Consider the following 288,358-nt stretch of genomic DNA (forward strand, 5'->3'; position numbering starts at 1 on the left):
AGCAACTAAAACACCCACACTGAATGTTAGTAAGGGGGCAACAGTCCCCTTACCATTAAAATTAGCGTTACCCAAGTTAGAGGACATCCAACAACCAAGGAATCAACTACCCAAGCCCAGTCCCAATCTGCAAGCAGAAGGGAGGAGATGAAAGTTTCGAGAGATCTCCGCTGTTAATGCTAGAGAAATGGCTGTACCTTAAAAAGCTCTTTCCCCAAACATAGCCCCAATTCTTTTGTTATGAATGATTGCCACACACAAATGGATAGCAGGACATGGTGGAGGAGTGAAACCTATGCCACAGTGATGTGAAGTCAATTCTTTATCATGAATAAAACAACACCCCTAGAGTTTTTTATCAGACCCTCCACCGTTGAAAATTATTCAGAGAAGGGGGGGAGCGGGAAATCCTCTTGAAAGGCAATGTCAGTTGTTCATTTGCTCTGTAAACAAACAGTATGTCCTGAAGGTACTGTATGAATATATAAAATATTAACATAGATACCTGATAGCTATAAAGAAGACATTTACATTTATATTCAGCTGTTACCTGAAGGAATAGCAGGCCCTTGTGGTCTGATGAGTCTTGCATTAAAAAAAATAGGACAAGAAAAATTAGCCATGAAGACCATCTATAAGGCATTGTATTAAGGGCTACTTTCATTATTTTTAGATGTTTCTTGTAGGATTTTATAGGAGATCTCATGCAAATTCTCAATAATTGCCTAGTTTGCAGTCACACACATGTACAGCAGCAGCTTCCGTTAAACTAAAGGCAATCTCAATAGTGTACTGGTCCTATCTCATGCCACAAAAAGTTGTATGAAACAGTACATCTATTAGATCTTTTCTGATGGGTTGTTTGATACTTTATAGCTTATAGTACATAATGGGGTTGCCTCCAAGAGGAATATAATCAGTCCTTCGGGGATATGGTCAAAATCTATCCTAAGAGGTTTTTTGGCAATATGCCATTGATTGAGTCATTTGCTTCTAGCACTCTTTAACTCAAAAACAGTGCAACCTTGAACACAGCCTCAGAACATCTCCACCACTCTGGGTCTCATCCCAGCATGTTCCTTTCTTATAGTAGTCTGGTCAGGAGTGATGGGTTTTCTACCAAGATGCCAACATGTAGTTCATTTGCCTACAGGGTCTTTTAGCTGCTTTAGCTTCAGTCTCCTTTCCCGTAAGCAGGCCAGGTCTGCTGGTAAATGGTGCTTCACAGGAGGAAATCAGATGTGCTCGCTGCCGCACAGAGTTTGCAGTGTCATGTTAGATATATGACAAGTGAACGCAACAAGCAATAGGGTGGGGATGGGTTATAGACACATCATCATTGAGTTACTCAGGTTAGCCATGTGCAGATAGATAGATAGATAGACAGATGTTTTATTCACTTCTTGTAAGCATTGTGGAAGAAGTGACCTTCGGGGAGGGATCAGATGAGACAATCAAAATAGGGAAAGGTTCATGTTTCACTCTCAACGGCATCAGTGATAGGAACTGCTGTATAAGAACAGGTCAAGGATCCATCTAGTCCTGTATCCTGTTTCTGATAGTGGCCATGCCAATGCTTCTGAGGATGGAATAAACCCATCCTGTTCTCCTTCCCAACCTACCACGCATAATGCACTTACGTATGCAGCACTGCCCCTCAGGGGAAACTTTTTTTTCCTGACCCCCTCTTACACTTTGCTGCTTGTGTGGCTGCAGCATAACTTATAACATAGCATAATAGTAATAATAATAATAATAATAAGGTTAACTGGCTGCTAAACTTCCAGCACAGCCCCTCTTCAATGTTTTTCAATGCCTGGGAGTATTGCGAGTGTCTGTTGTCTCATGTGAGGGGTCACTGTGAATATTCTCACTCAATTTCAGCTCTTACCTGAGGCAGAAAAGAAAGAAAGAAAGAAAGAAAGAAAGAAAGAAAGAAAGAAAGAAAGAAAGAAAGAAAGAGAAAGTTTTTATTTGCAGCAGCCTCCTTTTTGAGTGGCAATGCAGCCATCCGGAAACTTTCACTTATGAGGAAAAGCTCTTGCTTCCTCCTCGCCATGCAGACCTGTAGCAATGTTTAGCCCGTTAACTTTAGAGCCATATGGATTGCCAGCAACTCACATGCCTGGTGCAGGTGCCCACCTGTCTCTGGGAAGTGTTCTTTGGGCAGTATTCTCTTACTCTAAGCTAGATAAGGGTTAGTCCCCTGCTTGGAAGGGAAGCCTAGTGCAGCAGGAAGTCTTGAACATTCAGCTGAACCTCCTGTTGAGTCCGACCAGATTCCAGTGCACGGATATCAGAAGGGAAGAAACATGACGGCTACCAAAGAGGAAGCTTCTCTGACACGTACAAACCCTGGGCAATTATTAGCAGCAACAGACAATTGATGTGTCAAATTTGTAGGTTTTTAAGGTGTGCCAAGGGGCTCTTGAAACTCGTGCAGAGATTTTGGTGTGAAGGAAAATCCTTTTGACAAGGAGGCTGGGTGAGGAGCCCTGATGGGGAAGGAGAAGCCTTAGTGAATCCAGAGTGGTGTGAAGTCCCAGATGCCAGGCTGTACAATGTCGCTGACGTGTTTTTCCTCTGTAAATGTCATCACTTGTTATTCTGTAAATATCAGCCAAGGTAACACCTGAAGACAGGCTTTAAGACGAAGATGGGAGCCCTTTCTAATACAGGGAGCTTACTGTCATCTAAAGGACAATGTCCCATTCTTGTTTTATAATATAGTACAAAGGAAATTATAGGTGGATAGCAATAGCAGATTTGACACACCTCATGGGGGTTGATTACAAATAAAGTTTTGATTGGAAAATTGATTGGAATCCACACATAGGTTTACCCCATAGACCTTAGTCCCTCGCCGCACCCCCAGGTCGCCTATACACATAACAGTATATACAGACTCCCTCAGATCCTTATCTCCCCCCCACACATATATACCCCGGCTATACACACATATACCCCGGCTACACACACATATACAGCAGCTTCCACACCACAGCAGCACCCACTTCATTTCGGCACACACTACACAGAAACAAAGCACACATGCACCTGCAGACTGCATACTCTCAAACACAGAGGCCACTCAGAAACTCAATAGAGACACACAACAAAACAAACACAGAGACTCTGACACATGCACAAATTTAACACACACACACACAGTTCGGAGATGCTCAACACACATAGACTTTGGCTATTTTACAGTGAAAGTAGTTACAAGATTGCCCTCCTATTTGATTACAAAAATATATGGGGCGGAGGACAATAGAGAGATAAAACAAACTCATTAAGGCTCATTCTCTTCTCCCTTACAACTGCTTTCCCCTAGTGCAACCCCACAAATTCTTCTGATTTACCCCAGTATGAGAGCAGAACATGGTCCATTATGTTTTTTTAAGAAATGTGGCTAACATATTTTATGGTGTAATAATTGTGGGTCAGATTGTCACGCAGTCTAAATGGGTGTAACTCCACTGAAATCAGTTTATACATCTGGAGGGACACAATTACTTTTCACCAGCTACTATGGTGGTGTAAGTTGTAATGGACAAAGCACTATACTGGAACTCAGCAGGCCTGTGTTCCATTCTGAGCTCTGCCACTGCGGTTTGGCAGCTGGGTGATTTAGGGCAAGTCACTTAGTCAGTCTCTCTCTCTCTCTCTGCTTCCCCATCTGTAAAATGGGGCTAATGACACTCACTAGAGTGGTGTGGAGGAAGGAAATTCCATATTGTGAAAGATTTTGAAATTTGTCTTCATTATGAATCGGTGCCAACAAAGAAAGCAAAAATTCCATTTTTTTTCAATATGAAAAATCAAATGTTTTGGCCTGAAAAAGTAAATAAAGGGACATTTCAATACTGTCAAAACATATATTTTTCCCCCCTAAATAAAATTCCCTCAAAATTGGCTGGAGTTCATACAACATTTTAATTTTGAGGGAACTCCCTAGTACGATGGAATAAGGTGTGCTAAAGAAGGGTGAGAGCTCAGAGAGCCTTTCCCCCTCTCCATCACTTCTTCACATACCTGTCCAGGTAGTAACCAGAATCCTGCTTCTTCCTCTCTTTGAGAAGAGACTGCAGAGCAGCCATAGTTCTCCACCTTAGATCCCACAGTCATGGGTACAGTGGAAAAGCCTAGAGAGGATTCCACATAAACTAAAGAAGTGTGGATGAGTGGTGTGGAGTCTTGCCAGGGATCTATTGTCCTCCTCATTGACTTGGTATCTGATGACAGGAAAGTTGATTAGGATAGAAAGGAAGGCAGAGATGGCGGGGGGCGGGGGGCGGGGGAAGAAGGCAAGAATCCTCACACCATAGAGAGATGAAGATGTGAGATCACATGAGAATGTGCTGGACATTAAATAAAATGACCATGTAACATGGTGAAAGTCCTTGGGCAATTCCCCATCTGTAAAATGTGGATGATACTTTTCTGCCTCATGTGAGGATAAAATCCATTAATAACTGTGAAGGGCTCAGAGAACATGGTGATTAGGGCACATACAAGTGTATGTTTTGCTGTAGAGTTAGCCCAGGTGATCGGCACCTGGGTTAACCTAAGTGAGGTATGAGCAGTCACACTGCAAAGCCCTACTGTGGTCACCACTGGTGCTGTACTCACTCGTGTGTTACTAGGACTTATGGGAGCACATCCAGTAGTTCTTAGTGCTGCAGTTGCCTAAGCTATTCTACTGTTCTTTCCCAGTGAACTGTGGGAGAGCTTGTCTGTCTTGGACACATGGGGGGAATTGTGGAAGGTATCCACACTATTAAGTGGCTGGGTTACCAGTCTGAATGTAAGCAGCATTTGGACTTTTGCCTATAGCCTCAGATGGGTCAGCTAGCCTGGACTGAAAGCACCAATTAAACTCAGGTGAGAGGTCTTTGTGGGTGAATGAGAGGGGGATAAGGGGCAACACCGTAGGAATAGCCTGAGTTGTTTCAGGGTTAACTATGTAGGTAGTTAGGTGACTCCACCAGGATATGATGTGAATTTCCAGGGAGTCTGAGAGTATCATCTCAAAAGGGTGAAACATGAGAAACTCAATAGCTCTGCATGAGTGACACGAGCAAGGATAAAATGACAAGGGACCTGAACCTTCATGTTTCAGGCCCTGAGTCATTAACAGTTGGTATCAAGAAGACAGACATCCTCACGGCCCCTTCCCAGAATATAATATTGAATAATTAGGGGGGCTGGCAGAATTTATACCTTGCTCTGAAGCATCAAACCTTGCCCATTCCTGGGGAGGGGACACTGGATGTGAAGGACCCTTGGGTGTTAAGTCTGATGTTTCCACACAGGAGCAATGTGAGACAGACCGATGGATGCTTTGATGCTACAAAGGGCAGAGCGGCATCTTTGGAGAGGTTGACTTTATGGCTCACAGCCCGCTGTTCCTCGAGGTTAAATAAAGTTTTGTCATCCTCAGCCTCTGAAGTGATTACATTTGTCCCAGTATCATTACCAAATGGAATTAGCAGCAATTCATGGAGCCACGGTAGCCTGGGGGTGGTTTCAGCGGCTGCAGTGACACAGCTTTAATAACAAAGACTGAGAGTGACATATCATTATTACTGTTGGTGCGGCTGTTGATTTACGTCAAGGCATCAGTTCCATGGTAGCCATAGTTCAGTTTTATGCTGATTCCCTGGTGTGTCTCTGGGCATGCAAATGTTACTGAGAATTTAGTATCTGCTGCAGGGTCGTGGAGAGAGGCCTACCCTGCTCGTCCTTTCCAGTGAAGGAGGTTTAAATATAGATTTCTCATTTCCATTCTGCTGGAGAAGGCCATAGGCCCCCTCCCACAGTTCTCATCTCCTCTTACTTTACTGAAGAGACAGGGAAAAGATTGTCCTGATTCTTCAAAGTATTGATTATTCTCAGGAATGGCCCAAACTGCAAATATGAGTCAGGTTTATCAAAACTTCAACTAATTTCCTAAATCTTTTGGCAATCCTCAGCAACATTTGGAGTAAATCTGGAGTGAGTCAAGGATAATCTCTGGGTTTGGGTGGAAACTATGGGAAAAAAAAGTGGGTTTGCATTTCAGTGTACTTACTAATGTATCTTTGGCTGTCACCCCCTAATGTTTGGCTCACAGAAGTTAAGAGCCCTTCTTACCACTACCAACCGATAACAGAATTTTTTTTTTCATTTGCTCATGCAGTAGAGGATGTTTGGAGTCAAAAGCCCTGGGTGCTTGCCTTCTCTCCCTAATAGATATGTCTGCTTGCTGCAGTAAATATCAGATTGGTTTTGCATTTGATTTGATCCCAGAACTGATGATGTCAAACAAAATGTCAGGGGTGGAGATGATCTGGTATTGCTGTGTTTCTCAATTTTCATCATGAAAATCTCAGGATGATCTCATTTATCATAGGGAGGAGGGATGGCTCCCATTCCTCATCTCCACTTTTCTATTTACAGATTTATATATTTCAAGCCCAGAATGGACCATTGTGATCATTTCACCTGATGTATTTTCTCTAAATCCATTCCAGTTTATCAATATCCTTCTTGAATTGTGGACACAAGAACTGGATATAGTATTCTAGCAGCAGTTGCACCAGTTCCAAATGCAAACATAAAATAATCTCTCTTCTCCTTCTTGAGATCTCCCAGTTTATACAGAATCAAAGTGTATTTTCTCAGTCACTTGCATTTGATACCCGTTTGTTATTCCTAAAATCCACAGTATCATTGAAGCTCACTGGAGATGGGAAAGGTCTATTAAACCATCCAATCCAGCTACACCCATGCTTTGCAAAAGGGGAGAGCCCAGCATGTGTTTTGAAACCCCATGAGAAATGGTAGTGTCAAGGTCATTTTCCTTTAGACAGGGAAGGCAGAAAGACCATCATCCACCAGTCTCTCCGAACCCATCAAAACCACTTCCAGCTTGTCATGATATTAGCTCCCCCCTTCCTTCAGTGAACACAGAACCTCATGTGCTCGGGATCAAGAGACCAGGCTTGGGAATGAAAACTGGCTTTCCCATGTGGGAGCTGAAACCACAGAGCTGGCAATTATTTTCTTTATTAAAGCTGGTCAGACTTCTTTGTTTACTATCCATGGATTTTACCAGCAAATATGAACATTTTCTATTTTGTCAATATTTCTGGGCTTTTGTCAAAAAAAAAAGGAAAAAAAAATCAGTTTTACTTTTTTGGGGTCAAAAGTCACAGAAATGCCAATAAAACTGTATTTCCCCTCAAAAAATGTTTGGTTCCTCAAAAAGCCATTGCCAGTCAAAAAAATGTTTTGAAGGAAAATTTGCAACTAGCTCTGGGATTTGTAGGTGGAATATCACACTGCAAAGAGTGGACCATTGGGTGAAAACTCTGTTTTCCCAGTGCTGAAAGCACATCTTGTGCCCAGTCTATGCACCCAATGTGTGAGGTTCACAAACTACAAGTGCATGCTATTCCATACTTGTTGGTATGGTGCATGCTATTATGCATATGCATGTAGTATCCAATGTGTGTAATATCAACAACACTATCCCACAGGGAAATCAGCAGACAAAACACTCTAACAAAGACAGCAACACCGAGAAGTACCGTCCAATTTAGCTTTCTCAGTATCTGCACAGGTCCTCTATCCACACACAGTCTAATCCACCTTCTGTGCTTCCTATTTATGTTCATCTGCTACCCAATTAACACCTTGTTAAGATACGCACCTGCAGAGGCTTTATCCTGAGTCCATTGCTCTGGAGATTTTAACCAATACCCTTACACTACAGCCTGATTATAAACTTGGTTGGGGAAAGCTCTTGGGAAAAACAGCAGCTTTAAGATTCTTCCTAAAACACTGTATAACCTCTAAACTCCAATGTTACAATTGTATGAGCACTTATAGATTATTTTTTTTCTGCCACTTTCCTTGGCTGACATAAAGGTTGACATGTCTGGTGACACGATGGCTATTATTTCGAGTAGTTTCTAAACAATATCATTTCTGTGCCCTTCTGCTTTCAATAAAATTATAGGTTTCTTTATTTTTTATGAAACAATGGCTCTCAGCTCCCATGTTACATTTCCCAGGCGAATTTTCGATGAGACTGCCGTGTTTTGCTATTAATGCAATTATCGCTGTTGACGTCAATGGAGGTATCAGCGGGGCTGATGTCTCAATTCATACTGGCATTTGCGAGGAAGGAGCTATAAATGTTGGTCTAGTTATTTAGCCTGCCTCTGTGTGTTTGTGTATGTGTGTGTGTGTGTGTGTGTATGTGTGTGTGTGTGTGTGTGTGTATATATAAACCCAAAAACAATACAATGAAATAAAATAAGCTGCTAATTCAAAATGCATCCAGATAAATAAGAGAAATATTTATAGAAATGCACAGGCGAGAGATCAGTTGTGAATGCGAATGAGGTGCTGATAAATTCTCATTACCTGCTTGGGGCTGACAACTGAACTGACCCACTAAGCATCTGCTGGAAGTTTGATCAGGTACCTGAAAACAGCAGACATCCCATACAAAAAAAAAAGGAAAAAAATAAAAATAAAAGAAACACATGTATGATTTTATTTAATATATAGGTTCTCCATAGCTTTCTGATCAGGGAGGTGTGGTATTCTGAGAAGGCCGGTCAAGATTTCATGCTCATCCAAAGCATAGGGAAACTTTGAAGGTCCCCCCCGTCCTACCCCTCATACTATTATAGCGGACTAGTTAGTTTCTGTCTGTATATGTATCATTGAATGCTAATGAGGGAATCGGAATTGCACAACTGTATATCATAGATCCTATGCTACCAGTTCTTCATGAGATCACGTGACAGAGGCCTCTATGTGGGTTCTATCCCAGCTACCACCACAAAGTTCTGAGTGCCTATGGCATGTTACAGTGTGTTAACCATGACAATGTAACTGTACACAATCACTGACCCTCTCTACCAGGTCAGTCAGAGCCTTCACCTTGATCCTCAACAAATCCCTTGAAAACCCCAACTAGTTCTCTTCTCAAAACCCAACAAACTCCTTTTCACCCTACTATCTTCCAGACCCCCAAAATGATCTCTGCCTTGGGTGATATCAAAATGGATGGGGCTTTAGAGGTGGGCTTTGTCTAGAGCAATAATGCAGCCTAACGGACTGTACCAGGTGTCAAGAGAACTGGAGTTCTGCTCCAGCTTGGCCACTATACTAGTGGGTGACCTTGTGCAGGTCACTTCACCTTTGTGTGCAACTGCTTTCCCTCCCATCCTTTGTCTGTCTCCTCTATTTAGATTATAAACTTGTGGTCTTTTACTATGTGTTTGCATACTGGGGTCTCTGTGTCTAGTGGAGCTTCTAGGCAGGATGGTAATGCATATCATATGTATGGCTATGGTCTTGTGTTTTCTTCAATCAAAAATATTGTAGAAAAACACTCCTCCTGTTCTCTGACAATTGGGAAACTGTAGAACACAAGAGCAGCGAAGACAGCATCAAATCCAGAAGACCTGTTTCATGAATGAAAATTGAGAGTTCAAAAGTTCAAAATCTTCCTGGACATTCTATAACAGATTTAAAAGTAGCTATACTTGAACAAAAAAAACTTCAGAAACAGACTTCAAAGAGAAACTGCAGAACTAAAATTCATTTGCAAATTTAACACCATTAATTTGGGCTTGAATAGGGACTGGGAGTGGCTGGCTCACTACAAAAGCAGCTTTGCCTCTCCTGGAATTGATACCTTCTCATCAGTTATTGGCAGTGGGTTACATCCACTCTGATCGAATTGGCCCTGTCAGCACTGGTTCTCCACTTGTAAGGTAACTCCCTTCCCTTCATGTGTCAGTATATAATACCTGCATCTGTAATTTTCACTCCATGCATCTGAAGAAGTGTTTTTTTTACCCACGAAAGCTTATGCCCAAATAAATCTGTTAGTCTTTAAGGTGCCACAAGATACAGATGTGGGACTCACACCCATATAGTTTTTTTTTCTGCTATGATCTCAATATGCAATATTAAGCAAGTCACTTAGTTATTTGTGTCTCAGTTTCCTCATGTATAGAAGGAACTAATAGACCTTATATTAATTTGGGAAGTGTTTTGAGATCTGTGAATAAAAAGCACTCCCTAACTCTAAGTGTTATTTTTCCTGGATACACATGAAATATTTGGCTGCATGCCAGGCATGCTACACCACTTAATAGCACAGCGGTTATTAAGAACTGTATTGCGGGACAGGTATTCATACAAAAAATTCTTCTAATTTTCAACTGTGAATCAGGTGGTATTTGAAAGGGGAAAAAAATCACAGGCAAACAAAGAACAATGCCACAGTCAATGTATGGCCCACACCAACTCCATGTAGAACAAATGATTAACACAGTTTTCAAACAGAAGGCTAAGTGAAGACATGTTGTGGGAATTTCCCAGCTGTGGGAAGAGGTTCTTCCCCCTCTCTAGGTAATGCTCAATCAGGTCTTTAAGGCATGACTTTTAGTCCTGGCTCCTGTTGCTATTTAAGAGCAAATCTTTTGCTTTTGGAATTCACTAGAGGCATCAAATGGCATGTTGTATGGTTTCAGGATTCCCCTCTTTTCCTAGACCTCACCCCCACCCCCATCCCCTTACATAACCAGATACATATCCCATGGAAAGGCTTTGGGCAAGATTTTCAAAAGTGCCTACTGATTTTAAGTTCTTCTACTTTTAGATGGACAACTTGAGATATCTTAAAGTGGCCTGGTTGTCAGAAAGAGCCCCTGCCTTCTGAAAACCAGTCTCCTTTAAGGTGTCTCACATTGGGAATCCAAAAATTGAGGTGCTCATCACTAGTTACTTTGGAATATCTTTTGCCGTTGGTTCCTCATTACAAATTATTCACTTCAAACTAGAGTTGGGTCCTCAGCCAAACACTTCAGATCTGAAAATCCTGAAACTCTAGGGCAACTTTCAATCTCTTCTCTTCTCTTCTCTTCTCTTCTCTTCTCTTCTCTTCTCTTCTCTTCAGGTTCTTATATCACCTAAATCATTGTAGTATCTGAGTGCCTTCCATCAGTGCATTAAGCAATGTGACTAGCATCTGTCACATGTGGTTTGTTCTCTCTCTCTCTCTCTCATCCTGTCCTTGGGAAGAATTGTGTGTGGCATGGAGAATTTTGTTTTGGTAGGGTTTTATTTTGGGAAACTTTTTAAAAATGTAATAGCTGTCTCTGTGTTTATCTCAAAGGTGACAGGTTGAAATGTGGCTTGTACTTGGAAGAGAAGGTGGTGCGGTTTGTGGTGGTCCTTAATTCCTGTGGGAATTCGTTTCACAGTCTGGGACTGATCCTCCAGAAAGGTGGTTCTCCTGCACAGATGAGCTGGGCCCGAATGGTAACAAGGTTTGGACTCTTCTCTAATTTAAACATTGTTCATTGAGGTCACATGAGTTATACTAGGAACACACGCAACCTGATCACATCCACATCAGCTGATTGGGCAAAGAGATGGAACCTGAAAGAACACCTGTGGCTCCAAAAGGAAGAACACATCTCCCGATTAAAACCTTAATGGAAGAATGGTAAAGAAGCTGGGAAGCAGCTTCTAAGAATCCCACAGGAGACACTTTAACCTCTTCTGGTCCCAACAGAAAATGAAAACTAATGGCCAAAGAAAGGAAAGTTGAAACAGCTGAAGGTTGTATTTTTCTCAATTCATTTCCATGATGCTGGACTTGCCCTTTCTGACAAGGTCCGGGGAAGTTGTACTTTATGAGGATGTGATAAAGAAGCTGCAAGTTGAGGACATGAAGGATCTGGTGCCCTTGAGCAGCGGATGGGCTTAAGTACCTTGCAAGAATGGATGTTATTAAATTGAATTATTATTATTAGCACTTATGGGAAAAGGATGGGAGGGGAGAACAAAGCTAAATTAGAAGGCAGCCGAGAAAATGTTCCAAGAGAACTCCGAGAGCAGCTGTGGACTTGTAAATATGGAACAAGAGCTTCAGGAAAATACCCCAGGAGACGAGTGATTTCCAATCACTGGTGAGGCTAACAGTCCTGCTGGACAGTATAGAACACTACCTTAATGTTCTGTGTCTGTGCTCGGCCCCAGTATTTAGTGGCTACTTGCCTTTCATTTCCCATTCAATTCAGCACACTTTAGCCCACCAAGAATCTTGTGTGGATCCCGCACCAGATTCCTTGTTGCCAGGCTGCAGTTCGATCTTGCACATGGTCCATGCCCTCCTAAATAATGCATAACTGAACAGAAGGCATTAGGCACTGGCTGGCAGAGGACAAGCCAGCTACACTGATACCAATGCATAGCTTGTTTGGGAAGAAATCACGGTGCTTGGAATTAGGAGGAGAGAAACGATTTCTGGAAAATGACAAACCTATTGCTTCTGAATGCACAATTGGCAGGAATATACAGTGCAGTGGCAGCCTACAGTGTAACCGCCAAGCTGGAGCCACGCTCCTGGAACTGGCTCCAGACCCATTGATCAAATGCCTTACACATGGCTTTATGCCCCTTGTGTTGTAGAAAAGGAGGCAGAGACGGTGATTTGCAACCAGAGTCCTAGAAAAGAAAATACACATCTATTGTTCCTGCCTTATTCATTCACCGTAGTTCTGGCTGACCCCTAGAGCTTAAATATACATGTAAGGGATAAAAGAGTGATCCAAGCTGCACATCAATTAGAGAGCACAATATACCCACTACAATACATAAGCACAGCACCAAAACCAGCCCAGGATAGCCAGCACTGGGAGGAGAGCTCTAGTGTTACCGCTCGGTATATTTTTAAGGCACCCAAGCCTATAGCATCTGGGAGACATTCCCCATTTGGGACAGGGAATATTTTTCCCATCCCATCCTCCTGTCTGGATGGAAGAGCATATGGAATGAATATTTCAAGCAACCCCTCCTCTGCTTTCCAATGGCCATGCCTGCGTTTTCCTTTGCCACACTCCTCTTTGTGCTCCAGTGCCTGACGTGTGCCTGACACTAGCTCTCTGCAGCCTACTTTGCTCTGTGCATCACAGCCATCCCGTGAATTGTAAACACTGTCTCCACACGCAATGCCATTTACATCGTCACTGGCACTTGTGTACCACATAGCCAGGGACCTGATCAGCGTGGTGGGCCTTTCCTAGCACAGTTGCTAGCCGGAGACGTCTGCAAAGTTCAGGCAGCATGAGCTCATCAACTAATGGTGGGGAACCTTAGAGGTACAAGCAGCATCAGATTGTTTCATAGCATTAATGGAACTGACAACTTTGCATGTGTCAGGTACTCCATACATTAATAGGACCTGGCAGTTCTAAAACGGTGCATACTTCGGTGGGCTAAATGTGTCAAAAACCTGAATGGAAATTGCCTCAAGGAAATGTTTGTAGGAAAGCATGCACATGCGCGCGCACACACACACACACACACACACACACACACAGATACTTAATGATAGTATATTGCTTGAACTGGCAATGCTCCTCATTTGCCAGAAGTCAAAGAGAGAAACAGAGAATGGCAAAGGAAGAGATAGATAATCTGGGAGAAAGCGACAGTGGGAGAAGCGAGAGAAAGTATTGAGGAAAGAGCAAGAACTTGCCACTCATTTAAAACCAAAAGACCCAACCTTCCCTGAAAATATTGGGCCAAATCCTCTATTGGTGTAAATTGACTCAGCTCTATTGTGTGGTGAAGAATGTGCACTTTACATTCTATAGAGAATGTCACTCTGCCTGCAATAGTATTTCCTTTGTTCTGATTTCATTTCAGAATTCACCTTTCTGTCATGTCATTGAGTAACCCCTGGCTCTTGCTCTTGTGCTATTGGTTTAGCATCACCGCTTCTCTATATCTTTATATGCTCTCCATACGTACCCACCATCTCTCTTTGAGGTGAGAGTCACTACTGACTGACACATGTTCTCAGCTTCTAGGTACTTCACCTGAGGTCAATGACCTCTTCTTATTGTCCCTACAAAGTCTGTGTAGTTTGCAAAGAAGGTTGAAGATAAAAGAGGGGCAGAGGGGAAATCACAGCAGCTTGGAAGAAATGAAACGAAGTGAAGCTGTGAAACTGGAAATAACTTCATTAAGGCTGTTAGGTAAGGAACATGGTAGGCAGTTTTTACTCCTATAGTACAGTTATTCTGGATATACCTCTACAGGTATATCTATGTTCCCTCCTTCTCATGATATTAATTGAGCAATTCAAAAATATTCATGCTAATTCTCACACCACATTTCAGTTGTGGGAAATTAATGTTAAATCCATTTGATAGATGGGGAAACTGAGACACCAAATGAGTAAATGACTTGCCCAAGGTCACACAAGGAGTCTGTGGCAAAGGTGGAGACAGACCGCAGATCTCTTCAGTTTCAATCCACTTCATTTACCACAACACTTCGGAGCTTATTGATGAAGCATCAGATAATTGAGCGCTGCTAGCAATTATAATAAATGGCAGACATTGCTGTGCCAGAAGAATTCTCGCTATGGGATGAATCTGATCAAGAAACAGAGGTATCCAAATATTAGGGATGTCTGGAAAGGACAATTCCATTCTACAAATCATTTCAAGGTTTTAAAATTTTTGTTCCAAAGCAGAATAAAAATGAGACCTTTCAAAAATTTTCATGAAAAAATCTAAAATAGACCAACTCCAGAATAACCAACAGCCCAGTAGCTTGAGCACTTACTTGATAAATCAGGGACAGGAACTCGGGTCTCTCACTTGAGTACCCTAACCACCAGGTTTTGTAGAAATCAATATGTTTCCTGAAAACATTTAGGTTTTGATGAGAAAAATCAAAAATTGTTCATCCAGCTGTACCAAATACATTCTTCCTGTCTATATTAGAGATTAGCCCAAAATGAAACCCTGGATCTTATGTTCCGGAGCCTGATGCAGGATTTGCATCAGATTCAGACCTATCTCTATAATATACTGGAAAGTGTACTGCATAGAATATCAGGGTTGGAAGGGACCTCAGGAGGTCATCAAGTCCAACCCCCTGCTCAAGCAGGACCAATCCGAAACTAAATCATCTCAGCCAGGACTTTGTCAAGCCTGACCTTAAAAACCTCTAAGGATGGAGATTCCACCACCTCCCTAGGTGACCCATTCCAGTGCTTCTCCACGCTCCTATGAAATAGTGTTTCCTAATATCCAACCTAGACCTCCCCCACTGAAACTTGAGACCATTACTCCTTGTTCTGTCACCTGGTACCACTGAGAACAGTCTAGATTCACTGCAATCTCCTTGATCTCTGAGAACCAGATCCAGATTTCAAAAGCACAAGTTCAACTCCAGGATTTCAGTTCTGTCTACTAGAGAGTTACTGGTGAGATCTTTGGCCGACTTTTTTTTCCCAGAGAGAAAAAACTCTCATTGATTTCAATGGGGCCAGGATTTCACTCACACAGTCTGGATACTAATCCAGGGTTTGTTTGACTTTTTGTGTCCCGCATCAATCCCTAACTCAAAAGTTCCCAGAGAAGGAGGTTAAAGCCGTAGAAAGGAAAGTTCAAACTAGAAGTCGAAGGTTTGATCCATTGATCAATCCGTTCTCTCTGTGTCTCCACAAACTAACACATGCATACCTATGAAAATCAATGTTTCGAACATGTATAAACACTGCGGATCTGAATCAATCTCAGAGCCGAAGAGGGTTAAATATTTAAACAAGCCATGTATTGCAATGCATTTTTAATGGCATGGAGTCATTCTGGTGAAAGCTTACTCAAGAGCCTTCATTACTGAGTTTGGAGAGTAATGTGGTAGTATCTGAACAGATGGCACAGCTGTTTGCAGCCTCAGCCTAGCTCCCTTCCCCCCTCAGGGTAAATCCAAGTGCCACTCCTGTGCAAAGTCATCCGCTGTCAGCCAATGGGCTGAATGGATGGCTGCCTCTCTCCTACTTGTTCTCACATGACAGCCAGGCTGGCTGAGGTCTCAGAGAATGGCTTCTCCTTAAGGAGCAAAACGCCTTTTGTAATCTAGTGGTTCCAGTGCTTTGTTGGGGGAAGAGGGAATTTTGCAAGCATTCAGAATGAACTAGCTGTGCTGCTCTGTGACTTAATTGCTAGGGTTATGTGGTATCATTATGTCATCGGCAATTGTCTCTTGTTAATTTCAAGATGGCACTCCCCCTGCCCCCGCTTCTCTTCCTCTTCTGTACGTGCTGGGGAGGAGGGGGGTTGTGGAGGTGGAAGGGAGAGTCTCAAGAAGAGGAGGGGAAACTGTAAGGATACATTGATTATTATTAGTTAAAGCAGACTGAGAAAACGGGAGAGCGCACAGGCCTGGTTTATGCTCTCACTGTCCAAGAGAAGACTAGTGGCATGGCTATTAACACTGTCACAGCTTCAGAGTGGAAGAGCCATGTGCTTCAAGAAGCTCCTGTCAGGCAAGTTTCCCCTTTTACTTTTGCTGGGATCTCAGCTAGATGAAGGTGTAGGGAATATAGGTCTATTCTGGAAGCCCAAGCCCAGATACATGGTGAGATCAGAATCTCAGCTTATATAAGATCATTACTCACTTCATCATTATACACAGAGCAAGTAAAAAGGGTTAGGATAAAGGGATGGGAGGGGAAGTGACGTATCTATCTTCAGGGTCTACATTAATCATAGATCTTTAAAGAGTCAGCCCAACTTGCTTTCAATTTGGCGGGTATTCACTGCAGAATACCTATCGTTCGTCAGCTGCGAGACCAACTGAGCCAGGCATCAATGTTTGGTGTGGCTCAACTTTCCCCTTTTTGCAGGATTAATTTTTTAGCAACCCAAACTGCACATTGGAACCACATCTCCTAGTTCCCAGATAACCTCCATTGATCAGGCGTATAGCCAAGAATGAAACTTAAGGGAAAATGCTCCAACTTAGCATCAGTATCCAATTGGTGCTTTGATTTACCTCATACCAGAAATTTTTCATGCAGGAAACGTAGGAACTAATGTTGTGCCATGGGAGTTGCACTTCAGAATCTGAGCTTTCATTAAAAAAAACATTTTCTAGCTCCCATGGCTGCAAAGAAAAGCTTGGAATCTTGACAAAAGGGTAAATGAGACCTGCCTATGTGAGCGGAGAGCCTATGCTGCAAGGCGGGGGTGAAAAACCCATTAATCTTAAATCTGGAAACTTCTGCCACTCCATGTGGGGGTGGGGACAGCAGCAGCAGGGTCATAACTTGGGCATTTGGGTTGCACATATAGTCTCAAAATGCCTTAATTCACACCAGGTTTCACACTGATATAACTCCATTTGTTTCAATGGAGTAACTCCTGTCCTAACTTACAATGTAGCAAACTGTAGGAGTGGTAATATTTATAATTTATGTTCCCATACTTCCTAGGAGCTCTAAAAACAAAAATATAAAAACCTAAGATATTCATCTCCAGGAGATGGGGCTTGATGAAAAACATGTAACATTGTAAGACTCCTAAGACTTTGCAATACTATTTGTGTAGCAATATCCTTGTGAGCTAGGACGTAACATTGCCCCCATTGTATGGGTGGGGAAACAGAGGCACTGAAGGGTAAGTGACTTGCCCAAGGTCCTATATCAAGTCACTAGCAGAGCAAGGCATAGGACTCCAATCCCTAAATCCCAATCCAGAGTTTTATCTATGAGACAATCTTTCCCCTTGAGAGTGTTAAATGATTCCTGTTTGGCTATCTGTCTTTCTATGCCTTTCTATTATGTCATCACTATAGTACCTAACAACATGGTGGCACTGGCTCAGTACTGACGCTGAGGGAAGCGAATCGCCACTATTTCCTGTTACTTGGAGGTCTCCCATCCAAATACTAACACCAGACTAACCTTCCTTAATTTTCAAGATGTGAAGGGAATCACACCAAAAGGCAATATGGTTACATTCAATATGAGCAAAATACTCATACGTGAAAGGGAAAAAAATGGCCTAATAATAATAAAGTCTATCTTAAGATAGCACCGATCAGGATCCTATTACATTATGCACTGTATAAACAAGTAACCAAAGCCTCTCCCTGCCCTAGAAAACTCACATTTTAGGATTTTGATAAGCCACAGGTGACATAAACAAACAGGGGTGGGGGACAAAAGGACAAGGTAACAGTAAAGGACACGTGTATTTGCATGGGTTAAAATTCACAGTGGTATCAGTAGTCACAGATAGCCACCAACCTGGCCAATGCCAGATGGCAATGATTTGCAGGCTTCATGGTAAAGTTATCTTTTACTGGGGGCAGGGAGGCAGAATGTATAAGAGAATAAGGTGACAGCCTTGTGGATTTTGGTGAGAAACTCTTCCCATATATAAAGCTACAACCACAAGATCTAGTCTCTGGAAGTAAAGTATTTCCAAAGGAATCAAAATCAGTTCTTGGATTCTCAGAATATTTTGCAAGTTTTTAGGAGCATAGGAATTGCCAGACTGGGTCAGACAAGTGGTCCATCTACTGCAGTATCTTGTCTCAGATGGTGACTGGCACTAGATAATTCTTACATGACTCTTCCCCATTCAGATCAGTTTGTGCTATCTTTCCTGAAGCTGTCAAGTAGAGGTGGAGGGTTGGGGCATATTTCTCGTATTCTGTGTAAGTTTGTAGAACACTATTGACAGGTTTGGAGACGTAAAATGGCTACCTTGACCAACCATTATGCAGCGATGCTTTTTCTTTGATGTTTTTTAAATACATGGGACTGTCTAGAAAGCAAAAGGCTATGAGAGAGATAAGATGAACAGAAAGCCCAAACAAACATATGGTACTTGGAGTTGATGCTCATAGGACATTTAATGGATTTAGCAACTGCTGCAATTTCTGTTGAAATGAATTGTCAGGAAGATGTGGAAACAAGTTTAGAAGATGATACTTTGCTGACGGAAGACTACATCAACCAACCAAAGATATCAGTGAGTATGGAAGTGATCTAAGCTGCAGTTGAACATAAAACAATCCCATGAAAAAGCCAATACCCACTTGAACAAATGCCCTTTAACTTATGCCTTTTAACTTCACACCTTTATTAACATGGTTTAACTTGCCAGAGTGCCTCTGTTAGATGTGCCCTAAGCTTAGTGAAATCTTTTCACCTTCCCTTGTTGGGCTAAGGTCGTTTTGTCACAGTTCGTAATCTACATAGATACAATCCCCCCAACAAAAATAATGGCATTGACATATATGTATATATAATTACTACTACTACTACTATTTGTGGATACATTTTTATTTCACTTAGACCGTATAGAACATTTGACTTATTTAGTAATTAATATTGTAATAAAGTGGTTGGCGTGTATGTATACCTGGGCCCCTTTTATACACTGGCACACATGCACTCTTGCCCTCTACTGTATGGAATCAGAATGGCTCATCAGCGAGATGTATGGCCTATACAACCAAGAACTAATGGGTATTTGCCTTAAGGTCCAGAAGTAGGGGCCTAGACTTTTAAAGTATCTGACTTCTATCCCTGCTCTCACTATGAAGTTCCAAGCAGTGACAGGAATGACTATGAAGTACAAGGATGCTACAGATTCGGTACAATATTGTCCAGGAAGTGACGTTTGAGTGGTTTAAATATGTTCTTGTTATGTTCTGCTCCCATAACCACAAAGTCTGTAAACAGTGCCCATCAGAGACAGCACATGGATGTTATTAAGGAAGACAGAGCTATTATACCAGCAGTGTCCTAATAGACTGCATGTACTACTATGCCTCAAAGCAGCTAACGTGTCTGCAAAAAGGTAGGTGACGGGTTCTTTCTGATTTAAAGGAACACAGCTGGTTAAAAAACATATATTTACACATACACACTCAAAAAACAAATTCCCTTTCCTAACACCTCAAGGCTGAGAGTTGTAAAGGATCCTAAGTGAATTAGGCATCCAAATCTCATTGGAAGTCAATGGGGACTGACTGTCTAACTCCCTTAGGTCTTTTTATAAAAATCCCAGCATGAGTTGTTTTAAAAACGAAGAATATTAAAAATCCAACACACTTTTCATCATGTGCTCATTTTTCCATTGCGTGGATGATGAAAATACACTATTCAGCATCATTTTTGTTTCTAATTGGTCTCCAGACACTTGCACTTCTAGGTTCTCAGATGCTAGCACAATGCTGCAATGATTTGGAACATGGAGCAACCAGCTGCCTCTGCAGGTGAGGCCAATCCTGTTTCTTGAGTAACCCTAAGGATACATTCCTCCAGGAGAAAGCTGAAAAATGGCTCTTGTGCTAGAAAAAGAACATCTGCAGCAGCGGTATTCTACCTAGGAGAACTGGAGTGCCACTTAGTTGCTGCATGGAATCACAAGATCATCACTCTGACATTGCACTATAATGCTGCATCATTTTGACTCAGTTTCATGGTATATTGGCACATCACCATAAAACATAGCCAGCCCTCAGCATAACAAATCAACAGGTGAGACAAGAACAGGGTAGTTCTGATACAAGCTATTCATGAAGCACCATTTTATTCTGCCTATTGAACAATAGTAGAGTAGTGAAAGACTTCTTAATCATTTTCTTTAGGGACCTAATCCAAAGTACAATGGAAAGGCTCCCATTTAATGGGTTTTGGATTAGATGCGGGAGCTAGGAGAATAGCACCAAATACTGTCAACATTATTTGGCATCCCTAACTGCTATTTTATTGACTGTGTTTGTTCCATCTTGGTATTCACTTTCACAAACCTTTGTGTAAGTGGATTTTGTTGTTGGCACAAATATTTCAATTCACAGGTAAGCAAGGTATTAATCACAAGAAACAATTGCATCACTTCTGCTTTTCACCATAGGTCCCTTTTATAGAGGTTGTGGAATCTCCATCATTGTAGATTTTTAAGAGCAGGTTAGACAAACACCTGTCAGGGACGGTCCAGATAATACTTAGTCCTGCCATGGACTAGACACATTTCAAGGTCTCTTCCAGTCCTATGATTCTATAATGTAGGATAGGATTTTCAAAAGTGTTCATATTGACCTAACTCTGCACCTACTGAAGTGAATGGGAGGTTTAACATCAAGGCAAAGTCCAGAAATTAACAAACTTTTGCCATGTACAGATCCAGAATTTCAATTCAGACCCATCACCAATTTCAGACAGCCCTGGTAAGCTCTGGATAAACATCTGAACTCTAGGGTGACAGGTAAAAATTTGCCTTGTCCTAACATGACCCCTCCAAGGATCTCAAACGCTTTGTGTCCATGAATGAATTAGCCTCCCAGCAGGTCTCTGTTACTGTCAGGTCCTGAGCACAGGGTTCCTAACAAACAATGCCCTGCTCTTACCACTCCCTCAGATCATAGCAGCATCCCTACAACAGCACTGAGCAAATTAGTGACCAGAAGAAATGCAGATTCATTTGAGCTGAAATAGCAGTCCCCAGAAGCCATGCCTGTTTGGAAGAAGTACATGCTGCAATAATATGCCAGGGTAGCAGCTGGGCTGGTTAAAGGTCTATACTGTGTTCCCAGGGAGATGCAGCTCCAATGAGGAGGGGAAGGGAAATAAAAAAAAAGAAACCCTTTCACACGTACTGAAAACATTCAAAGCTTTGTGTATGTTCAGTATCATCCAAATGTAATTTGAGTGGCTCACTTCTAATCTAGTTTGCGCTATGATGATAACAGCTTCAATTTATACAATCAGAGCTCATTGCTGAGTGACTTTGCTTTCCCCTACATCAAAGGTAATTATTATTTTTATAGTTCAATTAGCAAACATTACATTTCTGTTTTCCTTGCTAAAATGGCACCACCCAATTTAACAATAACTCACTACCTTTCCCCACCCTCCCCCCATGCCCTCCCAGGAGCATGATGTTGTTACAATATTCTTCTGGGTCTACTGATCCTCTGCAAAAACTATTCCTCCAGTTTGCACCTTTCAATCTCCTTCCTTTAAGTTTACACAAATACAACAATTGGCCAATTGCGTTTCATAGCTTGCATTTTTTACATTAAATTCTATAAAGCGTTTTGCCCCAGAATGGTTCTTATAATACCTCCTTTATCTTGCTGAGCAGAATGAGCAAAAAATTGTCTGTTACTTGGTAACATCCTATTTTTCCTTCCTTGGGATTTGGCCGTAATTCATAATACCCTTAAAGAGTTCTTATATTTATTCATCAGCCTTAGGAGAAGGTGGAATTTGTGTGGAGTTATGGCAATCTGCCATTTAAGTTCTTTCATGTCTTTGCTGTAGCCAGCCAAATCTCCCCCCCCCCACTTTGTTATGACACCAGTGAGATATTGTACTGTTACCTGACAGACCCCTATCGCATCAGCTCTGCCTTCACCTTTGGGTTTTACATAAGTGTTTTTAAGTGAGACTCTGCTACATTCTTTCCAAGCATGTTTGCATTGATTATGCAAAATTATAACCTGAAATTGTGTACCTTCACTCTCCACATCGGTCCTCCACCCAAGTGATTTATTACTAGCTAAATTGTTCCTAGCAGAAAACTCTTTATCACTGTCACCTGTGTATGTGGCAGATATGAGTATCTATATCTGCTCTCTGTGTGTGCACGAGCAAGTGAGTGACCCAGGGGTAGACAGGTCCACTTATAGATGGTTCATGCTTCTAATTTAGTCTGTCAAGTCCATCCTCAAACCGCTTCCCCCGCCCCCAATCACCACCTTTCATTTTTATGCCGTTTCAAGTACAAACCAATGATTACAGGAGTCTCCATGGGTCCCTGTGGTAGCACCATTGATCCTGTTCCTCCATCCATAGAGTTTCATTGTAGAGGTTCTCAACAAAGGAAAACAATCCAGCAGAACCATACTTAATTAATGGCCCAAAAGGACACCAGAAACACTCAGAAATGAGAAGACCCCTGAAAATAGGGACATTCTGACTTTCAGGAACACATGACTGTGCTAGAATTGCTATTTACCCACCCCTTATCCCAATGTAGAAACCACTCTCCAGTTCCTCTGCTGTCTCTCTCCGCTTGCCACGTGCACTCATAGAATCATAGAATCATAGAATATCAGGGTTGGAAGGGACCCCAGAAGGTCATCTAGTCCAACCCCCTGCTCAAAGCAGGACCAAGTCCCAGTTAAATCATCCTAGCCAGGGCTTTGTCAAGCCTGACCTTAAAAACCTCTAAGGAAGGAGATTCTACCACCTCCCTAGGTAACGCATTCCAGTGTTTCACCACCCTCTTAGTGAAAAAGTTTTTCCTAATATCCAATCTAAACCTCCCCCATTGCAACTTGAGACCATTACTCCTCGTTCTGTCATCTGCTACTCCTCTCACTATCCCTTCACATTGAAGCAAGGCGTCTCTTAGGCAGTATTGCACATAAGATGGAGTCCAGTTTGGGGAAAGGAGAATAAAACCACCCTTGCATCTTCCTAATTCTCAGTCTTTAGGCGGTCAGCACAGCCCTCAGGGCATGCGAGAACAGACCCACAGTCTGCTCTACTTATGGCAGAGTTCTGCGTGCTCCAGACACTCCCAAAAGCTGCCCCAATGTGGAATATCTACTGTAAAGTGATTAAAGGACTGAGCTGGAGATTGCACCACTTCATATTCCACAGATTAGGAAGATCTGAAAGATTTTTCTTTCCTAGGGCCCACATCCTGCCTATGCACAGGGAGCACAAAGGAAAAGGAGGCGTTTCAAATGCCCATTTGTCATTTTCCCCCTTCTCTCTCTAAGGCCTGGTCTACACTGGGGGGGTGGAATCGATCTAAGTTATGCAATTTCAGCTACGTGAATAACGTAGCTGAAGTTGACGAACTTAGATCTACTTATTGCGGTGTCTTCACTGCGGTAGGTCGACTGCTGACGCTCTCCTCTCGACTCCGCTCGCGCTTCTCACTCTAGTGGAGTACTGGAGTCAACGGGAGAGTGCTCAGCAGTCGATTTATTGTGTCTTCACTAGATGTGATAAATCGACCCCTGCTGGATCAATCGCTCCAGAGGTAAGTTTTAGACATGGCCCTAAGTATCAGAGTAGGATTCAGAAGGGAAGGGAGTGAAAATTGTGAATTTGATTTATAATACTAATACTAATACTAATAAGAATTAATAAAAGATAAAACCAACACATTAAGGGAATTGTACTGCAGTTGGTAAAATACCTCATGTCACAAAAAGCAACGTACATGACACCTCACCAATATACCCACATAAAAAATAATAATAGAGGAAACAGACAGAGGAAAGAAACAAAGCAGTGGACTTTAACAGAATTAGACAACTCAGGGAATTATTTAACTCCCCTGGGTCATGATTCTCCACTGCCTGTGCTTTTGGTCATCATTTAGCAATATCAGTCGGTGGCAAGTGAATGAAAGTGGGTTTAAAATGTTACCATGCTGGTTTGCAGCATTTCACATCCACTTTGCAAATGATGACATGAGATTCAAAGAATTAGACCCCTGACATTTGATTGGCCAGATATTCAATTGTACAAATCAGAGTAACTGCAGAGTCAGCAGAGTGGTGTCAAATCACAACAACTAAGGATCTGACCCTATTAATTTGCATCCTTTGCATTCCCTTGCCCCCAGATCTTTCTCACTTGCAAGTCAAAGATTTGTATCTGCTTGTGGCAAAAAGTTTGCTTTCTGATTTGATGACCTTTCAGCAATTGCCCTGAACCCACTTGGTGGTCTCGGTCCATTGAGCACCACACCGAGGATCACATCACAGAACTGGCACTAATTGGCACCTTTGCTGGCAGTCTCAGCAGAGAAGCTGAGGACCAAATGAGCTTGGAGACTGACCTGCCCTCTTACTTTGAGAGATGATCCCTGCAGAACAGGTGTGCTGCATATTGATGACATGCCTGTGTGAGTGGGAGACGTTAACACAGCTATTGCCTGCATTGTACCTGTTCAATGAATAAGAAATAGAGATGGTCCACAGCTGTGAAATTCTGATGTAGAACCAGGTCTAGATCCAGGGGTAAGTTGGATCCACTGTTACAGGACAGGCCTGTCTCTAAATGAGAAAGTATTTCCCCAAAAACCTGTGTCTTTTACTTTTTTACAGTACTAAAAATGTCTAAAAGCATTTTAATTTGCTTCTAGCATGAAACAAGGAGAAGGATGAACCAAAGGGTGGCATGGCTATATTATCTGCAGACAACATGAAATTCAGGAGAACACCCACCCCAAAGATGGTTTGAACACAGCATGTACATTTTGCATACGAGTTCCAGGAGGTAGTTCAGTTTCAACTGGTTTTAACAGGCAGCATGGCAAGCTGTGCTGCCAAGGCCTGGCTATACATAGGCTGAGGTATCCTGGCCATGGCAGTGCTGAATTTTACAGGGCATGACAACTTCAACTTGTGCACAGAAGAGAAACTGTCGGAGAAGGCTCAGTGTTTCATGGCTACCATGGGACTGTCCCAGGAAGCTATGGACTCCACTCACACTGTTATCCACACTTTTGATCCAGTGTTTGGGCTGATATTAGAGGTTGGTCAATTGGAAACATTGCCCAAGGTGAGGACTGATCTCCAGCTCTTGTGCTTTGATGGTAGATTAAACCTTTCCTATAGGTAAGAAGGGCCTGAGGCGTATGATACCTGTGTGTTTGCAGAGGGCTCTGGAGAAGAGAATCTTTAGAAAGGTCAAACTATCAGTGTTCTGGTAGGACTCTATAATGACCTTTCATCCTCAGTAATCAAGAGGGTCCCCAAAGGTGGTCCTTACCCTTGGCTTTGTATTTGGGGGTCATGCTTGTTTATAGGAGATATGTGATAGCTGAAGCAGGAAAGAAGACAGCTAGAGCACCAGTGAAAGACACCTTGTCCAATCAACCAATAAAGCCAAATTAGAGCTTAGCCAATTTAGAAGGGAACTGCTAGCAGGATGTTCTCCATATGGGACCTTCTAATTTGGAATTCACTTTCTTCTTGGTCCAAAAGAGCTGAAATCAGTTTGCCGTCAGTGTAAGTTGCAAAGCCCCAGTAGGCAGTGATGCCTAATGGGCAAAGCACTGAACTGGCACTGAGGACACATGATCTCTATTCCCACATCTGGCCTGTTCGGTGGCCTCAGTGTGCCTCAGTTTCCCCATCTACAAAATAGGGCTAATGATACATTTGCTTGGTATAATTATATTTCATCCATTTGCCCAGGCATTTATTTAAGATGGAGCAGGATGAGAGCAGTTTGGGGACAGAATGTATTTCTTTGCATTGGCTAATTTCTGCCATAGGGGTTAAATGATGCTGTACAATCTGTTATTTGTTGGTTGGGATTCAAACAACAACAACAAAACATTGCCAAAGGCACTTTACAGCTTATGATGGGTACTTTTTCATGTTGTGGAGATGGATAAATCAAAAGAAAACGGAAAAAAATCCTCTTTCTCACAGCTTCTTTCAACTTTCTCTCTTCTGCATTATTTTCCCTTATTTGAACCTAGGAGACATGGTTAGTTAAATGAAATGTTGTTTTATGTCTATTGCTGACTGACACCTGTGCAAGGTTTCCATGTGCACAGGTCATTATGGGCATCTATATTTCATCAGATGTTTCAGGGCTGTCTCACAGCCCTATACATCACTCTTACATCACCCTTATGGACGGAGGTGATGCATGAAGGCCTGAGAGAAGAACAGCTCTTGTTTCTAGAGAATTTGCTCACTACAGTATTGACGTTGCAGCACCAAATGAGACTAGACTGGCTCCATCCATGAGCTAGGAGGCAACTACACTTTCTTCTGGAAAGGAAAAGCAGAGGATGAAGACAGGATCCATGGAGTTGGATTTGCAATAAGAATGTCTCTCCTGAAACAACTTCCTGACCTCCCTGTTGGCCTGAACAAACAGCTCATGAAACTTCGATTCCCCCTGAACCCTTCACGGCATGTCACGGTCATCAGTGCCTATCCTGACCAGCACAGAGGAAAGCAAGGAGCAGTTCTACTCTGACCTGGACTCCATCCTCAGATCAGCCCCTGCATATGACAAGCTCATCCTGCTGGGAGACTTCAATGCCAGAGTAGGTAGAGACAGCAGTGCCTGGAGAGGTGTGATAGGATGCAATGGAGTGGGAAAGATGAACAGCAACAGACTCCTCCTCTTGGGTAAATGTGCAGAATGTAGTCTGCTCATCACTAGCACTATCTTCAGGAAAAATGGTACATATAAAATGACATGGATATACCTACGGTCCAAACAACGGCACCTGATCGACTGTGGTATCACCCACCAATGAGACATCCACCATGACAGAATTACTAGAGCTGTGCGTGGTACAGAAAGCTGGACAGACCACCGATTGATAAGAGCAGTGCTCAGCCTGCATATAGTCCCTTCAAAGTGCAAGTGGCCCAAGCTCAGCAGAAAAGCCTTCAACATAGCAAAGCTCAAGCACACCAACTCTCACGTGTAGTTGCAGCAGTCTCTTTATGACAATCTTTTTTTCATACCTGCCAATCACTGGCAACCCAACAGAAAAATGGAACCAGTTCAAACGAGTGATTATTAACAGGGTTAAGTCAGTGCTGGAGCCAAAGAAAAGGGTATACCAGGATTGGTCTGATATCTCAGGAAGATAGAGGTCTTGTTCCAACTAGCACCTCATGCCATCGTCCCAGTGCCAGCCGTCTTCATCTAAGGCACACAGCTGAAAAGTGTGGTTCAACTATTTGGGTAGCACCATCTTGAGTGCTTGGTTCCCTTAGTAAGGAAATTTCCTCCAAAATTAGCAAAGTCAGCCAGGGCCTTGGCTGACTCTGAACAAAAGTCCTTAACCAACACATTCGTCTTTCCACCACATTGAAGATCTACAGTGCAGTGGTTCTAACATCTCTCCTGTATGGATCTGAGAGACGGGCTCTTTATAGACATCATATTAAACAGCTTGAGCAATCTCATATGTGCTCTTTCTGCTCAATAATGAGCATTCACTGATGGGACAGAGTGACCAATATTAAGAACCCTGAGAGAGCAAACAAAACCAGCATTGAGGAAACGCTACTGAGAGCACAACTTAGGTGGACTGGACATGTCATCAAAATGGAAGACCACCATTGCCCAAAACAGATCTTGTATGGGGAGTTGAGTCAGGGCAAAAGAAAGAAGGGTTGTCCATATAAGTGCTTAAAATATAATCTGAAGAGCAGTCTCCAGTGGGCTGGCATCAATCTCAAAGAACTTGAGCAAATGTCTCAGTACAGGACTCACTATCAATCTCTTACAAGATCAGCATGTAACAGGTTTGAGCAGAGTTGAAGAAATAATTCAAGCTGCACGTGAAAGGCGCCACAGAGCTGCATCATCAAACATCATAAATACGGACTTCCCATGCCCTCAGTGCAGCTGACTCTGTGAATCAGAGTTTGGATTTTGGAGTCATAGGCGTAGCCATCGACGAGAACTGCGACAATATCGTCGTCATCAGCCATGGATGACCAATGTTCCTGAGAGCTTTACAGAGTGTGATAGAGACTAGCCAAAATTTAATGAGCTCCAGAAACAAAGACATAAAGTTCAAAGTTGGAAGTTCTCTTAATAATTAATGCAGTGCTATGGCCCTGGTTGAGCCTTGAAGAGATGTGAGACTTGTGAAGACTGTACTCAGAACAGGCATTTTGGAGCACTGGCACTGGCAGTTTTTCACACACTCCCTTAACAGTACGACTGACACCTGCCCGAGGTTCCAACTCAATGGCTCATTCCAGTCCCTGGTTTTGCTGATAAGACAATCAACAAGCGGGCAGTGCTTTTTGTCACCATTTAGGAGCTGGGCTGAGAGTCACCAACTCATTTCACATGGGCTTCCTAAGAGCCATTAGACAGCATCAACTTGGGTTGCATGCCAACCAGTGACCTAGAGGAGAAAGCCTCCATACTTAAGTTGTAAGAACCATGGGGTAGGGACTATCTTTTTGGTATGGCTTTGTATGCCTAGAGCAGTGGGTATGCCTAGAGCACTGGGTCCCTGGTCTGTGATTGGGACCTGTAGGCTTAAAATATTAATAAATAATCATAAGAAGATAATATCCCATTACCCATCTCTTGATCTACCATTATTTCCTGGTGTGTAGAGGATTTGAAGTCATGAGCCACCAATTTAGACTAAAACAAGAACTCTTCCCCCTGTTCTCTGCTACTTCTGAATTTGGTAGATTCTTTCATTTTGTCTTTGTATCCTCTTAGAGTCAGGTAATAAATGTGAGCTTACTCCTAAATCAGAGAAATGACATTTGGACAGCCGTGTAAGGGCTTCAGTAGTTAACTAATTGAATCAGAGTTCTCCTATTTAAAATGTGATTAGCTGGACCCAGTACAAAGAGTGAATGAATAAGGCTTTGTTGGTACAATGTGGATGTGGATTTTTAGAGTGTCAGAGTATAGAAGAAGTGATAAAGGTTGGCCATTACTAATTCTGAGAGAGACAATCTTTTGCCAATGATAACTGTTATTGAGAAAACAGACACTGCCTGCCTTGAGTCCATGATAAAGAACTTGTGGGACTCCAGCACTCAGACAGACTGCATTATAAATTGTCAGTAAATCAAATTTGTAAGATTGGATCATTAACCAGCGATATTTAGGCATTGGCAGCTATCTGAGGATGGCATGATCTCTACAAACAGTAAGAAGCATTTAAGAGCTAGGCAAGCTATGGAAAGTCTATTAAAACACAGAATCAACTCAGTGATTAGGGAGAGGGACATGAAAGTGCTGTTGGTGAAAATAGCATTTGCAGGTGAGAATTTTACTGAAAAGGTGGAATTTCCAGTTATGATTTATTTGATCTGGATTCTAACAGTGCATCCCAGCAATAATTTCAAGAATCTGTACATAAATGGGAGCTTGGATACTTTTCTAGGTTTGTGCAGGGTGATATTATTATTACCATTATTATTCATACAGGAACTTAGTGGTATTATTTGATAAGAGCTGCCTATCGGCCTGATCCAAAGCCCATTGAAGTCAAAGGGAAGAGCCAGCCCTATTTGCTCAGTGCTATACAAAAATACAGTTTATCTAAGTACTTATGTGGACCTTATGAAAGTATTATCTGAACATCCCACATACATGAATGGATTTACCATACAAAATCCCTGTCAGGTAGGGAAGTATTATCCCATTTTACAGATGGGGACTGAAACACAAAGAGATTAAATAGCTTGACCCAGGTTATGCAAGATGTTATTGGGAGAGTCAAGACTTGAACCCAGACCTCCTAGTTCCTTGTCCAGTGTCTTGATTATAAAACCATTCTTCCACAGCTTTGATGACTGTGCAATGTGATTGATGCAGACAGGGTAGATAGGACTAGGAAGCCCAGATAAATGAAAGATTTTAGGATTGGAAGGGACTCCGTGCCTCATTGAGACCAGTCCCAGACTATTGTAAGCAGCCCCTTCATATACAGGTAATCCCATTCATAAATGTATTGAGTGCCATCTTAAACTAGTCAGGTTGTTTGCCCCCACTGCACCTATTTGGAGGTTGTTCCAGAACCTCTCTCCTCAAATAGTTAGATACCTTCTTCTAATTTCCAGTGTAGGAAATTAGGATTTTAGGACTAGGATACGTATATTAGTTCATTACTAATGTTATCGTTAACTCCCTTCCTAGGGGCATGCTGAAGAAATGAGTCTTAGGCTGGGTATAAATGAACAAATATTCCATTTAAGGATCTCAAAATGTTTGCAAACTTTATAGTTGGAGAAACTGAGGCACGGAAAGGTTAAGAGACTTGCCTAGTGTCATACCAAGCATCTCTGGCAAAGTGAGGAACAGAATCCAGAATTCCTGATACCAAGTTCCATCCTTTTATGATAAACCCTGCTTCTCTAGTTATTGCAGCGATGGATGGAGGGTTTCCATTTGAAAATAGATGGAAAATACTAGGGTTAGTGGGTTTGGAAAGGAGAAAGGAAACAGGGTGTACAACAGAGGCAATAAATAAAGTAGAGGGAGAATCTTCCACAATAAAAGGACAAGAGGAAACATAAAGGAATTGGAAAGACAACAGCTGTAAACTGAATAAAAATGAAACAATAGGCTCATGTAAATGGGTGAAACACCATTTAAGTCAATGGAGCTGTGTTCATTTACACAAGCAGAAAATTGAGCCCATTATTTATGAAACATAGAATTATATTTATCCTAGTGATTCAACTCATCTATTTGCCCCTGTGCAACAAGGGGCACTTCAGCTAAGTGAAGACATTCTAATTTTTAAGTGAAATAAGCATACATGAAAAGTACTGAGATATAGATGTAGCTCCCTGGGACAGGGCATGGAAAGAGCTGAACTGACAGCCTTGGAGACTGAAGTCCGATATATAGTCGGAGAACAAGGACTAATACATTAACCTTCCCTGCAATTTCCTTGCAAATTTGTCTCAAGCATGACTATATGTCCTTCGTGGCTGTTGAGTTCTTGGCCTTTCTGTACCACAGATATTTGTGTTGAATTCAATGGCTTTTATGTTTATGGTTCCTGTAGTCACCCTTATAGGAGTACAGACATCCAACTCATTTCACACTGTCCACAAGTAATATATATATATATTTTCGAAATGGCTTTTAATCCTGCCGGGAGCTGTAATTCCTGCACACAAAGCAGCTCTGCATTATCATGTCCACTCTATCTCTCTAAACTGCAATACATTTTTGTTTTACCAAGGCCAGATACTGAGGTAAGCCACTATTCCCCAGCCTGTGAGTACTATTACTTATCTTTCCATTTGAAAGGCACAATGACTTTATCTCAAGTGCACCAGCTGAGAAAGGTAGGGTATTGTAAAGCCCAGTAGCCTCCAATCTACAGATACGATGGGACAGGTTTTTCATTCAATTCCACGGGGAACAAGAATAAGGTTTTACTTTATTTATTTCCTTCAGTTGTAATCAGTTTGCTTGTTTTCTGTGGTTTGACCTTTGTTTTTTGTTCCCTTGGCATGTTAAGTTCCATCAGCTGTAGAAAATCTTCCAAACCCATCTTTCTTTCTTCTGTGCTTCTGTTTTTTCACTCCCGTGCTGCAGTGAACGTGTTATTTGAAAATACACACCATAATGGGCACCAAACATTATAGCTCCAATAATTCCATTAGTTAAACCCAGAGGGCCTGGTTGCTCCCCATCATTTCTATATGTTGGCATTCCGTGTGCCTTGGCGTGGAGTGCACAGTCATTTTAAGAACATAAAAATGACCATACTGGGTCAGACTAATGGTCCATCTAACCCAGTATCCTGTCTTCCGAAAATGGTTAGTGCCCGATGCTTCAGATGGATTGAACAGAACAGGGCAAGTATTGAGTGATCTATCCCCTGTCGTCCAGTCCCAGCTTCTGGAGGTCAGAGGCTTAGGGACATCCAGTGCATGGGGTTGTATTCCTGACCATCTTGGCTAATAGCCATTGATGGACCTGTCTTCCGTGAACTTATCTAAATGTTTTTTAAAACCCCAGTTCCGAAAGTCTGTGTTCTCTCAAGAATAACAGCTTAATAAAAGGCAGAAGTTTGCAGCTGGTGTTTTTTACTTATTGGAAAGTCTTTCAGTGTTCCAAACTTACTATGTACCAACAGGACATGTGCACTCAAAGAAATGACCCAATACAGAGAGCATAACTCAGTTTAGTTTTTTGCAGATGAATTGTACTCAAACTAGCCCATGTTCAAGCAGATATGGAACATTCCACCAGAACACACAATAATCCTATGGGACAAAGGGCTGTTTACCCAAATGCCACAAAAGCAATATTACAAGCAAGGAACTCCTAGGTCCCACATGCACTGGTCAGCCACAAACCTCTCCTTTTATTAAGCCATTATTCTTCAGAGAACACAGGCATGGTTTCACTAGGGAACAAAGATTTCTCCTTCCCAATGCTTCTATGGGTGATTGACAGGCTGGGAGAGGGATGTGACTCCTGCATTCCCTTAATGGACATGAATCCCACATAGACACTGTGGGGATTAATGCTGTCTAGATATGATGGACAGACAGACCAGTAATTAAGTAACAGCAGTTGGCATGCTGCCTTTTGCATACTGTGAAGTTCCTGGCCCACTATACTTCCCTAAGGCCTAATAGTTTCCTAGATCTCCTGTTCCTAATGGGCACAATTGGACCTTATGTTTTGGAAGTTCAAGTTCAACATTTTGGAAGTTCATGCTGGAAAAGCACACAGATCTCTGGAGCATATCCAAATTGTACAAGCCTCTGGAATCTGTGCCATCAGGGTGGAAATCTCACTAGAACATGTCTCCTGGTGAGATTTACAGTATGTTCTTCTTGGGAATCGGTCAGGAAAGCAAGCTCAATGTTGCTAGCACAGTTTGGTCCTTGCCATGCTGGACAGCAGAGATGGGATTATAACAGTGAGGCTGATTAGCTCTTTAAACAAACTACAAAGGGAAGTGGTGGATTCGCTATCTCTTGTTTTCTTCAAATCAGGACTGGATACCTTTCTGGACGAGTCAATACAGGGTTAACTGCATGAAACTCTAGCTTGTGTTATACTGGGTGTCAGAGTAGATGGTCTTATGGTATATTCAGGCTATAACATCTATGAATTCGTGAGTGAACATTTTACAGAGAAGTTCAAATTAAAAAAAAATGAGATTTAGATTTTGAACCAGCAAACTTTGGTGGAGTTTGTATTCAAGGGATTAGGCTGGGTCCCATCCTTAGCAAGAACCAATATGTATTTGAGGGGAAATAACGGAAATTTTGGTTTGAACTTTGGGTGAAAGTGTATATTAGTTCTTATTGGCTCACCCACACACTCTCCCATTGTCTTTAATGGAAGATACAAGGTTTTGCTATAGGAAAAATAGTCCCTGAGGCCTCTGACTGTCCTTAGCAACATTTAGCATTGCAAGACTGATCAGTTCATCCATTTCCCCTTCGTTAGTTTAAGAGGGTTTCATTGGATTTCTTGCACATCATGTTGCTTGAGTGTACAAAATATTGGCAATGCTTTATAATAAGTATCAAATCATTATTATGTGCTTTGGTGTTCATTGTAGTACAATTAATCATCATAAATTTGCTTTGGTATATTCATGTGGATGTAATAGCTAATTCCAAAGACAGTTTTATTCACAAAACCATTTCAATTTATTATTACACTGCTCACTTTTAAGGGCACAGAAAATATAGTGTGCGAGAGTTATATTGAGTCAGCATTACTATATATACAGGCCAAGGTGGAACTAACTAACAAGTCTGGGGCTCTGTGCCTCACACTAGAAGTGTAGCAGGTAACTAGGTAACCTAACTCACCTAGTAACTAGCTCAGCTGCCTGAAAAGTGCAGGGCAGAGGTGTCCAGCAGTAGAAAGCAGATTGATGGTTTGGTGGTGAAGATATGAGGCTGGAAATCAGGTGACCTGAGTTCAGTTTCCTCCTTTCCCCTAGGCCTTCTTGGGTGAGTCACTGAGTTTCATTGTGCCTCAGTTCCCCATCTGCATAATGGGGATAATAACACTTCCCTGCCTTACAGACAGATAAAGACAATAATGTTTGCCAGATGCTGTGGTAATGGGGACTGAATGAGTGCCACACATGGCATTACCAGTGGGAAAATAGTTGGGGGGGGGGGAAGCAAGAGCTACATGTCTGATCCCACACTGGCTGGTGAAAATATTCCTGATAAACACGAGTGAGAGAGAGGCCAAAATCACATGACTTGTTCTTTCACAAAAAGAAAAATCAGGAGATGGAGGAAGGGAAACACCACAATGATTCCCTAAGATTAGGCTTTCTTGTTTTACCCCTATCTGTGGAATAATCATCTGATGGAGCCATCAGAACCTGTGGAACCCTCTGTCATCCATGGGGCACATACACATTATTATTTCCAAAGTTTATTAGAGAAAACTGAGACAGAGTGATGTTTCTGGCTCCCAGTCCTCTGCTAAGATATAGAAGTATTGGAATTACCATCATGGGTGAGACTGTGGTCTATCCCTGTCAAATATCCAGAAGTAACCAGTTGCTTCACAGGATGGAGGAAAAAAAACCCCTCGGTAGGCAGATTTGAGACCAGAACCTCCATAAATACCTAGTAAGGTAGTAACACGCCTATGTGTCACATAGGCAGGAGTCACACTGTTTAGAGGTACCTGATTTCACGTGAGTAAATGAGAAGGGATTGGGGACACAATAACAGCCTAGAAATATTTGAAGGGTGTAAATAAGAAGCAGGGATGGCAAAATTCTACCTGTTCTTTCACTTGTATTGGATTCAAGGTGAGTAATTACTGACAGGGGAGGGAGATATTGGTAACATGGTCAGAAAAGTAGACGAGTAGATTTTGTGCCTGCATTGGCACATTTTCATGACTGTGTTGTAAAACAGATTTACTACAAGAAAAGGGCATATAACTAGGAATGATTGTTTGAAATTATGAAAGGGAAAGTATAGGCTGAATATCAGGAACAACATTATGATAATAAAATATACTAGTCTGTGTAATTGTCTCCCAGATGAAGGGTAGAGAGGGTAGGGAGTAACCCTCCATCACTTGGTATATTTAAAACTAGGCTGAATGTTACATTAACAAATGTACAATAGGAAACAATTCTATGCTGGCAAGCAATGAGCTGGTTAATCCAACAGTAGATCTGGTTGAAAACTGGAATTTACATCCTGTGGGAAATTCTGATGTTTCCCTATTTGTTTTCATTTTGAACTGGGGCAAAAAGTTTGAAAAAACTGAATCAAAAATTTCAGCAAAATTTCATTTTAGCAATGGTCAGACATTTCATCTGGACATTTTCAGACTAGATGAAACATTTTGACAGTCCTGAATCAAAATTTTTTGTTTCTATTTGTTGATCTAAATTTAAGATGATCTTTTTGGCTTGCTTTGACCCTAATCGATGACCTGCTATTTTGCCTCATGCTCCCTTTCTCTTCTATAGGCAAAGGTCCCCAGGCAGACTACAACTCCTATGACTCACCTTATCCCTATGATTCCCATGATGGACTGAGGCACTTAAACCAGCGTGGATGCTGCTCACAGTTAGGAGAACCCTGAATCCTTTTGAAAAAAAAATCCTCAAATCATGCTGGTAATCTATAACAGATCTGGGAATTGAACCTAGGTATTCTGAGTCATAGCCTGGGCCTTTATCCATCAGATCCTTAAATTTAGAATTTCCAGGCTGTAACTGAGTTCAGAATTTTAGAACAGTGTAATAAAAGATCAGCTAAGCTTTGGGTTAGCATCCTTACTTCTGAACATTCAAACTTGGTGTCAGGCTTAGTTATCACCAGCATGAAGTTGTCATCCACCAGAGTATGTTAATCTGTTATCTTAACTGAGCACTCACAAGAATGCACTCTAACAATTTTTATTTTCTCAGGGAGGAGGGATTTGTTAAGATTCATGCAGCTTCCACTGAGTTATTGATTACCATAAGAAAAGTCATTAGCATTATCGAATCCCCTTTGTTATGACAGTAATCAGCAGCTCCTTCCTGGATCACTTGGAGTGTTTTTGAAAGGTTTATGGTTTACTCCTGATGTAGATAAATGGTTTTAGAATCCATGGTTTTTCCTTTCATGAATAAAAAGGTGATTGAACAAAGACTGCATTCATCATTCTGTTTATCGCCCCAAAACAACAAGTGCAAATTGTAATCCAATAATACTTTTTTCTGTTGTTGTTGAATTATACACTTGTTCTTAAAGAATGGATCAAATTAATTCCAGGCCAAAACATAACAACAACAACACATTAATCCATCCACCCCCCTCAGGAAGCTGAAAAAATCTAACCATCATGGTGACTTTGATAAGTTGTTGTCAGTAATGGATATCTTCATTCTAATATGGTAATTCTCCTAATATTAGCCAGGAGTAAACAATCAATTTTGGTTTCTAACCAGTCTATCCTAACTGCTCCAACCGCAGCTTTGTGTTACAGTATGTATCCTGCCTGACACCTCACACACTTGCTCTGGAAGGGAATCTGCATGGGCTTGTCAAGAGCTGAAGAAATGTCTATGGACGTGTCCATATGCCCTCTCTTCCCCCTGTTCATGGCCAGAATGGAAAAACATAATAACATAAGAGCAGCCATACTGGGTCAGGGCAAAGGTTCATCTAGCCCAGGATCCTGTCTTCTGACAGTGGCCAATGCCAGGTGCTTCAGAATGAACAAAACAAGTAATCCATCCCCTTTTGCACATTCCTAGCTTCTAGCAAACAGAGGCAAGGGACAATTCAGAGCAGGGTTTTGTATCCCTACCCATCATGTCTAACAGCTATTGACGAACCTATCCACCATGAACTTATCTTTTTCTTTTTTGAACCTTGTTATAGTCTTGTTCTTCACAACATCCTCTGGTAAGCAGTTCCACAGGTTGATTGTGCATTGTGTGAAGAAATACTTCCTTTTGTTTGTTTTAAACTGTCTTCCTATTAATTTCATTTGGTGACCCCTAGTTCTTGTTTTATGAGAGTGAAGAGTGAAAAGTAATAGAGAAAGATGAAATGAAGAGAAAAAAAGAAGAACAATGTGGTTCCCCCGCCCCTTTTATACCTACTAATCGAGCATTGAATTCGGTACCTGAGGGAGGAAAGAGAAAATGAGGAAGGCCAAGGATAGTGACAGAGGATGTAGAATGTGCTGGCATCACCTGGGAAGAAGAACCACAACTAGCAGGAGGAAATATGTTCTATGGTAAGGTCTTCTGGTTGAATAGCACTTGAGGGAAGGCCGAAAGGAGAAGCTGTTGGCCGTGCTTGTGGGACCTAACAGAGACAGCTGGGCACTTCAGTTGAGTAAAGTGAGGTGCCTGAGGCAGGAGAAGCTTTGTGCTTGGCTTCAGCACCTAGAATCCTATTTTCCAATCCCAAAGTTACCCAGGTAATTAGGGCCCCATAGAATCCCAAGGGATCACACTCCAGGAGACCGGAGGTCTCCAGAATTTCTTCCCACAATCAAGAACTTCAAAGCCACTTTCCTGTTTGCACAGAAGGTGATGTTCCTGCTTTGCTAATATCTGCTGCTTCTAGGCAGCTATCATAAGGGGTTAAAGAGCCAAATTCTCTCCCACATTTAGAGGTGCAGATTCAGAGTTGCTTCACTGGCAGTAGTGCAGTTACTCCCAATTTACTCTATGGGGAAAAAAATAGTTACTCAATATCTACACCATTGTAACCGAGAGCAGAATCAAGCTTCAGATAGCTCTGGTAGTTTGGGTAGCTTACAAAACAATGGGAGTGGTTCATTTTGTATACAGATTTGAGGCCAAATGAAGATCAGTACTGGTAGGAGTCAGCTGGGTATAATAGTAATAATAATAATTAATAATTATTTTGCTTTTTTTCTGTCCAGTGCCTTCTATTTAAGGATCTCCAAGCAGCTCTAGATAATTAAGCCTCACCATGCTTTTTTTTTAGACAGATAAGTATAATTATCTCCATTTTACAGATGGGAAAAATGAGGCAGGTGGAAGTTGTGTTTAGTAGTCACAAAGGCAAAACCAGGGGTAGAACGCTTAGGCCTACCTTACTTCTCAGCGTCTTCTCAAAGCATTAGGTCATGCACTCCATAGCATTATATCATTGACACTTTGGAATGATCAGCTACCTTAAATCTTCAGTAGCCTACTAGAGTGTGTTAGCTGATGCTCCAGGTAATTGGGTCAGGGACCGCCAGAGCAAAAAGCATGAGCTGCTATAACTTGAGCTAAAGAGCCTAGCTGGGCCTAGAGCAGATTCACAGCCTCTGTGGATCAGGCACAAAGGGGAACCTTGAACACACATTCACCAGTGGGTTACACTAAACCTTTAAAAATAGATTCAATAAAATAACATGAGCCAAAGTCATTACACTAATGTCCAAGACTTGCAGCCTCTAATGATCACCAGAAAAGCTAACAAATGTAAATTGTCTTTTTTATTGGGTTCAGGTGAGATTACATCATTAAAGTGCTACCACTAACTGAGTTTGGACCAAAAATAATAGCTTTCCTAATCCAAAGATTTTTACAACACTTTGCAAAAAATAGAAATGCTTTCATTCTCCTGCAGCGCTATGAATCCAAACAAAACAGCAGAGATCTAGTGGATGAGAACAAGAAAGTGAAACTGATCAGTCTACTTTGATTGACTGAGCTAAGTGAGGTGCAAAAAAAGTTTCAAGTACACAAGATATTTTAAATGAGATTTCATCTTGACAATCTCCTTTTAAGAAAGTAAAGTAGAAAAGTAAGAGTAAGTGGAACCCTGTTTCAAAATGTATTTTTATAGAGGAGAGACTTAAACATTAACAGATTGATGTTCCGCTTGTGTGCACTGACATAACTCCCATTGAAATCAATGGAACAACACCGATGAACACCAGCTGAGGATGAGTCCAGTGAAAGATTTATAGTGGTGTAAAACCAGAGCAAGTGAGAGAAGAACCAGGCTCTTATAATACAATGAGAAGACCAGTCGGGCAGATGAAACTGTCCTATACAGCCAAATAAATGATGAAACCCAAGTACCATTTTCAGTAGAATACCCTGTTTCATTTGTAAGTAGATACACAACTACAATCTGAGTTACAGGAAATAGGAGGAGATATTCTAGGGATAGATCCCCAGCTGGTGTAAATCAACATAGTTACACTGAAGTCAATGGAGTGACACTGATTTATACTAGCTTAGGATCAGGAACCAGGGATCAGGTGGTGAGTTGGTTTCTTTTAAGCCGCTGTTGGTGCTGAATTGTGTATGTTACAGTAGCATTGAACTTTGGGGAAGCCAGAATGTGGATTCAGAACCAAATTCCATGTGTATCCCGTCCCGCTCTCAAACACACTGAAAAAACCCTCAGATCTGAACATTCCACACTTTGGGGGTTGGGCTCATGTCTTATGTCCCATTCAGAAGTCCTGGACTGAATCCCTGTGTTCTCTCTGGCCAGCTCTCTCCGCCCTTTGCTCCTTTCAGTCATATAAATATAATAATTGTTAATAGATATTGCACTGCAAATAACCTACAGTAGAACCTCAAAGATACGAATACCAGAGTTACAGACTAACTGGTCAACCAGACACCACGTGAAACCAGAAGTAACCAATCAGGCAGCTGCAAAAAAAAAAAAAAAAAAAAAAAAAAGGGGCAAATAGTGTACTGTGCCAGTATTGCATCTTAAAAGTAGGCACATCTGGGCTGCCTACCCCCACCTCCAGCCCCATCCATGGGGCAGCCACTTATAGCTAAGAGGTGAAAATGCTGGGGCTGCCAGTCCAAGGCAGCCGGAGCCTGCAGAGCAGGAGCAGCACTGGGGTCTGCACCACTTTTACCCCCCACCCCCACTCCCAGTCCGACCCAGGGAAAGAAGCTGCCTGCAAGGAAGCTGCCAGAGCTGAGGCGGGAGCTCAGCTGCTACTGAAGCCTGGCCTGGATGAACTGTGCTTTGTTCAGAGTTACGAAAATTTCAGAGTTACGGACAACCTCCATTCCCGATTTCTGTACCTCTGAGGTTCTATTGTATTAGAACATGTTACACATAGAGGTAAAATTTATATTTAAAGCTCAATAGATGCTAGAGTTGGATCAACCTCCTATACAACATTTATAAATTGAATGCACAAGCGTTATACACATACCATCTTCCAAGTACATGTTCATACATCTTTTATTTAGTTGCTAGAAATAGTATATGTGAAAGCAGGAAATGCACTCTGGACAAAATTCAAATTACTTTTCTTCTGCATCTTTTCCTAAAATTAATGAAAAAGATTTTTCCCCCCTTACATCTTCGAATGCCTGTAATATGAAATAAACCATTTCTTGGAATGATTGAATTAAAATCAGACACAATTCAGCAGAGCACTTAAGCACATGCTTATCTTCAGCATGCTTAAACCCAAATCCTATTCACCAAATAATTTTAACGTATGCTTACTTTAAGCACATACTTACAGTCCATTGAAGTCAATGCAATTAAAGCCCTTTTTTATAGTTAAGCACATGCTTAAGTAGTTTGTTCAATTAAAGCAAGAAATAAGTCTTAGACTTTCTGTTAAATCTTGGAAGTCAAAGATAGAAAAAATGTATTGGTCAACATGTGCAGTGCAACAATTCTTAGTGAAGAATGATTACCTAGAGTTTATTCTGATAAGTCTTCTCTGGTTCCGTTTTAAATGACTCTTGCAGTGTGATTGACATCATTTTAATTGTGAGACTTTTCCACAGTCTAACGGAGCTCATAGTTACTAGAACATTTGTTTTGATATTCAGCTTAAAATTCCTTTTGCCTGTGTTCACCTTGTTCTGAGCCTCATCCAAATGTGGTAGGAGTATTTCAATTGATATCACTGGGTTTTGAAACAGGCTTTCTCCCACCTAGCACCGTCTTCAACAGTCCCTCTCTACCGCAAAAATTTGAATTTCAAATACTCATAGATGGTTACATTACCTATTATGATCTCTGTTAAACTCAGTTGTGAAGGAAGGGTATTTCAGCAGGTTTACTACACCCCCTTGGTTCACATAACATACACACACACAATTCATTTCTTGGTTTGATCAGATTGAAATTAGAAAAGGTTCTAATCTTTTCATCTTTGCCAGATCATTTAATTTCTGTTAGGTAAATTACTCTAAGTGCACAGAACTCTGAATTCTCATGCTATGTTGACCTTATTTCCCTTTTTTTGGGGGGGGGGATTGTCACTATATTTTCCATTTCCTGGTCCTCTGGAATCTCTCCTGTCTTCCATGACTTTTTGAAGATAATTGTTAATAGCTCAGATATCTCCCCAGTCAGTGTTTTTGAGTATTCTAGTATGCATTTCATCACACCTTGGTGACTTGAAGACATCTAACTTGTCTTAATAATTTTTAACTTGTTCTTTCCCTATTTTAGCTTCTGATCCTACCTCACTTTCATTGGCATTCATGATGTTAGACGTCCAATCGCTACTAACCTTTTGGTGAAAACTGAAACAAAAAATACGTCATTTAGCACTTCTGCCATTTCCACATTTTCTGTTAGCGTTTTTACTCGCTCACTGAGTAATGGCCCTACTTTGTCCTTGATCTTCCTCTTGCTTCTAATGTATTTGTAGAATGTTTTCATGTTATCCTTTCTGTCTCTAGCTAATTTAATCTCATCTTGTGCCGTGGCTTTTCTATTTTTGTCTCCTCAAACTTGTGTTGTTTGTTTGTATTCATCCTTTGTGATTTGACTTAGTTTCCCTGTTTAGCAGGACTCTTTTTTTGAGTTTCAGATCATCAAATAGTGCAAAAAATAAAATAAAAAATTAAGAAAGCCTTTTCCGATTAGAGTGATTAATATTTCATGACATTGCAGAACTACTTTCTTTTCTCTTTTCAGGACACCAGAGATGCTATTACATATTTATTTCTACCTCTCCCAGTTTCCTGTCCCTGCTGCACCACGCAACCCAAGTAACAGCAACTTTGAGCTGCTTCAGAACTGGTAGGTTAGGCTCACTATCTTTCCACTTTATTAAGCTAAGTATTACCTTTTGGAGCGAGTGCAATTATAAATGACACATCATCTTATGCCAGGTAGCAGAGGGCTGCTTTCTGAAGCTACGATTGACTGAGGTGAACAAGCAAAGGGAAAAAAAATTGTTTGGAGGGTTGCAGTGTGCCAAGCGATATGCCATGGCCTTTGGCAATGAGAGTAGCATTGTATTTATAATCGGTACAGCGTGCTGAGAGGGCAGATTAAACCACAGGAAACCCAGCTGCGGCAGTGACATAAGGGGACATATTTTATTCCATATCCTTTCACAAATGTTAGCAGGTGTTGTAGCCACTACTCCTAGCACATATTTTGGGACTTCTAAAAACGGGGGAGGCTAATGAATGAGGAATCGATATTTCTCAGCTCGCGTGGTGTGGATTATTATATTTCATCAAGCCATTTAGTTAGTGTAAATCCAAATGACTGTCTAAGGTTATGAAAACAGTTTCAGAAGAGGTTGACAGACCCCATTGTAAATTAAAGTTGGATTGGAGTAATAAAGTGAGGGCCAGTGCAAGGTTAAACTCAATAAAGCAAATGTCAAAATTATGTCAGCGCGAAAATATGGAAGTGACGCATTTTTAGGACTTAAGGAATAAATATCTTGCATGATGCACTGTAGGATTAGTGCCTAGATCATGCTGCATTGGAAAGAATGAATGTAGATTTGCAGCATAGGCCTAAATGCTGCAGCCTTTACTCACATCAAATGGGGACAGTGATGGAGGCCCACAGTCCTTAGAGTGGAGAGTCATGCTAAAAATAAGCCCCAATATAAAACTTTACATGCTCAAAGCACTCTGCAAACACTGACCATTTAAACCTCACAACAGCCTGTGAGCCAGGTGATATTATTTATGGCTGTTTAAAAACTGGGGAAAGCGAGGGGCAGAGTTGCAACAGAACCTAAGGGCGTTAACTGTCCAATTCCCATTGTATATCAACAATCAAGAAATTGAGATTCAAGAATCCCTGGAAGCCAGCCCCAAGCTCCATCCACTAAGCTTCACTGCTTAGAGCAGATCGAGGGACGTGATCGTTCCCCTCTATTCGACACTGGTGAGGCCTCATCTGGAGTACTGTGTCCAGTTTTGGGCCCCACACTACAGGAAGGATGTGGATAAATTGGAAAGAGTACAGCGAAGGGCAACAAAAATGATTAGGGGTCTAGAGCACATGACTTATGAGGAGAGGCTGAGGGAGCTGGGATTGTTTAGTCTGCAGAAGAGAAGAATGAGGGGGGATTTGATAGCTGCTTTCAACTACCTGAAAGGGGGTTTCAAAGAGGATGGCTCTAGACTGTTCTCAATGGTAGCAGATGACAGAACGAGGAGTAATGGTCTCAAGTTGCAATGGGGGAGGTTTAGATTGGATATTAGGAAAAACTTTTTCACTAAGAGGGTGGTGAAACACTGGAATGCGTTACCTAGGGAGGTGGTAGAATCTCCTTCCTTAGAGGTTTTTAAGGTCAGGCTTGACAAAGCCCTGGCTGGGATGATTTAACTGGGACTTGGTCCTGCTTTGAGCAGGGGGTTGGACTAGATGACCTTCTGGGGTCCCTTCCAACCCTGATATTCTATAATTCTATGATTCTATGATTCTCTAATGAGCTCTAGCAATGTCCACATGGAAAGTGAACGGTTTGAGGAAGAAATATACAAAACTAAGGAGTTTGGAGTCGAGCTTGTTGAAATATTTTGCATTTAAAATGTTCCCTGTTGGAAAATACCATTTTGCAGTCATTGAAATGTTTGTGGGAAAATGTGAATTCTGATTAAATGTTTTGTTATTTTGAGCAGAAGAATCAAAATGAAAAAAAAATGTCATTTTGACTTTTTTAGTTTCAAAATGTTTTACACAAAAAGAATACTGTGGTGACTTGTCAAATGGTTTCATTTAAGTGGAAAATGGTGAATTTCTCTGGTTCCAATTTGAAAATTTAAAGGCTGTCATTTGCTGAAAGTTTTCAGTATTTCAGCGTTTTGTTCTCATTCAGAACGGAGAGTAATTCTGAAATGTTACACTTTTGTAGTAAAGAAAAATTCCTTTATTTGAATTGTTTTCTAGGACCAGATGAGTGTGTAAACCAGACAATAGCCCGAAATACCTAAAGAAAAGTTGAGACCTTCAGACACATATCAGGACATAAACTCATTAGATATTCTGTTGTCCTAAGTGCTTATCTATACTATTGCAGTTAACACTGCATCAACTTCCGTGGTGTTAGCAGCATTGCAAGCCTTATAGTACATGGGTGGCCAGAGATATAAGTACTTAGACGTGCTACGTGGAAGATTAGACGACATGGTGCTTGAACATATACAGTAGGAATTCCCTCTTTGCTAACCCTGATGGAGCTGTCTCGTGCTATTCAGCACTCTGTGGATCAAAACCAACACCTTATATTCCACTCAGAAACCACCAGGCTGTCTGTACAGATCCTGATGTACTGGTTGTCTAGGGATTTGCCATATGGAGTTGACCATTCAGTCTGCTGGTCCAGAAATATAAAGACATTTATTCAGTGTACTGGAGAAGACCAAGGAAGATGCCTTCACTGACCAAGACTTTGCTAACTGTGTGGCTGGCAGATTTCACAAGGATGAGTGCTGAATTTTCCAGAGAACATAGATTTCATTATTCAAATCCTTAAGTGTTGCAGATTTTTTAAAATCATACAATTATATACAATTAAATATATTTCATGTTGATGAAATATGCTAAAATTAACACCACTAGAGGCAGAGGTCTTGTATTTACATAGATAAGAGGTGAAGCTACAGGAGTTCAAGATGTTCCAAGCCTGACAAGCCTGACACAGTGCCATATAGACTCAAAGACTCATAGACTTTAAGGCCCAAAGGGGTCATCATAGTCATATAGTCTGACCTCCTGCACATTGCAGGAGACAATAACATCGCCCACCCACTCCTGTAATAGACCCATAACCTCTGGCTGAGTTACTGAAGTCCTCAAATCATGATATAAAGACTTCAAGTTACAGAGATTCCACTGTTTACTCTAATTGAAACCTTCAAGTGACCCATGCCCCTTGCTACAGAGGAAGACAAACAAACCAAAAAAACAGGGTCTCTGCCATCTGACCTGGGGAAAAATTCTTTCTCAACCCCAAATATGGTGATCATTTAGACCCTGATCATTTCTGCAAGACCCAACAACCTAGGAAAGAAATCTCCGTAGTAACTCAGAGCCCTCTCCATTTAGTGGCCCAACACCAGCTGTAGGGGATATTTGCTACGAGCAGTTGCAGATTGACTATATGCCATTATAGGGTGTCTCATAATGTCATTCCTTCGCTAATCTTATCAAGCTCAGTCTTGACGCCAGTTCGTTTTTTAGTCCCCACTACTCCCCTTCAAAGGCTGTTCCAGAACTTCACTTCTCTGATAGTTAGAAACCTTTGTCTAATATCAAACTTAAACTTGTTGATGGATAGTTTATATCTATTTGTTTTTTGTGTCAGCACTGGCGCTGAAATTAAATAATTGCTCCCTCTCCTTAGTATTTATCTTTTGATAAATGTATAGAGAGCAATCATATCTCCACGTAGCTTTCGTTTGGTTACGCTAAACAAGCCAAACTCTTTGAATCTCCTCTCATAAGGTAGGTTCTCTGTTCCTCTGATCAGGTGCTTCTGTGTACTGAACTCCGAGTATGCACAATCATATATTGGCCTGTTTGCCGAGACTCCCAATGAAGGTCTCAGTTAACGCCAGTTGTGTAATTGCTTTTATCACGTGGACACCCATAGCCAGATCCTCTGCTGGTGTAGATCAGCATAGCTCCATTAACTTTAGTTACCAACCCTTAATTACTAGAAACAGGACTGAGACCTCTAAATTCATTTCACACAGGGCACTAAAAGGCCATCAGAGTAAGACAACAATAATTTTTGATCAGTTCTGGTGTAGGATAGTTCAAGCCAGTTCCCTACAGCATGAATGGAAGTCTCTGTAACCATTACCAACTGCTTTGAGCCACTAGAAGAAATACAGGAGGAAAAAACTTTAATGCAGAATATGGACTAGTTTCCATAGAAGTTATTTTTAAAAGATGTTCATAGACAAAAACAACAACATTTCTTTATATGTCATCCTAGCTGAAACTGACCACATTTGGATAAAGGCAATTGGGTAACCAATTAGCTGGAATTCTTTACAGTCAGTTTTTGCAATATTTCCTGATATGCCTTTCTTAATCCTCCCTTTAGAATGCATTTTCTCATTTCAGCAAGAAATAAATAGCACAAATAGCAGACTGTTTTTATTCTTCAGGGTTTTTTTTCTTCCATGAAAAATAATGCTGAAGGAATTGTTTTGCAGTTGAAAATTAATGTAACCCATTATGTCCAGGAAATTTCTTCAATATATTACTTGCCAAGCCCTTGGTCCTTCTGAAGAAAATAATTTTAATTTATCTCATTTTTCACAGCTGAGTCAATGATTGTTTAACCTAAAATGCCATTGTGAGTAAGTAGTGAAATACCATGGTTTGTGGCCATTTTGCTGGAGTTCAGCTATTAAGTATAGTAATACTGTGCTGAGAACCACAGAAATTGTCATCTTGAAAGGAACGTTCCCTTACACAAAACTCCCATAGAATGTAATGGACAATGAAAACATTTCAATAGGCTTCTTGAACTAGCCATAGAATTTAATAGAAAATTATAGCTTGGCTACAGAATTGTATAGGGTGGTTCTAAAAAACTAAAACAAGTTAGAAGGATTATTATTTCCAATTAAATTATATACGCTTCCAGAGTTAATTTCTAAAGAGCCAAATTACTAGTCTTTACATGCACAAAACTTTTTTTCTCCTTTTGAGCACAAAAAAAAATATTGGGTCTTCCACCTGTAATACACAGACACATCACTGGGAAGAGTGTTGACAGTGTAGCTTACAATAATAATGGATCTTTAGAACCCAAAGAAGACAATGATGCAGATATTGGGCAAGGTCCTATAATGGAGTAAATCAATGTAGCTTGATTGATTTTAATGGAGCTATGCTCATTTATACCAGCTAAGGAGCTGTCCCATTATTATGATGAGGCCAAATTCTGCTCCCATTCATCTGCCAAAATCCACATGGTCATCAATGGAAGTTTTGCCAGAGTAAGAAGTGGGCATTGTGATACCCTGGCACCCCAACATTCATGACTGTCATGCAATTAGGATATGTTTCGTACAAAGTATGCCTTGTGAGATATAATTCTAAAAGTGTTGATCTGCTAGACATTAATATCTCGTTGGATTGTCTGTGTTAACGTTGTATGTGAAGTTATGAAGTTTGGCTAGGTATGTGTCACTGAAACATGTTGAGAGACTGAAAACACCCACAAGCAGCCTTTCAGGTACAGCAGTAAAAAGGCCAAAGAATGTTAGTGGCTTATTGAGGAAATGCACACAAGGCCAAGGATTACCCCAGGAACTGTGTACAGTAGAAACCTCTCAGAGATAGCACTACACAATGGGGACTGTTTGACCCAGGTTGCAACAAAAGAGCCTTCCAGCAAGTGGGAAGAAGATATAAAAGGGGGAAATGACATCATGATGGTACCTCACTCTCCCTACAACAACACACCTGGAAACACCTGAGGAATAAAGACTGAACAGGGGGGAAGTGATGGTCCCAGGCAAAGGGATTGCTAGCTTGTGCATGAAAACTTGGGAAACCCAAGATTCAAAGTCAAGGCAGCTTGTGCCTTAAGAATTTGCCAGCCTGTTTGTCACTCGGTGAGAATTATTCAAGGTCACATCTGGAATATTGCATCCACTTTTGGGGCCCCCACTACAGAAAGGATGTGGACAATTTGGAGAGAGTCCAGCAGAGGGCAAGAAAAATGATTTAGGGGGTTGGGGAACATGACTTATGAGGAGAGGCTGAGGAAACTGGGCTTATTATTCTGCAGAAGAGAAGAGTGCAGGGGGATTTGATAGCAACCTTCAGCTCCCAGAAGGTGGGCTCCAAAGAGGATGGGGCTCGGCTGTTCTCATTGGTGGCAGATGGCAGAACAAGGAGCAATGGTCTCAAGTTGCAGTGTGGGAGGTTTAGGTTGGATATTAGGAAAAACTTTCTCACTAGGAGGGTAGTGAAGCACTGGAATGGGTTACCTAGGGAGGTGGTGGAACCTCCTTCCTTAGAGATTTTTAAGGCCTCTCTTGACAAAGCCCTGGCTGGGATGATTTAGTTGGTGTTGGTAGTGCTTTGAGCAGGGGGTTGGACTAGATGACCTCCTGAGGTCTCTTCCAACCTTAATCTTCTACGATTTGCTAATTCATGTCCTACCTATCTAGTATGTTAAACTCAGTTTGCAGTTTTCTTTATTTACTAGGTAATCTGCTTTGATCTGTTTGCTATCACGTATACTCACTTAAAATCTATCCTTTTGTAGTTAATAAACTTATTTTATGTTTAATCCAAACCAGTGTGTTTTTGACTAATGTGTCTGCAGAAAATCTCAGCTTGGTTACCACAAGCATTCATGGTCCTCTTCACATTGAGGGAGAGGTGGACTGGATGTCAAACCAATATACTGGCCAGATTTGACCAGGGCAGGACGTACTTGACTGGGGTCCTAGGCTGGGAGGTTGGTGGTTAGAGAGCCTGCATGTGACTGCAGGTGGGTGTGGCCCTACCTGTGTGAATGCAGGTAGAAGTGCAAGCTTGGAGGTCTTTGCAACTTGTCCCAGCAGCACAATGTAAGAGGGAGCCATGGCTGGTGGGTCAGAGGACTCAGTGGTACCCCAGTTTCAGAGGAAACCCGTCACAGGCACAATTACAATCTCCCTTTTTTGTAGGCTTTTCTGTGACACTCATCTCCATAATGCCTAATCACTTAACATACACTCATGGACTTACCCTCATGTCAACCCTGTGCAACAGGGCACTACTATTACCTCCATTTTGCAGATGACAAACTGAGATACTCAGAAATTAAGAGTTAAATCAGGAGTTGGCCACAAGCTTTGTGTATGGGCCAGTGTTTTCTTAAGCAGTCCAGTATCCTCCTTTGCACCAGAGAGGGCACACCTTACCAGAGCTATATCTGGCACAGGGTACACCCCCAAACTACATTTGCCAGTAGAACTGATGGGGAATTTTCTGATGAAGCAATTTTTTTCAGAAAATGCCGATTTGTGAAGAATGGAACTGTTTACAGGAAATGGTTGGGGTTCGACAATTTTTCTACCCTCAACCAATTTTTTTTTGGGTGGGGGGATAGAAATAGTTCAAAAGTGTTATTTTGACAATTTCCAAATGAACAATTCCTGTTTTCCAGTTCAAATGACTTTTCCCTGAAAAATGTAAGCAAATTCGGGGGGGGGGGGGAGGGGGATGATTGAATCATGAAACAAAACGTTCTAATTGACCAGAACCAAATTTTTCTCTGGATTCTTGGTTTGTGAAAATCTTTCAGATTTTGACTTTTTTGTCTCTATTTGGGAAAGGAAACATTCATAGAATCTCAGGGTTGTAAGGCCCCTCAGGAGGTCATTGAGTCCAACCCCCTGCTCAAAGCAGGGCCAATCCCCAATTTTTGCCCCAGATCCCTAAATGGCCCCCTCAAGGATTGAACTCACAACCGTGGGTTTAGCAGGCCAATGCTCAAACCACTGAGCTATCCCTCCCCCTGATAGCCGAAAAGCTTTTCATGGAATGGAAATCCATTTCCCATCAGGCTCTTATCACCAGTGTCTTGTTGAGTGGACACCAAGCCCCACTCATTCTTCACCCTGAGTTGCCCATTCTCATCCACCTCCATGGGAGAGAATGTAATGGCTACCTCTCTACACAGTCTGATCCTTAGTGACCAGTACAATTTCACATGGGTGGTCACCAGCACTAAATTTCCCTTAACATGACAGAGGTGAGAGTTTAAAGTAGGGATGTAATCACCATCCTGGATTTCCAAAGGGAGGGTTGATTGTAGAGATCCAATCAGTGAAACCTGCCTTCTGCTTGGAAAACTTAGGGGTGAAACCCTGGTTGAAACTCTTGCCTTTTTTATTTTATTTTTGTGCCTTTTAAGGTGAATTTGATGCTTGTGAAAGATACTCAGCTGACTGCTCTAGAGACAGGATCCTCTGTTTATACATCAAGCAACTACAACATGAATGGTGACAGCCTACTCTTCCCTTCCACACAGCCCTGCCAACATGCCTCACATCTCACCTGGATGAACTCTCTTGAGGGGAGAGAGGGAAGGTCATGCCCTTATTTTTTAAAGTTAACCGGCATGAACTGTTTTGCTTTTATTGAAGAGTTTGATCAAAATAACCCATCTGAAGAGACAAGAAGGACATTTTTCTTTGTACCATTCCGAATAAATACTAAGGACAAATTTGAGTGAATTCAACTTGAGCAGAGGGAGAAGAGAGAGAGAGAGAGAGAGAGAGTGTGTAAGAGCTAGGAGATGCATGTGCTTAATAATCGGATGCAGTTTCAACAATGATGGGAATTTTAACATCCCATTTCTAAACCTCTTGGAAGAGGTGGGCTTTACATTCAGACTAGAAACTATGGCAGAACTTGATCTTTTACTATAATAACTCTTAACGGATGCCATGCCACAGTTAGAAGAGCAAGAAAATGCAAACGAATCTAAGTCTAAGGGAAATCTTTGATTATACAATGTATTAGTCAGATCCACACTTAGATTACAGTGATCAGTTCTGGTCATCACATTACAACATAAAATATTGAAGCACTTGACAAGGTAAAGAGAGAGGAGATGAATTTGATCTTAGGCTGAGATTATATTGTATTAATGACTTCCTATCATATTACTGGCTTCTCTATCTTGTTAGAGAAAAAAACAATTTGCTAATACAGTGAGAAAGCAGCTGATAGAAACAGAATTTATTTTATTTAATTTTTAAGATTTTTTTAAATTAGAAGCAGCATTGATCATTATTTTTTAAAAATAAATACAATTAGGATATATAATTCAACTGGGATGGTGTAATTTTCTGATAAATAATCTAAAAAGCAGAAAATTAGGTATGCAAGACACTCGACCAAAGTATCTCACTCAAGATCCAAGTACAAAAGAGCAGTGTACAAGTGAAATAGATGGTAGAGTCTTTGAAAATGAGGGCGATGTGCCAAGCATATAATTTCATTTAATGACAGAGTGATTCGGTTACTGAAGTCTATGTAAGTTGCTCTGTGGCATGCAGCGACTAAGCTGTTATAGTCATCTATAGCTCTGCCATTTATCAGTCAAATGGGGAGAAAAGAAAGGATCACTTAAGCAGAGTATGATGCCCTCTAAGTATTGGAGAAGCTTTTGTGACATATGTGAGTGGGCTTTTTGCTGCTGGAACCAACAAGGCCATATAAGAATGCATACTGTAGGGAACAAATTGTATTAGCATAAGGGCTGTCTGAAATGACCTTCTCAGAACCATCTCTGCTTCTATCACAGCTGATGCTGTGATCCTCCACATAAAGCAAGCTTTGGAGAGAGGCAGCAGTGCAAGTAGGGTGGTATGGTATGGTACGCCGTACCAATAAGCTATTTATAGACATACCAGAAAGACACAGGAGGAGCAGAATGTGGGGCCGGTGGGTGGCCCCAGGCTGGCACCTCCTCCAGCACAGCTGTACTGCCCCAGACCTTCCACACAGCTGCGTGCCTGCGTCTCCTGTCTGGGATATGTACAACAGCCCCACCAGAGGACAGGGCCGGGTGCTGTACAACCGCGCCGGAGGACCTGCCGGCGTGGGGTTCAGTTGCCAGCATGTCTGAAAAAAATATTCTCTGCTGCCAGAGGGAGCCGGTTTGAAGCTTTTCTGCTGGCAATTCCCAAAGCAGGTGTGACTGTGAACCGGCTATTGTTCTAGAGAGCAAGCCCTCCTCTTCTCTTAGCAGCCCACACATCAGCTGTGCCAAGCCCACCCACTGGGATCGCTCCCTCTGCCTCAGATAATGTGGGATGGATCATGGGGAGGGGAGGGGGAAAGCACTGAGCCCTGGGCTGGGGGTGATGAGGGGTCATGTGAGGAGTCACATTGGGGGTCACGCCCGCCCCCCCCTTTAGCTGGTGCAGCGTACCTGTAAGAAATGAATTCTACTTGCACTCCTGGAGAGAGGAAGATTTTTCTTGGGGTTAAAGCACTTGACTAGCACTCTGGAGATGCGTGTTCCAGTCCCAGTTCCTCTAGAGCCTTTGTGTTTGACTATGGATAAGTCTTTAAACCATGATTTGAGGACTTCAATAGCTGAGACATAAGTTAGGGGTTTGTTACAGGAGTGGGTGGGTGAGATTTGTGGCCTGCGTTGTGCAGGAGGTCAGACTTGATGATCATAATGGTCCCTTCTGACCTTAAATTCTGTGATTCTATGATATCCTCACTTCCCTTTGTTGCATCACAAAAGTGTTGTGTGGGTAAAATTATGAGCAATTGTGATGTCCGCAGATACTATAGTACTGGTCACAGAAGTAGATATCCTGTGTAAGTAACTGGGTGGAAGTCTTTCAAGAAACACATGGTCTTAATTATTCCTAGATTATGCTCCTCCTTGTTGGTCAGAAACTGAATTGCTGCCACCAGAAGAAGCTAATCCTTGATGTACGAATCTGTTGTCAAAGAAGATCCTGTGGCAATTTTTGCCATTGAATGGGCAGAACTGGGTTAGTCGTGGGAAAAAAAAAGAATGTTAAAATGCTAATTTCTTGTACTCATTGCCTTCCCTCTCTTACACTATTTTTATACTGATGTATCTCCCTGACTTCAGTAGAAGTAATTACTCCTGAATGACACTATATGATTAGAATCAGGCCTTTTAAGGACACTCAAGTGTTTAGGGAATCTTCTTCTACTGTCTTCCTCCAAGAGAATGTTCTCCATCTAATTCTGTTCCCTTTGACCTTCATGCTAACTTGCTGTGTTTTATTTAAAGTGGCCAATGCAACATTAATCTGGTCTCATTGTTCGATAGAGAATGGGACTCTCCTAACATCACCCACATGTAAGCTATGGGTATTAAGAGTTATGGATATATGCTAAAATTATGACTGAAGTGTCATATTAGGGGCAGTTGTTAAACGGGTCTATCCTAAACAAAGGGATGGGTGTTTATCTCAATTTACCTCTAGGCAGTAAACAGGAGGAGATGGCAGGAAACAGCACAATTTTCATTTCAGCAAAAACAATGGAGGAAGAAAAAGCACAGAGCTTTCTTCCCCACTAGACTCCATGTCACCTTTCTCACAGTTTGAATAAACTTTACTTTGAGGGGTAATCCTCAGAAGAGCCCATTGCAAAGGTTTAGTGGTCTATGAAGACGGGGGTCTGAACCTCAAGTGATAAGCAATTCAATCAACTGATTGTACACAATATTATTGTATAATATGATTGTATAAAGTGAGGTTTTTTTTCTAAAAGCTAATGACACAGTGGTGATTAATATCATTGTGAAATGTATGTATTCACGCTATGTGGGGAAATATGGATGCTTAATGATATTATGTTTTTAAAGGCTGTGGCCGAACAGGGAGAAAGAGGTTCCTCACCATTCAGGAGAGCAGATAGCTATTTACCTGTCTCCTATGCAAATTAAGTATGGTGGAATCAAAACAATGGAAGCTCTATTTACATACAAGGGGATGAGAAACCCACAGGAAGGGATGAACAGCACGAGTTCTGCCTCTTGGAACAAAGTAATTGAACTTTGGAAGATATGAGCAAAGAGTGAAGCCATCTTTGACACTTCCATCATGAGACACACATAAGGGAACAAAGCTCTTGAAAGCTAAGAAAGATGGGTCCTTCCACCACAGCGGTTAAAATCTCTGGAAACTGAAGACACATGAGAAATCACCTTGAACAAAGCATGTATCTTGCTAGATTAAATTTTAGACTTTTAGATGCAAGTTTTCATTTTTATTTGTTTGTAGCTCTCCCTAACTTGATCTCTTATACTTGAATGTACTTAAGATTCTATCTTCTTTTCTTAATAAACTTGTTTTATTATTAATATAAACTGATTCAGTGCTATGTCTAAATGGAAGTATTTACTCCAGTTAAATTAATAAGCTATGATGTGCTTTTGTGTCTTTAAAACAAACTGTATTATTTCTCTGAACTGTCCAGGAGAGGGTTAGACATTGCAGAAAACACAATTTGGGGAAAATTCATGACTGGAAGTGTGTTGGAGTCACCCTTCAAGTAGTAATCAAGTCTGGTGGAAGCCAGAGTGGGGCTGTTACCGGGCTGCTGGTGTCTGAGCAGCTTAACTAGAGCTGCCTAGCATGCAGTGGCTCAGGGAGTGACCTGCTTCCATGTAGGTTGGTTGTGAACATCCCAGGTTGGGAGCCACAGTAACAAAGAATTGTGAGGCATTCAGAGTTTCAGGGCAAATGGTGAGACAACCCCTTATTGGTGTGGACTGCACCCAAAACCTTCATTAAATCAGTGCACCACTAACCCTGTAGCTAAAACAACGAGGAGTACTTGTGGCACCTTAGAGACTAACACATTTATTTGGGCATAAGCTTTCATGGGCTAAGACCCACTTCATCAGAGGAGGTGTAAGTCATTAAACTGATGAAGTGGGTCTTAGTCCACGAAAGGTTATGCCCAAATACATTTGTTAGTTTCTAAGGTGCCGCAAGTACTCCTCCTTGTTTTTGCTGATACAGGCTAACACGGCTACAACTCTGAAACCTGTAGCAAAAGGAGATCACTCTTATCTAATGGTTCTACCACTGAGTCTCTTATCCTCCAGCCACTAGAGAGTAACATCATATACACCATACATAAAATGAGGAAATGAGACACTGTCCTTTAACCTAACAGAGCTTCAAATTTGCCGAGTTCTCTTAGCTGCCTCATTGTCTGCCTTTTGCCCTTTGTACTTCATGCATGTTGTTGTCAATTTCTTGCCAAGCCATGGTGGAGTTTTGCAGCACCAGCAGAAAAGGATCCCATTTTGAGGATGTCGTATTTCACCCACTATTTCTGAGGATGCTACATTTGGGGGATTTCATTTCTGGGTAAGTCATATTTCAGTGTCGGAGCAGAGAAAAAAACACAACAGGTAAAGAAATGGCCTGGGCAGCAAGAAGTACAGTCGATTTTTAAAATCCTTTCAAGTGTCATAATTCTTTCAGCTTTAATGTTTATATTCACTTCTGGGTTTTGAGTTATATAGAGCTAGATTGGCAGAGCCCTTACTCAGCTGTGCAGGGGAGATAGATGGGGAATAGCCTCCCATCTTCCCCTGCTCAGCCCTACACACATGGCTACAGGCCAAACCCAGGAGTTACTCTTCCCTATGAATGAATGGGCGGGGAAGGGACACAGAGTAGGAGGAGCCCTGACTTAGCCTTTCTCTTTCCAGGTTCACAGCAGGGAGCAAACTGCCCAGGGCTGCTGTACCTTTCTTCCTCCCCAGAGAGATGGGAAGGTGAGAGACTGTAACACTGTGACTACCAGTTACTTCTCTGGTTTGCTCGTAGGATTCAGCTGTGCCATGCCACCACGTGTCCAAGACAGAACGTTGAGTTACTGTGTGGCCCAAAGACTGCATGCTCTGTACACAATGGGCTAATTTCTGCTGCCTGGCTCCTGCGGTGGTCCCATTGCAGGCAGCTACTTATGTGAGTAAGGCGACAGAATTTGGCTCACGTGCATCGATGCTGAAACACCCAGTTGACTATAATAAACAACGAAACAAAACGAGCAATACAGTCACGGAGGAATAAATATTCCATGGGTCTAGCCTTCTCGTCACATGTTTAACAGTTTCCCACTTTATTGTCAATCATGTGAATCTTTTAGCGTGAGGGCAGACATTTTTATAGCATTTTCTGGTTAGCATTGGACATCTGAAGTGGCATAGCAGAAGGAAAGGCGAGTTTTTAGCTATACATTGTGTTTTGCAAAGCGAAAGCTGCATAATAATGAGTGATATGTTTGTTTTATATTTTCATTTTTCTTCTTTACCCATGAAAGGACCAAATCATTCTGAAACCACATTAGAAGTCGATGACAAAGTAATAGAAAATGCTGACATTTGGAAATATCTTTCAGAGAAAGTTGTCTAAGTGCTAGTTTTCAGAATCCACCCATACAGAAACACCTAGAGGCAAGAAGAGGTACAGGTGCAAGTCCTTCATTCTGAGTGAAAAATCAAATCTTGTTAATATGAGAAGGGCAGTGGCTAAGTATTTTTTCATTTCTGAAAGAGATTTTACTTTTTGTTATTCGTTATTATTGATGATAATGATCAGAATGATGTATTTACATTTATATAAGGCCCTGATTCCATAGGCCCCCAAACAATAGCCAAAGAAATTACTTCAGTCACTGTGGAGTTGCAGCCATCTCTGTGGTGTAGCATTGGTGTTTAACAGTTCTCAACAACATTACACAACAGTTTAGGGCCTCGGTCCTGCAAACATTTAAGTACTTGTATAACTTAACTCCTGAGCAATCCTGTTAGCTTCAAATTGTGGCATGAAATCTCCGTATCAGTACATGCTTAACTTTAAGCACGTGATTAGCCCCATGAACTTTAATGGGATCGTTCCCATGCTAAAAGATAGACATGTATTTAAGTACCTTGCTGCACTGTTTTTTTATACATTTGGTCTTTTCCAGAAGTCCACTGAAAATGAAAAATAATGACAAAGAAAAAAAAGAAGAAGAGAGAGAAATGAACTTTACTCAACTTCAGAAAAAGTTTGCCGCAAAAGTTTAAAATATAAAAAGCATTCTGCCTCCTTCACCTATTTGTAGGAGTTTACAGTTTGCTGAGCTGAAATACAACTGGAGCTTGGCAAAACATTGAGCGAACCTAGTTGTGGTTTTAGACAAATGTACAGTCTTCCTGCCCATTTGTTTGTCATAATATCAGTCAAATCCACTTATGCTTGCAAGGAAGGGTGTTCCAGAGGTTAAGGTGCTTCTGTGAGACTTAAAAGAGTCAGATTAAATTCTCTTATTTGCCCCTTTCCATTGGACAATCATTTATTCTCTCTGAGCCTGAGTACCCCATTTATAAAATGTAGGTAATAGTATTTCCTTACATTACAGTATTGGTCAATAAATATACAAAATATGTATACTCAGACACTATACATGATAATGGGGGCTATAGAAAGGCAGAACTTAGTGGATCCAGCTAACCTTTCACTTTTCGTATTGATCCTGAAAACCACAGTTGCCAACTTTCACATGGTAAATAAGCATCACGACTGTCACTATAAGCCAAAACTCAAGCTAATCCCATTTCAAAACAAAGCCAAAACAAGCCAATCCCTAAGAACCCCAACACTCTATGTGACTAGATCCCCCCCAGCATGCAGTCTGGGACTGTGGTGGGCCCACTGTAAACCCTGACTCTCTCCCCCTCCCTTGCCCCCATTTGTCCCTGCTTGCCCCCCCTTGCTCCTGCTTCCTGGGAGCCAATCAAATAAAAGAAGCAACAAGCTACAATAAGCAACAAGCTACAAGCCAAAAACTAGCCAACAAGCAACTTACAAGCCAATTAAGCCAAAAACAAGCCCAATTCCTGTGGGGTTTTTTTGTGGGTTTGTCATGTCTGTTGAAAACCCGCTTAGAAATGAACCCTCTAATTACATCATTACTGCAGCGTTAATGAGAGTCATCCATGCCTGCATTACCCCTCATGAGTTTGCCAAGCTTCGGTGAGAGCAGCCACACAATGCAATAACATTTGAGTTGCTGCGTCCACACTGGCCCTGCACACATACATGTGCGGCACCGAGCCACCTGGGTGCAAGTCCCAGGCTTCTTTGCACTGCAGAAAGCTAAGCCCTTCCATGAATTCTTTGCAGGTGAATTGTGCGAGAACTAGTTTGTCTTGTTGGAGCCACACTGTGGAGATGACATGTTAGCAGCAGACATGATGTGCTCCCTGGAGCTTTAGCCTTCAGCCACTGACCGGCCAGCCAACTCGATTTCAAAGCACCATCATACTTGAATTAAGGGGTCTAGTATGCGGATAAGACTTCAGCTAGGGGCAACTGTTGTGGCTGGTTCTTGGGCACCCCAGACTGTGAGTCGCCTTGTTATCCCCTGCCTCCAGCCAGAGGGAGACTTTCTTGTGGTAGCTGGGTGTCAACTCCCTACCAAAAGCCTTTCAGTCACTCACACACTCTCCTCTGGGCTGCATGAACCCTGACTTCGACTTGCAGGTTAACAATAGGTGCACTCCAATCCCAAAGTCCCTTTGAATCAGTCCCCTGCCATATCCAGCCCTGACACTGGCTACTCACAGAAATTCCAGATGCTGTCCACCCAAAGGTGCAGTGTACCTCAGTTTACCAGTTTTATCTTAACCCACTGCTCCTGTGACCCACACAGTACTTGCAAACTCTTATAATAAAGCAAAAGTGGATTTTCATTTTAGGGAGAATCAAGATTTAACTAGAAGTGAGAGAAAGTAATGGAACCAAATGGCTACAAAACAAAACATGAACCTGGGTCTACACATGTCCAGAGTTATCTTTTCTTTCTAATAAAGTCAGCTCCTCCCACCTCCAAGAGTTCAGGCTGTTGCAGAGCTGGTGAATGTAACAAGAGCCAAGATCCAAATGTTCCTGAAAGCCCCCCATTCTTCAATGGCCTTTCCTCAGTGAATAGATCCAGGGATGCTTCTCCCTCCTCCCTCCCTCCTGAAAACAGTCTTTGGGTTCTATTCAGAGACAGAGCAAGCCCCTTTCTGGTTTTAATGTTCCTTTCCCACCTCCACATGGTTTTGATTATTTGTTGTTGTCTTTGATGGATTCCCACTGACTGTTGTGGGATGTGGCAAGGGTAGACAATAGAAACTTGCATTTACCCATTGGCTGACTAGGGAGGGTGACAATTCCCTTTTGCTTGAATGGGTCATCACTGAGACACTTTGTCCCCTGATGACTAATTTTCACCCCAAGGCCATAAAGCATACTTTCAGTATAAATACATTATTCCTTATATATTAACCATACATACCTCACAATGATTATGAATCTAGACAAGCTACAGGGTTTCTGTAGGAACCTTATATTTTACTCTTCATGAATAAATATCCTCTAGGAAATGTGTTTGGTGCAGTGAATTTGTCAGGTCTAAGGTGAGAGTTCTTTGCAAAGAACAGGGAACTCTTTGCCAAAAGATCTCCTTGCTACAACACTCAAGTTACAACTTGAGTTATCTTTGCAGTGGAGACAGGCCTCCTGATGAGCTGTGTCTACACTACCATGTAGGCGTATGATTCCCCGACTCATGTAGGCATACTCGTGGCAGCTTGATGAGAGCCAGCATGAATATAAATAGCAGCTGTAGATGCAGTAGCACTGCTGAGCTGTGCCAACTTACAAACCTGCCTGAACTGGGTGAGTACATACTCAGCAAGGCTCCGCCAGGCTGTCACTACTTGTGCGATCACAACTATACTACCATTTAAAGTCACGCTGGCTCTCATTGAGCTATCTGGAGTTACACGTACACAAACTGTGGAACCATATCCCTAACTCATCATCTAGATGAGTCTTTCTCAGACTTATTTGATCAAGCCACCCCTTCCTTGTGTCTGTAGTCATTTAGCCCTCTTCCCCCAAGTACATGCACCACTGCCCAGCTCTGAAGGCAGAGTGGAGAGCAGCAGCTGCTAGCCGGGCACCCAGCTCTGAAGGCAGCATCGCACTAGCAGCAGCGAGACGTAAGGGAGGCTATATGAAAAGTGATATTTGTCAATATCGCTTTTCACAGCAGACTTAGCACCCCGTTGCCGCACTTACTTCTGCACTGCTGCTGCCACTCCGGGACTGACAGCTGGAGCCCCGTCACCTCCAGGGATTGGGGGTGAGTAGGGCCCAAGCACAGCTGGCCAGGCTCTGGCTGTTAGTCCTGAGGCAGCAGGGTTCTGGCTGTCCCCTTTATCTCCACCTCCTGGGTATGCATGCAGCCATCCGGGACCGACAGCCAGAGCTCTTAAAAAAATCACACTGAAGGGAGGTGCACCCCATAGTTTGAGAACCACTGGTCTAGACATAGTGATGGTCACATGGAACCAGACAAAAGTACAACTAGTTGAATCACATTTAAAAATATTTTGTTTGACTAATTTTATTTATTTATCATTTCTTTCGTTATGCTAGCAGCTCTTGAGATGGTCAAAACATACATTAAATTAATGATTGGCATCTTTTTAATCAATCAATTAAATACTTATTTGTAATTTTATATTTCCATTCACCAACCACATCTAGCTGGCAGCAGTGTGGTTGCTCATGTGAGTAAAGTTAAGCATATGCATAAAGGTTTGCAGTATCTGGATTTTATAATGTAGAAATGTCTATACCAGAGCTGTTGCTTCGGAAAACATATGTGCATTTAAAAAAATAACTCAATAATAATCTGGAGTCTAAAGGCTTGTCTTCAGTGTGGTGTTAGCCCAAGATACAGTTCAAGCATTGCCCCAACCTAACTCTTGTCCACACATAAAAATCTCTACCTCAAGTAGTGCTCTAAATTCAGGTTAGCTGGTCCATTCAGGTATGGGCTGAATCTCAACCTAGTAACACATTGAGGATTCAATTATGAGTGCTGCTAATCTAATCACTCTGTGCTGTTTGAGCGTTGTTTTGCAGTGTGACTGCTCTCACTCCAGCTAGGCTAACTCAAGATGAGTTAACCAGAGAGTAGATAACTCAACCTAACACTGCAGTGAAAACAAGCTGAGTAGAAACTCCAGTAATGTTTTGACACCCTGTAATATCATGTTGTGGTTCTAGGGTGTTTCTTGTAAACAACAGCTCGCACACCTAAGAAATATGTCAGGCAAACAGTCGCAGGTCAACAGACTTTTACTGTTGATTGGCTCACCTTCTAAACTAACTGCACCACAGCTGACAATAGCTTTTCTTCAAGATCTAGCTGCCTGTACATTCAGTTAATCAAAACTTGTATGAGACTCTGTGTAAGAGCCATCTAGAGACTTGAAATACTATTACAGTGCCATCCAAAATGACAGAGCAGGTTTGGAATTGTATTTTTCTGAGTGAAGTTTTGTTGAGGAAAATATTAAATAAATAAATTGGTTTTGTCAAAAATTCTATTCAAAAGTTTCCATCAAAATAATAATATTTTTTCCAGTTGTTGGCAATGACTCCCCTCACCAAAACAAAAACATCACCCCCCCAACCAGAATATTCATGTAGAAATGTCCTTTTATGAGGAAAAAATCTCATTAAAATATGTTTCAAGCAAAAAAAATGACCAGCTCTATTCATATCGTTCCAGTGTTGCATAAGGCCCATAAAGAGGTTCCACAAGTGGCTGGGGAGAATTCTCCCAGGACAGGAGTAGTATAGGTTGGCATAAGATGCCCCCTCATAGACCCTGGTTCAGGGGGGTGCTGGGTCTGAGGCCAGAGACTAGAAAAGGCACATTGGAGGTGTCTGTACCACTGGGATTTGACTCACGAGACTGCCATTATTTTGAGCAAGAGCTGTTCTAGTTTACACTAGGATCCATACCAGTCCCCAACTGTCCCAGAACTGCAGCAGTGCATACACTGCCTATTGGCTGAGTCCCCTTAGGCTGTGCCTTCTGGCTTTGGATGATTCACTATGAACCGTTAAGGCCTGAACCTGTGTGAGTTCTGAACACACACAATTCCCATTAGCTGGAATGGGAGTTGGGAGTCAGTAGGAGTCATGAGTACTCCAACACCCTTCAGGATTAATCCTCTTCAGTGGTGTTTGAACTGAGAATGGACAAAGACAAAATGATTCCCTTAGAAGTGAGAACTAGACAGAATCTCTGGGCAAATCTTTGAATGACCCAAACTCAGCAGGGAGAACTGCAGACCAGAGACGCTGGTAGGAGAAATACCATCAGGAGCTGTTTAGGTTATAAAGGAAGAGAGAAAGAACCCCAGATTCCAGATCCTGGTCATGTCTTTAATGCATTTCTGGAAGCTGTTCAGATGCCACAGTGGATCTGTAAGGGAGATGTCAGCAAACCAGTAAAGTGCCTGAAACCACTATGACTTATTGCAAAAAGCAACCACGTCAGCAGACTTAGCTTAACCAAGGAAGGAGGGGAGGGGGTTTTGTGTGCCACAGAACGGGCAGCTTGACCCCCGCATCCTTCCTGATAAGAATTGTGTTGAAGTTGCTGATACATGCATCTTAGAAGAGCAGGATGTGCCCTCAGGAATGTGTCTAACAGGGCCTCAAGACTGAAAACTCTGGAAAAACCCACACCTGGTTAATCAATAATCAGAAGGAAGCCTCTCGCTTGACTATTGGAACTGCTTGCTTAACAAGTTTTCTTTAAGAGACATGTCATTCTATTACTAATATATAAATAAGGGGGAAAATTTGAGGTAGTGGGACTCTTCAGGACTGGACTCTCCCTCTGGATGCATCTCATGTTCCCCACTGGCAGATGGGCTACCGCTGTGCCACTCGAGAGCCACACTCAGTTTCGGTAATTATCGAGGGTTGGGGGTATTTTACTAACCTGCTGCGGACGTGTGTAAGTGCTTGACACTAAGTAAAGTTTAGCTTTAAGTGAAAGCACTCTTGTGTTGTCCTGTTTGTGCCAGCCATCTATCAGTCGGATGGCCTTGTCTCCCCTGATTTATTTCGTGATACCACCTCGCACAGAGTAAAAGTTACCAAAAGTTTTGGGTTGAAAGAACCCCAGGTAACAGATCTGATATGAGAACTTGAATAGAATAGAGTTAAAGAAGAGTTTTGGGGTTCAGGGGGCCTATTAGTCTGATGGGAAGGAGAAGGTAACAAGGTGGATTTAGTAACTATCAGGAGGCATGAGGAGAGGGGATGGCCTTGAGGAAGGTGAGAGGCAGAAAAGGAGAGAGAAGTCCTGATTAGCTTCTGAATTGTGGGGGACGGAGAAGCCACCACGCCAATTTTTTGATCCTTGGGAGAGTTCCCCCTCACTAATCAGAAGCTAATTTTGAGTTAGTTTGTGAATTAGACCCCAGCAGCCATTTCCCAGACCAGCAGCTAATCCAACCGACAAAACACAACAAACTGAAAAAAAAAAAAGGAAAGAAAAAGAAAGAATTGTGTAGTGCGGTTCACTGGCAGCACTGAGAGTGGGACATATTGTTCTGCTGATTGTTCCTTTAAGCATGGATAATCATGTACAATGATGTATTCACTTTAAGAGGATTCTCCAAGTGGAAAATGTTCTTGAAAGGTTTAAACACCGTGAACGATCCAAAACTCATCACTGTGCCATGGGAGCAGAGGCATCTTAGAAAGCAGCCATAAAAAAATGAGGGAGAGAGCACAAGAGAGGAAAGAGCTTTGCAGTTTGATGCAGGTAAGATATAGGATATTCTGAGTAGGGATGAGCATCCTGGATTGATGCAATGAAGGTTAGGCTGTTTCTTGGACAATGGAAAGCATCTTTCAGAATGTTCTGTACAAGTGATTAAAAGTCTGACTAAGCCCAGGGTAGCTAAAGAGGTGAGAATTCAACTCCCAGAGGGATAAGTAGCAAAATAGTTTGAGATATTTAGGTGAGGATGCAAATTATTTCCACTTTGTATCTCATAAAGCTCCCTGAATGTTACAGCTCGTGACAGCACAGTTCAATTAAATCCCTTCTCTGTCCCTTCTCTGATATTCTTTTCCTCCTTCCTTTCTCTTTTATTTTCCTCCCACTGGTTGGAGTCAGACAGCAGCAGCAGTCAAACAATTTAGAATCAAGGGACAGCTGAGAGAGTGCAATGAATTGAATATGCGATCCACTTCGTCTGAGGACTTTGAATTGGCAGTTGGGAGACAGTGTTTTTCATCACCATCCAGGCATGAGGAGGTCACCCCTTCTGAGGAAGTTACATTTTGTACTCTCTGCATGGCTTATTTCTTCCCCACCACTTGGGGTATGATGGGAAGGATCCCAGGTGTCTTGTTCAGAGTCTGAAGCACCTGGCACTCCCACTTCGGCTCTGGTGCTTGCTCCTAAATCATCATCTTCCATACAATAGGGACAAGTCTAGCCACTCCAGTAGGGTCAAGTGCTTGAATTGCACTCCTTTTGCTTGGTACAAGGACTCCAAAACCAAGTGGTTCCACCTCACTTATGCTGTGCAAAGGGGGCAGGTTGAAGGAACAACCACCAAGGGGAAGTCCATGGCAATGAGCCAAGTAAGTCAGTGGTCACTGGTCTGTGGATAGTGGCTCCACCAACCTAAGCCATTGGGTAGATAGTGGGGCATCGCAAGCACAAATATTCTGGCAACCATATCTAGTGCTCCATAAGAACATAAGAATGGCCATACTGGGTCAGACCAAAAACCCATCCAGCCCAGTATCCTGTCAGCCGACAGTCACCAATGCCAGGTGCCCCAGAGGTAGTGAATCTAACAGGTAATGATCAAGTGATCTCTCTCCTGCCATCCAGCTCCACCCTCTGACAAACAGAGGTTAGGGACATCATTCCTTACCCATCCTGGCTAAAAGCCATTAATGGACTTAACCTCCATGAATTTATCTAGTTCTCTTTTAAACCCTGTTATAGTCCTAACCTTCACAACCTCCTCAGGCAGGGAGTTCCACAGGTTAATTGTGCACTGTGTGAAGAACTTCCTTTTATTTGTTTTAAACCTGATGTCCATTAATTTCATTTGGTGCCCCCTAGTTCTTATATTATGGGGAAAAGTAAATAACTTTTCCTTTCAGAGTGGTAGCAGTGTTAGTCTGTATCAGCAAAAAAAAAAACCGAGGAGTACCTGTGACATCTTAGAGACAAATACATAAAATTTATTTATAAATGTGTTAGTCTCTAAGGTGCGACAAGTAGTCCTCGTTTTTTTTAACTTTTCCTTATTCACTTTCTCCACACCACTCATGATTTTATATACCTCTATCATATTCCCCCTTAGTCTCCTCTTTTCCAAGTTGAAAAGTCCTAGACTCTTTAATCTCTCCTCATATGGGCCCCATTCCAAACCCCTAATCATTTTAGTTGCCCTTCTCTGAACCTTTACTAATACCAGTATATCTTTTTTGAGATGAGGAAACCACATCTGTACGCAATATTCAAGATGTGGGCTTACTATGGATTTATATAAGCGCAATAAGATATTCTCCATCTTATTCTCTATCCCTTTTTAAATGATTCCTAACATCTCATTTGCTTTTTTAACTGCCGCTGCACACTGCATGGGTATCTTCAGAGAACTATCCATGATGAGTCCATGTCCTGCCACCATGTTGACTGACTCTGTATGAGTGCTAATGGTTTGTATCTCACAAAGTATTGGGCATTTTGTTGGTGCTTATCAAATAATAAATATTAAGGCAATACATGTCAGAGGAAAATGCAGAATTTCCCTGTGTCACCGACCTCCCTGGCCATTCTAAGAATTGGCGAGCAGTAAAAGCAATCACTCTAAAATAGGTAGCACGGTTGAGTGCTTAGCACGTTGGATTGGTATTCAGGACAGCAGGTTCTACTCACAGCTCTGCCAGTGACCTACTGTGTGACTTGAGGCAAGTCAATTCACCACTCTTTGCCTTCCCACCTTTGTCCATTTTGCCTGTTTGGTCTATAAATTCTTCAGAAGAGGAACTGTCTATATGTTTGTATATTGTCTAGCAAAATGGGCCTTGATCTTAGTGGGGGGCCACTTGGTGACAGCACAATGTGTGCATATCCAGGTCCTGCCAGAAGGCAGGATAATTGGATATTCAACAACAAGGAGTAATCCACCTTGAGCAAAGGACTGGGGGCATGGTTTCTGAGTGTGCATTGAGTGCACTGGCTGTTGGCTCTCACTCCAAAGATACAGCTTCAATCCTAACCATGGGGAGCTAATGACTACAGAGTATAAAGGATTTGTTAGTATGTTTTCATGCAGTGTGCAGTACATACTGTACACCAGTGTAGCCAGGTCTGGAGTTTTGGTGCTTACTAAGAACAAAGGCCAAGAGTTTGCAAGAGAGTGAGGCAGCTTCCCTTGTCTGAAAGGGGTGTAAATTATTATTAAGGGCCATGTACTTCTACTGAGTATTTTTTAACAGCTCAGGCCAAATTCTTCTGTTGATTACACATGCACCTGACAACCACTGACGTAATCTGGGACCCACCCCCTATTACTCACTGGACAGACAAGCTGAGCTGGTTCAGGGCATGTCATACTGTTGTATCTCTGCAGCGTGTTAGAGGATGTGTGGGCCTGGCAGGTCAGCATCCTTTTCGTGGAGAATTCAGTGACATGGAGAGACTAAATACAGTCAAGTGCAATTTGTTTATTTACACCAGTGGTTCTCAGTCAGGGGTTCGTGTATCCCTGTGGGTATGCTGAGATCTTCAAGGGTGCTATTTGCCTAGTTTTACAACAGGCTACATAAAAAGCACTAGCGAAGTCAGTACAAACTAAAATTTCATACAGATAATGACTTGTTTATACTTCTCTATATATTATACACTGAAATGTAAGTACAATATTTATATTCCAATTGATTTATTTTGTAATTTTATGGTAAAAATGAGAAGCAATTTTTCAGTAATAGTGTGCTGTGACACTTGTATTTTTATGTCTATTTTGTAAGCAAGTAGTTTTTAAGTGAGGTGAAACTTGGGGGTACACAAAACAAATCAGACTTCTGAAAGGGTTACAGTAATCTGGAAAGGCTGAGAGCCACTGATTTACACATATAGACCAGTCCTTGAACAGAAGTGCTTACAAACAGCATTTAGCCAATGATGTCTTTCAGAGCTCTCAGGCTAAACAACAAAGCACACTTCCCAGGGAGAACTTACTCCAATTAGAGAGACTAAGGCAGAAAGCAAAATCTGTTTATGCTTGTCACAGCTGCTCCAAACAAAATTCATCACAGATCAAAGACCAATATAAGCACTTATCCAAGAACTGAGCATTTAGTTGCACGCTAAGAAAAAGAACTTGTTAAACTTATGTATAACAGGTGACTCGTGCTGTAACAGGACTCATCTGCTGGTATAAGCCCAAGACAGCAAGGAGGCAGCAGGGAAGGACTTGTATTTGAGAGGGGTCTCCTAGGGCTATTCCTGGGGTGGAGTGGGATAGCACCACCAGACAAACAGGCCCAGGCCTAAAGACACAATCTAGCTCATAATTTGCAAACCCTTTAGGTAGTGATTATCTATATCATGGTCTCACACATTTTGGGTACTAATATAATAAAATTATTAATAATTATTAATTAAATATGAATATGAACAACAGGATGCAGTGAATCCATGACCAGATACAATGATATAAGACAGGTTTCAGAGTAGCAGCCATGTTAGTCTGTATTCGCAAAAAGAAAAGGAGTACTTGTGGCACCTTAGAGACTAACAAATTTATTAGAGCATAAGCTTTCGTGAGCTACAGCTCACTTCATTGGATGCATTTGGTGGAAAAAAAAGAGGGGAGATTTATATACACACAGAGAACATGAAACAATGGGTTTATCATACACACTGTAAGGAGAGTGACAGGTTTCAGAGTAGCAGCCGTGTTAGTCTGTATTCGCAAAAAGAAAAGGAGAACTTGTGGCACCTTAGAGACTAACAAATTTAATAGAGCATAAGCTTTCGTGAGCTACAGCTCACTTCATCAGATGCATGTAAGGAGAGTGATCACTTGAGATAAGCCATCACCAGCGGCGGGGGGGGGGGGAAGGAGGAAAACCTTTCATGGTGACAAGCAAGGTAGGCTAATTCCAGCAGTTAACAAGAATATCTGAGGAACAGTGGGGGATGGGGTGGGGAGGAGAAATAACATGGGGAAGTAGTTTTGTTTCATGTTCTCCGTGTGTGTATATAAATCTCTCCTCTGTTTTTTCCACCAAATGCATCCGATGAAGTGAGCTGTAGCTCACGAAAGCTTATGCTCTAATAAATTTTTTAGTCTCTAAGGTGCCACAATGATATAAGAGCATCACTGTTGTCACCAGACTGCACTCTGTGGTCATTTAGAATCTCAGTAGGGTAGCACCTAGGTCAACCACCTGCGCTAAAGCAAAACCTCTGTTAGTTATTATAATTATGGGATCTAGGACATATAGATGAGCAATTCTGATTCTTACCAGTAGAGGGCAGTGATTATAAGTAGATCTGAGAGCTTATATTTTATAGTTTATAGTTAAGGTTGCAACACTTTCCATTACAAGACACTGTTTTGAGTTGTCAAACTTTAATGATTTTGGCTGAAATTTGCCATGTTGGGGGTCTGCCTTAGGCTGAATGTTTTGGGAAAGTTTTAGAAATAGCTCACCATTTTTTCTGAGAATGGAATTAGAGTCTACAGCCAAGCTCTACGATACAACCACATTTGCTCCAACCCCTCAGACAGAGACAAACACCTACAAGATCTCTATCATGCATTCCTACAACTACAATACCCACCTGCTGAAGTGAAGAAACAGATTGACAGAGCCAGAAGAGTACCCAGAAGTTACCTACTACAGGACAGGCCCAACAAAGAAAATAACAGAATGCCACTAGCCATAACCTTCAGCCCCCAACTAAAACCTCTCCAATGCATCATCAAGGATCTACAACTTATCCTGAAGGACGACTCATCACTCTCACAGATATTGGGGGACAGGCCAGTCCTTGCTTAAAGACAGCCCTCCAACCTGAAGCAAGTATTCACCAGCAACCACACACCACACAACAGAACCATTAACCCAGGAACCTATCCTTGCAACAACGCCCGTTGCCAACTGTGTCCACATATCTATTCAGGGGACACCATCATAGGGCCTAATCACATCAGCCACACTATCAGAGGCTCGTTCACCTGCGCATCTACCAATGTGATATATGCCATCAAGTGCCAGCAATGCCCCTCTGCCATGTACATTGGCCATACTGGATAGTCTCTACATAAAAGAATAAATGGCCACAAATCAGACTTCAAGAATTATAACATTAAAAAACCAGTCGGAGAACACTTCAATCTCTTTGGTCACTCGATTACAGACCTAAAAGTTGCAATTCTTCAACAAAAAACCTTCAAAAACAGACACCAATGAGAGACTGCTGCATTGGAATTAATTTGCAAACTGGATACAATTAACTTAGGCTTGAATAAAGACTGGGAGTGGATGGGTCATTACACAAAGTAAAACTATTTCCCCATGTTTATTCCCCCCCACGCTGTTCCTCAGATGTTCTTGTTAACTGCTGGAAATGGCCCACCTTGATTATCAGTACAAAAGGTTCTCTCCCCCCGCCCCCCGCTCTCCTGCTGGTAATAGCTCACCTTACCTGATCACTCTGGTTACAGTGTATATGGTAACACCCATTGTTTCATGTTCTCTGTGTATATAAATCTCCCCACTGTATTTTCCACTGAATGCATCCAATGAAGTGAGCTGTAGGTCACGAAAGCTTATGCTCAAATAAATTTGTTAGTCTCTAAGGTGCCACAAGGCCTCCTTTTCTTTTTGCGGATACAGACTAACATGGCTGCTACTCTGAAACCAGAAAATACACTGTGTTTTTCACTTTAAAACATTCTTACCAGTGTTTTGTTTAGAAGCTCTAGAGCCTCCATGTTTTGGAGGTGGGACTTGAAACTGGACATGGGGGAGTTGCTCTGGAGCCAGGGATGTGCCATATACTATTCACATGAAAAAATATTCAAATATGGCCAATATATAGGCCTCCAAAAATCTCAGTTTGAAACTTGTTGAGAACTCAATAGAGACTGGCACATCTGTCCTACCATCCAAGATCCCCCGCTGACTCCAAGTCAGTTTCTGATGCCCGATTAATTCCAATTTTCAAAAGGTTCAATCCTCAGCTACATCAAAGACTTTATTTTGTTTTGTGAACCACTGTAACAATTGTGTACTTCTGGACAATGCAGATCTCAAAGCCCAGGATGAAGCATTCTCTGTCAGGGATCTGGCTGTGGAACAGTCTTCCAAGGCAAATCCAGATACAGCTATCTTCAGGAAACATTGCAAGATCTTTCTCTTTCAGAAAGCCTTTCTACCATTAGTGATGCTCACAATTTGAAGAAGATTTTCTACTCCAAAACCTCTACCAACCTCTTCCTCCCTTCCACCCCCAAGAAAAGCCCTTATCCCAAGCAGAGAAGTCCATGAAGTCTGCTAGGGCCTTAGCTATTGCTCTTGTTTTATATGGAAGGTGCTCAGATACCATGGTGATGGGCAGCGGCATAAACCCATAAGCTAGATAGGATACCATCTGGTAAACTACAGTCTCCAGATATTCCACCTGCACTGAGCCTCATCCATCCAAGGTCTGTAATTCCTGCTCCTAAATCCACTGTGGAATCAGGCAGCAGAAGTGAGAGCTGGGTCACTGTCTTTCCAGCCCTGTCAGTGCTCCCCTGATGGCTCCCAAGCAACATAGAGGAATCAGGAGGAAACAGCCTGATAGAAATGCAGAGGTGCCAAGGATTAGTCCATGAAGATGGATGGATGGAGTAGGCTGGGGAAATCGGATTGTGGACTGGCAGCTTGGTGGGGGGTACTGAGATTACCTGGGCAAAGAGACTGGAACTGGGCTTCAGGATGGAGAAACCACAGGTGGCAGAGGAGGGCACAGAAAAGACTGAAAGTAATGAGGAGTGAGGGAAAGGGGGATTGGGAAAGGAGACTGGAACTGACAGCTGCTGGTGAAACCGTAATTGGGGGGGATTGGGAGCGGGAGCCAGAAAGGGAGGAAGATTGAAACTGGACAAAGATCTGGAGGAGAAGACTGGGAATGGCTGGGCAAAGATACTGGGAGAAGGAGCCTGGGGGTGGGGGAGAAATAGAAGTGAGGAGTCAAGGGAAGCAGGCTGGGAGCTAGACTGGAGCTAAAATAAAGAGCCTAGATGTGATGCTCTGGGACTTGCTAGGCAAGGATACTGGATCTGGGGTGAGAAGTCAGGAGGAGGGGGGAGTTTTGCATGAAGAAAGACATGGGAGAAAGAACTGGCACATGGACATGCTGGAGAGGACACGGGTAGAAGGGTCAGGCTTGGGAGAAACAGAGGCATAAGTGTCTGGGACCACGAGAGCAGGCTCCCCTCTAGAGCCTTGAATGGAACCCAAAATTCCTGAGTCTCACCATTCCTCTGCTGGCAGCAAATACCTGAAACCCAATAGCAAATTTCAGAGTAGCAGCTGTGTTAGTCTGTATTCGCAAAAAGAAAAGGAGTACTTGTGGCACCTTAGAGACTAACAAATTTATTAGAGCATAAGCTTTCATGAGCTACAGCTCACTTCATCGGATGCATTTGGTTTTTTTCCACCAAATGCATCCGATGAAGTGAGCTATAGCTCACAAAAGCTTATGCTCTAATAAATTTGTTAGTCTCTAAGGTGCCACAAGTACTCCTTTTCTTTTTGCCAATAGCAAATGTGTCTGTCGTCCCCCCTCTGGTGGCTGGCCTACATAGAGGATTACAACCTACTATTGTTATCAAGTACTCTGTTAGCTCAAGTAGCAGGGGTCTATGGTGTGGATCTAAAGGTACTCACCTTGCTGATGACTCTTATAAAGGTCAGTATGGCCCCTGCTGATACAATTTCTGTTTTTTCGGTTTGATTTTTCTATAAACCTAGAAAATTACACACCAAAAACTACGCCAGAAGAACATTACTAAGGTTTCAAAGTCAAGCACCCAAAAATTAGGAAATGCCAAGATTAAGGAACAATTCTGCTAACTGGTGGTGATAGCCGGCTGCTTTCCTCTGGTATATCAGCCACGAGAGGAGAACATGACACATTTTGACAATGTGCTATATTTCCACTGCTTTATAAATAGCTGCTCCTAACTAGCTTGCTCAGGCAAGCACAGTAAGAAGCTCTGTGTTGTCTTTACACTAACATGTTGCTTTGCTAGTGTCTGGGAAGGGGGGAGGGAGGGGGAATCAATGGGAGTGCCACACATGCATCAAAGGATGAAAATTCAACCCAAAGTTTGTCTTACTGTAACTACATGTAGAACCTGCCTTTATTCTCCCAACATTACCCGTTACCATAGTTACAGACGGGTTCTGGAAATGAACTTCATAATTGCTGCATATTGCATATAAACAGCTGGAGTCCCTCCTTCAATTTCACTCTGAAACAATGAAGCCACGAGAAAATGGCTTTGGATTTGAATCACTGACACCAAGCCACCAGCAGCGAAACATCAGACAATAAGGAGGCTGAAAGCAAGGTGGGGGCACATTCACCCGTTCAGGAGTGGGGTCAGGAAGTAAATCTCTGAACTTTACCTGGCAGAAGTGCTATAAAAGCTCTGCAGTATTAATAAAAGGATGGATTCTTCAGTCCTTATGCCAGTGAGTGGTCCTCACTAAGGTGAGTGGTCCCACTGGTTTCAATGGGAGAGAAGATGGCCAAGTAATGAGGACATTAATTTAGGACCTGGGTTTAAGTCCCTACTTCTCCACATGCTTCCTATATGACCTTGAGCAAATCACATAGATTTCTGTGCCTCAGTTTTCCCATATGTACAATGGGGCTAATAGCACTGCCCTACTTCATAGGGGGTGTTGTGAGGATAAATACATTAAAGATTGAGAGGCACTCAGATACTATGGCAATGTGGCACTATATTAAGTACCTAAGATAGATAGAACAGATGGCTTGCAGGAGTAAGCTTTTATAGGATTCAGACCCAAAACAATGATTTTCCACCCATCAGCCGCTGATTCTGAAAGGACTCGGACTGCAGCATTCTTTGTGGGCTGTACATTAGAAAGCATGAAACCATGCTATTCTTCAGTGCTGTGCGCTAAGCCTTTTCTGCCCCCATTACTATTTGATCCTTTACAAGGTTATCCTGCTATGAATTATAGTATGTAGTTAAGGAAGAAGGTTTTAATCCTTTCCTTTGTAAATGTACAATCTATTTATACAGGAGCCAGCTACACGATACTGTGAATTTCACACAATCTATAGCTGGGGATGACTGAACCAATTTTCCTGGATCATATAAATCCTCCTTTATAACTCCTCAAACTTTTGTGCCAATCCCAAACTGAACTTGATCCAAATCTTTCTGCAAATTCAACAAAGTTCCATTCATATGGAGGGGGAAGGGGTATAAATAGACCACCCATTGTGACAAAAACCAACACCCCACTCAAAGACGGCAAGCTGGGAACTTACTGCTTACTCAACCACATCACAACAACTAGGAAGGGAAATTCCTACTTACAAACCAGGAAGTAAAAGAGGAGTGGAGCCTGGCTTAATCCCATAATACTCTGGGCAACCCTGACAACCCTATGATGACACTGGGATTAATTTCCACATGGAAATGCTGTGTACTATGTTTGGCCTGAAGAAAGTATCAGATGTAGCCTTTTATTTTACTTAAAGTGAATTTTGTAATGTGGTATTATACTACCATGGTTTTGGCTCCACAGTGGCTACAGTTTCAAGTTTAACAGAGTGAAAGTCACCTCTGCTATTTGCTTCAGATTTAGAGTCTCTAGGAACACATAAAGACAAAGGTTAGTGACCACACATACATTTACAAGTACATAGTGTAGTCTGTTTTACAAGTTTTATTAAAGTTACAATTAAAGTCATGATTACCCAAGCATATAGAAATTCTATACAGACCTATACACAAGTTACAAATATTGTTATACTCACCTCCTCCTAAATAGTGTTTGGGTCTGATGGGTCTCTTGTGGATTGATCATCAGTAGAGGGTTAGTTCCTGCTGGAGTTTCCCATGTTTAAGAAGGATGAATTCAAACTGGAACAGGTACAGAGAAGGGCTACTAGGATGATCCAAGGAATGGAAAACCTGTCTTATGAAAGGACACTCAAGGAGCTTGGCTTGTTTAGCTTAACCAAAAGAAGGTGGAGGGAAGATATGATTGCTCCATTTACATATATCAGAGGGATCAATACCATGGAGGTAGAGGAATTATTTAAACTCAGTACCAATGTGCACACAAGAACAAATGGATATAAGCTGGCTATCAGGAAGTTTAGACTTGAAATTAGAAAAAGGTTTCTAACCATCAGAGGAGTGAAGTTCGGGAACAGACTTCCAAGGGAAGCAGTGGGGGCAAAAGACCTATTTGGCTTCAAGATTAAGCTCAATAAATTCATGGAGGAGATGGTATGATGGGATAACATGATTTTGGCAATGAACTGATCTTGGACTATTCATGGTAAATAGCCCCAGTGGCCTGTGATGGGATGTTAGATGGGGTGGGATCTGAGTTATGACAGAGAATTCTTTCCTGGGTATCTGGCTGGTGAGTCTTGGTGAGTTCAGCTGATCGCCATATTTGGGGTCGGGAAGGAATTTTCCTCCAGGGCAGATTGTCAGAGGCCCTGGGGGGGTGTTCGCCTTCCCTTGCAGTGTGGGGCACGGGTCACTTGCTGGAAGATTCTCTGCACCTTCAAGTCTTTAAACCATGATTTGAGGACTTCAGTAGCTCAGACATAGGTGAGAGGTTTATTGCAGGAGTAGGTGGGTGAGATTCTGTGGCCTGTGTTGCGCAGGAGGTCAGACTAGATGATCATAATGGTTCCTTCTGACCTTAAAGTCTATAAGTCTATAGGGAGCTCAATTTTCCTAATCTGGGGACCCTCTTTTTAGAATGTGATTCTGACTATACCTCATTAATATGTACACACATATTGCACATTGCAGTTAGGGCATGTGTTAGAAAAATGTGACTACCAGGTATCTTGTAAGGAAAACATTATTCTTATTGTTCATTTTTTTCAATATCACCTCTTGGTACACTTGTTCCCATCATCTTGTGGCATAGGGTCATTCTTTAGTCATTTACTTATGTCAAGCATTTCTTAAGCCTATGGCCAATTATGGCTAAGCTAAAATCTTACAGGCCTCAGCCTGTAGGCCTTGCATTACTTAGATATCTAATGCATACTTATCCCTTCTAACTATTAATCAAGCTTATATTTCTATAATCCCACAATTTAACTCTCTTCAGCATACAATGATTATATATGACATAACAGGTTATTTAATCATAACATCATGCAATAAATGAACAATACATTAAAATCATTGGCTACCCAGACATATCATGAGAAAACCTGTTCTCCTGAGGCATCCAGAATCATTTCTCAAAGCAAGAGTTTGTGGAGTTGAAATCAGAATTCTGGAGCAGCAGCCAGCCTTAAGCATTCAAGTTTCACAACTACAAATATTTGGAGTTTGGGTTGTATACCAGCAATAGGAAACTCCAGACCTCAGGTGCCATAGTCATATGAGGCTGAGATATTGTCAAGTTTATAAGCAAAGCAGAGTTGAGCTTTTATAGTTTGAAGATGGGAAACCTCCTGGAAGAATTGGTAGTGAACAGATAGGTTCGACTGTAATGGAAATACCTAAGCCCCATCCAAAAGCAAGGCCCCATCGTGCTAACCACTGGACAGTTCCTTTCCCCAAAAGTTTACAGTGTAAATAGAAAAGACAATATTTAAAATGGTGTAAGGCTAAGATTTTGTCTTGAATATTTTTAGTAAAAGTCATGGACAGGTCACGGGCAATAAACAAAAATTCACGAAAGCTTGTGACCTGTTGAATTTTACTAAAAATATCCCTGACAAAATGGGGAGGGAAGAGGGTCCAACACCTAAAGCTGCTAGGGCTCCAGGGTCCCCCCAATGCCCATGATGCCTGGCAGCTGCAGGGTCCCCTCGCTGCCTGCATGACTGAAAGGTCCCCCCACGGCAGCTCAACAACTGCAGGGTACCTGCTGCCCATGGCAGCTGGGCAGCTGAGGGGTCCTCCTGCTACACTCAGTGCCTGGGAACTCCGGGGGACTCCTACCCCTGCAGGAGTAGGAGCTATGGGGTCCCCCTGCTGTCCAGCAGCTGGGAGCTGTGGGGGTCCACCCAGCTCACAGCTACAGCACCGCTTCCCGAGACTGAAGTGGAAAAATCATGAAGGTCTCTGATGTTACGGATTCCATGACTTCCCTGACATAATTGTAGCCTTAATGATTGGAAACAGAATAGTGTGAAGTGATTTGAGTAAGGTTAGTCGTAGAGCTGGGATGAGACAGTAGATCCCAGATCCATAAAACGATTTAGGTTCCTAATTTCAATTTATTTCAATTGTTTGCAGCTGTTATTGCAGCCATGTTGATCTTAGGGTATGAGAGAGACAAGGTGGGTTCAATGAAAGTAAAGAGCCTAAATATCTTTGTGGAACTGGAAATTAACTCTCAGTCTAGTGACCCATCCACTTCCAAGGGAGCATCACTTACTACCCAGCTACTGCCCTAGTATAATATTAGGCTTCATAAAATGCTCTTTAATGTAAGAATAATAATTAGCACTTTTCAACGGTAGATCTCCCAGCACTTCACAATCTTTAATGCATTTATCTTCACATAACCCCCAAGAGGTAGGGAAGTGCTATTATCAACATCCTTACAAAAGGGAATTGAGGCACAGGGAGTTTAAGTAACTTGCCCAAGCTCATGGGGGCAGAGAAGGAAATTGAACCCAGGACTCCTAAGTCCTAGCTGGTGTCCTAATCAATAGACATATGGAACCGAGGTACTGACTGACACAGAATTAGAGCTGATCTATAATATAGCCGTCATAGGATGGTGAGCTGGGTTGACTGTTGTTTTAAATACTTTATCTCTCCATGCTTTTTTGCCTGTGGTTTAATAAACAATATGTTAGTTTAAGAAGGCTTTCTGGTCATTGTGTCCAGCACTGGTCACAGATTCCTGAAGGGAAGAACAAGAGGGGCCAAACCCAAGTGGGACTGCTGGCTCAGAACACTATTGCCCAGGGCCCAGTCAAAGAGTGGGAGAATGGTGGAATTTCATCCCAGAGAGGTAAAGGCACAAGGCCTGACACCTGTGGGGGGTGCACTCAGAGAGACCAGAAAGAGCTCAGAGGTGCAGGCGTCCTGTAACCATGACACTGAACATCCAGGATCCCATGGTACCCCTTCCAAAAGCAGGTATGCTAGCCCGAGTGTCCTGCCCCTTTGCCAATTCATATGATTACTAGAAATGGTCAGAAAATGTAGACAAGGGTAGAACTGAAAGTTCACAAAAAAAGTCACAATAATTCTGATAATTTCTAATGAATACATCATGCCTAGATCATTCCCACTTCCGCCCACAGTTTCAGTTGTGTATGGTGTGCTTCTTTGCTGCCTTCCCTGAAATGTTGTAAAAAGAAAAGGAGTACTTGTGGCACCTTAGAGACTAAAAAATGTATTTGAGCATAAGCTTTCGTGAGCTACAGCTCACTTCATCGGATGCATTTGGTGGAAAATACAGTGGGGAGATTTATATACACACACAGAGAACATGAAGCAATGGGTTTTATCATACACACTGTAAGGAGAGTGATCACTTAAGATGAGCCATCGCCAGCAGCGGGGGGGGGGGGTAGTAGGAAAACCTTTCATGGTGACAAGCAAGGTAGGCTATTTCCAGCAGTTAACAAGAACATCTGAGGAACAGTGGGGGACGGGGTGGGGGGGGAGAAATAACATGGGGAAATAGTTTTACTTTGTGTAATGACTCATCCATTCCCAGTCTCTATTCAAGCCTAAATGAATTGTATCCAGTTTGCAAATTAATTCCAATTCAGCAGTCTCTCGTTGGAGTCTGTTTTTGAAGATTTTTTGTTGAAGAATAGCCACCCTCAGGTCTGTAATCAAGTGACTGGAGAGATTGAAGTGTTCTGCAACTGGTTTTTGAAAGTTATAATTCTTGACATCTGATTTGTGTCCATCTATTCTGTTACGTATAGACTGTCCAGTTTGACCAATGTACATGGCAGAGGGGCATTGCTGGCACATGATGGCATATATCACATTGGTAGATGCGCAGGTGAACAAGCCTCTGATAGTGTGGCTGATGTGATTAGGCCCTATGATGCTGTCCCCTGAATAGATATGTGGACAGAGTTGGCAACGGGCTTTGTTGCAAGGATAGGTTCCTGGATTAGTGGTTCTGTTGTGTGGTGTGTGGTTGCTGGTGAGTATTTGCTTCAGTTGTGGGGTTGTCTGTAAGCAAGGACTGGCCTGTCTCCCAAGATCTGTGAGAGTGATGGGTCGTCCTTCAGGATATGTTGTAGATCCTTGATGATGCGTTGGAGCGGTTTTAGTTGGGGGCTGAAGGTGACAGCTAGTGGCGTTCTGTTCTTTTCTTTGTTGGGCCTGTCCTGTAGTAGGTGACTTCTGGGTACTCTTCTGGCTCTGTCAATCTGTTTCTTCACTTCAGCAGGTGGGTATTGTAGTTGTAAGAATGCATGATAGAGATCTTGTAGGTGTTTGTCTCTGATGAGGGGTTGGAGCAAATGCGGTTATATCATAGAGCTTGGCTGTAGACAATAGATCGTGTGGTATTTTCATCTGGATGAAAGCTAGAGGCATGTAGGTAGGAATAGATGTCAGTAGGTTTCCGATATAGGGTGGTGTTTATGTGACCATAGCGTATTAGCACCGTAGTGTCCAGGAAGTGGATCTCTTGTGTGGACTGGTCCAGGCTGAGGTTGATGGTGGGATGGAAATTGTTGAAATCATGGTGGAATTCCTCAAGGGCTTCTTTTCCATGGGTCCAGATGATGAAGATGTCATCAATGTAGCGCAAGTAGAGTAGGGGCATTAGGGGACGAGAGCTGAGGAAGCGTTATTCTAAGTCAGCCATAAAAATGTTGGCATACTGTGGGGCCATGCGGGTACCCATCGCAGTGCCACTGATTTGAAGGTATACATTGTCCCCAAATGTGCAATAGTTATGGGTGAGGACAAAGTCACAAAGTTCAGCCACCAGGTTAGCCGTGACATTATCGGGGATACTGTTGTGTAATTGCAGCTTCCCGGTTAGCATGTGTTACATGGTCATGGAGGCAAAGCTCTCTAGCTGGGGCTGTAACAATCTCATATCCACTGAGGGTCAGGCCCCAGTGGTGGCCCAGAACAGGCACTCAGCAGTGCATTATGTCCTTCTTCTGGTCTTCTCCTGAGATGTGATTGAACCAGCAAACTTCAGATCAGGCAGCGAGAGGACTAATTAACCAGCGGGTTATATACAAATGCAGAGTGCTGTTCATCAGCGGCTGTCTTCTCAATTAAGGAAATGGTGACATGATAGCTTTACCTCCATAAGGTCAAATACTAAGGTCATTCAGATCTGGATAAATTCGATGCAACACTGTTGATTGCAATAGAATTACTCTGGATGCATAGTCCTGTAACTGAGACCAAGATTTGGCCTTATATATAACCTGCTTTGGGATCCTTCAGGATGAAAGTCACTATTTAAATGGAAGATGGTATCATTATTTCCTTTTTAAGATGAGTGAAGCCGTTACCTTTCATCTTCAAGCAGAAGAGGATGGTGGAAGGAGAGAATTTTTTTTTTTGCTTTAATAAAAAAAATTAAACAAGATGTGAGGATGCCATTCAAAATAAATGTCAGTATGGGAGCGGGGGAGGGGGGTGGGAAGAGTAGAAACCAAGCAAAACTGAAGTAGATTTGACCTCAAAGGAGCTGAAATTGAGTTAAAGTCTACTACTGAAGTCGGTTTTCCCTTGGGGCTAGGCTGCCATTTAAGCGATTTCTTCTCTTTTACTTGTACAGAATAATTCCCGTAATACAGTGCTATAGGTCAATGTGCTACTGCTGAAAGAATTTCACTTCATCTTGGCTCCTATTTCCATTTCCTATCAAGAAAAACCTTCCCTTGTTTAAAACATCTTTGTGCTATTTGGCAGGATACTTACTTCCTAAGCATTGCCTTATAGAAGAGACAGATGCTTTGTAGCAGGGTATTCTTTGCCCTTTTTTCAAGAGGTAGTAGTTAAAGCAGGAGACTGCAATTCAGGACCGGAGCTGGGTACCCTTTTTTCCCATCCCATAAAATTTTTGAGATTTGAAAATTTCCTCATCCTGAACTGGGAGGAACAGTTGAAAACAAGAAAATTTGTGGTAACTGAAAATCCAGAAATAAATTTTAGTTCAGGTCAAGCGAGGCATTTGGTTTTGAGAAGTTTGAAAAACTTCGTTTTGATTTTGACTGATTTTCTATTCTTTTAAAACTTTTTTAAAGCTATAATTAGCTGAAATTTCTAAATGACAAATTGTTTTGAACTGGAAACCCAGAACTTTTAGTTTAGAAAATGTCAAAACAAAACATTCTGAAAGACATTTTGAAACAACAAAACAACGATATGTTACATTCAGAAAATGTCAAAGTGGGGCATTTTGACATTATCAGAACACTTTGTTTGGGGGGAGAGGGAAGCAGCAGTTACTAAACAAAATGTAATCAAAATTAACCCTTTTTTTAAAAAAGTGTGTATTTTGAAAAAAATATCTTTTTTTTCATTTTAAAAAATTGATTAAAATGTTTCTACCAGCTCTAATCAAGAGCTCAACAAAAGACTCCTGTCCAGTTTAGATTTCCACTTCTTCCTCCTCTCTTTAAAATGAAATCTTACACATCACCCTAGCCATGGCCCTGCTATTTAAAGGGATAGTCCACTGAATGGGCTAATTTTCCCTAATCTCCTGCTCCCCACAGCTCTGAGTGGCAGCTGGATGTCTTTGCAGTATGGGTCTGCCCAACGCCCAGCTCAGAGCTTCCGTTACTCATCCACTTGTTGCTCATTGGAGCTGAAGGAGGAAGTGGATCCAGAAGGGGGAGAGTTGTTTCGGGTAGAGGGGCTAATTTTTGATATGGGGGTTGCACAGACCTTCCTGCCTTGCCTGTACTGGGTCCTCAAAAAGCCCAAGGTCCAGTTTACATTGAATTTACATAAGCATAGGTTTCAGAGTAGCAGCCGTGTTAGTCTGTATTCGCAAAAAGAAAAGGAGTACTTGTGGCACCTTAGAGACTAACAAATTTATTAGAGCATAAGCTTTCGTGAGCTACAGCTCACTTCATCGGATGCATTTACATGCATTTAAATGAAGTGAGCTGTAGCTCACGAAAGCTTATGCTCTAATAAATTTGTTAGTCTCTAAGGTGCCACAAGTACTCCTTTTCTTTTTACATAAGCATAGTTACTAATTTACATATACTGGAGAGTTGCACACTTCATAGCCTCTGTAGGCCAAGTTCACTGCACATATCAGAGGCTCCTTGCATTCCTCCATCCCAATCCACTCCACTCCAAACACACACTCCCTGTGTGCTGCCCTCTCCAAATGAAATATTGGTCAATGTCCACACTCTGTTTCCTCCGGATGCAGCTTCACAGACAGCCCTCTGTTTTCCTAGGGAGGGCAATTGAATGTCTGCTTCTTAAATTCCACAGTGTTTGTACCCTCCTCCAAGTTGTCTGATCCCCCATTTCATCTTAGTGGGTCCCTGTAGCCTTCTCACCAGCATTCCCAAAAATATTCATATATTTATTTTCCCTGATTTTAAGTGACTAGAGAGCAAGGGGTCTCAACATCTTTAGATCACTCTTCTTTCCTAAATTGGATTAATCTCTCTATTACTCTTCTGTCCAGATCTCCTTCCCAGTTACCATACTGAAAGTCCAGACATTTTGGATGCAGGCCTGAGAAATCCCAGAAAAGCCTCAGACTCAAGCCGGAGGGAGGGTGAGGCAAGGCCAAAATCAGGACTAACTATAGTCAGCTTCTTCTTTTAGAGGTCACAGACCACAGCATTCCCACACAGACCTGGGGAAACCTTGGTAATAAGCCAGTCATCAGGCGACATTGGCCTGGGAAATGGCCAGCTTCCTAAGCATTGACGGCTGTATATATTAATGTGTCCCTCTGTAAAATGGGGATAATAACAAACTCATGGGTTAGCTAGTTGTCACTATATTCTATGCCATGGCTACTCAGAACATCATGATGGAAGTGGGGGATGAACACTAATCTTCCTCCTTCAAAAATATAAGGTCATCCATCTTAAGAAAGAGGAGAATCACCCTCAACTGTTAGAGGTACAGGACCTATGGCACACAGTCGGGCCATTCTGATTTGAACCAACTAATGGCAGTCCTACATATACATACCAGCCTGTTTTTTACAGCGTATTTACCTACCACATGGGTGGTGGGAGGCTTAATTCATTAACCTGTGTCAATCACTTATTAATTCTTTGGCTGAAAGACACTGTAGAAGTGTAAGCAAAACATATGTAAAACACAGGAGGTAAATGACCCACTCTACTCAGCATTTGTGAAGCCCCAACTGGGGTATGGTGTCCAATTGAGGGCACCACACTATAGGAAGTATGTGGACAAACTGAAAAGATTCCGGAGGAGAGCAACAAAAATGATAAAAACATGACCTCTGAGGAAAGGTGAAAAACACTGGGCATGTTTAGTCTTGAGAGCAGACTAAGGGGCAACCGGGCAACAGCCCTCAAATATGTTAAGGGTTGTTATAAAGAGGATGGGGAGCATCTGTTCTCCATGTCCACTGAAGGTCAGCCAAGAGGTAATAGGCTCAATCTGGGGCAATGAAGATTTATTTTGGATATTAGGGAAAATTTTCTAACTATCAAGGTAGTTAAGCTCTGAAACAGGCTTCCAAGGGAGGTTGTGATGTCTCTGTCATTGGAAGCATTTAAAAACAAGTTAGACAGATACCTGTCAGGGGTGGTCTAGGTTTATGTGGTCCTGCCACAGCACAGGGGGCTGGACTTGATGACTTCTAGAGGTCCCTTCCAGCCCAACATATTGATGATTCTATGAAAAAAGTATAACCATGGTCATTACTGAGATCTCCAAAGCTATAGTGTGAGTTGGAGATATGAAGGGAGATGTAACACTAATCAAACACAGGATTACACACTTTCCCTCAACAGAAGGAGCTCTTCCCAAGTATCTTAGTTATCAATGGGGACCTGAACCAAGGACTTTGAGAAATAAACACCCAAACTTCTACAGCCCATATTAAAAGGCAAACCTTTCAAGGTATAGCAGACTCTTATTGTTCAGGCACAGCATAACAGATACAGAACAGTGAGTGACACAAAATATTACTATTTTTTCAACCAGTGATGTGAAATTTTGAGAATTAGTTTGGTTCAGAGAGGCACTCAGAAGCCAAACTAGTATGACTTGGAAATTTGGGCAGGATATCACATAAGAAGACCAGGCTATCCTCTGAAACGTCTGACATTTCTTCTTCCCAATCTGGAACTCCTTCAGTATTTCAGTAATTTCCCATCTGATCCTGGCTGAAATTTTTGTGTATAGGACTGTGGCAATTTGTTTTCAAGTAAGAGCTTTTACAGATCACAGAAAGACAATGGTTTTGAGCTGGATGCAAAAGTCTAGTTTTCATATTACAGCCATCCCAAGTAATGGATAGAAACATGCAAAAAATTCTCGTACCCCCAAATTATGGTAAATTTACTTGTCTTTGGTAAAAGCCTTTCAGGTGTCCTGTTCCATGCAGAGCTACATACTTCTTCATAGAAACCAGGTGAAATGTTAGCATTTTGATTAATTTCACTTTGAGATTTGTGTTTCTTGAACAGGAAACTCAGCATGAAACCCTCAAGTTGGGTGTGGGGGAAGGGGAAGCACAAGTGATGCCACAAATATTCAGCCTTGGTTCTTTGGTTCCTCTGAACCAAATCCACCCACCCTTAGCTCTGGTGTTGCTGCCATGTTTGAAAAGGAAAGCAGCAATCAGCCACTTCCTGGCTGCCATTTGCATGAGTACAGAATATTCTGTGTTACTCTTTAAAGAAGACCTTGTTTTACACGGGATTTTAATACAAACGTCCAACAAGGTCAAAAATAGTGACCCTTTGAAATGAAAAGATTAACATTTTTATAGATAGGAGAGGAAAATAGACGGCTTGCACTGGAGCATGAGAATTCTATCTTGTATTCTTTTAACAACAAATAAGGTTTATGGATTGCAAAGAGGAGGCTGTCCCATTAAAATAAGCCTTTTACAGTATTTTCCAATTTAAAGCTGCATGCAGGCAGCTCTGAGGATCATCCGAGAAAAGTCTGACTCACTAGTTTTTCAATTTAGTTTGTTAATAGCCTGCCTTTCATAAAAGCATCAAGCACAATAACAAAAATACCTAAATCAATAGGATGATGCAGCAATGCCTCACAGAAATGATATTTTTGAAATAAATATATAGCATTCAGCCAGGCCCATTTGACATCAAATTTATATACTCAGTAAGAAAGCATAATTAATGGTCCCGAACTGTATTTTCCTTTACCTATTTCACCTTTCAAGAAGCCCAGGGTTTTGTCAAAAAAAATGCTCCATTCATAAATGGAATGAACCTATTAAAAATGATGCTGCCCCTGCTCCCTCTCTGCTCCCTTCCCTGAGTCTTCTGGGCATATTTGTGTGGATTTTATTAAGAAACAAAAGTGTGGAACATGCTTGCATTGCACAAGGTCTCTGGCCAGGTGATTCATCTTCTTTCCTTCCTCTAATCCCCCTTCCCCTTGCACACACCAATTTTTAGGAAGGCACGGGACATTTGTCTCCTACCTTACTGTTGAAGGGCCTGTTCCTGTCTACAACTACCATTAACTTGAGTTCTATTTCTCTCTCATTAACTTGGTATCAAATGTCCAGAGATTGCACAGCTGGTGCATCCCAGGGAAGCGAGGGGGAAAAAAAAGTTTTTAAAGCCATTTTTGTGCCTGAAGATTCTGAGTTACTTTGGGGTCCGAAATGGTTCTGGCATAAACTAGCCCAGTCTCAGGGGGCTGTAATTAATGGAAGCTTCCTGCAGACTGTCTATGGGTTGCTCCACAGCCTGCGACAACCCAGGCTCTTGAGAGCAGTATGTGCTGAGGAGACACGACGTCCTGTCCTTGACATCTCAACCCAGCCCTGGTCCCACCACACACCCTGCACTGGACTTTGATGAAGAAGGGGAGTATGGTTTCAGAGTAGCAGCCTTTCAGAGTAGCAGCCGTGTTAGTCTGTATTCGCAAAAAAGAAAAGGAGTACTTGTGGCACATTAGAGACTAACAAATTTATTTGAGCATAAGCTTTCATGAGCTACAGCTCACTTACAGCAGTCTTCCACAGATCCCGTGTTGGGGGAATTCTCTCCTTTCTATGTAGAGTAAGATATCTATCTATGTCTGTATGTATATCAGCACTATATACTTGCCAGGAAATAACAATCATACTGGCTATGTTACTTATCCTTTTTATTCATATTAAGGATAATACATTTTGGGCTGGATTTACAAAAGTATTTAGCTACTACAAATGAATTTGGTGTCAAGTGGGTTTTCAAAAGCATTTAAATGGGCTCAGTGGCTGCCTCCTATTGAAATCAGTACAAGTTAGGCATCTTCCCTGCTTAAGGACTGTTGAGAGATGTCCCTAACCACCTATCTCCATCTTGTCAATCTGCCCCCTTTAGCCTATATATCTACCTATTCCTATCCCTGCTATCTCCTTCTTCCCTTTCCCATTTCCTCTCATGTTAATTACACCTATTTGTTACACCTTGCCAAAGGTCACACTGCTACAGTGAAAACTCTACCATGGGGTAAACAATTGTACCTTCATCTTGCTTTTATTCTCATGTAGAAGAATGTCTCTTCCCGATAAAGGAGCCATGTGGGGAATAGTTGCTCCAATGCCTTGGACGCAATATTGCACATTATTCTGTGGACCTTGCCAGCAGCAGCAGCCACAGAGCTTCATGGGATAGCATGTCAGCTACTATGCAATACTGGGGGATGCTTTCAAACTTCCTTTAAGAAATAAATGTGAGAAGAGCTAAGGGAAATTACAGTGTGCTGCTAAAATATTGACCAGTGCTCCTCCTTGACCAATATATCAGTCACATCAATTTTTGAGCCGTGCATTAGTAAATGCCCACAACAGAACTTGTATAGAAGCAGAATCACTCATTTTATCTAGAGAGACCCGGGGTCCCGGGGGTGAGGTAATACCTTTTAGTGGACCAACTTTTATTGGACCTGAAGAAGAGCTCTGTGTAGCTTAAAATTTTGTGTCTCTCACCAACAGATATTTGTCCAATAAAAGACCCCCTGCCCTTGTTGCTCTAATATCCTGAGACTGACATGGGTATAACTACACTCATTTTATCCATATTAATGCATCTGACGAAGTGGGTATTCACTCACAAAAGCTTATGCTCCAATATGTCTGTTAGTCTATAAGGTGCCACAGGACTCTTTGCCTCATTTTATCCAGCAACTTCCGCACAGAAGGATCACAAACATTTACAAGCTGATCTGCAAACAATCATCCAAATTGTCCCTTCTGAGCTGCAATTTGGATCTCTGTAGCATGTTCCATCAGAGGCACCTCTGAGTGGGCTTGGCAAGTTTTGCCTCCTACTTTTTGAGACAAAGGCAGTGTGGTCTTGCATAATGACAGGTTTCAGAGTAGCAGCCGTGTTAGTCTATATTCGCAAAAAGAAAAGGAGTACTTGTGGCACCTTAGAGACTAAAAAATTTATTTGAGCATAAGCTTTCATGAGCTACAGCTACATACATTTTTTAGTCTCTAAGGTGCCACAAGTACTCCTTTTCTTAGTGTGGTCTTTATGTGCTTGCTGTATATTGTTTTGGCACCTGCATCTTTACCGATCAGCTTTGCATGCCCATGGTCAGCCTACACTGTGTTGCATATGTGGAAGTTTCAAATATGTCAGTGGGAGTTTCCCACACAGAAAGAGTGCAAAACATACACCAGAGCTATACACGGGGGAAAGGAAATCTGTGCAGATGATTAGATTGGAGACTTTTACACAATATACAGGTGTCTCTTCATCTGTCACTGAAATGCAGCCACCTCTGGAGTAAAACAAAGTAGCTGTTTGTCAGATAATATTTTCTACTTAGTCATCTTTTTCCCCACCAGGATCAAAATGTGCTTTACAAATAGCAACTAATGAAGTCTTATAGCAGACTTGTGTTGTGCATATATTCTGATATCTGGTTTACACAAGGGGAAACTGAGGCAAAAAGCGGTTAAGTGGCTTGCCAACGGTAATAAAGACTGTGACAGAGCCAGGTATAAAATCCAGGAGGACTAACTTCCTGTCCCTTGCACTAACTATTTGACATCAAAGTGATGATGTCATCTCTAGGTCGTAAATTGAAGAATGAGCCAATTCTTGAAGCCCTTACTCCATTTTCACTCAGCCTTTACACAACAAAAGAGCATTCCCAGGGAGCTTTCCCAGAGAAAAGACTGAAGACTCCAAGGTTTGGCCCTATGTTTTTACACGGAGCAGCTGTAGATTTTTTTTTTCTCCTGCAGCATTGTCCTGCTATGTGGTGGATACCAGACATAGGAGCTCATTCATTATTTGAGCATCACTCATCACCAGACCCACTCATAAATAGGCCTGCATTATCTCATAAATCTCTGAGGCTGGATGCCTGAAATTGCATGTTGCATCTGCCAGTAGCACTGGACATAATAAATAATGAAATATGAGAGTCATTGCTGTATTTTGTAATGAACTGTAGCCAGGGAAAGAAGACAATGGGAACTATCTTGAAACTCGGAAGATTACATAGACCTGTTTACAGAAGGTTTTATTTATGGTTTAGGGAAATATTCTTTGCAGAATTTGCCTTTTCATGTAATGATTTAAGAACATGGGAACTGCCATAAAAGAACAGAGAAATGGGCAAAAGTAGTGCTGCATCACGTCTGTTGCAAACACCAATGCTACATAATAGAACTGTTTTTTCCACAGAAAAAAAACTGTTTTGTCAATATCAAAATTTTCTGCAAGAACATATTGGTTTCACTTACATTTTTGTGGGAAAATAGGGGAAAAAAACCCAACCAACCAACAAACCAACCAACCAACCAACCAACCAACCAAATAAACAAAACTTTTCACCCTATCAGAACGGAAGGTTTAGATTTTTCATTGTAAAATGGCTTTTTGTTTTGAATACCATTTTTATACAATATTCTCATATACATGATAAGGTAAATATAACATTTTTAAAAAGTCAAAATCAGAATGAAACATTTTGTGACTTTATCCAAAGAGAATGTTTCAATCGACCTACGACAAATTTTGTTGAATATTTTATTTCATAAGATATTTTAAAAATATATATCATTCTGATTCAGAACAAAAACAAATTTAGAAATAACAGAATTTCCTGCGGAATGGAAATTCTGAATTTAGACTAACTCTAGTAGCTGTTTTTACTGATGAAGACTTAAATCCCAATATAGGGGTCATCATTAAAATATCACTAGTTAACAACAGTCACTAACATGTAGTATCTGAGGTACTTTTCTATTTCCCAGTACTTCAAATAAGATACTAACTGTAGTACCATATTACTTATTGTGTTGTGGCAAATGTTGGCATTTTATGGGCAACCACTCTTTGTCAACTAATTGGACAGTAGTGTAGTAAGCGAGGTTTGCTTCCTGAATCCAACTGATAGTCAGCTTATGCCAAGAAGCACAAAGATCAGTAGCCAAGTCCTTGCAATGGAACTGGGGAAATTGCACCTTCTTACAGATTATGCTATATTTTCGGGAAACAAAGCTTCCATCTGAAAACAAATGGAGATACTATCTTTATTAGTTGTGAAAATAACCTTCTCCACATGGATCAATGTATGGCTGTAAATGTATTTAAAATACACCATTGATTATGAATGTCTCTTGTCTGTTTGACTAAGGTATTTTCTTTTACCTGCAAGGGGAAATCTGGTCTTGTGCTTGAAGTCACTGAAGTGTGACTCGAGAGATTTGGGTTCCATGTGGGCTCTGCCACAGGTTCTCTGTGTGACCTGGGGTAAATCATTTAATCTCATAGTTCCCCATCTATAAAAATGGGGATAACAACATTTTCTCTCCCCTGTTTGTCTGTCTGTCTTGTCTATTTAGATTGTAAAATCTGGGGGGCAGGGACTATTTTACAATGTGTTTGTACCCCGCCTAACACAATGCAGCTGCACTCTCAGTGGGGTCTCTAGCTGCTGCAGTGATATAAATAACGAATAATAATTATCACAGACAGAGGCCCTGCACATGCAGAAATGTAGATAGGGTGCTTTGTGCAATGTGATCTGATTAGCCAAACAGAAATTCAGAAGAATTCTCCTTCAGCCAAGTGGTAGTGTAGTTATCTGATTTCTAAACCCAGGACTGCCACAACGCTTTGAATCTATTCCTGGTGACAGTCATGAGACTGTGGCTGGCCAAGGAATTGTCCTGTTTTGTTCTGTGGAATTTATCAGAGAGCCATCTTAATTTAGAATGCAGAGTCAACACCTGATACAAAAATACGAACTTGGCAGAAAGCTCTGCTCCTTCTATTAAAAACTACACTTTTACGGAACATGAGGACTTGGGATGCAAAGAGTGGGGCTTATTTGCAAGTTATTACCCAGAATTCCTTACCAAGATCCCAACTCTGTTGGTGATACTTGAGTTCCAGAAACAAACTCTAAGAGTTTGCAGCTCTTTAATGCTGTTTATCGGGGGCATACAACTCTTATAGATTACTTGAATCTTAGCTAAATAACTTCCCCATTGTCAATACCTCAGGGATGCTATAATTAATAGGAGTATTTTCTTTCTCTGACCACAGACTTTAGTGCTCACAAATGAAAAGGGGGAAATCCTGAGTAGTATATGTAGATGAAAATAAATAAATAAAATCTGTAAATGTATGCAGTGATTTTTAATTCTAAAGTATAGTCCAAAAAGAAGAATTAAAGTTTTCCCTCACTTAATTGTCTGATAGTGTCACAGTGACAAATGCAGAGCATCCTGGAAAACAAGCAATTTGCATGGTGTAGCAGGATATGAATGATAAGGGATTGTTTGCAGTGCTTTTCAATGCAGCCGATAGCTAAAGAATTAATAGCTAAATAATATATATAGGCTCCTAACAAGGCTTTATAGCATTGGTGGTGAGAACACAGGGTTTCAGCATAAACCCAAAGTTTAACAAGTTGAAAGGTTCTATTGTGCCTGGCATGGTATAGAATCCTTTCTAAGCTGCAGCTATTTTAATGTGAATCCCTAAGACCCGCTCTAATCACATAACAAGACTAATTCAAAATAACAATCAACCTAAGCTGGTGTTTAGTACAATCAACTTAGAGATTAAAGACCCAATTTATAAATCACTTGCACATATACCACCTACCTTATGAATCCTTGGAAATTACCTACACACTGCTGCCAATGCACAGAAATATCCTTAAATCCACGGGTCTCAAAATCAGTGATGGCCCCCCATGCTATGGAGAACTCTCAGCTCAGTGCTTCACTATGGTAGCCAGACAAGGGAGATGTTGAATAGAGGAAAGGGAAGGAATTACTTTAGAGAATATAAGGTTTGGGAGGATCCAAAGGAGGCGTGGGATTGACACCCTAAGCAGAGACATTTGAAGGCCTATTCTCTAAGATTCTCAGTGGATTTAGGGCTACTTATTTAGGGTCCCTATAACTCTATACTCTTCCATAATGGGGACCTGAATTTTATTTGAACCTCTGGCTGGTTTCAGAGTACAAATACATATTTAAAAATTATAATAATAACAATAATATATGGCTCTCAGAGATGACTATACTCCTCCCTGAGAGGACAAAGCTCCCAGGAGGGTGGAAGACCATCAACTGTGAAAAGACTGACCAGAAAAGATAAAAATGAGCCAGCCCACATCTAAACATTTTCTGAAAACCCCTCAGAGCTCTCCTTTGCTCCAAAGCCTTCTCAGACTCAGTGTAGATGAATGAGGTATGCTACTACTACTACTACTACTACTACTACTACTACTACTAATTAATATAAACTACTGTCAGTATAAGATAGAAAGCCTAAAAGACAAACAGATAGATGACATGGAAAGAAAAATATCCACCCCGCTGACTCCTTTCTCTTAATCTTTTACCCCTTTTTAGAACCAAATTCAAAGCAAGCTTTTTTTATTTTATTTTATTTTATTTTATTTTATTTTAATATTCTGAAATATTTTGAACTATGATGCAAATTTTGGATCCAGATCCAAATTGTCCTCCAGTTCAAAGAGTTCGGAACCAGGGCTTGGATTTAGGCCCACTATAACCACGGTGCCAGGTGCAAAGTTTAGATCTCAATTCTAATGCGATCATCCTGTAAGTCCTAGAGTGTCTGTATATGGGGGGGGAGGGGATTAACTTTGATCATTTTATTTTCTGTTCTGTTTTAGCTCTGAAGAGCAGAGCTTGACATGCCAAAATCCCAGGAGAAAACCTGAAGTGCCCAGAAGCAAAAGTGTCAGAAATCTCAGGAAATGGGTACCACTCTTATTTTTACTTATACAACATTAGCAGCTGGAGGTCCCAACCAAGATAATGGGCCCCATTGTGTTAAGCATTGTACAAACACACAGTGAGAGACAGAAAAGCATGCAGCCTAATTACACAAGGCAGACAAAGAAGATGTCACTCTAACAATCCTTCCCAAATAACCCCCATGTCCAAGTTACTCATCCCTTTTCTATATTTTATATAGCTTCTGTTCTAGAGATGGTAGATCCACCTCCATGCATATTTAAACTTCCACATCTCTGATGAAGCTTTTAATTATGATGATGTTGGAGAGGTATTTTTTACAAACCAGTGATTTTTTTCCCCGTCTTGCAGACTATTTGCAGGTAAGGCTGATTCTTTTCATACCACTTCCCCTCCACAAACACACACACTTGAGTGGCTTCCAGAAGTAAATATTAGTTTACACCTAAAACTAAATGTCCTAGCTATATACATTTTGCATAAAGATATGTTAATAAATAAGCTAGAAAATGTATGCATTACACATAAGTTTCTTTTTCTTTTTCAAAAAGAGAATTGGGATTTTATAGACTGTAAAATATGGGTATTGCTCTATTTATCTTACTGTAGGTCTATAGGAAAGTGAAGGTAAGGATTGGAATGCTATGCTTCATCGCCGCCTTGCAGCTTTCACCCTTTAACACCCCTCTTCTTCACCTAGGTAACGTAACACAATTTAAAAAATGCTTATCCAAATATTATATAGAACATGCATGTGGCTGCTAGTGATGACTGTTGTGGATTGGCTAGCAAACGTGCACACTGCTAATCTGGGCTAGAATATCCTGTAATTTTTTGTTCCCTCATCCTGCCGGTGATGTACAAAATGGAAGGTTTGGGGCCTGTCATTTATTATGTTTCTATTAGGACTGTCAAGCGATTAAAAAAATAATCGCGATCAATTGTGTGATTAAAAATATAATTGCGATTAATCATGCTGTTAATAATAGAATACCATTCATTTAAATATTTTTGGATGTTTTCTTCATTCTCAGATATATTGATTTCAATTATAACACAGAATACAAAGTGTTCTGTACTCATGTTATATTTATTTTTTATTACAAATATTTGCACGAGGGCTGTCAAGCAATTAAAAAAAATAATTGTGATTAATCACGGAAATAAAAAAAATTAATCACAATTAATTGCACGATTAATCTCACTGTTAAACAATAATAGAATACCATTTATATAAATATTTTGGATGTTTTCCACATTTTCAAGTATATTAATTTCAATTACAACACAGAATACAAAGTGTACAGTGCTCACTGTATAATTATTTTTATTATAAATATTTGCACTGTAAAAACAAAAGAAATAGTATTTTTCAATTCACTTAAAACTGTAGTACAATCTCTTTATCATGAAAGTTGAACTTAAAAATGTAGAATTATGTAAAAAAAACCCTGCATTCAAAAATAAAATAATATAAAGCTTTAGAGCCTACAAGTCCACTCAGTCCTAATTCTTGTTCAGCCAGTCGCTAAGACAAACAAGTTTGTTTATATTTGCAGGAGATAATGTTGCCCACTTCTTGTGTACAATGTCACCTGAAAGTGAGAACAGGTGGTTGCATGGCACTGTTATAGCCGGTTGCAACATATTTATATGCCAGATGTGCTAAAGATTTATATGTCCCTTCATGCTTCAACCACCATTTCAGAGGACATGCTTCCATGATGATGATGGGTTCTATTCAATAACAATCTAAAACAGTGCAGACCAATGCATGTTCACTTTCATCGTCTGAGTCAGATGCCACCAGAAGAAGATTGATTTTCTTTTTTGGTGGTTTGGCTTCTGTAGTTTGGAGTGTTGCTCTTTTAAGACCTCTGAAAGCATGCTCCACACCCCGTCCCCGTCAGATTTTGGAAGGCACTTTAGATTCTTAAATCTTGAAGTACTGTAGCTATCTTTAGGCATCTCACATTGGTACTTTCTTTGCATTTTGTCAAATCTGCAGTGAAAGTGTTCTTAAAACAAACAACATGTTGAATCATCATCTGAGACTGCTATAACATGAACTATATGGCAGAATACAGTCACACATTTAATTAATGCTTTTTTTTTAACGAGCATCAGCAGCATGGAAGCATGTCCTCTGGAATGGTAGCCTAAGCTTGAAGGGGCATAAGAATATTTAGCAGATCTGTTATGTAAATACCTTGCAATCCCAGCTACGAAAGTGCCATGCGAACGTTATTTCTCACTTTCAGGTTATATTGTAAATAAGAAGCGAGCAGCATTATCTGCTGGAAATGTAAACAAACTTCTTTCTCTTAGCAATTGGCTGAACAAGAGTAGGACTCGGTGGACTTGTAGGCTCCAACAGTTTTACATTGTTTTGGTTTTGAGTTCAGTTATGTAACAAAAAAATTCTACATCTATAAGTTGTGCTTTCATGATAAAGAGATTACACTATGGTACTTGTATGAGGTGAACTAAAAATACTTTTTAAAAATCATTTTTACAGTGCAAATATCTGTAATAAAAATAATATTAAGTGAGTACTGTACATTTTGTATTCTGTGTTGTGACTGAAATCAATACATTTGAAAATGTAGAAAAACATCCAAAATATTTAATAAATTTCAACTGATATTCTACTGTTTAACATTGCAATTAAAACTGCGATTAATCGTGATTATTTTTTAAATTGCAAATATTTTTTTCAGTTAATCGCGTGAGTTAACTGTGATTAATCGAGAGCCCTTGTTTCTATCTAATGTACTTCTATAGCCCCCATTCCTACAGTAGGTGGGCACTTCACAATCTCTATGATATTCATTTTCATAACATCGCCGTGAGGCCATGAAGCAGTAATATCCCCATTTTCTAGGTGGGGAACTGAGGCAAAGAGAGATGAAGTGGTTTGCACTGATCTCATAGGAAGTGTGTAGCTGAGCAGGCTATCAAACTCATTTCTTCTGTGGCCCAGACTAGCACACTGGACCATGTTTCCTCTCCATTTTTGAAGTGCCTAGCACAATGGGACTCTGACCCCTCATTAAGATTTCCTAAAGTCTACGGCAGCATTATTTTATTATTAATGGTTATGATTATTATAAATAAAATAGAGGCAAGGTGGCACAAGGTGTTTCCACACCAGGAGAGACACAAAGACTATGTTAGTTTATTTTAGAAAGGGGGATAAGGAAGATGTGATGTAATAGGGGAATATACACTAGTGAATGATGAATGGAATATAATGATGGTCTCTTTGTCTCTCCTATTCACCTTATTGAAGAACATTCTGTGGGCATTCAGTGGAATCCGGAGGCTACATGCCAGGTGTCGCTATGCCCCATGACTTCTGGGAATTTAAGAATGACAACGGAGAGATCCCAGACATGCCTGCTCGGAAATCACAAGCCTCTCCCCCTCTTGAGCAAAAGGAAAAGTTCTATTACCTGTAAGCCCTACAAGGTCTATGACACATAGGATACGTCTACACTTTGAGCTGAGGGTGTGCTTTCCAGATCGAGAAGACATACCTGCACTCATTCTAATAGAGCGAGTGCGCTTAAAATAAAATGTTGCCATGGCAGCATGAGTGGCAAGAGGAGCTAGCTGCCCCAGCTACGTATCTATGAATCTATGTAGTGTCTCTGATGGGCACATATTCAAGGTGGGCAGCTCCTTCTGCTGGTTGCACCACCATGACTGGGAATCAGACTGCCAGCTCAAAGTGTAGCTGAGTTCCAGTTCTTGCCTGTAGAGGGCAGTGACACATGCACACTGGCCAGTCATTAGTGCGTTTTCACCATTCTGGTTCTCACGTGAGAGAGCACTTATGAAGCAATCTGAAATACAATGGTGGTCCATGCATGCCTATGACAATTTGTGGGCTGTAGCCCATGTTGCCATCTCTTACTGCCTATGCTGTATCAATGCTAGTGTTTGATAATGTTACTAATTCAGTGATGGATTCTTCCCTCCCTAACAGAGCCTCATTGTGTCTTACTTTGACTTAGGAATGGCATCTGCAGCATGGCACCTTCCCATATCCAGCAGATCGGGCAGCAGTTTGTTGATTTGTTTTTCATTTGCTAACAGGCAGTGTGGTTCTTGCAGAGAGGAGAAAACCCCTTGCAGTTGGGTCACCAAAAATGAAGACTGCATGTAATAAACCAGAATAACAACAATCCCCTTCTGCAGTAGGCTCAGCCTTTCTACTGGCATCACCTCTTTTACTGAGGGTTTGTTTGCGTGGCATCCTAGGTTGCACCAGCAGGGATGGTATATGCTAGGGCATACTAGCGTGCTGCACATAACTGGCCTGTGTGGATGCCACTAACATCCACTGACTGTTCCCAAGTGTTCATTAATGTCCTACTGTTTGAAATGGGACTATATTAATATGCGCCAGGGAGCTTTCAGTGCATGCCAGCAGGGATACATGGGCCAGTGAGTGGGCAACATGATGGTGCACAGTAGAATTCACACTCCAGCTGGTGTGGACTAAGGCACCACATGGACAAGCCCTGAGTCACATTCGTACTATCCACCTATCCCTGAAAGCTGGATGGGAGACAGGCAGCATGCTAGGCAAAATTGGGACTCTCTCTGGGCCTTGAAAGACTCCCTCCAGGCACTGCTAACCTGGTCTCTCCACATGTTTCACTCAGTCCTTGACCAACCTACTAAGACTACCATTAAAGAGGGGCCAATTACAGCCCAGCTATGGTTCTTCTTCTGTGATGTGGATACCTGTCCAGTACACATGATATTGCTGTTCAGTGGCCCCCAGCCTTTCAGAGTCCCCCAGGCTTCCTTCTTCGGTGAAGTATCTTCAGGCGTGGGTGCAAGTCATCACTGAAGCTAGACACTTCCAAGTCTGCTCTATGTAGCCCAGCTAGGGGCAACAGACCTGTGGAGCTTAAACAGCTGCTTAGGGCTTAGCTTTTTCTGGAGTTCTGCACACCACTCTAATGCACCAGACACTGCACTATACTCTATTCCCTACTTATAGTCCAATCTGACCCTAGTGCCAGTGGCAGAGAATGATTTCCTTAACATGCCTCCCCTACTCCGTTTGGAAAGTAGCATCCTTTGACCTCCACCCTGGCTGTGTGGACCATTGATATCGGTCACCAAATACCACAGAGCCTCATAAAAGAGTAAGGTATGTTGCGGGGTTGTCAGAACCTGAATGGAGATGACAGTCAAGTAGGATGTGACAGGGATGTGTAAGGATGACGGACTGGGGTGGGAAGTGCCCTGTCACATGCTGGGAGGGAGTCAAGATGGTGGATCTCCACAAGTACAGAATCAGCTGCCCTTCGCCTCATTGACAGAGGGTATGTAGTAAAGTATATACCATGCCTGTGGGAACCCAGATAGTTCAGTCTCCATTTGGAATATATGCAATTGAAATATGCCTGGTAGAGGCAGCCTATCTATTTCCTTTGCTCCTGATGCCTAAAATAGGTCACAGCTAAATCTATACAGGGAGCTCCACAGTGGAGCTCCCTTAGGAGCCTTACTAAACTGGGTTCATCTGGAAGCTGCTCTTTGCATCTCTTGCCATCTCCCTTATGTAATCTCAGCGGCAGCAGGTCTCTAAGTGCTGCTGCAGGTCTCCTCTGTCTCCTGACACTCACATCTGCCTGTGCGATGTTGCAAGAGTTTAGCCACCCCTAAGAATCCAAAACGAAAAGGCAATTGTGCTTGCATATGTGTGTGTGTGTGTGCATTGCTATTCCTCCAAGGACTGCAAAAGCTTTAATATTTTTGGATTAACTCATGATCAAACATTGATGAATCATGCTATTTTACTGAAAAGCACAATCCTTAAGTCAACCACCTAATCTAAGAGAAGAAATTAAACTCTAAACCAACATAAACACATTACAAGTCATTAGTGTAATTAAAAAGGAATGTATAATTAAACCATTTGTGTATTTTAGCTCAAATTCATCTGCGGTCGGAAATTTTAATGAACTGTTCATCAAAGAAATCTCTAGAGTCTGGGGATAAGTTTAGCATAACAAGAAATTGAATGTTTTCTTCTCTTCGGCACAGGAAGCTCTGTTCCCACTGGCTTCCAAAGCCAAGCTGTCATTGGTTCCACCAAACTAATAATGATTCTAAATGGTTATGATCGCTTCAGTGTTTTAAACTGATGTTATCCTTTTTATCCCCTAAGAATCTTGTTTTTCATAATTACTTCTCTTTTGTCCTTTCCTTAAGACAAATGATTTTGTAATTAGTGATGAAGGAACCAGTGATCACTCCAAGACATCTGTCAAGTCGTCATGAAGTATCTGTCCCTGTAGCTAAATTTAAACTTTCTGTTTAATAGGCTTTTGCTTTATTTCGCTATTACCTCTCTGTGGTACCATAAGCAGGATATCCTAATGATCAAGTTCTATAAAACATAAAGCAATTAGATTGTAAGACATATTGCTCCCATGAAAGTCCTTCCTTCTGATAATGTATCTTCCTCTAGCCTTCCCTCCACCATCCCCCAAACCCACATGTTCCTTTACAGAATACATTACGTATTATTAGATGAGACAACTGAGTATGGCAACAGCTCAACTGACATTTTACCATATTTCTGCACCATATTACGCAACTCTTCCTGTTTCTCTTGCATATGCTTGTTACACTGAAGATCAACATATTTTTCCCCAATGGGAAAAAAAATCATTGGTAGTTTAGTCCTGTATATAGGGCACTGGACTGGGGCCCAGACATCCTGTATTCTCTTTTCATATCTGCCACTGATCTGCTGCATGGCCTTGAGCTGGTCACTTCACTCATTTCTTCTCCCAGACTTTTGTCTATTTAAATTGTAAGATCTTCTAGGCAGGATCTGTCCTTCTCTCTCTGTATGCCTCAAACAGTGGGGCCTTAATCTCCTACGGGTTCCCAAGGACACTACTGAAATAAATACATAAAAAGATATTAGTAATATTCCTTGTTTCACTTCGATGTATGTTTTTCTATACTGTATCCCTTCATATAAATCTGTATATTTTTCTCTTCCACATTTTTAGACAACAGGGCATTGTTTTGTGCCCTAAGAGTGGTACACTTCCAGAAATTATGCCCTAATAAGGCAGCAGAGTAGTGCATTCAGGTATAGAAAGTAACTTGGGATGAATCACAAGTAAAATAAGTTATAGGTTGTATGTTTAGGCACCAAGCTCAGAGGCACCTTAGAAATATGATAGATACACTGATAGATAGAAGAGCTCTGTTTGGCTGAAAAGCTCCTCTCTCTCATCAACAGAAGTTGTTCTAGTAAAAGATATTACCTCGCCCAATTTGTCTCTCCATTATAAAAGCCTAGACAGATGGATATTTGGCATTGCACATGGACGTTTATCCAAACATAACTGAACCATTTGCATTCCCTCCTTTAGCCACTTTGCTGTTCTATGGAGCTATCAACATCACACTTGAGCTGCATGGCTTTATGAGCATCCCCTGGACACTTTCCCAACATACAGGCTACTTTTTGTGGCATATCGGGCATATGTTAAACCTTATTGCTCCTCAGGGGAGCTAAGACTCCCCATCTTGTTGAGATGGTGGCACTGTCAGGGGAGAACAAAGCAACACATTTAGCATTTTTGCTTGCAATACCAGTAGAGAGGCTATGGATGGATATGAGTCTGAACAGTACTCAAACTTGGCTTGCTCCATCACAAATTATGCTTCATGCAGGGATTATTGGGTGAAATATTATAGCTTATATTATGCAGGATGTCCGATTAGACCCTTCAGGCCTTAAATCTATGGGGGAGATTTTCAAGGGCACAAATGGAAGTTAAACACCCAACTCCCGCGGACAATCAGTGAAAGTCAGGCCGCATCACCCCATTGTTTCTCTGAAAATGAGGTTTGTTTATCTCTACTTAAGTTACCATAACCTTCAGCGATGCAATGCGCAGAGCTGTCTAAGTGAATGAACTGTATAAGCAATCGTTTCACCTTCATTTTCAAGCTCCCATGATGAGTCCATTAGTTACTTCCTGATGCTTGGTTTATTTACACAGAGATCAAACACGGGCTTTATTGTGAATGAAGAAAGGAGGGGAAAAAAATCCAGAGATAATCAAGAAGAAAGCTTCATGATGAAACAGTCAAGTCTTTTGAATCATAAGCTCTAATTCAGCCTCAGCCTCTCCTTTTGTTATTCCTGTCTTATCTGGGAGTGTGCATACACACATGCAAAATGCTACTTATTAAAATATTTTATACTACTGATGCAATCAGTCACACAGAGGAAAAACTGTCAAAGTCAATATTTTCAAGTTTTCTCTCAGGAATTCAGCCCGTGCGAGAGATGTATGTTTTTCATTAGGGTTTACACTAGCATTTGGTGTAATTAATCCTAATGTTTCAATCTTCATATAATAGGCTTATTCAAAAGAATAATGTATCACAGAGCAATGGAAAGCAAATCCCCAGTAGAAACTGATGTTCCTTACACAGCCAAGGAAGGAAATGTGATTCTTCCAGGGGGCATAGTTTTTACTCTTTTTCATCATAAGGATTTATATTACATAGTGTCTAAGGGCTCCAACTTAGATCAGGGCTCCATTGCGATAGGTGCTGTACAAAGTGACAGACTCTGTTCAGAGTTCAAGTATAGATAGACAAAGGTTAGGAAAAGAAACAAAGCCACAGAAACTTGAAGTGATTGGCCCAGGATCATACTGCATGTTATTAGGAGAGCTAAGAAGAGAACTCAGGATTCTGGAGTACAGCTAATGGGGTGGGGGGGACCCCATCCAGTGAAAATTTTCAAGTTTTAAAAATCAGGAAAATATTTTGTAAAAATATTAAATGCTGGGACAATTTCAAACAGCATTCCTTCCTCCCACCCCAAAAATGTTTTTTTTTTCCCTGACAAAATAGAAATGTTGATTTTTTTTTAAAAATTCCCCTGGTTTTCACTCATTATTTAATGGTGCTGATTAAAAGTTTAAGTCCTAAAATGAGGCCTAATAATGTCTTCTCTGCTGCCTCCTCAACTCAAAAATGTTCCTTTGCTTGCAATCACCTTTGGACAAGGAAAGTAAAAGAAAAAGACTTGAAGGTGTAAAGAAGTTTTCTGTTCCATTTGCTTTACTCGTCCGAAATTGTCTTCAGATCATTGGATGAGTTTGAATCCCTCAGATTTCAGCCTTCAAGGACTTGTGTCTATCCTGCTTTTTGTGTTAATTAGAGTCACTTTCATGAACTTTGAAATGTTTTCTCTATTCTCTGGTTTAAGAGATACCATAGTAATGCTTCAACCAATCCCCAAAGGTCTTTACAGATAATTTCCAGTTACATTACTGATTTATTTTTGCCTTGACCAGATGGCGATAAGTTCATGTGTCTGTAAAGGAGTGCTTTTGATTATCCTATTTATCTCTCCCAGTGCTCAATTTAAGGGTCAAACCTTGTGTAACACATTTGCCAGATAAACTATTCACTACAACTGCCGTTTGGACACCATACTTTTGACATATGCTCTCTGCCTCATTAAACAGAAAAGTTATTAGATTTAACAAATGTTTTTCCAAACTCTGTTTGCAACAAAAGATTGAAGTTTCTTATTTATTTATTTTATTTGCAAGTGGATTTAAGCCCTTGCTTTGGATTTATCACTGGACAAAAAAATTGGTGAAATTGAAGAGGAATATGCTGAATATGAAAGGGTACAGGGAGGGGTATGAAGAGAAGCTGAGAGAGATTCTTCTTCCTCCTTTTTTTTTCTTCTTCTTGATATAGGTTATAAATGAAAAAGATGAGCAGAATGTTTTTAATGAAACCAATAAAAATGCAAAGGAAGATTTAATGTTTAAAGTAACGATAAATCAAAAGTGACAACTGAAATGCAATATTGCACCATGAGATTGAGGAAATAAATTCATCCATAGGGCAGATGTGGCTGCTGTGGGGGTGTGGGGGGGGAGTTTTCATTTTGACTGAAACAAAATAAGCTCCAGAATGACAGTTCCTGAAGCTGAGTAGAAACACTCAACCACCCCGTCGGTGCACACACGCATAGGAACTGATAACGGGAAGGCATTGACATTCAATAAATTCAGGTAGAAAAAATACCAGCACCTCAGAAATGGCTGATTTATTTATTTGCATGTTGCCTCAATGAATAATCAAAGTGCAGAGCTAAAGTCTATGTCCTACTATCTGAGCTGAATAGCCTTCAAAATCATAATTAACTACTGGAAGGAAAGATAGTCTTGTTAAAGCACTGGAGCAGTACTAGCACATCTGGCATCTCAGGGCCAGTGCTGTCCCAGGCACCCTGTTTGACCTTAGACAAGTCATTTAGGACCTGATTCTGGCACCATGACTCAGGCTTGAATAGTTCCTTACTCAGCAATTGGTTCAACTGAAGTAATTAGCATTAGTAATGTGAGTGTGAGTAAGGTCTCGACAGCATGTTGTTAATTTCTCAGTGCCTCAGTTTCCCAACCGTAACATGGGGATGATACCTCCCAAACACACGGGGTTGTGGGGAGGTTAAAATCACTAACATCTATGAGATGCCCAGCTACGAGGGTGAAGAAACTGAAATATGATCACACAATATATTCATGAAGGGCTTGCCTCGTTTAGACTTTCAGTGGCTGATTTTTAAGGTTGGTCTAAAGACAGTCAGAATAATCAGGATGCCTGGTTCACCATAAGCAAGACGGGATGTCTTTCTAAAAGATATGCTTTCCTAGTTCAACCACAGGTTCTTGGGCTCAATATAAGTGTAATGCTGACAGACTCCGGAGGACAGGATCGAATCTGGGATCTCGGGAGCTAAATGCACAAGCCTTTACTGCATGAGTTAAAAGCTGCCTGCCCCTTAGCTAAGGCTATAGCAGACTCACTCATTTCTAAAAAAGAAAAGGAGTACTTGTGGCACCTTAGAGACTAAAAGTGGTCTAGGTGCCACAAGAGGGGGACAGAGCACCACACCCAGAAGGAGTGGGGGTTACATAAGCATCACTGGGTGAAATTCTTCAGCCTTTGCTGAAGAGATCAACCTTGATGATCCTTACTGCTTTTGTACTCCAACCTTCTTTGGTCTCCCCGCAACTCTTTAGTATTTCGGTAGGGCACAGAAGCCCTATCCAACATTTGGACCTCATTGTGCTAGCCACAAACACGCAGTAAGAGATAGACTTCTCTCCAAAGAATTTGCAGTCTAAACAGACAAGACAAAGGGTGGGAAGGGAAACCAGCACAGAAAAGCAAAGTGTCTTGCCCAAGGTCAAAGGCTGAATTGGTAAAAGAACCCGTGTCATGCTGTCTGGAGTGACACATGACTGTGAGTGCCAACCTCAGGGCAGAAATTGCAAACTGATGTTCTATAATTAGATTTCACCAACCGAGTAACACATGTGAACTCCTAACGCGCTATTACAGTCTTACCATGGAGTCACAGACAGCTGGGGGCTCCAGTCTATCTTGCCATCCAGGCCAGCTGGATTATGTCAGAGATGGTCACTTAACACCAAAAACCAGAAAAGTATTTGGGTTACTCCCAGTTCCAAAGGACCAGTCACTTGCCCCAAGTCAATTGTACTGAGATCACTAACCAAAGACAATCCTGTAATAAACTAACTAAAGATTTATTAGCTAAGAAGAGAAATAAGAGAGGTATTTACAAGGTTAAAAGAGAGAACATGCATACACAAATGAGTTACAATGTTCAATTAAAAAAGATAATATAACCTTTTATAATAAGCAGCTCTCTATGTCCTTTGGGGCTGAGCCAGGCTGAGCAACATGAGGATTGCTTGCTGATGTTTAGGAATCTTTGCCCCTCAGAGTCCAGAGAGCATAGAGATCCCAGTTTCTCCATGTTAGAGTTTTGTATCCCCTTCACCCCAGAATCCAAACTGATGGGATGAATTAATGTGCAGGTGTCCCCTTCCTGGAGGGAGTGAGAATGCAATTGCCAAGGTGTCTGTCCTCTGATGAGACACAATGCCTCACTTGCCTTCGGAGATCCACCCGGTATGCAGGACAAGCACTTTACCTTAATTAATGTTTCTTTTCCTGTTTGGTGAGCTATACATATACAGAGTTTACAATGCAAACTGTCAATATACCTTTACACCTTGGGATACAGGTATTATAAGTAGGATTAATACATGCTGCATCCAACAACCATTCCATAACGTCTACAGACCAATCTCTTTTAACTATACTAACCCACAGGTGAGCCAGATTGGTTTCCAGCTATGCATTTGTCATGTTCAGTGAGGCCCTGGGGCTTGGCATGAACTGGCACCAGGTCTGCCAGAGTTACATCCAGATTCATTGATTCCCAGACCAGTTCCCTGTGCACTAGCTCTGCCAGAGTTACTACATCCTTACTGTGGCACCTTAGAGACTAACACATTTATTTGAGCATAAGCTTTCGTGAGCTACAGCTCACTTCATCGGATGCATTTAGTGGAAAATACAGTTGGCCCACTGTATTTTCCACTGAATGCATCCGATGAAATGAGCTGTAGCTCACAAAAGCTTATGCTCAAATAAATGTGTTAGTCTCTAAGGTGCCACAAATCCTCCTTTTCTTTTTGCAAATACAGACTAACACGGCTGCTACTATGAAATCTGTCAAAATACATCCTCACTGTTGATGCAATTCTCTGTGTGTGTCATGAGGACATTCTTGGAGCATATCCTTTGATTCGGTCCCAGTGAATTGTTGGGAAAATTCTCTGTCCTTTTGGGCATACAGGGGGAATTGTGGGAAGACACTGGGGGACTATCAGAAGACCAATGATTTAGCTGTGTCCTCACTGCAAAGTTGGGCTTTAGCTGATATCGCCAGAGAGCCAGATATCCCAGGTTTAAAGCACCCTCAAACTTGGGTGAGGGGGTTTTGCATGTGGAGAGAAGGGAACTTAGGGGCAACCCCTGAGCAAGAGCCCAGGTTAATTTGGCAGTGAAGACATATGCTTAGCATTATTACCCTTCTTGGGCTAAACTGATAGTCACCTTCAAAAGTCACCTATGTGGGGTCTCTACAAGTCAAAAATGATGTGAAAAGGAATTGGATTGAGGGATAAAAAAAAGATAAATGGTGAAAAATTAGGTTACACTTGGCCTTTATTTTTTAAATAACCTTGTACTCCTTTTCCATTTTCACATCAAAACTCTGTGTGTCCCCCCCATCCTTTTTTTTAAACTTCATTATTTTAATGGCTATATCCTTGCTCTGATGTGTCAATGGTTGTGGAAAATCCTGTGAAGCAAGGGCTTAATGAAATGGCAGCTGGAACAGAGGGATAAAGTTCCTTTGGAGCAGCTTCAAAGGGTAGAAAGGGAGCAGCAATAGCAATCAGAACAATGGTGCTGGGATGCTCATACACAGGCCAGGCACATCCAGCTGGATGTTTAGACTCGGCGTCTTAATGAAGCATGAAGTGAAATGGGTAAGTACACGGTAGGGGAGAGGAATCGAAAGGAAGATAAAAAAAATAAAGAAGGAAGGGAGCATTCTTACATTTCACAACAAATGATTTAGACCTGAAACAAGGTGCCTGAAAAAAAAAAAAAGCTAGTCAGTTATAGAGCACGTGCTAATTTTGTTCAAAAGCCTTTAGTTCCTGCATTCATTCAAGCATTTTTCCTCTTGTTTTTTTTTTTAATCATTTTTTTCCTACAGAAGAATAATTATGATAAAAGCATAGGGATTAAAAAGATGTTTCCCTTTGACTAATTTCCATCAATCTTTATTATTTTGCTATGTGGGGTCATTATTATTTTATTATGATTATGATTATTAACAATAACAATTTATTCAAGTAAAGGAGTTTGTAAAAAGATGAGCAGAATAGAAAACCAACTTCACAACCCCACACATTCACTTATTTGCTCCTTTAACAGGGATTAATCAATTTGTGTATAAACTACAATGTTGCAATTGCAAAAATGGCATTAAAAATGAAAAGAGCTAGACACAACTCCACGTTAATACATGACGGGGTGTTAACCTCATCCATGTGATAAGCAAGACTCTATACAATGATCCCCAAATGGAGGTTGCAGCAGATTTTGAATCTAGGACCTTCAACACCAAGGCTCTGACCTCCATCAGTTAAGCTAATAGAGTACTGCTTTCAGTAGGCACCAGCACCAGACCACAGTTCTCTATGTCATCAGGTCATAGCGTTCAAGGCCAGAAGAGTGCACCAGCTCATCTAATCTGACCACCTGTACAGCAGAGGCCCCCGTCAGCATCCAGCAGCCACACACTAAACACATCAGACCAAAGTATTTCAGTCCCCAGGAGGCTAGAAGTTTATGTTCTACAGAAAGAAAACAGGAGGGACAGAGGCGCACCAATGCCCAAGGTGCACCAATGCCCAGGTGCCTACAATAGGAAGGAAATCATTAAGTGAGATATGCCTGGATAATCTTGGCACACTGCAGAGGAAGAGGAAACATGCCCAAAGTCATTGCCAGTCTGACCTGGGGGGGGGGGGAAATTCCTTCCTCACCTCACTTACTGCAATCAGTTAGACTAGCCACTAGATGCAAACAACACATTATAAATCTGTTCCATGTGCAAAACTTTTTGTAACAAAACCCTGAAACCATGTAAGATCCTCATGTTTCAGGGTTCAGTATTAAAGTGTCCAAAAACTGCTAAGTCGTTATCTGCATTATAGCTATAAACCTGGGGAGCCAATTACAATATGGATAGTCTCTGATATAGCAACAATGCAGTTAAAAGTAGTAATATACTTATATGTTCCCTTCACTAAACTAAAGCCTTGCATGTACAGGATTTTAGTTGGATTATGAGAATATAGTTAGGTCCGATAGTCATTCCAGTTTTCAGGTGTATAGGTCATTAGAGCTGGATGAACAATGGAAAATCTGTTACATGATAAATATTTGTTTCCTTGAAGTGTTTTTTCCATATAATTTCCCATGTTTTTCCACAAACACACACAATGAGAATGAGGGGGGAGGATTCTTCACTGAAAATAAAAAAACGAGAAAAGGGAGGGGGAAAAACTTTTTTTTTCTGGATTTGGAAAATAGTTTTACCTCTTTTGACAAACCAAGCATCACATTCTTCTCCTCCTCGAAATGTATCCTCCTATTTCTATCTTTCCCCTGGAATATATTCTTGAAATTCAGGCTATACACTGACACATTGTTACTACTGCTGCTATCACATCAACAACTTTCAAGCTACGTTCTCTCTCTGTATTTCTTCCTCTTCAAGAATTGTCCCAATTTTACGCAAATGGCCATCGGTTAAGGAGAAGAAAACAAAAGGTTGTTAAGCTTATTTCATATCATCATTAGCTTTACATCTGAAACTATCATGCTGTGTGCTCTACCTGATTAAATATTGTAGTAGTACTGATTGTATATTGTATAGTACTGATTATGGTGCCTTTGTACAGATCTATCTATCCATCCCCTACCCCATGGCCATTGCTGTAACATCTCTTCTCGGGTTTCCATCTGGTGTGCTTTGTAACGGAAAAATCAGTACATTACCTAGATCACACCAAACAATTTAAAGTTTTACAAAGGAACAAAACTAATCAGATTTTGATGAATTTGGGATGCTTTTGCCAAGATTTTATGCAAGATTTTTTTTCCCCTTTAATTGGGGAAGCAGGAATTATTAGTGTTACAGGTATATGACCACTGCATGCGTGTATATATATGGAAAAAAGTTTCACCTCTTTTCACTTATTGATGCTGATCTATGCCATTTTCAGCAGCCATTAAATCTGTGGAAAGTTCACCTGTGTGCAGAGGGCTTGCATGCAGTCTGTGTACCACTCAGCTCTCACTTAAGTGGGACATAAGCTTCCTGCTAGACCTGTCAGCTATGTCCTTTCTGAATATTTCATAGATTCCTAGAGTTTAAGGCCAGAAGGGACCATTAGATCATCTTGTCTGACCTTCCATATATCACAGGCCATTAAACTTCACCCACTTATCTCACTATTAATGTAGTCAGAGATGACTCTTGTCTTTGCAGTAAATGACTGGGAAGGCACAGGCAGCCTGAATTTCCATCCTTGTTTCACTTTGTAATGTGAAAACCAAGCTGCAAGGGGATCCAAAAGATGCTGGACTCCCGTTGGCCATGAAGAGGATTGGCCCTTCACGGCCACTGCAGATTGGAGGTGGGGCCCAAGGAGGCAGAGTCTCACATCCCTCGGCTGCTGGCCAATAGTGTCCCTCATTGGTGAAGGGTAATGCCATCAATGACTTCCCAACACATCTTTCCAGGTTTGGTATTGGCTGTCCCATCCATAAAGGACAGCAGCTGGCAGAAACCGGCCTCGCTCCTGTGTCCTCCTCTGCTGAACCCGTATCCCTTCTCCTCTCTCTCTTTCTCAGTGTGTCACTTGCACAGATGGAAGCCTGTGTCTCACTGTGCTTGTTCCCTTGTGCTCAGAGGAAGCAATGATCTTCAGAAAACCAGCCTTCTCTCTACCCTACCTTTGATCCTCTGTCATTTGTTCCTCCTTTGTTTTTCCTTTAAGGGCTCCACTTTGGCCTAACTGAACTGAAAGGTGAGGCTGGGCTTGTTTCACTCCCTGAGTTTGCCCATGTCTCTGTTGGTTGAGCTGGAAAGAATCAACTGAAGGCAATAAGAGGAACTGCTACCTTTTATACATTCCCATTACCAGGAACTGAATGCTCTGTCAGCAGCATACATAGAAGACAGCATGGCATTGGGCTGGGGCATTGGTAGAGCCTGGGTTCTACTCTTGGTTCCGTGACCTGCTGCTTGGTGACCTAGGGTAAGTTGCTTTGCCTTTCTGTTCCTCAGATTCACCATCCATAAAATGGCCATAATAATACAAACTGTGTTGTCAAGCGCTTTGAGATCTGCTGATGCAAAGCGCTGTATAAGAGCTAGCTATTATTATTAACCTGGATTCTATGTGTTGTATTTGCAAAAAACATGCAAATGGATTCTATGTGTTCTACCAAGGCATCAAGTAAAACCAGATCATAAGTCCATCCTCAGAACTAAATCCTATCAGGTACTCTGGCCTGGGAGGCTGTGTAGTCTCATGGTTAGAACACTGGTATGGGACACAAAAGTCCCTCATTCTTCTCCTCATTCAGTCTTGGGTAGGTGATGTGATTTCTGTACCTCAGTTTCCACTATCTGGTAAATAACCACATTTATCCATCTCAAAATGTGATGCAGGGCTTGGTGTGTAATGGAAGTAGAAATCAAAGGACAAATGTGTTTAGTAGGATGTAAAATATTGTTAGTAGTTTTGCTCTGTCCTAGATGAATGAAACTGAGAGAGGTGTGTGCACAAATCTAGGAAACCATGTAGGCAGAGCTGCGCAAAATGTTTGAGATGAATAGTTTATTTGCCAAAAAATGCAGTTTCAGCCAAAAACCAATGGGGAAAAAAAAAGAATGTAGAAAAAGTCTAAACAAATTGACATTTTGTAGATGTTCCATTTTGAAATGTAGGTAATTTTTTTAAAGGGGTAAAAATCAACTGAAAATGAAATAACACTTTTTATGTCAGATATATTTTGTTTGATCTGAAATTATTATTATTATTATTACTATTATTTTATTTTATTTTTGGCAAGAAAAAATGAAAAAAAATCCATTTCAGGTGGACCTGAAACATTTCCCCCACCCCATTTTTCAGTTCAGCCACTGAACCGAAAAATCAATTATTTGCTCAGCTCTTTATATTGGCTTTCATATTAACAGCCCTGCTTGCTCAATGCACAGCACATTGTCTGCCATCACAGCAGCACAAATTGAACCAGTTTTACAAGGTTGGTGCAATTATTATAATAAGGAGGAATGGTTTTGTGGAGAAAGACACCGAATTGGGATGCAGTTGAGCTGGTTTCAGCTCATGTCTTACCTTCAGGAAGTCACTGACATCTTTCTGAGTTTCAATTCCCCATCTAACAATCAGGGATGCTAAGATTTCAACTGTTTAGATTGTTCGTCATTCAGTCTCCTTACTACATGTTTATACAGCACCTAGCTCTAGGCAGTACTGCAACATAAATACAAATATTATTATTGAGGATCTCATGGGGACCTGAGCTTGGGCAGAAGACTTATTTAGCACTTAAGCCTTGTTTTGTAAGGGCTGCATGAGCCTAGTGCTATGCTATTCCTTGTACAGAAGTGAATTTCTCCCTAGCACCAAGGGCATGTGGGCCTACACATGTCCAATGTTAGTCAGCTTTTGAATTATATCAATTGCAAATTAAGATGGGCTGATTCACCTCTGTTTATCTCTTTGGGGGCTACAAAGTTAGCTGCTGCTCTCATATTTGTTTGTATCCTGCTGGGAGGTGGTGTTTGTTTCTAGTGGGTTTGGTAATTGCTAGAATTAAAAACTGATTCAATTAAAGAGCTTTTCTTTTTTAGTTTTTTTTTCCCCTCTCTGCTTTAGTTTTATGGACAGAGGTTACCGTGAATCTATCTTTGTCATGCCAGGGAAGATTTTGTTTCTTTCTCTGCGGGTGATAGGGATGCATGTTGAAAAGATGATGCAGCCCCTCCTGCCTTCAGTATATGCGGAAACTCTTACCTTCTCGACAGCAACCTGTATATTAAACGTTTCTTTCTATAACATTATTTTTAAGTACATTTTGTGTTAGTGGAAAATGCCTGGGAGAGAAAAAAGGTACAGCATGGTCAAATGTAACATTGTCTGCTGCTTCTGGTAGAACCTATAGCCTCTCACCAAGATTCTATTCTGCTAAGTACTGCATATATATATGCAGTACTTAGCACAATATATATATATATATATATATATATATATATATATATATATATATATATATGTGTGTGTATGTCAGAGAGGGTCTCTGTTACAGGAATGGTATATTAAAGAAATGGAGATTCCTGTATATATGTAAATGGTTAGTTAATAGATAAGGTACCAGTAAAGGATTTTCAAGTATATGCAGCATTGTTCTGGGTTTTGTAGGACCAGTCAAACTGCTGATGGTTGTATCCAGCAAATGACTTCTCCGATGTCAGCTCCTGACAGTCTCTGCCCGGTACAGCTTACAACCTAAATAGACAAATGATGGGTGAAAAGGAATGTTTGTTATCACCGTTTCCCAGATAGGGAACTGAGACACAGAGAGTTTAAGACTCACACAGAAGGAGTCCAGGACAGCCAGGACTTGAAGCCTGATCTGAGCAATAGCCCAGTGTCTTCAGTCCAAGACCATCCTTCTTTTTATGTCCATATTCTCAGACTGGAAAGGTACCACTTTTAGGGGAAAGAAGTATAAGTCAGTGTCCTTGGCCCATTCAGTCATTGGACAACTAATGGCTTGTAAGTCTCCATGATGAGACATTCCACAAGAATGCTGGTTAAAGGTAGTTGTGTGCCAAGTGGTTTTGTGATGTCCATTAGCAACTGGACTGAGGCAATCAATTAACTTAAAAGGTATTAGGATCTCATGTTCTCAGCATACAGGCCTCCGAGTTCTAATCCTAGGTGTTGTCTCTCTGAAAATCATGTAGGACTAGACTGTGCCTTGTGTAAGGGGACTGGATGTAACCATAGAGCTCCAGGAGCAGATCAAGGAAGAAAATAGATCTCAGAGAGATCTCCTCCTTCTCCCACTTTGCTCCAAGGGGGAAGTAATTTACTGTAGCTCTTGGTGGCATACAGATTACTTCCTTTCTCATGTTGGCTAGTGTGCAGGCCTGCCAATTGGTAGAGGTGGATTCAAAGCTCCGCCCACTCCTAGACCACATGTTTGAGAGGGGAGTAACATCCCCATGGAACAGAGCCCAGGAATACCAATTTGTCTAAGCCAAAACTGTTCACAAACTGATTAGGTTTTGACAAATTTCCAATTTTGAGAAAAAGAAGTTTTGGAATATGAAATTGTTTTGTTTTGACATTTTCTAAACCAAAAAAAATCATTTTTTAAAATTTCAAAATGGCTGTTTCATTTCAAAATTTAAGGTAATGCGACTGAAAGAAAGGTTGAAAAAGGAAAAGAGTTAAATCAAAATGTAACATTTCAAAATTAACAAAAGATTTCAATTAACTGAAAATTACTATTTTAATTTGTGAATATTTTTGAGATTCCAACTCTTTGTCCCCATTCAAGAAGGGGAAAAAATTTGAACTCTCAGAAATATTTACAGGATAAAAAAACAGTCCCCTGCTCACCTCTTCCATGGAATCTGTTCTCCTTTCTCTGTAGCATTTTAGGAGGATCATGCAAGGGAGTGGTGAGGAGTGATGGTCTTACAACTCGCCCTTTGCCTCTTCTCTTCATATTGCTGGTTCTGTAGCTATATGCGCCTTGTTTATCCTTATCTGTAAAATGGGAATAATAATAATTACCCATGCTTATTATTATCTCTCAAGTGTAGGTATGGAATTGGGAGGATGAGTTAATATTTATACAGCTCTATTAAATGGATGCTTGATCCAGATGAGTAACCAAGCACAACAAGGTTCCACAGCACATAACAAGTCCTGAGCTGTCCATGTTCACATCCAAGCCACTCATATTCATACAGCATAATATGGAGAAAGGCAGTGCAGGGCCCTCCTTTCCACTAAAGTCCCACCACAGGGCTCTGGGTGGAGGACGTGGTGGTAGGATCAATCATAGAGGGAAGAGTCAATGCTTCCCTACATCATTTACCATGGAAACAGGCTAGGGGAGGGACTTCACAGCGCCCCTTTCCTTGGATCCAGAGCGCCTCACTTGACACACAAGTAGCTTGGAGGGGCTGATGCTGCTATTCTAGACCACGGATGGGAGTAACAGATACAGGTGGAGGAAGAAAGGGGTTTGACTGATGGCCCTAATGCTGTTACTGGGTTTAGGGTGGATTTCACTTCCCCCTAACCCTTGCCACATTTCACCTGCATAAATCCTGGCTATTCAATCTTTATGCAGAACAGCATTTACCCACAAACTGTACCAAGAAGAACTGTGTGCACTTAGCCACCTTTTTTGGTCTGTTCCCTGTATATAACATATATGCAATGCATATCGTTAAGGCATCATGTTGACACTTACCGGAACAATTTCTACCTCTGTCTTATGGAAAAATCCTATAGAATTTAATTGTGTTTGAACCATCCTATAGAATTAGGATTCAATTATCAAAATCTATAGGGCAGTTCAAAAAAACCCTAAATAAATGAGATAATGCTTCATTAAATTCCATAAATTATTACATTCTAATTAGATTAGTAGTGATTAGCTTCCTTATTAAGTCTATGAATTATTTCCAAAGCATCTGTCACATTCCAATCAAACCCTATTGGTTTGTTCCTATTCAATTGTATATGATTGTTCCCAGAAGCCTGGTTTGGTTTGAATGTGACTTTTTTGTTTCATGTAGCTCATAAAAATAATTTAGAAAAAAAAAGTTTGCACAAACTAAGGAATAAAACAAACATTTCTGATCTCCTGACACTTGTCAAAGGAAAATTTAACACATAAAGGAACAGAGGATCAAGGTCTTGCAAACTGCTCTTTCTTATCCACACTTGCCTGACAGCTTTAGGCTCTAATGAAGGAGTTTTGCAGTGTTCCAAAACCAGCTGTAAACCTGTAAACAGGGGAGGGGCGTGACAAGCTGGAGAAGCTGCCAGCTCCATGTGCCAGTTCAACAGCTTTAGTGCTTTTATAGTGATCTGTGCATTTGCTCTTCTTCAAGGCATTAGGGTTTTGAAAGGAAAAATTAACAGAGGCTGGAGAAAAGATGTGTCTTAGGCGTGAGCTGTGGAGCTTGACAGGCCAGGCAATTACAAGCTTAGTTTACAGTACAGGTCCAGTGTCTGTCCCAAGCCAAAACCCTACATGTCTAGAAAGTGCCCAGTCTGAATCATCTCTTTTGCCTGAACAACTGCCTAAACCAAACACTTTTAACCCTTTGATTGTCCATTTAAACATTGTCATTTAAAGAAATCCCTACCTGCTGGTGGAATATTCAGATTGTTATTAGCGATAATAATTTGTCCATCTACAGCTGTTATTATTAAACACATCTCTGAGACAGGTCCCCCCTTACATTTTCCACTGTACACTTATGGAATGTAAAGACATCACTTTCCTCGAAGGGCTTATTATCCCACTACTCTAATACTACATACCGTGGGCTTGATTCTGCTGTTTGTTTCACTAATCACTTTACATTTATGATTTTCTAAATGAGATCAAAATCTGGTCCTGCATCTCTTGGCAGCATGAAATTAAAATAAATAATAAATAAATAAATAATACAATAAGAATAGTTCATAGATTCCAAGGCCAGACAGTATCATTTTGATTACCACGCAATACCAAGTCAAACACCTTAGAGAAGTATAAGTATAGTACAGAAACACTGTCATTTTCATTACTAAATTTGTAATTGCATAAAAAAATGCTGTCAAGTTAGTTTGACGGGATCTATTTTCCACAAACCCATGCTGATTGGCATTAATTACATTATCCTCCTTAACGTGTTGGATTTTTAAAAGTGCTCAGCACTGGCTTAAATCTGACCCAATTGAAGTCAATCAGACAATAGGAGCAGAATTAGGCCAATTCTGAGTCTTCCCAAAAAGTCACACCTTATATATATATATTACCTATACAAACCTACTTTAAAATACATTATTTAGAGTGCAAAATCAAACACTTAGAAGTTAGGAAACACCAGAATTAGGGATGCCTGTGGGCAACCCAAATGCAGTCCTCTTGTGTGTATACAGTCTTTAATGACATCTCTTGTCTTATGCCTCTCTCTTCCATGTGAAACATATCGCCATCACCACTGCCTTCCATCTTTGCTGGTCTCCTGCTGCAGTCTTAGCTTCTTCCTATGTCAGTCAACTTTCAGTTCTGCTTCTATGGGGCATTTCCATGTTATTCTTGGTCTACACCTCACTGCCTCTTGCCCTGCGAGTTCCAGACCAACACTAGTCTTGTTACACTATTTGAGTTTTTCCTCCATGTATGTCCTGGCTGTCTACATTTTCATTTTGTAATTTTCTGTCCTATCAGTTTCTGTTTAATCTTTCTTCAGAGTTTTTCATTTTTGTTTTTTTTTGGCCATCTGAAAGTGAGGATTTTTCTAAGGCACCTGTTCATGAAAACTTGAGGTTTAGACAATAGGTTTTAATAAGTCCAAGTTTGGTGCAATATAGTAAGTCCAACTTCACAATGGTGTTCAATATTCAATGTTCAATATTCAAAGTTTAGTTTGGAAGGTAACATTTCTGTTTCTCCAAATCGTCTTCAGAGTTACAAAGACATTTCTGGCTTTGGCTATTCTGGCTTTAATGTCTTCATCTGTTTCATCTCTTGTACATACAGTGCTGCCAAGACATGTGATACATCATAGGTGAGGTTTTTTGTATAGGTGAGGTTTTTCGTAGGAATGGGTGGGTGAGATTCTGTGGCCTGTGTTGTGCAGGAGGTCGGACTAGATGATCAGAATGGTCCCTTCTGACCTTAGTATCTATGAATCTATACCTCTTCTATGGCAGTCCCAGAAAGTGACTGTTGTGATTTTCAACACTGTTATTTGTGCATAGAGGGTCATTTGTTTTGTCTTACATATCTCTAAGAGTATGGATAGCACGGTGATGTCATCAGCAAGTCAAGGTCCTCTGTGACAACTGTGTGAAAGTCGATGTATGCCTCTTGGGTGTTCTGTGATCTTTCTCATTACCCAATTCATAACCAGTAAAAAAATCATGGTTACATAAGACAACCTTAGTCTGACACCAGTAGTGACCTCAAATGTCTTAGTCAGTTCACCGTTATGTATTACGTGGTATGTCATATTTTCATAGAAGTTCAGAATGATGGTCACAAATTTCTGAGGGATTCCATAGTGACATAGCAACTTTTGTAAAACTGTTCTCTCATCTGTATCAAAGGCTTTATGAAAATCTCTAAATCCCCATGGACTCTTCCTTGATGTGGTAGGAAGGCTTGTCTTCCCTCATGACATTTAAAGACATGATTACATACTATTTTTTTCCAGCGGACCCCTGCCTCATTCAGTACACATGACGAATCCCATTATTTATCTACCAGAACATGCTGCTCACCCCAAGAGAGAAACAAGAAAAACACAAGGGAAGCCTAAATAAAAGAATCACTTAAGAAGACATCTGCATTTACCAGCATTAAAAAATGCTTCCCTAACATGATCATAACACAGGTAAGAAAAACATGGTTGAGCCACAGTCCTTTATACATGGTGAGCCAGGTCATCAGTACCATAATTCAATGGAGCTATGCTGCTGTACTCAAGCTGAGGATATTGGTCAGTTATTTTTGAACTGTAGAAGGAATTAGCGAATCTCAAACCTAGTCTGTTGTAAATCAGTATAAATCCATTTACCTCAGTAATGTGATGTTTAATTGCATCAGCCAAGGACTGATGCTGAGGACTTTAACCCTGGAAAAGCAGATAACCTCCTGTGAAGTTGACTTGTATTCAGAGATCCCACTGACTTCAGTAACAGTGGAATTAGCTCAGCAGTTAGCAGGAGGTGCTCCACAGCTCCTGTGATTGAGGTCATCAGCCTAACCAAAGGTGAAAGCAATTCTACCACCTCTTCTCACTCAGACTCCCCTGTAGTTTTCCCAGATCCAAATGTAAATAGGCTTACAGATAAAAGAATACATCTGTGTTTCCAGATGCGAGGTGACTCTTGCTTTAGCTACTAAGCCGCAATGCACGCACTTGAGTAAGTAAAAGAGCAACAAGTGCATTGTTTAAATATTTATGGACTTGAGTTTGAAAAATGAAATGTCTGTTTCCACTCCCTCCTCTTGTGACACTATTTAAATAAATAAATAAATTAAATGAAACTCACATACCCATTTCTTTAAATACAAATGCACTCTCTCCTAAAAAGCTGGAGAGAAACAGAGGGAGAGAGAGAATGAGGGGCACTGACACCCTCAGGGAAAATTTCATCTCAGGAGAACTGACCTTTCAGAGAAAGCAAATTAAATTATCTTTCTCATCTTTTACTAGTGCTGTGACATCATTAAAATTCACATTACATACCAGCATGCTTTGTTTTGTATTCATAACCTTAAACCAAAATTAATCAGTTGTCACATGGAGTTAACGTATTTGTTAATGGTGACTGAAACAAAATGTACATTTTATCAGGAAAATCAGCTTTGTGCATATTCTTTTGCAAGTCTGTGCAATGTGCTCAATACTGGGGGCTGATTCTTCCTTGCCTTGCACCTTGTTTTGTCGCACACACCTTTGCAAAGTGAGTTCAGAGTGTGTTGCACTGGGAAGGAATGGATTCCCATGGTGAAGGTGCCCTCAACAGTTGTGTGGGCAATGGTGGCATATGTTGTGTTTACCCACAATCACCTTTTCTAGTGCCTGGAGGAGAAGAGGGTAGGGATGGTCATTTTTAACATCAGTTAAGGAGTTGAAAGACCCGCTGTCAAATGCTACTTCAACATTGGGCTTGCCATATGCTGTACCAAGGGCTAGCCCTAAACAAAATGTCGCCTCAGGTGAGGAGAGTCTTTGGCACCTCCACGTTCATTTGTTAAAATTGTGAATGTTTTTACTGCATTTGTATCCCACTTAATGACTTTGAGCTTGATGTCATGATTTCATGATTTCATACATGATTTCATCCCGTCATATAAGACTATAAAGCTGCATGCTAGGATCTGTAAATCTGCAAGTCCGGTGCCCTCCAAGCCCAGCACCCCAGGCAGTTGCCTGCCACTAAATCCAGCCCTAGGTCTATCCTCCTTCTCTTTGTTCCTACTTTTTTATGTATTATGGAATGTCTCAGATATATAATAGGGTAGTAATTTAAATTCAAACAAAAAGGCAACAGAGACTAGCTGAAACCAAGGTTTAGTTTCAGATCAATCCCTGCCTTCTAGCCTAACTCCCATGGTCGGGACCTCTAAAATGCACCGGTGGATTCAACTTCCATTGAGCCCTGGGTTTCTTGCCAGCCAAAATTCAGTGAGATCTGTGCTTAATCTACCATTGCTTGGATAGTACATGGAAGCTCTCTATCTCACTAAGCTGATCAATCAAATATAGCAAAGCAAAACAACAACGACTGACTATGACAAACACACATGGAAAAACAAACAAATGAAAACGTTCTCTGTGCGACCCAGACTGCATGAGCTACCTACAATCATATAATTATAGGACTGGAAGGGACATCAAGAGGTCATCTACTCCAGTCTCTTGGACTCATAGAAGGACTAAGTATTATCTAGATCATCCCTGACAGATATTGCTCATAAAAATCTCCAAGGATGGAGATTCCACAACCTCTTTTAGCAATTTAATCCAGTGTAAAATCACCCTGACATTTAGGAATTTTTTTCTCATGTCCAACCTAAAGCATACTTGCTGCAATTTAAGCCCATTGCTTCTTGTCCTATCCTCAGAAGTTAAGGAAAATAATTTTTCTCCCTCCTCCTTGTAACAAACTTTTATGTACTTGAAAATGGTTGTCAGGTTCCCTCTCAGTCTTCTCTTCTCCAAACTAAACAAACCCAATTCTTTCAATCTTCCCTCACAGGTAAGGTTTTCTAGACCTTTAATACTTTTTGTTGCTCTTATCTAGATTTTATCCAATTTGTCTATATCTTTCCTGAAATGTGGCACCCAGAACTGGACACAATACTCCGGTTGATGCCTAATCAGAGCAGAGTAGAGTGGATGAATTCTTTTTTGTGTCTTGCTTACAACACCGCTGCTAATACATCCCAGAATGATGTTTGCTTTTTTTTTTGCAAGTGTTACACTCTTGATTCATATTTAGCTCATGATCAATTGTGACCCCCAAATCCCTTTCCGCAGTACTCCTTCCTAGGCAGTCATTTCCCATTTTGTATCTGTGAAAATGATTGTTCCTGCCTAAGTGGAGTACTTTGCATTGGTCCTTATTGAATTTCATCCTATTTACTTCAGACCTTTTCTCCAGTTTGTCCAGACCATTTTGAATTTTAATCCTGTCCTCCAAAGCACTTGCAACCCCTCCTATCTTGGTATCGTCTGCAAACTTTATAAGTATACTTGTTATCCCATTATCTAAATCATTGATGAAGATATTGAACAGAATTGAACCCAGAATTGATCCCTGTGCGACCTCACCTGATATACCCTTTCAACTTGACTATGAACCCCTGATTACTATTCTCTGGGAACAGTTTTCCACCAGTTATGCCCCCAGCTAGTAGCTCCAGCTGGGTTGTATTTCCCTAGTTTGTTTATGAGAAGGTCATGTGAGGCAGTATCAAAAGCCTTACTAAAGTCAAGATATACTGAATAGCACATCATCAAGATAATGACAAAGGATGAACCAAAACAAAAATGAAGGACAATAATATTACTATACAAAAAAGAAGACAGATGACTAAGATAATTAAAGATAAAGATTTTAAAAAATCAATATTTTCAATTTTCATTGCGTTTCTGCTGAAAATTTATGCAAACAAATGTAAGAAAAACTAATGAGTTTCAAGAACACTGGTTAAAAAAGAGGCCATTTTTCAAAGAAAAAAAAACCTTCAAAAGATTTTGACCAGCTCTAGCTCTAGTTTTAAACCAGAAATTACTGTAATCTCTCTCTTTCTCTCTCTCTGTTTCTCCAATCTGATTTACTTGCCCTATTACCTTTTTATTTGGTCAAATTTCTGTGTATGTGAGAGAGACAGACAGACAGAGAGAGAGACACGGAGGAAGGAAGAGTACTGTGGAGGTGAGGAAAGATATTGGCACTCTGTAAATAGTGCCTTTTATCCACCTATATCAAATCACTTCAGGAATATTATTTAATGAATCCATGCAACACCCAGGTGAGATCAGTAAGTTTTGTTTTCATTACCCTTTCCCTTTTTTTGAATGGGAAAATCAAGAAGTTAAGTGATTTGTCCAATTTCCCAAAATATACCTCTGGCAGAGCTTGGTGTATGTACCTAAAACTCCAGATGCTAATTTCTGTGCCCTAACCATTAGACCAGAGTCCCACGCTACAGCAGTCGTTGTATTGTAATTAATCTTTACCGTATAAATATTCTTTCTTCCTGAAAGAACGATTTTTTCTTGGAACACTCTCACCCTGCATCAGATGATCCCTTGAGTTTGAAATAATTCTTGCAAAAATTATTCACAGAGTTGAATCCAGATTGCTTAGAAGCAATTTTTTCAAAGGTAATTTCCTATGTAATGATCTGCACCTGAAATCACTGGGACTAAATCTTAGTGGCAGATTGTGTATATTTACACAGTTTCTTTGACATCAGTGGCCATTAATGTGCATAAATAGGAAACCAAAAAAGCATCGATCAATTTATTTTTCAAAAAGTACCTCCATGTCAAGGTATCCAACTTCAAAGACATGGACAAGGCTTGATTTTCAGAAAGTACTGAGCTCCCCTGCTGTGAAAATCAGGACTCCTTAAAATGTCTTAAGATTGGCAGTCAAAAAACAAAGCTTCCCTAATCACATCACTTTCGAAAAGCTTGGCCAATGATTACATTCAATGGGATGATACCCATGCTTAACGACAAGCACGTGCGTAAATGTTGGTAGGAGCAGGGCCTAACATATCAAGGGCTCATATTATGGAAGGGGAAAAATGGTCTGAAAGAAACCTTGGATGGATATCCCTTCACATCTACAACACTATAAACACTTGCTTATTTGAATCAATCCCATATCACTGGAATCAAATTATTTAAATTATTCAAGCTCTAAATGTGCTAAAATCCATGCCGGTCCTGTTTGTGGTTCGTTTATCGTGGTTAGGCATTCCAGCTAGCACTAAAAAGAAAGGATCTGGACACTTGCCAGTTAGAGAATGACACTGTGTTCCCACCTCAAAAACAATAGAAGGAAAGTGGTTCATGTTTCAAGAGAAGAAGGGAAAGAAGGAAAGAAGGGAAAGAGTTGAGAGAGCAGAAATATTAATGGTTAATTTAACCTCTGCAACCGACAATTTCCACACCAGGCTCAACTGAAATTTATTTAACATTTGCCTTCACAGATCCTGAGACCTCTGTTCAAATGTATGCTATAATATACTACTATAATCGAAAGCTTCCAGTGTTAAAGGATTTGAATAATAATAATTTGAGCATGCTCTAGGTTTGTGCTTTTTTACTGAGTAAATTCATAAATTCAGCTGGAAAGTGAATGAATGAATGAATTAATCTCTCTCTTTCTCTCTTTCACACACACACATGCACATGCACATGCAAATACACTTAGCTCTATGTTGCCCAAGAGAAATATTTTTTAGGCCAGGAAAGGGATTTTTGCTGTATTTCAATTTTAATTCAGCATGGCATTTAAGCACATGTGTGATTCTAAGCATGTGAGTAGCCTAAGTACATGGAATACTCATATGCTTGAAAGTCACATGCATGGTCTGAAACTTATACCAAGTTTATTGTTTGGCACCTTTAGAGTGTTTCCTTGGGTGGGATAAATGATATGTCTCTAATTATATATTATATCATTTATCTCTCCAGGGTAAATATCTACACACAAACATTATACCCACTCACAATAGATCTGACAGTATGGATGGACTGCTTTTTGTTACTGATGCATTGCAATTTATATGGCTGAGCTTTGCCATTCATACATTTATACTAACTGGGGGAGTACAGTGGGAGCGACAGGAGGGACTGAAGAATGAGGAAGGGTTAACGTCTGTATCTAGTGAACCACTTAAGCATGTGCTTAACTTTAAGCATCTGAGTAGCCCTCAGTAAGAGCCTTTCTGTTAGCTAAAAAAAAATGCAACTAGAGACTAGCCAATTTATTTGGGCATAAGTTTTTATGGGCTAAAACCCACTTCATTGGATGCATGCAGTGGAAAATACAGTAGGAAGATATATATACACAGAGAACATGAAAAAATGGGTGTTGCCATACCAACTATAAAGAGGCCAATCAGTTAAGGTGAGTTATTATCAGCAGGAGAAAAAACCTTTTGTAGTGATAATCAGGATGGCCCATTTCAAACAGTAGACAAGAAGGTCTGAGTAACAGTAGGTAATTAGCTTGGATCAGGCCCTGCAAGATAGAGACTGGACAAATGATGTCTAAGGGAGAATACAAATTGTCTACAAATATTTCAAAGTATTAGGAGGGCTAAATATATATCTAGTAGGAAGTAACCTCCGGCTGAACACAATTGTTTAAGGTGGTTCAAGAGGGGCTTAGTGTAATGGGACCACATTAAAGGGCCCAATCCTGCACCACTTTAGCCAATCCTGCACCGGAATTTTACTGTTGAATTCAGTGTAAGCAGGACTGAATTCAGTGTAAAGAAAAAATTAGGATGAACATCGGGAAATACTTCCTGATGGTGCTTTTTTTTAGTCAGTAAAACAGTTTCCCCAGGGAAATGGTGGAAGCCTCATTACAAGGAATAGTTAAAACTAGAATGGTCAAAGAGCAGATTGAAGTCCTGCCTTGGTAGAGGGATGAAAAAATAATCTAAAATGTATAGATTCATAAATTCCAAGGCCAGCAGGAATCACTGTGAAAATCTAATCTAAGGCCATGGAACTTCCCTAAAATAATTCTTAGGGCAGAGCTTTACACAAACATCCACTCTTGATGTTAAAATTGTCAGTGATGGAGAATCCACCACGACTCTTGGTAAATTGTTCCAGTGTTTAATTACTCTCTCGGTTTAAAACGTGAAGCCTTATTTCATTATTTCACAGATCTATTGTCTATAGGTTGCAGATCTTTATATTTAGGAAGAAGGACCGTTTGTGGTTAAGACACTAGATACAACCTCAGGAATTCTGTGTACAATTCTGAATTCTGATACAGACTTCCTGAGGGACCTTGAATGAGTCATTTCATCTCTCTGTGCCTCAGCTTCTCATCTGTAAAATGGGAATAGTAATGTTTCCTTTCTCCCACACTTTGTCTGCCTTGGCTTTTTATGCCCCAGTCCATATGCCTGTTCAAGGGGAGTACGCACTTACTTAGAGGTAAGAATGTGGATAAATCTTTGAAGGATGAGGACCTTCCACTGGAAGCTGTTGGAGTGGATCAGTATAGGGCAGATCTTATAATTCCCATGGCAAGTTATGACAATGTAAACCAGCTGAGGGTCCTCCCTTATGTGTTTTTTACAGCACCTGTGTTAATGGTGCCTGGGCCTCTTGGTCCTATTATATTATTTTTTTTTAATTTTATTTATTATATCCAGCTATAAATATGAAAAAAATCCATTATATATAAAATAAGTCAATCTCATACTATGAAATCTTTTGCTCACAATCTTGTGGCATTTCTCCACCCCAAAATATATTTCAAAGTGTTTGCTGGGAGCATTGAACACAAATAGATAAATAAATAAACCTGTTTGAACTCAAGCTTATCTGAAACTCAACTGGTCTTCTTGGCCTATGTTCTCAATATGCATTCAAACAGCGTGGCAGTGTTAATAGAATGTTAATATATTCTTAAAAGGCTGAGAGAGCTGCCTTTGAAATGAAACAAAAAAAAAGAGAGAAAAAGAAAAAGAGAGAGAGAGAGAAGCAAAGAGTGAGAGAGGGAGAGTTAGATTATGGGGTTGCAAAAATTCCCTAGGGAGAAGGAGTACGAAACAGCACTTTCCCTTTATCATGCAAGCAATTACTGGCAATTTGTTCTGGCCAGTAAAACTTCTGATATTATCATGGTTGCTGAGTAATTTATCATCAAAGTTTAATGTGAAAACAGGTGACTGTGTAATCACCAATCTAGGAACAGAAATAGAATCGTTATTATTTCTGCCTGAAGAGAGGGCTTTTTTTTTTCCTGTCAATTGACTTAACGGCCAAAAAGCTGTTCATCACATCACCATGAATTATAAAACCTCTATTAAATATTCATAAAAGTTTTGAAATGAATGTGTGATAGAGATGAAAGCCAGGCTAATTTAAATACCTACCAGACCTGTCTTAATTACAGAGGTAAAATGAGATATAAAAATTATAGCAGCGGGCGGAGGGGGGGATGAAACAGTTCATTCAATATATTATATGAATCTTCTTAACCAGTCAGATGTAAACTTGAACACTAGCTAGTGTATACATGTCTAAGTAAGGAAATAACTTTCTGAGTCCCATGTTGTCAGTGCTGATGGGAATTTATTGCAGTTTAACTTTGCTTTGTATTTTGACAGGAGACAGGATGTATGTTTGAATTTCAATGTTCCTTGATGCTACAGGTTGTACATTTCTTTGCGTTTGCGTAATCATTTTTTTCATTCATTTTACATTTAGAACACTTACACCTTGTGTGTGTGTGTGTGTGTGTGCGTGAAAGAGAAAGAGAGAGAGAGACACACACACACAAAGTGGGAGCCCTTAGAAACATGTACATTTACCTAGGATAATTAGATAAGGTTTCCTTAATATCTGCAGTGTTCCTTTGTGCTGCCTCATCCTTATAGAAAATATATTGAATACTGCAAATATTGAGGTGATTGAACTGTCAGTACCTGGATAAGTCCCGGTATTACAATATAGTGCATTTTACCCTGTAATTCACTGGAGTTGCATGCAAGTGCAGCAGTGAAACTATGGTTTCAGAGTAGCAGCCGTGTTAGTCTGTATTTGCAAAAAGAAAAGGAGTACTTGTGGCACCTTAGAGACTAACAAATTTATTAAAGCTTATGCTCTAATAAATTTGTTAGTCTCTAAGGTGCCACAAGTACTCCTTTTCTTTTAGTGAAACTATGCACAGTGAACTGCAGGATCTGGTTTTCCTATGTAAACTGGCACATTTTTAAGGGTGCTCAATGAGAATTTTGTCAGGGGCTTGTCGGAGACTGTGGACTAAACTCCCCCAGGGACTACCGACCACCACAAATCTCACCACCTTCTGCTCTGAGTACAAGACCCATTTAATTGACCAGCCTTCTCTAACATAAACACAGAGCAACATGTGTATTAAACAAAAAACAACAACTCCCCCCACCGCACCTCCCCAGAAAAACCCCAGCCCTATGAAATCAAAACACTCTCCTGCATATGCTATTCCTGCTGGGAAGAGGATGAGAGAACAAACACATGATGCACTATGTAGTCACACTACCTAATGCACTACTGGAACGTGCTCACATACTATGGTGATGAGCATGGTATATGATTAAAGTAGAATAGAAAGTTTTGATGCATGGTCTTACTAAAAAGAACAAATATCTCTGAATGAAAACCCTTAGCTCTGTCCAGAACTTCTGCTGTTGGTGAAAAATGGCTCTTGAAATGAAAACATGTTTCATTGCTGCCTCCCTTGGTGCCTTGCTGTGTGACCCAGGGTCAATCACTTAACCTTACTGATGCAGTTCTCCGAGAACACAGTTCATCTAGTAGTAAGATAGGTAATACTTTATAACAACACTTACTACACACAGTAGATCAGAGGGCAACTGTGAGGCTTAATTTTAAAGCATTTGTAAGGTGCTTTGTAACTCTTGGGTGGAATGCATTAAAATGCAAAGTTTTGAATTATTTTATTAGTGACTCAAAGTTTGACTGAAAGTTTGATTTGAAAAAGGAAACAAAGAATTTATGAAATTTCCTTTAGTCTTTTACTTTTTTTTCCAACCCGAAGATGACCATTGCTGCAGTCACCACAGTGTCACCTGTAGGATGACCTTGAGGCCTTAATTTAGGGAAGCATCCCTATTCAGGAAAGAATTTAAGCATATGATTAAAGTTAAGAATACAATTAGAGCTGTCCTGAATAGGGATGGATTTTATGTCTTTAAGTGCTTCCTTGAGTCGTGGCCTGGAATACAGTAAACTCTTGTAACTCTTCTGCCAGGTGGAGCCGGCAGCAATGAAGGCCAGGTTCAGAATCTAGGGGTTCATTCAGACCCTGCTTACACCCTCATGGGAAAAACCCAAGACTTTTGGGAAACTGGATTTACCAGGAAGCAGGTTTTAGAAAATTTCAGCCTATCCTGCTGATTTTTCCCACTAATAGAGTGGAGCAGAGGAAGCTGGGTAAAAAAATGTCTTTTCAGCAAAGCATGCTGGGAGTGGGAGAAGTCTGGGGCCCTATAAAATATAGGCTTTTCTAACACAGCTTTTATGTGTAGAGGCAGCACCAGAGAATTGCCAAAGGAGTGCTAGGCGGAATCACATCAGTTTGAGTGCAGTGGGAGAGTGAAGGGGGGGCAGCAGATAGAAAGAAAGGCTTGGATCTGGAACTTTGGGTATACAAGTTGTGGCTCACCTTGTTAAAGAAGGAAAAGACTTTGGGCTGGGACTCCCAAGCACTGACATTTGGGCGGAGGAAATGGGACTGAACACAAGTGTTGGTGAACTAAATACCTATGTATATTTTCAACAACTGCTCCATTTGTTTTTTATTTTTTCTGTGGTGGACAGATCAATGTAGCCCACCACTGACAGGGCCTGACTTGAATTTATAATGCTTGCATTATTGTGTCTTAAAATTTCCCCTTATAAAAACTGGGAGATAGAGGAATTGTTTAGGAAAGGGATCTTTGATGGTTTTTTTATAATTGTGACTCTGAGCATATGCATATAATTGTGACTCTGAGCTGAATAAAAAAGAGACTTTCAATTCAGTCTCTTTGGATTAGAACTTAAATAACTGTTTCAGAGTAGCAGCCGTGTTAGTCTGTATTCGCAAAAAAGAAAAGGAGTACTTGTGGCACCTTAGAGACTAACAAATTTATTTGAGCATAAGCTTCCATGAGCTACATCCGAGTGCATCCGATGAAGTGAGCTGTAGCTCACGAAAGCTTATGCTCAAATAAATGTGTTAGTCTCTTAAATAACTGTATATCTCTACTTCACTACAACCTTACTCTTTCTTTTGTTTCATCAGAAGGTTCAGAGTAGAGTTATAAGAACTAGGAGTAGGTAAAACAGTTCAGATAAAATAACTTGCCTAGAACCTTCACTCAACGTTCAAACCAATTCTGAGCCAGTTCAAAGCTTAAAACAAAGTCGGCTATCTGTTATGCTTGATTTTGTTTGTCTACTAGCCTCTGCACTGGCTGCTCCGCTGAGATTTCTAGCCCAGTTTCTGGACTGCAGAAGTTTTAAATAAGATCAGGGAAACAATTGCACATAAAATGTTTATCTGAAAATAACTAAGCCAAGGACATCTGGCTTCAATTTCTAGCTCTCATAGACTTCAGTCTACTTTCTTTGCTAGTGTAAATCAATATAGCTCCATTACGGTCAATGGTGGAGGAACCCAATTAGCAGCATAGTTTTAAACTAGCACTGGTTCTCCTGGTTCAAAACCTTCAGGGCTATATCTCTCACATATCTGTCTGTGCCTGTTTTTCTCGCACTACCTATGTCATCCTCAGTAGTGAAAGGATATGTTTCCTCTGAAACTGGAGGTGTGATTTCCACATATGTAGACACCCCAGAGCTAGTTTCAATCTAGTTAGCTTGGATACCGACAGCCATGAAGCTGAAGCAGCATGGGGCTGGCTGCCTGAACAAGTATATATGATCCCAGGCAGGCTGGTACCGTCCATGCTGATGCCCATACTGCTGTGGCTTCATTACCGTTAGTACCTACACTAGCTACATCAAAGCTAGCTCAGGTATGTGTACACATACTGCAATCACACCACTCATTGCAGAGTAGACATAGCCTTAGTAAGTCAATGAGGTACATAATTGTCTCCCATTTCTTAGCAGTGCTGGAGGCTCCTTTGTGGTGGAATGAGCATTGTTTCAGCCAGTTGATAAGAAACCCAATAAGCCTTTTTTTTTTTTGAGAGGTGATCTTCAATCTAAAGAAGTGAACACAAGACTTATTTCACTGATCAAACAAACCCTTCTGCTAACCCACTGGCAGCTGGATGGCATGGCATAGATTTGATCTGATGGGCATTATTCTTCTAATCATTCAAATCAATTGGCAGAACGGGGGGGTGGAGTTGGGGGTCTGCGTATGGGACCGAAATGGAAGGAGGTGCTATGTCTTGGGTGTAAAATTCACTGCAAAGCTGTAGTGGGGAGCTGGAACATGCTGGTGGGGTTCCTGAATGGGGACCAGGACTAGATTATGAGCAGTCATATTAAGTCAGGCTAAAGGCACATCAGCAGAGCTGTGCAGAGGACTTGGACTGTACTGGTAAGGGTTGCAGCTGTAACGTGGGGCCTGCAGTGAAGAAATACTTTAGCCGAGAATGGAGGTTGGGAGAAACCTTGTCCATCGTTTACCAGCACTATACTTGGATGAAGCCTGAGCTGTATAATCCCTCACTTTCATAGGCACTAAATCTGCTCATATTTTTAAAAGCAAAAAAAAAAAAAAATGAAAAAGAGAAGAGGAGAAAAAAGGAGAAGAATGGGAAGAGGGGACTGGAGAAACATCATATAAATTAGTTACCTATAGCAAGGCTTTTATTTTTTTTAACAATTTTTTTTCCTGCCCGATGTATCCAGCTAAAGTCTAACTACAGCTGCTGCAGCAGGTATTTCATCTGTCATATCAAACCATTTTCAATACCAGCTACCAATACAACACTAAATTTTGGTCTGCCATTAATGTCAGCCCATTTATAATTTTGGCTTGCAGCACTACAAAAGACAAATGACAAGATACTATTTCACACCTGCTATTGAAAATGAATAAAAATGACTAGTGTCTTAAAAGGAAGGTGCATATGCCTCAGGAAAAGGGAAGAGAGGGCTTGGGAAACAGAGTAAGTGGTATGGTGGTTTGAGAATCTTTTGCCCTATAAGTTTTGCCTGGGATATTTGAAAGACTGAAGCGAGGTTTCACTATAAAACCACCAATTGTTGTAGTAGCCAGGCAAGGTACTAACAAACTTCAGCAGGGCTTTATTTTTTAAAGTGGAAACCTCTTTTCCAAGCTGCTGCTGCACCCTCAGTAGCTCTCCCTTAGCCTCTTCAACTCCTCCCCCTCCTTTCTTTTTCCTGTCCTTTCAGACTCCCAACAGCCAGTGCTCCCAATTCTAATAATTATAAGCAACATATAAACACCACATTCTCTCCTCTCTTATGAAACTCTCCCAATTACAATAAACATTGTTGTTCTAACCACAGGAACAAATAGGAAATAAGGCATTATACTGTTGACAGAAGTATTAAACTAAAACCACTGTAGATACTACATAACATAGTCTCTAGTCCAGACAGGTGGTGGTCTGGGTCTGACAGGCCATCTCTCAAGCCCTGGTTCCAGTGCAATGTCTTGTTTTGTTGATACTATGGTGAAGTCATCCAATGTTGACTGGGTGTTGGCATAATCTCCTCTTGGTGCATAGACAGATGCAAGATAAGAAGCATTTCATACAGCCTATCAGAAAGTCAATAGGTGTAAGGTCCTTTCTTCTCTATGACTTTAAGAGGAGCTGTGAATTTATGGTCCCCTTTGTGTAAAATTCCAGGTTTTTGTATTCTAATGAAGGAACCACACTGAAACTTTGGTTCCGTAGCACCCCAGCACTTGTCAGTGAAAGCCTTACACTTTGCTTGGTTCTGTTCAACTGTTTTTCTCACATCATCCTTGGTTGGGGCCTCATGTCATGCCTTTAACAATCCAGCAATGTTCAGTTTAGTATTCATCTGTTTCCCATTCAGTAACTCTGAGATGATTTTTGCATTGTGGCATGTCATGTAGCCTGGTATGCTTGCAAAAAATCAGTAGTGAAGGTTATCCACAATTGCCCTTCCAGTTTAACCATTTGCAAACTCTCTTTCAAACTTCTGTTAAACTGTTCGATTTCCCCATTGGCTTGAGGGTAGTATAGGGATGACCTTATGTGTAAAATGTTCCTCTCTGCTAGAAAAGTTTCAAACTCCAGGGAAGTAAATTGACTACCATTATCTGAAACCAGTTCTTTGGGGTTACCTTTCCTGCTAAAAACTGAAGAGAGGAACTTAATTACTCTAGCAGAAGAGATTTGTGATGTAAACGCTACCTCAGGCCATTTACTGAAATAGTCTATTAAGGTGATGGCATAACGACAGTCAATTGGAGCAGTATCCTACAATGTCAATTGCCACTTTTTCCCATGCAGCTTCAGGAAGAGGAACAGGCTGTAATGGAGGGGTACATGTCACTGCTGTCTGATCATGCATTTGGCAAGTGACACAGAATTTTATGAGTGCTTCAGTTTGAGAGTCCATCCCTGACCACCAATACAGATCCCATCGTCGTCGTTTGGTTCTGACAATTCCTTGATGAGTATCATGTGTCAGATGTATGAATTTTGACTGTAATTCTTCTGACACAAGTAGCTGGTGTGTACCTTGTAGCACACGGCCATCAAGAAAAGAAAGTTCATCCCAAACTCTAAAATAAGGCAGCAAACCTGGGTCAAGGTTTTTAGGGTTACTGGGCCATCTCTTTGTCATAAATTCCCATCGTTTTTGTTAAATTGGACATGCTGAACAAGCAGCTTTAAATTATTCTTTTGTAACTGCAGTAAGAGTGCTTGTAATAAGCGCAACTATTACATCCTCATCCTCCAGTGGACCATCTGGTGAAGGCAAAGGCAGGTGAGAAAGGCAATCAGCGACCACATTTTGGTTTCCAGGCTTATATTCCAGTTCATAATTGAAAGAGAGTAGTCTTGCAGGCCATCTAGCAATACGATATCCTGCTCATCCCAGTCCTTTCGTGGTGAGCAACGTTGTCAAAGGGCTGTGGTCTGTGCGCAACTTGAACTTGTGGCCCCCCAGGTAAGTTCTCCATTTTTCAGCAGCCCAGACACAAGCAAGTGCTTCTTTTTTGACTGCAGAATATTTTCTCTCAGCTTTACTTAGTGTCCTTGAAGCAAATGTAACAGTCCTCTCTGTGTTGTCCTCATGAAGTTGTGTGAGGACAGCCCCAAGTCCATAATCAGAAGCATCAGTAGTTACCATTGTGGGCAATGCAGGACTGAATAGTGCAAGTACTGGACTATGTACTATCAAGTCTTTCACCATTTCAAAACTAGCTTGTGCATCTGTTGTCCACACTAAAGGTTGAACTTCCCCATAGTAATTCTCATAACAGTTCAATGACAGAAGCATAATTGGGAATGAATTTTGCATACCAGGAAGTAAGACCCAAGAAGGAACATAAGGTTTGCAAATCTGTTGGAGGAGGAGCATTTGAAATTGCCAGAATATGAGCTGGATCAGGTTTTAGTCCAGCCTGTGAAATTGTATGCCCCAGAAAGGAGAGTTCAGTTTGTCTAAATTCTCATTTGGACCTATTGAGCTTGAGGCCTGCTTTACTGATGCAGTTTAGTACAGACTACAGATTACTGTCATGCTCCTCTGAAGTATTTCCAAACATGAGAATATCATCCAAACAGCACTGAACTCCATGTTGATTCTTCAAAATGAATTACATCATTTTTTGGAAGGCATTTGGGCCTGATGTGAGACTGTATGGAACACATTTAAAACGGAATAGTCCCTCATGTGTAATAAATGCTGTGAGGTCTATACTATCTTCATGCAACATAACCTCGTGGTATGCACTCTGCAAATCAAGAGTAGAAAACAGCTTTGCTCCACAGAGTTCTGAAAATACTTCTTCTATGTGAGGAAGAGGATGGCTGTCAATCACAATACCTTTATTTGGCTTCCTTAAGTCCACACAAAGGTGAATGCCTCCACCCTTCTTCTGCGTCACTACTATAGGTGAAACCCATTCTGAGGAGTCGATCTCTTCAATAATGTCCTTTAAAACAAGTTTTCTAAGTTCCTCTGAAACAGCTTCCCTGACTAAAAATGGTAAGCGCCGTAATTTCTGTCGTACAGGCATCACATTATTCCTCATTTTAACTTTATGCAGAAACCCATAAGCACAGCTGAGTTTCTCCTCAACCTGGTGTTGGGTCCCAGCTGAAACTGGTGTGTGTACTGCAAGAGAGCTTCGCTGAGGAAGATCAATTTGTCCATTAACTACTCTGAGATTTAAAGCAGCCAATAAATCTCTGCCAAGGATAGGAGTGCCTTTGTAGAACTCTGCAGTTACACAGCAATCACCAAAAGTAACTATTGCTGGCAGGCAGCCATGTACTGGAATATGGTTTTTCAAATAGCACACCAAGTGAAGCTTGGGTTCAATAAGAGGCACATCTTTAAAGTAATGCAAATAGATGGAATCAGGTAGTATAGAGACTGCTGAGCCAGTATCCAACATTAGCTGAATAGAGTGTGATTTGCCTAAGGGTATGGCGGAAACATTTACTGTGCACTTTATTTGTTCTGGAATATGTGCAGTAGTGATTTTTGTCCACGCTCAGCACAGTAACATCTGGTATTGTAACTGCATGCACCTGTTGATTGAACTGGCTGCTGCAACATACTTTAGCAAAATGCCCAATCTTTTTGCAATGATTGTACTGAACTACTTTTGCTGGACATCCTGTGTAGCTTACAAGGTGTTGTGTGGATCCACAGCGAAAGCATGCTTTTATTGTATTTTGAATTTGCTGATTTGGTGGTTTTTTATTAGTTTTCCTTTTGTAATTGTTTGTCTGCAGCGATAGTGAACTTTTCTGCAAAGGAGTCACAGCCTGGACTCTACCTTCTGTATCCATGCTCATTATTTTGGCTTCAGCTGTAGCTGACTCAATCTGGGTAGCAATGGTTATTGCTTTTTCTAGTGTAAACTGTGGTTCTAGAAGTAAACGTTCTCTTACACGAAGCATGGTTGTTTTCTCAATGAGCTGGTCTCTAATCACCTCATCTGCCATATTCCCAAAGTCACAATCAGACTCCTCAGGGAAGCAATATACTACATTATAGTCCCCCCTGGTTTCTTCTCACGCTGGCGAAATCTGTAGTGATTAGCTACTACATTCACTTTTGTTACAAAAAGGTTCTTTAATGCTGTGAGTGCAGTCTCATATTTATCGTCTGCAAGGGGAAAAGTGTAAAATATATGGTGCCCTTCTGCTCCAAGGCAGTGGATTAGCAGAGAATGCTTTCTTACTTCAGAAATCTCTGTAGCACTGATTGCAAGCAGATACATCTCAAACATATGGAACCAAGCAGTAAAAGCAATTGGAGGCTCACCTGGGCTTTGTAGAAAGGGTGCAGGTGGGTTCAGAGGCAGAAGATCCATCCTCATCATCAAAATGTTGTAGTAGCCAGGCAAGGTACTAACAAACTTCAACAGGACTTTATTTTTTAAAGTAGAAACCTCTTTTCCAAGCTGCTGCTGCACCCTCAGTAGCTCTCCCCCGCCTCTTCAACTCCTCCCCGCTACTTCCCATTTCCTGTCCTTTCAGACTCCCAACAGCAAGTGCTCCCAATTCTAATAATTACAAGCAACATCTAAACACCACACCAGTTAAGGATGTGATATTGACAACCATGCATACTATGCTTAGAGGTACTGGTGTGAATGACCAGGGCCTAAATGGATGTGGAAACCTGAATGTGGTGGTAGGAAAATATCAGGAATAAAAATTAATTTAAGATGAAACTATCCCTTCAGATGACACAAATCCTTCGGAAAAAAAGAAAAGCCAACACATTCATTCATAATGATTCCTGCCTAATTGGAATAATTATTTTAACTACATATCTTTAACACAATGGTATGTTCCATAGAGATGATGATGCAGTGAGTGACATGAGACCTGTTGGAATGGTTGAGCATCATGCAGTTTGTTGAACCACATAGAATGTGAGGGGCACTCGGATGGGTTCTACTTACAGGTGGGCCTGTGTTGAAACCTCAGAAGCCAAGATTCCCAAACTTTGGAGAAACATGAACCTAGACCCAGATTGGAAACATCTCTTCAGTTATGGAGATGGAGACTATATGATCAATGGTTTACATGCAAAGGTTGAATTTTATTTTATATACGATTAGGCAGCGATCAATATAAAAATGGTTCACTTTCAGGACTTCTCAAACCTGTTGCAAAGAGCATGAATGAAGACAGTGATAGAATCATGAGCAGTGTGGAATCTTCTGATCTTATGTTATATCACTTCAACAAAATATTGACGTTTTACCTCTGTATGTAAAGGGAAAAGCCTATCTTGTGGTTAGGGCACACAATGGCGAATCAGGGGCTCTGGGCTTTGTCATTTTATGACTCAGTTTCCCCATCTCTGTAAGGGGGATTATATTTTTCCACCTCAGAGTCTTCTAAACCTTAATTCTTGTTTGTTGGGTGTTATGATATAAAGGTGAGAAACACCATAGAAATGCCTATAAATACATAGACACTGCAGGAAAATTGCCTTTCCCACCTTGAAATAAAGGCATGAGAGTTGGCTGGAAAATGTGAGGAATTTTAATGGAAAATTTCTATGAAAGCAAAACAGAAATATTTGTTATCAAAATCTGTGATTGGAAACTAACTTTTCAGCAAAAAATTGAAAACTAGAAAAATTCAGATGAACAGAAGAAGAAGAAAGACGTTGAAATACTGTCCTGTTATCTTATATGAGTTATAGTTCAGGGGCTTCCATGTCCTGAACTTAATGGCTGGGCTTCCTAGCTCTACTACATCTCCCATAATGAACTAGCCTCTTCCATTTTCTGAGTAGTCATGGTGCCTATGGAAATCAGATGGCCATGATACATCATGGGAGTTGTGGTGTGGCTGCGGAGATGGTCCTTAGAGGAAATGGGGAATTACAGCTCCGATAAGGCACCACTGCAGTATTTCCAATGGAAAGTTTCCAGTTTTTGGCTAAATTTGGGGGGGCTAGGGCTAAAAAAAAATTTAAAATGAGGGCCTGGGGTGATTATTTTTTCAATTAAAAGTCAAAAGTTTCCACGGCAAGCAAACATTTTTTGTTGTGAATGGAAAGTCTAATTTTCCATGGACAAACAGTTTTTATGGAGCATTTTTGACCAGCTCTGAGGAAAACAAATGTTAAGTCAGGGAGTGGGAAATGCATGGTGAAGAAATGTAAAGCAAGAGGCAGGACCACGTAAACCTTGACCATCCCTGACAGGAGTTTGTCTAACCAGGTCTTAAAAACCTCCAGTGATGGGGTTTCCACAACCTCCTTTTAGAAAGCCTATTCCAGAGCTTAACTACCATTAGTGAGAAAGTTTTTGCTCATGTGTAACCTAAATCTCCTTTGCTGCAGGTTAAGCCTATTACTTTTTGTCCTACCTTCTGTAGACATGGAAAACAATTGATCACCATCCTATTTATAACCACCCTTAACATGCAGAGTGCCCCCCCCTCAGTATACTTTTCTCAAAAGTAAAGATGGCCAGGTTTGGGTTGTTTTTGTTTGTTTGTTTGTTTTCTAATCTTTCCTATTAGGCCAGGTTTTCTAAACATTGCCTGTTTGCTCCTTTCCAGAAGGATGACAACCCAGTGTTCCCAATCCACTGCTAAAAGGAGATGCAGAACTGCTTTCAGAGCTGCAAATAACACAGATGTTTATCATCTCCCCAGTGTCGAAGACTTGTCATCCAAAAGATATCACAGCCTCACCCAGGAGAGATAGCCTTAAAGTTCAGATGGTGACATGAGGCTCATGACCTGGAGTGTTCTCTCCACCTGAGAGCCCTGTGTGCATTGAAGGTTTTCTTGCTGGGCCTAATGGGAGCATATTTACATTCATAGTCTTAATTATCCTAGGTGAAAATGAAAAAAGGTTTTGCTTTGCTAAGCAGAAGAGAACAAACATTGAGACTGACTGGTGAATAGATCTTCTCTTTCAAGATTAAAACATAGAGCTCTTTAGTACATCACTTGAAATTATCAACCATCTGTGAACTGAGTATCAAAGACACAATTAAAATACCAACATGCATTCCCTTCAAATAATTTATAACAATGCTGTATGAGCACATCTCAAATCTTCCTGGAGCTCCAGACCTCTCTGCAGTGAACTTCTCATTTACATCCAACATATTGAAAAAGAATCATAACGGAAAGAAGGGGAAGAAGAAAGTTTAAGGGCAAAGATGGGTTAGAGTGGTGCTGTTCTCAATTCACTGTGCTAAAGATGGAACAGCTAGAAAGTCAAGTCAGGCTTTGTGCATCTTAGTCACTCAACTGCAGGACTCTGTAAATCTTCTAAGAAATTTGTGACGGAAACAAAGGGGAGGGGAAGGCAGGGCGATGCAACGCTTCCACCTCACCAAGAGATGACATTTAGCATTGACTCCAGATGAAAAAGTATTGGCTTGCTTTCTCTGTCTGGGAAACTAGCAAGGGAATAAATAAAAAAGTTGCTGGGGACCAGGTGCTGCTTGTATTGGGGCTGAATGGGAAAGAGGAGAAACAAGCAAATGCATAAAGATGCTGTTTTCAGCCCCGTTGTTGGGTAACCTGGGTTTATCAAATATTGACAAACATGAAATGATTGTAATCAGTCACTGTCACAAGAGAACAGGTACCCTCCTCTCTTTTACAAATGATCCAATTAAAGGAAACATGTTAGCTATAAAAGTCAAAATCAACAATGCACTGTACACTGACAGCCCATCCAACATATAAAATCAATAGTGCATTCTTCTTCTCGCCAGCACAAAGCAACAGTAGCAACTTTCCCACCTCTTTAGTCAAATATGACACCGTATCAATCGATCAAAACTTAGTACTTATTGAACACTGGCTTCTGAAGAATGCAAAATATATTGTTCTTTCCCTATTTTATTTCAATGAAGTTTAACTTAAAGGCATAATACTTGAAAGAGATCAACTATTTTATTGTGGGTAGATATAGCTAAAGCTAAGTGGGTGGATAGATCTAAATATTTCTATATGTTTCATCAGCACCATACCATATCTATTTTGAGTTCAAATCCCTTAATAACTTTCTCTCAGTGCAATGTGATGGCAGGCATAGACTCATGGAATATAGTTGGAAAGCCTAGCCCAGCTTTCTTTTACTGCAGAATGGTTCTCTACAGTATATTCCTTCTTTCTGTATGTTGAGTCTAGATCTGAGTCCTGTATTTTTTTTCCTGGTTATTCAGTTGAAATTTACCATTATTATTTCGTGTCCATTTGGATTGATTCAGGAAAGCATTACCATTGAGAAATGCATATAAGCCTATGCTGAAAATTCAGCATTTGCCTAAGTGTGATCCTGATCAGGAAGGAATTAAGCATGTGCTTAGGTTCTTTATTGATTCCAGGCAGTTATCCCTAGTTATAGATAGGCTTTGCAGAATACATGGTTTTATATATATACAAATATATATATATATATATATATATATATATATATATATATATATATAATTTTGATAGATAATTTTAATGTTGATTTTTAAGCATCTTTTTCTTCTTTCTTTCTTTATTTAAATGTTCACAGTTCTGAGAAACTATGAGGGTAAGACAATAGCAGGGGTCAGAGAACAATTATTTAATCGCTGTAGGTGTTATGATTCATAAAGTTAAAGCTTCATAACCATTAAACACAAATTGCTACCCTCACTTGTCAAAATATACAAAGTAAATATGCTTAAATCAAACTTTAATATGATATCAAGCAGCGTTTTTCTTACTTTGCCTATCTGTAAAATTTATTATCAATGGAAATATTTTTTCATCGGTTCATGTGTATGCAGTGGAACTGACATTTATTAACATCTACCAATAAAAATCTAATCCAATCTTTACAAGCCTAGTTAGAGATCATCTAGTATCATCCACTACCTCTTTGGTGTTTGTATCCTTCTAATTTTTTTAATATATATATTTAAGAAAGATTTTCCCAATTCATTTATCCATGGATCAGCAAATCCCATGACTTGGAAATGATTTAACCAAAATATCTGGCACGTTAAAAAACTCTCCAGAGCTTCATCTAAGCAACCTTGCTTTAAAAAACAAAACAAAACAAAAAAGACACTCCAGTGTCTGACCCACAACCCGTGAAAGCCAATAGAAAGACTCTGACAGATTGTGCTTTGGATCAGGTCCCAAGATTACGAGTTATTTTCTTTTTCTTGCCAAAGCTCTCCATTCATGACTTATGCAGATTTATGATACAGTGGACAGTGCTTGATTTCTCACATTGGCTCTTTGGTTGTCATTTTACTTTTAAATCACTAGTCTTACCAACTGCAAGTCGGACCACTTCATAAAATATTGATGTTTCAAAGAGAGCAGGTTGCACCATTTGCAGATATGTGTACTTACATTTAAAATGGTGTTTTCCTTTTCTTACAGTGCATGGACAATAGCTAGCAAAGGTAACAAAGTGATAATATTTTTTCTTATAAAATGATATATAGCTATTGCCTATTTTTATCTTATATTTATTTTTTTAAAAAATAATCAGACACCTCATGCACTTCTAAAGCCATTATGAGTATTTGGCTTATAACAGCACCTAAATATCTTCACTCAGCTCATGGCCTTATTGTGCTAGGTGCTGTACATACTGACAGTACGAGATAAAGAGTGGGATCTGCAAAGGGACTTAGACATGGCAAAGCTGAGCATCACAGAACCTAACTTTTAAGTGCCTAGAAAATCACAGGAACAACACTGTGAGCTGAAAAACCTAAGCTAGGTTCCTGGACTCACTCTACAATGAATGAGGAGAGGTAGGTACCAAGGATGACCAGACTTCCCGATATTTAGTTGTTTGTCCCACGTCCCAACCAATTTATGGTCAGGACACCATTTGTCCCTATATTTTGCTTCGGTGGCACACTGCCTTTTTTTTTTTTTTTTTTTTTTTTTTGCTTGGGGTGGCAAAAAACCTAGAGCCGGCCCTGGTGGAGGGAGGGAGGGAGTGATTCTGTGGTTTCCCCCCAATGTGTCCCAATATTTTGTTCTTGTCATCTGGTCACCCTATAGGTACCTAACCCCTCTACACTACAGACTTGGGTTGATGCAAGGCAGCTTACATCGTCCTAACTCTGTAAGCATCTACACTAAAATTTCACTCCTGCCAACGTAATTCACCCTCTACACCAACTTAGTAACTCTACCTCCACTAGAGGTGTAGAGTAAATGTCAACATAATTAGGTCAACACAGTGTTAGTGTAGACTCTGTGATGCTTACATTGACTGTTCCTGGCTTTCAGAAGCCATCCCACAATGCCCCACACTGACAGTTCATTTGGTGCAATTGACAGAAGGATCAATGTGTAGACATGCACAAGCAATGTAATTACTGTGGTGGCCATATACTGATGTAAGTTAGGTTGATTTGTATTTGTAGTGTAGATATGCCCTAAGAATGTGTCCCACAAAAACCAGCATGCTAGGCAGGGAGCCACCTAAACAACCCAGTGGAATATGCTTATTACTGGTGTGTGTACTAAGCCCCACCCTTCTTGTGGCTCTATGCACCTAAGTCTGGGTTGCTGGGAGGCTCCTTGCTTTGCTTAGTGATCCACAGGAATCTGGGGCCTGGAATCAGGTGGTTAAAGCCATTTCTTGAGGGAATGAGTTAGGCCTAAGTCTGGGTTTAGGTGCCAAGATACATCGTGGATCGGGGCCAAAGAGCTTACTGTCTAAATAGACAAGAAAGACAAAGGTGAGAAAGGAAATGTAATCATCCCCATTGCAAAAACGGAGCCCTGATTCCCAGACAAAGTGACTTCTGCAAGGAAGTCTGGGATAGATCCAAGATTTGAAGGCACATCTCATAAGCTCCAGCCTACTGGTTTGGCACAATACTTATTCAGAGGGATGGGCTCAATACAACTATAGCTGGGTGAAATTCTCTGGCCTCTGTTATACAGAGGGTCAAATTAGATGCTCTACTGATCCCTTCTGGCCTCAAAATCTATTAGCATCCCCATTTCACAAATGGAAAACTGATGCCAAGAAAGAAAAAATGTGGCTTATCCAAGATCACACAGGGAATATGAACCAAATATTGAACCAATAATAGGATTTGAACCTACTCCTTATAATGTCCACTCTACTGTCTTAGCCCCAAAACCATTCCGGAAGTAGATGGGTGAAATTCTCTGGCCTTGTCTTATACAGGCAGTCAGACTAAATGCTCTATTGATCCTTCCTGGCTTTCAAATCTATGAACAAAATCTATGAATGAAAGAAAAGCAGTACTTGTGGCACCTTAGAGACTAACAAATTTATTAGAGCAAAATTCTTTGTGTGGAATGTTGGTGTAGAGGCTTCTACATCCATAGTGGCTAAGATGGTGTTTTTAGGAAGATCACCAATGGATTGTAGTTTCCTCAGGAAGTCAGTGGTGTCTCGAAGATAGCTGGGAGTGCTGGTAACAGACTCCAAAGAGAGACTGCTGAATTGGAATTAATTTGCAAACTGGATATAATTAACTTAGGCTTGATTAGAGACTGGGAATGGATGAGTCATTACACAAAGTAAAACTATTTCCCCATGTTATTTCTCTCCCCCACCCCACCCCCCACTGTTCCTCTGATATTCTTGTTAACTGCTGGAATTAGCCTACCTTGCTTGTCACCATGGAAGGTTTTCCTCCTTTCCCCCCCTGCTGCTGGTGATGGCTTATCTTAAGTGATCACTCTCCTTACAGTGTGTATGATAAACCCATTGTTTCATGTTCTCTGTGTGTGTGTATATAAATCTCTCCTCTGTTTTTTCCACCAAATGCATCCGATGAAGTGAGCTGTAGCTCACAAAAGCTTATGCTCTAATCAATTTGTTAGTCTCTAAGGTGCCACAAGGACTGCTTTTCTTTTTGCGAATACAGACTAACACGGCTGCTACTCTGAAACCTATGAATGAAAGATCACCCTCCTCAGGAACAGTATCCCCGATACTGTCACGGCTAACCTGGTGGCAGAACTTTGTGACTTTGTCCTGACCCATAACTATTTCACATTTGGTGACAATGTATACCTTCAAATCAGCGGCACTGCGATGGGTACCCGCATGGCCCCACAGTATGCCAACATTTTTATGGCTGACTTAGAACAACGCTTCCTCAGCTCTCATCCCCTAATGCCCCTACTCTACTTGCGCTACATTGATGACATCTTCATCATCTGGACCCATGGAAAAGAAGCTCTTGAGGAATTCCACCATGATTTCAACAATTTCCATCCCACCATCAACCTCAGCCTGGACCAGTCCACACAAGAGATCCACTTCCTGGACACTACGGTGCTAATAAGCGATGGTCACATAAACACCACCCTATATCGGAAATCTACTGACCGCTATTCCTACCTACATGCCTCTAGCTTTCATCCAGATCATACCACTCGATCCATTGTCTACAGCCAAGCGCTACGATATAACCGCATTTGCTCCAACCCCTCAGACAGAGACAAACACCTACAAGATCTCTATCATGCATTCCTACAACTACAATACCCACCTGCTGAAGTGAAGAAACAGATTGACAGAGCCAGAAGAGTACCCAGAAGTCACCTACTACAGGACAGGCCCAACAAAGAAAACAACAGAACGCCACTAGCCATCACCTTCAGCCCCCAACTAAAACCTCTCCAACGCATCATCAAGGATCTACAACCTATCCTGAAGGACGAGCCATCGCTCTCTCAGATCTTGGGAGACAGACCAGTCCTTGCTTACAGACAGCCCCCCAATCTGAAGCAAATACTCACCAGCAACCACACACCACACAACAGAACCACTAACTCAGGAACCTATCCTTGCAACAAAGCCCGTTGCCAACTCTGTCCACATATCTATTCAGGGGATACCATCATAGGGCCTAATCACATCAGCCACACTATCAGAGGCTCGTTCACCTGCGCATCTACCAATGTGATATATGCCATCATGTGTCAGCAATGCCCCTCTGCCATGTACATTGGCCAAACTGGACAGTCTCTACGTAAAAGAATGAATGGACACAAATCAGACGTCAAGAATTATAACATTCAAAAACCAGTTGGAGAACACTTCAATCTCTCTGGTCACTCGATCACAGACCTAAGAGTGGCTATACTTCAACAAAAAAGCTTCAAAAACAGACTCCAAGGAGAGACTGCTGAATTGGAATTAATTTGCAAACTGGATACAATTAACTTAGGCTTGAATAGAGACTGGGAATGGATGAGTCATTACACAAAGTAAAACTATTTCCCCATGGTATTTCTCCCCCCCCACCCCACCCCCCACTGTTCCTCTGATATTCTTGTTAACTGCTGGAATTAGCCTACCTGCTTGTCACCATGGAAGGTTTTCCTCCTTCCCCCCCCCTGCTGTGGGTGATGGCTTATCTTAAGTGATCACTCTCCTTACAGTGTGTATGATAAACCCATTGTTTCATGTTCTCTGTGTGTGTGTATATAAATCTCTCCTCTGTTTTTTCCACCAAATGCATCCAATGAAGTGAGCTGTAGCTCACGAAAGCTTATGCTCTAATAAATTTGTTAGTCTCTAAGGTGCCACAAGTACTCCTTTTCTTCCTCCTTCTCCAGGCACAGTGAGGCCCTTCTAATATATAAAGCAACAAAAGAATAAACAACTACAATGAGCTTAAATCAACTTCTGGCCATCTATGCAGTCCTAACTCTTCCCCCTCTTATAATTCCTTTACACTTGCAAATAACTCTCAGTCTCTCATCCTATTCCTTCCCTAAGTATCCTGAGAGTGGCTTGCTGTGTATTTAATTAATCCCACAGCTCAGGCATTGAAGGATATCTATGTTGTGTAAAGTTTCCACTTTCTCTGACAGTTGGCAAGTAATTTTCCTCTTCCCCCTCCCCCTGCTCCCAAATTACTTAGAATCATAGTATCATATAATATCAGGTTTGGAAGGGACCTCAGGAGATCATTTAGTACAACCCCCTGCTCAAAGCAGGACCAATCCCCAATTAGATCATCCCAGCCAGGGCTTTGTCAAGCCTGATCTTAAAAACTTCAAGGGAAGGAAATTCCACCACCTCCCTAGGTAATGCCTACTTGGCATCAGACTTACGGCAGTCTACACTACAGAAATACCTTGGTACAACTACTTTGCTCAGGAGTGTGAACAATCCACACCCCTGAGCGACTTAGTTATACCAACCTAAGCACCAGTGTAGACATAACTGTTGCCTCTTGCAGATGTGGATTAACTACGCCAACTGGCGAGCTCTCTCTCATCAGCTAAGTATGTCTCTATTAAAGCACAACAACGGCATAGCTGCGCTGATGCAGCGTTTTAAGGGTAGACTTGCCCATAGACTGATCTAGCCACAGGAGTCCTAGTTTAGCATTGTGGTATCTGAGCACAAAATAAAACCAGATTTAAAAAATGGCAAAAGAAAAATACGGCAATCCGTTTTCTGGAAGTGTTAACATACAAGGGAAATTAGAATGAAAAATACTGAGTTAAGAAAGGGCTTAAACCAAGTCTTGAACTCAGCCACAGAAGAACTCTGGCAGAGTCATTACGTTAAATGTGGTTCCTGAGCCAAAGAATGATTGGCTAGCTCAATCATGGTAGACTACAGGGCTAGAAGGCAAAGATACCGTGTTTACTACAGCTGCTTTGGTTGTTTATTCCAGTGGTTCTCATTCAGGGGTCAGGGGCACCCTAGGGGGCCTCAAGCAAGTTTCAGGGGGGGCCTCCATGCAGGGCCAGCATTAGACTCACTGGGGCCCAGGGCAGAAAGCCAAAGCCCCACTGCATGGGACTGAATCCCAGGTCCCTGAGCCCCGCCACCCGGGGCTGAAGATAGAGTCTGAGCAATGTGTGATGGTGTGTGAGGAATCCACTTAGTCTTTTGATCTCTGACCATCATACATAATGACCACTTGCTTTGAAATTAGCATTTTCTGTTAAAGTCCTTAAATCCTTCATTAGCATTTTACAAGATTTCTTTGATGGGTTTTTTAGTTACAGGGTATTCACAATGCAAGTGTTTGCTCCTATGTTATAACAGGAACTGATAAGTCAAAACAATACACGTAACATTCCACTAGTTGTCATGAATTTTAAACATCTAAATACATACTTAGGGTTTGTCTACATGGGGGATTCATGCATGGTGATTGATGCATCGGCGGTCGATTTAGCGGGTCTAGTGAAGAACCGCTAAATGGATAGCAGATTGCTCTTCTGGTCAACTCCTGGTCAACCGGATGAAGAAGAGTAAGGAGAGTCAATGGGAGAGCGTGTCCTATCGACATCGCATAGTGTGGACCCTGTGGTAAGTAGATCTAAGCTATGTCGACTTGAGTTACGCTATTCAGGTAACTCAAATTGCGTAGCTTAGATCAACTTTTCCCTGTAGTGTAGACAAAGCCTTATACATTTAACACTTTGATCTATACTAAACACACAAGTGAATTGGCCTGGAGTTCTGACCTGAGCTGTCACCAGGTTTGCCAGTGTCACATGGAGCCTGATGAAATTCATCTAGGATACTTAAGGAACTAACTGAAGCAATCTTTTAACTGTTAGCAATAGTCTTTAAGAATGTATGAAAGATGAATAAGGCCCTAGAGGACTGGAGATGGGTAAACATAGTAACTTTCATTTAAAAGGGGAACAAAGAGAACTCCAGGAATTATAGACCAGTCAGCCCGACTTCAATACCTGGAAAAAAATACTGGAACAAATTATGAATCAATCAGTTTGTAAGCACCTAGAGGATAAGATGGCTACAAGGAATAGCAAGCATGGATCATGCCAAACCAACTTAATTTCTCTCTTGATGGGGTTACTAGATTAGTGGATGGGGAAAGCAGTTGATGTGCTATATCTTGAGTTTAGTAAGGCTTTTGACACAACCCCACATGGCATTCTCACAAGTGAACTAAGACAATGCAGTCTAGGTTAAATCATTATAAGATGGGTGCACAACTGGTTGAAAGATTGTACTCAAAGAATACTTATCAATGGTTCACTGTCAAAGTGGGAGGTTGGATCTAGTAGAGTCCTGCAGGGGTCTTTTCTGGGTCAGGTACTATTCAGTATTTTCCATAAAAACTTGGATAATTGAGTGGAGAGTATGCTTATAAAATTTGCAGATGACAACAAGCCTGGAGGAGTAAGCAAGCACTTCGGAAGAGAGAATTATAATTCAAAATGACTTAACAAAATGAAGGATTAGTCTGAATTCAACAAGATGAAACTGAATAAAGTTTAGTGCAAAGTACTTCACTTAGGAATAAAAAAAAATCAAATGCACAACTAAAAAATGGGGAATAACTGTGTAGGTGGTAGTTCTGCTGAAAGGAATGGGGCTTATGGTGGATCACAAATTGAATCAGAGTCAACAATGTGATGCAGTTGTGAAAAAATCTAATATCATTCTGGGGTGTATTTAACAAGAGTGTTGTATGTAAGAAATGGGAGGTAAGTGTCCTGCTCTAGTTCTCACTGGTGACACCTCAGCTGGAGTACTGTGTCCAATTCTGTGCACCACACTTCAGGAAAGATGTGGACATACTGGAGAAATTGCAGAAAAGAGCAACGAAAATAGGAAAGTTTAAAAACAAAACAAAACCGGGGCATGTTTAGTCTTGAGAAAAGATGACTGAGGGGGATACCTATTAACAGTCTTCATGTTAAAGACTGTTGTAAAGAGGTTTCAGAGTAGCAGCCGTGTTAGTCTGTATTCGCAAAAAAGAAAAGGAGTACTTGTGGCACCTTAGAGACTAACAAATTTATTTGAGCATAAGCTTTCATGAGCTACAGCTCACTTCATCGGATGCATACTTTGTTAGTCTCTAAGGTGCCACAAGTACTCCTTTTCTTTGTTGAAAAGAGGACACTGATTGATTTTCCATGTCCACTAAAGGTTGGACAAGAAATAATGGTCTTAATTTGCTGACCAAAAGGAGATTTAGGTTAGATATTGGGACAATATTTCTAATTTTTAAGGGTAGTTAAGCTCTGGAACAAGCTTCCAAAGCAGGTTGTGGAATACATATGAATTGATTTCAGAGTAGCAGCCGTGTTAGTCTGTATTCACAAAAAGAAAAGGAGTACTTGTGGCACCTTAGAGACTAACAAATTTATTAGAGCATAAGTTTTCGTGAGCTACAGCTCACTTCATCGGATGCATGAATTGAGGATTTTAAAACCATGTTGGACAAGGGACAGTCTAGGTTTATATGTTCCTTCCTCACTGCAGAGGGCTGGACTTGATGACTTCTTGAACTCCCTTCCAGGCCTGTATTTCTGTGATTCTATGATTCTATAATGAATCCTCATAAGGGAAGTTGCTATCGTGGATATTTGTAAAGGAATGTTAAGGCAAAGGAACTTGATCCTGTCTATTGAAGGGGAAGAATATTGTGTATTTTACATGTGAGGCTGGGTGTACTAAGGGAACTGATCCTACATTACTGAGACTTCTGACTTGCATCAGACAAGTTACTCTAGTCCAGTCGCAGGAGTAAGGCCTGAGAAGGGCATGCATAGCTAAGCTTCTAATTACATGATAAGGACTTAAGTCCACCTTGTTAAGAGCTGACTGTAAAGCACTTCACTTCCATAATATATCTATTCAGACAAACATATTCTCCACCCATTAACCCACCCCCAGAGGGCTTGGGACTGGTAACTGCCAAGTGCAAAGGGGTGGGCCTGGTGCTTTCTCACATGTAAACTTGGCTTACACTTACAAAGAAGCATGACAAACTGCTGTCCTTCTTGCAAAGGCCTCCCTGGGTGCAAGCACTGAAATGATAAGTAGACATATAAAAATGGGCTATGTGGCCTCCTCCTATCTCATGAATTGTTGCTGTGCTACAGTATTGACAGTCTTTTGTCATTTGTCTTAGCTGCTCTTAGTAAAATCAGAATATAGCTGAGCATCAGAGCTGTAGGAAGCTTAATTGCTAGCACAGGCTCAAACAAATATTTGCTTCAGTTCCGGTTTGCCCGGATTTGTAATCCCTTGAGTTTCACGTTGACATTCAGTTGAAATAAATTACAATTTACCAAGAAAAGCTCTACTGACTCCACCAAGTGTCATGTGGATCACCCTGGATTTTGATGCAGAACCAAAAATATTGGTACAGATCCCTGAAAACTGGGCCAAAGTTCAGCTCCCTAAAGGAAAGTTTTGATGAACCTTGGTTGAATTTCAAGCTGTAATGATGAAAGCAGCTGCGCTTTGTGTGGTTTCACGGTTTGGTTGAAAAGGATCTGTACAGCTGTACCAAGCACTCCTCCCAAAAGCGAGGAAAACCTGAGTATATGGCAATTCTGAGAAGCTCATTTACACATGACAGGAAGCAAATTAGTGCTAATTTACAGTCAGAACCAAAAAAATCCCCCAAACAAACAAACAAACAAACTCCCTCACTTGTAACATTTTAAACATAAGATATAAGAAAATATGATGTCTGGTAGGACATTGGTAGGAATTACTCGAGTTGAATGTTGTCTTCATACATTGTCTGCTTTCCCCTCTTCCTACTATATGCTTGTTGTTCTGCTCATCTTACAAGCTGTGCATTGTTGTACTGAATCAATTCCTTTTCATACCATTCTTGAAAAACACACTGAAAATAATTCTGTTACCTAGATCAGCTAAAGACAGGAAGGCAATAAGATGAAACTGATTATCACATTCACCTTATCTGATTATCTAGGATCATTCCTTAATTATAATTGGTTTTGTCAGTGGGGTGTTTTAGCCTCTGTTTTTAATAGTTTTACTGGACATTGGAAGGAACGTTAGAAGCTGAAAGTTATTGAATGGAAGGAAGGAGGGATTGGTGGAAAACTGCATTTTAATAAATATAGTATTGTTAATATTACTGGTTTCAGAGTAGCAGCCGTGTTAGTCTGTATTCGCAAAAAAGAAAAGGAGTCCTTGTGGCACCTTAGAGACTAACAAATTTATTTGAGCATAAGCTTTCGTGAGCTACAGCTCACTTCATTGGATGCATTCAGTGGAAAATACAGTGAGGAGATTTATATAAACACAGAGAACATGAAACAATGGATTTTATCATACACACTATAAGGAGAGTGATCACTTAAGATGAGCTATTACCAGCAGGAGGGGGCAGGGAAGGAGGAAAACCTTTTATGATGATAATCAAGGTGGGCCATTTCCAGCAGTTAAAAAGAATGTCTGAGGAACAGTGTGGGGTGGGGGTGAAAAAATAACATGAGGAAATAGTTTTACTTTGTGTAATGACCCATCCCTCCCAGTGTCTATTCAAGTCTAAGTTAATTGTATCCAGTTTGCAAATTAATTTCAATTCAGCAGTCTCTCATTGGAGTCTGTTTTTGAAGTTTTTTTGTTGAAGGATAGCCACTCTCAGGTCTGTAATCGAGTGACCGGAGAGATTGAAGTGTTCTCTGACTGTTTTTTGAATGTTATAATTCTTGACGTCTGATTTGTGTCCATTTATTCTTTTACATAGAGACTGTCCAGTTTGACCAATGTACATGGCAGAGGGGCATTGCTGACACATGATGGCATATATCACATTGGTAGGTGCGCAGGTGAACGAGCCTCTGAGAGTGTGGCTGATGTGATTAGCCAATGATGGAGTCCCCTGAATAGATATGTGGACACAGTTGGCAATGGGCTTTGTTGCAAGGATAGGTTCCTGGGTTAGTGGTTCTGTTGTGTGGTGTGTGGTTGCTGGTGAAGTCACCTACTAAAGGACCGGCCCAACAAAGAAAATAACAGAACGCCACTAGCCATCACCTTCAGTCCCCAACTAAAACCTCTCCAACGCATCATCAAGGATCTACAACCTATCCTGAAGGACGACCCATCACTCTCACAGATCTTGGGAGACAGGCCAGTTCTTGCTTACAGACAGCCCCCCAACCTGAAGCCAATACTCATCAGCAACCACACACCACACAACAGAACCACTAACCCAGGAACCTATCCTTGCAACAAAGCCCGTTGCCAACTCTGTCCACATATCTATTCAGGGGACACCATCATAGGGCCTAATCACATCAGCCACACTATCAGAGGCTCATTCACCTGCACACCTACCAATGTAATATATGCCATCATGTGCCAGCAATGCCCCTCTGCCATGTACATTGGTCAAACTGGACAGTCTCTATGTAAAAGAATAAATGGACACAAATCAGACGTAAAGAATTATAACATTCAAAAACCAGTCAGAGAACACTACAATCTCTCCGGTCACTCGATTACCGACCTGAGAATGGCTATCCTTCAACAAAAAAACTTCAAAAACAGACTCCAATGAGAGACTGCTGAATTGGAATTAATTTGCAAACTGGATACAATTAATTTAGGCTTGTATAGAGAGTGGGAGCGGATGGGTCATTACACAAAGTAAAACTATTTCCCTATGTTATTTCTCCCCCCCTCCCCCCCATTGTTCCTCAGTCGTTCTTGTTAACTGCTGGAAATGGCCCACCTTGATTATCACCACAAAAGGTTTTCCTCCTCCCCCCCGCCACTTCCTGCTGGTAATAGCTCATCTTAAGTGATCACTCTCCTTACAGTGTGTATGATAACACCCATTGTTTCATGTTCTCTGTGTGTGTATATAAATCTCACTGTATTTTCCACTGAATTATTCCGATGAAATGAGCTGTAGCTCACGAAAGCTTATGCTCAAATAAATTTGTTAGTCTCTAAGGTGCCACAAGTACTCCTTTTCTTTTTGTTAATATTACTAACTTACCCAAGGAAGGAGTGAGCTTTTGAGTTGGAACTACTGAGTGAAGTGTTTGCACCTATGCATCAGTATTCTATGTAGCTTTGCAAAGAGAGCATAGTCCTCCTTAAGATTCTGACTAAAGAATTATGGGTTGGAAGTAGACATATCTATGCTGTAAAGAATATGTATCTTTTTTATACAGATAAACAGAAAATGATTGATTTCCTCCACCCCTATGCAGATATGAACCAGAGTAAGGGGAAACAGAATTCTGCAAGAGAATTGTACGTCCTCCGTCTATAAGATAAGGCAGGTCTATGGTCATGGTCATGCTTATTTCTGCCCCAGGCAGTTGTGTGTGGCAAGCAAAAGGCTGGACATACTGTAGACTGCTTGATTTCTCATTATTAAGCAGGGATGGTGGATTCTGCGTGACATTTGTGGCTCATTTAACTCTACAGAACTGTGGTGCCTATATGAAGGAATGATCAAAGTGCAATGAAATACTGCAAATATGGCTCTCCTAGAAACATGCCCAGTGAGAGGACCCAATTTTCAGACTGATGCAAGCAACAAAATTCCATGCTTTGGCATCTGAATGCAAGATGGGCTCACTGAGTGGCCTCCTGAGAATTCTGATGTGGGTCCTCGGTGCCAAAGACAGGCACCCAAGTTTAAAAAGTGGGCCTTATATATTAACCAAACCACTGAAGTTTTTTGTGCTTCTATAAAGACCAGAGTTGCATGCCTTGGGCTACCAATAATAGTTTAAATCCTTTTTAATTGATAATATTTTGCATCTATAGAAGGTGTTCAAGATACATCATGATCCCTCCTCCCCCCCGCCATGTTACAGATGGGAAAAAAATCAGACAGCAAACAAGGGAATTGCGTAAATTCCAACTGCAAGTCATTTGCCATGAGAACAAAAAACAAGTCTGCTACTCTCAGACCCCTGCCCTATCCATGTTACCCCTGGCGACGCCGGAAGACCTGGAGCCAGCTCATGCCAAGGCTTCAACTGAACGTTGTCAATTACATTAGCTAAATTAGACTGCCTCACATCTGTGTTATGATTGCTAGGATAGATGTTATGTTTATAAGAGTGTGTTCAGTGATTAGATGTTATGAAATCTAGGATGATGCATGTAGTAATCTCACTTATAACATCTGTGCCCCATGTTATAAGGTTATACTGAGTGTTTGCTTTGTAAACCTCTGTAACGGTGTAACTCAACAAATAGGAAAGAAGCATTAACTAATGTAAAATGCTGGCTTCCGACAGAAGGTGTTAGGTCCTGCCCACAAGAAGGCCCACTGAAACCAAATGAGCCATTGTGTTGCTTTACTCCAGGGATTGGCAAACTTTGGCACAAGGCCCATCAGGGAAAGCCTCTTGCTGACCGGGACGATTTGTTTACCTGCAGCATTTGCAGGTTCGGCTTATCGCAGCTCCCACTGGCGATGGTTTAGCGCTTCAGTCCAATGGGGGCTGCGGGAAGCGACAGCCAGCACATCCCTCAGGCCACACTGCTTTTCTGCAGCCCCCATTGGCCTGGAGCAGCGAACCATGGCCAGTGGGAGCTGCGATCGGCCAAACTTGTGGAGGCTGCAGGTAAAGAAACCGTCCTGGCCTGCCAGCAGCTTTCCCTGATGGGCCGCATGCCAAAGGTTGCCGAACCCTGCTCTACCCCATCAGCATTGTCCTCCAAACAACTTATTGGCTGGGACATTGGTTTAGTATAGATTAAGTACCATAGGCAGAGTTTATTTTCCTCGGTCCCTTTTGTGCCAATCTGTCAGTCTCACCCTCATCTTCCATTTCTTTTTAACATTTCTTTTCCTCTCCCTGTTGAATGTTATCTTGTCTGGGATTAATAAAGATACAGCCTGAAGCTTATCTTTAGTAGGAATTATACTTATAATAAAAATAGTTTTCATCTGGGAAGAGAAAGGAATTAAAAAGTAGAAAAAAGAGGGTTTTTAAAATCTATATCTATATCGGAGTGGGGAAGCGCTGTTAGTTCATAGCAACCTCTAACCTGGAAGTACAAATTCAGGGAGTTGGTTAATTAGTTATCATTTAGATAGTGTTCTGAAGATGGAAAAAGCAAGATAAATGAGGGGAAGAAGAAGAATTCTAAGTAACGAGGTAGCAGTAGCTATAGTTGCTGTTCTAACTCTGTGGTCCAACAAATTTGTTGGCCTCTTGTCTGAGCCTGCTAACAAGGGCACAATTAATTTCAGTTGTCATTATGGATTTGGTGATGTAGACACCTACCCATCAAGAGCTACAACAGGACCTAATTCTTTCCTCGGTTATACCCATCAAGCCCTCCTCCCCCTGATTTCTCTGGGATTATATTGATGTAACTGAGGATGTGATTCAGGCCAGGGCTTCATTTTCAAATGTGGTTATTTATTTGGGGCACTAGAATTTTTGGATGGCCTACTTGAGTCACCGTAAAAGGGCCTGATTTTCAGGGGTCAATTCTCAGTGTTTTCCTAATACTCAGGCACCTCGAAGGTGTTTCAAGTTGGGCATCTGAAAAATCCAGGCTCCTAAAATCACCAGTCATCTTTGAAGATGTAGGCCCCAGTGATTGTATCCTGGCAGATGAGCAAAATGTGGAACATATACCGGTATATATAGTGCCTGATCTTCAGAGACTACTGATCACTCCAATGTTGATGACTTTAATTGGATATTTAGATTCCCAGCACTTCTGAAAATTGAGCCCTGTACTTACTGTTTGTTATTGCTATCACTATTGTTGTTGATAATAATGACAATATCAATTGTTAATATTTGTGGGAGTTGAGGATTCTCATAACCTGCAAGAAAATACTCCTGATTTGAATGTAGAATTTCAATATACGTGAATACAAATTCAGCATGGAACTGAACACACAATTTATGTACGGTCTTAGTGTGCTGCAAAGAATAGCATAAGGAGAAAAAAAGGGGGCAGAAGGAAGGGAGCTGAAGAAGTGACTAACTTATAAAACAAAACAAAACAAACATACCAAAAAGACAAAACAAAAACCAGACAGCTAGGGTATAGGACATTGTGATTCAGATATTAATGGCATACAGGCAGAGAAGATAAATAAAAACAAAAATTACTCTTGCTGGTATGTTGCAGTATAAAACTACTTTATTTCTTAGAATTCAGAATGATAATGCAAAAGAACTCAGAAAGAGAGGGAGACAAAGCTGATTTCTCCTTAAGAAAGAGGCATAACTCATCTCACCTTCCTCTAAGCTGACTTTCTGCAGACTAACTATTCTGAGGCCCAGATCACACACTCTCCTAAGCAGTACCAGGAAACTCTCCATACATTTAAAGTGATAGCGTACAGTTCAAACACAGTTTTAAATACACCACAGTGTAGGTTAGGAATATTTTTAATTGGGCCCAATCTCCTATTTTTAGGGTACGAGTAGATGCCCATAGATCGACTGTGGTTGGTAATTATTAGCACTTAGATGGCTTCCACTGTTTCATTTGCACCAGCAAATCAAGGAATTACATATACAATTACTCATATTTGTGCTCACAGTTAATTACAGGTAATAAAGAAGTAGGTTTAGTTTTGTGGAGGAATAACTATACCTACCATAAAGGACTGGACCTTTTGAACTTTAATTCCATATATTTTGCATTGGTCAGAAAAAGAGGACACAAGGTTGAAATGTATCCAATTCTGAGGGGTCTAGACTCGAAGATCAGGAAAGGTCCTTGCCTGATCTTTTCTGGAATATACTCACTGAAGCAGTTTCTATAGCTGCCTTTCAGAGTAGCAGCCGTGTTAGTCTGTATTCGCAAAAAGAAAAGGAGTACTTGTGGCACCTTAGAGACTAACAAATTTATTAGAGCATAAGCTTTCGTGAGCTACAGCTCACTTCATCGGATGCATTTGGTGGAAAAAACAGAGGAGAGATTTATATACACACACACAGAGAACATGAAACAATGGGTTTATCATACACACTGTAAGGAGAGTGATCACTTAAGATAAGCCATCACCCACAGCAGGGGGGGGAAAGGAGGAAAACCTTCCATGGTGACAAGCAAGGTAGGCTAATTTCAGCAGTTAACAAGAATATCAGAGGAACAGTGGGGGGTGGGGTGGGGGGGGGAGAAATACCATGGGGAAATAGTTTTACTTTGTGTAATGACTCATCCATTCCCAGTCTCTATTCAAGCCTAAGTTAATTGTATCCAGTTTGCAAATTAATTCCAATTCAGCAGTCTCTCGTTGGAGTCTGTTTTTGAAGCTTTTTTGTTGAAGTATAGCCACTCTTAGGTCTGTGATCGAGTGACCAGAGAGATTGAAGTGTTCTCCAACTGGTTTTTGAATGTTATAATTCTTGACGTCTGATTTGTGTCCATTCATTCTTTTACGTAGAGACTGTCCAGTTTGGCCAATGTACATGGCAGAGGGGCATTGCTGGCACATGATGGCATATATCACATTGGTAGATGCGCAGGTGAACGAGCCTCTGATAGTGTGGCTGATGTGATTAGGCCCTATGATGGTATCCCCTGAATAGATATGTGGACAGAGTTGGCAACGGGCTTTGTTGCAAGGATAGGTTCCTGGGTTAGTGGTTCTGTTGTGTGGTGTGTGGTTGCTGGTGAGTATTTGCTTCAGATTGGGGGGCTGTCTGTAAGCAAGGACTGGTCTATCTCCCAAGATCTGTGAGAGTGATGGCTCGTCCTTCAGGATAGGTTGTAGATCCTTGATGATGCGTTGGAGAGGTTTTAGTTGGGGGCTGAAGGTGATGGCTAGTGGCGTTCTGTTGTTTTCTTTGTTGGGCCTGTCCTGTAGCTTGAATAGAGACTGGGAATGGATGAGTCATTACACAAAGTAAAACTATTTCCCCATGGTATTTCTCCCCCCCACCCCACCCCCCACTGTTCCTCTGATATTCTTGTTAACTGCTGAAATTAGCCTACCTTGCTTGTCACCATGGAAGGTTTTCCTCCTTTCCCCCCCTGCTGTGGGTGATGGCTTATCTTAAGTGATCACTCTCCTTACAGTGTGTATGATAAACCCATTGTTTCATGTTCTCTGTGTGTGTGTATATAAATCTCTCCTCTGTTTTTTCCACCAAATGCATCCGATGAAGTGAGCTGTAGCTCACGAAAGCTTATGCTCTAATAAATTTGTTAGTCTCTAAGGTGCCACAAGTACTCCTTTTCTTATAGCTGCCTTTGTTTATCCCTTCACCATATTAATTACCTTCTGTGGAGAGATATATTTCTTAAACTCCCAGTTAGTACCTGACTGTTTATCAAGTTTAACTGGGATTCTTTTGTTTTGTGCCTGTTGCTTTCTAGATCAGCTTCTTTGTCTTTGAGGTTGGGCTAAAACCACAGTTGCACAGACCACAGTGGTTTCTCTGAAGTAAAATAATTCACTTGAGAAGGATTTGGTATCTCAGTGAAAAATTTAGGATTCTGTTCTTATCAATGTCAGAATGGTTCTGCAGTGTGAAAGTCTGTGGAAAAATGTGGATCTTGAATAAGATTATAGTGTCACTAGTGAATTAGGGAGCCCTGACTGTTGTGTGTCCAATTTGAGACACCTTAAGGAGGCCAGGTTTTCAGAACATGCCAAGCATCCAATCTCTGAAAACCAGATGCTTTTAAAGGGGTGGGAAGTGGGGTGGAGTGCATCTCAGTTTGGGCACCACAAAATAGAGGCACCACAAATCACTGGCCCTTATCTTTGCAATTGATTTTGTTATTTAACAAACTAGATGGGATGCAAACACCGTTATTTTGTTTTTGATGCACTTCGGCCCAGGGGTTACAGATAAGTTCAGGCTCAGCATCCATCCTTCCAAACCTGATGAACTTTGCCTATTCTTGTTGATTGACCATCTCTTTAGAGCCCTGATATAACACTTATTGAAGTCACTGGAAAGACTCACTGACTTCAGTGGGCTTGGGATCAGGGTCTATAAAATTGCAATGTAGACATCTGGGCTTGGACTGGAGCTGGCGCCCGGCGAGCCTGAGTCAGCTGACAAGGGCCAGACATGGGTGTTTTATTGCATTGTATACATACCCAGAGCATCACAGGTATATACGAGGAGGAAGAGATTGTTTAGGATTAGAAGTTAACACATATTTCAAAGGACCATTCACAGTGAAGTGGCCAGTTAACTATTTATGTTAAACAATCTCTTCCACCTTGTATTTAGCTGTGACACTCGGAGTACATTTCCCATTCCTGAAGAAGAGCATGTCTCTCTCACCAGCAGATGTAGATCCAATAAAATATATTACTTCAACCCCATTGTCTCTCAGATAGATAGATTAGATTAAATCAGTGATTTTCAAACTGGGATATGCGTACCTGTAGGTGTGTGTGAGCTCTTGTCAGGGTTAACATGAGAAAAATCCTGTAATGGCGGACTTATGAAAACAGGAAAAAAAAGTCTGTAAGGGATAAGTATATTATGGACTTATCTAAGATGGTGTCCATGGTAGACTACATTATTTGGAAAGGACTATGCAATCTAAAAAGTTTGAAAACCACTGGATTAGAGAGAGAGAGAGAGAGAGAGAGAGAGAGAGAGAGAGAGAGAGAGAGCAAGCACATTGGAGGACAGGATTAGAATTCAAAACAACCTTGACAAATTGGAGAATTAGTCTGAAATCATCAAAACAAAATTCAGTAAAGACAAGTGCAAAATACTACACTTAGGAAGGAAAAATCAAATGCACGATTACAAAATGGAGAATAGCCGAGTAGGTGGAAATACTGCTGAAAAGGATCTGAGGGTAAATTGGGTCACACATTGAATATAAGTCAACAGTATGATGTATTTGCAAAAAAGGCATTTGGGGGTGTATTAACAGGTATGTCATTGACATGGGAGATAATTGTTCTCTTCTATTCAACACCAGTAAGGCCCGAGTACTATGTCCAGTTCTGGGCACTATATTTTTGGAAAGATGCAGACACACTGGAGAGAGTCCAAACTAGAGCAACAAAAAGGATTAAAGGTTTAGAAAACATGCCCGGAAAGGAAACATTCAAAACCTTGAGAAAAGAAGTTTGAGGGGGGACCTGATAATAGTCCTCAACTGGTTTAAGAGTCAATTATTCTCTGTGTCCACTGAAGGCAGGACAGGAAGTCATGGGCTTATTCTGCAACAAGAAAGATTTAGGGTAGATATTAGGAAAGACTTCCTAATTATAAGGGTGGTTAAGCTCTGAAATAGGCTTCCAAGGGAGGTTATGGAATCCCCATCATTGGAGGTTTTTAGGAATAGGTTGGACAAACACCTCTCAGGGATGATCTATGTGGCACGGGGATGGAACTGATGACCTCTCAAGCGCCTTTTCCATCCTACATTTCTATGATTTAATGATAGACAGATAGATAGATAGATAGATCCTTCTGTTTACTAGAAAGAAAGAAAGAAAGAAAGAAAGAAAGAAAGAAAGAAAGAAAGAAAGAAAGAAAGAAAGAAAGAAAGAAAGATTCAGCGTACAAACCCTAACTTCTAAAGGACAGGAGGGGGGAAGGAGAACACTGGGGCTATGCTGAACATATTAGTGTGACATTTCCTTAGGAAGCAAGCAAAGGAGGGGAAGGGGGGCAGTGTCATTAACAACCTAGATAAACCCTGGCTCTCTTTGAACATGCTTAACTCATTTCATACCAATCCCCATTTTGTCTAGTAAGGTTTTAAAATATAATTTATATGTTTAATGCACTTATCAGAATAAATCTGTAGTAATCTCTTTGGATTCAGTACACAACATTTTATAACCAGAGGATCAGGAGGTTGCTTCTAATTTCCTGGAGTACTCTTGGCATAAACCTAACCTTTCAAGTATATAGCCACCGCAGTGACTAAAGTACAAATGCTTTCTAATGTCAGCTAACATGTTGTCTGGTGTCCCACATGCTATGTCAATTTATTTATATATATTTTTGGTTTAAGACATAGACACAAACTTTCACATTCAGACACGTACAACACAATCCCACATAGATAAACAAACATACCAATGCCCATTCATACACAAACCTCGTCCATAACATGGCACACCACCAGTAAATATATATGCCATTTTGGGGAACTTGGACCAATGCAGGTCATTTATTTTTTATTTTCCCATAAATTTTAATTACAGAATTCAAAGATATTATGCTAGCTTTAAAATTTCATGTCCTGGATACATGGTGAGAACTTTGCAAATGTGCATTTCAAACAACTCAATCCCAACATCTGTATCTAAAAAGATAGGGAGGAACTGGGCCCAAATCCTACTCATATCTAAATTATTAATAACTCTCCTTTGCCCTTCTTGGAAAATGATAGATTTTGAATATTCTCAATTGATAAGGATTTTTTTTTACTACTAATACCCACTGTTTCATAGATTTAGAGGTCTATATTCATTTCTCATTTTGAATGAAGGCATTGTTTACATATGTGTATATTTGTAGATGAATTCTTATTGGAAGGTGAAAAATGTGTTGGTTGTTGTCACATACTCAGATGTGCATACCTAGAAATGTTCACACACATACACACAGATGTACATGCCCCCAAATTCACAGATAAACACGAATGTGTATCCCCCAAAATGCACGCAGACAGATATGTATATCCAAAAATGTGCACACACTAAAATGCACATGTATACACACAAATACACATGCATGCAGGTAGATGTTCAGACACACAAATGCACAATCATGCTAATTCACTCATACATACAATGTACACACACGCAAGCATGCCTCTACACACAAAACCACAAATGCACTTTCCCACGCACCCTTTCTTGTTACATGGGCTTTAATAATACAAACAGCAAATGCAAATTCATACATACCCTTAATCACACAGAGTAAGGGCCTAATTTGCATACCCTTCATAATTCAATTTAACTTTCTTTTTGTCAAGAGTTGTGAATGCTTCGTGTTTGCTTTAATCAGAATGTTGACATTTACACTGAAGCCAATTTCTCTTTTTTCTAGTCCATGTTTTGTTTAACCACGACAAGTGACAGCAAACTGGAGAGAACAGACTTTTTAAATTGGCTCCTTGCCCAGAATGCATCATTTCTCTTGTAGCTCTCCCCCTCCCCTCACGCACACACACACACACACATACACATATCCTCCCTGTTATGTGTTGCAAGAGAAAATATGAAAACATACTCTGTGAACACAGGACTGAGGTGTTAGTGCTTTTAGATAAAGATTTGTGTTGTATTTTAAAACTAAATTGCAGTACAGTTTCAAGCCATTAGCAGGAACCTATTATAGCATTGCTTTGGGTCCTTGGAGAGATGTGCTTAGTGTATTTCAGTAATTCAAGGCAAATAGAAAACCTACATTTGAAAATATTTAATGGCAAAGGCACCAACTGCTCAAGGCTGCTGGAAGAAGTAAGCAAGCATGGATTAGATTTTGTTAACTCTTTCCTTGAGTTCCTGCCCTTATTCAGTTCTACCACAGCTACTATCCTCCCTCTGCCCTAGACTATGGCCTCAACTCTGGGAGTCATAGTGGTGTGACTGTGTTATACCTCACTGACATCACTGGGGTTCCACGAAGTAAAAGCTCTCCACCCATCTGCATGAAGTTGAAAGATCAGGGGTTGTAATAAGAACTCTTAGCATTCAGACATCTCAAGGTACTTCCTATAAGAGGATCAGCCCTTATTGTCCTCATTTCACACAGTGGGTCACTGAGAGGTTAAATGAATGGAATTTGTTGAATTTATTAATGGAATGGAAACCTGTGGAACTCTGGACTCCAATGTCCTGTCCATAGCCTCATGCAGTCACAATTTATGACACTGTACAAGCGCTCAGAAAGAGCAGATGCCCATTCCAGTGAGCTTACAGCCTAAGGACCACATCCTGTTCACCTTACATAGAAAATCTCTTGGGCATCAGTGGGAGTAAAGTAGCACAGGATGTAGGTCTGGACTCTGAATCCTTTATTTAACAAGGTAAACTTTCCCCTTGAGTTGACAGCCAGGACCACTTATTAGCTCCCAGTTAAGTTGTATTTTGATGGCCTAAGAAGTGCATAAACCCTGTGCTGGGGAGAATTTCACTCACAATTAGGCCCACAGGAGTGAACCAGATTGCTCACATGAATAAGAACTAAAAAGAAAATGAGGACTTGTGGCACCTTAGAGACTAACAAATTTATTTGAGCATAAGCTTTTTGAGCTACAGTTCACTTCATCTCACGAAAGCTTATGCTCAAATAAATTTGTTAGTCTCTAAGATGCCACAAGTACTCCCTTTTCTTTTTGCGAATACAGACTAACATGGCTGCTACTCTGAAACCCATGAATAAGAACTGTTTATGTGAGTAATGACTCTAGGAAAGACCCCTACTTTAGAGCTGGGCAAGCAAAAAAAAATACAACCTCCAGCATTAGTGTGTGATCAGGCAGTACCATGAAGGAGATCAGCCTTGGAAAACTGTAGAGAACATCATAAATCCATCACACAATCAATATTTCCCCTGCTGTATATTTAAATGGGAGTCCAAAGATGTCACTTACATAGCAGTTAGACGACAAATACAGGACATTTGAGATGGTAGAGAAAAAGGATAACATAACAACATGGAATTGTGTCTATAATATGCCTAAACAATTGATGGAAGAGTTCTCAGTGCTGTGAGCATAAGTTTCCATTTACTGTGAGTATAAAAGGTATTGAACATATATAGCCCTGTGCATCATAATAGTCTGTGTGTCAGAGGTATCCATTTTATCTCAATAAAAATATCTGGTTTAAAAATATACATATGATTTTTTGTTAAAAGACTGCTTATTGAAATTTTATATAATAAATGTTACTCATAAAGAGATAATGTTGCTGACAGATTGTGCCTATGCTGGTAGAAAACAGAATAGGGAAAACATGTTGTATGTTAATCAAAGGAAGCATCTAAAACAGAAATAAATTAATATAACATCAACATAAACAAGCAATAACTTTAACTACAACTCATGATCAAGGTACCAAAGTGATGTCCCTTACACTAACTCTGGAGAGTTCATGGGAATTATGCAATATCTAACTGTCCACATTTCAGACACATCCATCTCCATGCTATCTAGGGTTGCCAAATTTGGTTGGATGTATTCCTGGAGGTTTCATCACATGACATAATCTTTAATTTAAGATTAATCTTTAATTCCTGGAGACTACAGGACAATCCTGGAGGGTTGGCAACCCTAATGCCATCTACAGTATAGTTACAAGTCTTTTCGAGGTCAGGATTTTGGGTGGACATAGGCAGCATAGGAAAAGTTTAGATAGCTTAGATGTTAAGTGTTTTTCTGCATCCTGTAGCCTTGGAACAGAATTGTACAAATATGTCCTTTGGAATGTGTGCTGCTGTTGGTTAGTTATTTGAATTGCCCAATCATAGAAGAGAAACTATACCCCATGATTCATGTACTTAAACATCACAGCATACGTTCGTAACAAACTGCTTGTGTGCAATCTGGAGACCAAGAATTATTCACTGGAGAAATTTTGTGAGTAATTTTGAAGGACAGACAATAAGTAAGGGCATTTTGCAGTCTCATCTCATCTCTTGACAAAGAGGGGGGGAAAAAGCAAGGCAAAATTTGTCAGATAAACTCTTTGGTTTGAGAGACAGAGAAATCCCATCGTTTAGGAAATGTCTGTTTGTTTGTACCTAAGAATGCACTGTCTGACAGGCCAAGACTGTAAGGGTTTGGGGAGAGGGTGAGCATGAGCCAGGAACCTCAGAGTGACAACTGGCAAGAGGACCAGAGGGGGTTCATAGAGTTCACAGGAATCTCCTGAGACTGGTATTTACATTCTAGCTCACCTAAAAAGTATCATGTGAGGTCTCTAATAAATGCCGGTGTAACTCTGATTATCAATATAGTTGTGAAATATATATACATATAATATGAAAGGAGTTACAACTATATGCTGAAAATATGTTCTTAAAGTCTGTGTCTCCGCACTGGTCACCAGCAAAGGTGAAAAACAGGTTTTCTGTCAGACAAGAACTGCTTTTATAGCTTACTGTTTCTATGTAAATGAAGTATTGTACACTTCACAATGGGTTTTCTTTCACCAGTGTGACCTGGAAGCTAATGAAGGATTGTAAAATATTCAAAGGGAGAAAAGGTTTGTTTGACTATATTTGGGGGGATGTGGGAGACCGTCACCTAGGAAGTAAATGGACAGGGAACTTGCTTCATGAAAGTATGTTTTCCTCCAGGATTGCCTGAAAATGCTGAAGAGAACTTTGAGTCAGATAAACTTCTGTAGTCAGGAAGTTAACCTGTTAGGCAAGTTTAGCCCCTAGAAAGCATGTTATGCTTTTGTTTTATAAGTAACCATTTCTTTCAAGTATTCTTGCTCACTAGCACTTACATTTCTGTTCTTTGCTAATAAATATATTCTTGTTCTCACTGTAAATATATCTCAGTGCTGTGGTGTTAAGGAAAAGGATGGCTCTGAGTTGAATCTTGGAAGCTGGTGTGTACTGTTATTTTAGGAACAGCAGGCCTGGTAATTCTGTGAGTGTCCAGTGGATAAGGGGCTGGACACAACAGGGAACACTATGAGGACACGGGGGTTGGTGAGTGCCTATCACTACCTGGACAGAGAGAACAAGGCTTGGACAGTAGTGCTTGTGCTGCCAGAAGTTGGTTTCAGGGAACTGATCCACAGCAGACACAGGTAAGAATGCTTCTCACTAAGGATGGATGATAGTGAGGTGACTCACAACATTCTGTGAGTGTCCAGTGGTCACAGTAAGGATGTAATCAGAAATGCAGACCTCATGATGAGAACAATATTATTATTTGTCTATTGCAATAGCATCCAGGAGCTCCAGTCATGGCCAGAACAGCATTGTGCTGGGCTCTGTAGAAACACAGAACAAAAAGATAGTCCCTGCCCCAAAGAGCTTACAGTATAAATAAAAGACAAGAAGCAACAAATAGATACAGACTGCTGGGAAATGGGAAACTACAAGGAAACAGGTTTCAGGGTAGCAGCTGTGTTAGTCTGTATTCTCAAGAAGAAAAGGCGTACTTGTGGCACCTTAGAGACTAACAAATTTATTTGAGCATAAACTTTCGTGAGCTACAGCTCACTTCATCGGATGCATTCAGTGGAAAATACAGTGGGGAGATTTATATAAATGAAACATGTTCTCTACAAGTTTTTAGGTGGCAAAGTATGCAAAAATATGGAAAATATATGAGTGGTGGTTGTCCAGTTGGCTCTAGGGGCAGGCAAACAGGGCATTCATCATGGGTGCTGATTTCCAGGGGGCAGTATACTCATATACCGCTTGACTTTATTTTTCTTTGTTCTACTCTGATTATCTGGCCTCTTTAAAATTTGTATTTTATTGATTGATTGATTGTTCCACTGTTTGGCCTTCTGTTTTGTTTTATTTTATTTTAATGGCTTGATCATTCGAGGTGGGAGGAGACACACTAAAAATGTTATCCACCCTGGCTGGCATGCAAAACAGATAAAGCTGCTTCTGGCAGTGGTGGTGGATTATACTATTTACAGCCTGTTTAGCCCTGTATGATGATCTTCTAAAGCCAACTAAAAATGAGTTGAGGAAAGAGAGAGAGACAGAGAGAGAGAGCATAGAATGCCCATGGTAATAAGTGGATAAAGTTATAAAAAAACTTTTCATTATTCTAATGTAAGCAGAGTCAGGATGAGCTCCACCCTGACTTCTGGTGGTGAGGTGTGGCAAGTTGTGGAAAAGAACTTCAGGGGCTGATCTCATTTGCATAGGCACACCCACCCCACCTAGCATGAGCCCATAGCTGTCCAAATGGTCACTTTGGCTGCTGTGGGATCCCGAGTGTCTCTGTTATTGGGGCAGGAAGAACAAATTGTTATTATCCTGATTATGGGAATCAAGGACAGTGGAACTGTACTTGGCCTTTTGTTATGATGGAGGGACTCGCCATCAACTAAGTAGCACTTGATAGGCAAGGGACATGGGTTCCAAAACTCTGTGAATTGAGAGAGGTTGGAGATAGGTATTAGTACCTGGTGGCGTGGGCCTGAAACATCAAAGCTAATTTTGGGTCTATTAGGAGTCTAGCTACAGGTGCTGAGCTGAATTCACTTTGGGCTTATGGTGCACTACCACTGAGACTCCCACTACTACAAGCTGAAATCACTAAAGAGCTAAAATTACTAAAAGCTGGAAATCACTGAGCACTGTGTTAAGTAGTAGGGAGCCTGAAGATCTATTGCGGAGCGGAGCAGTTTGTGGGACAGCTGGAGCGGCTTGTGGAGCGGAGCAGTTTGTGGGACGGCTGGAGAGGCTCGCAGACTGGCTGGTGGAGCAGTTCATGGGATGGTGGAAGCTGCTTATGGGATGGCAAGGGAGCAGAGCAGTTCGTGAGACGGTGGGAGCTGCTTGTGGAGCAGAGTGGTTTGTGGGACGGCTGGTGGAACGGAGCGGCTTGTGGAGCGGATCGGAGTGAAGTCCTATGGAGCTGTGGGACAGTCAGCTTCAGATCATGTAAGGTGCCCCTTACCACTTCCCCCCGACACACACACACTTTCACCCAGACTGGGGAGTAACACTCTGCAGATGAACTTTTGAACTCTGGGGCTGGACTTTTGGGTTGTTGGATTTTTTGGACTTTGGGTGATTTTTGGGTTGCTGGACTTAAGCGACGTTTAGGTTGTTGGACTCAAGAACCCGAGGGAAAGAACATGGCTCAATTTGCTGGGGTGGGTTTTGCTCATGGTTTGGTTGATGAACCCTAGTCGTGGTGTTTTCCCAATTTAATGCTGATGTTGTTTACCTCATGTTATTAAAGATTCTGTGCTACACCGAGACTCTGTGCTTGGGAGAGAGGAAGTAATGCCTCTGAGGCACCCAGTGGTGTGTGTAAGATTTTCCCAGGTCACTGGGTGGGGGTTCGAGCCAGTTTTGCATTTGCTTTGATGAGAGGGAACCCCTGTTTACCGAACCCAGCCCTTGCTGCTATCAACTTGGCCTGGCAGAAGGGTTACACTAATGCGGGGGGGGGTAGAAGGGGAGAAAGAGAGAGGGAGTTCAACCTGAACTTTGGTTTAAATAAAATAAAATCAGCTCCTCTTTACAATGGAGGCTTATTATGTGCCTTTCATAATGGCCACATAGTTCATCAAAGTATGTTTGAAAGGGAATGAAGGGGAATATAACAATGCAGAGCAGCTGAGCAATACATTACAATTCCTTGAGTGAATGATTTCATGATACCTACTAGCAGGATGCTTGCAATAGTACAAGATTATCCTCTGATAATTCTTCAATTCTGACTGTGGTTGCCTGATAATCCTGCAAGCTCCTAATCTGCAGCATCTGAATCCATAAAGAATGACAAAAAAACTTTACAATCAATTATAGTTATCGCAATGGAGCCATTTAGCGAGCAGGTGAAAAAATATGACCTTTTCAACTTCAAAGTCATGGGGAAAGCTGGGAAAAAAAACTTCAGTCTTCTTGGAATCTAAAATAATTCTGACTTACTTTTTAATCAAACTTTTATTGCCTTTCAGATTCAGAAAGTGGTTTTCTTTTTCTGGATTTTAATTTGTTGTTGTTCTTCAGCTAAGCCTATTACCTCCCTGCCTGCAACCTGTTCATTTAATTGAAGGATGGATGAACCGAATACAAAATAGACATCTCTCCTTTCCAAACCCCACCCTGAAACAAAATTCTTTCCCCACTTCTCCAAACCAATCTTGCAAACCTTTCCTTACCTGTGTAAGAGTTTGGTTGCAATTATTTTTTATTAATTAATTATTACTGTTTTCACTTTCATTCCTGACTGGGGATTTCATTTTTTCTCCATGACTGCAAAAGTTCACTTCAGAACCAGGGACACCTTGAGGATCTGATGCCATGGAGAACTTACACCAGGGATTTATTTATTAATTTGATTGCCATGGAACTTTGCTAAGAAGCATCTGCAGTTTTGGCCTTTAATGGTGAAAATGACGAGAAGGGTCAGCAAAAGGCCCTGTCAGCCAGGTAAACCCATAGTGGCAGTAGGAGGATTGCAGGAAGAGGAACCCCACCCAGCACTGCTGTCAAGGTTCCTTCCCCACTCTGACCTATAGGGTACAGACGTGGGGACCTGCATGAAAGACCCCCTAAGCTTATTCTTACCAGCTTAGGTTAAACGCTGCCACCACCAAAGTGTTACACAAAGAACAGGGGAAGTGCCCACTTGGAAACGTCTCCCCCCAATAAAATATCCCCCCAAGCACTGCACCCCCTTTCCTGGGGAAGGCTTGATAAAAATCCTCACCAATTTGCATAGGTGAACACAGACCCAAACCCTTGGATCTTAAGAACAATGAAAAGCAATCAGGTTCTTAAAAGAAGAATTTTAATTAAAGAAAAAGTAAAAAAAATCACCTGTGTAAAATCAGGATGGTAAATACCTTACAGGGTAATCAGATTCAAAACAGAGAATCCCTCTAGACAAAACCTTAAGTTACCAAAAAGACACAAAAACAGCAATATACATCCCATTCAGCACAACTTATTTTATCAGCCATTTAAACAAAACAGAATCTAACACAGATCTAACTAGATTGCTTATTAACCCTTTACAGGAGTTTCTGACCTGCATTCCTGCTCTGGTCCCAGCAAAAGCATCATACAGACAGAGAGAACCTTTGTTACTTTCAAATCTGGGGGGGGGGGAAGTATCTTGTCTCCTCATTGGTCATTTTAGTAAGGTGCCAGTGAGGTTATTTTAGCTTCTTAACCCTTTACAGGTGAAAGCGTTTTCCTCTGGCCATGAGAGATTTAAAGGTGTTCACCCTTCCCTTTATATTTATGACAACTGCCAAGAGGGATTTCTGCACACCTGGCATGGAAGGCTATGAAAAGAATATACTGGGGGAAAGCCAAATAATCTGTGTTTGTGTAGATCCAGTGGCCTCACTTGCTCATGCAGGGAATTGTGGGTGGTCAGAGTTTCCTAAAGACAAGGGCTTCAGAGGAACAATCTGAACAGCAAGAATAATGCATTCTGGAAAATAGATTTTGTTAATCTATTTGACAAGTGTTGATTAGTTGTTTTCTTTAATGATTTTACTTCATATAATATCCATAAATACCATAGTATCTTTTGCTATTGTAACAGGGCCATCCATCTTAGATGCCTTTGTCCTACCATCACACAGTATCTGAGCAACTCATCATCTTTTCAAGTATTTATTAAACAACCATCTTCCGAGATAGGGCAGTGCTATTATGTCCATGTTACACATAGGGAACTGAGGCACAGAAAGGAAAAGTGACTTCCCATGATCACACAGGAAGCTTGTGGCAAAGTAGACAATTGAACACAGGGCTCTGAAGTCCCAGCAACCTATTTGCTTCCCCTCTGCATAACGGAGCTACATCAACCTACACCAGTTTAGAATCTGGCTCATGAATCACTATGAAACCTCATTTTAGCCCTTGGGTATCAAATTAGATATTTGCCTTTTTATTCCCACCTCTATGAACTGTAAAAAGCAAAGTGTGAATTGGTAGGGTTTGATTATCTTAATATTGTTATCACTTCACTACCGCAAAGAGCCCTTGATTACTGTGGCTTGCTAGAGAGATGCACACCAAAAAGATAGTGGGCCTTCCATCACAACACAGACCATTTATTTGATTTGTATTCTGGCAGAGAACAGACAAGAAACTGGTGTTGGAGGGAAAAGAACAAAGATGGAATCAAAGCTAGCCCTTGGCTGGCTCACTGTCAAGATGAGATTATCGTGCTGTCTACAAGAAAAGCCCTTGAAATGAACAATAATTTAAGTGCATCTCTCCTTGAGGTCACCTTGGCAAAGAGAAGTACTTCACTTTAAGAAGAACCAGACATCAAAAGACACTCATTAGAAAATGTGATTCTTGATGGCTAATTTAAATGTCATGTGTTCAAACAGAAGGGTCTTGTCAACATAACATTTGTCACCACCTGCAACAAACCTGGGGCTGTGTTTTCTGACAGCTGCAGCAAAATGTTTGTGGGTGATGGAGAGATTATTGTTATTCACCAAGAGGTCCCATTCTTCAGCCTGACCTTGACGGCACCTGTTGGTTAGGTTTACTGTGAAGCGGAACTTATGAGAGAGAGAGGACAAAATTATTGTGCCACTATGCGGGAGTCCTGTGAAGATATGCTTAGCACCAGGGGAAAACTCAGCTGAACTTAATTTTGATGCAGGCATGGAGATGTTTTTTCCCTCCTCCATTCCTAGCACTTATGTCACTTTATCTTCTGTATTGCTAAGGAGGGATTACATGCCTCCTTGCTCCTGACAGCTAGTCAAAAATGCCAATATTTTCATTTTTTTTAAAGGTTTTTTTCTCTCCAAAAAAATCTAGTGAAAAATTTTTGGTTTTTTAACCAAAAATTAAATTGGAGAGATTTTCAATTTTCAAAAAAAGTGGGGTTTTTTGGGGAAAAATATCAGTTTCCAGTAAAAATTTTACAGGAAAAAAATGGTTAACAAAAACAAGAACAAAAAACATGAAAATTTCTACTAAAATGAAATGTTTCTGTCAAAATTTAAAGCCATTAATATAGATAGATACAAATTTGTATCTATCATGCATTCTTACAACTACAATACCCACCTGCTGAAGTGAGGAAACAGATTGACAGAGCCAGAAGAGTACCCAGAAGTCACCTACTACAGGACAGGCCCAACAAAGACAATAACAGAATGCCACTAGCCATCACCTTCTGCCCCCAACTAAAACCTCTCCAACGTATCATCAAGGATCTACAACCTATCCTGAAGGACGACCCATCACTCTCACAGATCTTGGGAGACAGGCCAGTCCTTGCTTACAGACAGCCCCCCAACCTGAAGCAAATACTCACCAGCAACCACACACCACACAACAGAACCATTAACCCAGGAACCTATCCTTGCAACAAAGCCCGTTGCCAACTCTGTCCATATATCTATTCAGGGGACACCATCATAGGGTCTAATCACATCAGCCACACTGTCAGAGACTCGTTCACCTGCGCATCTAGCAATGTGATATATGCCATCATGTGCCAGCAATGCCGCTCTGCCATGTACATTGGCCAAACTGGACAGTCTCTACGTAAAATAATAAATGGACACAAATCAGACGTCAAGAATTATAACATTCAAAAAAACAGTCCCGCTGGTGATGGTTCATCTTAAATGATCACTCTCCTTACAGTGTGTATGATAAAACCCATTGTTTCATGTTCTCTGTGTTTGTATATAAATCTCCCCACTGTATTTTCCACCGAATGCATCGATGAAGTGAGCTGTAGCTCACGAAAGCTTATGCTCAGATAAATTTATTAGTCTCTAAGGTGCCACAAGTACTCCATGCAAGAGTACTGCACTTAGGATGGAAGAATCCCATGCAACGCTACAGACTAGGGACTGAATGGCTTGGTAGCAGTTGTGCAGTAAAGGACCTAGGGGTTACAGAGGACGAGAAGCTGGATATTAGTCAACAATGTGCCTTTGTTGCCAAGAAGGCCAATGGCATTTTGGGATGTATAAGTAGGGGCATTGCCAGCAGATCAAGGGATGTGATTGTTCCCCTCTATTCAACATTGGTGAGTCCTCATCTGGAGTACTGTGTCCAGTTTTGGGCCCCACGCTACAAGAAGGATGTGGAAAAATTGGAAAGAGTCCAATGGAGGGCAACAAAAATGATTAGGGGACTGGAACACATGACTTATGAGGAGAGGCTGAGGGAACTGGGATTGTTTAATCTGTGAAAGAGAAGAAGGGGGGGGGGGGTTGATAGCTGTTTTTCATTACCTGAAAGGGGGTTCCAAGGAGGATGGATCTAGACTGTTCTAAGTTGTAGGAGATGACAGAACAAGGAGTAATGGTCTCAAGTTGCAGTGGGGGAGGTTTAGGTTGGGTATTAGGAAAAACTTTTTCACTAGGACGGTGGTGAAACACTGAAATATGTTACCTAGGGAGGTGGTGGAATCTCCTTCCTTAGAAGTTTTTAAGGTCAGGCTTGACAAAGCCCTTGCTGGGATGATTTAGTTGGGGTTGGTCATGCTTTGAGTAGGGGGTTGGACTAGATGACCTCCTGAGGTCCCTTCCAACCCTCATATTCTATGATTCTATGATACATCTCACCAAGACTACTTCATGGTCATCACTACAAGGTGATTTTCACTAATCCATGTCATGCTACCAAAACCACAACTTGTAAGACTTTAGGAGTGACAGGCCTGGTCCAAGGCCATTTGAAGACAAAAAAACCCAACTCCCACTGGCCAGTAGATTTTGAATCTGGCTCTAAACACCATGAAGGACATAGGGAAAGAGGCATCTACCACCCCAGCTATGGGTGTTTATGGGACACTGCCAGCTCTCTTTTTTTATTTTGTTGGGAGTTTGGACTCAATGAGAACTAAGGATTGAGGGATTAATATTCTGATAGGAATAGAAACGTTTCCCTGGGGTTTTTGTTTTTTTAATTTAACTACACTGACAACAGTTCTGCTAGTTTGTTTAAGTCAGTCTTTCCCCCGCAATGTTTTCTCACCACTGAACCTGCTGTGTGAGAACCAGGAAGTGAACAAACTATAGCCAGTGAGCAAAATTCACGTGGCAATTTGCACCAATAAAGATAGCAGGGACTTCACTCCCAGGGAGGATAAGTGGTTTTTCCAACACTACTTTGTCTTGGGGTTCCTGCCAGGGAAGTATTCCATTCAGGGCTCCAGAGTAGCAGCCGTGTATCCGCAAAAAGAAAAGGAGTACTTGTGGCACCTTGGAAACTAACAAATTAATTTGAGTATAAGCTTTCATGAGCTACAGCTAAGATAAGCTGTAGCTCACGAAAGCTTATGCTCAAATAAATTTGTTAGTCTCTAAGGTGTCACGAGTACTCCTTTTCTTTTATTCAGGGCTCCATTGACCTGGTTCAAAGCTCACTGAAGTCAATGGAAAGACTACCACTCTTTTCAATGGGCTTTGGATCAGGCGCCGTAATGAGATGTATTGAGTCAGGGCATATCCTGTCTGATTTGTGCACACTCCGTCCCCAGCAAACACTGCCACGTCAGAGGTTGGTTGTCTGCAAGACCCGCAGTGGAAGGGAAGATAGAGGCATCTAGGACCATAGCAGCACCCTTCCTGGAGAACTTTCAGCTGGCAGATGTTTTTTTCCCAAGGTTTGTGCTGTCAGAAGTTAGCACAGGGTTTAGAATGAAACTGGCCCAGTGAGTGAAACTGACCAGTTTGCTCACTGTCCAATGTGTGTGAACAAACACCACCAATAATGAAGTTAATAATCTAAGATGTCATTATTGATAACAAAGGTGAGGCCATTGAGGGGTTGAATGTTTTATCAGAGTTGTAAAGTACAAAAAGAATCATGTGAAATGTACTTGCGTCTCAGATTAATCGGACTAGGAACATTTTCTCACCCATCAGTATGAGAACCCTTGATTGATCGGAAACTCTCCTGCTCAGTGTAGCAAATAAAAACAACCCACATATTTAGAAGCCAATAAAGCAGCCCATTGAGTATGGTATTTTCCCACAAAAAACAAACAAACGAACAAAAGAAAACCAACTTACAACACACCCACTATCCAACCAAAAACAAACCACTGAGCAAGGAAGTAAAAAAAAATATCCCAAATGATGAAGATAAATTAGATGCAGAAATCCCAAACCAGAATAGTCATAGTCACAGCAAGTCCTGTAAAAAGGGGAAAAAATCTAAGCATTATATTTAAAAATCCCAATGGTGGGGTGACTCCTAGTGCAAAGAGCTAAATTCAGCAGCATGTCCGCTGAATTAGTGGGGAGGAAAGCTAAAAAACCGAAAACATCGACATAGAAGCAGAAAGGCCAAGTGCTTGAACAGGAAGGAAAGTCTACAGTAGTTAGCTGAAAAATCTCTAGCAAATTCATATTGCTTTGAAGTAAAAAGCAATAAATCCCAGGATTAAAAAAAAAAGATGACACAAGTGCCAATAAAATTTACAAACTCAAATGAAAAATTTCTCTAATGCCCCCCCACCAGCCCCCTGCTTCCCCAGGCACCCTACAATAAACTCATATAAAGCTAGTTTTTCAAATACAGGGAAAGTGGCTCTATCACACTCACTTTGGAACAGTCAGTTTAAGAAGCTACAGTTGCTGACTCTGATAATGTTATACCATATCTTAATAGCTCAAGTTTAACCTGAGGCCCACAGTAATGTATTTTACAGACATGGTACATCCCAGGGATGAATAAATTGTTCATTTATTGTTATTATTATTTATTTATTATGAACTGGACCAAACCTTCACCCAAATGTTTTAGATCAAAACGTCTTAGGATAATTTCTCCTCGCTCTGCTTTTCTTGTATACTGGTAACATCACACTTCCTACTTCTAGAGAGTAAGAGACAGAATTGATATAGAAGTGTCAAAATATCATGAGAACAGATTTTGCACAATGGGCCTTGTCCTTCACAATTAAACAATTTTCTTGATAACAGTGTATAAATGTCTTCATGGGGAGAAAATACCAAGTACCAAAGAGAAAAGCATAACAAGAACAAATGGCTGGAAACGGAAGCCAGACTAATTCAGATAAGCAATAAGGCATGCATTTTTAATAGTGATGGTGATGAACCGCTGCAGCAAACTACCAAAGGAAGTGATGGAATCTCCATCTCTCGCTGTCTTCAGACTAAGACTGGATACCTTTCTGGAAAGTATGCTTTAGTCAAACACAAGTTATTGGGCTCAATACAAGGGGAATTGGTTGAAATTCTATGGCCTGTGCTATACAGGAGGTCAGACTAAATAATCTAATGTCCCGTTCTGGCCAGAAAATCTATAAATCTGTGAGTTTCTCTAATTTATTATTGAAAAGTGCTTTGTGATGCCTTGCCAAGGAAGTATGTTGTATAAAGCCCCAAATCTATTGTATGTATACCAATAATGGCTGAGGATTTTGTGGAAATGTGGAAGAGAATGAACAGGGAATTAAATTAATAGAAGAAGATACATGTTGTCAAATAGACTTGGGTTGAGTGACTGGGATAGATCTAGGAGTCAGGGTTTCATTTATTTTAATAGTGAAAATAATAAAAATAATAATAATGTCACACTGCCTCCTTCCAATGCTCCTTTGTCCCTCTGCTATCTATTTTGGGCCTGATCCAACTTCCCTTGATATCAGTGAAATATCTCAACTGACTTTGATAGGAATTGGACTGGACGCTTTAGTTGTCCAAAGTATGACCCTTTTACTATTGTAAATAGTAAGCACATTGCCTGATGGGAAATCTTTCGGGATTTGGCCTTTGGATCCTGGACTTTTCTTAGTCTGAGGCAATGAGCATGCAAAGGAATGAACCAGTCAGACCCTTAAACTGAAGAAGAGTTTCACTAAAGTCAGTGGGATTCCACAAGTAGGTCTGAGGACTCACCCAAGCCTACAAGCCAATGAGAGTCTTTCTATTGATTTCAATAGGCTTTCAATCAGGCCTTAACTGTCTGCCTGGGTAGAACTTTTTGCAGGATGAATATTTATGGCTGTTCAGTAGTTAGACAAGTTGGGTGATGTATTATCTTTTATTGGACCAACTTGTGTTGGTGAAAGAGACAAGATTTTAAACTACACGGATCCCTTTCTCAGGTCTGGGACAGGTATTCAGAGTGTCACAGATAAATACAAGGTGGAACAGTAGCGTAACTAGTTAATACCTATTGTAAGAGACCATTCAAAGTGGAGTGGCCAGTTAACACCTCTGCAATCATAAGACAAAAAATGGGGGAAGAGGTTTGTGGGTTACAGATTGTTGTAATAATCCATAAATCCAGTGTCTTTATTAAGTCCATGATTTTTAGTGCCAAGCAAAGCAATGAATTTCAGTTCCAAGGCTCACCTTTTGAAGCTGATGTACAGATTTCCTTTGTAGATGATAATGATGTGATCATTTTGTGAAACGTATTCATGCAGTGATGATATGGTGCTTTTGTCTTTTATCATTTTTCTCTGTGTGTTCATTCAAAAGCCTAGGGATTGTCTGCTTTTACCCACATAGTTGTTATTGAGGCATTTAGTGCATTGGATGAGGTACACCACATGTTTTGATAGGCATGTGTAGGACCCATGGATCTTGAAAGATGTATTTTGTGGGGAAGGTGTTCATCACCATAGCAGTGGAGCTATATCTTCAGATTTTGCATTTAGTGTTATGGCAGGGTCTTGTACTGCTTTCAGTTAGTGTGCCCTAATCCGTGGGGAGCTTGCTTCTGATGAAGAGCTCTGTGAAGCTGGAGGGCTGTTTGAAGGGTGAGGAAAGATTTCTTTCAGGATGTGGTCCCCATTGACTAGGGATTATAATTATTTAATGATACCCCATATGGGTTCCAGTTTGAGGTGGTAGGTGACAACTAGGGGTGTGTGGCTGGAGGGTATTTTTTTAATATTGAAGCAGGTTGTCTCAGGGTATTTGTGTGGCCTGTTCCATGATGAGACCTATTTCTCTGATGGTGTGTCCTTGTTTGGTGAAGGTGGTTTTAAGAGTGTTGAGGTATGTATCCTAAACTTCCTCCTCAGAACATGTTCTGTGGTATCTGAGTGCCTGGCTGTAGATAACAGATTTCTTGCTATGTTTGGGGAGGTGACTGAAGCTGTGGAGGTAGTATGGTGATCCATGGTTTTCTTGTATATATTTGTCTGTAGGGTTTCATTGTTGAAGCTGATTGTGGTGGAAATCTATAGGAGAGTTTAGGTTCTCTGTCCAGGGGATGAAAATATCATCGATGTATCTCAGGTATATCATTGGTTTCTTGGTGCATTTGTCCAGAAATTCTTCATCAAGGTGGCCCATGAAGAGGTTGGCATACTGGGGAGCCATCCTAGTACTCATGATTGTTCCCATTGTTCGGACAAAGTGTTGTTGAATGTAAAATTGTTATGGATGAGGGTGAATTGGAGGAATCTGGCAATGCGTTTGGTGTGGACTCTGAATGTTGTCCATTCACTTGTAGATATTGGAGGCAAGCAATGATGCCCTCATTGTGAGGTGATATCTATGGTGGCAAGGATGGTATTCTGAGGGAGGTTGTTAATGTTGCGGAGTTTCTGGAGGAAGCTGGTTGTATCCTGAAGGAAGATGACCCTTTTTGTGGTTTGGGGATGGTTTCAATGGGTCCTGATGTTCTTCAGTAAGTGTTCCCTGGCCATATATGATGGGTCTGCCTGGTTTCCTTTGTTTTTGAATCTTGGGAAGCATATAGAAGGTCCCTGGGGTGGGTTCATGGGGAATGAAGTTGTAAAATTTCTCTTTGAGTTGTTTGGGGAAGAAATTGATGATACTCTTAAATTCATGAGTGAACTGTATTGTGCAGTCTTCTTTGAGTTCTTTATAGTAGGTAGCGTTGGAGAGTTGCTGGTTGGCCTCATTAGCATAGTCATGGTTGAGGACTATGATGGCACCCCCTTGTCTGCTGGTTTCATTGCCATCTGGTGGCTGGATTTCAGATGCTGTATAATTGTCCTGTCAGCGGTAGAGAGATTGTGCTGGTTGTGATGTTTGTTGGTTCTTTTTCCCTGAAGCAATCAATGTAATGATCAGATATATGATTTCATCCACTGTCAGGTGTCCAATCAGATCATTCTTTTTCCTTATGACTGTTGTTGGGCAGGTGGTAGTTGTGGGTAGTGTAGTCATTTTTGTTAAAGAATTCTTTGAGGTAGAGTCAGTGAAAGGAGTCTTCAAGTTCTCCATGTGTTAATATGGTATCAGGTTCTGTTATGGGGCAAAAGTTCACTCCTTTGGAGAGTATAAATAATTCAGCTTCAGTTAGGGATAGTCTTTGTAAATTCATGATGTTGTGGCATCGTAGGGTCCATGTGGTGGGTCCTGGTGTCATGGTTTTTCCCGAGCTGGTGTTCTGTGGGTTGTGGAGTTGTAGTAGGTTCTATTTTTTGTGGTGGATGGCTGTCATCAGGGGTGGTGGTGTTGTTTCTTACAGTTGTTTTGAGTTTCTTGCATAATATCCAGGTAGGTTACCTGATTTGTCCTTCCAATGTATGGGAGTATGTGGTGATTTTTTATTTCAGATGACCCCTTTGGAGTATGTGAGGTACAGGAGATGGTTTCTCAGTTTTTTCTGAAGTCCTTCTGCAGAGATATTCAGCATATTTGGAGATGTATGTAAAGCGCTTACCATGCTTTGGGGGAAAATTAGATATAATAAGTAATCATAGTTGTCTGTATAATGCATTTTAAGCCGTATTGATTATTTCAATCAATATGTAACTGGATGCTCAGTAGGGCTCAGTAATATTTAGACAGTCATACCAGTGTTGCATTGTATCTCTTTTAAAAGTAGATGATAGGGCACAGCACAGGGAATCAGAAGATCTGGGTTCTATTCCTGGAGTTTTGCCATTAATCTGTCCTGTGACCTTTGACAAGTCACTTCAACCTTCTCTGCCTCCGTTTCTCTGACTTTGTCTGTCTCGGTTATTTACATTATTTGAGCTCTTTAGAGCACTGACCATCCCTTACTACGCATTTACATAGAATCATGGAATCATAGAACTGGAAGGGACCCTGAGATGTCATTCAGTCCAGTCCCCTGCACTCGTGGCAGGACTAAGGATTACCTAGACCACCCTTAAAAGGTGTTTGTCTAACCTGCTCTTAAATATCTCCAATGATGGAGATTCCACAACCTTCCTAGGCAATCTATTCCAGTGCTTAACCACCCTGACAGTTAGGAAGTTTTTCCTAATGTCCAACCTAAACCTCTCTTGCTGCAATTTAAGCCCATTGCTTCTTTTCCTATCCTTGGAGGTTAAGAAAAACAATTTTTCTTCCTCCTCATTGTACCAACCTTTTACATACTTGAAAACTGTTATCATGTTCCCTCTCAGTCTTCTCTTTTCCCAACTAAACAAACCCAATTTTTTCAATCTTCCCGCATAGGTCATGTTTTCTAGACCTTTAATCATTTCTGTTGCTCTTCTCTGGACTCTCTCCAATTTGTCCACATCTTTCCTGAAATGTGGTACCCAGAACTGGACACAATACTCCAGTTGAGGCCTAATCAGCGTGGAGTAGAGTGGAAGAATTACTTCTCATGTCTTGCTTACAACACTCCTGCTAATACATCCCAGAACGTTGCTTGCTTTTTCTGCAGCAGTGTTATACTGTTGACTCATATTTAGGTTGTGGTCCACTATGATCCCCAGATCCCTTTCCACGGTATTCCTTCCCAGGTTGTCATTTTCCACTTTGTATGTGTGCAACTGATTGTTCCTTCCTAAGTGGAGTACTTTGTATTTATCCTTATTGAATTTAATCCTGTTTACTTAAGACCATTTCTCCAGTTTGTCCAGATCATTCTGAGTTATAATCCTATCCTCCAACACACTTGCAACCCCTCCCAGCTTGGGGATCATCCTCAAACCTTATAAGCATATTCTGTATGATATTATCTAAATCATTGATGAAGATATTGAGCAGAACCAGACCCAGAACTGATCTCTGTGGGACCCCACTCACTATGCCTTTCCAGTATGATTGTGATCCATTGATAACTACTCTCTTGGAACTGTTTTCCAACCAGTTTTGCACTCTCTTGATAGAAGTTCCATCCAGATTGCATTTCCCTAATTTGTTTATGAGAAGGTCATGCGAGACAGTACCAAAAGCTGTTCTAAAGTGAAGATATACCACGTTTAGCGCTTCCCCTCTGTCCACAAGACTTGTTACTCTGTCAAAGAAATCTATCAGATTGGTTTGACACAATTTGTTTTTGACAAATCTATCTGACTGTTATTTATCACCTTATTATCTTCTAGGTGTTTGCAAATTGATTGCTTAATTATTTGCTCCATTATTTTTCTGTATACAGAAGTTAAGCTGACTAGTCTGTAATTCCCTGAGTTGTCCTTATTTCCCTTTTTATAGATTGGCACTATATATGCCCTTTTCCAGACTTCTGAAATCTCTCCCGTGTTCCATGACTTTTCAAAAATAATTGCTAGTGGCTCAGATATCTCCTCAGTCAGCTCCTTGAGTATCCTAGGATGCATTTCATCAGGCCCTGGTGACTTGAAGACATCTAATTTGTCCAAGTAATTTTTAATTTGTTCTTTCCCTACTTTAGCCTCTTCTGATCCTACCTCATTTTCACTGGCATTCACTCATTCAACGTCCAATCGTCACCAACCTTCTTGGTGAAAACCGAAGCAAAGAAGTCATTAAGCACCTCTGCCATTTCCACATTTTCTGTTCTTATTGCCCTGCCCCCCATTGAGTAACGGGCCTACCCTGTCCTTGGTCTTCCTCTTGCTTCTAATGTATTTGTAGAATGTTTTCTTTTTAACCTTTATGTCTCTAGCTAGTTTGATCTTGTTTTGTGCTGTGGCCTTTCTAATTTTGTCCCTATATGCTTGTGTTATTTGTTTATATTCATCCTTTGTAATTTGACTTTGACTTTTTGTAGGACTCTTTTTTTTATTTTTAGATCATTGAAGATCTCCTGGTTAAGCCAGGATGGTCTCTTGTCATACTTCCTATCTTTCCTGTGCAGTGAGATAGTTTCCTCTTGTGCCCTTAATAATGTCTCTTTGAAAAACTGCCAACTGTCTTCTGTTGTATTTCCCCATAGACTTGCTTCCCATGGGATCTTGCCTACCAACTCCCTGAGTTTGCTAAAGTCTGCCTTCTTAAAATCCATTGTCTTTATTGTGCTGTCATCCCTCCTACCATTCCTTAGAATCATGAACTCGACCATTTCGTGATCATTTTCACCCAAGCTGCCTTCCACTTTCAAATTCTCAACCAGTTCCTCCCTATTTTTCCAAATCAAGTATAGAACAGCATTCCCCCTAGTAGCTTTCTCCAGCTTCGGAAACAAAAAATTGTCTTCAATACATTCCAAGAGCTTCTTTGAGAATCTGTACCCTGCTGTATTATTTTTCCAACAGATGTCTTTGTAGTTGAAGTCCCCCATCACCACCACGTCCTGTGCTTTGGATGATTTTGTTAGCTATTTTATTAGTCCTTCACATCTGAAAAGAAATTCAAATCTGTTTTAGATAGATCACAAATTAAATATATTTCAGGGGACTTTCATCCTAGTCCCCATTCTGTACATCATAAAACCAACAAACCCAGTTCAGACTTTACTCAATGAGTCTATGGATTGGAATACAAGGGGAGAGTGGCCATAGTAAATTGGTTTTGTAGACAGAAACTTGAGCAGGACCTGGTTCAGCAAAGCACTTAAGCATACGTTTAGCTTTAAGCATGTGAACAGTCCCATTGCTTTGCTGAATTAGGACCCCACATGCTTGTTTGGTTCAAGCTAAGGACATGAGTCCCTTAAAAACATGAAAAATACCATTCACAGACATTAGGCATAAAGGAAGGAATGCAGAATTTTAGCATAGTTTTGCTCTTGAGCAAAAATCGAGTAGCAGCTTTAGAAGTGCAAAGCCAGACTACAGACTATAAATATAAAATGGCTGGTGTGGAGATATTGTGGAAAGGCTGTTTTATAAAAGGGGAAAGAAAATTGCAATATGTCAGGTTTCAGAGTAGCAGCTGTGTAATGCATCCGATGAAGTGAGCTGTAGCTCACGAAAGCTGATGCTCAAATAAATTTGTTAGTCTCTAAGGTGCCACAAGTACTCCTTTTCTTTTTTGCAATATGTTAGGCAGTCATCTGTACTAATCTATTTGGCACAATAACTTTTCAAAATGAGATTCAGCAAATAAACTCTTGAAATGCAAGAGGGGAAACACACCAATGGAAGACTAGAAATAATGCAATAAGAACATCTAGCATTTCTTCCCCACATTAGATTTTCTTTTAATTTTCCATGTAAAGAAAAACCAAAACCAAAACGAAAAAAATAATAATTGCCCACAGATTCTCAAAACCCCAGTGGATGGTGCCACCTGTGGATTTTGCAAGATTGGAATTTTCAGTGATAGCTAGCTAGCTAGCTACAATTATGTCATGTAGAATAGAGGTTTTTTTCAGCCTGAGTTTGGGATGGTCATTTTGTTCAAGAGGAAAAGAAGTCAACGAGGCTTTACAGTGAGAGAGGAGAGAAAGGATGATCCAGTGTTTAGGGTACTACCCCAGGAGTTGGGAGACATGGGCTGGGTTCCATTCCCTGTTCTACCACAGACTCTTGCATGCTCTTGGGCCAGTAACTTAGGTCACGATACTCAATGGTATTTAGACTCATGGAAGTTAGGAGCCTAAATATCTTGGGGGAGCTGGGCTTTATTCTCTCTCTCTTCTTCAACTCTCCATCTGTAAAAAATGGATAACAACACTGCCATACTTCCAGGAATGTTGTGAGGATACATACTTTAAAGAGAGTGAGGAGCTCACATACTATGGTGAAGGGGCTATATATGTTTTGTATAGTGGGTAATAACATAAGAGGAGTCCATGTTTCTAAAACTAAGCTGTCTATTTATTAAGAGCCTATTTACAGAGATACTGCAACTGCAGCTAGCATTCCAGCCATGTGTACACAGACTGGTTTCCTGTTCCTCCTCCAATTCTTCCCTCCTTCAACCTGTGCTACTCCCTCCAAGTTTCATGCATGTTGCAACACAATAAGTATCTTTGAAAATATATGTCTATTTGTGTAGAGCAACTTGTAGAATGGGGCCCTGTATAGCATTCCTTGACATTTATACCATTCAACTCCTCCTAGGTCAGTAGTTCTCAAACAGTTGGTCCTGAATCATCAGTGGATTGTGGGAAGGTTTGAGGTGGTTTGCAGGCTCAGTGCAGAGTGTAGGCACTAGGATGTGTGAGATCATTCCTTCCCCACACTCACTCAGCAGCAACAGCTCCTATGCTGGGGGTCACTGGATCAATTCTGAGTGAGTGGTGCTGTGACCCAGTGCACCAGGTTGTTATTCCTGGATCAGGGAGCCTGGCCCAGTGTGAATGTGGAGTGGATAGCTCTCTCTCCTGGGCCCCCAAGCTTCCCTTTGTTGCTGGATTGGGGTTGCAATGCTGGGGTAGAGGGTGCCACTGCAGGTGGGTGGCACCCCCTTGGTGGGATGAGGATGTGGTGGCAGCAGAGGTGAAGGCTGCTGGCCTATGATTCTACCTCCTGATGCACATGAGTTTGGACCCTGCATGGATTGCAATAAAATAAAGAGCAGTTGGGGGGTTGCCTGAGTAAAAAGTTTGGGAACCAGTATCCTAAACCATAGCTCTCTCCTCCCCTTTTGTTATAGTGAAGCTAAACCAAACAGCACAATAGTTCATTATGCAATCTTTCCTCTTAAACCATTAGGATTTAGCTCCAGCATTCCACCCAAATGGATACATTTTTCCATCAATGAAAATTTCATTCTAAAGGAGGAATAACACAATTGTTTTCTTCTCCCTTACTGAAGACTGTACAGCAAAAACCTGTGTTGCTTTAAGTAAATATTTTTGTAATAACTAATAAGTAAGGGGGGGAAATCAGTTCTATTAATTTTGTTGTGCTCTAATGAGCCTAGCAGATCGTTATGTTCTCTCTCTCTCTTTTTTTTTTTTTTTTTTGATTCTTACTAAAGGAACGCTTGAATAGAACTATCTGGTTTAGAAGATGAGGCTGACTGATTACTGTAATTCATAGGGCCTTAATTAGCTGCACAAACCATTAGCTACAATTAGACTATTATAAAACACTTGATGTGCTGTGTCAACCATGGGGGCTCATTTATTCTTGTGGAAGGGATGGGGTGCGGGGGGGGATGAGGGGAAGAGCACAGTACAGCCGAGCATGCTAATAAAGAATGATTTTTGATTTAAGATGTTGCCGATAGTGCCTCAAAATTAATCTCAATAGCTGTCTAATTTGTGTCGGTGGATGGTATATTTATTGTAAAATGACACCAAAGCTAAATGAGTTACCTGAAGCAGGAGTGCTAATGTCAGCGCTTGGAGACGCAACTCCATATGCCATAATACAGCAAGGCACAGGGGCTGAATGCTCCCAGAGGACCACTTTGCTTCATCTGTCTCTGAAAATGCAGCAACCTGACTTCTACTTTATGATGCTTAAATAATAGTAATAATAATAATAAAAAAAGGAGACGTGGGAGACAAATTCCCCCACAGTTTTGAAAGGTAAGTGGCTTACAAGGGGAGAGCACAGCTCAAATCCTTACAGAAATAAGGCTGGGTTTTGGCTAAGGACACAGTGGAAATTCTGAGATTGGCCTTTGAAACCTAAGAGAGAGAGAATAATGCAGATGGGTGAGAATTTTTCGAATGTTTTTTTTAATGTAAGACTGGGCCTTTTCAAATCAGATGTGTTTTTCTTTTTTAATAATATTTTCCAGTTCATATTTTATTGATCTACATTTCGAGTAACAAATTGCTGGAAATGTATTTTCATCTCCTTTCGGTTTTCAGTTTCCCCCTTAATTTCCTGCTTATCCCTTTGCAATACAATGGCAGGAATTTACAGAGTAGAGATTAGTGCAACGGCACATGACAGTTGGTCTTCCATGTACTCCATAGTGAAGTATGGTATAAGGGAGCAAAGAGGAAGGAAAAGAGAATTGTGTTTCACTTGCTGGACTAGCGATTTGAGTTCAATTCCTTCTTCTGGTATGTCCCATATGCCCCCGGACAAGTGAGTTTAACTGCCTGTGCCTTGTTTTCCATCTGTAAAATGGAGATAATGTTTTCTCTTGCTGCTAATAATATGGATTTTATATCATATACACACATGTGCCTAATTATGACTAACTGATGGACTCCATGGATTCCACTGTTGTCATGCTCCGCATCATCATGGCCACTTAGAATTTAGCAGCATCAGCAGAAATAGAACTCAGATCTTCTGACTCCAAAAGCATACACCGCTGCTCCTTCAGCCAAAAGGAAAATACATCTGGAAACTGTGGTTGTTATAGATTTCCCTTCTCCCATCATATGGGAATCATTTAGGAAATGTAGCACTATTTGCCTTCTACCAAGAAACAAGGAGGCAAAACATTGTGGAGGCAAAACCTCATCTATCTACAGAACCACTATTTAGATGCCAGGTAGAGAACTGCCAGAGCTGCAAAGTGGAAAGTCCGTGCAGCACTGAAGCTTCACAGAAAAGTGCTCTGCTGTGAGTTTGGCGTGAAAGTTTGTCACAGGATAACCCATTTGCTGCCCTTCATGCCTCTGAGATAGGTGCTTCAGCCCACATTCCCCATGTGCAGAAGTCCCTCTAGGGCAGAGTGGTATTTATCTCAGAACAAGGGTAACCTGCTTCCACTGGAGCTGAGAAGATTCCAGGACAGAGACATCTGGCATTCGTAGCCTTTGCTGCCTTTATCACAAGAGATGGAAAGTTTTGTTGCTCTCCTAAACTCCTGAGAGCAATATAGTGAAAACTACAAAATTGGAGTCAGTCAGAATGCACAGAAGAATAAACGTATTGAGGTAGAGCTTGATGTTTACTTGGAATAAATCATGCTGGGGGATGGAAAAACATATTTCAGAGGAAAAGAAAAAGATAGCTGTAGTTCAGAGAGACAGAAGATTCATGAGCTCAGTTTGCCAAACCTCCTGGCAGACATGATGGTGACCAGTGATGCCTCTCAAAAACTACAAGATAGTCTCCAATGGGGTTTCTGAAGGGGACAGGAGTGGTTGGGGGTAAATGTGTGAAGTCAAAGGTCTTTCAGTGTTTACTAGGCAGTCAGCCCTTTTTTGCTTAATAGCTTTTTTTTATGTAATTACTTCAACTTCCACACAGTCAGCTTAAGATAGAGAAGCTGGTTGTAGAATTTAGCTCTCTCAGATGGAAGATTTGGCACCTTGGGAAGCATCCACTGGGGACTTAGTGCTAAACTCATTAACTCCAAAAACCAGGTGTGATAGGGCCATCAAGGAACTACCACTTTGTGGTGCCTGTCTTTCTACAGCAACTAGGGAGGGGTGGAAACAATTTTATAGGACCTTTCTTCATGGTGTGACTCAGCAGCACTCAGCTCCTATTGAAGCTCAGTGACAATTTCTGGCTTAAATGCCTTTTGTACTTTTGAAAATATTCTTAATTTACCTGACTTTTGATTTTAGCTTCCTCCTTTTTAACTTCCCTTCCTATAGTCTAGCATTGCCATACTAGTTTTAGTATGATTTTTTTTCTTCCTAGGATGTTGAACTTATATTATCAGTGCTATTACTTGGTGATTCAACTATATGCAGTGTAGTCGTACCAGTGTCAGTCCTCAGGATATTAGAGAGACATGGTGGGTGAGCTAATACCTTTTATTGGACCATCTTCTATTGGTGAGAGACAAGTTTTTGAGCCACACAACTCTGTGTGGCTTGAAAGCTTGTCTCTTTTACCAGCAGAATTTGGTCCAATAAAAGATATTACTGCACCTATCTTGTCTCTCTGATTCAACTATAGTTATTTCTTGAACCAATTCCTGAGTATTATTTCAGACTTAGAGATGTTTCATAAAGATACTGGAAAAAGCAAGGAATTATTGGGCTTCACCAGTCTGGATTTTAAAGTCATAAACCCTGCAGCTTCAGAGCAAAGAATATAACTAGATGGGAAAAAAGAAAAGATTAAGAGGAAGAAAAATGTCACCTTTCTTGTTTAGTAGACTTGGTTTAGACCTTATAAGTCTCCTTTAATGTAATGTTATTTCTCGTTCTTGTTCCAAAGGAAAAAGGTCTCTGGAATCAAAATGTATCACAATCAAAATAAAAAATGTAAAAGATCAGCATAAAACATTTACCAGCAACAATTAATAATGTATACAATAAAATATTGCACTAATATATTGATAAATAAGGTAATAAAGTATTAATGTGATGATGTACCATCACATTCCGCAGCCATTCCTCCTCAACTTTGCAACGGTTTAAAAAACAACTGCAACACAATCTCTTGGAAAATAACTTAAAATTAGGATGCTGGGCCTGATTCTTCTCTTGCTTACATCACGTCTACACTCATTGAACTTCCGTGGAGATAACATAATCTTGATGTACACTGATGTAAGTTTCAGAGTAGCAGCCGCAAAAAGAAAAGGAGTACTTGTGGCACCATAGAGACTAACAAATTTATTTGAGCATAAGCTTTCTTGAGCTACAGCTCACTTCATCGGATGCATTCAGTGGAAAATACAGTGGGGAGATTTATATACATAGAGAACATGAAACAATGAGTGTTACTGTACACACTGTAACAAGAGTGATCACTTAAGGTGAGCGATTACCAGCCTCTCTGCCATGTACATTGGTCAAACTGGACAGTCTCTACATAAAAGAATAAATGGACATAAATCAGACATCAAGAATTATAACATTCAAAAACCAGTCAGAGAACACTTCAATCTCTTTGGTCACTCAATTACAGACCTGAAAGTGGCAATTCTTCAACAAAAAAACTTCAAAAACAGACTCCAAGGAGAGACTGCTGAATTGGAATTAATTTGCAAACTGGATACAATTAATTTAGGCTTGAATAAAGACTGGGAGTGGATGGGTCAGTACACAAAGTAAAACTATTTCCCCATGTTTATTTCCCCCCCACTCCCACCCCCCTACTGTTCCTCAGACATTCTTGTCAACTGCTGGAAATGGCCCACCTTGATTATCACTACAAAAGGTTTTCCTCCCCCCCCCCCCCCCCCGCTGGTAATAGCTCACCTTAAGTGATCACTCCTCACAGTTTTCATCTTCCTCATCACCATCACCTTCCCCATCATCACCAGTGGCATCATTCTGGCCCCTCCCAAAGACTACATGTCCTTCTCCCGCTGCCCCTAGGCTGGGATGCCACTTTTATAATGTGTTATGCTTACGCCATTATGTTTGATGCATATTTGGTAGGGGATTTTTCCCCTTTTCCTTATTTGCATTTCCTCACTTTACTAATGTTGGAGTGTCTTTTCCCTATAGGTTAGTATATTATTGATCTCAGCTTATTATCATATACGTCAATTCGTCACCTTGGCCGTTTTGTGGTTAGGTGTCACATTTGTTATTTCTGTCCGAACCGGTTATTGCGGGTTTTTCCAAGTTGTGGTGTACCTGTTAAGTTTAAAAGGGTATGAACTTAGGAAAGCTCCTCTACCAGCCTGCTTTAACACATCAGATGTGGACCTTATGCTTTAGCTCATCACCATCTATCTGGGTGAAAGGTCCAGACATATGTATGCTGACTTAGCTCAACATACAGCATATGGCCTGTAAGTCCCTTGCGGAGTTACAATCAAATGACTTTAATATAAACCTCTTATAACACCCATTGTTTCATGTTCTCTATGTATATAAATCTCCCCACTGTATTTTCCACTGAATGCATCCGATGAAGTGAGCTATAGCTCATGAAAACTTATGCTCAAATAAATTTGTTAGTCTCTAAGGTGCCGCAAGTACTCCTTTTCTTTTTACTGATGTAAGTGAAACTGGAATCTAACCTATATTCCCAATTAAGAATAGTGTCTGTCTATCTAAGATACTTATATGTGCCCCCACAGCCCAGGTTAGTGATCACTGGACCATTCTCCCACTCAGTTAATCACAGTCACTCATCTTCTGCATCCTCCAGGGTCTTGCTCTCACTGTGTTGGGTTTTTGATGAATCATGAGGTGTTGCAAACTCTTGCAACTTTAGCAAGGCTTTTGCAATATTTGTTGTTTTTCTTAAAGCCCTCACTCCCAGAGTCATGAGAATCTCAATTTATATAATAAAAAAGTAAATTTCTTACCTTCATGTTTGGGGAGAAAAAGCTTGAAAATGTAACCCAAATGCACCTCAGAGATTCAGAACCCAGAAGGCATATAATCCACATTTCCTTTTTATAATCTCATGATTTTGAATGCTTGTGGCTGGCAATGCAGGATGTTGTCTTGAGGGTTGTCTTTATCATCCTAATGGATCACATGGAACCCAGACGATTGCCTGCTGCTCAATGAGTGCAAGAATTTTTTGGAGTTGTTAAATATATGCTCAGATGGTTTGCAATCTGTTATCATAATGACTGATTTTTTATGTTGCTACAAGAGGAAATATTCACAGATATACACAACAAGAAGATCTTCTTTGTGAAGATCATAGTTCCAAGGGAGGTAGTACTTTATTGACATAGGTAACAGTGGGGCTTGTTATTACATCCTGCCTCAGTATACTGGCTTCAATATGAGGGCCTGTCTGTGGTGGGAGGAGGAAGCATAGACCTGCACCAGCTGATTTGCTGTTCAGAAGTAGAAATGACTCAACATTTGCTGCTCATAGTGACAGCTATTTTACTTGGAGCTTGCAGACCACAGTGGGAGGGTGACTTCTTTCATGCCCTATGCCCCTGCTCTCTCCTACTACTTAGAGACATAGATGCCATCCTATAGGATAGCACTGCCAGAAAAAAGTCATGTGCTTTATGCTTCTAAAGGAATGGTCTTGTGCTTAAGGCACTGGCCCAGGATACATGAGTCCTGCATATCATTCCTAGTCTTGGTCAAATCACTCCATTTCTCATTGCCTCAGTTCTCCTTTTATAATAATGGGGATAATATTTTCTTAGCTCATGGCGGGAGGAGTTATGAGAATAAAAATACATGAGTGATGCTCAGATGCTATGGTGCTGAGGAACCGATAGGGATGGTAGATATATGGGATTTTGGTTGACGGATGACATGCAAAGGGCAAAGCATGTTCATTATGGGGGACCTTTGTTTTACCACATGTGGGTATTACTGTCACTGCAGTCCTCATTCAGCACATCTTAGCTCTTCATGTCCAAAAGGCCTTAATTTCTACCCAGCTGAAATGTTAAATGATGTTGAGAGGAGCCAGGGCTATTGTCTATGTGATAATGTTTCATGCCTGTGGCTGAAAACTTTAGTTGCATATTATTTCACGGTGAGAACTGCTGGTACACTTCCAAGTGGAGGGTCTCCTCCACAGCCCTTCTATTCATTGTCTCATGTATGTCATTCATCCACCCACATGTCTGTGCTAACAGTGGAGGAGGATGTACAGTGTAACAGATCACTTTTGATGCTGTAGATTGTTCATATTTCTATACATCATGCCAGTTTGTAAACAGACACCTGGCCTCAGAGGCCACATAAAAATTAATTTGATTCCACTCAAGGTGACTTTATTGGCATGTCTCTCAAGTCAAGTCCTGCCTAAGTGTAAAAAGAGACAGACCCCACTCTCAGGTCTCTCTCACAGGCAGGTCTGATCTACACAGGATGGGCCTTCATGCTGTGTTTGGGGTTTGTTTCACTGTGTCCTTATCTCAGCAGTTGTCCATTCTGATCAGATAGCAGGTTGGTACATCTTTGCCATCTCCATCCTTTCTACCAGGGTTAGGCCTATGCGTTTATGATTCCTGATCATATGTGAAAATTGTTTTCTTAAACTCCCTGGCAGATTGTACATTGTCTCTCTATTTCAATCTCCTGTGTCACAGTCTCCCTTCTCAAAAAGAAAAGGAGGACTTGTGGCACCTTAGAGACTAACAAATTTATTTGAGCATAAGCTTTCGTCAGCTACAGCTCACTCCTTTCTGCCTCCTGGTTTTCATCCTATTGTTTCTGATCCTTAATTCCATGTTTGGCAAGAGCTAGCCTTAGCTTTATCCATTTTACTGAGCTGCTAGTGTGATTGTTCTGTGCAGGGATCTATTGCCTGATGTGTTCCTGACAGTGATAGCCATACTTGTATGTTTAGGTCTAACACCTTTCATTGGCGTGGCCATTGGAAACAAAGCAAGATCTTACTGCAGAAGATGTTGAGGGAAAGTATGTCCCAGAGTCACTGCTGGAAGAAGAGCTGTGTTTACACAAGCTCTCTGCCAAAGCAGCAGGAAACCGGCTAGTTGTACGAACATATTGTAAACACCATGAGGGTTACAGAATACCATTCTAGGTTTTACCTGTGATTGCCACTCTTGCCAGGAAATATGCTAGTTTACCTGCTGGATAAACGTATGTGCCACAGGTAGGGAGAATCATAGAATCATAGAATCATAGAATATCAGGGTTGGAAGGGACCCCAGAAGGTCATCTAGTCCAACCCCCTGCTCAAAGCAGGACCAAGTCCCAGTTAAATCATCCCAGCCAGGGCTTTGTCAAGCCTGACCTTAAAAACCTCTAAGGAAGGAGATTCTACCACCTCCCTAGGTAACGCATTCCAGTGTTTCACCACCCTCTTAGTGAAAAAGTTTTTCCTAATATCCAATCTAAACCTCCCCCATTGCAACTTGAGACCATTACTCCTCGTTCTGTCATCTGCTACCATTGAGAACAGTCTAGAGCCATCCTCTTTGAAACCCCCTTTCAGGTAGTTGAAAGCAGCTATCAAATCCCCCCTCATTCTTCTCTTCTGCAGACTAAACAATCCCAGCTCCCTCAGCCTCTCCTCATAAGTCATGTGCTCTAGACCCCTAATCATTTTCGTTGCCCTTCGTTGTACTCTTTCCAATTTATCCACATCCTTCCTGTAGTGTGGGGCCCAAAACTGGACACAGTACTCCAGATGAGGCCTCACCAGTGTCGAATAGAGGGGAACGATCACGTCCCTCGATCTGCTCGCTATGCCCCTACTTATACATCCCAAAATGCCATTGGCCTTCTTGGCAACAAGGGCACACTGCTGACTCATATCCAGCTTCTCGTCCACTGTCACCCCTAGGTCCTTTTCCGCAGAACTGCTGCCGAGCCATTCGGTCCCTAGTCTGTAGCGGTGCATTGGATTCTTCCATCCTAAGTGCAGGACCCTGCACTTATCCTTATTGAACCTCATTAGATTTCTTTTGGAAGGTTTTATTCAATTAAAAGAAGGAAAGTCTGAGGAAGAATTCTGTTCTGGGCATGTTAGAGCTAGTCCAAAACAAAAAGGGAAAATAAACATTGTGACTTTCTCCCTCTCCCCGCATCCCCTCAAAAAAATAAATCCAGATTTTTACTCTTTTTCTAAATTTAAAATTTCACCAAATATGGAAAATTTCAACCAGCACTTTAGATAGTTGGAAATCTGGGGGGGGGAGGGGAGAGAAAGGGGGAGGAAGCTAATGAATATTTAAATTAGAAAACAACTTTTGAAAAAAGTGTTAACCCACTCTAGTATGTGTATTGCTAGAATTGCCTCCCAAAAAAGGTGAACAATTCAGATGCAGATTTTTACACACTGGATTGTGGATGTATTTGGATTTCTGCATCCTCACCTGCAGTAAAGTAGATCAAGAGAAAATCAATTGGAGTCAGTAAGCTACACCAGTATAAAAGCTGTGTGAAGGCAGAACCCGTTGAAGCAACAAACTGGACTAGGTCAGTGCTATGTCCTGCCAGGTCCATCATTTTCTTCACCCATGCAAGCAAAGAAGATGTGTGGTACTGGCACCTTCCACAGCATCATCCATGATTTGTCATCAGAGAGGGAGGAACATGAAATCCCAGCTGTACTGGTTGGCTTTCATGATATACAAGGCTTGGTCTATCCCAAAGAAGATATCTGAGATTCTAGATACCTCTTCCAATGGATCCCTCACAGCCAGGAAAGTAATCCTGGGGGCTCTTTGGGGAAGGGTCTGTCTTTTAGTTCTGTGTTTGTACAGCATGTAGCACAATGGCCTCCTGATCCATGACTGAGACTCCTAGGTGCTATGATAAGACAAATAGAATCATAGAAGATTAGGATTGGGAGAGACCTCAGGAGGTCATCTAGTCCAATCCCCTGCTCAAAGCAGGACCAATCCCCAACTAAATCATCCCAGCCAGGGCTTTGTCAAGCTGCGCCTTAAAAACCTCTAAGGATGGAGATTCCACCACTTCCCCTAGGTAACCCAGTCCAGTGCTTTACCATTCTCTTAGTGAAATAATGTTTCCTAATATCCAATCTAAACCTCCCCCACTGTAACTTGAGACCATTACTCCTTGTTCTATCTTCTGCCACCACTTAGAACAGCCGAGCTCCATCCTCTTTGGAACCCCCTCTTCAGGTAGTTGAAGGCTGCTATCAAATCCCCCGTCACTCTTCTCTTCTGCAGATTAAATAAACCCAGTTCCCTCATCCTCTCCTCATAAGTCATGTGTCCCAGCCCCCTAATCATTTTTGTTGCCCTCTGCTGGACTGTTTCCAATTTGTCCACATCCCTTCTGTAGTGGGGGGACCAAAATTGGATGCAATACTCCACGTGTGGCCTCACCAGTGCCGAATAGAAGGATATGATCACTTCCCTCAATCTGCTGGCAATGTTCCTACTATAAATGATTAATTATAATAACATGTTTTTTCCAGATCTGCCTCCAGTAAGATCCAGCTGTAAATAAATTCCGCCATCTGTAGGCATTTCGTCAGAAGGTACCAATGTTCCATGGACTGTGTGGTCTGTGTAGGTCAGGCTTGGAGATGTTGGTGGAGAGGTGTGCAGTCCACTGGCTTAAACAGAGAATTTACATCTCATGGGATGTTTCTAAGGAAATATTTAGAAAATGATGGAGACCACAGTCACTCCTGTCCTGGTAGGAAAAGCCGTTACCTATTCCAAGCATGGACAGAAGCTATGTGCCCTACCAGGTCAATTACTGGAAAAAATTAGGCTCTATTTGTTCCAGTCTATCTGGTAAATGTGTATATGTGCAGTTTCTTTAAAACATTTAATTATTTACTCAAGAGACCAGAACAGCTGTTCTGCCAGGTAAATACATTTTAAGACAGCTTTTTAGAATGTGTATTACGTTAGATCTATTTCCACTTAAATACATTTTTTATAATGCAAATTCTTTTAAAAGGCAAAACCTATTACCTTCTGAGCCATTCTGTGCTATCATGTAAACATAGATTTGGGACACATGCTATGCATAATAAAATGTGTAGCTAAGATACTTAGGAAAGTCAATTGTTTTTGCTCCTTTGGGCCACATTCCAATACCCTCACATTGAGTAGTGCCATCCTTCAGTGATTTCAATGGAACTACTCACAGAGTAAAATGCTACTCAGAATAAGCATAGCAGAATCTGGCTCATTCTGCAAGAAGCCACTTTTCAACATTTAATATTGCAACCATATTACTTTCCTGGGTTTTTTTTCTTTTTTGGAGGCTAAAAGCAATTAGACAATATTGATCATTATCACCGTCATCATCACTGGTATTGGGGTAGCACGTAGGAGAACCAGTTAGGAGCCAGAAGCCCATTGTGAGAGATGCTGTACAAACACAGAAGAAGAAAAAGAAGAAGATGGTCACTTCCCCAACCAGATGTTATTATGTAAAATTAGGGCAATGCAGCATTTTTCATGAGTTACTCGTCATTTCCCACAAATCGAAACTTGGTCATTAAAAAAAAAAGATATTAGACAGAGGTTTTGCTGAATTCACTTTTTGGCACAGAGCTATTTCTTGTTTTTTTAAGGTGAGTTACAGACCCCTGCCTTATACAAGGTTGTGAAAGTACGCAGTGGATTGGCAACCAGAAGTGTGGATCCTTTATCCATAACTGACTCAATCACCTCTGAACCTCCTGGGTTCAGAAACTGAACAGGAAACCTCGAAAGGATAGGTTCTCACAAAATCTGCAGTAGCTTCTGCTTCTGCCTGGGTAAGGAATACTGGGAAAAAAAAAAAAAAAAAAAAAAGCTTGTAAAGATGGAAGAACTCAAATGAAGCAAACAAGGTTTTGCCAGATTTAGGCCCCAATTCACTAATAATCAACATGTAAACAGGTGCTTAACTTTAGCATTCACATACTCTCATTGATTTAAATAAATAACAATTGCAGTAAGTTTTGACCATATACGGATACAAAAAAGCTCAAACACAATTTAAACAAGCATTTTCAATCCACAAAATATTCCATTTGAATGCTGAGCAAAGCTTTGGGTCTTTGGGTCCTTTCTTCCTTCACTCAAAATGGTTTGCATATTTGTACTTAACTGCAAATAGCAAATTGATACATGAAGAATCTGACATTACATTTGACTGATTATAGTAAAAGAGACCTATACATACTGAAAGTCTGTAGGGATACATCATCATTGCAATCAGGGATGTGAATGGAAGCTCGTGTAGACCTACCCATCCTCGCTGTGCTGTAGCTCAGTATTTCTCTACGACAGGTCCATGGACTGCAGTGTTCCCTGAGATCTCCCTGTCACAGATTAGGAAGGCAGAAAGCTAGTCCGTGGTTGAGAAACATGCTCTAGCTAGCTCACTGAAAATATTGGCGAGGATGGCACAGCCTGTGTTCAGCATGAGCTGTACAAGCCCATCGAATGCCTCTAGATACAAACTTGTTCGTGCAGCCCATGGCACAGCATCATCGCCGCTATTTTTAGTGAGCTAATTCGAATACGGGTAGCACAGGTATGTCTAATTGAGCTGCTATTCATGCCCCTGGCTGCAATGTAGACATAACCTTATGAGTTGTATAAAAGGGACGCCTCCTAATTACATCATCAAGCCAGTCATTCTTTCCATGGTTGCAAATAACTGAACACTTTAGGACATACCCTGTGTTTTCATTTGCATGATTGCAGCATGCTTGGTTTGGCTGTATTTTGTTTTCATTTCAGCTTCAGCCATAATCACTGGCTCTCACTCCCACATCAAAGGAAGAAGTTCATTTCTTTTCCCCAATAACTCAGCATCCTGTCTTTTATCATTTTCTTTCCACTTTTTTCTCTATTTTCTCCTGGGAGGCTCTGAGAAGTTAAATGTTCAGACAACTTTGTCTTTTGTCACCTGGGAGTGTTGCAAATTTTATTTTGTGAAATCAAAGGGCCAGAGAGCTACTCTAAGTGAAACACCAGGACAAGCTGTTACTCTCCAAATATATTATGCTCAAGTTCTCTTTTCCAAACTATCATTCTTTTCTCAAATAAGTGGTATCTGGTCAATGAATCATTACATATCTGCAGTGGGTGCAGTTGAAAAGTTTCTACTTTTTGTGCTGACATTTTCCGTTTTAAGTATAGGGAATCTCAGTCAAACCAGTAGAATCTTTCCAAATGAAAGACTTTTTTTTCTCTGAGACTGAGATGTAGGTGGTCCTGCCTAGTGGCTGGAGCTGGAGTTGGCGCTGGAGTTGGGAGCTGCACTTAATAGCCCAGATTCAGAGCCAGAATCAGATACCAGATGCCAGGGCCAAGGTTAAGAGCTTGGTTACCCAGAGTGAGGCACTGCAGGGGCAAAGCTGGATCCAAGGCTTGGAATAAGCAGGCATAGAAGCTGTCACAGCCATTTGGTGAATGCTTTAAGCAGCCACCAAACTGCTCCTGTTGCTGGGTTTACGAGCTGGTCTGCTGACTTTTCCCACCAATCAGGTGACATAGACAATCAGGCAGTGTTCTACAGCTCTGTTGTTCTCGCTAGATTGCCCAGAGATTGGATGTAACACAGGCCCTGATTTCTGACTTTTTTTCTTTTTAAGGAAAAAATCTGTGACATCTGTGTCACAGGCTGGAAAAATAATATTCATTTGCTGGCATGCCTTCTGAGCAAATACTTTATCATATAATTGGAATCAGAATTATAGTTGTACAAAACACTGTCAATTTGAATGCATGATTATATTACTCTAGATCAGACCAGTAAACTATCTAACCCAGGATTGTGTTCCTTTGATAGAGGTCTGTACCAGAGGCTTCAGAGGAAGATACAAGAAAACCCATAAGGAGCAGCTATGGGATAATGTGCCTACAAAAACATTGCTTCCTGACCCCCATCAGCTCCTGGTTGGTTTAAGACCTGAAGCATGAGAGACACAAGTTAGGTGAGATAATATCTTTTATTGTACCAACTTCTGTAGGTGAGAGAGACAAGCTTTCAAGCTCTCTCACCAACAGAAGTTGGTCCAATAAAATATGTTACCTCACCCACCTTGTGTCTCTAATATTCTGGGATTTACATAGTTATAACAACACTGAAGCATAAGAATTTATTTTTATATATATTCTATCTATGGATGTCCTCATTAGCTGCATAAATGTCTCATCCTTTGCTGAAGTCTACTGAGCTCTTGGTTTCCATAATATATTGTGGCAGTGAGTTCCACATGTGTTTTATTATAATGTTAAAAGATACATCCTTTTCTCACTTTTGAAGACCTGGATGTAGACACAGAAATATGACATACCTCATCACATTATTTTTATTCTTATAGGTTGAAAACAAGAATTTATGGGCATCAATGAATGAAAAAAGTTTAAAATTAGGGAACCACTAAATGTATTTTTTTAAATTAATGTTAATGCATGTTGAGCATTCCATTTCTTGATTTTCAAATGTTCAGTTGTTCCTTATTTCCAATTTTTAAAAAATGGTTTCCATCAATTCTTATTTTTCTATCCTTTAAAAAGTCCATTGAAATGATTCAGCCTGGAGTGGTCAGACACAGACTTTATTTTGATAGAGATTGTTTTAATGGCAATAGACTTGTTTTATCATATTAAAGGAATATGGGAAGAGAGACTAGTGCAGGTTAAAAATAATTTGGCATTCTGAAATGCAATTATGGAAAGCCAGAATAAGTCACATTGTTTCAATGCTTCCTGTCAATTTGTCCGTTGCTTTCAATTGTTCTTATTTACATATAGCCTACTATTAGAATGGAGACCTTTTAAACACATCAATAGGTCAATAAATCTATACCTTTAATAGGGATGTACTTTGTCCGCTCTTTATTTGGGAGTGTTTCATTATACATTGCCTTGCATGGCTATAAACTGCTGTACTCAAAATGTTTACATCCAATTGATTTCTTCTTGCAGCACATTCGACAATCAGAAAGTGTGAAAGGCATGTTTTTAAGGTTGATAAGGTCAAATTTTGACCTGCCTTAATTGGCTAATACAGAGGCCTTATACTATCCCCTTGCACCCCATGCAAAAACGGCATGAGACTTATGCACCAGTTCAGTCCTCAAATTTGAAAAATTTGTCCTTAATGTGTATGTGTGTGTATGTGTGTAGGTGGGGGAGGGGGATTTTTTTTATTTTTGCTTGCTGTCTGCACGGAGATGACCTCCCTCCACTGAGTACGTCCTTAAGATAATACAAACATCCCCATGAGTTACAGTGGGAGTTCATGAACGATAATATGATATGTCATCTGAGTACATGGTAACATGGAGACATGATGTGGAAAGTCCTCTAAACTATAGAGAGTGTGTTGTAGTATACAGCCATTTGTCAGGGGTACATGAGTGAGTGAGGGGGAAAGAGTTAATAGAAAAACTCTGTGGCTCCAGGGGAGCTATAGATACCCCACATTATACCCCCTGTGGGAGTACAGAGTGGGTAGGGCCAGAAAATAAAATGGAGAGTTGGGGATCTTTTGGGCACTTCCACTCAATGTTGCCCTGAAGCCTTCCTTGTGCTTAAGACAACCAGACAAGTTCAAAAGCCATGCCTGCACCTTCAGAATCCATGGATGGCAGTCACAGAGCTCTCAGCTTCACTACCTCAGTTGATTTGGGAGAACCTATGTATTGGGCATAGGAACAACAGAAACATGTTGCTAAGGCTATGTCTACACTACTGCGGTAAGTCAACCTAAGTTACTCTACTCCAGCTATCTTGACATACTGTGGTGTCTACATCATGCTGGGTCAATGGGAGATGCTCTCCCATCAACTTAGCTTGTGCCTTTCATTCCCGGTGGAGTACTGGAGTTGACCAGAGAGCGCTCTGCAATCGATTTAGAAGGTCTTCATTAGACCTGGTAAAATGACCTCTGGTGCATCAATTGCAGCAGTGTCGATCCCGGGGTAGTGTAGACATAGCCTGAGTATAGCTTCTACTTCCCACTTCTGATGCTACTGAGGAGCTGGAGGGAAGCAGCCAGGAGGAAGAGTATGATGGGGGGGGAGAAGGGGAAGAAGTATCTTTCTTAGTCTTCTTTCCCCTCCACAGGCTCTCAGAGCAGGTTTTGCTCCTGGGTTTGCTCACACTACAAAGGCAGGGGGAGGTCAGCTTGAATTTTCACATTTGTTTAGGGTTCAGGGGTTAACAGGAGCTGTGTCGCTAAAATCCCATTGCCATGTATTGAAAATATACCAAGTCAGATATCTCTATGAGCATGTAAAGATCCATTTCCAAAGTCATCCCCCTCAACCCCATTTGTAGACACTTCCACAGGCTTGCATGTTAGGCTCCCTTCTTTGCCAACAGCAGGGATCAAACCAGAGACCTGCAAAGCTAAGCAGGAGTCAGTGCAGATTGAGTGCTATTGAACATTTAATCCAATGCTATTTAACATTTTTATCCATGACCTGGAAGAAAACATGAATTCATCACTGGTCAAGTTTTCAATCACACAAAAATTGGGGGAGTGTAAATAATGAAGAAGACAGGTCGCTGGTATACAGCAATCAGGATCTCTTGGTAACCTGGGTGCAAGCACACAATATGTGCTCAAATATAGAAAAATGTAACAAAGAATGTAGGCCATACTTACAGGATGTGGGAACTTTATCCTGGGAAGCAGTGCCTCTGAAAACGATGTGGCAGGTGTGATTGATAATCAGCTGAACACAAGCTAGCAGTGTGACACTGTGGTGAAAACAGCTAATGTTATCCTTGGATGAATAAACAGTGGAATCTCGAGTAGGAGGACAGAGATTATTTTATCAGGTGCCACTGTTTCTGGAATACTATGTCCAGTTCTGGTATCCATAATTGAATAAGGATGTAGATACATTAGAGAAGGTTCAGGAAACAGCTACAAGATTGGTTAAAGGATGAGAAAACATACCTCACAGTGATAGACTCATGAGGCTCAATCTATTTATCTTAAGAAAGAGAAGGTTAAGGGGTGACTTGATTATAGTCTATAAGTTCCTACATGGAGATAAATATTTAATAATGGACTCTTCAATCGAGCATAAAAAGGTCTAACACGATCCAATGGATGGAAGTTGAAGCTAGAAAATTTCAGACAGGAATAAGGCATAACTTTTTAATAGTGAGAGTAATTAAACATTGGAACAATTTACCCAGGGTCATGGCTGATTCTCCATCACTGGCATTTTTAAAACCAAGATTGGATTATTTTTCTGATCTGCTCTAGGAATTACTTTGGGGAACTTCTCTGGCCTGTGTTCTACAGAAGGTCAGACTAAAGGATCACAATGGTCCCTTCTGGCCTTAGAATCTATGGACTAAAGAGACAGGCTCTGTAGCCTGATGCTGTAACAGACTCATATCCTCTGTTGATCAGGTACAGAGAGGGACTCATAACTTTTACTCATACGCTTGCTCCATCTCACTGACCTTGTCTCCCTCTAGTCCACCCATCTCATTCTGCTTTGTCTCTTGCCCAGATCTGACCACTGTGGGAACAAGAGCCTTCTCCTCTGCAGCTCCTCTCATCTTGAACAACCTTCTTTTTTCTCCCTACTTCATTTAACTTCTAGTCCCATATCTGGCACATATCTTCTCCCCATCTATGCTTTTAATATAATCCGCCTATTAGACTGGAAAATGGAAAGGGGGGTGGATCCTCCAAGTACTGTCCTGATCCCATGGTTACCCACCTGCAGCAAAAACAGAACGTCAGCAGGTTAGATGCACTTGGGGCTGTTCCTATATTATTATCACAGTTAAATTTCTCCCACAAATGATATACTGTGCATTCTGGAATGTTGTTGCTTAGTAAATCTATTCTCCTCAGTTTATTTTTACATCAGATCATCATCAAGTAGGCTCTATTGTACAAAGCCCCGTTCTCAATAGGGGCTATTATAATTCCACATACAATGATGAGCACAATTACTCGTAGGTTCATTTTAAAAAAGTGTGTGGGGAGGGAATCGCAGCTTAACAAAGAAAGCCTTTGTCAAAAGAGCGGTTGGGTATAGGCGCAGCTGTTAATAAAGAAGACACATTGATCTGTGCTACAGAAATAATAAAAGATACAGAACAGGAGAATGGATGACTCAGGTCATTGGAAATGAGCTAACATAACGTTCCTTTGGGTGACTTGTTCTTATCCTACCGTGCTGGGTAGTGCTGCTCAAAAGTCATTACCGATTGAAAGCTAAGAATGGGTGAAACAAGTTCGTGGGGTCATTGTAATCCATGGGTGGTACATGTCCCATTTACAAAGTTCACTACAAGGTTAGTAGTCTCAACAGAGGCCAAGTGCTTGATGAACTATGCTCCCCAATTCAGGATAGTGAAACAGTGATGAGTCAGTGTGTGCATATGGGGTGGTGGTGATGGTGAGGGATGGATCCTGCTATGTTGCTCTCTGTACTGCAGCTAAACAGAACACTTCGTCCATGACAATCCAACTATCTATCTGTATCAGAGGTGTTCATATGGCCCAATTATGATAATATGTGAGCTCCTTATGTATTTATCCTCAAAACACTCCTCTGAGGTAGGGAAGGGCTGTACAGATGAGACAGAGAGCCCCAGAGAGACTAAATGATCTGCTTAATATTACACGGAAACCTGATGGCAAATCATGGAATTCAACCCATCTCTCACATTGCACAGTAGTTCTCTAATATCTGGATCACCCACCTTCCCCCTCAAATTTTCACCTCACTCAAGTGAGGTCAAATCGGCTGACATCTTTCGCCATTGCTACAATTCAATATGTTTGTTTGTTTGTTTGGCTTTTTTAAAAAAGGGGGAGGGATGTTGCAAAACCAAAACCACAACAAAATCTATGAAAATACCTTTTCCACCATACATGAGAGGCTGGCACACAATTATGGAATGACAGAAAGTGTCTGTCCACAGCAATACACAGCATAGAAATTCCATGATTTTTTAAAGACAGACTATAGTCATAAATGATTATATCTATCCATCCATCCATTCTACATTTAGCAATTTGGTTTCTGAAGCAAACTTACACAAATACAAATGCATGGCCTATCTTTTCCTATTCATTCAGCTTGTCTTCATGAAAGAAGTCCTTATAGGTCAAATTCACCCCTGTGCAGAAGGCCAGCACAAGGTCCATGCACTTCTTAAGACCCTTTCAAGTCCAGTTCTGAGGACTTAATGCATACAGCTTATGTTGCTGACCTTTTGCACAGTGGTCTATTTCCTTTTATCTCAATGGGACAACTCACATGAGTAAAGACTGCTCACTCAAGTAAAGATTTCAAGATTGCTCTTTGCTTGTTACTCTTATCTTGGTATTTTGATTCTGTGTAAAAAAGCAATAGTTTGTCCTTAGACTGCTCTGCAAATATCTTAGTTTGGAGGAACGGGGTCGATTCTTGGTGATTTTGTTTTTGTTTTATTTTTGTTCAGGTTTTTTTTTTTTTTTTGGTAAATGATCATGCAGGATTTACACACACACACTCTGTTTAAAACAGCCTGTAGCTTTTATAGGAGAAAAGTCCTTAACGTTTGTATTTGGTGACAGAGAAACTGGGACTGTTATTCTGGAAAGTGAGGGCATTATGAAATACACGCAATCTGGTCAGCTTTCAATTTTAAAAAATGTGCGAGCATAAACAACCTTTAAAAATAGCAATGTAAAATGTACCAGTGCAAAGTAGATTTGCAAATTGCAGCCACGCCCAGCCACATTTTCAGTTTGCATGAATGTAGTTTCTAATTCCACATTCAAGCATTTTACCCACAAAACCATTTCCATGTACCACAAGGCTTTCTGCACCTATAAGTGGGATAGCTGAAGGTTTTGAGTGCATAAATAATATTGTAATTGGGATTTAGGGCCTGATCTGACATACTTTTTTTCCAGTTTGACTCCTACTGTATCCAGAAATCAGTGAACACAGCATTGATTATAGTCTCCTTCTTTATGTTTCTAATGCTAGAAGTGACTGAGTGGCTGATGGCAACTTGCTACTGTGATTAAACCCTAGCACCACCCATGTACAATATGCTTGAGAGCTGCCCTTGACAACTTTCTGAGAAAGCGTGTTATGTAGATTAGTTGCCATCTGCCTGCCTTTTTTGTGAAAAAAGGTCCAGTGGTTAGGGGCATTAACCTGCATCTCGGAAGAACTTGGTTCAAGTTTTTCACCGACCTCCAGTATCAATTTGGACACAAGAACAAATGGATATAAACTGGCCATCAGGAAGTTTAGACTTGAAATTAGATGAAGGTTTCTAACCATCAGGGGAGTGAAGTTCTGGAACAGCTTTCCAAGGGAAGTAGTGGGGGCAAAAGACATATCTGGCTTCAAGACTAAGCTTGATAAGTTTATGGAAGGAATGATATGATGGGATAGCCTAATTTTGGCAATTAATTGATCTTCAACTATTATCGGTAGATATGCCCAATGGCCTGTGAAGGGATGTTAGAAGGGGTGGGATCTGAGTTACGGCAGAGAATTCTTTCCTGGGTGGCTGGCTGGTGAGTCTTGCCAACATGCTCAGGGTTTATATTTGGGGTGAGGAAGGAATTTTCCTCCAGGGCAGATTGGCAGAGGCCCTGGGGGTTTTTCACCTTCCTCTGCAGTGTGGGGCACGGGTCACTTGCTGGAGGACTCTCTGCACCTCAAAGTCTTTAAACTACAATTTGAGGACTTCAATAGCTCACACATAGGTTAGAGTTTTTTTACAGGAGTGGGTGGGTGAGATTCTGTGGCCTATGTTGTGCAGGAGGTCAGACTAGATAATCATAAGGGTCCCTTCTGACCTTAAAGTCTATGATTCTATGACCTTGGACAAGTGACTTAACCTCTCTGGGCCTCATTTCCCCAATGTGTAGAATCGGGATAATTTATGAGTGTTGTAAGGATAAATACATTAAAGATTCTGAGGTGCTCAGATACTATGATAGAGTCATGCAATTACCTTAGATAAAAGGCATTCTGATATCATGATGATGGGGAGCTATTAGAACCAGCACGGAATAGAGCAACCTTGACAGTTGCTTGAGACAGAAGCCATGACATCCTACGTTTTGTATATAAATCAAGCAAGTTGCTGGTAAACAAATTATAAATAAGATCATCATTGATAATGGAGTTAGAAAAGATTGTGTGGGGATAGGCTTTCTGAGTTTTTCTGGAATTTCTAGCTGCACTTTTTTGTACCTTTGTTTCTGGACCTGCCAGAAATAGAAATAAATAAATAAATAAATACATAGTTCAGAAGAGGATGAGAATGAAAAAAAATAGTTACCTGACCTTGTCTGAATGGTGACTAATTTCCTGGTCTGGGTTCCATTTAAGGTACCTGTGAAGGTTTCATTGATTCTTATTTAATCAAGACTAAGACTTCATATACCTTCAGGAATATACAACAATTGGTGCGGACATTTAGATAGGAAGATGCATGTACTGATTGAACTAACTGAGCTTGATCCCTCATTGTAGTTGTTCAATTGGTGCAAACCTCAGCCTGCTCTTGTCTACACACTGGAGTCAGCAGTAGTGCAGCAACTCCAATTGCTAAATGAAGGAAATTCATCAGTGGAGACAAGGCCCAATTCTCCCAACTCTAGAACTAAGCTTACCTCTCAAGTGTCCCACTGGCTCTGATTTTTAAAGTAGACTGCAGTCCCGTATTACCATTGCAAAGTCCCTATTCACGTAACTGGCACAGTTTCCTGGTTGAGAGCTGCACATCTTAGTTCATGATGTCATCACATCTCATGATCTTCACCAGTCATTGCTGCACTGCAAGAAAGTCGAGCAAGGCCAGCCCTCACATGAAAGTAAACAGGGACAGCTTTCTACATAAAGTATGCTTTTAGTACACAGAATCATTGCATAGTTTTATTATAAGTACCAGGCTATTTGTATGCTTGCACATATATATTTAATAAAATAGTGTGTTCAATAAAAAAATTGATGTCCCTCATTTCAAGGTAGGTTGTCCCTCATTTCAGGGTCCAGAGATAGAGAGGTATACAGCTAACCTGTCCAGTTTACGAGTTTCCAGTAACTCAGCCACTCAGTCACTTCATTATCTAACATCCTATTTTGTCTTCTTATCTTCCTTTTCACTTAACAAATGTAAAATCTGCAGATATTTCTACCAAAGCAGACATGTTTAAATAAAATACAGAGCAAAAACCGAAAGAGGACCAATCAGAATATGCTGTAGCTGTCAGTGGCACAATATTTGGCTGCTTCCTCTCTCGATGAGAGAAATCACATTTTGAAGAATACTTTCCATTCAGGACATTTTTCTTCTTATCCTTTCCATTTGCACCACCTGCTTCAGGAAAAATATATTTTGCACATACTGCTCAAATGAACTAATCTATTTTCACTATATGTCCTTTTTGGCAAAATATCTATAGTATTTTCTTTCATAAAGACAAATTCCCTTCTTTTGCTTTTTTTTATTAATAAAAAAGCATGATCCTTAGTTTCTTCCTCAGGAAAAAGGATGAAGGAAAAGGAAAAAGAAACCAAAAACAATAAAGCCTTCAAGCAATTGAAACTTTAGAGCCAGACCTTCAGCTGTTATAAATTGACACAGTTACTTGGAGGTTCTGGCCTGGAATTTTTAATTGCTGAAAACCAACTGAATTCCATTGCCCAGCAGACAAATTTTACCCTTCTTTTTCTCTTAAGTATCCTTTACAATATCATTGAACATATCTTTAGGTAATAGCATGAGAGAAAAACTGTTATATAATGTTGAACAAAGATGGCAATCCTCTGTCAATCAGGGAAAACTGGCCACTGTAGTCAAGCATGTATTTTCGGGAGGGACGCTCAAGGTGTGGCAAGAACTGAGCGAGACTCTACTTCCCTCTCATTTCAAACAAATCAACCATACCTATCAGTGCAGAGACGTGTCTCAGCCACACTTCTGTCACATTCTTTTCACTGGTATATGCCCCTTTCCACTATGGCATTTTATACACAGGCATCAGGAAAATGCATTACTGATAAAGAATCTGCTTCCCAAATTCAGAACCAAATTCCAGCCTTGTTCCAGGTTCTGGAAGCTGGTCTGAACTTCTCATCCACAACAGAGGAGTGTTTGACCATCTCTAGCTTAATGATTAGGGGCTAAATCCTTTGCTCAGACAAAACTCTCAGAAAAATCAGCACCAGTTGATTTTGCCTCAGTAAGACCTTTGGGATTTGGACCATTATTAGCCCCTATTATGAGATATTATTATTTAACCCAAACCCTAAAGAGGTACCTAACTCCTATTTGTGCCTTTTAACCCCCTAACCCCCACACATTTTATCTGAATATCTCAAACTGCTTTATAAAGGTCAGTATTATGGGTCTGATCCAAAGTCTATAGAGGTCTATGGGATAATGTGATTTTGGTAATTAATTGATCTTTAAATATTCAGGGTAAATAGGCCTAATCCCCTGAGATGGGATATTAGATGGAAGCGTCTGAGTTACCCAGGAAAGAATTTTCTGTAGTATCTGGCTGGTGAATCTTACCTATATGCTCAGGGTTTAGCTGATCGCCATATTTGGGGTCGGGAAGGAATTTTCCTCCAGGGCAGATTGGAGAGGCCCTGGAGGTTTTTCGCCTTCCTCTGTTGCATGGGGCACGGGTCACTTGAGGGAGGATTCTCTGCTCCTTGAAGTCTTTAAACCACAATTTGAGGACTTCAATATCTCAGACATAGGTGAGGTTTTCGTAGTAGTGGGTGGGTGAGATTCTGTGGTCTGCATTGTGCAGGAGGTCGGACTAGATGATTAGAATGGTCCCTTCTGACCTTAGTATCTATGAATCTATGGGAATCTTTGCATCGTTTTCAATGGGTTTTGATTGTTGCTTTCTAGCCCGTTCCCCACATTAGGGAAACTGAATCACTCCGAGTTTCAATGATTTGTCCAGGTCCATCTGATCCTCTTGAGATGCTGGGAATAGAGTGCTCCTTTGCTGAGTCTCATTCCTGTGCTCTGACCATTAAACTCACTGCTTCCCTACAGATATTTTGGGATCCCCAAAAAACCATTTTTGGGCCATTAACAACATCTGCAGACTTTGATGGGCTTCTTTGGGAGGTTGGAAGTTTTCTGTTTAATATAAGATGGTGTAAATACTTGGAGGGTTGTGTAATTTCCTGCAATTTTTGCCTGCGAAAACCCTTTTCTGGCTGATGGGAGCCAGCATAAGAGGAAATGTATTTGCAGCTTCTATATCTCAGCAAACAACTACACCACCTACCAGCAACACTTTACACTGAAATATCCGATGCATTTGGGCAACACCCAGCCAGGTTACCCAAGTCAAGCACTGGATTCATGATTGTATCCTTCGAGGGCTAAGTACTCAGCAGGCTCAGGAGTGCCATGTAGTGTCTGTCGTTACTCTCCAAATTTGAAACAGTTCACCAGTCTCCACAGGCTTCAGAATGTGCATTCACATTTAAGAAGCAAGGCCCAGTATGTACCCTTACTCAAAATGAATTTTTGCTACCTTTATCTTCATTTAGCTTCTCATTTCCTTCTAACTCTCATTTGTTTTCTTTATCCTGGGGTTAGCGGTTTAGGAAGGGCATAGACTGTAAAGGTTGCTAGATTTGCATTATAAAGTGCCAGGTTCCCATGACACTCTTTCCTTAAAATAAAAGCACAGCAGAGCAGTGGCAGTCTTAGATGGAACAAACACCCTAGAGAATGGATCTCACCATGGGCTATTATTGTAAGGACAAATCTGAGAAAGTCAGTAGGTAAAAGTCAGAACAGCATCCAATTTAATAACTTGCAGGCAACTTTGCAAACAGCATTTGTCTTCCTCTGTGGGATGCTAGCAAAGCAAGTAGACAGTCATACTTCAGAAGCAAAAGGAACACCCTTCAATCTTCACGATTACTTTTGAGAAAGTTACAGCTCATGTGAAGTTCAAATTCACCCATGGCAGTAGAAGTCTGGCGAAGGCCCCAAACAAAGGGAAACTGCTGTGGTTCTATCTATCTTATGGTTTAATACTGCTCCAATCTCCATATGAGCTGAGGCCCAGATCCTGACAGGTACTTAGGTGCCTAGCTCCCTTTGAAATCAATAGAAGTTAGGTTCCCAAATTCCTCCCAAATGCCTTTGAAGAAAAATCAATAGCAAAGTCCCTAACAGACTCCTTAGAGTCTCTGGTACTTCTACCTTTTCAAGGTCAAAATTCTGCTTCAGATAGGGTTTTTCAGGGGAGGGGGTTTGTGTATAGAAGGGGGTTTTATATGGTGAATGTCACTTTTGGTGGAAAGGCTCACTCCAACGGGAAGGTTTTGCAACATATATTCAAGATGGTGCTGTTGCATGAGTGTGGTGAAGGGTGTGGCTGGTTATAATGTGGCTCTGGAGGGGTTAGGCCCACCCAACCTTCTTTGAACCAGGTTAGGAACACTTTGAGTGGGGGTGGGCCAGACCGCAGGGCTTAATGCCTGATACTCCTCTCAGACAGAAAGGGGGCACTCAGTCAGTGAGAGGTGAGTAGTTACATGCTGACTGGTGTTAGGGAGAATGTTGCACCTTGTAAAGGCCTGTCACAAATTACTTTGCCATGTGAAACAAATGCCTGATCCAAATCCTACCAAAATCACTGGGAGCTTTTCCCAACAACTTTAGTCAGCTTTTGTGACAAATGTGGGGGGTACTCTTTAATAGTTCTTAATACTGTATCTGGATCTTTCCCTAACATGATGTGTCTGTACCATATATGGGAATGGATATTTCATCACGAGGACTGTCTGGTTATCAGAGCCTGCCCACTCATGGCCAGGAGGAGGAGATGCTTTCCAATAGTCACCCAACAGCTTCTAACTAATTATTGTTTAGAGAAAATGCCAGCACTTGTAGCTTTAACGGCTCTAGCCCATCTCCTGGCCAGGCCTCAAACCATTTACAATTGGGGAGGGGTGGAGAAGAGAGGACTCTTGCGGCTCTGTTAGAGAATCCAGGGGGGACAGAGAGACATGGGAGGTGGTGGATGGATTAATAGGGATCATTGTGATCATCTAATCTGACCTCCTGTCTCTCATAGGCCAGAGAACTTCCTCAAACTAATTGCTACAGCAGATCTCTTAGAAAACCATGCAGTTTTGATTTAAAAATTTCCAGTGACAGCCTTTGGTGAAGCCTTTGGTGGTTAATTAATCACACTGTCAACAATTTACACCTTATTTTAGTCTGAATTTGTCTAGCTTCATCTTCCAGCCATTGGTCCATGTTAGACTTTTCTCAAAGTGTAGACAAAAGGTACAGCTACACTTTAAGCTGGGAGCATTATTCCCAGCTTCTGAAGATGTAGCTACACTAGTTCTGACGGAGGAAATGTGCTAAAATTGGAGCATAGCCACTGGATTGCACAGTGGACTAGCCACCCAAATGAAGGTCTAGTATCTCAAAGGGGAATCTTATTCAGGGTGATGAGCTCCTCTGGGTGGATCCACCATTGTGGCTACGTGCTCAGAGTTTGATCAGAGGTTGGTCCCCTCAAGCTTGAATTGTAGATGTACCCAAAAAACTCTTTCAAGGGAGAGTCAGAGGGCACTGGTAAGAAACCCACACTGACATGTACCTGTGGGGGTGTCTAAAGGAGCTCATCCTGCCTACAATGCCATTATGTGATGGCAGTACCTGAGGTAAGACAGTCATGTACATGATGTTTGTTATAAAGTCTTTTTTCCCCCTTGCTTAGTTCCAACTGATGAATAGAAACAGTTTTAAGAAGTCTGCTGCTTGCTAGATCACTTATCACAGGCTCCGAAAGGGCAAAACACAGGTGCCAGAAAACCCATTCAAATCTGCAGGGTGGCAGGTGGTTGGTGTACAGGACATATTGTACCAGGGTTCAGGTCTAAGGCTGGGATGCTTGTGAGATTCCACCCTGAGATAGCTAAGAGCAAAAAGCCGAACACCTGAGGAGGAGTTGTGCCCGATGTCTGTATACAGTCATAAAAAGGGATGAGAGCTCTTATGCGTTACAGACCTAAGAGTGGCTATTCTTCAACAAAAAAACTTCAAAAACAGACTCCAAGGAGAGACTGCTGAATTGGAATTAATTTGCAAACTGGATATAATTAACTTAAGCTTGAATAGAGACTGGGAGTGGATGGATCATTACACAAAGTAAAACTATTTCCCCATGTTATACCCCCCCCCCCGCACTGTTCCTCAGACATTCTTGTCAACTGCTGGAAATGGCCCACCTTGATTATCACTACAAAAGGTTTTCTCCCCCCCCCCGCCCCTGCTGGTAATAGCTCATCTTAAGTGATCACTCTCCATACAGTGTGTGATAACACCCATTGTTTCATGTTCTCTATGTATATAAATCTCCCCACTGTATTTTCCACTGAATGCATCCGATGAAGTGAGCTGTAGCTCACGAAAGCTTATGTTCAAATAAATTTGTTAGTCTCTAAGGTGCCACAAGTACTCCTTTTCTTTTTATTGAAGACTTTATAATTACATGTCTAGTATGATCAAAAAAGATTCCAAAGTCCAGCACATTTAATGTCTAAAGGTGTGGCCTTCTTCCAAGTTGAACATTTCCTTTCTTGTTGATTCAATATGAGCAGGACCTGGGATCATAGAAGGGACTGGGTGTTTTTTACTGGAACATATTCACTGAGCACTTCTCAAAGAGGGCCAAATGTAATTGGGCCTATTAGGTCAAAAGAAATCTGACGAGGTTTAACAAGGACAAGTGCAGAGTCTTGCACTTAGGACGGAAGGTTCCCATGCACTGCTACAGGCTGGGGACCGATTGGCTAAGTGGAAGTTCTGCAGAAAAGGACCTGGGGATTACAGTGGATGAGAAACTGGATATGAGTCAACAGTGTGCCCTTGTTGCCAAGATGGCTAATGACATCTTGGGCTGCATTAGTAGGAGCATTGCCAGCAGATGGAGGGAAGTGATTATTTCCCTCTATTCAACGCTGATGAGGCCACATCTGGAGTACTGCATCCAGTTTTGGGCCCCTCACTACAGAAAGGATGTGGACAAATTGGAGAGAGTCCAGCGGAGAGCAACAAAAATGATTGAGGGATGGGGCACATGACTTATGAGGAGAGGCTGACGGAACTGAGCTTATTTAGTCTGCAGAAGAGAAGAGTGACGGGGAGGATTTGATAGCAGCCTTCAACAACCTAAAGGGGGGTTCCAAAGAGGATGGAGCTAAGCTGTTCTCAGTGGTGGTAGATGACAGAACAAGGAGCAATGGTTTCAAGTTTCAGTTGGGGGGAGGTCTAGCTTGGATATTAGGAAAAACTATTTCACTAGAAAAGCGGTGAAGCACTGGAATGGGTTACCTAGGGAAGTTGTGGAATTTCCATCCTCCGAGGTTTTAAGGTCCGGCTTGACAAAGCCCTAGATGGGATGATTTAGAATCATTGAATCATAGCATATCAGGGTTGGAAGGGACCTCAGGAGGTCATCTAGTCCAACCCCCTGCTCAAAGCAGGACCAACCCCAACTAATGATTTATTCTTCCATAATCATTATGCATTATGCAGGTCAAGTTATATTTTAAGTACAATAAAAGGCATATAAAACATAACATATGCATAATGATTATGAAGAATAATGAGTTAGTTGGGGATTGGTCCTGCTTTGAGCAGGGGGGTGGACTAGATAGCCTCCTGAGGTCCCTTCCAACCATAATCTTCTATGATTCTATGATAAAAACACAAGAACAGTCATACTGGATGAGACCAATGGCCCATCTAGCCCATTATCCTGTCTTCCAACAGTGGCCAGTGCCAGGTGTTTCAGAGGGAATGAATAGAACAAGGAATCATTGAATGATCCATCCCCTGTCATTCACTCCCAGCTTCTGGCGGTCAAATGCTAGGGACTCTCAGAGAATGGTGTTGCATCCTTGACCCTTCTGGCTAATAGCCATTGATGGACCTGACAAATCGACCATTAGCTCCAAATGTGAAAATTAGAGTTATGCCAATATCCAATAAAAGTCTTATAAGACTCCGATTTGAGGTGATGCAGGTTTGTAACACAGTGTACCAATGTTCAGCTCTAAATTTTAAATTGTAGTTTCCCATCATTTATTTTTGTGAACAAAATGGAAAGCTCACATTAGGTGAATTTAGGAGTAAAATGAGGAAATGATGTATACAGGGGGCATTATGCTTCTATCAACAACTCGTGTATCTCAAGGTACATTTTTAAAATATGTGTTCACTGAATCATTTAACTTGGGCATTTACAACATGTATCGAAAATAGAAACTTTGTTCGGCATACAAAGGAACAGAGTTATAGGGCCATATCCTCATGTGGTGCAAATCAGCAAAGTCCCATCACTTTCAGTGAAGCTGCATCATTTTGCACCAGCTGAAGGTCTGGCCTGAAGTCTTCTTAAAGGAAGATAAGTCAAACTTTGAATATGGAAGAGAAAGGATCTGCTTCACTTCTTTTGACTTTGAGAAGGTTACAGAGAAGGTTGACGGTGTCAACGCATACAGCATGATTTATCTGGAGTTGCAGAAAGCCCTCAATAAAGTTCCACATGACAGGCATCTGTTTAAGGTAAAAGCTACAGAGATCCAGGGCAGGACACAGAAGTGAATAAAGAACTAGTTAAAAAACAGAACACAAAGGCTACTTACATGATGAGCTACACTGCCTTCCCGACAAGGTTGATAATGGCAGTGTTTTTGACATAATTGTGTTAGTTCTCGGAGTTGAGGGAGACATCTGAAATTGTTTATTGCAAAAGCATTTACAAAAAAAATAGGTGCTTAATAGCCTGGGCAAGATTAATTTGGAGTTAAACTGCCCCTAGACTTGCTATTGTTTTTACAGATTGTTGCAGCATTTGATCAGGAAAGGCAGTAGAAAATAAACACTTGCAATGAAGCAACAAACTCGTTGCCCAGCAGCTGGGTGGAATGTAACTGCCTAAATGCAGCTGAATCACTTCAGCTGTGATTTGAGAACTTGTTACATTAGGGGGGGACAACTACACTGGATCAGAGAGAAGAACCGATGCCCCTTTGTTCTTAAATCTGCTTTCATGGATGTATATAAAATGCTAATAATAATAATAATATAGACCCACATTTTTTGTAAATTAAAGATTTCCCTCCTGAAATTATTGAGCCATATTTTTCATGTGCTTTCAAACAAATTAACACAGCTTACAAAAAAAAAGTGTCTCAAATATATTGAATGCATAAAAGCAGGAGTTTTGCATAATCATCTTCCAAGAGTTCTTAAATCTCTGTATATACACGGTTTAAAAGTAAATTAAAATTATTCTTTAATGAAATACAAATCTGAAGTCACTTGAATAACTAATCATTTTATGACCCATGCAGTGAATTTTTAATGCCTGCCTCTACCTGATTATTTTAGGTATGTCTGTGTTGTAAATTAAAAGCTACATAAATCATTAATGCATTGATACAGATGAGCGAGCTGACTACATTGTGTCTGATTCCTTAGGACATACAGTGTCCGATTCACTTCACTCCTTTTCCATTATATAGATTCTAGATTTATTCCAAGTTTGTTCTCTGTTAGAATCTTATTTGAATGATTTGAATGGGTTTTCTGTAGGATTTACTGCATAGAGATTCCCTGTGCATGTACCTTACAGACCTGCAATTTGTAAGAAAAATCTACCATAGGTAGAGAGACTATTATTTCTACTACTATTACTGTGTGCTTATAAGGTATTTTATGCATGGTTCTCAAATTGCTTTGCACACTTTAAATCACAAAACCCCAGTGATGTAGGTAAGTATTATAATATCTGTTCTACAGATTGTTAAACAAGGGACAGAGATTAAGTCATTGACCAAAATTATGTAGTGAGACAGGAAAAGATTTAGGACTGGAAGTCAGGTGTGATGACTCCTAGTCACCTGCTTTAATCACTAGCTCACACTCCCTTCTAATTGTCAAGTTTTTGAAATGAAAAAAAAAAGGTAGATCTGTAAAATATACACATATGGATCCTGGGAACCAGCACACATTATCAAAGTGTGGATTTGCTGGAGGATAAGGACATGCACCCTGAAATGGCACTAGTGTCTCCCAGACCAATGAGAGTTTGCTGTTGTTATGAGTGTTCCTATTGGGCAATTCTAGTGGTTTTTTTAATGAGATTCATCCACTAGTGATGCCTCCTCTTCCCCCATCAGCACCTTCACCTGCTACAGGACATGTTGCCTTTAGGAGTTATCCCATTAAAGAAAGTTGGCACCAATTCACCAGCATCTCTCCTGCCCCCATCTTTTTGTTTTTTTTGTCTCCATCTTCCTTTCTCCTCCCTTCCGCCATTCAAGAGTAGCCTTATTTTCTCAACCCAACATTTTAAAGGGATACATTTTCAAAAGAGACAGCAGGGATTTTGCTGTGCAGGAAGCGTCACTAGTAATAGGAGTTGAAATTCTAAATCCCCATGTGTCCTTTGGATAAACTCAGGCCGAATCCAAAGAACTCTTGCTATGGGACACAGTGCTTAGCAGTGTATCATCCCATTGGCTTCATCAGGAAAGCTCACAGCTGTAATCCCCGTGCCTGGTAGTAAGTGTTCTCAAGTCCAGGTCTTTAGTCATTGGGAATAGATTCTGAGTTTAGGCCCAGCCTCAAGTGAAGCTGGGCTGGGGTGGTGTTGAGCCCACTGCCCATTATGCTGATAATATTGACTTGCTTCCTTGTGCTTCCTCCTTTATATCAGCCTGTCTGTATCCATCTGTTGTCTCTTGTTTTATACTTTGTTATTTGGGAACATTTTTTGTGTTAGTACACCACGTAGGACAATGGGTTCCTGGTCTCTGACTAGCGCTATGACAATACTAATAACCTTCAATAGAGTTAAGCCAATTTACAACAGCTGAGAATCTGGCTCATAAATATTAACAGCTGAAGTCAAATGGAAAAGTTAATTCATCCCCATACTCCTTCTCCATGCTGATATTTTGGAAAAAAATATGGAGAGTTATAGTTCCAATGGAAGAAAATGTCTGCATGTAAAATAGATTGTTTCTAATGGTGAGCTTGCTGAAACCTGAAGAAGAGCTCTGTGTAGCTCTTAAGCTTGTACCTTTCACTAACAGAAGTTGGTCCAATAAAAGATATTACCTCATCTACCTTGTCTGTCTAAAATATATCTGGCCAAAATAAAGCTGTCCTCTCTTATAACTACATAAATCTCTGAAGTCAATAGTGTTATTTAGGGTTTTAACAGAGTAACTGGAAGTGGAATCTGTCCCATTATATTATCAATATGTAAAACTGAAATTACCTCTTTGAAAGATAACACAGAACCTGTCTATCCTCTTCCTTTATCCTCATTTGACCTGGATGTTTTACACAGCACCAGAGGTATGTTAAATTGTAGAGTATGTTTGTAACCTCTGTTGATAAGGACGGATTTCTGTTTGCTTGACTCCTTGGAAACTACTTAATGTACTAATGTTAATACTGACATAAAAGGTAAAGTATTAGGATTTGCAGCGAGTAGGAAAGAAGAGATGCAATATGTTTAAAGGGAATTTAAAAAAATCAGTGGTCTCCCTACTGTTCAGATACATAGGGAGAAATCCTGGCAAAACTCCCAGAAACTTTAATAGGGCAAAGAACTCATCCATAGTTTCTAACGCTGAAAGGGACTATTAGATCATCTAGTCTGACCTCCATAACACACACCATAGGATTTCACCCAGCAGTTCTTGCAGTGGAGGAAATGTGTTCCTTTCTATGTGAATGAGTACTGTATTCAGTATTGTAGCTGTATTGCTCCCAGGATATTAGAGAGACAAGGTGGGTGAGGTAATATCTTTTATCAGACCAACTTTTGTTGGTGAGAGAGACAAGCTTTCACATTTCCATGGTATTCTTCTTCAGGTCTGGGCTAGTTTCCATTTTAAACAGCTAAATTCAATATCACCCTTTCTTGTAAGCACTGTTGTAGAACAATGCTAGTGACCTGACTGTGTAAACTCAAAGCTTGTCTCTCTCACCAACAGAATATATGATTAAGCACTATTAAGCCAAACGTGGCTGAAGGAGAGCTTGTCTCACAGAATGCAGTTTCAGGAATTCTACTAAGAACACTACTTACAGGTCTGTGAGAGCCCCACAGAACTCTTTTATTCAATAAGCATCATTAGACAATATATGAATTTTAGAATATAAGTATGAACAAATAAGAGTTACCACTGGCGTAATAGGTTGCACTGGAACTAGTCCTCCCAAACCTTGAAAACTCATTAACACTGACTCATGTTCTCAGGATAGCCCCAATCTACTGACAAAATTCTTATTCCAGTCTATCACATCTTCCCCTCATGTGCTATGGTTCCCTTTACATAACAGTAGATCAGAGGAACCAGCATCAGTCACGCTTGTGATCTGTCTTTTTCCATTTGAAGAACTTTAACTTCTTGATGCCTGTGATGGGCAATACTAGACCCCTTAAGGCCACCCAGAAGGCTATGAGGTCCTGTCACACCCCATCCCAGAGATGAACAGGAGAGAAGTTCTTCAAGTGGCCTAGAATGGTTGCAAGGAAGCATCCAATGAGGAAGGCCACAGGGAGCAGCCAATCAGGGCCCAGCAGGCTAACATAAAAGGAGTTGCAGGGCTAGATAGCCAGTTCCTTGGTGGAGCTGGAGGATTGTGGATGGTGTGCCTGGCTGGCTAAGGGAGCTACAGGACCTCAGACAGAGTACTACTGGCAGAGACCTGGAGGAGAGAGAAGGACCTCTGGGCTGGCAGCTGGAACTCAACCTGAACAAGACCCTGAAGCAAGGTTGAGAAGAATGTGCTTTGGCCTTGGGGAAGTGCCCCAGGGAAGTGTAGCCGTGATGCAATTTAGTGAAAGGGATGTGGCAATGGCTGCTATATACAGAGTCCCTGGGCTGGAAACTGGACCAGTGGGCAAGCCCAGGTCACCACTCCTCTTCTTCCGTTAGCCACTGGGGAAGTGGCCTGGACTTTGATGCACCCCAGAAAGGGAGCTGAGCTCTTTTAGTGGACCAGAGAGCGATCTGGGGCCTGAAAGGCCCAGAAAGGGTGAGAATATTGCCTCCAGGGGGGAAGATACCACAGATGGAAAATCTACCAAAGGGAACAGAATGGATGGGATCACCATTCCCGAAAACAGCCCAAACTAGCTTAGTGATGTAGCAGGAAGAAGACTGCACTAGAATTCTGGGGTCTGTGTTCAATGTTTATGTCCTGTGTGATTTTGCGAAATCATTTAATTTCCTGTAGTTTAGGTAGTCATCTGTAAAATAAAGAAAATAATGCTTCTCTACTTCACAGGGAAGGTGTGAGACCTTCAGATACTATTATGTTGGGGAACATATTGATGGGTTGTGGTGTAGGCCAGAGTATACTTTGTCTTGTCAGCAGCATCCCTGGAGAAACCTACCAATAAGCTAGAACTACTTTCCCACCCCACAACAGGGAGCCCTAGAGTGAACAGCAGTGGTATAAAGGTCCAGTGGCTGTCCCAAGGTTTTGTATTTTTGCCGCATGCCTTATCTCAAGTCTGATTTGTTGTTAAGTTTACCTCTTTTTTGTTGTTATTTAAAGAGAGAGGTTTTTATGACAGATATTTTTAAAGAAATATTCTCTTTAACATGAGCTTATTATTTTGCTCTTCCACATCTGTTTGTAATGTTTCCAATTAAGTTGCACTCCAGTTTGTTTTATAATAGTAATAATTTAACTTTTCCAGAAGGAACTAGGTGTCCCCAAGGAATGATACTCAACTGCCCCCCATCCCCTCCCATACAAAGTGCTTCTTCATTCAGAACATTTTGTAGTGCTTTTATACATAATGCAGCACTGGCACTGGCTGTGCTATTAAAAGCAGCATCACATAATGTTCTCTCACTCAAGAGGGTGACACAGAGGATCACACAAGAGCAGAGTTGTGCATTTAAACAAAGCAACTCCTACAGAAATATTTGTTTCGTTGTGGAATCAGGGATCCTTCAACACTTTGTGTTGATGCTGCAAATGGTAAGAATTGTCAGCAATATTTTATTCTGTCAGTTTAAGCTACCTTCTTTCTCTGAGCAAGTGTGGTATGAATTCCAGGTTGGATTCAGGGGGCTTTCAATTACTCGTATGATAATTGGCAACAGGATTTTCCTTATAATAATACTATTACTGCTTTTGGATTTAGAGCTATTTCCTTAGCTGGTGTAAATCAGTGTAACTAGTTTCATGAAGCTATGAGAATTTAAACCTACTAAGGACCTGACCTATAGTTTATGGTGCCTCTCACTCAAGGAGTCAGGAAGGAATTTTCCCCCAAGTCAGATTGGCTGAGACCCAGTCGGTGGGGGGGGGGTTTCGCCTTCCTCTGCAGTATAGTGCATGGGTCACTTGCAGGTTTAAACTAGTGTAAATGGTGGCTAATCTGTAACTTCAATTCTTTAAACCATAATTGGAGGACTTCAATAACTCAGCCAGAGGTTAGGGGTCTTTTACAGGGGTGGGTTCTGTGGCCTGCAATGTGCAAGAGGTCAGAGAAGGAGATCACGATGGTTCCTTCTGCACAAAGCACCTCACAAACATTAATGAAGCCTCATAACCATCATTGTGCAAGAGGTGGCAATGGGGTAAAATTTTCACATGTGCATACATGATTTAGGAACAGAAGTCCCATTTTCAAAAGAGACTTAGACTCTGAAGTACCTAAGTCCATTGAATGTCAAATGGAGTTAGGCTATTAGAGTTACATTTTCAAAGGTCCCTAAATATGTTTATATGTGAAAGATGCTTATAGTGGAATTTTCCAAAAAAAGCCTAAAAGGATTAGGCATCTAAATCCCATTGATTTTGATGGGATGTAGGAGCCTTACTTGCTTAAGTGCTTTTGAAAATTCTACTAGGCACCTTTAGGCACTCAAACACCTTTCAAATATCTGACCTTTAACTACAACTTGTGCCTTTGAAAATCTCCCTGTCAGGTTCCAAGGTTCCTAAGGTCTGGTCTAAACTATACCCATTTGCTATCATAGTTATATCTGTCAGGGTATGAAGATGTGATCCCTGACCAACAAAGTTATGCCAGCAGAAGTGTTGTTGGTCATCCATCACTGACGATAACTATATTGTCACAGTTCTCATCTATGGCTACGCATATGAGGAGAGATGTCAGAACCACTGCACTGTAGATCTTCAGTTTGGTGGAGAGACAAATGTGGTGTTGGTTAAAGACTTTTGGTTGGAGTTGGCCAAGGGCCTGGCTGGCTTTGCTAATTCTGGAGGAAAATTCCTTATCAAGGGAACCGTCACTTGAGATGGTGCTGCCCAAATACTTGAACTGATCCAGAATTTTCAGCTGTGTGCCTTGGATGAAGATAGCTGGCACTGCGGCTTTGAATGAGGTGCTGGTTGGCACAAGATCTCTGAATTCCTGAGATTGATCATAGAATCTAGAATCATAGAAGATTAGGGTTGGAAGAGACCTCAGGAGATCATCTAGTCCAACCCCTTGCTCAAAGCAGGACCAACCCCAACTAAATCATCCCAGCCAGGGCTTTGTCAAGCCAGGTCTTAAAAACCTCTAAGGATGGAGATTCCACCACCTCCTAGGTAACTCAATGATGACCTGAAGGTCGGCCATGAAGGGGATGAGCAACATGCTGTGGGGTCTGGAGAGCATGACAAGGAACTGAAGATGTCCTGGTCACCCACTGCACCCAAGGGGGTCCTCCGCCATAATGATTTTTTGTCCTGCTTATCATCTTATCAAATTTCATCATCATTAACATTATATCACTAACCCAAGTCCGGTGGCGATGGTGGCGTGGCGAAGTGACTGGTGGAGATGAACACTGGCAGTCATAGCCACAATGCTGCATGTAGGTGGCCTTGGGACTGGCGGCCCTTCAGCTCAGTCCCCAGGGCAGCGGAGAAGTTCAGCAGCATCCTAGCTGTCAGAACAGCCCTTTTTAGGATAGCACTGCTCACCCTTTTTCAGGGAAGGGGCTAGAAAAGGTGCTCTAAACATTGCCTGCCCCATAACATCTGGCCAGACTGCCACAGCTGACAGATCGTCCTACAGCAATTAAAAAACAATAAAGAAGAAAAGACTCATTCTAGGAGCATGGAATGTAACCCCTCCCTAGTATTCACCACCAGCAGAAGTACAGATGTGTAGATCTATACTATGCATTATAGATGAATTTATACTGCCAAAACTCTGCTTTTAGTGTCATTGCTTGTTTCACTCAGAGGAGGTGAGGGAGGGACTGGAATAAACTATATCAGAAAGAGGGCCATTTTGCTGGAAAAAGCTGCATTGCTGGAAAAGCTGAACAAAATTTGATTTTGAAAATTACATTTTTTAAAAAATAAAACATTGAACTAAAAATAATCCTTGATTTTAAAAAAAAAACAAAATAGTGTTCAGTTTAGAAAACCAAGATAATAACACCATCTTCAATTTTTAAAACACTTTTTTTTAATGTTTTCTTTTTCTGCCAGTTCATAGTAATGCAGACAGCAGGGATTAGCATACTGTAGTCACTGACATGAAATCTACTAGAGTTCGCAGTGACTTTACACATTCTCTTTGTTTTGATTAGCTCAAACCATTCTGTCTCAGTCAAACAAATATAAAGCAGAATAGGATTTTTCTTAGATACTCTGTGCCTGATTTTTTTTTTTAAGTTGGACATGTGCCCATCAAAGTGCTGACCCAAAGTCCATTAAAGCCAATGGGAAAACTCCCATATGATTTCAATGAGTGCTGAATCAGGACTCAGTCTGTGTGTCTAATACCCATGTCTCATGATCATGACTGGGCACACAAGAGCTGGATCCTGATACCCTTCCACAAGTGGAGTACTTTTATTGAAATCAATGGGCCCTCGAGGAATTTAGTTTTGCTTGCTAAGAGTAACAGAATCTAGCCCCATATGGGTAACCGCAAAACTAGATTGGCACCATTAGTTATTTGCATGTGCAATTGCCTAATATAAAGACGCAGTTATGGTAACTGGTCTCCAAAAACAAGACACGCAATTGTGCTTGCATTTTGATGACATACTTCCATGCCTAATTTAAAAAAAAAATCTCATCCTGTTTGCTTCCTATAGGCCAGGTTGCAAAAACCTATTAATCATGCTTGCGATGACTTACTCACATGAGTAGTCTCACTGAAATCAATGATATTACTCAAGTGAGTAACTGCTCCCCAATGCCATTAAGGGTTCACAATCTGATCCTACATGTTTCTTTCTCGTAGGAGTGTTTTATGATTTCTTACATTAATTATAAAGCTTACAAATGTACATATAGTTAATACACTCATAATACGTAGCCTAAATGACTAAACAGACTGATATTATGATATTCATTTTTAGACTGTTAGCTTGAATCCAGTGAGAGTAGGAATGATTAGAGGTATCATATTCAGAGCAAAAGTTAAAGTACTCATAATTCAACCAGTTTTAAGTTTACAGACCTTCCTCAGTGATAAATACAAAATGTCTTTCATCAACCAAGCTTTCATCACAGTTTGGATACAGATTTGTTTGTGCTCTCTGGATTCAGCTTTTGTTGTGCGTTTTGAATGTCAAGCTGCTCTTGATTGGCAGTCAAATAGCTGAAATCACATGGTATTTATTCCCTGATTGGTTGGGCCTAAGACTTGCTTTTGAGTGCATCCTTTGAATCATATTCTTAAATGCAGCAGCCATGTTATGTATGCTCTTTCTAATCCAATCAAGACAAAACTAGTATGTCTCTTATTATTCTTGGGACTTTAGCCCTGGGTTGTCCTTAGGCACCACCACCAAGAACTTTATGGACTGATGATAATATTGCACATTTCTTGAGCTGGTGGAGCTAACATTTGTAATGTATGGGTGACATATTTTATCACCCATGTCAATCGTCACCCTCCATCCAAGATGATTAGTGACTCTACCTAGTACCATCCCTCACAAGGACATGCCATGAAGGGAGTATGCCTGCCATCCACCAAAGAGTTTGTAGGGGGGAACAGGTCATCATTTATTCACTCTAAGAAGACAACAGTAGGTAGGTAAGGGCAGATTTTCAGTGCGATGGTCTGCTGCTGGCCTTTTGACTGTGGAGAAAGAGGATCGGAGAGCAGTGGTTAAAGTATCTTTATGTTTTCCAAGTTAGGAGAATCATTTTGATGCTTTTGATGGTACACTCACTTTTATGCCATCTGTAACATTTAATTTTAAACAAAAAAAATTACATAGTTATCAAAGCACATTGACATATTTTGTCAAATTAATTTAGAAGAAAAAAGGTTTTCTTTGGAAATGATAATCTTGGCATGAAAATCATTGTTAATTATGTTTTTGGTTTTTTTTAGTGGGGGGAAAAATAGGTTTTGGCTTTCAAAAACCAAACTTTTTTTTAACCCCAAAACAAAGGTTTTTGTTTGTTTGTTTGTTTTTTGCACAAAAAATTTTAAAAATGAAAATTGATGGGATTTGGTTTTTCATTGAAAAAAATGGGGAACAAATGACAGGAAATTATTAAAAATGTGAAAGGACTTTCTCCCCCCCACAACATTTCACTCACACAATAATCACCATTTTTCCACCAGCTGTAATGATTAGGGTTATTCAGGGGACTGGCAATGGAAGAGATAGTCTTTGAGATGCACAAGTTATATAGCCTTTTGATTTTGGGCATCTGGAAATAATGAGACTTCCAGTTTAACAAAAAATTCTACTGCTTCATTCAAGAAGAAAAGAACAGGCCACTAGGATCTACCGCCTGAAGCTTGGAATGGGAAAAGGGAACTGCAAGATTCCTCCTCTTCCACCTGTCTACTTCCTCCTTCTTCCCCCCTGTCTACTTCCATACTTTTTTATAATGTAAAATGAGTCAGTTAAATTTGAGGTGTGTCCTCAAGTATTGTCTCACTGGCCATCCTGATCTGTCCTGTCCATATCATAAATCTGTTGCAGAAGATAGCTTAGAGATCCAACCAAGCTCGGGACCCAATGTGAGAGACCCTGTGCAAGCACATAGTAAAACACAGTTCTGGCCCAAGAGAGTTGATAGTCTAAAGAGACAAGACAGACAAATGTTGGGAGGAGAAACAGGATGCACTGACTGCATCTACACTATGACCTAGGGGTTGTGATTCCCCAGCTCATGTGTAAATACTTGTTAGCTCTCATCGAGCTAGTGTGAGTATCAATAGCAGTGTAACTGTGGTATCCACAGTGAAGGAAGTGGTGCAGGAATATTCACATCTATTTTTTGCTATACTGGCCCAGCACTAGGCCTGAAACTGGTGGGTAGGTACTTTGGTATGGCTAAGCTATGCCTTCACTGCTGCTACTGGGGCTACACTGCTATTTATACTGGCACTTGTACTCATTGAGCTAGCATGGCTATGTTCATGTGAGCAGGGAAATCAGACCTGTAGCTCGTCGTGTAGACATACCCACAGAGAGGTGAAGAGACTTGCCCAAGGTCATATGGCAGTTCCATGGTACAGCCCGGAATAGAACACGGGTCTTTGGAATCCCAGGGCCTTGTCCACTGGACCCTGCTGTCCCTCATGAGGGCACAATCACGATGGACAGTAATTGGAGAGATGAAAAGAATCATTTCAAAGATTTCCCTAATATTGTGAAGATCAGTCATGGTGTCAGGATACAAAGGGCTTCATCTCTGTGCCATGCTAGGGAAGATGAATCCTTCAGTGGCTGGAAATGATCAGCCATTATTTGACAGCTGTTTGTTGGGTGATGTAAAATGGATTTGCAGTATAGTTGTAGCTGTGTCGGTCCCAGGATATTAGACAGACAAGGGGATGATATTAAAAATATTACCTCACCCACCTTATCTATCCAGTGTATTTATGACATCAAGCCACATCCAAGTATATGGGTATCTACATCACAAAAGCCATTTGTAACCCTAAGCATTCTTGTATTCACAGCTTAAACACTACTGAACACAGCTTAAACACTACTGAATAATATTTGTTCAAAATATGTTTTATCAGTGTATGAAAACTAATGGCATGCTGGTTATTAAGATCATTGTAAAATGTATGTATTAACCTTACACATGAAGATATTAATTTCCTCTATACAGGGGCAGCAGAGCCTTCCCAAAAGTGGGAGGGCCAGAGCCCCCGCCCCCTCCGTGGTACTGCCCTGCCCCACCTCTTCTGCCTGAAGCCTGGCCAAGCTGGAAGGCAGAGGGGGCCAGGAGCTGCTGACTTTCCACCTGCCCAGGGTGGGGAGGCTAAGAACAGACCCCGGCCTGTGTCCCCGCCCTGCAGGCACCTCACCCAGGACAGGAAGGCCCACTGCTCCCCACAACTGCTTACGCAGCTCTTACCCCTGGCCGGCTCCAGTTGGGGGGCTGCAGCCCAGCCATATTGAGAGCTGTGCAGGCAGCTGTGTGGAGCCGCACACTCTCCACTTGCCCTCGGGGGGGGGGCTGCCTGGGGGGGTGTGACGTGGGCCAGGGGCTGCTCACAGCCCGCACACCCTGGGCAAGTGGAAGGTCTGCAGCACAGTGCTATTTCTTTTATCATTTTTAGCCGTGCAAATATTTGTAATCAAAAATAATAATATAAAGTGAGCAGTGTACACTTTGTATTCTGTGTTGTACTAGAAATCAATATATTTGAAAATGTAGAAATACATCCAAAAATATTTAATACAATTCAATTGTTTGACAGTGTGATTAGTTTTTTAATCGTGATTACTTTTTTTGAGTTCATCGTGTGAGTTAACTGCAGCTGATCAACAGCCCTACTTTATACTGTTCATCTGCACAGAAAATGCTTTAATGAAGAAAAAAATCATCAGTTAATATTCTCAGAGATTTGAAACTACTGGGCAGGTGTAGGAAACTTTAATCTTTTATATACCAGCAAACTGTCTGAGAGGTCTCATCTAGCACCAGAAGCAGGACACCAGTTTCACTACAGTACTTTGTTTAAAGAGAGAGAGCAAAAATGCCAGTCATTTGATTAGACAGGACTTGCGCTGGCTTCTCATCCAACTTTTGTTTAATATTAGATAAAACATACAACACACAGAGACAGCGACACAGTGTATTATTGCGGGATGCTACAGTGAGCAAATGTTATTTCCTATTATCTGGCCGATCTTGAGATAACTGGGGCTTTCTGAATAAACTTTGTTTAAAAACATTGCATGGTCCACTTTGAAATCTAATTCCAAAAAAGGTCCCTGCGATTCATCCTTCCCAGCTCCAAGGCAAACAGTGTGATTGGTAGCACATTCATAATTCAACATGGTTAAATGCCAAGGGCCGAACAGAGAGCACCCTCCTAGCCAGCATGAGCAGAATGACATTCATGGTTGATTCAGCTCCTCACAACAAGCTGTGTAATTGGAAAAGCCAAGGGAAGTGACCCCACTCTCTGTGTCCTGCTGATGTCAAAATACATTCACATCACTCTGACAAGTGGCCAGTTTGGAAGCTTCCTTTGAATAGGAGGCTGGAAGGAAAGAGAGCAACTTGTAAGGAGCTTGGAATAGATATTGTGAAGGTAGAGAACATAATATACAGAGGAAGCTTTTAATGATTTGTGTTTGATCTCCAGAAAGGGGGCAGCAAGACAGGAGGGGGAGGAGGAGAGCTGCTTAGTGTAAGTTGGTATTTTATTTACATTGGGTGCTGTGCACAGAGTTGTACAATCAAATTTAATATATTCACTAGACCCTTGTGGCTTTTGTTATGGAGGAAAAAAGTCTAAAATCTGATAGATGATGATGGCTGAACCTCAAAAGGTGCAGAGGCTGGGATCTGATAAGCATAAAAAAGTTCTGATCTGAAGCTTTATTTAGGAGGGGGCTGAGATAGGGCCATCCCTAACATTTGAGGGGATTCAGATCAGGAGGTTTGGTGAGTTTTGTGTTATGAGAAACAGGTTCCCATCCACAACAGAGAGCTGCAGCTAGAACCTCCAAGTGCCTGAGCTACACAACAGTTTGTATAACAGGATGTGGGATAGTCAGCACCAGATTAGAGGGCAGATCATGGTGACAAAACATAGGGAAACAGTGCTGCAGCCCTGTTTGTAATGACTCAGAGGTATGAAATAATGGTCTGTCACTGAAAAGCTTAATGGATTTCTGTGCCTTATTGACAGAACCAGAACATGGTGTCAGAAGTAAATGCGCCCCTAAAAGGACAAAGTAGCCAACAGGTCTGATTGTTACATAATCAGTTAACTAAAGACAAAGCTCAATCATGGGAGCAAGCCTGATTCTGGTTTCTGGATCCATGGACATGGAAGGGGATGTCTTCAACAATTGGCTGTTCTTCAGAGAACATCCACAGGACTGAATGAAAAAAAAATCTAAAAGAATAAGGGCTGCAACACTATTGTCAGTGATGGGGAAAGAAAGCCACATGCTCTAGCAGCCCCTAGGTATGCCACCAGCAGACCACAGAGATCCCTCCAAAATGTTGGGCATGCTCCAAAAACATTTTGAAATTACAAGAAATGTTATATATGAACACTGCCTCTTCAACAAGTGTGAGCAAGCATCTTCAGAATCACTGACCAGTATAATGCCAAGCTGGGCAAAATGTCAGATTCATGTGAGTATGGCATTTTGAAAGAGGAGTTGATATGAGTCATAAGAAACTAAAGACAAAGGAACTTGAATGAGAATGCTCAGAAACCCTATGTTAACACTGGCAGAGGCCACAGAAATGTGCAAAGCAAGCAAATAAGCTCTTGCTCAGTGAAGATAACCACACATGAAATTGTTGATAAAGTGCATATGCTCAAAAACAAAAACAGGAATCCACAGAAAATAATAATAGTAATTAATAATAATTAATAATACACCTGGATAAATACAGTGATGAAGCAAGCACACCTCACAATGAAAGCTGAGGGTACTATGGTACAAGATGTAAAGAAGGCAAATGCCCAGCTTACAGCACTATTTGCAGAAACTGTGGAAAGAGAAATCATTATGCATAAGTATGCAGACAAAAAAGCAATGGCAAGCAACACACCATATAGTAGAGGTGAACTGAGCAGCAACCCAGATAGTGAAATCTTTTACATACATGGTATCAGAACAATATACTCTAAGAAAACAACATCATTTAAACTCATATTAGCACCTTTCAAAGTAACATTGAAAGTGTGGCACAAGCAATAAATAGAATGCCAAATAGACAGTGGAGTGTCTGTATATGTAATGGGCAACACGGACTTCCTCAACATCGTGCAACATGGAGCAGCAAAACTGCAGCCAAGCTCTGCTAAATGACAATGCCCTGAAATGGTACCATCGTCACGCCACTAGGGCAATGTGTGTGACATGCAGAACACCCAGGAAAGGTGTACCAGCTAGAACGTTAGGCTGGGAACCCTAGACAGAAACCACTTCTATCAGCCAGTACAAGTGAACACTTTGTGCCATTAAACCCTTCCCCTACAATTCATACGATAAGCTCAACAAACAGAAGAGGAGCCTGCGACTCACTGAGGTACCATACATGGGACACCTGCTGACCTCCCAAGGCCTGCACCCAGATCCAGAAGAGGTGAGAGTAATACAGCAAATGCCCAAACCTTCACATGCCTCCAACCATAAGACTACAACATTGTCACTTAGATGTACACTATACAAAAAGAAACCAATATATATATTGCAGGTTTCCTAACCAGAACAGCTCCGTTACAATAATCTGACACAAAATAACAAAACTATGAAATCCTTAATCTTATTATTGTAAACAGAGTCAGGATGAGCTCCACCCTGACATCTGGTGATGAGTTGTGGCAAGTTGTGGAAAAGAACTTCAGGGCTGATCTCATTTGCATAGGCACATCCACCCCGCCTAGCATGAGCCCATAGTTTTCCAAATAGTCACTTTGGCTGCTGTGGGATCCCCAGTTTCTCTGTTATTGGGGCAGGAAGAATAAATTGTTATTATCCTGATTATGTGAATCAAGGACAATGGAACTGTACTTGGCCTTTTGTTATGATGGAGGGACTTGCCATCAACTAAGTAGCACTCGCTAAGCAAGTGACATGGGTTCCAAAACTCAGTGAATTGAGGGAGGTTAGGGATAGGTATTAATATCTGGTGGTATGGGCTCCTGGTAAGGGCCCTACATGCCAATTGCTTCTCCTCTGTGGAATATCAGAATTAATTTTGATTTCAGTAGGCATCTAGATACAGGCTGATACACTGAATTCACTTTGGGCCAGTAGTGTAACAGTACTGAGGCTTCCCCTACTATGAGCTGAAATCACTGAGTGATGTGTTAAGAAGTTGGGGGCGGGGGGCTGAAGATATATTGTGGAACAATTTGCAAGATGATTGGCAGAGCGGAGCGGCTGATAGAGTGGAGCAGTTTGTGGGATGGCTGGAGCAGCTCATGGGTGGCTGGCAGGGCAGAGCGATTTGTGGGACAGCTGGTAGAGCGGAGCCCCATGGAGAGGTGGGGCAATTGGCTTCAGACCACATAAGGTTCCCTTTAACCCTCCCATTTCCACCCAGGTTGGGAGGTAAAACTCTGCCGATAAACTTTCGAACTCTGGGGCTGCACTGACCAGGGACAGAGACTTTTGGGTTGTTGGACTTTTGGGACTTTAGGTGACTTTTGGGTTGCTGAACCAAAGGGAAAGAACATGGCCGAATTTGCTTGGGATGTGTTTTGCTTATGGATTGTATTATGATTCCTGTTGGTGGTGTTTCCCCAACATAATGCCACATTGTTTCTCTCTATTATTAAAAGGCTTTTGCTACACTCAGACTCTATGCTTGCGAGAGGGGAAGTATTGCCTCTTAGAGGTGCCCAGCAGGGGTGGTATATATTTGTCCCAGGTCACTGGGTGGGGGCTTGAGCTGGTTTTGCATTGTGTTATTGGAATGGAACCCCTAGATACTGAACCCGGCCCTTGTTGCTGCCAACTCTGATGGGCAGAAGGGTTACATTATAACAAAAAAACCCATAAAAATAAATCTAGCTGGCTTGATTAATACTTTCTATTTCCTGACAAGGACGACAGAAAGTCAGCAAGCATACACTACAGGATAAAGAGCTGCAAATTCTGGCATCGGCTATTTTTACAGGATGGCCAGACACATGTGAAGAGGCTGCAGTGGCCACTTTTGAATATTGGAACTATTGTGATGAGTTCAGTGTGTAGAACAACATTATATTTAAAGGCAGCCAAATACTTAGGTCTCTCTGACTAAATCTTAAGCTATATCTCAAATATACCGCAGCCTCACTGGGATAGAAACATGTCTATGAAAAGCTAAGGATGTAATATGCTGGATGTGGTATTACTAGGGATTTAAAAGAATGAATAGAATCTCCAGTGTGTGAAAGCTGAAAGTTGGAGGAGGCTGTTGGTTTTAGACTAGACTAATATATTGACCTGAATTTAGATGTTCTGTATATATGTTAAGTGTGTATCTAATAAAGACAGTTTTTTTAGTTACTGTCAATGAACTCTTAAGATTAGTGGATTACTTGAATATAAAACAACACATGGTACCAGGAGTGGGGTAAGTGATAAAAAGAACTGGAAGAAGTTAAAAAAAATGAGGTCAACATTACTCAGAAGAGCAAAACACATTTGAATGAAATAGGATGGATTAATTCCATATTTCTAACAATGTCAAGAAATGCTGCAGAAAATTGGAAAAGGGTTAAACAAGAATTTGATTTATTTTTGAGGGCATCAAGATTTGCTCATAAGGAAGATGAACAAAAGATTGGCATAGTTTTGAATATTGCTGGTACGGAAGAAATTTCATTATATAATTTATCTGAGTTTAATGTTAGAAATTAAGTTGACTGAGTTTATCTTTAAACAAATTGTTTACCAAAACAGTTTACCAAAAAGAAACAAAACATTTGAAAGATTTCAGTTTCACTCAAGTAATTAAATAGAGGAAGAAACTTTTCAATCATTTTAAATATGTGTAAAGATAAGAAGTCAGATGTGATTTCCAGAATCTCTGAGCCAATGATAAGAGATCAAATTGTGATAGGTATACAAGATATCAGTGTAAGAAAAAGACAGTTCAAAAAGCCAGATCTAAATCTGAGAAAACGCAATGAGAATTTACCAAACTGCTGAACTTAATCAACAGCGATTACACATTTTAGTAGAAAACAAACTGATGTGAATATAGATTTAATAAGAAAAAGATTTTTAAAAAAAGGCTATGGAGGAAAATGGAGTGAAACTGCTAAAATTAAAACATGACCATATGAAATAATGTTCTAGTTGTGGAAGGAGGCACCACCGTAGACTATGTCCAGCATATGGTCAAATCTGTCATATATGCAAGAAACAGAATCATTCTGGAAAAGTTTGTAAATAGAGAAGTCTGGAAAAACTTAAATATATATTTAGTTGAAAACTTACAAAAAGATTTACCTATGTTTCTTCAAGAAGGATACAAGGGAAGGTATATGTTTAAATATCAGTTGAGTTTTAATCAAAAGAATTCTTATGACAAATTCCATATTACTCTTATTTTTCTTGTGGCCACATCCCTGTTTACCTGGACAAGGGGCCTTCTTGTGTGTGTACAGTTCCTGGAGTGCAGCATATGTTCATTGTGACCTACAAGCTGTGAAGACAGGAGAGGAACATAAAAGTATATTTTTTAGCGCTCTAGCAATTCATCCATGTTTTTGTGCATGGTACAATTGAGTTATTTATCACTGTTGCATGCCATGCCACAAGGGGAGATTATGAGGACTTCTGTCTTTAAGTTTGTGTCTTTCTATAACAATAAAGGTCTGATTTTCAAAAGGTCTCAATGCTGGACTAATGCTACTCCCATTACAGTTAATTGTAAAACTCCCAGTGGCTGTAACAGGAGCAGAGTTCGGTGGGACTGAGTGCTTTTGAAAAATCCCACCCTTTATCAATGCTCATAGTTTCGTAACAGTATCTACAAGACTCCGCCCATTTTGGTTATGGTTGCCACAGTTGACTCTGTTACCCAGGGTTCTTTTCAACCCAAAGCTCTTGGTAACTTTTACTCTGTGCAAGGTGGTATCAGGAAATAAATCAGAGGAGGCACGGCCATCGATGGCTGGCATAAACAGGACAACACAAGAGTACTTTCACTTAAAGCTAAACTTTACTTAGTCTCAAGCACTTACACACGTCCGCAACAGGTTAGTAAAACACCCCCAACCCTCGATAATTACCGAAGCTGAGTGTGGCTCTCGAGTGGCACAGCAGCAGCCTGTCTGCCAGTAGGGAACACAAGATGCATCCAGGGGGAGAGTCCAGTCCTGAAGAGTCCCCCTTACCTCAAACATTTGCCCCTTATTTATACATTAGTAATAGAATGACATGTCCCTTAAAGAAAACTTGTCAAGCAAGCAGTTTCAATGGTCAGGCAAGAGGCTCCTTCTGATTATTGATTAACCAGGTGTGGGTTTTTCCAGAGTTTGCAGCCTTGAGGCCCTGTTAGACACATTCCTGATGGTACATCCTGCTCCTCTAAATTGCATGTATCAGCAACTTCAACACAATTCTTATCAGGAAGGATGGGGATCAAGCTGCCCTTTCTGTCCCCCCCTACCCCCCTGCCCCACCTTGGTCAAGCTGAGGCTGTAACATGGCCAATTTACAGCCTGCTGACTCGGCTGCTTTTAGCAACAAGCCATAGTGGTTTCAGGCACTTTATTGGTTTGCCAAAATCTCCCCATACAGACTCCATCCCTTCCTTGCTGCATCCATAGATTTTTGGGACAGGCTTCATACATTTGATCATAACTCCCTATAATGGCTGGCCCCAGTGACTTTAACCAGCTGCTAAGTATTGCTAACAGAGTGCTCCTTTAGCCCAAGCTGTAGCAGTTAGTGATTTGGGGTGGGGTTAAATATCCTGGGTTTGAACTCACTGGTGCCTATGGTTTGTTACATGCCAGTCTCTGGGACCGATCATGTACCCTTCTGACTGTGTACAGTTCTGGGTGCATGTTTTGGTTTTGCACATTTCACAGCACTAAAGGGGATTCTGAGGTTCAGAGAAAAAAGGAATAAAAGGAAAAAGTAGTAATGGGATGGACTAAGAGCAAGGGAGGGAGATTTATAAAAGGCTAGGGGACTGTGAGCGATTATTGTGCATCTAGGGGAAGCCAGTTATTCTGCAAAGTTGTCTTGCAATGGTTTCATTGTTAAATACATGAATTCCATTTCTCTTACCAAGTGTGATGCACTCACTGTACATGAAAAGCTGATTTTTGTATTGGGTATTTTGTTTAATTTCTTATGAAGTCTGCAATACCCCGAGCATGTAGATACTATCATTTGACTATAATAGTTGAAGAAATATGGTTTTATGCTTCATTTATTTATATTGGTTGTAACAGTGATTGTAAATGTTTAATACTTGTTAAGACTGTTTCTAACATCTCATATTAATTCCAGTGCATTTTCTTAGCTTGTCCCCCTGGTCAGAATCATACAATAGTCTCCCTGCGATACTCACCTCCTTAGAAATCATTGCTCTGAATAAATGTGAATTATAGCCACAGTTGCAAAGCCATCACAAAATATTGATAGGAAATCACTGGGAATCTATCACACACACACACACACACACACACACACACACACACACACACACACACACACACACACACACACACACACACACACACACACACACACACACAGGTATTGAAGCTTACTTCTTGGTTGTATGTTATGCCTTTGATTTGCTATTCATTTCTTTTAACTGTATGTTTCCTATAGTTTTCAAGATATTTCCAGGCCCTCAGATTTTTTTGGGGGGGGTGGGGGGAGTGGGTTTGGCATTTTCTGAATGGAAGCCCAAGTTGACATTTTTGATGTTTTATCTAGAGCTGGGGAAATAACTCAGTGAATAATTTATATGACCAGCTTCATTTCTTTCTCTCTTTTATCACAGTGCACACAAACACTTTATTTATTATTATTATTATTTTATTTAATTTACCATACGCATTATCTTAGCATCTAAAAGACCCCCCAAAATTAGGATTCCATTATGGGGCTCTTACTCACAGTAAGATACTGTCCTGCTCTAAAGAGGTTACAACAGCCCGAGGTGAGACGTTCTTAAGGGGAGTATTTTTATTATTCCCATTTCAAAGGTCAGGAATTGAAACACACAGAGATTAAGGAACTTCCTCAAGGTCACACAGAAAGTTTGTAGCAGAACTGGAAACTGAACCCTGATCTCCCGAGTCCCAGTACTGTATCTTAAATGCAATCCCATCTTTCCTGTCAAGATTATGACTTTCTCAAATGTATATGTTTCAGAGTAGCAGCCGTGTTAGTCTGTATTCGCAAAAAGAAAAGGAGTACTTGTGGCACCTTAGAGACTAACAAATTTATTAGAGCATAAGCTTTCGTGAGCTACAGCTCACTTCATCGGATGCATTTGGTGGCATCCGATGAAGTGAGCTGTAGCTCACGAAAGCTTATGCTCTAATAAATTTGTTAGTCTCTAAGGTGCCACAAGTACTCCTTTTCTTTTTTCAAATGTATATGTTGTTCAAACTTCTTAGTGACATAATGTCTATGAATAATGTTTTGGCTGCACATTGTTTGTGAGCTGTTCATTGTAGGATCTTCCTATCTATTGTTGATCTACACCCTATCACAATGTAGATTGTCTGTTCTTTGTCTGTGATTATCTCCTTGTCTGTATGTGTATAGTGTCTAGAACACTGGGCCACTGATTGCAGTTGGGTCATCTAGGTGCTATTTTAACAGTAATAATATACAACACAGTGAACAGGAGTTTGGGGGACAGGGCTGTGTGATGGATAATTGCATTAAGGACCTGATCCAACTCCCACAAGTGTCAATGAGAGTTTTTCCCATTGACTTTAATGGCAACGGGATCAGACTGGACATTCTGGTAAAGATGAATTTCCTCCCTCAGCTTCCAAGATGAACATTTGTTTTTCCCCACATAAAAATGGCCATACTGCACCAGACCAATGGCCCATCTGGCCCAAAAAGAAAAGGAGTACTTGTGGCACCTTAGAGACTAAAAAATTTATTTGAGCATAAGCTTTCTTGAGCTACAGCTAAATTTTTTAGTCGCTAAGGTGCCACAAGTACTCCTTTTCTTTTTGCAAATACAGACTAACACGGCTGCTACTCTGAAACCATCTGGCCCAGTATCCTGTCTTCCAGCAGAGGTCAGATGTTTTAGAGGGAATGAACAGAACAGGGTAATTTTGAGTGATCTATCCTTTTGTCTAGTCCCATCTTCTGGCAGCTGGAGGTTTAGGGAAGTCCTTTGCTCTTGACTTGAATGTTACCAAAAGCCCTCTGTGCCAAATCTTCTGAGTGAGATCAAAATAGCTAGAATCACAGTAGATAGCAGGCAAAGTTCAAAAGGGCCTTACAACTCAGGCAAAGAGTGTATTGCCCAGATGTTTTAATTTTTATCTGTTTTGTTTCAAGTTCAGAAAATCAAAGAAATACAACAGCAGAGAGGCTAACAGAGGGAGTTTGCCTGGGAGTTCACCTGGTGAGAGCTCACTGAGGCTTTCATCTTGCAGGCTTCTCTGAGTAGTTACTACAACACCCGAGGAAACTCTTAGATGGAAGGTAATATGGATAGAGAGCATTGACCTGTTGTTACTTGCACAGGATGTGCCATGTTTGTCTTTCTTCCACAGGACAGAAGCGACTTTGTCAGTACAAAGTGCAAGCTGGTCTCCATATTGGAAGAGAAGATTCAAGGTCTGGAGAAACAAGTATTGACCCTGTGTTGCATAAGAGAAACTGAAGATTTCCTGGACAGACGTCAGGATATGCTTCTCGGGCACAATATTCTGAAGATTCAGAGCAGGCTGCACAGCGGGAACAGAAGGACAGTGAAGAAATTTGGCAGCATGTGACCTCCAGAAGAAGAAAGGGGAATGTCCAGCAATGCAGATACAGGTAAGCAACCATTTTCATGTTTTCTCCACAGGTACTAATGCAGAGAGTGGACTAGATGATGCATCTGAGGGAAGGGAGCAGAAGGAGACTCCACTGATTGGAAGGCATGAGATGCACTGTCCTAGGGATGTGGGTTCCACGACCAGTGCTCCCAAGAGAAGGAGGCGGGTGGTGGTGGTCATCTGAGTCATCTATCTGCTGCCACAACCGGAAAAGCTGAGAAGTCTGCTGCTTGCCAGGAGCTAGGATTCACAATGTGACGCAGAGACTACCGAGACTCATCAAGCCCTCGGATGGCTACTCCTTCCTGCTTCTCCACATGGGCACCAATGATACTGCCAAGAATGACCTTGAGCAGATCACTGCAGACTACGTGGTTCTGGGAAGAAGGATAAAGGAGTTTGAGGTGCAAGTGGTGTTCTCGTCCATCCTCCCCGTGGAAAGAAAAGGCCTGGGTAGAGACCGTCGAATCGTGGAAGTCAACGAATGGCTATGCAGGTGGTGTCGGAGAGAAGGCTTTGGATTCTTTGACCACGGGATGGTGATCCAAGAAGGAGGAGTGCTAGGCAGAGACGGGCTTCAGCTAACGAAGAGAGGGAAGAGCATTTTCGCAAGCAGGCTGTCTAACCTAGTGAGGAGGGCTTTAAACTAGGTTCAGCGGGAAATGAGACCAAAGCCCTGAGGTAAGTGGGGATGTTGGATGCCGGGACGAAGCATGAGCAGGAGAGCACAAGAGGGGAGGGCCCCAGCCTCATATTGAGAAAGTGGGACGATCAGCAAATTATCTTAAGTGCCTATACACAAATGCAAGAAGCCTGGGATACAAGCAGGGAGAACTGGAAGTCCTGGCACAGTCAAGGAGTTATGATGTGATTGGAATAACAGAGACTTGGTGGGTTAACTCACACGACTGGAGTACTGTCATGGATGGATATAAACTGTTCAAAGCAGGCTGTGCAGGGAAGAAAAGGTGGGGGAGTTGCATTGTATGTAAGAGAGCAGTATGAGTGCTCAGAGCTCTGGTATGAAACTGCAGAAAAACCTTGAGACTCTCTGGATTAAGTTTAGAAGTGTTAGCACCAAAGGTGATGTGGTGGTGGGAGTCTGCTATAGACCACCGGACCAGGGGGATGAGGTGGACAAGGCTTTCTTCTGGCAACTAAGGAAGTTACTAGATCACAGGCACTGGTTCTCATGGGAGACTTCAATCGTCCTGACATCTGCTGGGAGAGCAATACAGCTGTGCACAGACAATCCAGGAAGTTTTTGGAAAGCGTAGGGGACAATTTCCTGGTGCAAGTGCTGGAGGAACCAACAAGGGGCAGAGCTCTTCTTTATCTACTGCTCACAAACCGGGAAGAATTAGTAGGGGAAGCAAAAGTCGATGGGAACCAGGGAGGCAGTAACCAGGAGATGGTCGAGTTCAGGACCCTAACACAAGGAAGAAAGGAGAGCAGCAGTACACGGACCCTGGACTTCAGAAAAGCAGACTTTGACTCCCTCAGGGAACTGATGGACAGGATCCCCTGGGAGAATAACATGAGGGGGAAAGGAGTCCAGGAGAGCTGGCTGTATTTTAAAGAATCCTTATTGAGATTACAGGAAGAAACCATCCAGATGTGTAGAAAGAATAGTAAATATAGCATGCAACCAGCTTGGCTTAACAGTGAAATCCTTGCTGATCTTCAACACAAAAAAGAAGCTTACAAGAAGTGGAAGATTGGACAAATGACCAGGGAGGAGTATAAAAATATTGCTCAGGCATTCAGGAGTGAAATCAGGAAGGCAAAATCACTCTTGGAGTTGCAGCTAGCAAGAGATGTTAAGAGTAACAAGAAGGGTTTCTTCAGGTATGTTAGCAACAAGAAGAAAGTCAAGAAAGTGTGGGCCCCTTACTGAATGAAGGAGGCAACCTAGTGACAGAGGATGTGGAAAAAGCTAATGTACTCATTGCTTTTTTTGCCTCTGTCTTCACAAACAAGGTCAGCTCCCAGATTACTGCACTGGGCAGCACAGCATGGGAAGGAGGTGACTAGCCCTCTGTGGAGAAAGAAGTGGTTCGGGGCTATTCAGCAAAGCTGGACGACCACAAGTCTTTGGGGCCAGATGCGCTGCATCCAGGAGTCCTAAGAAGTTGGCATATGTGATTGCAGAGCCATTGGCCATTATCTTTGAAATCTCATGGCGATCGGGGGGAGGTCCCGGACCACTGGGAAATGGCTAATGTAGTGCCCATTTTAAAAAAGGGAAGAAGGAGGATCCTGGGAACTACAGGCCAGTCAGCATCACCTCAGTCCCTGGAAAAATCATGGAGTAGGTCCTCAAGGAATCAATTCTGAAGCACTTAGAGGAGAGGAAAGTGATCAGGCACAGTCAGCATGGATTCAACAAGGGCAAGTCATGCCTGACTAATCTAATTGCCTTCTATGATGAGATAACTGGCTCTGTGGATGAGGGGAAAGTAGTGGACATGTTATTCCTTGACTTTAGGAAAGTTTTTGATACGGTCTCCCACAGTATTCCTGCCAGCAAGTTAAAGAAGTATGGGCTGGATGAATGGACTATAATGTAGATGGAAAGCTGGCTAGATCATTGGGCTCAATGGGTAGTGATCAATGGCTCCATGTCTAGTTGGCAGCCAGTATCAAGCGGAGTGCCCCAAGGATTGGTCATGGGGCCGGTTTTGTTCAATATCTTCATTAATGATTTGGAGGATGGCGTGGACTGCACCCTCAGCAAGTTTGGAGATGACACTAAACTGGGAGGTGTGGTAGATACACTGGAGAGTAGGGATAGGATACAGAGGGACCTAGACAACTTAGAGGATTGGGCCAAAAGAAATCTGATGAGGTTCAACAAGGACAAGTGCAGAGTCCTGCACTTAGGACGGAAGAATCCCATGCACCGCTACAGACTAGGGACCACATGCTTAGGCAGCAGTTTTGCAGAAAAGGACCTAGGTGTTACAGTGGACAAGAAGCTGGATATGATTCAACAGTTTGCCGTTGTTGCCAAGAAGGCTAACGACATTTTGGGCAGTATAAGTAGGGGCATTGCCAGCAGATCGAGGGACGTGATCGTTCCCCTCTATTCGACACTGGTGAGGCCTCATCTGGAGTACTGTGTCCAGTTTTGGGCCCCACACTACAAGAAGGATGTGGAAAAATTGGAAAGCTTCCAGTGGAGGGCAACAAAAATGATTAGGGGACTGGAGCACATGACTTATGAGGAGAGACTGAGGGAACTGGGGTTGTTTAGTCTGTGGAAGAGAAGAATGAGGGGGGATTTGATAACTGCTTTCAACTACCTGAAAGGAGGTTCCAAAGAGGATGGATCTAGACTTTCCTCAGTGGTAGTAGATGACAGAACAAGGAGCAATGGTCTCAAGTTGCAGTGGGGGAGGTTTGTTTGATATTAGGAAAAACTTTTTCACTAGGAGGGTGGTGAAGCACTATAATGCATTATCTAGGGAGGTGGTGGAATCACCTTCCTTTGAGGGTTTTAAGGTCAGGCTTGACAAAGCCCTAGCTTGGATAATTTAGTTGGGGATTGGTCCAGCTTTGTGCAGGGGGTTGGACTAGATGACCTGCTGAGGTCCCTTCCAACCCTGATATTCTATGATTCTAACCCTGTGAGGTAAATAGCTAAGAAAGAAGGCTGTCTCTGTCAATCCTACAATATATGTAGGCAACAATCTTCAGAGAAAGCATGGGTTTTATAATGAGCATACAATGTCATCTCTAATTTATGACAGACTGAGACCATTTAAAGAGGAATAAAACTTATGTATTCGAGGTATTTTTAATTCATGTAGGCACTGCACGATTGTTTCTTACAGCATATTCACCAGTGGATTGTCCAGGCTATTTTTAAGTGACTCAAGCAATGGGGTTTCCATCATTTCCCTTAGGAGACTATTCAACTTTTTACTAATTAGAGCAGGGCAAACACCTCAGAACTTCTGTGAGAATACAAAGCTGAATTCACTTTGACTGTGTTCACACCCCATTTATGCATCCAGCAAATGAGTTCACAAGCAGTAATAACTACAGAAAGAGAAGGTGAAATCATGGCCTTATTGAAGTCAATGGAGTCAGAATTACATGCAGAAAATGTTGAATATTGGAGAAAATTTGTGCAAAAGAAGGCTAGTAATATCAAGAAAAACTGGTTTTACCAAAAAAAAAAAATCCAACTTCAAATTTGCTTTCATTCTGAAATGTTTAAAATAGGACCAAGTTTTCTATTTCTTTCCTTTATTTTTTCCCCAAATTGTTATGAAAATTTTAAGTGAAAATGTTCGTGAAAGAGTTTTAGAAAAATGACAAATATCTATAACTCTTTCAAGAACATTTTCACTTAAAATCCATTTTTTGGTTAAAAAAACTATTTCTCTAATATATTTGATAAAATTGTCAATATGGTTGAGATTTATTTTTTTTTAAAAATAGTGTTTTGACATTTTTCACAAAGTTTGTGCGCTTAGCAGTACATGCTCACATAGTAGTGAAGAATAATTCCCTCCACTGCAGGAATTACTGGGTCAAAACCTATGGCTGTATTATGCAGGAGGCATGGAATGGATGATTTTAATAGGCCCTTTTGGTCTTTAAATCTATGGGTCAGATCCTTAGCTTGTATAAATTTATGTACCTTCATCAACTTCAGTGGAGCTATGTCAATTTACACCACCCAGGGATCCAGCCCTGTGAATCTACAATTATTGGTAGGAATTTTTCCAGGCTATATTTTGCCACCCTTAATCATGTTGAGTAGCACATTAATGTCTGACACCACTGGAATAACAGAAAGAGGAATGAGTGCGATGACATGAATGAGGATGGCTGAATCAGGCATCAGTTAATCATTTTCAATAACTGATATATTTAAGAAATCTGTAAACTGCTGGCTAGCAAATGACAAACATCTACAGTACAGGATGCGGGGGGGGGGAGAACACCTACAGGGAGAGGTTCAAAAGCTCGGAAGAAAATGAATGAGGCACCCAACTCCCATTGAAACACCCACTGGACACCTGATTCCCATAAGCACTTTTGAAAATCTTACCATAAACTTGTTGAATGCATTATTCACTACTCAGCTCTACTATTAATAATGATACTTAGCTGCAGTTGAATATCATTTTTCATCTTCAAACAGGTTTTCGTTCGTTAACTAATTCATTAGTCTCATAGATCTTTCTGGTAAGAGTTCCCTGACATTGAGTCTAAATTTTATTTTTGCTCAGTTTCTTCCCGTAGCTGTCTCTGTTATAGCCCCTTGGGCAGACCTGACCAGCTCCTTTCTCTCTCACACAGCTTCAATGAAGTTACACCAGGAATTAATTTGGCCCTCAAGGATCATAGCACTTTTCAAATTAAGTTTTTGGAGTTATTTATCTTATTCCCCACCCCACCATTAGCTATCATTTGGCCAAACTATAAATACTTACTTGCATTCTTTTCATCTTTCCTCATAAGTCAATATCGTCAGCACCTCAGTCATGTTAGTTGATCTTTTTATTACCTCCATTGTGCTCACAATTGTGTAGTGTTTCATAGCATTTCCTGAATGACTTGAAGTCAAGAATGATGACATGTGGCAATGGGATTGTGATGATTGTGAAATAAGAGAAGTTCTGTTGTGTCCTGGATACAGCACATTTTGCTGTAGCCAGTTATGTTTCTTCAGTTCTGCCCAAATGGTAGAATGAATTGACAAAAATAATTTATAATTAGACCTCGTTGGAATTATTTTATTTAAAATTCAGTAGCCAAAAATGGCCCTTTTTTTCTAAATGGAAATGTTTCCTCCCCACCCCCCTCCCCCAAAAAACCTTATTGGTTTTCAAATACCAAAACCAACTAGTTTGTTTGCTTATTTTTATGAACAACTGAAAAATGTCAATGAAAAGTTTTGGGGACAAAATAATATTTTTCATTTATTTTGAATTTATTTTGCAGAAAACACTATTTTATGATCAGTTCTAGTCATATAGATATAGCTATAGATATATATATATAACTATGAATATTTGCCTATTTTCTACTTTTCCCCAAAAAATATTTTCCACCTTCTCTTTTGCACCTTTTTACTCTTTTATCTTTCTCTTTTTTAATCCATTCAAAGCACAACTACAATCTGATTTCTTGCCTCTCCAGATATGCTTCCCCACTTCCCTAATCTCACAATCTTGATAAAGTTATGTCTCTAGTCCTTATTGCCATAGCTTTCCATGGCTCCTCCCCACCAAGGTCTGCTGTCATCACCTTCCCCTCCTTACCATGACACCCAAAGTTCCCTCCTGAGGTGGCTGCTCTATTTGGACCCCTTTGGACTTCCATGTTAACCAAGGTATGCAGAATGACACAGAGAAGTACACTTTTAATTCAGTGGGAATATGGTAGTTTCTAGGACCCTATGTAAGAATCCAGGGCTTCTCTGGTAAACCACCCTAAACTCAGTTGTTAGAACTCTACATGATGATGCCAAGTAATTATTACTGACTCATGCTGGTAGGTCGGCCTTTTCGGCTCAAGACAGTATCTAAGAGCATGCAATGTCTCTTGGATGGGAGCAAGAGGACAGAGAACTAGGGTTTGGGACAGAAGAGCTCCAGGGAAATGTTAGGAATAGTCAAGCATGTGGGGAAAGCTTAGGCTGAGGTATGTGTTTTATTACGGTTGCGTGAGTTACAAATAAAAGCCAAGCCCAGCAAGGAGGGTAAGTTTGGACTTTATACAGTATATATATTGTACTGGATAATACGCTCATACACCAGACAGTATATGGAAGAAATCGAGTTCCTATCCGCAATGACCTCCTAAAAGCAGCCTGAGGCAGAGAAGGCTGAGAAGGGTACAGTATTAAAAAAAAAAAAAGCGTGAGACAGAATGGATCTCCAATAGAGAGAAAGCAGAGGCTGAGTTGAAAAATATGCTTCTCCAAAGAAAACAGAGAGGCCTGGCAGGTCTATCATATGGCTAAAGATGATACATGAACCATGTTTTATTTACATACTAGAGGTTTGCTTTCAAATAGAACCTATGCACTGAGGCAAAAGCTTCTTCATATCTATGATTTCTGAGTCATTTGAGAAGTAATCTGTTCACAGTAGCCACTGGTACTCTATTACTTATGTATAAGAAAATTCAATCATGACGCAACTTGTTTGGCTTGTTAATAACATTTGGGTTAAACATCCCAATATGGTCACTTAGGAAACCTAAGTAGAAATTCATATTAATGGTGTTACTAAATATTATCATATTAATGCTATTAATACACTGAAAGATGAAAACCAAATGAGAAGGTATTACTCACACATTCAGAAAACATTCCTCTGCAATGTTTGCTTTTGACAAATGTATCTAAAAAGTGAATGTGGTGGGAAAAGCTACATCTGAGATTGGAGATTTCCAGTACAATCATTAGGGCTGCCAGTGTCCATTGACTAGGTTCGAAGAGTTGTGAAAGTGAGTGGGACCATTAGGAAGCTGAATTGGGAATTTCAGAACCTACAGACTTTACGTCTGGACCTGCATCTGATCCAATCTTGACCTAAGTTTTAACGGTGCTCAGTTAAACAGCTCTGGAGCTGAATTTTCAGAAGAGGCAGGTGATATCAGATCTAGGGTCCCAGACAGAACTCATCTCTACTGAACAATACACATATAGATCTCCAAAAAACAAAGTGGAAACCTTTCAGTATTTCTTGGGACAGCTAGAACAGGAAAACTGTGGAGGCATTTTGGGCTTTTTCTTTTCTCTTCTCTTCCATGTATGTTTGTTTTACTTCACACAGGTTTCAGAGTAGCAGCTGTGTTAGTCTGTATTCTCAAAAAGAGAAGGAGTACTTGTGGCATCTTAGAGACTAAAAAATTTATTTGAGCATAAGCTTTCGTGAGCTACGAATGCATCCGATGAAGTGAGCTGTAGCTCACGAAAGCTTATGCTCAAATAAATTTGTTAGTCTCTAAGGTGCCACAAGTACTCCTTTTCTTTTTACTTCACATAGTTTGGTTGTACTATGTCCAGAATAAGTGGAATAAGCCAAGACATTAACAAACCAAAACAATATTGAGGGTTTAGAGACAAGAGACGTGGATGGCTTTGAAGAAACATAGCTTGGAGCTTTGAATTGTTGGCCCTGCTGCAGTGAATACTGGTGTCTGGAACTTGGAAATTAAAAGAGAAAGAAACAAATGGAAGGGAGGGGTTACTGATTACTGCTGCATAAGCATTTTATCATAAGCAAAAAGGGAAGGCAGACCAGATAGGGGCCTTTAACAGTGACAGAGATAAAGAGGCTAAAGTTTAAAAGCACAGAAGTTTAACTGCCAATGTTTATTTATAGCTTCGTACATACAAAGGCACTGCTATTTCAGAGAACTGGCACTATTTTTTATATGTGTCACTTTTGAATAGTCCCAGACACAGTAAGAGTAAAATAAAGTGAACCACATCTGTTAAGGAGCAAATTTAAATAGCAATGGCTGTACATTAAAGTAAGGGAAGAGGCTATAGCTCATTTAATTTGCAGAATAAATCTCTGTGACAAAGATCCCTGCCTTGGGTACAGCGATGGTACTAGAAGTTGAGAGAAAGATATAAGCTCCAATCTTATATATATCTATATCTCTCTTGACAGACAGACAGGCAGACAGACACACACCTATCGATCAATCTGAGCGCCATCTATATTAGATTTATGTAAGTTCTTTGGGGCAGGGACCTGTTCTCCATACTTTCCTATGCAATGGGCATGCACACACACAAATACACACGCATATTTGTAATACGATAAGCTAGTCAGGTATAATGGTTTTAAGAGGTTTTCTCCTAAGAATGGGTTTGGCTGCATTACTTACAAGCAGCAAAGTTAGAATTGATGTATGCAGGTTATTTCCTCACCTTTCTGTTCATCAGTTTGTATTCGTTGTATGCCACATATTTTTACCAAAAAATAATATAATATATTTAGTCATTTAACAATACAAATGTTTTAAAATGTCCCAGGGGATAACTCTCTATCCCTCTACCTCTGAGCTAGATTTTAAATTCACAGAAACTCTTTAAACCATTTACATTGGCTCATTTCCAACAGATAGCTTCAGCTCTGCTTTCTCTGAGAGGAAAAGAAGAATTGGACAGGACAACATAACCCCTCAGAGTCCCTCCCAAAATCAGTGTTAATAGCTGGGGGTGTTGAGCTGCAGACAATGCTGGCAGTTCTTAGGGAAGCTTAACACGGGAATTCTGTATCCCTGGGTCTTTTTCTGGGGCCACTGTCCTTTCTCAATACAGGGGGTAAGTTTTTATTCTATGTATGGGAAGGGCTGAGCATGCCTGTCTCCTCCCCACATACTTCTTGAGGGCAGCCTTGGTTTGAGACAAGCTAGGAGTGAGTCCATGCCTACCTTCTTACTCCCCATTATCTTCCTTATCCTCAGGGCCACAGCTGCTGCCTTGGAGGAGACTTGTCCATGGACTGGGGCCCTGTTTCCCTTGCTGGGATAAGCCATGCTGGTTGCCCACTAAGAAGTGGTCCCTGTTGTATGGGATGTGGAGTTTTGTGCTACAGGCATGTGAGTTCCTTGTGTGTGCTGCTGGGACAGCTGAACACTGAAGAGTGTCACAAATAGTCCCTAAGCTTTTGAGGCACGCTCTTCCCTTCTGTTCTCCAGCACTAGCCTGCCAGGCACTGTGCGGAAACAGAAGATACTGAGGGCTCAGAGGGATAAGAGCCGGATATGCTAAGGAAAGCCTTAGGGCCAGATCCTCAGCTGATGTAAACTAGCCTCAGTAGTGCCTCCTTGATTTAAAAACTGAAAATCCTGCCTTTAGTACTCTGTCTCCATGTGCTGGTAGAGAGGAATTATAATCCAAGTATTTGGACCAATAGAGAAAATCTGAAGAAAGAACATTAATAGGGGTGTGTGTATATAAAGATAGATATATACACACACATGTATAAATTCTTTCTGATGGTTTTTGTAAGATTTCAAGCCCAGAAGGGACCATTGTGATTACCCAGTTAAACCTCCTGAATAACAGGCCAGAGAATTTCCCTAAAATACTTCCTAGAGAAGAGTTTTTAGAAAAAAATCCAATCTCAAATTAGAAATTGTCAGTGATGGAGAATCCACAACTGTTGGCAAATTGTTCCAATGGTTAATTACTCTCACCATTAAAAATTTACTATTTATTTCCAGTCTGATTTTGTCTAATTTCAACTTCCAGCTTTGCATCATGTTATACCTTTCTCTAGTAGATTAAAGAGCCCATTATAAAATATTTGATCCCTATGTAGATACGTAAAGACTGTCATCAAGTCACGCCTTAACCTTCTATTTGTTAAAATAAATAGAATTAGTCTATCGCTACAAGGTATGTTTTCCAATCTTTTAACCATTCTCTCTCTCTTCTGTGAACCCTCTCTAATTTATCAACATCCTTCTTGAATTGTGGGTACCAGAACTGGACATGATATTCCAGCAGCAGTTGCATCGTTGTCACATGCAGAAGTAAAATAACCTCTCTGCTCCTACCTGAAATTCCCCTGCTTAGGCAATCTCAGGATCACATTAGCTCTTCTGGCCATTGCATGACCCCTAAATCTTTTTTCAGAGATTCTGCTTCCCAGGATAGAGTCCCTCATCCTGTAAGTATGGCCTACATTCTTTCTCCCCAAATGTATACATTTACATTTAGCTGTATTAAAAGATCTATAGTTTGTTTGCACCCAGTTTATCAAGCGATCCAGATTGCTTTTAATCAGTGACCCAATTTTTGTGTCCTCTGAAAACTTTATCAGTGACCATTTATGTTTTCTTTCAGGTAATTCGTAAAAATGTTAACTAGCATAGAGCCAAGAACTGATCCCTGTAAGACCCCACTGAAAACATGATGATTCTGCATTTATAGTTACATATTGAGACCTATCAGTGAACCAGTTTTTAATCCATTTATTCTGTGCCATGCTAACTTTATATCATTCGGGGAGGGGAAGGGGGGGAATCGAAAGGTTGTAGGGTAACAAGGTCTGGTATAGAAGTATCTAGTCTAGTTCAGAAAGGTTATGAGCTCTTAAACCTGTGTGTAGTAAAGCAGATAAAAACAAACAAAAATACTTTTTTTTGTGGGGGAGCAGAAATGTTGGATAAAAATACAAAACATTGTCAAAAGAGTTTGAACAGCTCTAGTTATTCATGGTCAAGTGACTACCTCAGTCTATGGTTTGGCTCAATCTAATTTTCCAGGGGACATCTCCTCTTTGGGATAAAAAAGGAAGAAAAAAAAGATGGAATAGTAGGTTCATTTTTCAAAGTTTGAAAATTCTCCTCTTCTCTTTTTCCCCATGGTAATCATGACTGGTTGACAAATTAACTGAACTCTTAGGCCTAGTTGAATAGTACCTTACTGGGGAATTAGCCCATTTACTTTCAGTAGGACTACTCACAGAATAAGCTGTAAATCAATGTAAATAAAAGAGTCGAAATCTGGCCCTATGACTATTTGGAACCACCTGTTAAAATCATACCATACCACAGACTTAGAGACAAAACATGGTGATTGAAAGTCAAGCTCTCTGTATAATATGGACTAGATTGTGTCTCAGGACTTGTCTATATTGTAGCGTAATGTGCTCCACAGGAGTGTGATTTCTAAAGGAGACTAACATGTTGCATAGTAATTGGTCCATGTAGACCCCGCTGGTGCACATTAAAGGTTCCTCGCTGTACTTTAATGTAGTATGGTTTCAAAAAAGCATGATGTTGACCCTGATAATGTGCTTTTACATGGTCTAATTCATGTGCAACACATTAGTGCATTTTAAAAAGCTCACATCCATAAAACACATTACCTCACTTTATAGACAAGTCTTCAGACTATGCACACGTCCAAGGGACCAAGAAAGAGTAAGAACTCCCCTGGCACAACTCTGAGGGCTTCTCAGATCTTGGCTCCATGCACATAGGAGTAAGAGAAACTCATTTGTTTACTCCTTCCAGGGCAAGCGGACTGGGAGAGGCAGGGTATGGGTGGAGCCTTGCTGGTCAGAATAGCTGAGCCAGCATGGGGTGGGTAATAAGTTACTACCTGTATAGATCAGCATTCAACTACTACCCTTCCCTCCCAGGAGCAAGCAGGGGAGAAATTGAGACTCAGAGGAATGTCTATGAGTTTCAGGGCCTCCTGGGGCTATTTCTGGGGTGGTGCATCTTAAGTCCCATCCATTGCTCAGAGCTGTGCCTAAAGTCAGTGTCTGTATCCTTATACATGTATGTATGAAATCAAATCAAGACATGTATTTATGTGATGAGAACTCATGCTCTCCCATGGTTACTTGTGAATATCCAGCCTCTTGTTGCAAAGCATACCCCTGGACTCTCACTTATACTGGTGGGACTCCTGCTTACCCAAGTCTAAGCCTGATGTTCCTGAAAAGGAGGAAGAAGGCAGACTACATACTCTGCTAACATTGTAAATTTGACTTTAGGAGATTTTTCCTCTCCTTTAGCTCTCTCACAATTTCACCATAGCCTCTGTCAGAACTGAAGGGAGCAGACAGCATTAGCCAAATTATCATGGATCGGACATCTGCAAAATACAAAACAAGGTTTCATTTGACACAGACATTTACATGAAACATATACAGAATAATTATTTCCAGTGGAGTATTGATGAATCAACCAATGGCAATTTAATGAGAATATTGTCTGTCCTTGTAAGCTATATTCCCCTTCAGTTGCCAAGGTCCTAGCAGAGCTCACTCTATCACTCAGTCTTGTCAGAGTAGATGTTCTGTCACTGATTAAAGAGCTGGATGTCCTCTTTAGTCACAAAAACATTTCATGGAATAACCTTGTTTCTGTCTTAATGGATTCGTGCAATGTAATGAGAGGTTCCAAACTGGACTTGAAGAAACCCTCTGAGAGACAGAAAGTGTCACTTCTCCCTTAATCACTAATGGCAATTGCTGCCTCCTGCCCAGAACACATCTGCAAAGAGATGTACAAGTTATTTAAAATGCACATTCCTTCAAATGTATAATGGCCAAGAGAGGCATCAAAAGGATTTTAACTCCCCCCGCCCCAAACCTGTACCTTTCTCCAATTTGTCACAGCTGAAGTGCAGGGGTCAGATATAAGAGGGAATATTTTATATGATTATGTCATGTATATGCAAAAAGAAAAGGAGTACTTGTGGCACCTTAGAGACTAACAAATTTATTAGAGCATAAGCTTTCGTGAGCTACAGCTCACTTCATCGGAAATGCATCCGATGAAGTGAGCTGTAGCTCACGAAAGCTTATGCTCTAATAAATTTGTTAGTCTCTAAGGTGCAACAAGTACTCCTTTTCTTTTTGCGAATACAGACTAACACGGCTGCTACTCTGAAACCCGTCATGTATATGTGACACTTTGATAGCAAATTGGTTATGCAGGCCACACAAATTATTTTCCATAGTTCATGGGGAGGGAAGGTGGGGGGCAGTGTAGGAGATCTGACGGTGCAGTTTCATTCCACATCTGCTGCCAATTTGAAGGAGCCACTAATTCACAAACTATATGGTAAGCACATTTAACTGTTCTAGCATTTTTCTCATGCTTCATGAAAACAGAGATAATAACTGGCAAATCAACTGTAAAATTAAAAGAACTAGATGTTGCCAATAAAGACCATCATTTCAGGAAAATAAATTTGTTTCTCAGAAGCTGCTCTCTAACGTATGCTTTAGATGCTCACAAGAAAAGCAATTCAACCAGAGAGTAAATTGATCTTGCTCCACTGGCTTATATGAACAGAGCAAAAATATACACCAACAGGTTATCACTTAATAACTCTTTGTTTCCCTAATATTGAATCAATAGCAGGATCACTTGGAGTCATCAAATCCTGAAGCACAATGTAAAAAGAAATTCAAACACACACACACACACATACCCTACAGAAGGAATAAACATCTTCAAGACAAGATATGCCAGCAGACTTAAGACATGACTTTATTGTTCTTCAAAAGAAAGAAAAGAGTAGAAGTCATAATATTTTTCTGTAGGAGTTATGGGCCAAATTATCTATTGGCATAACTCTACTGATTTCAGCAGAGGATCGGTCTCTCTCTCTCTCTCTGTAGCTAGATAGATAGATAAAAAGGCAAACAAGGCCAGGTACTGTGAAAGCCAGGATCTGCAGATAATTAAAGCTATGTGACTATTACTCAACCCAGACAAGACAGAGGTGATGCTGCTGGTGCAAAGAAAGCATTTAGGGTATTTAAGGTACTTAATGCAAACCATCTTACTTTGGTTATTAAAATATCCACTATGGAGGCCTATTGGTGCCCCAGCTACTTTTAGATGCCAAAAAAGCTTGTCTGAGTCCATATACATGTGGCTTGGCGATGCAAAGTTCCCTCTTCAATGTATAACCGCACTCATTCCTTTGCTCCTATCTTTTGTGACTGTAGTGCCATGTCAATACCCACAACCTATTTCCCCTTCTCCATGACCTATTTAAGACCTCACAAAGTTTCCAGTCACCTTCTTAGCCCCAAATCTTTTAATTCACCAGGCTAGCAGCAGGGGCCGGCAACCTTTCAGAAGTGGTCTGCCGAGTCTTCATTTATTCACTCTAATTTAAGGTTTTGTGTGCCAGTAATACATTTTAACATTTTTAGGAGATCTCTTTCTCTAAGTCTATAAGATATAACTAAACTATTGTTGTATGTAAAGTAAATAAGGTTTTAAATCTGTTTAAGAAGCTTCATTTAAAATTAAATTAAAATGCAGAGCCCCCCGGACTGGGGGACAGGACACAGGCAGTGTGAGTGCCACTGAAAATGAGCTTGCATGCTGCCTTTGGCACACATGCGATGGATTGCCTACCCCTGCACTAGAGTTTTTCCAAAACAGAACTCAAAAGTCACAAAACAAAAACACACAGTCTTTCTTCAGTTCCAACTCTACACAGTCTCCTGTCTGTGCTCCTCTAAGTTACTTCCAGCCCTCCAGTCTCAGGCTGTGTCAGCTACTTCTCTCAACTATGCACCTGCTACAGCTTTCATATTTTAATTACCTGATTCCCCTCATGTGGGACTCACCTTGTAATCTGGGATGGCTTAGCCCTAGGATCTCCAGAGCCAGGGGAAACCTCCTGTTACAGTCACCTCTAGATTAGATTTTTTCATAAATATAAAGGGAAGGATAAACACCTTTAAAATCCCTCCTGGCCAGAGGAAAAACCCTTGCACCTCTAAAGGATTAAGAAGCTAGGATAACCTCGCTGGCACCTGACCACAATGATCAATAAGGAGACATGATGCTTTCAAAGCTGGAAGGGGGGAGAAACAAAGGGTCTGTGTCTGTCTGTGTGATGCTTTTGCCGGGGACAGAACAGGAATGGAGTCTTAGAACTTAGTAAGTAATCTAGCTAGATATGCGTTAGAGTATGATTTCTTTAAATGGCTGAGAAATTAAGCTGTGCTGAATGGAATGGATATTCCTGTCTTTGTGTCTTTTTGTAACTTAAGGTTTTGCCTAGAGGGATTCTCTATGTTTTTAATCTAATTACCCTGTAAGGTATTTACCATCCTGATTTTACAAAGGTGATTCTTTTTACCTTTTCTGATATTAAAATTCTTCTTGCAAGAAACTGAATGTTTTTTTTCATTGTTCTTAAGATCCAAGGATTTGGGTCTGTGGTCACCTATGCAAATTGATGAGGATTTTTATCAAACCTTCCCCTGGAAGGGGGGTGCAAGGTTTTGTTGAGGATTTTGGGGGGAAAGATGTTTCCAAACAACTCTTTCCCCGTAACCAGTTAAAAGTTTGGTGGTGGCAGTGGAAGTCCAAGGGCAAAGGGTAAAATAGTTTGTACCTGGGGAAGTTTTAACCTAAGCTGGTAAAAGTAAGCTTAGGAGGTTTTCATGCAGGTCCCCACATGTGTACCCTAGAGTTCAGAGTGGGGAAGGAACCTTGACAAGATTGTTGCAAAACACTTTCTCCATGGGCATAAACCTGAAGAGTACTCAGACACTTCAACTACTACAGAAGGCTGGGATTGTGGGGGTGGCCATCTGTACAGCAATGACCCTAGGAAGGAGCACGTAATACTGGGAATTGCGTAGTCTGCACTGGATTTCTGTTGTTGGACTTTTTTCAGGGTACAATTCAAGATGTTGGTTTTGATGTACGAATCTCTACCATATAGGGTTTGGATTCTGGCTACCCAACAGCTCATTTCTCTTCTTGTGTTAAGTCCTGGTCCAAAGCCCAGTCCCTGTACCATAGCGACTCAGCTCAGTGAGGCTATTCAACCTAACAATCCCCAGATATATAGAGAAGGCATTTATATAGAGAGACAGGGCATTTTCAGTGGAGAAGCCTGTGTCTTTGGAACTAACTCTTGATTTGATAAATCAGAACCCAACTCAATTGACCTCTTGGACAAGACCCCAATTGACCTCCTGGACAAGACACAGGCTTTCTCCTATGGGGATTTTGGGAAGGAGACCTGAGTTTGAGATTTTTTTTCCTTTAGAGGGAGCAGACCTGAAGCTGTCTGGAACTGAGCCCATTTAAGTTGTAGTTTAAAGAAAGAGACTAAGTTAAAATCTACACTACAATTGAGATCCACATTGAGATAGTCAAAGGAGTTTGGGTGACTTTATGCACCAAAGTATGATAGATGATTATATCCTGAGCAAAGCTTATGGAATTAAGTTTAATACCTTTCAGGATCCACTGTATTGAAAATGCAAATATTTGTGCACTATTATGGAATTGTATGGAACTTCTTTAGGAGGAAGAAGGACTAATGCAATGTCTGGGAGATACTGTGAACTTCAAAAGACTATGCTGAAAAATCCTGATTGATCTTTTGGGACAATACATGTGAAATGGAATTCCTAGGGAGTACTGTAGAAAAAGGGATGGAAAAATCCCCACCTATAGACCCAGCCTTTTAAGCTTCACCCCAAGGAGAGGACCTTTTCTGATGTTCACATGTTACATAAGGACAGTTCAAAGACCCAGTCTGGATTCTCGAGGGACCAACAGACAAAAACAAAACAAAAAACAAAAGGACTTCTGACTACATAGCCTGAGTTTAAGCTGATTCAGGACCTTCATTCTGATCCAGCAAATGTAGAGGACCTGTCAAAGGGGAAGGCCTAGTCCTTTGGGAAGGGTTGGAAGGATTCACACCAGCCAGAGCCCCTGCTGGAGAACCGGAGGTGGGGTGATCTCTAGTAAGCTCATTAGCATGTGTGTAGGTACTTTTATATTTTAATATGCTTTCTATGTAATGCTTTTACTTAAGAATAAAATGTACTTGCTTAGAAAGAGCTGTGTGACCATTTATAACTGGAGCAATTTCACTGGGTATCATCTCTGAAGAGAGAAGTGAAGCAGGCTACTTGGGCAAACAGTATTTTCTGAGAATAACAAAGTGAAGGCAAGGAACTGATCAGCCTCGAAATACCGCTGTTGCCCTGAACTGTGATACCTAGTTCTATTGAAATATAATTGAAGCCAGTTGCCTAACTCCCTTAGTCTCCTTTGAAAATACCATCCCTATTTCAATATGCCCTTTTCTGCACTGAGAATGTTAAGGAATTCTCCCATTGTTAGTCCAGCCCTGGAGTAGCTGGACTGGCATGAGCAATGTCAGGAGTACTGTTTATCACCATATCAGCTAGGCAAGCTCTATGCAAAATTAGTTGCATAAATGCTGGTGGCATCTCTTACCATTGCTAGCACCATTAGAGCCACATCAGTGCTAGACCAACAATGGGAGAATCACCTAAAATTCTCAGGATAGATATAGCTAAAGGGTTTGGTGTAAACTCTATTGAAGTCAATAGAAGGACTCCCACTGACTCCAGTGGATTTGGATCAGGTCCCAAATGAGTTAAAATTAGTTCCGGGTACTGCACCAGTGTCTGAGTCTACCTGCCAATGATTGTGGTTTTACATCACATTCTTTAAGCACTGGTCCCTTTCCTGCTGCTGCCTGAAGAATCCTCACAAAGAACAAGGGAAAGTGGCTGATTGACAATGCAGGGGGATGATTACACAAAAAGTGCTGCCAAATGTATGAAGCAAAGAAACTGAAAAAAGCTGAGAAGAAATGTGCCTTTTCTCTACTCTCATTCAGTTAGCATGATCCCAGGTATCATTAGTTTTAATAAAAGGTGTACATAATAAAATGTTCAGGCAGAAGTCTGATTTTTAACTTCACAGTGTCCCTTCAATTATTGTTTGTGTGCAATGTATATGCACTAAGGAATTGCTTGGTTTAGCACATATTATAAATCTAGTTACATTATAATGTCTTTGGTCAAACTTCCATTCCTAGCAACTGGAAATAAGAAAAAAAAGTTATATTTCACAGCCACGATTTAATTGGAAAGCTATCTTTCCACTACAGTTGGTATTAAGCTTCTCCATTGACAAGAGAGCTGTGAAATATAGCTGACTCACAGGGTATGAAAAAAAAAAATTTCTGACATCTGACATATGCTGTCTCTTTAAATGTCTGACAGCCACTCTGCTCCATTAACAAAACTTCTGGAGTCCATCTTGCCTGGAAATGACCATGGGTAAATCTCTAAAAGTTTGGATGTTTAAACACTAGCCTCTTTGGTCTGGAAATGTTGCAAGATCAATTTGTCTCAGTAGGTTTCCAGCACTCCCCGGTTTGTAAATAATACATGGGCCGCCTTTCTGAAGGATTCAATATGCCCATTTCTCTATATGGAAGTGAAAGGAGCACAACATTTATTTCTAAATTAATCCTACTATTTGCAACCATGAACAAGGTTGAGGTTGGGTCCTGATCAGGTTTTTGGTGAAAATTCATGTCAGTTCTTGTTTCAACAGAAGTGATTCACTTAGCTCTCATTTTAGTCTTGGCCAATGCATACATACATAAATATTAAGCCTTTATAACAGTAAATTTTTGTAAATGTTCAAAGCACTGTAAAGATACTAATTAATCCTCACAGCACTCCTGTGAGACGTACATTTAAGTATTAGCAATCCATTTTACAGATGAGGAAACTGACAGAAAACTGAAGTGACCTGCCAGGAGCCAGGCAGTCAGCAGGAAACTAGAACCTTGGACCACCTGATTCTCATTATTCCCACAGATGTTTTTTTGAACCAACTTCAGCTGGTGCAAGAGATAAGCTTTCAAGCTTACACAGAGCTCTTCTTCAGATGTGGGAAACTAAGGAAAGGTCAACACTTAAAATGCTGCATTGGAAGAGCTGCACAGATGCAGCTGCACTGCTGGTTTCAGAGTAGCAGCCGTGTTAGTCTGTATTCGCAAAAAGAAAAGGAGTACTTGTGGCACCTTAGAGACTAACAAATTTATTAAGCATAAGCTTTCGTGAGCTACAGCTAACTTCATCGGATGCATTTGCATCTGATGAAGTGAGCTGTAGCTCACGAAAGCTTATGCTCTAATAAATTTGTTAGTCTCTAAGGTGCCACAAGTACTCCTTTTCTTCTAGCTGCACTGCTGTTATGCTTTAATGAAGACGCTCTCTACTGATGGTACAGAGCTCTCCGTCTGTGTAATTAATCCATCTGTGCAGGAGGTGGTAGCTATGTCGATGGGAGAAGCCCTCATGCGGACATAGCGCTGTCTACACTGGGGATTAGGTCGGTATAACTGCATCGCTCGGGGGTGTTTATTTTTCACACCCCTGAGCAACATAATTATACTGATGTAAACCTGTAGTGTAGACTAGACCTTAGAGTATTACAGCTAAATTACGAAGGTGGAACAGATTGTTTAGCACAAGTAATTAACCCATAATTCAAGGGACCATTCAAGGTGATCTGGCCAGTTAACACCACATAACCTGTGGGTGAACACTTTTCACAAAGTGATCACTCTATAGCTGACCTATCAGTCCTCATCATCCTCAAAGAAAACCCTTACAACACTTTCAAAAGAAGAGCCTGGGAACTTAAATCCATACCTTTGCTAGACATGAACAATCATGGACTGAATAAAGAAAAGGAGTACTTGTGGCACCTTAGAGACTAACAAATTTATTAGAGCATAAGCTTTCGTGAGCTACAGCTCACTTCATCAGATGCATTTGGTGGGGAAAAAAAAAACATGGACTGAATAGACACTCTGGATTTATGGCTTATTTACAAAAATCTATAACTAACTAACAATGCTCCTGCAGCTACTTCCCCTTTTCCCTGCTTCATTTCTTCCCTTTGATTGGAGGGATGTTAATGTAACACTTCACCTGGAATGGTATCTTGAAATATGGGTTAACTACTTATGCTAAACAATCTGTTCCAACGTGTATTTAGCTAAGGCTATATCTGCACTAGCGAGCTTACAGCTGCATCGCTGTAAGATCTCTTGTGTAGCCGCTCGATGCCAATGGGAGAGAGCCATCCCATCCACATAATTAATCCACCCCTAACAAACAGCAGTAGTTATGTCGGCCAGAGAAGCTTTCCCAATGACATAGTGCAGGGAACACTACCACTTATGCTGGCTTTACTTCTGTCATTCGAGAGTGGAATATTCACACCCCTCAGAAACATATGTTTTGCCAAAATAAGTAAACATAGCCTAAGCTTTCCGGACCTGAAGAAGAGTTCTGTGTAAGCTCGAAAGTGTGTTTTTCTCACCAACAAAAGTTGGTCCACTAAAAATATTACCTAACTTACTTTGTTTCTCTAATATCCTGGGACCAACCTGGCTCCAACAACACTGTATACAAGGTAAGAAACACAACAGATCTACAGAGTTTGCAGACGGGTGCTGAGACATACTCGTAAAAATTCGTGCTGGTCTGATTCTCTGACAAGCTTTTCAAAATTTTTCCTCTCTTTGCATTTGGAATATTCTTGCTTTAAACAATTCCAGTTCAATGACAATGGACGGCTATTGTTGGTGTCAAACTTTGCATGTCACACAGCATTCTTGTTTAAGCTCCCATACTAGTCAGCTTTTTTAAAAAATGGTGGAACGCATTTTAAAAAAAAAATTATTACTATTATTGTTTGGGCCCAGCCCAGCTTACCCTCAAATGTTTAACAGGATGGAGTTCAACAGATTAAACATCTGACAGTGGTAGGTATTGAATTTACAATTGAACACAAAGTGGATGAGTCTATTATAAAGCTTGTCCAGGGAATGCATTCATGAGACAACCTCTAATCAGGGAAAGAGAAGGGGCATGTTTGTCCTTTCTCTGTTGCATTGTAAGTTAGTGTTACATTGAAAGTCTGGCTTATATCCAGGAAACGGCAGATTTAGGAGGATAGAGCTTTCTTCTGGTATCTCTCCTAAAATAGACCAGTTTCTGAAATTTAATTTAAAGAAAACAGTCAGCAGATTTGTTTTTTTTAACAATTAAAACAATACAAAAGTATATTCACAACACTTTCTTTCCTCCTCAGTGTTTGTTTCCTCAATCTGGTTCAAAGCCACCACTATGAAACAGGCCTCTTGCATGCTTTGTGAATGTTTTGCAGAGCTCTGAATACTTGATCTACTGAGGTGTTGTGATGTAGCTTACTTCAGCTTGTACCTGATTTCTCTGGATGCCGGAGGACTTTGGGAGGTTTACATTAGAAAAGGTAGTACTTTTCTTAGTGTGATATTGATTTTATCCTGATAACTTGCAATATTTAACAATTCCTAGACAATAAAATTGTGGCGGGCTGATACTAGCAAAATAAGATGAGTACTTCCATTATATTACAAGGAAATTTTGTGAAAATAAGGGGCCATAGTTCAAGTTTCGTATCAATTCATCTTCTCCCCCTTGAGGTCCTGTGTTCAGATGAGCCTGGAGAGAAAGGGTTATTTTTTTTGTCTTTCTGGTTTGGCAAATCATTAAGCTTGGAATTATCCTTTGTGCTTTCATCCATTTAGACTAGCAGCAAATAATAACTTGATACTGATTCTCAGTGTTTTTAAACCATAATTAATAATAAATGCCAAGCTTGTAGATAGTGTTTTTATCCCTAGTTCCCTGGAAGGTAAATATCATTCCCTCCTCCACCCCAACTTTACAGATGGCTCAACTGAAGCAGAGAGAGGGGAAACGTTTTGCCTAAGGTCACCTTAGCAGGACAGTGGAAGTCCCTTTTTACTCTTGGAAGAACCAACAGTTGATACTTACAAAAAAGCTTTAACCACATGAATGACCTTGAAATATTGAGTCATTACTTATGTTATATTAGTATATTCATTATTATTCTACAAATATTTATATACATATATTATGTAGTAAGATATTAGTATTTCGGATTTATATGCCCTTGCATCTGAGTCTCAAAAGAACTTTATAAACTTTAATCAGAAGGAAGAATAGTCCTGTATTAGGTTATATGATGCTAATCTTAGATGTTTCAGTAATAGGTGCATTTGAAATGCATTATATATAAATAAGGACCCAGTCTTACTCCCATTGATATTAACTAACATATTTCAGGAGGATCAAGTTCCATATGGACAATGGAGTTATTTTCTGAAATGTTATGGCATATCTTTTGCTATTTGTTGTTGTGGAAATTAAAATGCCTTGTCCCGGTTTTTTTTAATTGTTTGGATAAGATAAGAACTAGATCAAAACATAAAATATACTACAACTGGCCCATGAGCGAATATTATTAGTGAATATATTATTCCCTGATTGATGCAAACATATTCCCACATATTTTATTTGATGAATTACAAGTGTGGCTGATAAACACAACTGGACTGAGTTCCAGGTAAGCCTTGAGTGGGCCTGACTGTTATAAAAAGCCAGTAAGTTGAGAACCAGCTGAGCAGCGAACAGCAGAGAGGCCAACAGAAGTAGTTTGCCTGGGGAGAGCCCACTGAGGCTTACATCTTGCTGGCTTCTCTGAGTAGTTACTACAACTCCTGAGGAAGCTCGTAGAAGGAAGGTAATATGGATGGAGAGTGTTCAGCTGTTGTTACCTGCACTGGATGTGCCATGTTTGTCTTTCTTCCACAGGACAGAAGAGACTTTGTCTGTCCAAAATGCAAGCTGGTCTCCACATTGGAAGAGAAGGTTCCAGGTCTGGAGAAACAAGTATCGACCCTGCGTTGCGTAAGAGAAACTGAAGATTTCCTGGACAGACGTCAAGATATGCTTCTATGAACACAATGTTCTGAAGATTCAGAGCAGGCTGTGCAGCAGAAACAGGAGGACGGTGAAGAAATTTGGCAGCATGTGACCTCCAGAAGAAGAAAGGGGAGTGTCCATGTACCAGCAATGCAGATACAGGTAAGTAACCGTTTTCATGTTCTCTCCACAGGTACTAATGCGGAGAGTGGACCAGATGATATCTTAGGTGATGACATCTGAGGGAAGGGAATAGAAGGAGACTCCGCCGATTGGAAGACATAAGATGAATTGTCCTAGGGATGGGGGTTCCACGACCACTTCTCCGAAGAGGAGGAGGCCGGTGGTGGTGGTCAGGGACTCTCTCCTCAGGGGGACTGAGTCATCTATCTGCCACCCCGACCAGGAAAACTGAGAAGTCTGCTGCTTCCCAGGAGCTAGGATTCACGATGTGACGGAGAGACTGCCAAAACACATCAAGCCCTCGGATCACTACCCCTTCCTGCTTCTCCACGTGGGCACCCATGATACTGCCAAGAATGACCTTGAGCAGATCACTGCAGACTACGTGGCTCTGGAAAGAAGGATAAAGGAGTTTGAAGTGCAAGTGGTGTTCTCGTCCATCCTCCCTGTGGAAGGAAAAGGCCTGGGTAGAGACCGCTGAGTTGTGGAACTCAATGAATGGCTATGCAGGTGGTGTTGGAGAGAAGGCTTCGATTCTTTGACCATGGGATGGTGATCCAAGAAGGAGGAGTGCTAGGCAGAGACGGGCTCCAGGTAACGAAGAGAGGGAAGAGCATCTTTGCAAGCAGGCTGTCTAACCCAGTGAGGAGGGCTTTAAACTAGGTTCACCGGGGAAGGAGACCAAAGCCCTGAGGTAAGTGGGGACGTTGGATACCGTGAGGAAGTACGAGCAGGAGAGCGTGAGAGGGGAGGGCTCCTGCCTCATACTAAGAAACCAGGACAAACAGCGAGTTATCTCAAGTGCCTATACACAAATGCAAGAAGCCTGGGAAACAAGCAGGGAGAACTGGAAATCCTGGCACAGTCAAAGAATTATGATGTGATTGGAATAACAGAGACTTGGTGGGATAACTCACATGACTGGAGTACTGTCATGGATGGATATAAACTGTTCAAAGCAGGCTGTGCAGGGCAGAAAAGGTGGGGGAGTTGCATTGTATGTAAGAGAGCAGTATGAGTGCTCAAAGCTCCGGTATGGAACAGCAGAAAAACCTGAGAGTCTCTGGATTAAGTTTAGAAATGTGAGCAACAAGGGTGATGTGGTGGTGGGAGTCTGCTATAGACCACCGGACCAGGGGGATGAGGTGGACAAGGCTTTCTTCTGGCTACTAAGGGAATTACTAGAACGTAGGCCCTTGTTCTAATAGGAGATTTCAATCACCTTGATACCTGCTGGGAGAGCAATACAGCGGTGCACAGACAATCCAGGAAGCTTTTGGAAAGTGTCAGGGACAATTTCCTGGTGCAAGTGCTCGAGAAACCAGCTAGGGGCAGAGATCTTCTTTAGCTGCTGCTCGCAAACTTGGAAGAATTAGTAGGAGAAGCAAAAGTGGATGGGAACCTGGAAGGCAGTTACCATGAGATGGTCGAGTTCAGGATCCTGATACAAGGAAGAAAGAAGAGCAGCAGAATATGGACCCTGGACTTCAGAAAAGCAGACTTTGACTCCCTCAGGGAATTGATGGGCAGGATCTCCAGGGAGAATAACATGAGGGGAAAGGAGTCCAGGAGAGCTGGCTGTATTTTAAAGAATCCTTATTGAGGTTACAGGGACAAACCATCCCAAAGTGCAGAAAGAATTGTAAATATGGCAGGCAACCAGCTTGACTTAACAGTGAAATCCTTGCTGATTTTCAAAGGCATGCAGGAGTGAAATCAGGCAGGCCAAATCACACCTGGAGTTGCAGCTAGCAAGAGATGTTAAGAGTAACAAGAAAGGTTTCTTCAGGGATATTAGCAACAAGAAGAAAATCAAGGAAAGTGTGGGCCCCTTACTGAATGAGGGAGGCAACCTAGTGACAGAGGAAGTGGAAAAAGCTAATGTACTCAATGCTTTTTTTGGCTCTGTCTTCACGAACAAGGTCAGCTCCCAGACTACAGCACTGGGCAGCATAGATATGGGGAGGAGGTGACTAGCCCTCTGTGGAGAAAGAAGTGATTCGGGACTATTTAGAAAAACTGGAGGAGCACAAGTCCATGGGGCCAGATGCGCTGCATCCTAGAGTGTTAAACGAGTTGGCGGTGTGATTGCAGAGCCATTGGCCATTATCTTTGAAAACTCATGGCGATTGGGGGATGTCCAGGATGACTGGAAAAAGGCTAATGTAGTGCCCATCTTTTAAAAAGGGAAGAAGGAGGATCCTGGGAACTACAGGCCAGTCAGCATCACCTCAGTCCCTGGAAAAATCATGGAGCAGGTACTCAAGGAATCAATTCTGAAGCTCTTAGAGGAGTGGAAAGTGATCAGGCACAGTCAGCATGGATTCACCAAGGGCAAGTCATGCCTGACTAATCTAATTGCCTTCTATGATGAGATAACTGGCTCTGTGGATGAGAGGAAAGCAGTGGACGTGGTGTTCCTTGACTTTAGCAAAGCTTTTGACACGGTCTTTCACAGTATTCTTGCCAGCATGTTAAAGAAGTATGGGCTGGATGAATGGACTATAAGGTGGATGGAAAGCTGGCTAGATCGTTGGGCTCAACGGGTAGTGATCAATGGCTCCCATGTCTAGTTGGCAGCTGGTATCAAGTGGAGTGCCCCAAGAATCGATCATGGGGCCGGTTTTGTTCAATATATTCATTAATGAACTGGACGATGGCATGGACTGCACCTCTGCAAGTTTGCAGATGACACTAAACTGGGAGGTGTGGTAGATACGTTGGAGGGTACGGATAGGATACAGAGGGACCTAGACAACTTAGAGGATTGGGCCAAAAGAAATCTGATGAGGTTCAACAAGGACAAGTGCAGAGTCCTGCACTTAGGATGAAAGAATCCCATTCACCCTACAGACTAGGGACCACATGGCTAGGCAGCAGTTCTGCAGAAAAGGACCTAGGGGTTACAGTGGACAAGAAGCTGGATATGATTCAACAGTTTGCCGTTTTTGCCAAGAAGGCCAATGGCATTTTGGGCTGTATAAGTAGGGGCATTGCCAACAGATCGAGGGACGTGATCATTCCCCTCTATTCGATGTTGGTGAGGCCAATCTGGAGTATTGTGTCCAGTTTTGGGTCCCACACTACAAGAAGGTTGTGGAAAAATTGGAAAGCGTCCAGCGAAGAGCAACAAAAATGATTAGGGGACTGGAACACATGACTTATGAGGAGAGGCTGAGGGAACTGGGATTGTTTAGTCTGTGGAAGAGAAGAATGAGGGGGGATTTGATAGCTGCTTTCAACTACCTGAAAGGAGGTTCCAAAGAGGATGGATCTAGACTGTTCTCAGTGGTAGCAGATAACAGAACAAGGAGTAATGGTCTCAAGTTGCAGTGGGGGAGGTTTAGGTTGGATATTAGGAAAAACTTTTTCATTAGGAGGGTGGTGAAACACTGGAATGCGTTACCTAGGGAGGCGGTGGAATCTCCTTCCCTAGAAGTTTTTAAGGTCAGGCTTGAGAAAGCCCTGGCTGGGATGATTTAGTTGGGGATTGGTCCTGCTTTGAGTAGGGGGTTGGACTAGATGACCTCCTGAGGTCCCTTCCAACCCTGATATTCTATGATTCTATGATTCTATGATGTAACAGATTTCTGTAAGGCATCTGACATAGGACCACAGGCTATATTATCAAAAATCTAGCACTAAACAAATCAAAATGTCACAAATTAAAGTGACTAAAACCAGGTTCACTGAAAGATATCAGAACATAGTTGTTATTGGAGAATTGTAAATAAATTGGGAGCATCTTTAGGAGGATCCTAAAGGGATGGACAAATGCTGGCTTGATAATTGAGGCAAAAAATATCATCATGTAGTGAATAAGAACATAAGAAGTTCCATACTGGATCAGACCAATGGTTCATCTAGGCCAGTATCCTGTCTTCTGACCTTGGCCAATGCCAGGTTCATCAAAGGGAATGAACAACACAGATAATCATCAAGTGATCCATCCTATTGCCCATTCCCAGCTTCTGGCAAACAGAGACTAGGAATGCTTCAGAGCATGGTTTTGCATCTCTGGCCATCCTGGATAATAGCCATTGATGGACGTAGGCTCCATGAGCTTATCTAGTTCCTTTTTGAACCCTGTTATAGTCTTGGCCTTCCCAGCATCCTATTTGTGCATATTGTTCAACCCTCAAAGTGAAAAGTGCTCCAACCCAAGAGAAATTGGACCATGCTATTTTCTGATGTTCAGAAGACTTTGTTGTAAATGTGTACTTGTCTACATGGAGACTTAGTGCAAGGCGGGCTAGTTTGCCCTACATTAAGACCCTCTTGCTGTGCATTAAGTCTCCATGTAGACAACCCCTATATGTGTGTTTTTATATCACGCTTATTTATTTCTTGTTATTCATACACACAGTCCACGAAAAAGAAGCACCCCTCATTTACTCTAGGCTCACATGCTTTAAAAATGCACTGATACAAATTCATTGCTCTAGGAACCCACAATAACATTCACTAATTATAATAGATTATAACCCACTGTTTTAAAATAAGTTTAAGATTTTTATGACCTTCCACCAGCATATTCCAATTCCCTCAGAAACCAGGGGAAACAAATGTGACCTGAAGGTCAATAAAAGATGACTGGAATGGGGAGTTTGTGCCAAAGTTGCATGGTCCTTATGGAGAACACTCCACCTTCTGCTCCTTCTCCTATATGAGTGGAGCTCCTGTGCACATGTCCTTGCTGGTCTTAATTGTGGCAATATGGTGAGGTCTTTCAGATAGGTGGCTCCCAGGCTATTTAGATTTTGAAAGCCAAAATGCCATGAGAAGAGCCACCCTTGAAGTATTCCAGCCCAATTAAACATGAAGAACATTTGGAAATATCACTGGATTATGGATAAATGTTTGGGATGAGTATGGGTAGCTTATGATAACTTTCTGCCAGCTTTGAGGATTATACGCACAGTCATTCTGTTGAGTCTATCTTCAGAGGACCACCCATCACTGCTCTCAGACGTTTCCTTTTGTTAGAGTTCCAATATATGCACATTAGTAGCAGCATCCTGGATCAGCTGTGCACTAAGAATTCCCGGGGCATTTTCAGTCATGGCTCTGCACTCTGTAGCTCCTGAAATGAAACACTTTGAACACTCATTCAAAGGTGTGGAAAGAATGAAATTAGCACAACGGGCACTATAGAGCTTCACATTGCCTTGCATGGTGTTCACCTCTGGTGCCCTTTACCGTCTCGCTTTCTCTCCCCACCTTTGTTCTGCAAGCCCTTGAAAAGCCTCTTTAAAGAGCTGTTACATTCATGGAGAGGGAAATTGAAAATCAGGGTCTCTGACTAGACCTTTGAGCCCTAAAAACTATTATGGAAGTTTAGGTCTTGCAGTACTCAGAACATAAATTACTAGGTTAGACTGACAGAAAGGTATATGGATACAATACAGGCCGGATTCTACTTCCGGTGTCTGGTCTCAGATTGCAAGGTGCCAGTGCATCCGGAGGGGTGCTGAACTCCCTCAGTTTAATTGATTTAAGGAAGAACACTATGACATGCAGTAGTGGGTGTCAAGGGGCTAGAGTGAAATCCTGGCACTTCTGAAATCCATGGCAAAACTCCAGTTGATTTTCTTCTTTTGTCATTGACTTTCATAGGGCCAGAATCTCACCCCTGATCCTGCTCACATCGAAGTCAGTGGCAAATTCCCACTGACTGAAGTGTTAGTTGGATCAGTCCCTAAATTTGAAGTAGCTCCATTGAAGTCACTGGAGTTACACCAGTAAGAGATATAAAATGTATCCCATAGAGTTTAATTTTGCTAGATCTCAACTGGGCCTCTGTCACAATGCCTTCTCAATGAGAAGTCTCAGGGTAGCTCTCTTTAAGGTGAAGCAGTATCTACTATACACAGTATACCAAAGTCCAGTTCTCTGCAACTGGGAAGGTGCCTCAGTGTTCTCCCAAAGTCACCCTTAGGAGGGTGCCATGAGGGGGAAAAACATTGTATTTTACTGAAAGCAAAGATAAAGGGTGGAGGAGCAAAGATAAATGGGGGTCAGGGAGGAAGTGGAAGATCTGGGTACACAGCAAAATCAAAAGCTAAAATAAAATCAAATAAAACCTTTAGAGGAAAAGAAAAGCTCTTATCAGTTTCTTACATCCCTTCCTGTTCTAAGCAATTGCTCTCTGCAATGGAGACAACAGACATCAGTCAGCAGAAAATGTCTCCCTCTGCCCCTCCCACCAATTTTGTCCTATTCTATAGAATCTAAAGTTTAATTTATTTTATTTTTTTAAGGTTTCTAGTCCTTCACCTTTCTTCTCTAAAATCAATACTCTGCTATTTTGCCGGCTCTGTAGAACTTTGCTATGGTACCTATTTCAGCTTTCACAAAATTAAAACTTTGAAGAGGCTCTGAAATCTTGGTGAAAAATACATACGAAATCTCAGGCCTGGTTGAAATGTTGCATCAGCCTATAGCATCTTGTACAAATCAGGGAATATTGTGTAAGAGCAGTGAAGTGATATTAACTCTATGTAGGGCAAATATAAGACCACCTCTGGTATTATTGGTCCCATTCAGGTGTCTCCCCTTTGAAAAGGATGCTGAAAATTCAAAGAGGGTTCAGGGAAGAGCTACAAGAATGATCCAAGATCTGGAAAACCTGTCCTAGGATGAAAGATTTAGGGAGCTCAGACTACTAATGTATCAAAGAGAAGGTTAAGAGGCAACTTGTTCACAGTCTATATGTATTTGCACAGTGAAATGGTGTATGACACTAGAGGGCTCTTTCATCTAGCAGGCAAAGTCCTTTTGGAGCCCTTTGTGGTGTGGTGTATATGGAGCAGAGCATCAGCAGAGCTAGGGAGATACAAAAGGTTGGGCCAGGGAATCCACTACTGCACCTGTCCTCGTATTCCAGTGTGTGATTATATTTCCCCCTTGTCCCAATACCAGTTCCCATTGCTTCCCTAATTCCCATCCACCTTAGCATTGTTTCCAATGGGGTTCCCTTCCACCATTGAAGATGATTCCTTGCCAGTGCTACTATCATTACCATTATCATTACTATCCAATGATAATGGAGAGGAAGGATGGTCCAGTGGTTACGGTACTAGTTTAACACTAGGGAGGCTAGCTTCAATTTCCTTCCCTGCTACAGATGTCTGGAATGACCTTGGGTAAGCCATTTAGTCTCTCTGTACCTCAGAGGTTTGTTGTGAGTTACTCAGAAACTACAGTGATGGGGACCATGTAAGTACCATAGGGATTTTCAATAAGTCTATCTTCTTTAAGGATCTTGATTAGGACTTTTTATATCCAGGTTAAAATTAAGGTTACTAATACCTTATGACCAATATGATTTTCTATTCAAAGATAAAATATTTCCTTTTAGAGTTACATAATAATGTTTTAAAATGCAAGTCGCATAAGCAGAATTGGCAACGATAATAACTGAAAACAATGTTTTACTGTAAGTAAAAGTGCAGAAGCCCAAGACATGCAAACTTTCCTACCTACCACTCTCCCTGCCCATCCAAAGGCATGTCAAAATGCATGCTTTGTAGACCACAAAAAACCGATCTGATTAATTATGTGGCTAGTAATATTACTCATGCATTCCTTCTAAAAAGTCAGAAGCATTAGGAATTCCACTTCTTTCCTCCCAAACTCTAATCTTAAGGAGCCCTGCTACAATAAAAAAGCACAGTTACTTTTGTACATTGTGTCAATTTTACAATGGGGGCAAAAAAGAGCTTCACTAACAGCAAATAATTTTACCACCGCTTAATGATTGATTTAACATAGAAAACCTATCTAATTTCTTTTGTCATTACAATCTACAGTACTAACACTATAACAATGCTGTCTTAGTGGTTAGACATTACCTTAGCATTAAGAATAATGCTAATATAAAACAGAGCTTAACTTTTTATATTGTTAATCTGCATTGACACACTACACACATTATGAAATCTATTAGTGTAGCAAACATTCATGGGGATAGCAACCAGTCTAGCAGTTTTTTTTCAACAACTGTGCAAATTCAACTTCTTACAGATTTGAAAAATCAGCCTACTACATAGCGAACATGGGGAGACGTTATGCATTTATTTTATCATAAACCACAGTTGTGGAGGCAAGGGGAAGTATTTATCCCTGAAAGCAGTGCAGGGGTTGCTATCCTAGCCACCGCTGAGATGCAAAGCCAAGGCTGAACATTCCCACTGGTTACCTAAAGAGGAAATGAATGTCCTTTTAGGGACAACATTATGTTTTATAGCTTTAAGGTATTTCTACATGGCATGATTGTAGGTCATGTGGACAAAGCTGAGTTAGTTTTCATCTAGCTAGCTTGGCTACTGGAGTAGTGAAGCCATGGCACCATGGGCTTCATCATGGGCTAGCCATCTGAGTAATTTTTCAGGGTTCTGTGTGGGCTTAAACAGCCCACATTGAAGCACACCCTCTAGTACCCAAGTTAGTTATATTAAAGCTATCTCAGATATGTTTCCATGAGTGCCAATCACACCCTGGGATTGCAGTGTGGACATTCCCTCAGAGACCACAATGCACATGTGTGATAAATGAAGGAGGTATGGGGGTCGCTCCCTTTTATGGACACCCAGCCAGCCAGTAGATATAAAATTCCTCTTAGGAGTTGTTCTCTAATTGCTCTACCTGTAAAGGGTTAAAAAGTCTCACTGCTATGCATAGGTAAAAGGAAGTGAGTGGGCACCTGGCAAAAAGAGCCAGTGGGAAGGCTAGAACTTTTTAAAATTGAAACAAGACTCCCCTTTTGCCTGTCTGTGGTTGTTCTCCCAGAGAGAAGAGACAGAGCAGTTATGCTGTGAGAAGCTTGGGCCAGGTATGAAAAAACACATCAGTATCATACCTAGAAACTACTCATTTAAAACCCTAGATATACAAGTAGATCAAGAAATGTCTAGGAAGATGTGATTAGGTTTATTCCTTGTATTTCTTTATAGCTTGTGGATTTCTCTATGCTAACCCCAGGTGCTTTTGTTTTTCTTGTAACCTTTAAACTGGACCTCAAGAAAGTTATTCTTGGTGCTTAATCCTTGTAGTTGCTCTTTTTGAAAATCTAGCAATAGCTTAAGTTCTCAGATGTATTTTCTTCTCTTTTTTATTAATAAAATTTACCTTTGTTAAGAACAGAATTGGATTTTTATGTCTTAAGCGGTTTGTGCACGTTATTTAATTAGCTGGTGGCAGCATCTACCAATCCAAGATCAGAGAAAAGCTGTAGCCTTGGGAGTTTAATACAAGCCTGGAGTGACCAGTATTAGTTTTTAGAATCCTTGTGGGCCCCCACCTCCTGCACTTAAAGTGCCAGAGTGAGGAATTAGCCTTGCCAACATGTATCTGATGTTAGTTAACTACCTGGAAGTTCAGCAATGTGTTGTACTGGAAACAGTATTAGTTTACAATGCTGCCAATGGTGCCATGGCACTGGGCCCACACTCTGCCCCAAAGCTCTGCCTCCACTCAGTCTCTTCCCCCCGAGGCCCCGCCTACCACTCGCTCCTCTCTGCCCCTCCCCTCTTGCCCCCTTCTCACGTCTCTCTGCCCCTCCCCCCATGTGAGTGGGGGGCAGGGCCTCAGAGGGAAGAGGCCTGGTGGGGTCAGGACTTCGGGGCAGAGCATGGGTGGAGTGGGGGGGGCACATTCCAGGTGCCGGGTTCCACGAAAGATTAATCCAGTCCTGACTGGAAATGTGGTGCAGTTGTAGCCATGTTGATCCTTGTAATGGAAAGGATTTAAAGAAGAGGATAAGAATGGCAAATTTTAAAGGAGAAGGAGTTTTGTAATAGGTTTCCAAAGAGTAAAAGATTTTGACAACTACTTATTTGCAATGGAGTAGCGACTAGAGGCTGCAACTGAATTCTGGGTGTCATCGTGCTAGGCATGGTATATATACAGAGTAAGAGCCATGCCTTGCCTGAAAGGGATTACAATCTAAGTAAACAAGATAGACAAAGGGTGAAAAAAGAAAAATAAAAAAAGATTATGTCCATTTTGCCCAGATGAAGGGTGAGCCTTAAAAGGTCCAAGATTCATTTCAGTCTGGATGAGAACTTGGCCTCAAACTTTCTCCGAACTTTCTTAACCTTCTGAAGGAAGGAAGTTTCATAAGAACATGAAGATTTCTGGGAATTACGGCTTTTGGTAGATCAGAATAACTCCAGAACACCCTTTTCTCAGCACTGTCCTCTCTGGTTGTACCTGGAAGCAGAGGAAGAAGTTCATGAAGAGGTGGTCAGAAAATATACTGGCGTGTGGCAATACAGATAGATAGACTACATCAAAAATGAAACACAATTATGAGAAAAAAGCAACAGAATTTTTTCAATCAGTGACAGAGTTTTGGTGTGGAGGTGTGATCACGTAATATATTCAACTGGATTCTTATTTTATCTGAGCCATTTTACTCACCACAAATTTTGAATGACATGAATGCGATATATATGATAACAGTATTAAAAGTATCATTGTATACAAATTTACACTCAAATATACTTTTGGCAAAGGCTGTAAGTACAGAGCCAGACTAAGCACCTCTCTAACAATAGGCTAAGAGTACAGGTGTGAAATCATTAGAGTTTATATCATAGGCTGGCTATAAGCTTTGGCCTGTTTCTCTAAAAGTGCCACTACTTTCCGTTTAACATATCGACCTGCCTATTTGGCATTTGACAGTGCTATTGAATTTTTGCTGAATTTTATGCTTCAGGAAGGACATAAAGTAACAGGTTTTCCCCAGGGCTACCCCCTTCATGGAGTCAAATTTACTGTGAACTTCAGAAACACTTTGGAATCCCACATAAATATGTTGTTTCCCCTGTCATACTGAGGCAGCCATTTTGGAAATGAAAGGGCCACTCAACTCTCCAGAGTGTTGAAGACATTGATGGGAATGTAAAAGCAACAAGCAGGTACATGGAGGACTCTCATGAAATCAGTCACATGAGCTGTTGGTTTTGAATTTGTTGTTGCTGTGTTGGTAGAGGCCCAGTCCGATAGCCTGTACTCAATCCTTTATTCAGTCAAAACTTCCTGAAAAGTCAATACAATCTAACACTTGAGTTAGAGGTTTAGTTTGAGACTCAAAGCTTCTGTTTGTAAGAGTGGGTTTTTTTTAATGTTTGCCAAGTGCTTTGGAATCATTTGGGATGGAAAGTGCAACACAATGAAATGCATTGTTATTCTGATTATTATCCTCAGTGGCCATTTGGCAGAGAGGATGCTGAAGGCAAAGGTTTCATAGGAAACTCAAAGCAGCATTGTATATAACCTAAGGATCCAGTTCTGGGTTTTCTTTTTTCTTTTAGCTTTAAGATACAGTAATTCTAGGTTCCACTTCACAGGAGACAATTAGATTTACCAATATTTAATTTTAAAGCAAAGACTGTTCATGACTGCAATAACTTCTGTGGATGGAAGGGAACACACAGAGCTCATAATTCAACTAAAATTTAACATTTTAAATCTTACCCATCACTGATCCCATTCTTTCTCTCTCCCCGCTTCCTTCATTTTTTCTTAGTCGTGCTGAATGCTAGCAGAGCAAAGTGACAATTTTTTTCCAATTATTCTTGGATTTTCATCCATCATACTGCAAATGCCCTTAAACTTCCTCTTCCTGTTCTCTGCTCTTCTTGCTTAATACATCATGAGCTGTGGAACAAGAATGGGTCTTCTTCCCAAAACTCTGTTTTTCCCCTGCACTGATCTGTCAGCAAAGAGGTCACTGAATTCTCTATTAGAAATGGATGGAACATGTCCAGGTAATGGCACATAAAGTGGCTGAAGGCAATAATTGTATATTTGTAACAGTCATGTATTTTTAACCAGCAGGCCCTGTGGTCTATAGGCACATGCTTCCAGCAGTTATGCTCAGATCCACACTGGTCATACTAAAAAGCCCATCATAATATAAATGAGATGAAACTGAAAAATGATGACTACACAAGTGGAATTTATCATCTATTTTTCTAGCTTTGTAATCTTCTTCACACTAGTAGAAAATCAGAATATCTCCACTGCTTCTCTCCAGATTTAAACCAGTTTAAATGAAAGTAGAATTGAACCCAGGAAATTTTATAGACCAGCAGACTTTATGGACAAGACTTGCATTCCTTGTGTTAATGGGACCGCTGTCACCTTGATTGACACATGGGGGAATTGAATCAGGAACCTCCAGAGCTAAAAGCACAAGCTGTTAGAGCATGAGCTAAAGAGCGGGGGGTTAACTGCTCCTCTGGCATTTGGAAGGATTGTGACACGGGGTACTTACATGGCCTCCCACCGCAGCTGTACCTGAATAGCAAGGGCGGGTGGTTGGAGTAAAGGACTAGTAATCAGGATTCATGGGATGTGATTTCAGCATCACCACTGCCTTCTTATTGAACAAGACTAGAGTTAGACTGTGGCTTGAATTATGTATCCATGCAGAGGAGTATGGGGAAGTAAGAAACCCAACTAAGATGCCTAATTCGAGCTGCCCAGACCTTGGGTCTGGGGGTGTAGGACTAAGCAAAAGTGGTATAGACCAGAAACAAATTACTGCCAACCACCTCCCTCAAACAAGGAGGTAGCAGAGGAGAAAACATGATGTCTTTCAGGCACAGTTCCTCCCAGGGCTATTCCTGAGATGGTGGTGCTTCCTCACCCCATCTTGCTCTGGAGGAACCTAACCTTTAACTTCGAGCTACAGTTCCCCTGTCTGACAGTACATTGCCTTTCAAAGCACTTTGCAAGGCTGGCTAACCCCAACAGCATCCCTGTGAGGTAGGTCAGTACTACACTCATTCTAGACACAGTGTAACACAGTCACTGAAAGATAGAGTGGCTTTCCCAAGGTCCCTGGGTGAGTCATTGTCAGAGCTGTGGACAGAGGTGAATAATAATGCTCACCTAAAATGCTGGCTGTTGTAAGAATCAATTAATGATTGTGAAGCACTTGCAGATCCTTAATGAAAGGTACTATATAAATGCAAATTGTTATTATTCTGCAATAGCATCTTACTTCTGTCACACCATCAACAAGGACTATCAGAAGCTTGGGGGATCCTGGATGAAAACAACTCTTCTTAATTCTCAGACAAAGTTGATGCAGTGATGTGTTACTAAAGCATAGTGATTTTTCTGGGCTTTTTTTTTTTTTTTTGGTGTGCTCATTAGTAATTTTTTTTTCTTAAACAAGATGAGGTCTTCTTTGCATAAGACTAAATAAATGTCAGTTACTTGGGAGGCAGAAGAAGTCTTTGTTAGCATGCTTCAATAGATAACCTAAACTGGAATTTTCTAGACAGATTCAGAGAGAGAAATACTTCAGTGACACCCTAACACATGGCTTCAATCTCTGCTCTGGCCCAGGCTTCCGATGTGAACTTGGACAAGTCACAGAAGGCTTGCCCATGTGCACAGTTAGTGTGCAGCAAGCTGGGCTTCAAATCCACAGTACACTAGCTGTCTTTGTGGTACTTCTCAACCTCACGGGGTGTTAGGAGGATAAATACATTAGAGATTGTGAGATACTCAGATACTGTGCTAATGGGGGTCACTAGAGATAGGTTTCAGATGCTTAACTTTACATTTCAGTGGGAGTTGGGCATCCATCTCCCTTAGACTCTTTGAAAGTCCCAGGTTTTATAGTCAGCTGATGTTTCAGACTGGAATAAAATGTTTATACTTCCAAAAACAGGTGGATCCAAATCTTACCTTCTCACGTGAACATCTCCTAACTTTAGACATCTTCAGAATACATGGTACTGGAATTTGGAAATGGCCCCTAATTTCGCAATGGGCTCAGAGAAAAGTTTAGTAAGATACGCTGGCTGGAATTGAATCTCTACACTTTCAGAATATAAATAAGGCATGAATGATAATTAACCATTGGGACAACTTACCAAGGATCAGAGAGGATTTTCCATCACTGGCAATTTTTAAATCAAAATCGGATTTTTTTTTTCTAAAAGGTCTGCTCTAGTTCAAATAGGAATTATTTGGGGGAAGTTCTCTGGCCTAGGTTATAGAGGAGGTCAAACTAGATGATCACAATGGTCCTTTCTGATCTTGGAATTTATGGATCCATATCTGAACGGCACTGAATATTGGAAGTTTTCAGATTTAGGTCTGCAGCCAAATTTTGCAATTTGAGCCCATTTCTGTATCTGTTAGTATTTTATTACTATGGTAATGCCTAGACCCCAACAAGATCAGGGCCCCATAGGTGCTGTATATAAACATAGTCAGAGACAGTATCAGCCCTGAAGAAGATAATTGAAAAAGACAAGACAGGGAAGTGGTGTTATCCTCATATTACAGATCGGGAAATGACGTGTGGGGAGATTAAGACTCAGATTTTTAAAGGGCCTCAGTGTTGAAGCACCTAACTGACTGAGATGCCTAAATCTCATTTTTAAAGAGATTTAGGCACTTAGGAGTTTAAATTCATTGATTATTGATGGAATTTAGACTTCTAAGTTCCTATATGCCTTTTGAAAATGAAATCTAGGCTTCTAAATCAGCTAGTCACTGGGACATTGAGCATCACAGCACCTAAACACCTTTATAAACATTCTCTCAGTGACTTGCTCAAGGTCACAAAGCAAACTTGGTAGAACCAAGAATCAAATCTACTTGCCCAGTCTACTGTCTTAATGATAAGACCATCTTGCCCCTCTGAAACCTGCTGAACTTGGGATCAAATGACCATTGCCCCAGGGAAAATCTTAATTCCCAGGATCCTGATTCTGTGGGTTGATTTGGGAAGGAGTCAAATCCCCTCTTAGCCCCTGTAAGAATTGCATCTCAGCTAATAGGAACTTCATGCATATATGTCATTCTGGAAAAGAACAATAGAATTTATCAGAGAGTCGCAGGCCTTCTCAATGACCCAGAAAATTAATGAAAAATGTATATGCCATTGCTATTCAATTCTATAAGATGGTTCAGAAACATACATGATTTTGTTAAATGATACAGGCTTTTAAGTGAAAGCTCCTACAAATGCATTTAGGTACCTAACTTTATGCATCTGTATTTGAGATTTTTTTGACTTTGTTACCAAATTATTCCTTCATACAACACAGCCCCGTCTATGCACATTAATTTTGACTTGCAAAGTACCTCACTTACTTTCATTCTGATGACTCTCGTAATGAAGGAACTGTCAGTTGGGCTGAATTCTTCCCCATGAGAGAGATTATTCAGTCTTATTGCCAAATGCCCACTGAAATCTAGGATGATGTAAGACCACCCAACTCATTTTCGTCTGTGCCCTACCTGTACAGTAAGGATTCATTTGAATGGATGTCTTGGAAATACAGTATTTTCTGTTATCTGCCATGTCTATTATGTGACCTGACTGCTCCAATTCTTCTGTTTTGCTCTCAGACCAACTGAAGTTAACCATTATAGAATGTTTTTCCTTCACCTGTTTTCATTTGGAACTATAATAGGCACTTATTCTGAGCACTGTACCAGCCAAGGAGTGTCTTTGGAAAGATATTTTTATATATATGGTGTTGATGGGGGTTACTGAGATTCTCCTTATCTCAAAATAAGGAAACAACTATTACAGAATCATGCATTCCTTGCTACATTCTTGACTGGAGTTGAAGCTGAATTACTGGGTGAAATTCTATGGCCTGCATTGGTTAGAAAGTCAGACTAGATAATTACAATGATCCCTTCCGGCCTTAAATCTAAGCATGTATATCACAGATAGAAAATACTGTATATATTAAGGTACCATCACCCATTCGGAGAGAGATTGTCCCCTGTGGTTTCTTCTCCAGGGTTCTGTCTGAGTCCAATATTAAATAGCAGCTGTGGCTACCTTTGTATCTTAGTTTTGAGAGAAAATTATTACACCCAAGTAACTTAAAATCATGTTTAAAGCAAACTAATGTCATTTAGGATGTTTCAGTGGGCTTCAAACAACACTTAGGGTTGGTTTGTTTCCAGTTTGATCTAATTTGAAATCATGGGGTGACTTAAACATCTTGCAATAGGGAAAGAGAGCCTCTGGCCCATGGGTTAATAATATCCTTGATCTCACTGTCATCGTTGGATTCCTTCCTTCCCATCTGGCACAATGGCATATGGAAATATGATTGTCAGGCTGCTGTTCCCCAGTTCTAAATCCTCTACACCCAGGACTCTAAGCAATCCAAGAGAGGATGGACAATCAGGTCAATGGGAAGGCAAGCTGGCAGAGAGGCCCACAAAGAATAGGAAGACTCTTGCTGGGTCTGACCTGTCCTGCAAGAGGAGTGGAGAAAACTCCCCTGTAGCAGAACCAGCTGGGTGACTGGAAGTGCTGAGAAGCTCTGCAGTGAGCTTGGAGAAGAGGTCTAGAGGAAATGAGGTGATACAACGTGAGCCTAGGAAGAGGCTGTGGGAAAGGCCTAAGACAGATTGAGGTGAGAAAGTGGTCTAGGGAGGCAGCAAGGGATCAATGTTGCCTGGCCTTAAGTGCTTATTAAAGGGTCCCTGGACCGGAATTCAGAGGGGAAGGCATGGGTTCCCCGACTGGCCCAGGTGGGTTGGAAATGCCCTGACAAGGGGTATAGACTGTTGAATTCTTCCCCTCTTATTTCAGGAGTCAGGACTAGTGAGTCTGGAGTTGGACCAAAGGCCCGATACAAGGCCAACAAACTATTATTTGTGGGACTATTGGCTTATCCTGTAAAGGGTGGGACAACATGTGAGTTGACGAGAGGGCTGAATTGAAAGAAGAAGCAGACCATTGTAGGGCTGGAACAGCTGCCTGTAGAATGCACCCAATGAGGGGTGCATGCTATTCTTTGCCAATTCCCAAGGGGGCATGTCAGCTAATGCATCACACTCTTATGACTGATGTGGAGGAGTCAGAGACAGGATGTGGTGGCTTCCACATCATGGAAAGGAGGTGTCACATAGAGGATAATACAACCTCAGGCTGTATTTAACTCATCCTTGTACTGAAGTCATCACTGGTCACTACTAACCGGTACTCGTTGATCATATTGTCCACCTTGGAGATAAAGACCCCGCACAACCAACTCTGAAGATAAGACTTGAGATCAGGAGGGGACATTGTCCATCCACAGACTAGCAACACCAACGGGTCATCCACGATTAACCTGGCTGCATGCACTAGGTTAATAATACCCCATGGAGGTTTTAGATATCTACAATAAAGCCCAATATGGCCATGGACTTTCAGTGCTATGGACCTCCACTGCCTAAGTGTGTTGTTGTTGTTGGAGTCCTCACTGATTTCTGGGGCTGTGAATAGTGCCTCAGTTTCCCCCCAACACCTGCTCATAGCTTCCCAAACCCATGGGAACCTGACAGTAGAGTCTGGTGGCCATGGGGATATCATGCCATTGAAGTTTTTGGCCTCCTGTCCCCCTCTTTCTATGTTTCCCACCTTGGAGTCTGCTAGGTTTTCTTCTGGGCAGGCTCAGGGCAAGATTCGGCCCTAGGAGTCTTGCAACAAACCCTAAAGATAAGTAATGGCTGAGGCAGCTGCTTGAATGGTTCTGTCATTATTTCTTGAATATGTTCTGTGGATAAACAGAGGACTTCAGTCCCCGGGGCTGTTAATCTGACACCTTTCATGGAGCACTAAAAGAATTCACTTAACATTAAAAACAATGCACAGCTGCTTCAATAGATAAGTCATGCCATTTGCATGAGGATAATGGATAATCAATATACAGAGGTGAAACAAATTAAATGTGGATTAAATAATCACTGTCCCACAGCTATATCATGTGAGATAGTCCCAGATATCTTTGGATAACACCATTTTTTAAAAAGAAAAGGAGTACTTGTGGCACCTTAGAGACTAACAAATTTAATTTTTTAAATTTGTTAGTCTCTAAGGTGCCACAAGTACTCCTTTTCTTTTTGCGAATACAGACTAACACGGCTGCTACTCTGAAACCATTTTTTAAAAGAATTATTATTATTATTATTTATTATTTATTATTATAAACCTGCATTCAGTTCTTGTGACAGGTGTGGGGTTCAGAGTCTGGGAGACTGATTGCCTCTTGTCACAGACTAGGTACAGTGTTGGCTGCAGAAATGCTAGCATCACTCAAGCATCCAGCATGCCTCAATGGTGAGCTGGAGGGCCACGTTTTCCGGAGTAGGAATGGTTTTCCGCCTTCATGACTTTCACCTTTTCTGACAAAAGTGATTACCAAGGGGACCAACTATGATGGGAAATTTATAGATAGATAGATAGATAGATAGATAGATTAGATAGATACCTATTGTCCACTGGGACCTGGCCTGAGATCAGTTGCTGGAATTTTCAAAGGGGTCATACTTTCAATATGGCCTCCTGTCATCGAGTATCTAACCTATGCAGGTGGTAAAATAGTTAAGGTGCACCTGAGAAGCTAAATAACACACTTCCTTGCACCTGGAAGGTGGACTAGGCCAATTAAAGATGAAGCACAACTGGGAAGGAGTTGAATGATGGTGTAAAGAGAGGACGTCTGGAGCAAAAGGGAGTGACAGGGAGAGAGGGAAGAATTCTGCAGCTGCTCCCTTGATAATAAAATGATCGATGGGGAACAGGAATGCTTCTGCAGGCAAAGAGGATGCTGGGGATAGGGAGGGAGAGTTAACCTGAAGGACACAGCATTGGAACAAGATCCTATAGCTCACCCTGACACAATGGCAGGAAATGGAACTCTAGGGAGAAGCCCTGGGAGATCCTAGGAAGGGGCTGAGGAAAAGGTCTGAAGAAAGGCTGATGGCAGAAGGAATTCCAGGGTTGGCAGGAGGGTGGGGTGAGCTGGAGAGTTGAGAGGCAGTTGCCAGGTGTCTGACAGACCAGACCTTGGATGCTCCTCCTCAGGCCCTGGGACTGGAAACCAGTTTAGTGGGAGCACCTGGCTTCCCCTAGCAGCCACTGGAAGGTGGTATGAAGCCCCTGGTGTAAGATAAGGACAATTTAAAACCCCATGTGGCAGGGGTAAAGACCACTGGCCCCAGAGTCAGAGCTGAAGATGATATATAAGGACATTGGATTTTTGTTTATTGGACTTTGTTACCCCAGATGGGGTGGATCTAAAATATGGTGGTGTGGTCAGAGGGCTGAGTTTCATGAAGAGAAGGACACCACAGAGTGGAGCAACCATTGGCATAGGGCAATAGAAAGAAAAGTGATACAATACTACAACCCTCCATGAGGGGGCATGCTGGTGGTAAGTGCAGTCTTTTATTTCTCTGTCAACATAGTAGAAGAGGGACTCAATATCTTTAATGTACTTCTCCACAAAAAGCTCCTGTGGGATAGGGCAGTACCGTTATCCCCATTTCATAGAGGGGAATTGAGGGGAAGAGATGTTAAGTGACTTTCACAGAGTCCTACTGGAAGCTCAGACTAGGCGTCCACAAGCTACAGTAGTACCACTGAACCATCCTTCATCTCTGAATTTCCATGGGAGATGGGCACCTAACTCAGTGGTAAGCTCCCTCTCTAATTACCAGACATATGATAAGCAACACCCTATCCCTTGATAAAATTGTTTCACTGAGAGAAATTAAATTCTAGTGGTAAATCCCATGGTATTTCATGATAAGCAGAGCTATTCAAATTAACTACTTTTTATTGGGGGTGGGGGAGCGACATGCTGTGAAAAGTGAATCTGGTGATTTGTGTACCAAACATAAAATAAATCAGGATTATTTTATCCATAATCTGTTGCATGTTTCCATGAAATTCTCACGTGCTTTGGAAAATTTTCCTTTATTTTGGAAAATCCAAGTCATTTCTTAGAGTGCCTGGAAGTGATAACTACCCCCTGTTTTATCTAGAATCATATTTTTTTTTCAGCAGAGAAGACATCTCTTCTAATTGGCAAAGCGAAACTGGAGTAATTGTTAAAGGGGGAGATTTTCAGAAGAATTCAGCATTGGCCTAACTCTGCTCTCAATAAAATTAATGGTAAAACTCTCATTGACTTCAGTTGGAACATAGGTCAACAATGTTTGCTTTTAAAAATCTCATTGGAAAAATTCTAATTTTGACTCATCTCTACTCTAAAAGGGATCTCTCATCCTTGAAATTGTCCAAAAGTTTATTTTTGTCTTACATGCTTACCCTACTCTGACAAGCTGTACCCCTATGTTCACCCCTTTTACAAGACTATGATCAATTTTGTACAAAAAGTATGCCTTGTGAGGTATCACTTGAAAACTCATAATTTGCTGATCCTTATTATCCTGGTAAAATATGTGTGGCCACATTGTATGTAAAGTTATAAGAGTCTACTGTATTGTATTACTAAGACATATGCATAGACAGGAGAGCAGTCACAAACCAGTTCCCAAGAGACAAAAAGTTAGCTGACACATCAGCCAGGTGTCAACAAAAATCAAATGCATCTTCACTTGGTTAAATGGACATTCTTTGTCAAAAAAGATGATGTGGGCGAAAATCTACCTCTTGACAGAGAAACAGCTGGAGGTTCCCATCCACACAGACTCTCTGTCTCCTGAACCAAAGCTGAAGGTGAATCTTAAAGAAGGGAGAGGGCTATAAGAAATGAGAGCAGGATGCCCCATATTCTCTCTCTCTTTCTCTATATCCACAGAATCCCCAAACAACTGAGGAACAAAGGAAACAGCTTTGGCCTAGGGGAGAGATCCTGACCAAAATAAATTCAGCCAATTAGACTGCTGTAACATGTAGTGAAAGAGTGTTTGCTTTGAATTCACTTAGCTTGTTAAATTAGGCATTAGTTAAGTTTTATTTTTATTTTCTTGTAATCAATTCTGACTTTTTGACTCATTATTGTAATCTATATTTAAATCTATATTTCTGTAGTTAATACATTTGTTTGATTGCTTCATCTAAACCAGTGTGTTTGGACTGAAGTGTTTGGAAAACTCCATTTGGGATAATAGGATTTGTGTATATCATTATCTATTAATAAAATGACAAAATTCATATACTTTGTATTGCCCAGGGGGAGCTGGGCAGTACAAGACATACGCTTCTGGGGAAAGTCCAGGACTGGGAATTCACTGGTGTTGCTCTCCTTGTAATTCATGAGAATTGAACTGCCTATAGCACTCATATACTATACCTGGGAGTAACTGACATGCTGGAGGCTGTAAGGTGTGAGGAGACCAGGAATGGTAACTTTCACAGTGAAGCAATGTAAAAGGCACCACCGGTTGGAGAACTGAGGTCCAGATTTTACCCGGGGTAATGTTACATCCACAAAAACCCTCCCAAGTCCTTGTGGTGTTACTGGCATGGCTGGAAAGAAATACCAGCTATTCTGATGGTGAGAGAGCATGTTGCAGTTTGAGACTTCTACCCACAATTTGGAAATTCCAATGTGTACATATTCAGATCAAAGCTCCTAATGTACCCCAATCTCTGATCCTGCAGACACTTATATGTAAGGTTTCAGAGTAGCAGCCGTGTTAGTCTGTATTCTCAAAAAGAAAAGGAGTACTTATTTGTTAGTCTCTAAGGTGCCACAAGTACTCCTTTTCTTTTTACTTATATGTAAACAATCCCAAGGGAGGACAACTCGCATGACCAAAGTTACTCACACGCATGACATTTTGCAAGGTTGCTTCCTTTAGTATGAATGCTGAAATTCACAGATGTAAGCATTATACTCAATAGTAAGCATATGCAGGATCAGATCCTTATTGAGGTTCATCCATCAGATGCTGTAGCTCCTGTCTAAAAATCTGTCTCATGAACACATTGTATGCTACAAGCTCTCAGCCAAGCTGACCTCTCCTTACATAGTCTTGGGGAAAGGGGCAGGGGGAGCCACCCAACAAGTACTCCTGATAAAAAATCAGCTAGATCTTCAATCACATGGAAAGTCAGAAAATTCAAACTGTTGTACATCTGCTAAAACCAAATTTGTTCTTAAGAAAGCACTGTCTTTATTTTTTAAAAATGATGTTTGAGTAGTAAGAGCAAAATAATTACAAATATTTAATGCAGGAAAACATCTGGAAATGAAAATTATTTCCGGCTTACATTTTGCCTTTTGCCAGTTCAGAGATGATTTGTTAGACATGTTGCACTCTCTCTCAGTATGATAGCAACTAAAGTGGCTTAAAATTGGATTCATTTATAAAACTGGACACTATTAATATCCCTCCCTGCATGACTGTAATTCATTTCATTCTCATCTGTCTGTGCAGCAGTAGGGGCTCTATTCCTTATATTCAGATTGCAGTCCTAATTAAGTATTCATTATAGAATACATATTTTGTTCATTTAAGACCAAATATCAAACATTTAGGTGCCATATTAAATTTGTTTAGCATTGGGCCTATGTATTAATAATACACTCCACTAAACATAGTGACACACACTCAATGGTCAGAAACAAATCTGAGCCAAAATCAGAACCTCAAATCCAAGCCCATTTAAATATCTGCAGAAGAAGGTGTTTCAATTTGAATCCTTGGATCTGAACACATCCCTGTAATTTTTAGGTCAGGCCTAAAATTCTGATGTGGCTTATTATTCTGGTTCTAGTTTGGATGCACCCAAAATTTCATGAGAAATTTCTATAAGAGATTGACTCCATTGAACAAAAAAATCTATACTTGAGTCACTTTCAATCCTTCATACTCAGTACCATCTTTTATTAGGGTTTTCTATAGCACACATCACTGTAATATCTAAGCCCTTCATGACTGAATTGGTTTCATGGCAAAGTCCCAAGGGGAATTAATGTTTCCTGCTCTTCTCTCTTCCTTGGTACCTGAGTCTGATCTTAATCCAGCGTCACCATCAGCTCCTTGACCCATCTCTACAGCGAATGAAGCCAGGTATGGAAAGCAAGTGCCAGTATTAGACGAAAAGGTGACAAAATGCTGCTGTGTTGATATAAAAATGACTAGGGTTTTATAGTAGTGTTATGCAAATTTATGGGAAATTTTTCAATTAAGATGGTTGAATGGATCAAAGCAAAAAAGAAAAAGTATTTGTGAATGTACTTGAAAAAAAAACCCTACTGTTTCCCTTCTCTGGTATTCACAAACTCTTTAGTCTGCTGATTTGTGAACATTTTTATTGGACAGATGATTCAATGAAAGTGTCACAAGAACTAGCAGGAAGTTCTTTTTACTATTTGAGCAAGAGATTCAAACAGTTGCAGATGTTTGATCATCTGCTGACAGACAAAAGAACTTCTCTTTATAAAGCTTAGCTCACCCAATCAGGGACTGCAGAACAATATCATGTGACTTAGGGGAACAGTCATGCAGCTTGAATGAAAATTAATAGTATACACACAGAGTGACCAACCTGTGAACAATTCAGAGGCTAAATTTGTTCACAAAACCACTTGATAAACAATTGTAAATAATGAACAAGTTTGTGAAACTCACAACATTTTAATAGCTAATATAGAAAAAAAGGGCAAAATTCACACAAAAAAATTGAATTGAATAATTTGACCATTCCAGTTCCAAAAGAAGTTTCATAAGTGAAAGAACAACTGATACATTTTGGTTCTTTGTTCCTCAGAAAAATAAATGTAGCAGCACATTTATCAGAGTGGTTTGGCAAGCTTTTAGCCTCTGAGTTTGAAAGAGGGTAAATAAGGACAGAAGGAATGAGAAAATTGTCCAGGGTGTTTTCAGCTGTCAGAACTCCAGGTAGTTAGAAGAAACTAAGTCAAGGAAAATTTAAAGTGTACACAGGAAAAAATGTCCTGACACTGAGGACTCTGGAATAGATTAACCAAGGAAGTGTTGGATGCTCCATGGTTAGAATGATTTAAAACTGAACTGGAGAAAGCACTGTAAAGTAATCCTACACTGGGAGGGAGGATGGAAAAATACGAACTAACCAAACAATTAGTCAGGAAATGAGTTTACCTCACAAAAAATTTAATATTTTCAGTACAAATGTAAACCAAAGATTTTGGATGAAACATACATTTTTGATGAAAGTAAATGAGTCCCTTGAAAATTTTAATTTAGTGAAAGACTCAGTTTTTCATCAAATAAAATTTCAATGGACATTTTATGACAAAACCTACCTAATAGGTCTATGTTTCTCCCCCCAAACAAAACAAAACAACAAAACAAAACAATCTCCCCAAAAAGCCAACAACAGCCAGCCAACCAACCAACCAACCAACCAACCAACCAACCAACCAACCAACCAACAACAACAAACAAAACACCCCAGAGGTTTGGTTTGATTTCACCAACTAAAATCTCCCTTTGCAAAAATGATTATGAAATGTACTGTGTAAAGGGGAACTGGCAAATCTCAGTGAAAGTGGTTGAGATTTTCCAGAGTGAAACTGCTGAGTTATTCCACAAATATAAAATGTCAAGTTTTGGTCAGCTTTCTAATCTGCATATGGGAGGGTATTTGGAATGATATCAACACTACTAAGAGACAAAAAGGGTCTGGCCAGTTTCTGTAAGCACGTCAAAGTACAGCTTTTTGCTAGTGAAGCTGGAATGCAGCCATCTTACAACATAGTCAAGTGCTTCGTTCCGCTTAATAACTTTTTTTGGTTCTTTGTGTTTTTCTAGTTTTTATTGATTTTTCCCCCTTTACACATTTTCTGCAAGAAGCCATGAGTCTGTGTCTGAACTTAGTTCCTTTGCTGTAAACCAGGAGTAACTCCTCTGAAGTCAGTGGAATTACAACAGAGCAAAACCTGAGGGTTAAGTGAGCTCAGAACAGTCCTTATATTTTTGAGGACACTACACACACTTGGGACTTCAGAAGAACACAGATGGTGATCCAGCATCCGTAGCCTCCCACATTCCACCAACTTCTCTCATTCATTGTAACATAACTATTGTTATGGAAGGTGGAGGTCTTACACATATTCTTTCAAGTCCTTGTTTAGTGGGCAAGGAAGTTTTGGCTCTGGAGAAGACATGATGTGGCGTTCTTAGTTTTGAGTTATGCAAGGTTTTGATGTAGAAGCAGCTTTGGAAGAGGGAGCAGTGAGCAGCAGGAGAGTTTGCTCTCTACCATGGGCTCTGATTAGAGTCAGTTCTTGAGGCAAAGTTGATCTCTAGAATCAGAGGAGTACTTGTGGCACCTTAGAGACTAACAAATAAGTGAGCTGTAGCTCACGAAAGCTTATGATCAAATAAATTTGTTAGTCTCTAAGGTGCCACAAGTACTCCTTTTCTTTTTTGGATACAGACTAACATGGCTGCTACTCTGAAACATCTCTAGAACCAGGCATTAAAGCTGGACTGAGATTCCTGAAAGAAGGGATTGCCCTTCATGCTGTCTGACCACCTCTGCTCCAGGACTGGTGTATGTGTGAGAATAAAGCACGTTCTGTTTAGTGTAATCCAGAGTCCATGTCACTGATTTCTCCTCCACTGGGAAGCTGACATGCAAGACTCCAGACACTGATCAGTTCAGATTTCACCAGAACTGCATCCACCGACAGAAAATAGTTCTATTAAAGTTTTTTCAACCAGCTCTATCCATCAAGCATAGTCAATTAGAAACATTACTTGACTTCTAAGTATTGCTATGTGTATGAAAAGCAACACGGCCTTATGCTATCCATACTCAGCATACATAATCACAGAAACATGACAACATGTTCAAAGAGAGCAGCCAAGAGTTGTACAGAGAATTAATTGCCCTTCTGGACAGCTCTCAATGGTGTTTTTTTTATAATCTATGTACTGGTCCTACATGGTGATATTAGAATTGCTGAGAGAAAGAGAGTTGTTTGATATGAACAGCTACACATCAAAATGGTACAGAAGGTCTGTAAAAAAGAAAATTGTATAAACTCGTCTGGATGGATACAATAAAAGCAGATTGTTACAGTTAATATCTTTCTCAGGTGAGATGTTTGGGAACCTCAGTTGTTCATCTGAAAGACCCACAGATAGTGAATTGCATGGAACTCAGTTTATAATTCGTAGTAAATGACCCTACTGAGATTTCAGCCAGAAAGTCCAGCTATTTCAAACCTGATGCCTAGATCTTTTTAGCCATTCCTTGTGAAAGGAGGGACAAATATTGGGCAAAATTATACCTTGCTTAATTGCCACTTGCATTGCAGATAAATGTGGTATATTCTCACCATTGTCAACTCTTTGCATTGATTTATGGAAGGCTGGTAATTGCAGAATATGCCATGGAGATCCACAGTGACAACAGAAGGCTTATGGCGTGAATGGCAAAAGAGGTTTGGTCTGGTTTGTTGGTTTTTTTTGCCCTTGATCTGTACGTCTAAACATAGGAATGTGACGAAAATTTTCCAGGCTATTCAATTTATAGCAGGCAAAATGAGCTAGAAAAATGTTCTAGTTATTGCAAACCTGGGGAAAAAAAAGGTATAGTTTGAATATGACTGAATAAAAATGAGGGCACACAAACTCAGTGAAGAGAAGAGATGTTACAGTGCTTAACAATAATGGTTACAGTCTCATTTTCTGACAAACTGGCATAGAATATAATCACAATGTGAGCTCCATAATTAAAGCAAAGATAGCAGTGACATTTTTATTGTATATTTTAACTGCTGAAATTCCTTTTTTTTTTAAACTCGTACAGAAACTATTCATTTTTGCAGGCAGGAACAACCCAGCTAGTGGAACTCTTAATTGCATGTAGCACCATGCCAGGAAAAAAACTCCCATACAAAGAAGACACTTGTTAAGTAGTGAAGGTAAAACTCAAAAGGTTCAGTTCAGAAGTTTGTATGTTTATCTCAACTAGGCAAAACTAGGAGAACACCTCCTCCAAACCTCAGGGAGGTCAATAGGCTGTCCATTGACTTGAAGAGGCCAAAGTTAGCCAAAGCAGGGTGGGAACTGTGTTATGAAGCCTGCTGTCATGCTATTTACAGCCCAGTTTTGCTAATCGTCAGATGTTTAGGATGTGGTTCTCTGCCAAGAAATATTCCCTCTCTCAGTCTGGGAAGCAGGAAAAACTTAGCAGAAGCTGCTGAAAGAAGGGACTTCCTGCCATAAAACATGAAAGAGGCAGCTTCCTATCACATGTGGAAGAGGAATGGGGAAACTGAGACACAGATGGATGTAGCGAGTAGTTTAGAGCACATGGTGGATCAGCGGCAGAGACAGAACAGAACCTAGGACCCCTATCTAGCAGACCATGTTGTCTCTCAGCTAACCATACTTCTTGAGTCCATATTTATTATGTGGTGTCTTGGTATCCAAGGCTCAATTTAGTTGAAAATGCTGTGAAAATATCTTTTGTCATGGTGGTTTCTTATCTCCACTTAACTTGCTTTCTCAGTGAGAAAGTCAGAAGGTAGGTAGATGTTGGAAAGCTAAAGAGAATCCTGTTGGGGGCCAGAGCCTCAGTTGTTATAAATCAGATTAGCTCAGTTGACTTTAGTGAAGCTACATTAATTTAGACCACCTGAACATCTGACTCAAAAAGTTCAACCAACTTTTTGAGCCTCCAAAATAGCTTCAGTTTTTCTCAGAGAGATTTTTACTGATATTTAAGCCAGTACTTGTTTTATCTGAACTGGCTTAAAACCCCTTGAGAAACATCCTTAAAACCCCTTGAGAAAATTCCTGATAAAAGAATAAATCTGTCCTATGAATTGATTTACTGCACAGCAAGATCATGCTTTTAAGATGTCTCTATTATAGGAAAATTAATTTTTCAAGCTACTTACCACAGTTCTAGTAAAAACCTTCCACCCCATGGAGCGCAATGAGTAACATTAACTGTGCACGCACAGTATGAAGTTTATCAATTTTTGCTTTGTTTACTTTCTTTACAGAACATCTCTGGATTATCTCACTGAGAGAGTGGATTGAAATTCCCTAGAAGTGCCACACAAAAATAAAACAAAATATTCTTTGCACCCCTTAATATAAGTCAAGATAGAGGAAATTTAAATAAAGTTAGCAGCATAAAGTGCCATTTTTAAAAAAATGGGAGCCGTGGGGACCTTCAAAGTCTGGCAGTTCAGTTCAGGGATAGTTTTGTGTAGTGGGTAGGATACCAGACCACAAGATAGGAAAGTTGTGTTCTGTGCCAGGTATGTCAGTGCTTTGGGATATTTCACCTCAGCTTAACTGTCCCCCACTATTTCTCTCGTTTAGGCCAACAATCCCATATAGATTTGTTCATATGCTTAATTTTGCACATTCTGAGTATTTCCATTGACTTTGATGGAGCTGAAGGAAATACTGGAATTATCAATCACAATGCAGAAAAGGCAGAAGTGCCAGATAAATATTATTATTCTGTATTTGGGAGAAAAAAGATGATATAGTCAATCACAGGTTTCAGAGTAGCAGCCGTGTTAGTCTGTATTCACAAAAAGAAAAGTAGTACTTGTGGCACCTTAGAGACTAACACATTTATTTGAGCATAAGTTTTCGTGAGCTACAGCTCACTTCATCGGATGCATTTGTTTTTTTTCCACCAAATGCATCCGATGAAGTGAGCTGTAGATCACGAAAGCTTATGCTCAAATAAATTTGTTAGTCTCTAAGGAGCCACAAGTACTCTTTTTCTTATAGTCAATCACACTATTTCCAGTCCACTAGCATCTCAGAAGGATGTTAAGTAGTTTCTGAAATTAGACATTTTGCAATCAGCAGGTCTGAATAACTGGGATCCAAGAGTTTTAAAAGACTGGCTTAGGAGCTTGCTGGACAGTTAATAGTCTCTTTTTCAATAAATCTTGAAACACTGTAGATGTCTCAGAAGAATGAAAAACAGCTACTGTAGTGATAATATTTAAAAAGTGGAAATGGGATAACATAGGTAATTATAGACCTGTCAGTCTGATATCAATCACAGGCAAGGTAACAGAGAGACTGATACTGGTCTTGATTAATAAAGAATTAAAGGAGGGTAGTATAATTAATGTCAATCAACATGGATTTATGGAAAATGATACTGTTGAACCTGATATATTTTATGAGATTACAAGTTGGTTGATAAATGCAATAGTGTTAATGAACTACATTTGGACTTCTGTAAGGCATTTAACTAGGTACTGCACAACATTTTGGTTTAAAACAAAAAAACAAAACAAAAAACTGGCTAACTGATCGGTTTCAAAATGTAACTGTAAACAGGGAATCATCAACAATCAACTCTGTTTCTTTTGAGGTCCTGCAGGGGTTGGTTCTTGGCTCTATGCTATTTAATATTTTTATCAATGATCTGGAAGAAAAGATAGAATCAGTGACAAAGTTTACAGATGACATAAAAACTGCGGGAGTGGTAAATATTGAAGAGGGCAGCTCAGTGATGCAGATTCAGCTGGATAGCTTCATAAATTGTACCCAAGCAAACAATATGTGTTTTAGCTGTATTAAATGTAAATTTTATACTTCTGGGAACAAGAATATAGGCCATGCTTACATGATGGGGGATTCCATGCTGGGAAGCAGTGACTCAAAAAGATTTGGGGTCATGGTGGATAATCAGCTGAACATGAGCTCCCAGTGTGATTCTGTGGCCAAAAGGGCTAATGTGATCCTTGGATGCATGAACAGGAGACTCTCAAGTAAGAGAAGAGAGGTTAATTTACCTCTATATTTGATACTGATATGACAGCTGCTGGAAAACTGTGTCCAGTTCTGGTGTCTACAATTCAAGAAAGATGTTTATAAATTGCAGAGGATTCAGAGAAGAGCCATGCGAATGATTGAACAATTCGAAAACATGCCTTATATTAATAGACTGAAGGACCTTGATCTATTTAGTTTAACTAAGGGAAGGCTAAGGGGTGACTTGTTTACTGTCTATAAGTACCTACATGGGGAACAAATATTAATAATGGTCTCCTCAACTGGCAGAGAAAGGTTGATGCAATCCAACGGATGGAAGTTGAAGCTACGCAGATTCAGACTGTAACTACGGTGTACATTTTTAACAGAGAGTGTAATTAGCCACTGGACAACTTGCCAAAGGGACATGGTGGGTTCTCCATCACTGATAATTTTTAAATCAAGATTGGATTTTTTTCCTAAAAGATCTGCTGTAGGAATTATTTGGTGGAAGTTCTCTGGCCCATATTATACAGGAGGTCAGACTAGATTATCACAATGGTCCCTTCTGGAAGCTATGAATCTATGAATTCACATTATGTAAAGTTAAGTATATAATTAAGTCATTTCAGTATTGGGGCCTTAAACTATAAGTTGCTCTGGGAAGGACTTTCACTAACTATAGGTTTGTACAGCCCCTAGCACAATGTGCTTCTGAGTTTGGTTGGGGCATCTACAAGTTACTGTCATACCAATAGTAAAATAATTAAGTTTGATGAAGCACGTAAAAGTTCAGGGGCTGGATCCTCATCTGATGCAAATCAGTTCGGCTCTGTTGACTTCAATTAAGTTATGCTTGTTTACATCAGCTGAGCATCTGGCTCCTGCAGATGGTTGTTTAAACAAGCTGCCCCTCACAACTAGAGTAGAAGGCTCTAGAGAGCAGACTGTCTCAAGAGCCTTCTAGGACTTCTAGCTGTGACAGAAAAGCACTTAGACATGGATGCTGAATAAATATTTTTGCACAGGGTTTTAACGTGCAATTAAGTGGGGGTAGCAGCCTCAAAGAAGTGGAAGTGAATGACACCACATAAACAACTGTAGATTGCTACTTCCCCAAAGAGACTATGACCTACTTGAAAAGTGATTAGGCATAATAGTTCACTTATGTAGCAGAGACAATTATTTCTTCCACTGCAAGAATAATTCTAGATAAAATTCTATGGATTTTCTGGCCAGGAGTTTAGATTAGATGATCCCTACTGGCCTTCACAGCTGGATTAATTCAGCTGGAAAGCTGCTGAGTCACATTTATCCCTGGTGTAACTCCACTGACTATGCTTCAGTATGTACTTAAATCCCAATGGGGCTTTCCCCAGTGGGACTCAAGCACACGGTTAAATTATATTCCAAATTGGGGCTTGTGATAGGGAATACACACCCTACACTGGAGAACAAGGTGTTAAGGAGCAGCTCTGGTCCCAGGTGGCCCCACACTGCTGCACCTGCAATGGAGGTGGAGCTTAAAAAGGGAAGCAGAGAGGCTCAGAAGAAGGCAGACAGTGGAAGAGAACTGCCCCGTGCACTGAACTCTTGGGAAGGAGCATCCCAGGAGCTCTTGCTGCCTGGACATTGGAGATATTGATCTGGCCATGCATGTGAAGGAGGGACTGGGGACTTTTGAAGGTCAGAAATTTTAGTTTTGTGTTTGGTTCTGTGGGAAGAGGGGACACTGGTAGGAAGCAATCCAGGGAGGCATCTGCATAACACTCCAAGGTGCAAGTCTTAGTTGCATACTATTGGGCCCTGGATTAGAACCTGGTTGGGAGGGTGGTCCCAGGATCCCCTACTAATCCTGAAGAGGGGGCAATGACAGAAGTCTATTTCTTGGTGGGGGAACCTAGTTGGGGAAGATCTTGAAGGTGAAATGGTCCAGACCCTAAGATCCTCCCGATACATACTGAGAAAGTTGGGCACTCAACTAGTTATCTTAGGTGCCTGTACACGAATGCAAGAAGCCTGGGAAACAAGCAGGAAGAAATGGAAATCCTGGCACAGTGAAGGAACTATGATGTGATTGGAATAACAAAGACTTGGTGGGGTAATTCACATGACCGGAGCACTGTCATGGATGGGTCTAAACTGTTCAGGAAGAACAGGTGGGGGAGAAAAGGTGGAGGAGTTGCACTGTATGTAAGAGAGCAGTAGAATTGCTCAGAGCTCCAGTATGAAAGTGGAGAAAATCCTGTTGAGAGTATTTGGGTTAAGTTTAGAGGCGAGAGCAACAAGGGTGGTGTCATGATGGGTGTCTGCAATAGACCACCAGACCAAGAGGTAAGAGGTAGGAGGAGGAGGTAGACCAGGAGGAGGTAGACGAGGTTTTCTTCAGACAACTAACAGAAGTTTCCAGATCACAGGCCCTGGTTCTCATGGGGGATTTCAATCACCCTGACTTCTGCTGGAAGAGTAATACAGCAGTGCACAGACAATCCAGGAAGTTTTTGGAAAGTGTTGGGGACAACTTCCTGATGCAAGTGCTGGAGAAACCAGCTAGGGGCCATGCTCCTCTTGACCTGCTGCTAACAAGCAGGGAAGAAATGGTAGGGCAAGTAGAAGTGGGTGGCAACCTGGGCAGCAGTGACCATGAGATGGTTGAGTTCAGGATCCTCACAAAAGGAAGAAAGGAGAGCAGCAGAATACAGACCCTGGACTTCAGAAAAGCAGACTTTGACTCCCTCACTGAACTGATTGGCAGAATCTCCTAAAGGGCTAATATGAGGTGGAAAGGAGTCCAGGAGAGCTAGTTATATATTAAAGAAACCTTATTGTCGGCTCAGGAACAAACCATCCTGAAGAGCAGAAAGAATAGCAAATATGGCAGGCAACCAGCTTGGTTTAACAGTGAAATCTTTAGTGAGCTTAAACACAAAAAAGAAGCTTACAAGAAGTGGAAACGTGGACAGATTAAAAGGGAGGAGTATAAAAATATTGGTCAAGCATGCAGGCATGTAATCAGGAAGGCCAAAGCACAATTAGAGTTGCAGCTAGCAAGGGATGTGAAGGGTAACAAGAAGGGTTTCTACAAGCATGTTAGCAACAAAAAGAAGGTCAGGGAAAGTGTAGGAGGCAACCTAGTGACAAATGATGTGGAAAAAGCTGAAGTACTCAATGCTTGTTTTGCCTCGGTCTTCACAGACAAGGTCAACTCCCAAACTGCTGCACTGGGCAGCACAGTACAGGGAGGAGGTAAGCAGCCCTCAGTGGTGAAAAAACAGGTTAAGGACGATTTAGAAAAACTGTACATGCACAAGCCCATGGGGCTGGATGCAATGCATCTGAGGGTGCTGAGGGAGTTGGCTGATGTGATTGATTGCAGAGCCATTGGCCATTATCTTTGAAAACTTGTGGTGATCAGGGGAGATCCCAGATGATTGGAAAAAGGCAAATATAGCACTCATCTTTCAAAAAGGAAAGAAGGAGAATCTGGGGAACTACAGACTGGTCAGCCTCACCTCAGTCCCTGGAAAAATCATGGAGCAGGTCCTCAAG

The sequence above is a fragment of the Dermochelys coriacea genome, chromosome 5 (genome assembly GCF_009764565.3).
Source record: "Dermochelys coriacea isolate rDerCor1 chromosome 5, rDerCor1.pri.v4, whole genome shotgun sequence".
In the NCBI taxonomy this organism is placed as follows: Eukaryota; Metazoa; Chordata; order Testudines; family Dermochelyidae; genus Dermochelys; species Dermochelys coriacea.